Source organism: Arctopsyche grandis, chromosome 12 (assembly GCF_051622035.1).
Source record: "Arctopsyche grandis isolate Sample6627 chromosome 12, ASM5162203v2, whole genome shotgun sequence".
NCBI lineage: Eukaryota > Metazoa > Arthropoda > Insecta > Trichoptera > Hydropsychidae > Arctopsyche > Arctopsyche grandis.
The window spans coordinates 405,549-693,906 of record NC_135366.1 but is presented as its reverse complement, the minus strand read 5'-3'; the positions used below and the strand labels follow the sequence as shown (position 1 = coordinate 693,906).

Below are 288,358 nucleotides of genomic sequence, written 5' to 3'. Positions count from 1 at the left end.
AAATTCATGACTCTAATTAGAATAACCTTCCAAAAAAATAGGTTCCAAGTAAATTTAAGCGATTATCAATGTTTTGGAAGCACCTTTATATAAATTTTATTTTACATATAAAAGCCGATATTCTACGTTGTAATACAATATTTTTATTTTTATAATTTGAATTCAAAAAGATTGTTATATGATAGAAACTGAAATAGAAAGAAAAAGTATAATCGTGTAAAAAATAAAACGCGCTTACTGGTTGTGGATCACTGCTTTGGACGACTACATAAAATATGTATTACATTTCCATATGTATATTGTGTATGTATACAATCTCCATGCTGCGGCTCATGTTTTATTAGTTAAAGTTGCTCCACATTGAAAACACACGAATCTTTTCATAGTACATCATTTCGACAGTCGTAAAATCTTTAACCCATTTTTTTTGTATTGAGTAGATATGTGTCACATCGGGACAGATGTTAAATTTTACAAAAACAAAATACATACATATTTAACACATAAAATCTTATAGGGTGCATTTGTTTCAGAACCACCCCCTGAAGAGATAATATTTTTGTAAAATTAGACGTTAATAATTTAGATAATATCATATTCTATAACTTCTCCAAGTTTCGCGTAGAAATATGCTATAGTTAAAAAGTTATTCCATTTTTTTGGATACAAAGTGTCTTTTGCGAAAAGTCGCGAATTCGTCCCGCTCCACGCGCACATTCATATTGAATACGCCCCGTTGTCAAAGTGTTAACATCCACCCGTAACACCACATTTCAAAGGAATCTATCCTGTTCAGGCTTGCCACTAAAAGCGTCCATGTTTCGCATCCGTACAGCTACACCGACCATACACAGGAGTATAGGATTCTTAAGCGCAATTTCATAGACAAATTTCGACAGCAAAACACTTTTCATGCTGTTGAAGGCATTTCTTGCTATTTCGATCCTTCTACTTATTTGTAAAATTGACCTGTTCAATCATTTGTCCGCGCACACTCAGGTTTAATGGATCTGTCTTTTCTTTGCATATAATCATTGCTTTATTATTTTTAATATTAATGGGTAGACTCCATTTTTGACTTGATTGGTCGATTGCGATCAACAACGATTGCAGGTCTTCGGCACTCCCAGTCAGTATTGCCATATCATCAGCTAAACGGATATTGTTAATTATTTCGCTTCCTATTCGGCTATTGACTGCCTGGTTTAAACACCATTTCCGAATACAGATTGAAAAGCATGGGTGACATGAGATACTACATTTTTAAAATGGCTTTCAAGCAAGAAATAATATATTAATAGTGGATAAAATGTAAATTTTTTGTGTAAAATGCAGATCAAAATGCCTGAAGATTTTGATAAAGTTCTCGAAGGTGGCTGCCAAAATCGGTGCAATGTTCTTTTAAAGTGTGGTCACAATTGTCTACAATTTTGCCACGTTGACTTGGAGAAGCACGAAAAATACGAATGCAATGAAGAATGCCAAAGGTTATTATTAATAAAACGAGCTTTCTAAACTTATTTGATCTGAAAACAATGTCAATTGTTTATTTTTAATTGCAGAGATTGTTCTGTGGGTCATAAATGCAAACTTTTATGCTGTCAACCTTGCAAATGTTCTGAAATAGTTGAGAAGCTTTTTGAATGTGGGCATACGAACAAAATTATGTGTAGTGTCAAACCTGACAATGTTCAATGCCGGATAGAAGTGTTACATACATTCTCCGAGTGCTTACATGAGGTAAATAAAGCGGATAAACCTATTCAAATGTGTAATAATACAACTCATAATAATATAACATGTAAATTGCAGGTTAAATTACTTTGCTACATTGCCCGAGGTAGTCCAAAATGTTCGATTAAATGTATTGATCGATTACCATGTGGACATGCCTGTACTAAACTATGTCATAAGGATGACGATCCCGAGCATTTGGAAGTCAGTGCTATCATTTTCAGTATTCTTAACACAATATCGATGCTTTAAATGACTTTTTATTTTTGTTGATTTTCAGTATGAATGCAAATTTGAATGCGGACGTAATAATAAAGGATGCGTTGGAGAACATCGTTGTAAAAAGCTTTGTCATCAAGAATGCGATCCTTGTACTATTCTGGTATTAATATATGTGGTTCTCATGTTTCAAGATGTTGATTATGTTTGTAATGTGATTGATCTAATGTTTACTTATTGAACAGATGAAAAAGAAGAGAATGAACTGTTCGCATAGTGATAGTGTTCCGTGCCATATGGATGTCAATACAGTATTATGTGATAAAAAGTGTGTCAGGAAGATGTCATGCAAACATTTCTGCAAGAATAAGTGCTTCGAACCCTGTACTAACTGCAGAGTGACGGTAATATTATATGTATTTATATTGCAGATATTTCCTTATTGAAATTTTAATTTTTTCTCTATTCATGTTCAGGTAAAAAAGGAAAGATCTTGCGGTCACATTATTCCAATAGAGTGCAGTGAAGATGTGGAAAAAATAATATGTTCAAAACGTTGCAACTGTATACTAAAATGTGGACATAGATGCCGGGATGAGTGTATGAAACGATGCAGTGTTAAACCGTGTATTGAAAAAATTCCTAATCCTTACAAATCCATATGTGGACACGTTTTCAAAATACCGTGTTGTGATTCTAACTTGGGTGAAGTTTTACATATTTGCTTGTTTTATAACATACGTATCATCATGTTTTTGGTTCGAAGTGTATTTTTTTTCATTCAGGAGCCGTTGGTAACATATTGACAATGGAGTATTGCACAGAGCCATGCCGTACAATTCTGAAAGATTGCGAACATATTTGTCAAGGCACTTGCGGCAAATGCAGGGGCCGTTTGCACCAACCGTGCTCGGAGACTTGTGGAAACCGCCTCATTTGTGGACATATGTATGAAGTGATTTTCTTTATTAGCATTATATTCATTCTGAAGAACGCTTATATGTATATAGAGGATTATATAATGTTTCAGATGTAATGATCCTTGTAGGGAAGATTGCAGCATGTGTCGTAAGCCTTGCAGTGTAAAATGCAGTCATTCAAAGTGTCCGTCGACTTGTGGTGTTCCTTGTAAACCGTGTAAAGTTAGTAATCCAATGTGATTTTTTTTATTATTAAAGCATGGTTTAATACATGTTTTTTTATTATTATATTCTAGCATAAATGCAATCGGCGCTGCGTTCACAGCGAATGCACTAAAGAATGCAGCGAAATATGTGATAGAATACCGTGCTCTGAGCCTTGCCCTCGTAAGCTGAAATGTGGTCATGGATGTCTTGGTTTGTGTGGTGAATTGTGTCCAGATATTTGCAGGGTTTGTAATCCTGAAAACATGCCAGAGATTTTCTTCGGCAATGAAGAAGACGAGGATGCAAGGTTAATTAATATACATACATATTTACATAATTACAATTATGATATTGGCAGTATAATTTTTAAAATGTATCGTTTTAGATTCGTTAAACTGATTGATTGTCCTCATATCATTGAAGTGAATGGTATGGATAATTGGATCAAGTCTCTGGAAACTGGAGAAATTGCTTATCCCCGATGTCCACATTGTAGCGCACATGTGATGAATACTCCAAGATATTACAAAGCTATTAAAACAGCATTCAATGACGTTCAGAATGCCAAGAAAAAGATTTATGGTGATCCAAAAAAAATTAAAAATTTAATTGCGGACCTGAATAAACTAATTGATCAATTGTCCAAGATGCAAGTTAATGAATTATTTGCAAAAGGTTGGTTTTTATTATAGTTCATATGTAAATATGTACATAAGATTATATTTTATTTAATTTATTAATGATATTATTGAGTTTAGTTTCTGAATGGAATACGGTTGTGATGAAAATAAAGAAAGATTCGCATATTGCCAATATCAACGATATACAAGATAAGAAAAAACGACGGAATAAAATTGTGCAACTGAGCAAACCCGATATTGAGAATTTTATCGTACAAGCAACTATATTGAACCGTTTATCTGAAATAATTCTGAAAGAAGAGCAGCAGATTGAATCTAACCTCATAATAAATCAACTTAAATTTATTTTGAGAGTCCTGTGTAATTGCAAAATTAAGGTTACTCAACAACAAATCGAAGATTTCAATACTGAATTAGCCAGAATGGAGAGTATAATCCGATTTGAAGTCGCTCAAAGGCTTTCAAACTCTAATACAGATAAAGACACTTTATCAAATCTGAGCATGATTATATTTTCGACTAAATCTTTTGACAAACATGTTGAAGTAATGGTGAAAGGTTTATTCAAATCGCTTACTTTTAGAGTTGAGGTTTCAGATGCGGAAAGATCTATGATAGTCAAAGCCATGGAATTGAAACAGGGTCATTGGTTCAAATGTCCGAATGGTCATCCGTATTGTATCACCGAGTGTGGTGGAGCAATGCAGAAAAGTTTATGTCCGGAATGCGGCAGTGGAATTGGCGGTACAAACCATGCACTTCTTAGCACCAATAGCTTGGCCGCCGAGATGGACAATGCTACACATGCAGCCTATTCTGATATTGCGAATGAGGGAATGATGATTAATTTAAATTTACATAACTATTTATAAGTCTTTTTTTTTTTTTTTCATATTACATCTTGATTAATGTATTTACAAAGTATAAATCAAAATTCAAGCAAATTTATTTTAATTTTTTTTATCATATTACTACTTAATTAATGTATTTAATAATTATTAAACCTATTAATAAAATTTAGAACTTACAAAATATTACATGGAATAAACGTATGTGCAAACATTATCTGCATGTAATTCTTTTTATTATAATATTTTAATTGTAAATATTAAAAATAATCGACATAAGTATTTGATAATCATACTTAATACATTTTTAATAGCCACAAAACTATACACTGTCTTTTATTTTTTTATAATTATTATCCATTTTTTGGGGGGGGGGAGGTCTGAAACAGGTGTACTCCCCCTAATTGTTTTTTTTTTAAATCATAACTTTTTATAGGCTTTATTCAAATTTGAAAAAAGTTTTGTAGGAATAAATGCACGAAATCCCACGCCCAAACGCCGATTTCATTTCGCAAAGCAACAACGTCCAGACATGAAATACCAAACACCAATTCAAGCAGAACGGCGACACGTTGACGCTGAGAACATTCTGCACCTCTGGAGTTCAGCCAGCTCACTTCTCCAAAGTGAGCAACTATGTACCTACATATACATAACTCCTTCGTACATACAATAACTTAACTCTTCAAAACACAACCGTGTTTTAATAGGCCAGGATACGGTCAACACACCTTACCCGCCCTATAGTTTTTATTTTTAAATGCTTTTTATTATTACGAAATTATGTTCACAATACATCTTATATCTATTTTAATAGTTACTGATCTACTGATCATTTTCTATTTTACAATTTAATTTAATTTGGTTAGCAATCACAGTATTATATTATTCTAATGTTAATCTAAAGCATAATAGGAAAAAGAGCTCAAAGACCTATTTACAATCCTTATAAATGTTCATAATACATCTAATACATAATATTAATTAAAGACTCTCTAAAGTCGATGACCTAAAGCAGATTGTGTTTAGGTAATCTGTGTTTATACCTGAAGGGTATAGACATTTTGTTATAATCACCGAGACTCTTAACAAGTGTGTTAGTATGGTCATTAGTGATTCTGTCATAGAATCTACTGGTTAGTTTGTTAGTAATGTCTGTAACAAACGGAATATTATATATGGCATGCAGTTTTTTCAGGTTAGTATATATGGGTGTATTATAAATTATTTTTAGGGATTTATTTTGTATTACTTGGAGCTTGGAAAGGTTAGTATTTGAGGCGTTATTCCATACAGGTGATGCATAGGTTAATAATGGTAATATGAGCGCGCGATATAATTTTATTTTATTTAGCGCTGATAAAGAACTATGGCGATTCAATATTGGATATATTGAGGATATACCCCGCATCGCCTTGCATTTCGCTGCCTCAATGTGAGGTGCCCATCTCATTCTTTTATCGAACGTTACTCCTAAATATTTTATTACTGACTGCCATTTCAGACTTTCTCCAGAGGGGATTTTCAGATCTGAACTTGGCTTATGCTTTCTAACACTAAAGAATATGGCGTCTGTTTTGATTTGATTAATTTGAATTTTCCACTTAGTGAAGTGTTCAGTCATTGTTTTAATTGCGAATTCAAGATTTTTAAGAATAGTGTCTGGTTTTTTGCTACTTGTGAAGCAAGCGGTATCATCTGCATATAGGGCTATGTGACAGTTTTTTGGAATAGGTATGTCATTTATAGTCACCGGAGCCTGAGGGGGCCGTGTATTGTTCAAAGGTTGTAAATGCATTGTTAAAGGTTTGCCGAACAATTGATAGCACTGTAATTATCCTACCTCTAGACTCATTTATATATATGGAGAACAAGAGTGGGACAAGCAAGCTCCCCTGCGGAACGCCAGCTGTGACTATTTTTGGAGACGATAATTCATTATTTACGCTAACCTCTAGCTTTCTACGAGTTAGGTACGATTTGATGATGAGAATTAGGTAGTTTGGTATTTTGACAAACCGTGTCGAAGGCCTTTTCTATGTCGAGACATACCATTCCGGTACTTCTCTTCATATTAAATTTCTTCGTCACGTGTTCAGTTAGTCTTGTTAGTTGTTGGGACGTGGAATGTCCAGTGCGAAATCCAAATTGTTCATTTATTAATTTCTTATTTACGACTTTAAGTAAACGAGTGTAGATTATTTTTTCCAGAATTTTCGAAAGCGTGCAAGGTAAGCTAATGGGTCGATAATTGGCCGGGTTTTTTGAGCTTTTATCGGGCTTAAGTATGGGAATTACGTTGGCTGTTTTCCAGTATTCTGGGAAATACCCAGTTAGTAAACACGCGTTGAATATTTTAGATAGTGAGACTAAAGCTTTAAACGGAAGTTGTTTGATTATGATGTTATCTATTAAATCTCGCCCAGGTGCCTTTTTATTTTTTAAACTACGTATTATATTTTGGATTTAACACGGATGCACCAATTTTATATTTTTATTACTGTTAGTGGGAGTTTTTGTGATGATTTTAATGGACCGGTTGACTTTATTATGCGTTGGTATGTGATTGTAATGTTGTGTGAGTGTGTGATGTTTTTGGAAAGATTTTGATAATAGTTCTGCTTTGTCGCAATCACGCGTCACTGAGATTCCTGCATCATCTAACGGAGGAATCGAGTTTTTGTCCTGCGAATCGCTTTAGCTAATTTCCATAGAGAGCCATCAACTGAGCTTGATTTTTCTAATTTTTTAGACCAAGCTTCATTTTTGATTTCTTTGATTCTAATTTTAATTTGATATGTGAGCTTATTTATTAATGTTTTCAATGCTGGATTTTTTGATGTTTGCCAAATTTTACGGAGTTTATTTTTACTTTTAATTAGATTTGCAACAAAGTCAGTTATCTCTAGTTTGTGTTCAATGTATTGTGTCTTAGGTATGTGAAGGTGTTTGGATCGAGTTATTGATTCCGTCAGGTGTATTATGGAGCTGTCGATTTCTGTTTTGTTTGTGAGTGTGGTAGAAGTTAGAATAGTTTGGTCATTTATGTACGACTTGAACTCTCGCCAGTTAGCTCTCCCGTAATCCCAACTATGCTTGATGATTTCCTTGGGTTTCCCGTCGATTGAGAAGATTATCGGGAGATGATCAGACGACAGGGTTTGAAGGGCATTTGGTGTCGATATTTTTGGGCAGTTCTTGACAAGGACAAGATCTAGTGTGGATGGTTGTGAGTTATTTGTGGGATAGTGTGTGTATGTATCCGGATGAAGTAAGATTGTATCTGTTAGTTGAATGTATTTAAAAAGAGTTGTGCCTTGTTGGTCAGTGTTTACGCAACTCCATAACGGATGTTTGGCATTAGTCACCAGCTACCACTACCGAACTACCAATGTTAAATATTTTGTAAAGATCGGATGCCAATAATCGTTTTATTGGCATAGTTTGTTTGTTTTTTCTTAATGTTATTCAAAATGTACCTTTTATTGAATTGTTAAATAATCCGGAGCACTGAAAACCAACCTGGCCATATATGTACATACGGGTGCCATATATGTACATACATATGTAGTGGTTCGGTGATTATTTTGTAAAAAGCTATCTCGCGCAAGTCACGATCATGGATCATTTGGCACCCAAAAAACTCCATCAATCGAAAACTACCCACGAGAAATATTGTACTAACGAGAACTCGAGTGTCAGATGTTCCGTTTACCATATGTAGTAGGGAAATGAAAAAAATGCCGACTGGAAAATGTGAAAAAAGACGAAAAAATTATATTTTGAAAATTGCTATTTTTTTTTTCATTAACAATTTTATACGTTTGCAAGTCGTTTCAAGTTAGGGTCGAAGTCGGTAAGTTTTGAGGCGACTACACAGCCATGGTTTTTCCAAACTTTTTTAAGAGTGACAACACTGAAAAAATATGAGCATTGGTATTTTCTCTTCGGGGAGTACCCAACACGATTACTCATCATTGCAAAAATGCTTACAAAATGCATCTCAAACTGTGCAGGCATTAGTAATTTATTTTAAATGATACATTCTCACTAATTTGTAATGTTTTTACTTACATATTACATTATAATTGAAATTCATTAAGACATCAATAATTTACAAAATATTTAACAATTCTGATTGCTTTCATGGTGACAGGTTAAAAGTAATTGTAGTTAACTTATAGCTAATAGATACTAATAATCGAATGAATACAAACAAAACAAGTGTGTTGACGAATCTTCAAAAGCATCACCTCGGGATCTGGTCTAAATTAAATGCAATTTATAGTAATTTTGAATTTATTTTTGCAATAATTAATCATTTAAGACAGCCGTGATATCAATATTGATAGTTAAGACCCAAGTTTAGGCTCAATCTTAAAATCGCGCGTATTTTATATTTAAATAAGTAAAATGGCATATCACAAGTGGGGAAGAAAAATGCGAAAATCAACTTCTGTTTGTGTTTCATTAACAGATTTTGTTTTTGTTCAATGAGTGGGCCAAATAAATTCTCATGTAACCACGATAATTGTGCTTTGATCGAAGAATATATATGATATATTTTCATATGTACATATTAATTATCTACACCATATATTTTTCTGTGTCTCCCCCCATATTTTCTGGAAAAAAGTATATATTTAAAATATTATATATTATGTAAATTTTATAATTATAAATTTGAACATATATAATATATAAACGCAATATTTTTTTTAAACATAATAAATTGAAAGTAATGAATTGAAAGATAATTTTATTTAGTGTGATCCTTGTGCCTGATGTAAACTAGCGAGTTTATTTATATGTACATATCTGGCTCAAATTTGTTAGTGAAATACGGAAATCACCTCTTTTTACTTACCTCTTATACAGTTCACATGGTTTTCGTGTAAGTCGTAATTTTTTATCTCTCTTATCTCTTATCCGATCGTTTTCATACTTTGCCATATTGTACATTTTGGTCATCAATATACGTTAATGTTTCGTCTGCCATTACGTTGGAGATAAAATATCGTATACAATGCGTATCAAATATCCACAATTTTTTAAGAGGAGATTCATAACTCGACTAAATCTAGATTCGACGAGATAAGATGTAAGAAATGCAGTGAAATATAAACTTGCCTTCTCCCAAAACTGTGTAAATATAATATGAAAAATATACTCGCTATTTCAGTGCTAATATATATGTATTATAATAAAAAAATTCGGATGTGACCAACCTACGACTTTATCTATGAATTTGAGGAATATAATAAGGTGACAAAACAATATTCGATATTGAACCGTACAGACACATTCACACATACAGGCAGCATTATGAAATACTAATAGCTATGACAGCATTTTCGATACAAATTGAGCGCAAATGTATTGAGACTTGCACAAGACAAAAGATCTACTTCCGGTTGTTGGATTTTGTTAAATTTTTTTATTACTTAAAATCACTATCAGTATTATACACAATAAATAAATTTATAAATAAATAAATAAAAATCAAGAAGATTAAAATAATTTAAAAGGTCAAAATAAAATAATGTAATATTGTTTAAAAAAAAAATACTACTTCCGGTTTACGAATTCTGACCAAAACATTATCAGCTCTAAGTTAGTACATAAAGAATACAAATATAAAGTTTCAGCTTGATACGTTCAGGGGTGTGGACAGAGTAGTGGCCACAACATTTTTGACCTTTCTAAGAGGAAAAAATCCCACTTTCGGGTTATAAAATTTAATCATTTTTTTTATTTTCATCACATTGATACAATAATTTCACTTGAATTTTTTCGTGAAGAGCACACATGCTTAAGCGGTCGAAAAAAATAGTGGAAGAAAAATCGAACAAGAGTAAACTGTCACTTTCGGTTGACGGATGCTTACCAAATTTTATATACAACTTGATATTAAGCTTAAACTCGTAGATATGAAATTTCAGCTCAATAAATCAAAAGGTTTCTGAGAAAAACATAAAAATCACATCATACATACTATAATTTACGGGTAAACGGATTATTGCGCAAATTGCGATCGCGCGCACGACAATCGTTGCCGCAAAAATCGCGAATACGGAATATCTGTATAGCCAGCAAATAAGCGAAATAGCCAGCAGTTTGGCTTAATGGTACTAAATTTAAATTTCTTTAAATTATTAATTTTAAATATTAACTCTTAAAAAAAATAATTTTTTAAAAATATTTTTTTTTATAAAATTTATATATAAATTTTCTTGTTAAAAATAAAAATTAACTGAAATTAAAAAATAATTTAAAAATAATTTAATCTAAAATTAAAAATAAAAATAAACTGCTGGTTAGATTTGGGGGTTTTGTGACTCCAAATCGATCGTTTCTCTATCAGAGTTTGCCAATTTTATCTGATCATTGTTGAAACGGTTCCTGAAAATTGGTAATAGATCATTTTCTGTTGTCACAAGTCTGTGTGTATAATTTGTAGAAATTATGCACAGTAGTCTGAAATCTATAGACGTCTCTATAATTTCGTGTTTATTGTGTGTATACAAATTGTATTAATAATTGTGCACAAAATCTAAAAATAATCCATTGATGTCTCTATGATTATTATTTCTGTACTTGATTAATTATTATATTCTATGTATTCTGATTGTACTTGATTATTTATTGTACTTGATTCGGTACTTGATTAATTATTATATTCTATGTATTATTGTATTCTGACCTTTATCGTATACTCGTCACATTGGAGCGATCTGTAATGACGAGTGTACATTGATTGTAATAAATAAATCTGGCACTCGAGTTCTTGTTAGTGCAATATTTCGCGTGGGTAGTTTTCGATTGATTGCATTTTTGGGTTTTAATCACCGAACCACATATTTACATAGTCACAAGAAGCATTACTATTCTGAAAAATAATTTGATTTTGTGGAATTCCAAAATATCACCGACTGGAACCCCCCCCTCTTGTCCGGTCTGTTTACGTATGCGTACCACTATTTGAGTAGCACTGTAGTATTGCACCGATTGTTCGGGATTTTAGAAGCCGGTACTGCTATTGAACACCAGAATTTCAACAGCTTTATCCAACCAGTTGGTGCACGTTTCCGACCATGGAGGATGAACCTGGCCCAGGCCGAGAAAATCGTCGTCTCCGAACATTAGGTTTGTTCCATTCAAATTGACTTCCATATATTCAAAATAATTAAATTCATCTAATTTAATATGTGCGTAGTAGCAAACAAATTAATGGATAAAATAAACTACATATACTTTTCAAGTGGATTAGTTCCATCTAAAAAATCTAGGTTCAAATAATATGAAAAGGTCTCCGAGATCTTAAACACTGCTCTTTATATTTTCGTAGATTTGAATGACTCTGGTGGATATCCGAAAGCAAAAAACCTTGATGCCAATGCTGGATCATCACGTGGGAATCAACCAACAACCAACGCTCACCCAGGTCGGTCGTTGTTTTCAATATTTTAAGGATATAATAAGAGATGATCTATGTTTGTAATTCTGTACATTAACAGAGAGGGGACCCATGGAGTCAGAGTCGTTAAAATGTGCGATTCGAACTCCAACTTTGCATTTAAGTCGTATTTATTTATTTTTGCTTATCAATGTATGCGAATATTGAATTACTAATGTACACTTTAGTAATTCGAAACTACAATCATATACCAATACCCGATGTATGGATATTGGAGACCTTGTGTTTCTACATGACTATGTCTGTTTCTAATTACGGACATTAGAGACAATATTAACAAGCGTAAAGATTTCAAATCCCTATAAATTTGATGGAAAATGTCTCAATTATGTATTAAAAAAATTCAACTATTCAGAAATATGAAAGAAAATATTATATTAAATTATACCAAATATTAACAGTTCAAAATACCCCTTTTATAATTTAGATTTAAAAAATTGTTTGGTATTGTTTATTAAATCTCAATAGGATCAAACCAATACAGGGATCTCTCTGTGTCTTTTGTTACTGTATATACTATATAATATTTATATTAATGTATGTATTTGCTAATTTATGATTGTCACCAATCATGGTTATTTGAGTAGACACAGTTAATAAACATGCAAACATATGTAAATATTATAATATATTGTGCAATATGCTTACTCCATCAGTGAATAGCAAATTTGTAAAGAATTAATATAATGATGATTTTTGCTTATTTTTATAAAAAAAAAAACAAGGAATGTATTATTTGAATATATTTTTTTGCTCTCTTTCATGTATAAATATGTTAACGTTAAAATAAAATTTCCTTCTATCCGTGCGATACCTAATGTTTATATATTATCCGTTTGTTACAGACATTATTAACAAACTAACCAGTAGATTCTATGACAGAATCACTAATAACCATACTAACACACTTGTGAAGAGTCTCGGTGATTACAACAAAATGTCTATACCCTTCAGGTATAAACACAGATTACCTAAACACAATCTGCTTTAGGTCATCGACTTTAGAGAGTCTTTAATTAATATTATGTATTAGATGTATTATGAGCATTTATAAGAATTGTAAATAGGTTTTTGAACTCTTTTTCCTATTATGCTGTACATTAACATTAGAATAATATAATACTATGATTACTAACCAAATTAAATTAAATTGTAAAATAGAAAATGATCAGTAGATCAGTAGCTATTAAAATATATATAAGATGTATTGTGAACATAATTTCGTAATAATAAAAAGCATTTAAAAATAAAAAATAAATATATATTTTGCAGGGAAAAGGAGTGACTTTGGATTCTCAAGAGGAAACAGACGTGGTGGCTTATTGCATAGAAACCAACATTCTTCTAATCACTCTCCAAGTTAGCTTAAATTTTATATTTAATTTTATAGAGTGATTGTCTGGATAGCTCGATGATTCGATTTGTTTGGAGTTCAAACTTGAATACCTGTAGTAATTCATATCATGAATTTGATGTTTTAGTAGCTATTCAGGTGGATGAAAGTTATCATGTTATAATATAGAATGTCAATTTTACACATATAATTTGTATGTACATATGTATGTGTGTTTGCTTGAAATTTAATGTACAATTTTTTGCGTAATAGGAATGCCTTTCAACTTAGGAAGACCGAATACAACTTTGGAAAATCAAATACAAAGTGCTAGTTCATCCCATCAGCACAATAATCACCATCAGCATCCACCAGGTGAGATTTTTGTTGCAAATAATATTTAATTTAGTTCGGAAGCTCATTCAATTAAATAATATATGTTTATATATTTTGTAGGGAAAAGGAATGACTCTGATTTTTCAAGAGGAAACAGCCGTGGTGGCTTATTGCATAGAAACCAAAATTCTTCTAATCACTCTCCAAGTTAGATTATATTTAAATTCTTATAATTTTGCTGATATATTTTGCTATGCAATCATATTAATCTTAACAGAGTATGCAGTTGGTCTGTTTTGAATCATAACTAAGTTAGACTTTATGAATGTTATCTCCAAGTGTGACTAACTTATATATTTTATTATTTATTTTAGTTGTCACAAAAGAAAAAGGTCCTATGATCGCTCCAACAAAGCATCGTAAATTTCAGTCCAATCATCAAAATAACAAAGGCGGCTCCAACAATATGGATATGAGTCATGTGGTATTCGGATTCAAGCAGCTCCTTGATATGTCTTCTAAGGATGGATCAGAAATTCTTATGGTGTTCAGCCAACAGAATAGGAAGTTCGACAACACGTTGACGAAGGAGATAAAGCCGGATAATATTGTCCTTTTTATGAAATGCATATCTAAGGTGTGTGGAGTTATGTTTGACGAATCGAAAACGAACATTATGACTAAGTTGTGTGAGTCGAACTTTTTGAATACGTTTGAGAAATATATATTGAACTTACCTTATGCTACGACGGATATGAAGATGCAAAATAAATTGTTTTGGGACGATTGTGATGATTTTTGGAAAAACGTCTTCGCATTTTACGATTGCGTCATCAGTTCGACGCCGGACTTGGCTTTGGGCATATTGTCAAAGTTGATCGACTTCAGTAAAATCACTTTACAAAATTTAAAAGATCGACATAAAGTGAATTATCAAGAAGAACTGCTGCAGACGTTAGCCAACATTCAAATGCGACTGATTCCAATAAAGGAAGAGTTTGCTGAAAAATTGGTGATTTTCTTTTTAATTTATTATTTTTGATTAGTGTTTTTGAAATGCAGGAGAGTCGCCACAGTCTAATTTTGAACTACACAATTGTATAATTGGGACATCTCTATTACATTGTCTATTGATCAGTTTTGTATGTATGATCTGTTTATAATGACAGTGGCCTGTTTCGAGATAATTAGACTTTTGCATCTGTATATTTTAAAATAAATATAGGTAATGATTCAATCAAGTTTTATTTGAAATAAAGTCAAACAAACATTAAATTAGACTGTTATTATAATAAGTAAGTATTCTTCTTCTTCATGTGCCGGCAACTAGATGTCCCATTCTTATTTTGTCCTTTGCTGCTCGGAATAATGCTCGGGTGCTGAGGTCGTTCCACTGCCGAAGATTCTTTAGCCATGATGTTTTTTACCTGCCCCGACTGCGTTGGCCTACGATTTTCCCCTGGATTTTTAGGCGCAGGAGATCGTATTTTTCGTTCCGCATCACATGGCCGAAGTACTCCAATTTACGCCTTTTCACACTTCGACATGTTTTCCCATCAGGGCAAGCACCTCGGCATTGGTACGACGTGCCATCCATGAGATTCTCAGCATCCTTCTGTATGTCCAAATCTCAAATGCCTCTAGTTTCTTGCATGTGGCATCCGTCAGGGTCCATGCTTCTGTCCCATACAGAAAACGTAGCATCGTAGAAGTCTCAGTTGGAGTGCTATACTGAGATCACGTGTGGTTAGGACTTTTTTCATTTTCAAGAATGTATGCAGCTCTTGCTTGTTCCACTCTAACGTGAATTTCCTTTCCACTTTCCACACGTTTCACCCAGATAGCACCCAAGATATTTAAAACCATCCACGCTAACTTTCAAAGCTTCCTAAGGTTAAAATTTCCGACCAATTTCAATTTTAACAAAGTAACATTATCTTACTTTCTCAATTTTAAACCATTGTCATAATATATCTAGCACTTACATATGTATATATGTATGTACATTTAAGGAATTAAATATACATATATTAATATATGGATTATGCAATGTGTTTTAATATATATATTTTTTGTTTAAGCATTCTCGAAAGGGAGCTGATGAAGATTTAGAAGTGCCCAACGATTTTAGAAAAAGCCGAATCTGTCCCGATGTAACTGAAATTAGTACGAAAAACCACGTTTTTCTACGTCCGAATATAATTAATGGGGCATATAACAGTGTCGATCATTACTTAGATGTTCAATTTCGTTTAATGAGGGAGGACTTCATTCGTCCTATGAGGGAAGCCATAATGAGGTTCATATATGAACCTACACAGAGGAAATACAACGGGGGAAGGTTGTTTTTAGTAAATATCTAATTCTTGTGTTATATTTTGAATGGATCTTAAATTTTTCGTTTTTAGATTCTACCGCGAAGCAAAATTCAAGTATTTTGCCATTTCCAATAAGCGTGCCGGTTTATTGGTGGCTTTTGATGAAAATAGTCGTCGCAAGAATCCGAAAGCTTTTTATAAGAGATTTTTGTTCGGATCACTGTTGTGTTTTACGAAAGACAAATTTAAGACGTGCTTCTTCGGCACAATTGTCGAGAGCTCTGAAGTCTTACTGTCTCGAGGCATGGTGAGAATTTATAATTTATTTCATTATTTAATTCATTAAGGCTGTGTTGTTGTTAAAAAAAAACATGATTCCTACATTTTGCCACAATCTGACTTGGACAATTTTAAAAATTTAAACATAAATATTACTATTTTTACTGGATTGGTATTAAATCTAAGTACGTAATCGTGCATTTTTTAAGATAATTGTCGACTTGAAAAATGAAGATATCACCGGCGACCTTTTCACTGGAACATATGTAATGTTTGAAAGTGATGTTTTCTTCTCACAATATGGGCCTGTATTGGAAGCTCTACAACTAATCAACGACAATTTTCCACTGAAAGATTACATCGTATATATGCAGGTTTGTTTTAAAGAACTGAAAGTATATAAATATTTTTATTCATTGTTTGATTTATTGATTTATTAATTAATTAATGTGCAGATGCTGGAAACAGTTCCACGGCACGTTGATGGTGGATACAAAATACATGGTGAATTAATCAAAGATTTAAATGTGGATATAATCAACAACTTAGGCTGGCCATCAGCTGTTCAGCTCGGTTTGGACGATTATCAGTATAATACTTACCGCATGGCTTTATCCAGAGAATTTGTCACGATTCAAGGTCCGCCAGGGACTGGTAAAACATTCATAGGCCTTAAAATAGTCAACACACTATTGGAGAACGTACCATCATCCGAGAAACCGTTGCTAGTGATCTGTTTTACAAATCACGCGCTGGACCAGTTTCTCTGTGGTATATTACCGACCAATAAAAAAGTAGTGAGAATCGGTGGCCAATCTAAAAATGAACAGTTGGCCAAAAACTATAATCTGCATAATCTACGTAGACAGTATGGTCGTGCAAATCCTCACGCTCGCAATCTGTTAGAAGTTATCGACTTGATGAATAAGGTGCAGAATGCAATTTTGCACATTGAAGCCAATGATGGCATAGTCGATTTGAATCTGTTGAATGAATATTTGCCTAATAATAATATAAACGATTATCTACGTTCTTTTGAAAGCAAAGATTTCAAATCGCGTCTTGCAAATTGGCTTTTGATGAGCGATAACCGACTGGAAATATGGAAGTATCTTAACAAAGATGTATTCCAATGTTATCAAGATGTTATTGCAGTCAAACATTCAAAACACAACGATTGTCTAGAATTTGATGGCATGCGAAATATGTTAGCTGAAGATTTTGAAGACAATCAAACTCCTCAAGTGAGAGTGAAGTATGAAAAAATTTCGATGTATTCATTTGCCAAAGAAATTTATAAAATTGATAAAAAAATCGAAAATGACAAATTGAAGAATGATGAAAAACAGAAATTGAATAGTAATCGCAACTACATTTTATGTCAGTTATTTTGCTTGCAGGTGATTTGTACATGATTTAAAAAATTAAAATGTTTACGTTACAGTGTCACTGGGGTTCTCAATTATTCGTAGTTATCGAATATTCGAATACGGAATAAAAATTGATGAAATACTCGAATGTTCGTCATTTTTTTACAGCTCTCAGTATTGATTTATTTAAACAATTAGTGTAAATAAGTTATCAGTAAAATATTATTTAATTAAAATAATTATTAGTTGATTATAATTATAACACCACAGTGTGAAGAGGCGATTAGCACAGATCAGTTTGGGTGCAGACAAGGCTTGGGTACCCGAGAGGCCCTTTTCTGCATGAAAACACTACTCCGAAGATGCAGAGAAGTCCGTAAACCTGTGTACATCTGCTCTATAGACTTTGAAAAGACCTTTGACCGTGTCCAACACGCTTGCCTGATGGAAACTTTAAAAAATATTGGCCTGGATGACAGATGTCAGATTGCTACGAAATATTTATTGGAATCAGACTGCAGTAGTACGTGTCGATGACCAATTCACTGATGAGATTCCTATAGAATGGGGCGTCAGGCAAGGATACATCCTAACACCTACACGGAATCCATCTTCCACGATGCTCTCCAAGAGGCTGAGGGCATCAAGGTGGGTGGCGAGACGATCACCAATATAAGATATGCTGATGACACGGCACTAGTTGCTGAAAATTTAGCAGACCTGCAAAGATCTCTAGACCGTGTACATCTAGAAAGTAATCGAAGAGGTCTGCGCATACATCTAAAGAAGACAAAATTTATGATAGTAGGTAGAATGAAAACAGACACCGGTGATCTAACGTTGGATGGAGAGGTGATAGAAAGAGTAAAAAGATTCAAATACCTGGGTACCTGGCTGAATGATGAGATGGACCCAGATGAAGATCTAAGAATCCGTATCGAGATGGCTAGAACAGCATTTGTAAAAAACTGAAGGCGGCGCTTACAAACAAGCATCTCAATCTTCAAACGCGGTTGAGATTCGCGAAGAGCTTCGTCTGGACAGTATTACTACACGGATGTGATACGTGGACTCTGAAGACCAAGATGATCAGCCGCATCGAAGCTTTTGAGATGTGGGTCTACAGGCGTATGTTGAAGATTTCGTGGACCAAAAAGATATCAAACGAAGCTGTCCTCGGCATGATGGGGAGAGGCAGGGAACTTGTTTCTGTCATCAAGCGGAGAAAGATGGAGTACCTCGGACACATGATACGGGGTCCAAAATATGAATGTCTCCGTTTGATAACCATGGGGGAAAATATAAGGAAAAAAATGGATTGGCAGGAAAAAGTAATCTTAGCTTCGAAACATGCGCATGTGGACCGATATGAGCGCCGAGGAGCTGTTCCGAGCCGCTGAAGACCGATGGGGATATCTTCAAATAATCGACGAGGTGGTCGCCAACGTCCGGATGCGGACAAGGCATTAACAAGAAGAAGAAGATAATTAGTTTAATCAATCATTAATTATTTTTATAATCTTTTAATCTTTTGAATTTTACAAAATATGCATAACATAATTATACTGTGTGAGTTACTGATTAGTGAGGAAGTCAAAGGGATAATGCCAAATTTATTATTATATTTTGCATACTTTTTGATATTAAAAAGCCGTTTTTTTCCAAATTTATGAGAAAATCAAAGCAATTTAAAGCGGATATACAAGTGACTTTCAACAAATATAAAAAAATTCGCTTTCGATACTTTCTAGCTATATTTGCTACTGTTTGTCAGTCAACTATTAGAAAATGGATAATAAATAATGATAAAAAAAAAATCCAAAACAATATAAAGGTGCATGGAAAAGGACCATGGATTATTGGCACGTTCGCTCTAGTATATTAAAAGGAAAAAACGACTTCCTGACTGCAGGATATTTTTCGAATTTCATTCGAAATAATATAAACGAATGTTCGATAGATAATTTGAATATTCGTATAGCTGAAAATCGAGCAGATAATTCGAATATTCGATTGAGAACCCTAATTGAGACACCCTTAACAATACGAGGGTCACTAATAGCATGATTATGAGTATAATGTATTTACAACTAATTGCTATTTGGTTTCAGAACCAGCTTACATATGATAAAGATGAAATGAAAGACTTCTCTCACCTCTCTCCTAAATCTTTAAACTTGAATCAACGTTGGCAATTATATAGATACTGGTGTGCAGAGTTGAAAAATATATTTTTCAATTTGACTTTGAAATTACGGGTATACATTCAACACTATATTTTATTATATATTAAAGTATTATTAAACTTTTGTATTTGGCAATTTCAAAAAGTGTAGTTTATTTTCAAATTATGTGTTTTTATATTAATTTTATTTCTAAATTATTTAGTATTATGTATTATGTATTTAAGCGATTGTTTTCCATATACGTATGTATGTAGATTGTTTATTCTCGACTAATTTATAGTTTGTGACTTACCAGTTCATATTTAATACAAGACCTGATCCTAGCGTACTCTCGAGTATCCGGCCTAATACTGCGGAGTACGAGACTGGATAATTGAAAAACACGTATAATCCGAACTATCAATTTTTTATATGGTTTCTATTGTTTGAGTTGACAATAGAAATGATATCTGCATCACTCTCCACTAAAATTTCGGATCATTTGAATCGCGATCTAACCACTAAATCTATTTCCACATTAAGAAGAGTCTTTCTCCATAATCAAATTAGTGTTATTGGTTTTACTTTCGACCAAGATTTTGCTATTTCGCTTATAGTAGGATATCCATTGAATAAAGATTAGTTGTACATCATTGTCCTCGAGTGATTAGTTTATTACATTGGAAAGAGTCCAGGAGCAGGTCTACCATAGCTATCGATGGTTTCCACATTTTTTCTTATTATAATATACATATATTTGAATTTGTAGGAAAAATACCACACGTTTTACGCATTGTATGATGACTTTAACACAATGAGCGATATTCAGATATTGAAAAAGGCACACGTGATTGGATTGACGACGACTGCGGCCGCTCGTCTGAGACCTTTGCTTTGTTCTTTGTCTCCGTCGATAGGTTGATATAGCGATCTATTCATACTATACAATGCCATTTTTTGTTGCTAAATGGAATAAATTTTATTTTAGTTGTAATTGAGGAAGCAGCCGAAGTTCTTGAGTCACATATTGTAGTAAACTTGAACGAAAATTGCAAACACGTTATTATGATTGGTGAGATGCATCTTTTATAATTCCATATAAGTCTTGCATTAAATGTACACGTCTAATTTTACTAAAATAGTATTTTTTCTCGAAAACAGTCTCTTTCAATTTACTCCAAATAGTAAATAATATAAGTTACATAATTATAAATATATAATTATACTTACAATTTCATATATGTATTATATAAGATATTTACCAATACAATTTTCCTTTCGTGAGGTGGAAACAGTTACATATGTATATTTTGTGATCATTATCAGGTGATCACCAACAGCTGCGACCCACGACCGCTTCTTATCAACTTGGACGTAAATTCAACCTAGAGATATCTCTCTTTGAACGTATGTTCAAAAATGGAAAAAATATCTGCCAGTTGGGAGTGCAACATCGAATGCGACCTGAAATTGCCAGTTTGATTACACCATCAATATATCCTGTTTTGGAAAATCATCCATCCGTTTTGAACTATCCCAATGTTAAGGGGGTCGCAAAGAATCTATTTTTTATTACCCATGAATTTCCAGAAGTTAAGGTATATTATTTTAACATGTGGACATACATATTCATATGTATATAAGTGTTCTTTTATTTCACTGAAATTTGCAGGATGACGACCTTTCAAGTCACAAGAATGCACATGAGGCAGAGTTCATTTTGCGTTTAGCAGTATATTTGATTCAACAAGGATATCATCCTCGTGATATCACTATTTTAAGTGCCTATTCAGGTCAAATGTTTCATCTTCGAGGGGTGAGATAAAAAATCTATACATTTTGGGTTAAAATTGAAACCGACAATATCATTTAATAATCAATTTAAATATACAATATCGATTGCTAAAAGTAGTAAATGCAGATTTTTATGTATGTATCGCCAGATATTCATATGATTTGTTGTGAATTTTTTTAGCTGAAAAAAAAAATTAAATTGATTGAAGATGTTCGTATGTGCATATTGGATAATTATCAAGGAGAAGAATGTAAAATCATACTGCTAACTTTGGTTAGAAGCAATTTAGATAACAATGTTGGCTTTCTTAATATTCCCAATCGTGTTTGTGTAGCTCTGTCTAGGGCAAAAGAAGGTATTCGAAAATTAAAAAACTTGTCTGCATTTGTAAAATGGTATTTTCATATGCTTTTTTTTTTTAGGATTTTTCATCATTGGAAATATGAATAATCTCGTCAATGCAAGTGAATTGTGGAAGAAAATCAACACAACTTTAATAGAGCATGATTCTATAGGGTTGTCAATCCCACTACAGTGTCAAAACCATAACATTATAACAGAGGTATGGCTTTTCCATATTATCAGAATGTGCCATTATTAATAGATCACCATCGTAACGTTAACTGAAACGACTCGACAGTTAGTATCCTGAAGATTTTGATTTAAAATTAATTATTCACAAGCTAAATAAAATCAAATTAAATAAATACATAGTATAGCATTACGCCACTAAGGCAATTTTTGAAGATAATATCACTCAGATGTGCTCAGCGCTAGGGAGTCGTATTACGGCTTACCGATGAACTGGAAAATAGTCCTAAAATGGACAAGTAAATTATCTAATAAATTACTGGTACTGGCACTGACCATGGACAGACATCGTTTATGGCCGGTGTGGATTCCGCCCTATCATGGACAAGCCGATACAATTTTTCGAGTCTCATCCATGACCTGATGTTCCGTAGTCAAGAGAGAGCTTCTTTCCCCCAAGCCACCGATTACCTTCTATTTTCCCCTCTATGATTGTTTGTAGAAGGCAATATTTGAGACCGCAAATAACGTGGCCAAAATATTCCATCTTACGGCACTTTATCGTGTCAAGAAGCTCTCTCTTTTTATGAAGAAGCTGGAGGAGCGTTTTGTTCCTTGCATGGTCCATCCATGAGATCTTAACTCGTTAACGACGGGGAACGCGGAATCCACGTCCTCGGTAAACCTTGCGCTGTGCCGGGGAACGTGGATTCCACGTCGTCGATACTGCGCACTTTGAGATGGGATCCCACACATATACGCGCCATAATATCATAATATCGATGTCTCAATTGGGGTTTATACAATATTATTTCGAAAAAAAATGATCATATTTTTTAAATTTCACCGACATATCGAACAAAAAGAAAACGTTTAATTTTTTAAGAACTTGTGCTATAGATTTTGGTTTATTTTAAATTTTCATTGATTTTTATTGATTTCAATTGATTCTTAGTAATTACATACATGATCTCATACAAAATTCTCATTGTATTTTTATTTAATTAAAATATCACCGCTGTCGGAGTATCATATCACAACCTTGAATATACGCGCAATGCTTAGGCGAATTGCAAGTGATTCGCAACTCGTGGAACGCAAACATATATTTTTCCGTTAATAATTACGCAAAAATAATGTTTTATCAACACACTAACACTCCATTTTGCTTTCCAAACTTCTCTATTACCCCCATAAATTATGGGCCTAAAGAGCGTCACAAGTACAGCGGCGGCTTTTTTTTTATCAAAGGCAAATCGTGACAAATGCATGGGTTCGATACTTTCGGGGAAATTTTACTAAGAAAAAAGGTAAGCATCGACAAAATTGGGTACAAACAAAATCTTCTCGCTTCATTATTTTTATTGGTTTTTGCCAATGACGTTTTATTTTCTGTTTGAGAGCAGTTTCTTCAATAGAAAGTTTTTTTTGTATGCACGCATTTAAGTTGCCGCCATCAGTAAACGACGGAAGATTCAGTTTTATTATTTTATGAACCTTTCGTCACTCAATCTTATTGTGTGAAAGTGTATTTCCCGACATTTATTAAACAAAGAATTTTCAAAAAAAATCAGTTTCTTTTATATTCGGTTGCTTTCATAAACTATTTCATTTTTTCGGTCGTTTATTTATTTCGTCAGTTATCTGCTGAAAGTCGCCGGGAAAGGACAAATTTTATTTTGTTCTCGCGAGTGTCGTGCAATTTTTGTGAAGCTTTTTGCTGTTAAATTTTATTTTATTTCAAACGCCAAAATGGATGATACTTTTATAAATGAAGTATATGAAGACCGTCAATCAGATATTGATGATGACGAGAGTGATGATTCTGATTCTGATTTTATTTCAAATCGAGGTGGCCCACGCATAATGCATATGTCATCAAGTGACTCGGAAGATGAAATTACCGTGGATTGGTCTCAAATGGATCCCGTTCGAGATAATGAGGCATTTGAGGGAAATCCCGGAGTAAAAATTTTCCCCCAAAATCCTGATAACATTGAAGAAGTCACGGCCTTATATATTGGTGATGACTTATTGGAGGATATTGTACGAGAAACAAATAGGTATCATGCAACGAATGGATATAAATATAAAATTCCAGAGCATGGAAAGAAATGGATCGACGTAACAGTAGAAGAAATTAAGAAGATGCTGGCGTTGATTTTAATTATGGGCCTTGTTAGAAAGAACTCTATTTCAAGTTATTGGTCCACCAACCCATACATTGAAACGCCAATATTCAGGAAAACTATGGCAAGAGATAGATTTATGCAAATACTGACCTTTCTGCATTTCTCGGATAACAGTAATATGCCAGACGACGCACCAAAGCTATTTAAAGTCCAAAAAATCATCGACTACTTCCTCGAAAAATTTCGGTCGATCTATGAGCCTTCCAAAAATCTATCACTGGATGAAGGAATGATACCTTGGAGGGGAAGGTTCAAATACCGGGTCTACAATCCAGCGAAGATCATTAAATACGGTATTTTGAATAGAATGGTTTGTGAGGCAAAGACAGGGTACATTTCAAATTTCCAGTTATACTGTGGCAGAGGCAGTGACATACAGACAACGGTAATGAATTTGATGACGCCTTTTGCCAACAAGTGGCACCATTTGTACACCGATAATTTTTATAACAGTGTACAACTCGCTACGAATTTGATAGCAGAAAAAATTAGAATGTGTTCGACTCGAAATAGACCAAGTTGCGTTTCAACGAAAAGGAGAAATTTTACTTGAGAAATGGAAAAATTACAAAAAAAAGGAAATAAAGAGGATTTCCACAATACATAATTCGGCACTGACCGAGACCGGGAAAATCAGTTATAGGACAAATACTCCTATAATAAAACCAAAGAGTATTATAGATTACAACATGTATATGAGTGGAGTAGATTTAGCCGATCAGTACCTTTCGTATTACCCCATTTTCCGTAAAACAATGAAGTGGACAAAAAGAGTGACATTCTATTTATTACACTGTGCTATTTTAAACTCATTTAAGGTTTATCAAAATCTGAACCCAAATAAAAAACTAAAATTCCACGACTATATGGTTGAACTTGCAAAATCGTGGATTGAACCTAAAATAGTAGTATTAAATATAAATGAGCCGTCAACATCAACACATGTTGCTGCTCATTTTGATCCAGCCCATAGACTTTCAAAAACAATCGAACATCAACCTGTTCATATGCGTGAAGGTGGTAAAATTGTGAGAAGAATATAAAATATAAATTACGGAAAGAGACAAGTTATATGTGTGAGACCTGTAAAGTGCCACTCCACATGGAGAAGTGTTTTAAAGATTACCATTTAAAAAATAAATATTAGTTTTCTTCCTTTTTGCCTCGTGTATTGATTTTTTATTGTTTTATGTACCCGTGACATTTTCAATTTTCTTTGTTTTATGTAATATTTTATTTTATTTTTTATTCATGCTTGACTTTTTTATTTGTGTATGATTTTTTTAGTTTTCTTTTATTTTACGTGCTTTTTCTTTGACTCTTTTAACTGTTTTTTTTTTATTTTCTTTGTTTTATGTAATATTTTATTTTTTATTCATATGTTTGGCTTTTTTATTTATTTTTGATTATTCTAATTTTCTTTACTATACGTACTTTTTAAAATATTTTTGTAACTGATTTTTTTAATTTTCTTTGTTTTATGTAATATTTTATTCATATGTTTGACTTTTTTTATTTTTGTGTATGATTATTCTAGTTTTCTTTACTTTATGTACATTTCAAAATAATTTTTCATTCTTGCAACTGACTTTTTTTATTTTCTTTAATTTATGTACTTATTTATTCAAGAATTTGATTTTTTTGTTGAATGTACCTTTTTTTGAGTTTTCTTTATTTTATGACTTTCTATAAATAAAATCTTCAAATAAATTGTCTAAGTACTATACATATTTTAAAAACGTGTTTTTTTTTATTCATTCACCACCCTTGCTTATTAAATTCTGAACAATACTACTGTCGTCGATTACCAGCGGAACTTATTTTTTATCATTTTTTGAATTTTATTCATCACTTATACTTGCAAAATTGGTTTGTTTTATTGGAAATGAAATTTAAAAGGATTGTTTTATCATAATTATCGAAATACTGATATGTGCTAATCGCTGGGACTAATTGTTTTTTTTATATACATATTGAAATTTACACATTTTTGATTTTGACTTTATTTGTCACAACACTGTTTCTCGCCTCTCGGCTGTTCACGACTCCATAAAATTCATGACTCTAATTAGAATAACCTTCCAAAAAAATAGGTTCCAAGTAAATTTAAGCGATTATCAATGTTTTGGAAGCACCTTTATATAAATTTTATTTTACATATAAAAGCCGATATTCTACGTTGTAATACAATATTTTTATTTTTATAATTTGAATTCAAAAAGATTGTTATATGATAGAAACTGAAATAGAAAGAAAAAGTATAATCGTGTAAAAAATAAAACGCGCTTACTGGTTGTGGATCACTGCTTTGGACGACTACATAAAATATGTATTACATTTCCATATGTATATTGTGTATGTATACAATCTCCATGCTGCGGCTCATGTTTTATTAGTTAAAGTTGCTCCACATTGAAAACACACGAATCTTTTCATAGTACATCATTTCGACAGTCGTAAAATCTTTAACCCATTTTTTTTGTATTGAGTAGATATGTGTCACATCGGGACAGATGTTAAATTTTACAAAAACAAAATACATACATATTTAACACATAAAATCTTATAGGGTGCATTTGTTTCAGAACCACCCCCTGAAGAGATAATATTTTTGTAAAATTAGACGTTAATAATTTAGATAATATCATATTCTATAACTTCTCCAAGTTTCGCGTAGAAATATGCTATAGTTAAAAAGTTATTCCATTTTTTTGGATACAAAGTGTCTTTTGCGAAAAGTCGCGAATTCGTCCCGCTCCACGCGCACATTCATATTGAATACGCCCCGTTGTCAAAGTGTTAACATCCACCCGTAACACCACATTTCAAAGGAATCTATCCTGTTCAGGCTTGCCACTAAAAGCGTCCATGTTTCGCATCCGTACAGCTACACCGACCATACACAGGAGTATAGGATTCTTAAGCGCAATTTCATAGACAAATTTCGACAGCAAAACACTTTTCATGCTGTTGAAGGCATTTCTTGCTATTTCGATCCTTCTACTTATTTGTAAAATTGACCTGTTCAATCATTTGTCCGCGCACACTCAGGTTTAATGGATCTGTCTTTTCTTTGCATATAATCATTGCTTTATTATTTTTAATATTAATGGGTAGACTCCATTTTTGACTTGATTGGTCGATTGCGATCAACAACGATTGCAGGTCTTCGGCACTCCCAGTCAGTATTGCCATATCATCAGCTAAACGGATATTGTTAATTATTTCGCTTCCTATTCGGCTATTGACTGCCTGGTTTAAACACCATTTCCGAATACAGATTGAAAAGCATGGGTGACATGAGATACTACATTTTTAAAATGGCTTTCAAGCAAGAAATAATATATTAATAGTGGATAAAATGTAAATTTTTTGTGTAAAATGCAGATCAAAATGCCTGAAGATTTTGATAAAGTTCTCGAAGGTGGCTGCCAAAATCGGTGCAATGTTCTTTTAAAGTGTGGTCACAATTGTCTACAATTTTGCCACGTTGACTTGGAGAAGCACGAAAAATACGAATGCAATGAAGAATGCCAAAGGTTATTATTAATAAAACGAGCTTTCTAAACTTATTTGATCTGAAAACAATGTCAATTGTTTATTTTTAATTGCAGAGATTGTTCTGTGGGTCATAAATGCAAACTTTTATGCTGTCAACCTTGCAAATGTTCTGAAATAGTTGAGAAGCTTTTTGAATGTGGGCATACGAACAAAATTATGTGTAGTGTCAAACCTGACAATGTTCAATGCCGGATAGAAGTGTTACATACATTCTCCGAGTGCTTACATGAGGTAAATAAAGCGGATAAACCTATTCAAATGTGTAATAATACAACTCATAATAATATAACATGTAAATTGCAGGTTAAATTACTTTGCTACATTGCCCGAGGTAGTCCAAAATGTTCGATTAAATGTATTGATCGATTACCATGTGGACATGCCTGTACTAAACTATGTCATAAGGATGACGATCCCGAGCATTTGGAAGTCAGTGCTATCATTTTCAGTATTCTTAACACAATATCGATGCTTTAAATGACTTTTTATTTTTGTTGATTTTCAGTATGAATGCAAATTTGAATGCGGACGTAATAATAAAGGATGCGTTGGAGAACATCGTTGTAAAAAGCTTTGTCATCAAGAATGCGATCCTTGTACTATTCTGGTATTAATATATGTGGTTCTCATGTTTCAAGATGTTGATTATGTTTGTAATGTGATTGATCTAATGTTTACTTATTGAACAGATGAAAAAGAAGAGAATGAACTGTTCGCATAGTGATAGTGTTCCGTGCCATATGGATGTCAATACAGTATTATGTGATAAAAAGTGTGTCAGGAAGATGTCATGCAAACATTTCTGCAAGAATAAGTGCTTCGAACCCTGTACTAACTGCAGAGTGACGGTAATATTATATGTATTTATATTGCAGATATTTCCTTATTGAAATTTTAATTTTTTCTCTATTCATGTTCAGGTAAAAAAGGAAAGATCTTGCGGTCACATTATTCCAATAGAGTGCAGTGAAGATGTGGAAAAAATAATATGTTCAAAACGTTGCAACTGTATACTAAAATGTGGACATAGATGCCGGGATGAGTGTATGAAACGATGCAGTGTTAAACCGTGTATTGAAAAAATTCCTAATCCTTACAAATCCATATGTGGACACGTTTTCAAAATACCGTGTTGTGATTCTAACTTGGGTGAAGTTTTACATATTTGCTTGTTTTATAACATACGTATCATCATGTTTTTGGTTCGAAGTGTATTTTTTTTCATTCAGGAGCCGTTGGTAACATATTGACAATGGAGTATTGCACAGAGCCATGCCGTACAATTCTGAAAGATTGCGAACATATTTGTCAAGGCACTTGCGGCAAATGCAGGGGCCGTTTGCACCAACCGTGCTCGGAGACTTGTGGAAACCGCCTCATTTGTGGACATATGTATGAAGTGATTTTCTTTATTAGCATTATATTCATTCTGAAGAACGCTTATATGTATATAGAGGATTATATAATGTTTCAGATGTAATGATCCTTGTAGGGAAGATTGCAGCATGTGTCGTAAGCCTTGCAGTGTAAAATGCAGTCATTCAAAGTGTCCGTCGACTTGTGGTGTTCCTTGTAAACCGTGTAAAGTTAGTAATCCAATGTGATTTTTTTTATTATTAAAGCATGGTTTAATACATGTTTTTTTATTATTATATTCTAGCATAAATGCAATCGGCGCTGCGTTCACAGCGAATGCACTAAAGAATGCAGCGAAATATGTGATAGAATACCGTGCTCTGAGCCTTGCCCTCGTAAGCTGAAATGTGGTCATGGATGTCTTGGTTTGTGTGGTGAATTGTGTCCAGATATTTGCAGGGTTTGTAATCCTGAAAACATGCCAGAGATTTTCTTCGGCAATGAAGAAGACGAGGATGCAAGGTTAATTAATATACATACATATTTACATAATTACAATTATGATATTGGCAGTATAATTTTTAAAATGTATCGTTTTAGATTCGTTAAACTGATTGATTGTCCTCATATCATTGAAGTGAATGGTATGGATAATTGGATCAAGTCTCTGGAAACTGGAGAAATTGCTTATCCCCGATGTCCACATTGTAGCGCACATGTGATGAATACTCCAAGATATTACAAAGCTATTAAAACAGCATTCAATGACGTTCAGAATGCCAAGAAAAAGATTTATGGTGATCCAAAAAAAATTAAAAATTTAATTGCGGACCTGAATAAACTAATTGATCAATTGTCCAAGATGCAAGTTAATGAATTATTTGCAAAAGGTTGGTTTTTATTATAGTTCATATGTAAATATGTACATAAGATTATATTTTATTTAATTTATTAATGATATTATTGAGTTTAGTTTCTGAATGGAATACGGTTGTGATGAAAATAAAGAAAGATTCGCATATTGCCAATATCAACGATATACAAGATAAGAAAAAACGACGGAATAAAATTGTGCAACTGAGCAAACCCGATATTGAGAATTTTATCGTACAAGCAACTATATTGAACCGTTTATCTGAAATAATTCTGAAAGAAGAGCAGCAGATTGAATCTAACCTCATAATAAATCAACTTAAATTTATTTTGAGAGTCCTGTGTAATTGCAAAATTAAGGTTACTCAACAACAAATCGAAGATTTCAATACTGAATTAGCCAGAATGGAGAGTATAATCCGATTTGAAGTCGCTCAAAGGCTTTCAAACTCTAATACAGATAAAGACACTTTATCAAATCTGAGCATGATTATATTTTCGACTAAATCTTTTGACAAACATGTTGAAGTAATGGTGAAAGGTTTATTCAAATCGCTTACTTTTAGAGTTGAGGTTTCAGATGCGGAAAGATCTATGATAGTCAAAGCCATGGAATTGAAACAGGGTCATTGGTTCAAATGTCCGAATGGTCATCCGTATTGTATCACCGAGTGTGGTGGAGCAATGCAGAAAAGTTTATGTCCGGAATGCGGCAGTGGAATTGGCGGTACAAACCATGCACTTCTTAGCACCAATAGTTTGGCCGCCGAGATGGACAATGCTACACATGCAGCCTATTCTGATATTGCGAATGAGGGAATGATGATTAATTTAAATTTACATAACTATTTATAAGTCATTTTTTTTTTTTCATATTACATCTTGATTAATGTATTTACAAAGTATAAATCACAATTCAGTCAAATTAAGAACTTACAAAATATGACATGGAATAGTTTATTATTATATTTCAATTATAAATAATAAAAATTGTAGACATACATATTTGATAAAATTTTAATACACAAAACTATACATTGTCTTTTATTTATCATAATTCGAATTCATTTTTTTTTGGCTATTGAAATTTTGGAAATGTGGAATGTGAAATCGTAGCATTTTTGTTATTGGTTTTGTTGTCATAAAAGTCAGCGAGTATAGAGGGTGTTTTCAGCCCTTCCTCCGTACATTCCTTATTCTAAATTAAGATTTGTTCACATGAAAATAATAAGGAACGCTTTTAAAGAAATGTCGTTTATGGTTTTAAATATTTTAGTATGCGCTAAATTTGGTACTGCCTTACTTTTATTTTAAAAATAATGCTGAAAATATAAGAACAAAGGTATTTTCAAAGGGGACCATTTTTTTAAATTTAAAACCAGTACATTTTTTCAAAAAAAATTATTAAAAACGAACATTAATAATCATATTGTATGCATAACTATGAAAAATAAATTGAATGTTATACAATTCTACACAAGACTGATTAAATATTCGGCAATATTCGACTATTTTGTAAATATTTTTGTAGGAAACATCATTTTCGGCGAAGGCTTTGTATATTTAAGTCCATTTGCTAGATACTATTGGATAAAAAAAGTATGCTGGTTTTATCTCACATCTTACCAAGCCAGATACCCAAAAAAATCAATACTGTACTGGTAAAGTCAGTACGAATGGTCACCTTAACCTAACACGATTACTCATCATTGCAAAAATGCTTACCAAATGCATCTCAAACTGTGCGGTCATTATTAATTCATTTTCGTTATCGGATGACATGTTGTTTGAAATTGATCTTGGTTTAGCGAATGTCATTAAGACATCACGTTTCCTCACAAACGTTGTAAAATTTTATTAGTCATTTAGGGAAACGCTATATCGTCGGTTTAATGGCAGAAATCTGAAGCTTGAAGCTTGTTTGATGTTATTATCCACAAGAATAGTCGAAATATGATTTTTCTAAGTGGAATTTTATGTAATTCTCATATAAAGACGATTTAATATATTATCCCTATAAATTCAATTCAGTTTCGTGTAAATACGAGTAAATAATAGTACGAGATTTTAGCTCGCAATTTTACCGATTAAAAATTCAGCACACTTCCAATTAACAGTTTTAAACGAAAACAAAAAATAGTGTGGCCAGAACATTAACCACATAAACATGTTTCAATAGAAAATACTCAATATAAAATAGTATTAACAGTGGGAAAAAATCCCAAGTGAAAATACGTACTTTTGACTTTTGATTTGAACTGGGCGACTGCTTAGAGAGATTTGAAAGCTGAAAAGTACGACAAATGAAAGATAAAATACCAGACTATAGATTTCAATATTCATTTTGAACAGAAAATTGACAAATTTTGAGACATCGACAACAAGATATAGAAAAATCGCGCGATTTAAAAAATACACATCTCCGAATCTTGGGCCAATCAACATTTTTTATTACCAGATTCGTGTTTACTAGGCATAGATCTATAAGAGAAGTCATATCTCGTCTCTGAACCATTTTTCGTGTCGAACAGTGTAATTATTCATTAAAATAATCATTATATGAAATGTGTTTTATGTATTGGATTAAAGTATTAACAAGTATTTTTGTAATAAGTGTTTTTCCATTAAAAAGCGAGGATATAACCAATTGAATTCTTATTTAAATTTGAATCAGTATATATTTTTTAAAAGACAGATCGTTGAAATCTACTGGATTGCATTATTAGGTTAGGTAAACGGGTTACATTTTACATCCCAAATTTGAATCGCTACCAGGATAACAGCCACTACGAAAATTGCTTGTGCGGGTCCTGTTACATGAAAATTCGTTACAGGAAAATTGCCGTATAGAAAACTGCCCAAATATTGCCCAGCAAATGCTTTTTTTGTACGATAGTTGGGCAGTTTTGAGTACGGGAATTTGCCTGTACGACGAATTTTCGTGCTACAAGAGATCCCCGCGAGCGATTTTCGGTTATCCTGGTAGCGATTCACATTTGGGATGTAATCACCGAACCATTGTGTTAAAACAGCTCATTTTTGACGTAAAGCTTTCTGCCATTAAACCGACGTTATGGTTATTGGCCACTTAAACTAAAATCATAGATTAAAACGGCAAAATAATACGCTATTGTTAATTAGTAGTGAGCAGTAGCACCATCTAGGGTAGAAAAGGCTCTCAACAATGTCACAGAATTAATTTTAAAATCATAATGGCAAATAAATATACTACAAGCTTTCCATCAAGAGAAACTAATCTATTAAACTGATTATTGTAAGTCTTTCTATTTCATTTACATTTTTTTATATCATACATCATATTAGCCAGCAGTATGGCTCGGTGGTTGTGTTTATGTTTAGCACCGAGAGGTTACCGGGTTCGATCTCGTAGTAATCTTTAATACTTCTGGTCAGCCTTGGATATTTGTGACTCCAAGTCGATCGTTTCTTATCAGAGTTTGCCAATTTATCTGATTTCATTGTTGATACGGTTCCTCCATCAAATTGGCAAAAATCATCCTACCTGCGGTCACAAATAACTGAATTTGATTTATGTACAACATGTAAAAAATTATGCACAATTCTAAATCCACAGATGTCTCTGGCGGCTCGCTATACGACATGGTCGAGTAAACTGCCACTTCCGATTGAGGTATGCTTACCAAATCTTATACATAACTTGGTATTATGCTTAAACTTCTAGATATTTCAGTTCAATAAACCAAAATCTTTTTGAGAAAAACTAAAAAAACCTCGATTCTCTAGAGTAAAAGTACTACTTTCGGTTCAGATAAAAATATATAAAAAATATAAGGTTATAAAGATTATTATTTCTATTACATGAAAAAAAATTTAATCCGATTCAGTTGGCGGTTTGAGAGATAATGGAATTCAAAAACTTAAAAAAAGAGGACACCTATAAGGGGAGGTACCATTTCCAGTCAACTTAAAAATTTAAGTCGTGTCGATAAGAATTTCAGTAACCGATACTCAGTTTCAGTTCGATAGGACTAACGGTGTTCAAAAAATTCCCAAAATACACAGACACACACACACATTTTTTCTAGATCATGAAAACGTGATCAGTAATCGATTCTGAGTTCGAATCAGTCAAAATCTCGAGTTCGAATTTTCGCATGATCACAAAACTTCATCTATTGTTACTACGTACATAGATAGAGTAAAAATAAAATAAAAAATAACGTCATAACAGGTATCCTCAAACAGTCGTTATTTATAAGTTGAAAAGGCTACAGATTGAGTGTCACTGATACGATTCCTTTAGTGTGAAATATAATACATATTACGATAGATAGCGTTGTAATGTTATCAGAGAGAAGGAGTGGCGCAGATTATAACATTTCTCTGGGCGCAGCATCAAAACGACCGTTCCAATGGCGAAAAGTTTCTGATCGTGCATGGTTGTGTGCAATTGTGCAGTCATGGAGCGTCCCTTTAGTTCTGACTCGACTCTTGGAAACCATCTGTCCAGAACACTAGGTTGAGTCAAATTTATGTTTATTTCATTCTTATATGACTGCAAAACATAAAAGCTATAAAATATTATCAGTATTACTGCAGCGGAATTTCTGTAATGTGTATACATACACACATACATATTCGGATGTAATACGAATATCATTGTGATTTTTATGGGTTTATATTGTGGTTTAGTTGCAATATGTATTTATATACCCGCGTTGGTTAAATATATAAATATATATTGTAAGGTAAAAGAATAATACCGGCTAGGCTAATATAGCCATGTTTTCTTTGACATATCAATGACCTTACTGGATCATTGATATGTCATTTTATATTTTACTTCAGTCTAACATATAAACAAATTTTTAATTTTATGTATACAGGTTACCTATCAGTATTGGCTGGCCATACTTCTTTGTGAAAAAACGGGACATTTGGATGTCAAAAATGGCACAGAGGCTAAAAACTGCAATAATGCGTTTTTAGCCTCTGCAATAATTGCAATAATGCAAAAAATTATTGCATTATTGCAATTATTTTCGTTGGATTTAAATTTTAAACTTTCTCAATTTTTTTTTGACATTAGTTAATAAGATTTCACTCTTTCTGGACTCTAAGTTATTTATAAGATTTTCAATGTTTAGGAATACTTCTGTAGCTGAAATATTATCTTATTCAATTTAACTAATAAATGTGTATATTTTTGGAACATTGACTCTAATTCCTTGCAAATTATAGTCATATTTTTAAACAGGAATCTTCAAACAAGTTTTAAAATATAACGAGGCATTTTTCTTGGGAAAGCAAACAAGAACAAAGACCTTAGACATGCATACATACATTGTACTTGAAATTCTGTCAATTGATATACTCAAATATATATTTACATTTCTGTACCGTTCAAAACGGGACGTATGTATGCAAGTTCAATCTAAAATATGTATATACATACATATTTACATGTGCACATACATATGTAACTTGAAAATTCTTGGCTGACTTCGTCAGCCATTAAAATAGAACGATAAAATAATGCAATCAATATTGACTTTTCGTATTCAAAATCTTATCAGTTAAAATATTTCAATAATCAATCCATCATAAATAAACTACCATATGTACATACGTGTCTGCTGATTATCATTAATCAAATAAATATACATATGTATAAGATTTTTCTTGTTTTAGGCATTATAAAAATAACCAACACTGTCAACAATTCCATAACCGATTCTGAAACTGTGAATCAGACTGTAGATGTATCGTTTGGATACAAACAGTTGCTTGATCTGTCTTCAAAAGATGGATCTGAGATACTGTTAGCGTTCAGCCAACAGAAGAAAAGATTCGATGGCACATTGACTACGAGCATAAAGCCCGATAATATTGTTCTTTTCATGAAGTGCATATCTAAAGTATGCAACGTGGCTTTTAATGAATCGAAAACAAGCATACTCGCCAAGGTTTGTCAATCTAATTTAGTGTCGACGTTGGAGCAGTATTTTTTAACATTACCATATGCGAAAGCCAACGATAAACAATATAATAAGCTGTTCTGGAATAACTGCGATGACTTTTGGAAGAATGTCTTTACGTTTTACAATTGTGTACTCGCATTGATGCCTAGTTTGTTTCTGGACACTGTACCGAGGTTGATCGACGTTAATAAAATGACTTTAAACGGTCTGGAAGAGAACCAGAAGGTGTTTTGCTCTAAGGAATTACTCCAAATTTTAGCAGATGTAAAGATGCGACTGAATGTGATCAAAGAAGAGCTCGCTGCCAAATTGGTAAATCTTCAATTTTCAAAAGACACATCTAATATTTCATGAATCATTAATGTATTATATATACATATTAATCCTTTAGTGACAGAATTTTACATCATTATAAGAAAACATTTTCATTGTTTTGAAGTAACACAATGAAAATGTTTAAGCGAATCTGTTTACTTAAATGAAAATGCTTACTCAAATGAAACAATGAAAATGTTTAATAAATAACTACAGAGCTCATATTTAGCTTGTTAAGCAGAATATAAGGATGTATATTGCAAATAATCATAATAATTTCATTTAAAGTTTAAGTGTATGTATTATGACAAGATGATAAAAAAATATCTACTTACATCCATATATTGTTCTATTATTAATCAGTATTTTAACTCTCATACAGTATTACTCTGTATGACATTCATTTTATTATAGTAAATATATGTTTTTTCGCAAATCATAAACCTAGAGATTTTTCAAAATAAAAAAACCGAAATCGTTGGCATTGCAAATGAATAAAAACGAAGAGATTGGTTTTGAAAATGAATTTAAAAAAAATTTCAGATATCTCGTAAAGCGGCTGATGAAAAAGTGGAGGTACCTGATGACTTCAGAACAAAAACTATACTTCCCGATGTAAATGAGTTGATTTCGAGAAAAATGGTATTTTTACGTCCAAACATAATCGACGGGGCTTATAATAGTGTTGATCATTACTTAGACGTTCAATTTCGACTGATGAGGGAAGATTACATCTCACCTATGCGGGATTCAATAATGAGTTTCATTAAGGATCCGACACAGAGGAAGTACAACGGCGGAAGGTATCACAACGAGATAATTTTCAACTCTTATTGAATATACATATAATATTATAGGTACTCTGTCAGATGGTGACACACAAATAAGTTGTAATTGATTTACCTCCATCATTTCACTAGAAATATAAGTTTGTTTGTATTTTTTTTAGATTTTACCGTAGTACCAAATTCAAATATTTCGCCGTCTCCAATGATCGTACTGGAATTTTAGTGAGTTTCAACGAAGACAATCATGTCAGGAATCCGAAATCGTTTAATAAACGGTTCATTTTTGGATCACTTTTGTGTTTTACCAAAGACAAATTCAAAACGTGCTTCTTTGGTACAATCGTTGAAAGATCAGAGAGGTTGCTGTCTCAAGGCATGGTGAGATTTTGTGTTATTTCAACGGTTTTTACAGTGAAATATAAACACGTAGTCATCGTTTTTAATTATTCATATTAATTGTTTATCAAAAACGTATCCGGTATCAAGTGTAACCCAACAATTAAATTTCATTTATTAGTGGATTTACTTCAATAAAATTGGTGACTCTAGTTGGCAGTTTGGCACGTGTCGTAATACTATTAATTAAAGAAAGTAATAAAAACGAGTCGAGTCGGGTGATTTTTTACGACACTGACTCCAAAATGCTCCAACTTAATAGCCCTAGTAATAAAATTTAAAATAACCGTGGTTCTTAAATTACAAGCTTTAAAGTTTAAACTTCAGATACTTACATATGTACATAGGTGAATTATAATATAGATTTTATGATGTTTAAATATTTAATGCTGCTTTTTTACCAACGTAAAATGTGCCGCAACAAATGCTCAGTGTTTTGATCAGACCAAACAAACATTTTACTATTTGTATTAATTTTATTTCTTAAAAAAGCGAATTTAAATGAAATTTAAATATCAATCCGACCACCAATAAAATACAAATTAACAACGTTGACCCAATATTCACTTCTCGGGTTTGTGCATATTGAATGTATTCCTGGAATGCACATGCAAATAAGTAATTTAGCATCAATGGAGGCACACCAATTTGTATTGGCTAAAATCAATTCCCGCTAAATTAAGATTAGGTCCTCTAAGAGAACATATTTATGGCCCTTGAGATTTCCAGGAGTTGTTTAGCGGCCGAGTGATCCTAAAGGCTATACACATATACCTGGTATGAGTGTAAAAATACCATTATACCATTTTTATTTGTAATATTAATAATCTAGTAATTATTCATTTAGTAATTTAGCTTTATAAGTTATCTCGAAATATACTGTTTATAATGTTTGACATATATTTAAGTAGCAAAACAATGAAATTTAAATTAAACTAAGGTGCTATTCAAATTATTAGGAATCAGTAATATATGGGAAGATTTGGTAGGGTAATGAAAAAAAATTTTTTTCGTAAAACTAACTTATTAATTAAAAAACTGAAAATCACATTTTGTTGAGTTTAATAATAGCTACAAATTGCAATTAAATTAATACTTGGTTGGCCATCCCCTATTTTTTAATACTGCCTTAACCCTTCGTGGCATCAATTTTATTAAATTTTGCAATAACGCATCCGTTATTTCATTATCCCAAACATTTTTCAATATATTAACCAATTCTAATTTATTAGAAGGCTTTTAATTTTTGATTTTAGAGCCCATTATAGCCCACAGGTTCTCAATTGGGTTTAAATCTGGGCTGTTACCCAGCCATTCCAAGGGCGTAATGCCACTTTCCGCTATAAAATTCTTCACCTAAAATTTTACAAACAAATATAATGATATATTTTTAATTTAATTTCTAAATTAGGATACTTGGCAATAAAAAAAAATATAATTTTTTTTTACAAAATATTAAAAAGTTTTGGAACGGTGACACGGAGCAGAATCGTCTTGGAAAATGCATTCGGATTCCCATGCGTAGTGCATTTCCATTGATGGAAACAAGTGTTGTTCCAAAATATTTTTATACGTTTCTGCGTTCACTGTTCCATCAATAATGGCTAATGAAACGATCCCATGGAAAGAAAAACACCCCCATACCATTTGGCCTGGAGGATGTTTGACCGTCGACTGAATACAGTCGACATTCAAACGTTCACCTAATCTTCGTCTAACGAAGTGGATGCCATCGGACCCGAACAAATTAAATTTACTTTCATCCGAGAAGATGACACGTCTCCAGTCCGATTCCGTCCAATTGATATACTTTTTGGCCCAATTAAATCGTTGCAGATGTGCTTTTTTCGTCAAAAATGGTTTTTTCGCTGGTATCTTCGAGAATAAACCGAATTATCGAAGCCGACGTCGTACAGTTTCGACGCTGATTTCTGTTCCAGTGGCTTCAATAAACTCCGATCTAATTTTCACAGCACTTTTAAATCGGTCTTGTAGACAAAGTCGTTTTAAAAATCGATCCTCAGACGAGTTGGTCTGTCTGGCCTTTCCTGACCCTTGTTTCCTTTCCAGGGACGCTGAACTTCCAAATTTCTTAATAAAATTGAGTACACAGGTATGACTGCATCATATTTTTCCCGCGATATAACGAGAACTAAACTTTTCTGCTACCAAAGTTAAAATAAGTGATTTTTTAGATTTCGTCAATTGTTTCGCGTTCGGCATGTTGTTTGCGAAATCACTTCAAACGACGCTAAAGCTTCAGAAATCCACGGTCAACTGAGACAAAAATGAAATAAAGGGGTCCCATTTCATCGTAAAAGTTTGTTTGCATAAGTGTTCCAGACGCATAACCGGTTTTATACCTGCTTTTGCACCGTTTCAGTGACTGGAAACCTTTCATTGACCGGTACTGTAATATATTCGATAATTTCTTACATAAAATCCTTTTAATTATATCATTTTTAATATAATGCATAGCAGATTTTTTGAAAATAATACAAACCAAAATCTTAACTTTTTTACTGGTGTGATTTCGGTTTGGTCAAATTATTACTGTTCAGTGAATCATTTGGTTTGGTTCAAAACTGGTTTGTATATCTGCTTTATTTTCCGAGTAAATATGTTTTTCACATAATATAAATGTGGTAGAGATTCCTGACAGATGACGCTGTTCAGAACCACGGTTGGGATGTGGCGGTTGAGGTGAAGATCAAACACGTGCGTTTTCAGTCATGCTATTTATTAAAATGATACGTGCGGTTGTTTAGCGACCAACCGCGCGGAGCACAGGTGCGACTAACCCTTTTCATCCCCTTCTCACAATCAGTCGTAACATACTCAGCCATAGCCCATACATCAACCTTTCGTTCAATTCCAACCCTACATAAATATTGATATTTTATAAAGTTACCCCAATTTAGCTTTTTGAAATGATTACAAAAATTTGGAAAGCAGTCATATTTTTATTTTTAGGTAATTGTAGACTTGGAAAATGTAGAAGTAAATGATGATCTATTCAAAGGAACTTATTTAATGTTTGAAAGCGACGTATTCTTCCTACAATATGGGCCCGTATTGAAAGTTCTCCAAACTATAGGCGATAAATTACCAATGAAGAATTACATTATCGATATGCAGGTAATTTAAAATCCTTGAAATTTTCTTTTAATTTGGACTACATGTATGAACATCTTCACACAATTATTTGCTTTACAGGTATCGGAGACAGTACCGAGTTATGTTGGTCGTGAATATGTTATTTCCGCCAAGGATACGAGATTTACAATTGATATAAAAAATGCAACGGGTTGGCCTTCAGCTGAAGTGCTCGATCTGGATGAATATCAGTACAAGGCATATAAGATGGCTTTGTCTAGAGAGTTTGTCACGATTCAAGGTCCGCCAGGAACTGGAAAAACTTTCATTGGACTCAAAATAGTCAACACCCTTTTGAATAACATATCAAAGCACGACAAACCGTTGTTGGTGCTTTGCTTTACCAATCACGCGCTTGATCAATTTCTCTCTGGCATATTACCGACGACCAACAAAATAGTGAGGATTGGTGGTCAATCTAAAAACGAAGAATTCGCCAAAAAGTATAACTTGCACTCGTTGCGTAAATCACACGCCATTAAAAACCCTTATTCGAGTGATTTGTTTAATATTATCGAAAAGATGAAAATGCTGCAGAGTGCAATCTTGCACATCGAAGCAGAAGACGGCATCATCGACATGGAACTGCTTAGTGAGCATTTGCCACAATACAATATAAACACTTATTTGAGCTCTTTGCAAAACATTTCCTCGAAGTCAGGTCTCGTCAGCTGGCTTTTGATGATGGATAAGCCACAAGAAATATTCAAATATCGTACGGAAAATGTATTCAAGTGCTATCAAGATATTATCTCAGTTCCAAAGAACGCAAAAGAAGATTTAGATTTTGACGACATAAGGTACATGATGGACGAAGATGTCGATGTTGAAATTTCTGAATATCCAATAACATATGAAAAGTTCTCGTTGCATTCGTTGGCTAAGAAAATCGAAAAAATTGATTCAGATTTGAACAAAGGTGATGTGAAGGTTGAAACGGAAGTCAAGAAGCAACTGAAAAGCAAAAGATTGTATTATTTATGTCAACTGTTTCATTTGAAGGTAATTAATTTGTAACTTTGTCTCACACCAATTGGATATGTACACAGAAAAGTTTTAGGTTATGATATTCGAAATGGCTTAACATACACTTGTCCAATTTAACTGCAAACATATCTATTTATCTTGGACAATCTATTAGTTAATAAGTTTTATATTTTATTTATTGGATAGAGTTACGATAGAAAATTACTGAATAGAAGTAGCGAACAAACAGATGAAGTCAAAATAAGGGAAAAGATATTTTAGTACGTGGGACAGATGTGTTGACCGTGTCCCGGTCTAAGAAAACACCGTTTGTGTTTGTAATGGTGCTTACGGACTAAACCAACGACGATTTTGGGCCAACTTTTTAACCAGCAGGATAAAACCAGTAGCGTACAAAATATTGAAATAAAAATTAAATTAAAAAATTGAAATTAAATATCAAAATTAAGCTAAAGAGCGAGATTGAGCTAAAATTAGATCATCGTTGATGTTTTGAATTACGACGATACGCATTTAAAACCAGAGAAATATCATAATTTCATCTTGTTATTATTTCTTAAAAGTCGTCACGATATGTTGTATTTCGACCGTCGATGATCGATAAAAAAAAACAATTCATAAAAAAACGCGGTGTCGGATGTCGGTGATTTGTCAAAGGGGTTTTTTTCTTTCGTCGAAATAAAATTAATAATCACACATTATCCGATAAATTTTACCTCTGAAATGATTTAATTACTTGATTTATTTCGACGAGAGAAACAATTGAAGAATAAAAAAATCCGTTTGATGTGACGGACAACACCCCGGGTTAGCAAAAATCGTTGGATCACCCATACTAATACATGATATATTCTCAGTAACTGTGCTTTACGGGGATGTAAAAATAATAATTCTTTGATTTTTTTTCGATCTTAGTGCGTATCTTCGTAAGTCAAAACAACTTAAGTCGAGGATTCCCTGTATGTGATTGTTGATGATCTAATTTTAGGTCAATCTCGAAAATTTATTTAAATTGTGCATGTTCTGTTTAAACTTTCAATATTTTATTTTAATTTTAATAAAATGATTATAATTTTATTTTGATACTTGAATTTAATTTTAATATATAATTAAATTCAATTTAATTTTAATTGAATTTAATTTTAATATATAATTAAATTCAATTTAATTTTAATTGAATTTAATTTTAATATATAATTTAATATATATAATAGTTTTAATTTTTATATTTAATTTCAATTTTTAAATTTAATTTTTATTTCGATATTTTGTACGCTACTGGTTTTAAAAGTTGGCCTGTGGGCCGTTCGTTGGCTTGGTGCGTACGCACCATAAGAGGATCGTTTATTTTTGTTCAATTGTTACAATGGTTATTGTATGTACGAAGAGGTTGAGCTTCGGACAAGTGATCTGGTTGAACTCCAGAGGTTCACTCTGGCGTCTGGAGCTGCTGCGTCGCTTTATATACGTTCTGGGTTGGAGCGTGCCGCGCGCAAATGCTTTGTCTTCGTTTCCAGGACTCGTGTTGACCTATTTTCGAGGCGCGTGCTCGATACACGTTTGGTTTATAGCTCTGGGGTCAGCGTGCCAGGATATCGTTCGTTTGAGAATGCGGGCGTATGCCACGCGTTAATGAATGCCACGTGTTTACGACTTTTCAGGACATGTGTCGCGGTTGCCTGTTGACATCACTGTTGGGTTTCGTTCGTTTACGATCGAGCGATGAACTCTTTCGTCTGGAATGGTCGAAGGGGTTATGCATGTTTGTACAGGATCGATGGTAGGATCACTAGTTTTGATTCGTAATAGCACAAGTTGTGCTAGATTCCTACAATATCAAAAACTGAATGAAGTTAAGTTGGAGTGCATTTAAGTGATTGAATATTCAATTTATGTAAAAAAATGTCAGTTTGTGTGAAGCAGATTAAATTATTTGAGATTGTGCATTGAATGAAGTTCAGCAAATAAAAAGATTTAATATAAATTTGAATTATCTGATAAATCGCGAGTGATGCATAACAAATCTAATATGATAACTATGTTTTTCTGCTGCATACGAATATTTATTAATATTGATAAGATTGTTTTTAATTTTAGAATCAACTTTCAAATGTCAAAAAAGAAAAGGTCGATTTCTCTCACCAACTCTCAACCAATTTAAATCTAAATCAACGCTGGAAATTGTACAGGTATTGGTGCGCAGAGTTGAAAACCATATTTTTCAACTTAACAACAAAACTTAAGGTATCAACGTTCAATATTGTCTTTAATCTAAAATAATAGTACGTACTTAATATTATTATTTTTTAGGAAAAATATGATACGCTTTATAAACTGTATGAAGATTTCAATATGATGAGCGACATTCAAATACTAAAAACGGCACATGTAGTTGGATTAACGACTACTGCTGCTGCTCGCTTAAGACCTCTACTGTGCTCGCTGTCCCCGTCAATAGGTTATACATTTACCTATATATATTAGAGAATATAGCAACACATTGTTAATTCAAATCGTATACCTAATATATATGTAAGGCAGGGAAGGTATGTTGACCGTATCCCGGCCTAACGAAACACATGTTGTGTAGTTTGGAAGAGGATCGTTTTTGTTCAATTGTTACAATGGTTATTGTATGTACGAAGAGGTTGAGCTCCGGAGAAGTGAGCTGGTTGAACTCCAGAGGTTCACTCTGGTGTTAGGAGCTGGTGTGTCGCTTTATATACGTTCTGGCTTGAAGCGTGCCGTGTGCAGATGCTTTATCTTCGTTTCCAGAACACGTGTTGACCTGTTTTCGAGGCACTTGTCTTCGGTACACGTGTGGTTTATAGCTATGGGGTCAGCGCCAGGACGTCGTTCGTTTGCGAATGGGGTCGTGTGCCACGTGTAAACGACTTTTCAGGACATGTGTCGCGGTTGCCTGATGACATCACTGTTGGGTTTCGTTAGTTTTACGATCAAGCGATGAACTCTTTCTTCTGGAATGGTCGAAGGGGACGTTGCCCTTGAGTCATGCATGTTTGTATAGGATCGATGATGAGATCACTGGTTTTGATTCGTAATAGCACAAGTCGTGCTATATTCCTACATATCTATATACATATAATATTAATATTGATACGATAATAATTATTGAATAATTTAATCTTGGATGACGCTGGGTGTATGTTTAAATTATTCCTGGGATTGGTGAACTTCCCAAATATTGGGCGAATATGCTTGCGAGCGTTGCCAGCACTCATGTTCCACCATGTACCCTTTGCATACATAATATTTCGGACTTGAAATTTAATGTTGAATGTATTTCAGTCGTAGTTGAAGAAGCGGCAGAAGTCCTCGAATCACATATCATAGTCAATTTGAACGAAAACTGCAAACATGTTATCATGCTTGGTGAGATATTTTTATTGATCTTTCATCATATCGAGTTCTTTGCTTATTCAGTACTTGTTTTCAAGGGGATCACCAGCAACTGAGACCCACGACAGCTTCGTATCGACTGGGACGTAAATTCAATCTAGAGATATCTCTCTTCGAACGTACATTCAAAAACGGAAAAAATTTCTGCCAGTTGGGAGTACAACACAGGATGCGGCCTGAAATTGCAAATTTAATAACGCCTTCAATCTATCCTGTTTTGGAGAATCATCCTTCTGTCTTGGACTATCCCAGCGTTAAGGGAGTGGCTAAGAATTTATTCTTCATCAGTCATAATATTCCCGAAGAGAAGGTATGTAACGGCCTAAACTTGCAGCTTTAGTAACTTTCAATGTTAATATATTGATAATAATCTTCAGGATGATGATCTATCAAGTCACTCGAACAAGCACGAGGCACATTTCATTATTAGTTTAGCAAAGTATCTAATTCAGCAAGGATACGAAGCCAGTGACATAACCATTCTAAGCACTTATTCGGGACAGATGTTTTATATTCGAGATGTAATATTGTTTAGCTATGATATCTATAATATATTATCTTTCTAGATAAATACATGTACATATGTATGTAATCTTAAATGGAATATTTTATGTTTTATCTAGCTGAAAAAATCTATAGATTTGTTGAAAGATGTCAGGATATACATATTGGATAATTATCAAGGCGAGGAAAATAAAATAATACTGCTATCTCTAGTAAGAAGCAATTCAGAGAATAATGTTGGTTTTCTTAATATTGCTAATCGAGTATGTGTCGCTTTGTCGAGAGCCAAAGAAGGTTTTAAAATTATTTTTAGCAAGATGTGCTGAAAATTACATATATATTTTCACATTATTATGTTTTATATTCATGTATTTTCAGGATTTTTCTTGATGGGAAATATAAATAATCTCATTAATGCAAGTGGGCTATGGAAGAAAATTTATAACACTTTAATAGAGCAAAGTTCTATAGGGCCATCCATTCCATTACAGTGCCAAAATCATAATGTTATAACAGAGGTAAATTTCTTTAAAATTTTTCTCGACTATTATACTTTGTTGTGTAAAATGTTTTATTTTGTGAAAATTGCAGGTTGCATCACACACGGACTTCTACAAAGTTGTCGAAGGAGGTTGTCAAAATCAATGTAATGTGCTATTAAAATGTGGACACATTTGTCTGAGATTATGTCACATAGATGTGACTAAACATGATGAATATAAATGCAGAGAAAAATGTCAAAGGCAAACATCATTGCTATATATTTAAAAAATCTATCTGTTGGTGTCTATGAATATTGTAATTACATTTTTATATTTGCAGGGAGTGTTTTCTGGGTCATAAATGTAATCTCTTATGCTGTGAACCATGTGAATGTGTGGAGTTGGTTGAGAAGCGTTTCAGATGTGGACACATTAATAAGATAATGTGCTGTGTTGAACCGGACGACATTGAATGTTTTGTAGAAATATTACATACACTCCCGCAGTGTTCTCATCAGGTAAATATTGAAAGAAAATGCTGCTGACTTTTGATTTGAATTATCAGCGAGAGAAATGAGTCTTCTGAAGATGCTTAATTGGAGGACAGTCACGTTGAATATTCCCAAATGTGGTCGGTTTTTGCAGACAGCCAATGATGATGCTAACGCTTGAGAGATTTTGAGTTAGAAACTACTAAACACTAAAATTTATATGCACACCAAAATCTCACTTAAAATCTCACTAAATGGACATGTACTTAAAAATCATATAAGTATTCAAATCTATATCCTATTTAAATAACAATGAGTGATATTTCTATAAATTGTCTTCACTTATTGTTTTCCTCTAAAACATTTCATATTTTATAGTAATTTGGTCTAGTATAAGTTTCTTCTACATTTCTATTGAAAATCTCCTAGAATTAATGATTTTTATCTATGTTTATATATATTTACATATACATAATTCGTTTTTTGCTATCTTTGATAAGTCATATATGTACTACCAAATATACTTTACATCGACTGAATATATATGTACATATTCACACACATAAATAGCTAAAACCAAATCAAAAATTAACAAAGCAAGCAAAAATGCGATCTACATATACTAGATTTCATCTCAGACAAACATTTAAACACACTTAAAACCCTATGTGTATTTATTTGACAAATATTGTAGGTTACAGTGTTTTGCTGTGTTTCTCGTACTTACGTGGAATGTCCAGCTCAGTGCATTGATCGTTTGCCATGTGGACACGCTTGTACCAGACTCTGTCACAAAGATAACGATCCTGAGCATTTGGAAGTGCGTATTTTAAATTTAAATTTGATACACAGCAATTCGATCGTAATTTTAAGTTGGTTTTATCTTTATTTTCTAGTATGAATGCAAGGCCGTGTGTGGTCGAAGAAATAAAGGCTGTACAGAGGATCATCGTTGTCAAAAATTGTGCTTTCAAGAATGCGACTCGTGTACCATTTGGGTGTTTATGCCTTTACATGTTAAAAGTGTTTGTATGCTTTAGTTTTGACGCCTTGCATTGTTTCTGTAAAATGTATATGTTCCAGGTGCACAAAACTAGAAAGGACTGTTCGCACAGTATTAAAATTGCCTGCCATAAGGATCCTAATCTCTTGCCGTGTAATAAAGATTGTACAAGAGAAATGTCGTGTGGTCATATTTGTAAAAGAAAATGTGTTGAACCTTGTACTGGTTGCCAAGTAAAGGTATTTCAATCTTGGTCCTATGTAAGTTAAAAATTGTGTTAAAAACAAATACTGTTTTGGTAATTTTTTTATATCAGGTCAAAAAGGAAAGATCCTGCGGTCATAATCATTTCATAGAATGCGGTAGAGACGTTGAAAATGTTGTGTGTTCCGAACGATGCAACCAGAAACTAAAATGTGGACATCTATGTCGCAATAAGTGCTTTGAGCAGTGTGGTGGCAAACCATGCATTGAAAAAATTCCAAATCCTTATAAATCGTTATGTGGACATGATTTTCAAATACGATGCAAAGATTCTGACTTGGGTTAGTTATTTTTTATTTGCTTCATGTCGATTATTTATTAGATTATTATTTTTAACACGTTTAATCATTTAGGGCCAACCGGCAACATATTGACGATGGAGTATTGTACAGAGCCCTGTGGCATGGTTTTGAAAGATTGTGAACACATCTGTCAAGGCACATGCGGCAAATGTAGAGGGCGTTTGCATCCACCGTGTTCGCAACCTTGTGGAAATCGTCTTATTTGTGGACACATGTATGTGTATCTATCAGCATCATATTCATTCTAAAGAACACTCATATAGGACGGGAGGTTACGTTGTGACCGAAACCCGGCCTATGGAAACTCGTTATAGATAACAAAGGAAATTTATTTTCTTCAGTATACAAGTTTATTGTTAGTACAGAAAATTCACGGGGAAGTGGGCTAGTTGCCTGCTTCAGGGGAAAAGTCTGGACTGGACTGCCGCTGCCTCTGCTGTGCGGGTTTATATAAGGAAGTTCCAGGCGTGCCGTGTGCAGAGATGTGTTTGTTCTCAGGGCACGTGTTCTCGGGACACGTGTCTTATCCGTGTGTTGACCTGTTTTCGTCGTCGACGTCGCCAGGACGTCGTTCGTATGAGAATGGGGTCATGTGCCACACGTAAACACTTGCCTCGTGCTAACGCATGCCTCGTGTTAACGCATGTCTCGTGTTAACACATGCCTCGTGTAAACGACTCTCAAGGCGTGTGTTGCAGTCGGCTGATGACATAACTGTTGGGTTTCGTTCGTTTTACGATCGAGCGATGAACTCTTCCTTCTGGGATAATAAAAGGGGACGTTGCCCTCGAGTTCTGCATGTTTGTACAGGATATATGGGATCACTGTTTTTGATTCGAAATAACACAAGTTGTGTTATATTCCTACACTCACCTATTGTGAAATTTGTAATGTTTCAGATGTGATGACCCATGTAGAGAAGATTGTAGCATGTGCCGTAAGCCTTGCATGGTAAAATGCAGTCATTCAAAGTGTCCGCTGACTTGTGGTGTTCCTTGTAAACCATGCAAAGTTAGTAATCCAATGTAATATATTATTACTAAATCATTCTGGTATTTTATACATGCTGTTTTGATTATATTCTAGCACAAATGCGATCGGCGTTGCATTCACAGCAAATGCACTAAAGAATGCAGTGAAATATGCGATAGAATACCGTGCTCTGAATCTTGCCCTATTGATCTGAAATGTGGTCATGGATGTCTCGGTTTGTGTGGTGAATTGTGTCCAGATATTTGCAAAGTATGTAATCCTGAAAACATGCCAGAGATTTTCTTCGGCAATGAAGAAGACGAAGATGCAAGGTTGATGATTATACAATACTTATATACATATAATACTTGTAAAAATTATATTAGCAGCTTAATATGTTTATCGTTTTAGATTCGTGAAACTGATTGATTGTTTGCACATCGTCGAAGTGAATGGTATGGATTTTTGGATCAAGTCTTTGGAAAATGGAGAAATTGCCTATCCTCGGTGTCCGTATTGTAACACACCCGTGATGAACACTCCCAGATATTACAAAGCTATCAAAACAATATTCAATGACGTTCAGAATGCTAAGAAAAAGATTTATGGTGATCCAAAAGAATTAAAATCATTTATTGCAAAACTGAATTTGGAACTCGATAAATTGTCAAGGAAAGAAGTCAACGAATTGTTTAAAAAAGGTTTAATATTTTAATGCTTATAAGACATTATTTTATTGTTGAATTTGTGCACATTATTTTTATCTATACCACTTGTGGTTTCAGTTCCTGAATGGAAAGCAGTTGTTGTTAAAATAGAGAAAGATCCATTGGTAGTCAACATAAATAAGGATATACGTGACAGTAAAAAATGGAAGAAAAAGACTATACAATTGAGCAAACCGGACATTGAAAATTCAATCTTTCAAACCACCATATTGAATCGCTTAGCCGAAACTTTTTTAAAAGAAAAATATCCGATTGAATCAAATCATATCGTGAATCAAGTCAAATTCATTTTGAGGGTATTATTCGACTGTCAAAGAAAAATAACCCAACAGCAAATTAACGATTTCAATTGCGAATTAACACGGACATGGTACCTGATACGATTTGACATAACAGAGAAACAAATAAACTCGCTGAATTGCATCGATTCTGATAGAAATACATTATCGAATATAGAGACACTATTATTTTCAAACAAATCTTTCAACGCGGCTATCGAAGAGACTGTGAGAGCTTCATTCAGGTTGTTTACATTTAAGGTCAACATTACGGACGCTGAAAGATTTATGATAGTGAAAGCGGTTGGTTTGAAGCAGGGTCATTGGTTCAAGTGCCCAAATGGTCATCCGTACTGTATCGGGGAGTGTGGGGGAGCTATGCAGAAAAGCATATGTCCGGAGTGCGGTTGTGCGATCGGTGGTACAAGTCACACCTTGCTCTCCGATAACATTTTGGCACCCGAGATGGACAACGCTTCACACGCTGCTTATTCCGACTTTGCAAACGAACAGATGTTGCTTAATCGTAGATACAATGTTTAATATTTTTACAAGCTTTTTATAATCTAATTTGTAAGTGAATTTTATTTTGAATATAATCATATGATTATACTTTTTACTGTATATATAACGATATTTCAAAAATTTTCAAACATTCTTCTATACTCCTGTATGCTGATGATACAAAAATTTATAAACCTATATACATACACTATAGATGATTGTCATAAGCTACATACAGGAAGATCTGGATAGATTTTCTATATATTGTTTGAATAATGACCTTTTTCTTAATCTAGATAAATGCTCTATTTTAAATTTCACTAGAAATAATTCTATTATCACTTATAACTACCAATTAAACCATTCAATTCTAAACACATCATCTTCTATTAAGGATCTTGGTGTAATACTTAATAACAAACTCAACTTCTTTGAACATATTTCCTTCATGACCAACAAAGCATTTAAATCTCTTGGATTCCTACTCCGCTCAACAAAACCCTTTAATGATCCTTATGTACATAAATTACTTTATTTTTCGTTTGTAAGGTCTCACCTTGAATTTGCCTCAAATATCTGGTCACCTTTTTATTTATCCCATATTAATTGTATTGAGAAAGTCCAACTTAAATTTATTAAATCCTTACGCTATCTTTTTACTGCATACACACATACTGTTCCCGATATTTTAAAAATCCTAACTTTCGACAATCTTTCTGTCAGGCGACGACTCACTGATGCTACATTCTTTTTTAAGCTCATAAATGGTTTCATTGATTGTTCTAATTTACTGAGTAAGGTTGATTTCAGGATCCCAGTTAGACATTCTAGACACGTTGCACTCTTCTCACTTAATTCCTTCAATACCAATTCCCAAAAATATTCTTATCTGCAGCGTGTATATCGTATGTTTAACGGGGAGCTGAATGAGGTTGGTCTGTTCGGTATTTCCTTACATCAATTCAGAATTACTACTAGGAGAATCTTGACCGACTGATCCATTTACTATATTATTATTTATTAATTCGAACCAAGCTAGAATAATTGCTTCGCATTTGTTTTTTGATGATTAACATTGTTGTAATTGATAACTGCGATTCTATATTTTATTTTTATTTTTTACTACTTTATTATCTTTGTTACATTTTTATTATTTCTTATTATTTTTAATGTATTGTCATTTTTATTTTCTGCTTTTTGTAATTATCTTACTTTATTGTTATTTTTATTTCTTGCTTCTTAATGTTTAAATTTTTCTTTTTTCTTTCACCTATTTGTGAAAATTCTATAATGGTTTTTTTTTTATATTATAATTATTATGTTTTGTTAACAATTTTGTAAATTTGAAAAAAAGAAACTAGATTTTCCTATTAAATATATAAATAAATATGAAATAACAATTGTCTTATTGATTACTTATATGTATATTTATAACAGATTCTAACTTTGATTTAATTAATTATTGTTTATATTTTATTGTAAAATATAGAAATCATTATTATTTTCCAAATTCACTCCCGTAATTGAGATCGACCAAATTTTGCTTCGAAATCACCCGAGTTTATTATCATTTGCCAATAGCCCTTAAATATACTATGTACTTCAACTTTGGCTATTTCACACTATGGTAGTGTGAAAAAGCACATTCATATTTCAATTAAAATAAAGTTTGTGTTTGCATCCTTAAAGATCTGTCTTGAGATAAGCTTTTGCAAACAAAAAAAAATGGGCCGCCGTACGATGAACGATTATCGGTCATAGCAGGTATAAAAAAATGCACCACTGAGAAATCAACAAGAAAAAACAAAAATAATCGAATTCCAATGTAATATATTTTAATCAGTCTGGTTACTTCCAGACACCCCAAATGCCGAGCCACTGGACAGGATACGATGATATTTGGCTGATATTAATTTCACCGCTAATTGTTGTTTAAAATACAAAATTGAAAATCAACTAGAATGTAAAATCGAATAAAAAATATAAAAAAGTAGTAAGTACATATGTTAATATAATAGTATCCTACCATAAAAATACTCGGCTAACTATAAACCACACAAACTAGTGACGAGAAAACAAACAAAAATTCACGCGTTCATATATGTATGCCTTAGGGAAAAATTTCGGCGAGTGTGAAAAGTATTTCAGTTGAACTTTCAATGGTGTGTATATGGCGATAGGTGGGGATGGGCGTTTGGGACAATAGTATTTCAGTCAAATTTTCTACCTGCGCGTACGAGAATTTGTGGGGACGGGCGAGAATTCAAACCGGTTTCTGTGCGGATCGCAGTGGCGAATTGTCCATAGTGGGTTGCGACAATAGCCAAATTTTCCCGTGTGGATACCGCTTTCGAGCAACCTCTTCGGTCACCGAACCAGTCACAGGACAACCGGTCGCTCTAGATGGTTGATCAATTTTAGGGTGTGACCAGTTTTCTCGTGACCAGTTTTAGTGTGACGGGTGATCACGTGTGACCGATCTAGAGCGACCGGTTGTCCTGTGACCGGTTCACATTTGACTAGTAATCACCGAACCAATTGAATTATTACGCACATTCCGATCGCCCAAAAGACAATTTTTGCCACGAAAATCGCGAATACGGAATATTTGGCACTCGACTTCTTATTAGTATGATGGAGTTTTCGGTTCGGTGATTACTGGTCACAAAGTCACTAAAATCTCTATAACGGAACATCTGGCAGCCGAAAAGTCCACCATACTAACGAGAACTTGAGTGCCAAATATTGTATATTCGCGATTTTCATGGCAAAAATTCTCTTTGTGATGAATGTGACGGATAATCCAATTACCGGAGTAGTTTTCGGCTGCCAGCTGGTCTGTTATAGAGATTTTAGTGACTTTTGGGTAAGCGTTTCGTGGGCAATAATCACCGAACCGTATATACATAGATCGAAAGAAAGTTATTTTCGAAAATAAAATAATTTTTATTCATTCGATGTGTAAAATAAAACATAGAATAGCTTTGTAATAAAAATATTCTGGGGGATTTCTCGAATAGCGTCATATGGGTGTATTGAGCTTTGTACACTGTGCAGCGGTCGCGTCGTTATTTCGAAATTGGAATTATCGAGGTCGTATCAATTTCACACTGTGAACTTTGCTGAAAAATCGACAAAAAATTGTGCAAATAATTCGCTAAAATCAGAATTGACGATAAAACATCGTCTAAATTCCATCTTTAGAGAAAGACCAGTTTAGATATACACTTTAGAGATATTGTGTTGCGAAGAGTTGATGCGTGTGCGAATGCATTTGTATGTACTGTGGGTTTGCATGCAGAAACACGTCAGTCGCGAGTAGGCGCTCGGACCGAGAGGGGGTGTCGTGCGCCGTGATGGAACACCGCGGTGGATTTGCTGGTGGCGGAGGGCGCGGGGGGCGCGGAGGGCGCTCCAGGCCGAGGGGCGCCTTCGCGGGGCGCTCCCGCCCCTACCCCTGGCCTCACCACCACCCCCACCACTCTCTCCCCATATGTATGTAACCGGCGGCTGGCGACTGGCGACCGACGACCAGCTAACACTCGATTCTTGCATGCCGCTTTTGCACAGGATATGCTCGGCTCGTTATTATTCGTTACTCGTCGCTATATCGCTCCTCAGGTGCTGCGAAACCACAACTCCTCGCACTTTTCATCTTTCAGGCGGACCGTACAGCACCGCGAACTTCACTTTTTTCTTTGTGACGACATTTTAACGAGCCTTGCTATCGGGTTATCGCCCCGCTGAAAATTTTTATCGATCGATTTTTAATTATTTACTTTGAAAAATAAGTTGTGGTCGTTTAGTCTGCGAGTTGCCATCGATTTGTTTACAGGTGCCCAATTTTGAATTTGCCGCGCGTTCTTGCGAAGCGCGGATTACTAACGGCCAAAAGAAAACTGACGTAAAAAAGCAGCATTTTTTGTCAATGTGTATATTGGAGACGCTAAAGGTCTGTTCATACTTAGTCGGCACGTACCGACTTCAGCAGGTATCCGGCCGTACGAAAAGTATTCTTTGGTACATTTTGTATGGGTATGTTCATATCAACCGTCACGTTTACGCCACGGCAGGCTTACAGCAGTACCCGACATTTCCTGTTCATACCTTACAGCAACCGTCAACGTAACGTATCCGTCTTTTTGGCCATCGTGGAGATATACACACGAATTACGTGCCATGAGTCTGCCGCTTTGCTGTTTTGGACCAATTATCGATAGTGACAGTTGACAGCTGTTCAATCTTTCGACATGGTTTTGGCGCTGACAATGACTTTTTGACAATGCTTCCTTAAATTTTGTAGATTTTTTGGCAATTTGTGTTTTTATTGTATCCAGTATTGTTTCAAATTGGTATCGGTTCACACGGAAATATTAAAAAAAAAATTGTCCATCATCCACAAGCTCCTTGTGTCCAAAACTCTCCTTCGGTTTTTCTATTTTTTAATATGGGATGCACATCAAAACGCCTCCGTGCTTTTTTTATTGCCTTCTTGAGCTTCTCCTTCCAACAACAGCGCGATTATACATAATTTTTCGTTCGATAAACGTCGAAACATTTTTGCTGACTTGTATTCTGACGCGTAGCTACGAATGCACGTGTATGCATTCATCTTGCAAGTACTCGACAATACGACGTAAGCAATATTGCGCCGTATCGTCATGGCCTCTAATGTATAAGTAAGCCGATTTTGTCTTGCACTCGGCCAAATTGCTGTAAACGTGACGTGACCGCGACGTGTAGGTAGATATGAATAGAAATGTAATAAAATGACATATTTGAAACGGAGTCGTGCAGTGCTGAAGCCGTGCATTGCTGTTAAGTATGAACAGACCTTAAAATGTCGTCTCGTTCGAATCGGCATCGAATTGCATCATTCGTCGAATGTCACGAAAAGATCGTTATGTTGACTCGTATTGCCTTTGACGATTTTTAAATTGCCCGTTTCTGATCGCAATACTAAATATTCCGCAGTGCGTTTCTTATTTACGTTTTAAAACCCGCAATGAAAAATCTTTTTATTAAAAGTTATAGACTTTTTATTAAAAGTTATAGACTTTTTATTAAAAGTTATATAGTTATCGAAAATTGATCTGATAGCACTGTTCGACAAATTACGACTTTTTTTTTTGGTTTAGAGAGGAGATATGACCTTTCTTATAGATCTATGCTCAGTGAGCACGAATCTGGTAATAAAAAATGTTGATTGGCTCAAGATTGTTTTTTAAATCGCGCGATTTTTCTGTCAATTTCCTGTTCAAAATGAATGTTGGAATCAATAGTCGGGTGTTGTATCTTTCATTTGTAGTATTTTTCAGCTTTCAAATCTCTCTTAAGTAGTTGTCCAGTTCAAATCAAAAGTGAAAAGTACATATTTTCACTTGCGATTTTTTCTCACTGTTAATACTATTTCATATTGAGTTTTTTCTATTGAAACATGTTTATTAGGATAGAGTTCTGGCCACACTATTTTTTGTTTTCGTTTAAAAGGGTTAATTGAAAGTGCTGAATTTGAAATCGGTAAAATTGTGAGCTAAAAGCTCGTACTAGTATTCGAACTCGACGACTACTTGGAGAGATTTGAAAGCTGAAAAGTACTACAAATGAAAGATGAAATATCCGACTATAGATGCCAATATTCATTTTGAACAGGAAATTGACAGGTTTTGAGACATCGACCGAACAACACCAAAATATAAAAAAAATCGCGCGATTTAAATAACACATGTATATCTCTGAATCTCGAGCCAATCAACATTTTTTATTACCAGATTCGTGTTTACTGGGCATAGATCTATAAGAAAATATCTCGTCTCTGAAGCATTTTTCGTGTCGAACAGTGTAACCAGTCTTCGGTGGTGGAGTTTCCATTTCCTATGAAAAAGGGTTAACTATTGCCAATTACTATTGTAACGTAGAAATTAGGTGAGTTGCGTTCGTGGACCGATGGTTTACTAGTGCTAGTTACCTGATCTCGCGTTCGCGTCAAAATGACGTACAGAGTACTCGTGTATAACGGCCAATAGGATCACACAACTCATCGACCAATAGGATCTCGCGAATGTACGGCGAGCGTCCAGATGAGTATATACATATGTATATGTATATTGGGCGCTTAGGAACTGAAGAGCCGATGAGTGCAGACCAATAAATATCTTCTACCACATTACTGCGTCCTTCTCTCCGATCCTGGAAACCCCTCTCCACGTCCACGCAACACTATTGTCTTACAAAGTTAGAGAGCAAAAAAAAAAAATAGGTTGACAATAGTGTTAATAATTAACATTAATGTTAATAATTAACACATTTTTTTGTGCAAAAGCTCATTGGCGTTTTAGTATAATTGAACGATTTGTATGGGACTATTTTAACAAGTTCACAGATCGTGATGCTAATAATTAGTCGCTTGGACGATCGTATTCTGTGTAGGCAATAGATCGTTTCGACAAGTTGTACAATTTGTAAAAACAAAATTTACTCGGCACAAAAAATAAAGTTAGTTTGTAGTATGTATGTATGTGTATTGGAAACCCATCGGGTTTGGGTCCAAAATCAAATATACATAAATCAAACACATCCAAATTTAAGTTATTTTATTTTTTCTACCTCTAATCTATCTATATATGTATATGTATAATCAATGTTTATCTGTTGTTTGTCTATCTGTCATGTATGCATTCCTATACCATTCAACCGATTACGATGAAACTTATACGAGTTATTGTGTGCATGTCCACGATGGTTTCTGTAAAAAAAAATCGCCCAAAAACGGGAAAAACGGGAATGAGTGGCATTGCAACGCAATAATTTCAAATGTTAAAATAAACAAAAAATTGAATAATTTAAAATGTGTTCGCCCCCCGCGTTTTTCCGACATATTATCATCACTGTAATTTAATTTGATTAATTAATTATTAATTTGAAACTGAAACATTCACTTATCGAAACACATCGAGAAATGGGAACGGGATTGCATGCGTTATTGTGGCATTACAACGTATGCCAGTTTCAGTTAGTATAATAATATTTAAGGAACACTAAAGCATCAAGAGACAGTGCTGATGTAAGTTTGGTGCAAAAAATTGTAGACACCGAGAATGTTCTTTCCTTATCCGTTGAAGTAGGTTTCACTCTGCCATAGCGCCTCATTACGCCTCAAGATGAATTGTTTGATTTTTGGTGTTTTTATAAAGTGAAAAATACTGTTATAAATTTTAAATATTGTGCGTAGGGGTGGATTCAGGGTCCAAATAAAAGGCCAAAGTCGCTTCACAGTATTTATTCAACGATTCTAGAGGTCTGCACGGAACCACCGCTCATTCCAGAATAATATCATCTATTATAAAGAACAAGTTGCGCATCACAGCTTCCCTGATCCATTAATATGTCTATTGTCTGGGCACTTAAAAGTCTACCCTGGCGTGTTTATTGTTTACGCACGCACTTGCCCAGGTCTGTGAGAACTCCAGCCTATCTTTTGTTCGGGCACTTACTGAATCCCGTTAGCCTAATCCGGAGTCTTTATTGTTCACCCACGAATGCACTTAGATAGTGGATACTGTCTCATGTTGCGTAGGGGTGGGTGGAGGATCCAAGTAAAAGGCCAAAGTCGTTTTACAGCATTTATTGGTGATTAAGGAGATACATACACTGGCAGTGCTACGGCCAGAATGTCTTGATATCGCCTAAGTACCACCTTATAACGGACAGGTCGCTCAGGGCATCTTCGACGTCCGGTTACTTCCCTATTGTTTAGGCATGTACCCGGATATGTATTCCCACGACACTCAGTCCCACGCTATTGGTCACTTCTGAGACGCGTACTACGCTCGAGTGCCGCTTACTACGCCAATTCGGTGGCCATTGTTTAGCCTACTTGCACTTATTCTGGAGATAATCCTTGAAACCAATTATAACGGTCACACAGTATCTGGGATGCTACTCGGCCTAATCCGATTGTACTGTTGCGTACGGGTGGGTGGATGGATCCAAGTAAAAGGCCAACAATCGTTTCACAGCATTTATTGATGATTCAGGAGATACACGTATTGTCACCGCTCAGTCCAGAATGAATTATATCGCCTACGTACCGCCTTATAAAGGGTAGATCTCTCAGGACGCATAATCTGTTTACCTGTTGTATAGTCACGTATTCGGATATGTATTTCCAAGAGATTGGGTCTTCCCATACCGATTCTGAGAAATAACTAATAACGGTCATTGTTTAACCTAAATGCACTTAGAGTCCAGATATAATCTTTGGAAGTAAGTGCATGCATTTAGTTATTCCGATAACAGATATCCGTTGGTCTAAGTACAATTCGCTCAATCCACGGCGTACGTAACAGTACTTACTCGGCGGTGTATGTAACAATATCACTAGTTTTTTTTGCAGGTTTTGTAGAATTAAATTTAGCTCTTCCTCCATTGTTATTACTGTTTCATCCTTTTGTTCATGCAAATTGACCATGGAATTGACTTCCAAGAGCGAATTTTAAAAAAGGCTATTAGCTGTGTAGTTAAACTTAAGGCTTGTTTTGAAGGACAAAAGTTTAAATATAATGCATTTTGATTTTTACAAAAATTATTTGGTGGGTTTGGGTCCGGGTCGAGTCGAATCCAGAAACCCTAGTCAAGATTCAATTTTGAAACTTTTTGAACGATTTGAAACCCTAGTCAGAAACTCAAGATTCAATTTTGGGGATAATTATTTAATTTAAGAATAAAATCCTTATTATTACGAGAAAACTTTCCAGTGTATTTGTCTTGGCCCCCTGGCCTGTATTTGTTACTATATTTATAGCTACTTCAACTGAAGAGTGCAAATTTCAAAGAATGGGTTATTTTAGAACTACAGAAATACGTGATTGTTTCATAAACATCTTGCTACAATGCTTACATTGTTTATTTTTTTATCATTGGCTTATGAACTGCATATGTACACCATGCTCTGTAAAATTTCATTTTAAAATCAAGTTTAAATTATTTTTCGAAAAAATATAGAAAATCAAAACTCAAATTAATAGTTACTAGCTGTATTACCCGGCTTCGCTCAGTATTTATAATATAAACCGCTTAAACATGACTAAGCTAATAGTAAACATTTAATTAAAAAATAAAAAAAATTAAAAAAAAATTAAAATTAAAAATCTTTTTTTTTGCCTTCTAGGGCTTCGACCTCGGCGCCCCCCTGAGCCTTTGCCTTCTAGGGCTTCGCCCCTCCACGCCCCCATGAGCAATTGCCGTTAAGGGCTTCGCCCCCCTTAGCTGATGCCTTTTAGGGCTTCGCCCCTCCGCGCCCCCATGATTAATAGCCGTCTAGGGCTACGCCCCCCTTAGTTAATGCCTTTTAGGGCTTTGCCCCTCCGCGCTCCCATGATAAATTGCCGTTTAGGGCTTCGCCCCCCTTAGTTTATGCCTTTTAAGGCTTCGCCCCTCCGCGCCCCCATGATTGAATGCCGTCTAGGGCTTCGCCCCCCTTAGTTTATGCCTTTTAGGGCTTCGCCTCTCCGCGCCCCCATGATTGATTGCCGTCTAGGGCTTCGCCCCCATGATCAGTTGCCTTTTAGGGCTTCGCCCCTCCGCGTCCCCATGATTAATAGCCGTCTAGGGCTACGCCCCCCTTAGTTAATGCCTTTTAGGGCTTCGCCCCTCCGCGCTCCCATGATAAATTGCCGTTTAGGGCTTCGCCCCCCTTAGTTAATGCCTTTTAAGGCTTCGCCCCTCCGCGCCCCCATGATTAAATGCCGTCTAGGGCCTCGCCCCCATGATCAGTTGCCGTTTAGGGCTTCGCCCCATAAAGCTGCGCCCCATGGGGCTTCGCCCCATGAGGCTGCGCCCACCTGCGCCTCCTTCGGGGCCCCATGGGGCTGCGCCTCCTTCGGAGCTCCATGGGGCTGCGCCCCCCTGCGCCCCCTTCGGGGCCCCATAAAGCTGCGGCGCCTTCGGGGCCCCCCCCGGGGTCCTATGAAACTACTCGCCTTGCGCCCCCGCGGGAGTTTATCCATTGAATCGAAAAAAATAAATCGGCGCCTATGGATCGAAAAAAAAAAAAAATCGAATCACGTGTTCGATGACGTCACCGATCTACGGACGACGACGAAGGATACATATTTACATACATACATACAAAGTCTCTTTCCAAATTATATATTAAGAATACGATGCCACGTATGATTATTTATAACTTACAACCAGTAATGGCTTATTCTTTAGTAGTGTTTTTATTTTATTTTTATTTATTGTACATATATTTTTTCGTGCTTGCATTTTCCTGTGTGCCATTTTGCTATGGGTCATAACTAAAAAGACCCGACAAGTTGAATATCACTGATGTTGATACTGCATATTGGTGCATTGAGTCACCACATTGAATTTATTTATAGTTTTGTTTATATATATACAGTATATCTTAATGATAACCGATAACGTACACAAATATGAATGACTTAATTGTTCACAAACATTTTTCTCGCTAATACGAGTCATTTCATAGATCCTGACTATCTATTTTTTTTGTATTTCAGCGGAAAATGTCTCTGGCATGAGCGACGGTGTGATAGGACCTCAATCTTCGTTTCAATTGACGTCCAAATCTTCGCGATCTCGTCCTCGAGGGAGCCATCACGCGACCAGAGGCTCCAGTAGTGCACCTGCAAAGCGTGATTTTAGCGAAGTGACCATTGGATATAGAGAATTGCTGGAGTTGTCTGAGAAAGACGGAACGGAAATCCTGTTGCGGTTCACGCAACAGAATTTAAAGTTCGCCAACACGTTGCGGAAGAGTGCAGAAGCTCTAAAGCCGGATTTGATCGTGCTCTTCATGAAGTGCGTATCGAAAGTTTGCGAGGTGGCCTTTGATGAGTCCAAGTCGAGCATCCTCGGGAAGATATCCCAATCTGAATTCATGGCGACCTTGGAACGGTATTTTTTAGATTTGCCGTACGTGAAAATCAACGACAAACAGTCCAACAGTTTGTTTTGGTACGACTGTGACGATTTTTGGATTAACGTGTTCAAATTTTACAATTGCGTCATCTCCTTAATGCCGAGCATAGCTCTGGACACTTTACCCAGGCTGGTCGATGTTAATAAGCTGACCATACAAGGCTTGAGAGATCATCAGAAGGAACGATTTCAGGATGAGCTGTTGGAAAATTTCGATGACATTCAGATCCGATTGGTGTTGTTGAAAGAGGAAGCTGCTGCTAAATTGGTACTTGCTAGTTTTTTTATTTATTTATTTTATTAACCCTTTGAATGCTGACCAACGCCCATAGGCGTTTTGCCAACAAGTCTATTGGCCTGAAAAACGCCGATAGGCGGTTGTATTTTGAGTATATATAAAGTAAACAAGAAACTAACGGCTAAGCCTTTCCAGGTAGCATTGAAAAAATTGCATTGAACATGGGTCGTGTAATCCGTGTCAATGTTTAAAAAGACTGGTTTACACCGGAATTTTTGAATTTATAACCATAGCAGAATTTCTCGATGGAAATCTCTTACTGTTGAGTATTTTAGATTGTGAGCATTACATTTTAAAAACAATGAAGAAGATGGAACTAGTTTTGGAAAAATTCACTCATTAATAGACTTGTTGCAAGATATATTAGAGAGTCTAAAACACCTTTATAAAACTCGAAATCCTCGGCGGGAGTTATCCAGGGAAGTGATAACTCCCGCTTGCCAGGGTTTTTTTTGGATTAGCTACAATTTTTAGACCTGCTTTCTATTGGATTGCTAAATAATTCTAGTTGGAAATGTTGGCGAGATTTTCAGCATGGCAGGCTTTCAATAGCAATGACGTCAGCACTCAAGGGTTAATCTAAGGTCACTATGCGTTAAAAAGTCCAAGGAAGCCCTGCTCCTAGAGATAAGATTTTATTTTTTGTTTAAAACTGCTAATTTGATAGCAACAGCACCACTTCTGAGCCAGTGAGTCGGTTGTGTTGCTGAACGTTTTCGATATTTCCCAGTTTCATAACTGAAATTTAGCTATTCGTTTAAGCGATTAACCTAATCAAGTCGCACTGACACTCAAATAAAAAAAAATTATATTTCAGGAGACTCGAAAGGCGTCCGAAGAAGATACACCAGTTCCCGACGATTTTAAAAGCAAACCCATCCTGCCAGACATATCCGAACTCAGGTCGAAACACTCTGTGTTTCTCCGTCCGAATATTATCGAAGGTGCGTACAACAGCGTTGAACATTATTTAGATGTGCAGTTCCGGCTGATGCGAGAAGATTACATTTCTCCGATGAGAGATGCCATTATGAGCTACATAAAGGATCCCACACAGAGGAGATACAACGGAGGAAGGTAAAAATCGATCAAGGTGTCTCCAACAGACGGCTTAATTTCGGCATATAAAATATATAATTTTTCAGATTCTATCGCAATACTGTGTTTAAACACTTGGCCATTTCCAAAAAGCGAGTTGGCGTATTGGTAGCCTTCAATCAGGGCCAACGTCGGTGGAATCTAAAAGCTTTCATAAAACGATTCTTATTTGGATCATTGTTGTGCTTCACTAAAGACGATTTCAACACCTGCTTTTTCGGCACTATCGTTGATAGATCTGAAAATCTTTTGTCTCAGGGCACGGTGAGTATTCACGTTATAACGTTATAACATATATAGTTTGGAGTTGACTTACGTTTTGTTTTAATTTTAGGTTATCGTCGACTTGGAGAATGTTGAGCTCAGCGACGAGCTTTTCAGTGAGACTTATATAATGTTTGAAAGCGACGTGTTCTATCTGCAGTATGGACCTGTGCTGAAAGCTCTTCAAAGCATTGGCGAAAATCTGCCGATGAAAAATTGTATCGTCAATATGCAGGTGTGTTAACCCTAATCCAAAAAAGGGCGCCTCTTAAAATTTCAATAATTCAATTATAGAAAAAAAATTGGTTACTATTCTTCTACTACTTCCTTTATTGACTAATTACCTTATTTCTTATAATAAAACATTTTACGACTTAAGATCTATTCATACTGGCACAGCACAGATAGGCAACTGTACGTAAACGGCAGTACGAAAAGTATTCTTTGGTACATTCTTTAGTTAAACAGTTTGTAGAACGCAGTAAGGTGTGTTGATCGTATCCCAGACTATGGAAACACTATTGTGTCTGTAAGAGGATCGTTTATGTTCAGTTAATACAAGAGTAATTGTATGTACGAAGGAGCTAGTTGCTCAGTTTCGGAGAAGTGAGCTGGCTGAACTCCAGAGGTTCACTCTGGCGTCTGGAGCTGGTGCGTCTGTTTATATACATTGTAATTCGATGCGTACCATGTGCAGATGTCTTTGTCTTCAGGTCACGTGTTGTAGTTGTATGATGACATCACGTCTGAATGTCGTTCGTTTAACGATCAAGTTAATAAGAATAGTAGTTTTTTTTAGTATTATTGCTTATTTTATTTTTTTAAGTCACAAATATTATATTAAAGGAACATATCATTTATATGTTCTTTTCTTTTATAATTTTTTTCTATTGCTATTTTTTTAATATCCATATGTAAATACTATTCTTTTAAAATATTATTTAGTACCATTTAAATTCCTTTTCAGGGGAATCATATTAAAAAAAACTTAACACTGATCGTTCCTATATTTTGTGTAATAGCATTAATTTGAGGTGTAATTGATTCGAAAAAATGTACCTAACTAATTAATTATTGTAAAATTAACTAGTTCTCACTGTAAAATTTACTATTTTGAAGATATCACCATTGTGCTTCGAGACCAATATATATGATGTTAGATACATATTTGTATACTATTATAGTATTGAGTCTAATGGCAACCATTATTTAATTTACAGGTATCTGAAAATCTGCCTTCATATATTAAAGAACGATACGTAATAAATGACAATTTCATTGTCGATTTGACAATGGACGAAGCTTGGCCGACAGCAGAAACACTAGGCTTCGACGAATCTCAATACAATGCGTATAAAATGGCGCTTACGAGAGAATTTGTCACCATACAAGGTCCACCCGGCACTGGAAAGACTTACATCGGTCTAAAAATTGTTGAGACTTTATTGAAAAACATATCGGAGGCTGAGAAGCCGATATTGGTTATGTGTTATACGAATCATGCGTTAGATCAGTTCCTCTCGGGAATTTTGCCAACGACCGAAAATTTAGTCCGCATCGGTGGCCAGTCTAAAAACGAGGCTCTAGCTAAGAGGTATAATTTACATTCTTTGCGAGAAAGACATCATAATTCACACAGCAGACAATTGTACGACGTCATCGGTCAGATGGAGGCGGCTCAAAATGTAATCTTCAACATAGATTCAGATTTTTGTGTTGTCAACTGTGATGTAGTTTTACATTATTTAAAAAGCATCATAAAGGAGTTCCATTCAAAAATTTTTAAATCTCATGATCATTTCCGAGAATGGCTTCTAATGACAGATAAACCAAAAGAAGTGTTGATATATCTAAAGGAAAATCTGCAAGAGTGTTATCAAGCAGTCATTAATACCATGACGCAAGATCGTATAGACGATTTAATCAAATTGAAAGATTTTGAAAATCTTTTGGCTGATGAAGATGATGAAGATGGTTGTGGAATAAAAACGGAGCAAGATAATTTCTCATTATTTTATATGGCGAAAGCTATTCAAAAACTTGATCTTCTAATGAGTAAATGTGAAAATGAAAGACGATATTATATGTTGGAAAATAGAAAAAGGCTAATACTATGCCAACTATTTTTCTTAAAGGTAGATATAAAGAATTTCAGCTTCTAGAGCGGTGGTTCTCAATAGAATTTATAGATACATATGTGTGATTACACATTGAAATTTATGTATATAATTTGAGGTAGTCTTTTTTATAAAAAAAATGATTTATTTTAAAATTTTTCGTTATTATAATTTAATTTTTGCGAAATTTAAAAATAAATATAGCTTAGATTTTTTTTTAAATCCATCTATTTATATATCACTAAAAATTCTCATGACAACCACTGCTTTCGAGCTGTCAATTTTGTAAATTGGAATATTAATAGAACAGTACACATTTGGTTTTCAGAAACAACTGACAAATGAGCGAAGAATAGAAGTCGACTTCTCCGATAAAGATCCCTATGAATTGAATGCAAATCAACGTTGGTGGATGTACTGGTTTTGGTGTGGAAAATTGAAACGTTGTATGTTCCAAAAACTGATGGAATTACAAAAAATATATCACGGCGTGTTTAAATTGTTCGAAAGTGACAATATGATGAATGATATTAGTACATTAAAAGATGCCGATGTAATCGGACTGACGACTACGGCGGCTGCCCGTTTGAGACCTTTGCTATGCACCCTATCTCCATCAATAGGTTTTCTTCCGTAACATATTAAGTAAGTATTTTATTGCATTCAGAACCAGTCATATCAACATGGATGCTTAAATTTTAGTTGTTGTCGAGGAAGCAGCCGAAGTCCTGGAATCGCACGTGGTTGTGAATTTGAACGAACACTGCAAGCACGTCATAATGATCGGTAAGATGTGTCCCATGGTTAGAATTATTCTTTGAACACCGGTTGAGTTGATGTTTTTGAAATGCAGGTGATCATCAGCAGCTGCGGCCGATGACGGCGTCCTACAGATTAGGAAAACACTTCAACATGGACATATCTCTATTTGAACGCATGTTTAAGAACGGCAAGAACTTTTGCCAGTTGAGTGTGCAGCATAGGATGCGGCCCGATTTTGCCAGTCTGATCACTCCCTCGATATATTCTACACTGCATAATCACCCGTCAGTTTCGGACTATCCTGACATAAAAGGTGTATCAAAGAACATGTTTTTCGTCTCGCATCAGGTCCCCGAAGAAATGGTAGTTACACATTCCGCATACAAACAGTCATCTGTGAGGCTGTTGATGATTTTGTTTTTGTATTTCTGTATAGGATGAGGAACTGTCGAGTCGTACGAACATTTACGAGGCCAACTTCGTCATTCGGCTGGCCAAATACCTAATTCAACAAGGATATGAAGCTAGTGAAATAACGATGCTTAGTACTTATTCTGGACAAATGTTTTACATGAGACAAGTAATTTCCACTAGTTTATGATTTCTCTTCTTCTTATTTGTATTTCAACCTTTTCATTTTTTTGCTTTCAGTTAAAGCGGAATATGGAAGCATTGAGAGATGTTAAACTGTGTGTATTAGACAATTATCAAGGCGAAGAGAATAAAATAATATTACTAACGCTTGTCAGAAGTAATTTGGATAATTCTATTGGATTCCTAAGTATTGCTAATCGGGTTTGCGTCGCTTTGTCGAGAGCAAAGGAAGGTTATTATCATCGAACATAATCATTTTGCTAAGAAATTAAATTGTTTTCCTCAAATTAACATATACATGACAACAGATTCTAACAGAGAATGCATAATTTTGATTTTAGGTTTTTACATCATAGGCAATATGACGAATCTCACCCATGAGAGTGAATTGTGGAATAAGATTAACACCACGTTGATGAGTCAAAATTCCATCGGTCTGTCAATACCGTTGCAATGTCAAAATCATCACATTATAACTCAGGTTTAAATCCCTTATATGCATAGTAATTATTGGCAACTGCAATAAACTGACCTAAATATTATGTATGCAATTTTTGTTGATGTTCAAAAATGTCATTAATTTGGCAGGTTACGACCCATGACGATTTTGATAAAGTTGCCGAAGGCGGCTGTCTGAATCAGTGCAAGGTGCTTTTGAAATGTGGACACGTTTGTCAGAGATTGTGTCACGTAAACTTGGACGATCACGAGGATTATAAATGCAAAGACAAATGTGATAAGTTAGTATAATTTGAATTCTTCTCATGTGCTGTCAAAGCATTGTCGTAAGTTTTAACCCTTTGCCCGCGGCAATAAATGTAGGGAACAAGCCCTCAATCGAGTTTTCGACCTTAAATACAGATTTTAATATTTACTCAAGTAACCAGATATGTAAATTAACACAAATTATTATTTTAAACAATAAAATACATAATATATCTCGTAGTTTTGGCTTAATTGTCAAATAATCATTCTTCATACAATTGAGACGTATCGTCGCCATTGTTCAACAGACGTGACGTCACATAAACGAGGTTTCAGTATGGTTCCACAAAAAACTAATTTTGACTGGTATATATTCATTTAAAGCAAATTGAATAGATGGCATTCAACTCTCAGTAATATATTCAACCAATTTTGAACCTTAAAACAGTTGAAATAGGCGCATATAAGGCTCAAAATCCCATGCAAAGTTCAGAAATTCTATGGAAGACAGCTGCGCTACAGACTTGTCACCCAACGCTTCCATAGAAGACGACCGCGGGCAAACGGTTAATCATTTTTATTAGAGTTCGTTCAACGAGAGAGCGACCAAAATCAGAGTGTTCATATAATTATAATACACAGAACTTTTGATATAAATATATGGGTCTATTCTATTCGACCAATCCTCGTTTGATCGAAGTGGACTTTTTAAACTTCTCTAATGCTTGAACGGGAGTTTGTGTATATAAATTTTTTTGTATGCATATATAATATCTTTTATATGTGAAATATTGTGATCATTCATAGATTTTTAAATTATTAATACACCTCTGTGTTAAAACTCAATACAAAAAAAGTGGAAAATCAATTTTTACTGTTTTTTGAATGCTAATTTTTACCTCGTAAAATAAGCATTTCACTAAGTAAAACACAAGCGGACGAGGAAGTAATTAATTTCAAGTTTCGTTCAAACAAATTGGTGGAACCGGGCGCATATCTAAACTATTGTATCTATATATATAAAATTTGATGTCTCGTATAGGCTCCTAAACCACTCAACCGATTACGATGGAACTTTCAGGATTTGTTGTATGCATGTCCGGGAAGCTTACTGTGAAAAAAAAACGGGGGAAAACCTCAATAATAATATTCGTAATTACGATTTTACCGTCGCGAAAATGTGAAGCGCCATTGTGTAGTCAAGGAAATATGTTGCTTTTCAACTCGCTTGTTAGAAGTAAGCTAGAGTATAATGCAATTGTGTGGAATCCGCATGAAGCAAACTACTCTCTTATTATAGAAAAAGTGCAAAAAGCATTTCTTCGTTTTCTTTATAAGAAAGAGTATGGGTACTACCCATATCTCTATCCTACTCCTTTCCTTTTGGGCATGCTTGGGTATAATTCCCTTGAACTTCGGAGAAACTTCTCGTTAATTCGTTTCGTTCTCCAGCTATTGCGTGGTAATACGTCATGCCCGTTGTTGCTGGAACAGTTGGGACTTTATGTCCCTAATAATTATGTGCGTGGTAGACATCATCATTTGATGGTTGTACCTGCTGCTCGCACACTTCTTTTTCGAATGGCTCCTATTCCAAGAGCTATTCGACTTCTCAATGAAATCGTTGCTGCTGTCCCTGAATGTGATATTTTCCACCTTGGGGAGCGTAGATTATCGGATATTATCTTAACATATTTATCTGGTAACCTGCGCTCATCATTACTTTCTTAATTTGAATGTGATGAATGAGTGGAATCTTAATCTACTCTCTTCCATTTGGGCCTCGCTGTGATTTTATTTTTTATTCATATTTTGTTTTATTTTATTTTACTTTTTCTTTCTCCTTTGTAAATTTTTAAATACTATTTTAATTTTGTTCAGTGTAAACAAAGAATGGGATTTATGGATTTTATTTTTAATTTTTACACTTGTTATTTTTTTTTTCTCTCTGAATGATGTATTATTTTCCTTTTGTTACTTTTTTTTTTTATTATTTTATTTTACCATGTTTTCTGCTTTTGCTTTTTTCCTTTATTTACAGTTTACTTGTTTTTATATCATGTTTTTATATCTTTTTCAAATGTAGGCCATTGTGGCGCATTAGGTTCTTCCTGTAATGCCACAATGGTCCAAAACTATTAAATAAATAAATAAATAAATGTTCGTTGGTAACCACATTACCAGTTGGTTTATGACGACACGGCTTTGAATAGACGTTATTTGAGCTCCAACCATCATTTGAAACGGGAACGGGAATTGCATGCCTTATTCTGCATTGGGCATTGCAACGTATGCCGGGATCAGCTAGTTTATAATAAACGTTAATTGTGTGGTGTAATACTGCGTCATGCGCTCTCCGGTATTTCCTACTGCTGAAGCCAGTAAAGGATCTAAAAATCATCGGTTTCAAACTTTTGTTTCATTTTAGAGAAAAACTTTGAAAAATTAATGTATATATGCGTAAAGCAAACTTTGCAGTCAGCCTGTAGTAACCAATATTGTTATACTGGTCGCTCTCTCGTTGAACGAACTCTAGGCGACTATAGAGTGGTGAAAGTCAACTATACGTTTCAAGTATTTGTATTTTTGACTATTCGATCGATCGGTATTCTTTATTCATACTATTTTCCACAATGAAGTAAGAAGTAGCTAATAAAAATGACATCCGCTCAATGCGAACTGTTCACGAGAGTCTCTTTAACCGAAATGAAGATATTGAGTTTTGTCTGATGTATCATATTACTTTCAGAGAGTGTGAAATCGGTCACAAGTGTCGCCTTCTATGTTTCCAATCGTGCCTTTGTTCAGAGATGTTACAGAAACTTTTCAAGTGTGGGCATACCAATACTGTGATGTGCAACGTCAATCCTGACACCGCGAGGTGTTTCGTAGAAGTCACAGTCACACTTCCCCTGTGCTCTCACGAGGTGATCATTCATATAATATATAAAGTGCATTGGTATCTATCGGTTTTTGTATGTGTGATGTAAATTGCAGGTTAAAGCCACTTGCTACATGCCAATAGATGAAATAGCATGTTCGATGGAGTGTGTCGACCGGTTGCCGTGTGGCCACGCTTGCACCGAGTTGTGTCACAAGCGTAAGGATCCTGAGCATTTGGAAGTGAGTAGTAGTAGTAGAACGCGTCTAGGAAAATTTTCGTGTCTAGGAACGTTTTGAATTTTAAATGTGATTGTTTTGATTTACAGTACGAGTGTAAAATTATATGCGGACGACCAAACAAGAACTGCATGCAAGATCATCGTTGTCAAAAATTGTGCTATCAAGACTGTGAAAATTGCACTATACAGGTACTTACCTTATTTTTCCATTCTAAGAGTTTTAATGTCTAAGTCAAATATTTGCTATACCATTTATTAAGACATTTAATGTCGGGCTTAATATTAGATGTAGAATTGCTAAAAATATTGAAATTTACGATATCGGTATTATCGAAATGAAAAAATAATGATACCAGTACTTTCGGTATTTTTTTAAATTAAATAATTAACCCTTCGCCCGCGGCAATAAATATAGTGAACAAGCCCTGTACGCAGCACCTTTTTCGCGAATTTGGCAATCGAGTTTTCGACCTTAAATACAGATTTTAATATTTACTCAAGTAACCAGATATGTTAATTAACACAAAGTATTATTTTAAACAATAAAATACATAATTTATCTCGTAGTTTTGGATTAATTGTCAAATAATCATTCTTCATAATTGTATGAAGACGTGACGTCACATAAACGAGGTTTCAGTATGGTTCCACAAAAAACTAATTATTGACTGGTATATATTCATTTTAAGCAAATTGAATAGATGGCATTCAACTCTCAGTAATATATTCAACCAATTTTGAACCATAAAATAGTTGAAATAGGCGCATATAAGGCTCAAAATCCCGTGCAAAGTTCAGAAATTCTATGGAAGACAGCCGCGCTACAGACTTGTCGCCCAAAGCTTCCATAGAATACGGCCGCGGGCAAACGGTTAACAAAAAAAATATTGCTTCCGATATCCCAAGAACCGCTTGCATGTTTCAACATGTATGTATACTGATAAATACGCCAAACATTCAAATACAGGATATTCGGGTAGAAAACTGTGAAGTAGGTGCGTCCCATTTATAAAGATTACAAAGTTTCGTAGTTTTTTTTTTTGCAACTCCGACTTAAGCTTATCAGATACTTAATCATCGTTCACTGGAGATGCAAACAAAGAGTCAACCATCAGCTGGGGAATTATTGTTATTGAAAGACAAATTATATTTTTTTCCATATACTAATTAGAAAAATAGTCCCTGTCGTGTCGTTATTATATATCGTACTGAAAAATGTACCAAATAATATATTTTATCACATTTTCAATGTAAACATGTACGTAATTAAAAAAATGTCCACTGTATAGTAAATATTTCCTTGTTTAAATTAAAATTGAAAAGGTTTGCAAACTCAAGACACATTTTAACATAATGGCGGCCGCTGACTCATATTTGTATCGTACTGGGTGCACAACGCTTAGTCGCCGCTGGTTCATATGTATGTATATGATTTACATTTTCAGTCCGCTGATATATTTTTGTATCACGTTTGCGTCAATTGTTTGTGGCCGATGATACAATTTTGTATCACGTTTTCGTTTTCATAAACGAAAATGTGATACAAATATATATCAGTGGACTGAAAAATATATATTCTGCACGAAAAATATATTCGCGCAGTCGTGAATCATATATGTATCAGCGGCCAGTAAGCGTTGTGCATCCAACATGATACAAATATGAGCGGCCACCATAGTTTTAAGGGGGCCGCGATACAGAAAATGTTGCCGAACATTGTATTTAATGATATGTATCGGAAAAAAGTACAAATTAAAACAATTTTACAGATGTGTGCCATTATAAAATGAAAACAATTTATAAAATAATAACTCGCACAATATCCGTATACAAAATATATACGCATTGGTCGTTTTCGTAGTTTTCAGCCTTGGAGATATCGTTTTCGACAAATAAAACGTACGAATTTGAAAAAAATTGATACTATCGGTATTTCTTTTTTTAATACCGGCATTACCAAAGGCTTATTTTCGATCAAATACCGGTATCAGTACTTTCAGTATTGCAATCCCTCATTAGATGGGAAGCTGCTGATTTATCTGGTTGACGGTTCATGTTTTTCAAACTGACATGTCTTAATCAAATTTATTTTTAGGTGACTAAAACCAGAGAAAATTGCTCGCATTCTCAAAAAGTTGCATGCCATGAAGATATTGACCTAGTACCGTGCAAAAAGCCTTGCAAAAGAGCCATGCTTTGCGGTCACTTTTGCACGAACAAATGCTGTGAACCGTGTACGGGCTGCTTAGTAAAGGTAATTTCAGATTGAACCTTTGTTCAATACGCATGTTCGTCTTTACGGTGCTAACGCATCTTGCTTACGAATTGCAGGTCGCCAAGGAAAGATCGTGCGGCCATTCGATCATGGTTCCGTGTAGTCAAGATCCAGAAACAGTAAAATGCGACAAACAATGCCCGCGCACTTTACAGTGCGGACACAAATGTCGAAACAAGTGCTCGGAGCAGTGTGGCCTGAAAGCGTGCTTTGAACAGGTTTCCAACCCATACGAATCCTTGTGTGGTCACGATTTCAAGATTCTGTGCAAGGATACTAAATTAGGTGTGTGTGTGTTTGTTTGTCTGTCGTATTCTCATTTATGTATTTGAATTTGTAGTGTAAAATTTTGCTTTGCTTTTGCAGATTCTTTCGGCAGTATGTTGGTGATGGAATTTTGCAAAGAGCCGTGCGGGATGATCTTGAAAGACTGTGAACATATCTGTCAGGGTACTTGCGGTAAATGTCGAGGACGTTTGCATCCACCGTGTTCACAAGCATGCGGCAACCGACTCATCTGCGGACATATGTATATAATCTTTCTGTTGTTTTTTCTATTCCTATTTCTAACTTATTCGTAAGTAAAGCTTTCGAAGAGCAAAGGTTTCAATCAAAATTTTAACCTTTTCAAAATTTATTTACATATATAATTTTAGCTATCTAGCTAATTTAACCTTTGAAGGACAGAGCGTCGAGATCGAACGAGTGCCCCGAACAGGGGTCGCGTAAGACCCCAGTATTTTGTAATCAAAATACAGCTTTTCTCAATACAAATGGGTTCAATATCATCATCATCATTTACAGCCATTCACCATCCACTGCTGGATGAAGGCCTCTCCAACACGCTTCCACCCGTCTCTGTTTTGCGCAACTCTCATCCATCTCACCCCGCACATTTTCCTAATTTCGTCCACCCATCTTCCCTGCGGTCTTCCTTTTACCCTTTTGCATTCTCTCGGGTACCATTCAAGCACTTCTTTTGTCTACCTTTCGTCCTTTCGCCCGCCTATTGCCATTTCAATCTCTTTACTCTATCCACTATGTCTACTACCCTTGTCATGCTTCTCACCCACGTGTTCCGCTACCTGTCTTTCCTTGTTATGCCAAATTGATATCTTATTAATCATTTTATACATCAACATAAAAAAGTTTTAGTCGTATAACATGTTTTTGACTATTTTTGTATTAAAAAATAACGACAAGCATCGACATGCAAACGCACATAGGTAAGGCCGACAGGCGACTGGATAACTCAATAGCCACGCGCCCAAAGCGACGAAAACAATAGCTTACGAAAATATAGCTGTCTCTTTCAAGAGACAGCTATATTTTCTGCAAGCGAACAGTCAAAAACAATTCGATTTTTCTAAATAATTTGACGGTATATTGTTTCAGCTGTGATGATCCGTGTAGGGAGTTTTGCAGCATGTGTCGAAAGCCTTGCCGAGTCTTCTGCAAACATTCAAAATGTCCATTTTTCTGCGGCGTCCCTTGCAAACCTTGCAAAGTCGGTATATTACATTTTATTCAATCGTTTCTGATTTTGTTGTGTTTAGAAATGCTTGGTTTTTTTAGCATCCGTGCGACAGGAAATGCGTCCACAGCACCTGCACCAAAGAGTGCGGCGAATTGTGCAATCGGGAACCTTGCTCTGAACCGTGCAAGCTTGTCATGAAGTGCGGCCACAAGTGCCTTGGCCTGTGCGGCGAACAGTGCCTCGATATTTGCAAAATATGCAAACCGGAAGAATTTCCGCAGGTCTTCTTCGGTGATGAAGACGACGAGGACGCCAAGTATATTTGAATCAAATCAGCGTTGTTGTGAATCGACAGCTGATATTGAGTAACGGTTGTCTTTTTTTTTTTAGATTTATCAAGCTGTTGGATTGTCAGCATGTCGTCGAAGTCGGTGGTATGGATCATTGGGTTGATTCGAAGGAGAGTGGCGAGATAGCGTACCCTCGGTGTCCACATTGCAATATGCCCATTATGAACACGCCGAGGTATTACAAAGTGATCAAGACGACTTTTAAAGATATCCAGAACGCCAAGAGGAAGATATACGGCGATCCCAAAGAAATCAAAGCTCTAGTCACAAAGTTGAATACGGAAATGCAGGCATTACAAAAGCCGAATATTGATTTAGTGTTTAAAAACGGTAACAAAACTTTTTCAATAGCATATGTCGTCGGTATAATGGCAGAAAAATTTACGTCAAAAATTCTTGTATTCAAAAAATCAAGAAGTTTGAAGCTATCTATTTTGTAACATTTTTTTTTTTTGACTAAACAAATTGAAAAAAATAATCAAAACATCTTTTTGACTTGACGTTTTCTGTCAGTATAATGATGATAATTATGTATGTAGATTAAATGTGTACCTAACGCAGACCCGTAGACTGTCACTTTTGTGATATAGCCTCATCTGAAGGCTATATCAGATACGTGTGTAACAATCAGACTCAAAATACATAGGCAATTTTTATTTAAATGTATCTGTCTCGCTATTATATTGCTTGGGACATCTCCTTTCGCAATTTCATTCCGTCAATTAATTTGATTTTTACAAGGCTTTTATTTCATTATTATCGCGCGAAGAAGTTCTCAGGTCTTTCTTTCCCTCGAGTTTCTCCAAAACTTATGACATAAGCATACACTGATCATGACTCGGTGTTATATTTGAATATCGTTTCATTGGCAATCAATCAGTTGGAAGTTTAGATCGAAGTTATCATGTTTTCTAATTTGTATTTCACATAAAATTAGTCCAAGTATGATTAAGAAGGATATGAAACAGATATTTACTCACTATGGGCCGTAAACAAGTATGATGTATTTTAATAAAATTTCATTCAAAGGCTGTCAACACGGTGTGTTTTTAAACCCTCTGAACTTCATACAAAAAAATATATATTTTAAAGATTGAGTTTCAAACTTTCATTCATAGTTATCATACTAGAATCTTAATTCAAAACATCGAAAAATAAATTAAAATATATTTATATTTCTATGGTTTAAAGCTTGACGTTTTTTTTCCAAGGAATTTATTTCAAAACAAATACAAAAAAAACCCTAGATATCGACATTGACTGGATTTTTCTCGCGTAGCATAATTCTCAAATCGTATCTTTCATTCAAATGAATAACACAATGATCTATTATGTATGTAGATAGATAACGTTTATTAAATGAAAATATATTGAAATTTTTATAAATTTCATTAATACAAAATTTAATACAGCAAATATAACTATAAAGAAGCTGTATTCCAACTTTCAATTTAATTGATTAAAAGGCTTAGGAGCTATGCTAAATTTACAAAACTCATTATTTTGCGGAAAAATACGCACTCTCATAGACTGGAAAATTTCAGTTAGTCCATATTGAGTTAAGGTATCATATTATATTTACTAGTGCTTTGTCTGTTTGTATTCGACGAGTGGTTTCAGAAAATAATTGAGTTTAAGGTAATTAATTATCTTGGTTAACTGAATTATGCCGTTGTGTAATTTCAGTAAGCGAATGGAAATCAGTTGTTATGAAAATAAAAAATAACCCGACGATAAAGACTTTACTAAAGGACATGCAAGACCCCAAAAAGTGGTTGAAGAAAACGGTGGCGTGGAGCAAAGTCGATGTCGAAAATTACATATTGCAAACTGCAATGTTGAATCGTTTGGCTAACATTTTCCTGAAAATGAATCAAATGGTTGAGTCCAAACACGTTGAGGTTCAGCTGAAGTTCTTATTGCGAGTGTTGTACGAGTGCAATCGTAAGATGACTCAGCAGCAAGTCGACAGTTTTGAATGCGAATTGTCCAGAACAAACAGCATGGTGCGATACCAAGTAGCCGACAATTACATAAACTCGTTGCAAACCGGTACCGCTCTGGACAAAAAAGAGCTGCCCCGTCTGAATAACTTGATATTTTCCAACAAATTGTTTGACGCAACAACTAAGACGGAGGTTGAGCAGCTGTTCAAATCACTGTCTTTCAAAATCGACGATATCAATCTGGAGAGGGCTATGATTGTGAAGGCTGTGGGACTTAAGCAGGGTCACTGGTTCAAGTGTCCGAATGGTCATCCGTATTGTATCGGAGAGTGCGGCGGTGCTATGGAGGAAAGCAAGTGTCCAGAGTGCGGATGTAAGATCGGTGGTACGCATCACAGATTGCTTGATAATAATCAGCTCGCTCCGGAGATGGACAGAGCTAGTCATGCCGCCTATTCCGATTTTGCAAACGAACAAATGATGGTTCATCGAAACTTCAATTAATAATACCAAATTTTTTATCTTATTATTAACGTTAAAATTCCCATATTTTATATGAACCGATCCTATTTTTATTTGTAGAATAAGAGTTATATTTTTGCATTACAAATACAAATATATATAATAATGCACAATGTTAATTATATTATGTTTTATTATAAAATACTATGTATATCTTTATTATACATACATATAATTATTGTACGTACATTTACTATCCAAATTTTTGGAAATTACAAATTTCTATATTTTAATAAACGTATCAAAATTAAATTTGTATTTTTATTTTATTTTATTATTGTTTCGTGTTTGACGTTTTACAACTTATCATCCAATTTTTATTTGAAATTATATTAGCAGTTATGTGTTGTGTTTTATATAAATGAACTGGGAATAAGACATTAAGACGAACATGCTATGTATGCATGTATGTCTTGATTTCTCAATTCTCAAGACTTTTAATAAGTATAACACGAAATCTTTTAAGATTTTTCATTTAAAATCATGTTTTGTATTATCTGAATCATAAAATATTACAAGTGTTGAAATAATAGATCAGTTTGTTTAATAACACAAATATTACTTATATGTACATATATGCAGAGCATGTTGATTGAGTTGCAGAATATATGTACAATAATGAAATGATTAAATAATGAAATACTTAAAACTCAACACGCATCCGTATAAACTAAACATCCTTCAAATATATGCTCCTACTGCAGATGCCGAAGATATTAAAATAAATGCGTTCTATGCTTCACTACTCGATACATTGTCAAATATCTCAAACAAAGAAATGACCATCATTCTTGGTGATTTTAATGCCAAAGTCGGTAATAATAGCAACATTGATAACATAGTAGGTAAATATGGATTGGGTATTCAAAATGAGAGAGGAGAGAAACTTATAAGTTTCTGCATTGAAAATAAAATGTCCATTATGAATACTTGGTTTCAACATCATCCTAGGCGATTGTACACTTGGATATCTCCTGGGGATCGTCACCGCAACCAAATCGATTATGTATTAATAAATTCTAGATGGAAATCATCGATACATAACGTCAAAACATATCCAGGTGCAGATTGCGGATCGGACCATAACTTACTTGTTGCTAAATTTCGACTGAAATTGAAAATGATTAAAAGACATCAAAATAAAGCAATTAAACTCACCAATGATGATGTAATTAATTTTGGCAATGTAATCAGAGAAAAAGATGCAGAATTCCAAATAAATCCTAATGTAGATGTAGAAGAGTCTTGGAAAATTTTTAAAGATCTCATAATTCGGTATGCCAGAAAACATCAAACACCGCAAAATGAACATCGTAAGTCTTTTATCTCTGATTCAACTTGGGTTAAGATAAAAGAACGTAAAAGACTTAAACAAACTGGCATAACATCGACAGAATATCTTGAAAGGTATGCAATATTACATAAAGATATTCAAAGGAGTTGTAGGCGGGATAAAGCTAAATATATAAATGACATATGTGAGGAGATAGAAAAACACGCATTAAAGAATCAGGCAAGGGATATTTTTCACAAAGTAAAAATCGTCACTCAAAAATTTTCACCCAAAACTTGGACAATAGATGATCAATTTGGAAACACGCTTACAGATATTGATGTGATACTCAACCGATGGAAAGAATACTGTTCGGAATTGTACAGTGGTAGTTCGTCGACCTCAATTGTTTCCCTAATTGATGATGTCAGGGAGCCTGACATCTTGACATCTGAAGTTGTAAATGCCATAAAGAAACTGAAATGTAAAAAGTCTCCTGGCAGCGATGGTATACAAGCTGAACTTCTGAAAGAGCTTGGTGAAACTGCGATAAAGGCGCTATGTAATATGTGCAACAAGATCTGGGTAAACGGAGTATGGCCGAAAGATTGGGTCAATTCAATATTCATTCCCTTACACAAGAAAGGATCTACAAAAAAATGCGAGAATTACAGGACCTTAGCCTTAATATCGCACTCTAGTAAAGTATTGCTGTATATAATTAAAGATCGTTTGAGCAGTTACCTTGGATGGCAAATACCGAACGAACAAGCAGGGTTTGTAAAAGGCAAAGGGACGAGGGAACAAATACTGAATATACGTCAACTCATTGAAAAATGTCGGGAGTTTCAAACTCCAGCCGTTCTTTGTTTTATAGACTATAAAAAAGCTTTTGACTTTGTGAACTGGGACTATCTGTGGAAAGTTCTACTGGACATGGGAGTCCCCATGCATCTTGTAAAGATAATACATAACTTGTATAATGATAACAATGCAGTAGTTCGAATCAATTCGCTAAATTCGACAATTTTTCGAGTACAACGTGGAGTAAGGCAAGGGTGTATATTATCTCCAGACCTATTTAATATATATGGAGAGTATATAATGCGTAGAGCACTGGATGGTTGGAAGGGTGGAGTGTCCATTGGTGGAAAAAAACTATCCAATCTTCGGTATGCGGATGACACAACGCTCATAGCTAATAATCATGAAGAAATGGCCGAACTGATCCGTCGTGTTGAGACAGAGAGTAATGTGCTTGGCCTCCAGATAAACCGCCCCAAAACAAAAATTATGATAATTGACCGTCACCAACAGCTGCAAAACAACAACTCAGCTTTAAACGGTATAGATGTGGTTGATAATTTTGTCTATCTGGGGTCACTCATATCTAACAACGGCGGCAGCGAATTGGAAATACGGCGCCGGATTACATTAGCAAAATCGGCAATGTCACAACTAACGAAGATTTGGAAGAATAGAGCCATTACAACTGCTGTCAAAATCCGTCTCGTGAAGAGTCTCGTTTTTTCTGTCTGCCTTTATGGTGTCGAGACGTGGACCATGAAGGCGGCGGATAGACGGAGAATCGATGCCTTCGAGATGTGGTCCTGGAGACGGCTACTGCGCGTGCCTTGGACCGACAAACGCACGAATGTGTCTATTCTTGAAGAATTGAAAATCAAGGATAGATTGTCAACAATATGCCTGAAACGTATATTGCAGTTCTTCGGCCACATTGCACGAAGAGGTGAGGAGAGCCTGGAGCGGTTGGTTGTGGTTGGTAGCGTCGAAGGCAGAAGAGCCAGAGGCAGATCCCCCGCACGCTGGACTGACCAAGTATCTGCAGCGACGGGCGCTTCCACGGTAGCAAGTCTTCGCCTGGCCGAATTTAGAACTGAATGGAGGCAGCTGGTTGACCGCACATCATAGTCACGATCCTCAGTGATGAGGGAACCGACAGCAATATAATGAAATGATGATATGTAATATTAGCTTGCAAAGCTGGGCATTTCTGGGCTTAGCTCGGTTCATAAGGACCTTTCATTTTTATGAAAATTGAGAAAAAACTTTCAAATGGCTCTGATCGCTTCCATAATATGTACATATCTCCGGTACTGAAATTTTAATGTCTTCATCATTTACAGCCATTCACCATCCGCTGCTGGACGAAGGCCTCTCCAATACGCTTCCATTCTCATATCTCACCCGACACATTTTCCTAATTTCGTCTGCCTATCTTCCTCGCTGTCTTTCTTTTACCCTTTTGCATTCTCTCAGGTACCATTCCACTACTTCTTTTGCCCACCTTTCGTCCATTCTTCTAGCCACATGGTCCGCCCATTGCCATTTCAATCTCTACTCTGTAGGAATCCTGATTCACCCCAATCGAAAATCAAACAAATATTAATATATTTAAAAAACTGTGTTTCGTTAGGCCGGGACATGGTCAACATCCAAAACCCCGTCCACATTGGTGACCCCAACTTTAAACATCGCAACCTTCACAGCAGTCAACAGCGCAGCCTTCACAGCATTCAACAGCGCAGGTTTCACAGCATACAACAGCGCAGGTTTCACAGAATTCAACAGCGCGGCCTTCACAACAGTCAACAGCGCAGTCTTCGCAGCAGTCAACAGCGCAGCCTTCACAGCAGTCAACAGCGCAGTCTTCACAGCAGTCAACAGCGCAGCATTCACAGCATTCAACAGCGCGGCCTTCACAGCAGTCAACAGCGCAGTCTTCACAGCAGTGAACAGCGCAGGCTTCACAGCAGTCAACAACGCAGTCTTCACAGCAGTCAACAGCGCAGGTTTCACAGCATTCAACAGCGCGGCCTTCACAGCAGTCAACAGCGCAGTTTTCACAGCAGTGAACAGCGCAGGCTTCACAGCAGTCAACAACGCAGTCTTCACAGCAGTCAACAGCGCAGGTTTCACAGCATTCAACAGCGCGGCCTTCACAGCAGTCAACAGCGCAGTCTTCACAGCAGTGAACAGCGCAGGCTTCACAGCAGTCAACAACGCAGTCTTCACAGCAGTCAACAGCGCAGGTTTTACAGCATTCAACAGCGCGGCCTTCACAGCAGTCAACAGCGCAGTCTTCACAGCAGTCAACAGCGCAGCCTTCACAGCAGTCAGAAGCGCAGTCTTCACAGCAGTCAACAGCGCAGCCTTCACAGCAATCAACAAAGCAGCCTATACAGCAGTCAACAGTGCAGCCTTCAACGTAGACTTCAACGTCCCCATAACTGGTGACCACGTCAAAAAACTCCGCAGCTTTCACCCACATCATGACGTAACCCGGAGACAACAACCAAACGGATCCAATGCTGTTAATCCACTAGCACCGCTCATTACGCCTACGATGAGTCATCATCACGGTGAACCCACGCAGGACTGCACTCAACTGCCACAACCAGCGAAGACCAGCACTCAACGCACTTCGCTAACCAACAGTCTTCATACAAATCCCGCTGTCGAGACAACTAGCTGTAGCACAACCAGCGAAAAACAGCGCTCAACGTATTTTGCTAACCAACGTTCTTTACACAAGACCCGCTGTCGAGACAACTAGCTCCAGCATAACCAACGGAACAACCACCCTGTCGAGACAACTTGCTCCAGCACAACCACGCCATCGAGTCAACCGACTCCGACACAACCAGGCTTCACGCAACACAAAATGCTACCGACTCAACCGCAGCCTGCAGAACTAACACCGTCCAAACCACCACAAACCTTCGCTATCAACGCAGCTACATAAGCAACTTGGTAAAGAAGAACACTTGGACCGACATGAATCAATAGACCCGCTGCCGAGATAACTAGCTCTAGCACAACCGGCGAAAACCAGCACTTCAACACACTTCGCCAACAGCCTTCGCCTTTAACACAACGCAACCACGCTGTCGAAACAACTAGCTCCAGCACAACCGGAGAAACAACCACGCCATCGAGTCAACCGACTCTAACACATCAAGATTCCTACAAAATCACACACAACGTTAACGCTCACAGGAGAGCCATGTAGGAATCCCGATTCACCTCAATCGAAAATCAAACAAATATTAATATATAAAAACAATTGTGTCTCGTTAGGCCGGGATACGGTCAACATTCAAAACTACAACTCTATCCACTATGTCCATTACCCTCGTCAAACTTCTCACCCACGTATTCCGCTTCCTGTCTTTCCTCGTTATACCAAACATACAGGGTTCCATACTCCTTTGAGCGCATTTGTGCATTGATTGATCTTTTCCTTCGTCAATCTTTCTGTCAGGCGACGACTCACTGATGCTACATTTCTTTTAAGAAGCTCCTAAATGGTTTCCTCGATTGTCCCGATTTACTGAGTAAGGTTGGTTTCAGGACCCCAGTTAGGTATTCTAGACACGTTGCACTCTTTTCACTTAATCCTTTCAAAACCAATTCCCTAAAATATTCTTATCTACAGCGTGTTTATCGTTTGTTTAACGGGGAGCTGAATGACGTTGATCTATTCGGTATTTCCTTGCATCAATTCAGGACTGCCATCAGGATAGTCTTGATTGATTGATCCATTTTCTATTTCTATTATATAGTCTTTATCCAATATTACATATATCAATTTATGTTTAGTTATGTACTGTTCTATTTAGTCATGTTTTAGTTTTTATTCTTTTCTTTTTCATTTGTCTTTCTCTATGTACCTTTTTCATTTGTTTGTCTATTGTTTCATTCATTCTTTTATTCTTTTTCGTTTGTTTGTCTTCATGTAATTTGTAAAAATCTATGATTGTACTCGGATGTTATTTTATTTTTACATACCTCTTATACGTTTCACATGGTTTTCGTTTATGTTACATTTCCACATCTGTTGATTTTTCAATAAATAAATCAATACATCGCTAGCCTTAAAACGAAAATGATCTATTGATCATATGAAAATTATATAATGTCCCTTCAGATAATAATCTGAAGGGACAGATAATAATCTGAAATTCAGATAATTATCTTGGTTAACTGAACTATGCTGTTGTGTAATTTCAGTAAGCGAATGGAAATCAGTTGTTATGAAGATTAAAAATGACCCGACGATAAAGACTTTACAAAAGGACATGCAAGACCCCAAAAAGTGGTTGAGGAAAACGGTGGCGTGGAGCAAAGTCGATGTTGAAAATTGTATATTGCAAACTGCAATGTTGAATCGTTTGGCTAACATTTTCCTGAAATTGAATCAAAAGGACCATATACCCTCGGGCCGGGCCTGATCATTACTTAACTAATTTTTTGTTTTAAAATTTAAGGGGGAGGAACACATTAATTTATATTCAACAATGAATTGAAGAATTTTAAGACAGTTCTTTTTTCGAATATGATCAGTTAAGATATTTAATTTCGTGAAGCAAATCCATCCCTGATATATATGAATATTATCCATACATATGTTTTAGCAGTATTTTATATAAAATATAATTCCAAATTACCGACGAAAGTTTGCTCTTTTACAAGTTTTATTTGTGAGTCGTTGATATTAGACGGTCAACTTACTGCGTTCCTCGTAAATTTAATATTTTACAATCAGTATTGTTACTTCGAGTGGAAAAATTAAGTTGAATATAGAATGTTTGTAGGTCCAAAGAAAGTCAAATTATTTTATTTTTTCAATTAAAAAAAGAAAAATGGGGGCACCTCGCAGCGTCCCTTGACTATGCCTGTTGCACTTTTGAGCCGGCCCTGATGATGATCTTGATGATGAATATGCTTGTAAAAAAATTTTACACACGTTTGAAATCAGATAAAGTAAAAATGCATTGTTGATTAAAGTTTTTATAAGCCTCTTATCAGCTTGCTTTCGATTTTTTCGTCTGACGAAATTTGGGTTCTTATCCACACTCTTCCGATTGTTTTAAAACTTTGCCATTTTGCTCGGTTTGGTCATTTCATAAAATGCTTAAAAAAACAAAAATAATTTGAATAATATATGTACATATAATTTTATAAAATTAAAATTTTTAACATGGTTAAGTTGATAATTATTAATTTAAAAATGTGCTGAAGCCGAAATTTTTATAGAATGTGCTACTATTAAATTTATTCGATTATTTTAACCAAAATAGGTGAGCGCTCTTCACCAGAGGTTCTCAAGTGTGATCACTAGACGATTTTATTGTGGCCACCAACCACATACATACTAAATGGCTTTTAAATCGCATTTTTTGAATTTAAATAATATCTATAATTGTACATCCCGTCTGCAACTGCCTTAAAAAATTAACAAAAATGACTAAGTGGAATATTTCTATAAGAACGGTGATGCCACTATGTATGTGATTATATTAACATTTCACGTGAGAACCACTGATCTATACATTCAATTTACCAATAATTTTCATTAATAAAAATATAGATAAATTAAAAAGAGATTCGTAACCACGGTTGATTAATAAATAATTTAATATTCGTATTTAAAACAATCGATAGATGCTTGCACATTGAAAATTAACAATAATCCCAAATGAACATATTCTGCAATATATTGAGACTTTGAGTCTGTTTATCGTTCGATGAGCTCAACTCCGTAGTCACATATTTCGCAGCATTCAACAGCTTTGAGCAAGTCTCGCTCTGCGGCTCCGTCCTCTGAATAACCTCCTGCAGCAACTTGGCGGCAATCTCCCAGTAAAAGCACAGCGGATTCAAGACATCGGCCAGGTCTTCGGAGGTGATCGAGCAAGCTAGATGGGACAGCGTCACACACAACTAAAACACAAACAACATACATACATACAATACATGCCTGTTATAAAATGAATCAAATGTATGCGTAAATATACTTGATCTATTAAATTATTTTTGTGCTTGTATTCGGTGAAATCTTCAGTGTGGTAAACGCTGTTCAGAGCCTTCAGTATCGAAGTCCATACGGCGATATAGCTGTCGCCGTAATATCGTCGGTTCATCGGAGAACATAAAGCTGATGCAGCGTGGATGCACACTTTCAGGTTGCGGCACGTTCCGAGCAGCTCGCACAGGGATTCCAAGACGCTCTCCTGAAAGTATATGATATTACGCATAAGGGTCAAAAACAGGCTGATAATTAAAATACACCTTTGTTAACGTACCTGCCACTTTCCCAAGTTGTTGTAGAGGGTGATGTTTTTGAGGATTTTTCCCAAAGCGTGGCAAGCGTTCCAACGTACTTTCATGTTGTTTCCGCGCACGGCACACTGCTCCAGTCGTTTCACAGCCGAGAGAGCCAAGCTCGGCAGGTTGCGGCTACTCTTCAGATGCGAATCACTTATCAGGACGACCATGTTGCCGATGGCTCGCATCGCATTCATCTTCACCTGTTTCAACAATGTTTGTAAATCTCTAGCGGGGGACAATTAATAATATCAGATGGCCGTAGTACGCGTCGAACATGATACAAAAGAGAGCGTAAGAATATTGAAGGGAGTTTGTCAAGGATGTGTGCTCTCACCGCTACTGTTTAATTTATATTCCGAAAATATTATTGCTGAAGCCTTGGAAGACATGGATTCCGGAATTACAATAAACAGCACAGTCATCAATAACATTCGGTACGCGGATGGTACTGTACTACTGACCACTAACTTCAACGACTTGCAGGCAACACTGGACGCAGTTGTTGTGCATAGCTCTAGAGCCGGGTTGACACTGAATATAAAAAAAACAACCAAATGGATGATATTCAGCAAGTCGACGCATAATTTATTTATTTATTTATTTATTTTAAACAGACCATTGTGGCATAACAGGAATTCCTAAAGCGCCACAATGGTCAAAAAATATAACACAAAAAAGAAAAAAAAACAAAATAACAATTAACATAAACATAAATACATCCATACATACATAAAAAATAGCATTTATAATAACAGATAAAGTAAAAATATCAAATAAAATATAGCATAAGGAATGCCTTGCACCTACAGCCAGTTTCAATAAATATGTAAGAAACAACTACAAATACAAAACATCCCTGTAAGGCCCAAATGGAAGAGAGTTAATCAAAATTTCACTCATAAATCACAATCAATCATGAAAACAATGATGAGCGCAGACTACCAGATAAATGGGTTAGAGTAATTTCCGACAATTTACGCTCACTAAGGTGGAAAATATCACATTCAGTCTCGGCAGCAACGATTTCATTAAGAAGTCGGATAGCTCTTGGAATAGGAGCCATTCGAAAAAGGACTGTGCGGGCAGGAGGTACAGCCAGCAAATGATGATGTTTACCACGCACATAGTGAATAGGGACATAAAGCCCCAACTGCTCCAGCAACAACGGGCATGACGTATTACCACGTAAGAGCAGGAGAACGAAACGAATTAATGATAAGTTTCTCCGAAGTTCAAGGGAATTATACCCAAGCATGCCCAAAAGGAAAGGAGTGGGGTAGAGATATGGGTAATACCCATATTCTTTTCTATATAGGAAACGAAGAAATGCTTTTTGCACTTTCTCAATCATCAGAGAGTAATTTGCTTCATGCGGATTCCACACAATCGCATTATACTCTAGCTTACTTCTCACAAGCGAATTGAAAAGCAAGCGAGAAGACAAAGGATTGGAGAATAATCTTGCATATCTCAAAACAAATCCAAGTCGACGAAAGGAAACGTCAGCGACTTTTTTGATATGGTTGTGAAAGGTGAGCTGAGGATCAAAAGTGATACCCAAATCGACAATAGATTCCACACGCTTCAACAAGACGGATCTAATGGAATATCCGTGACAATAGAGTGAATGTGCACGTCCATAGCTCATAATTGCACATTTGTTTAAATTAAGTTCAAGGCCTAAACTAGAACTGAACTCCAAGACAGCGTTAATATCAGCTTGAAGGAGAGAGGCTTGCCTCTCATCCTTGACAGCAAAAAATAATTTAACGTCGTCAGCAAACAAGAGACATGATGCATTACATAAAACTCTAGGGAGGTTATTAATAAGAATTGTAAATAGTAATGGGCCTAAAGTGGACCCCTGAGTAACACCAGATCGAGTAAAAAATGAAGGAGATTCATAAAGACCATATCTAACAAATTGCTTCCTATCACTAAGATAAGAAGCAAAGAGTTTAAGAAGACGCGTTGAAAAACCCACTTCAGCTAACCTGATCAAAAGAGCGTCATTATTGACTTGATCAAAGGCTTTACGAAAGTCAAAGTAGGCTACATCAACTTGCTGACCAACGTCAACTTTAGACATGATCAAATGTGTGAAGCAGGCGAGATTAGTGGTAGTGGAACGACAGGGTGTAAAACCATGTTGCTCATCACACAATAATCTTTTAAACTGCGCAAGAATCAAACGGTGAAGGATGATGTCAAAAATTTTGGGAAAAATAATACGGTCATCTATCATATACAAAGTGGAAAAAGTAGATAGTTCAAGATATCTTGGGTGCTATCTGGGTGAAACGTCTGAAAGTAAACAGGAAATTCGTCTTAGAGTGGAGCGAGCAAGAGCTGCATTCTTAAAATTGAAAAATGTCCTAACCACACGTGATCTCAGAATAGCACTCAGACTTAGACTTCCACGATGCTACGTTTTCAGCATCCTTCTATATGGGACAGAAGCATGGACCCTGACAGATGCCACGTGCAAAAACCTACAGACCTTTGAGTTGTGGACATACAGAAGGATGCTGAGATACTCATGAATGGCGCGTCGTACCAATGCCGAGATGCTAGCCCTGATGGGAAAGCATGTCTAAAAAATGCTTAAAAGTGTTAAAAGGCGCAAATTGGAGTCGCGGGGAAGTTGGGACCTAAGCTTCTGGCCATGTGCTCCTGATATTGAACGCCAGAGTTGGAACGGGTGGCGTCATATTCACACATTACACACATTCATTCATCATTTTGACTTTTTTACTATTAATACGCGCGCGCGCCTATAAATTACCTTACATTATATTTATATATAACATATAATTTTATTTTAATTCGTGTATCCAATTCCTTTCCGAAGCCACCCGTTGAAATCAAAAACACTAGTTAGTAAATACATACAACCTTCAATGAGTTAATTTTGTAAACCATCACCTTATCATTCTCATTCGAAGCCGTAATGCTCGCTTCCAACAGCTTGCAAAACATATGATCGTCGATCGATTCAATCTCCGGATTATCCCTGAAATTCATAAATGCATCATCATCAATCGTTCATATTTTATATCAAACCATAATGCATTTCAAACTGACATGTTCAACAGAAGAGCATCGGTGATGTTTGCGAGAGCCCACGTCGCTTTGATTCGAACGGCCAACGTAGGTTCTGCTGATATCCTCAAAACAGTCTCAACGCAGTCACTAACAAGCGACGGATCCTCAAAACGCACAATCGATTAGAATATCAGAATCAAATACAAGTAACATGCAAGAAATGATGTATACCTCTCGCCATTGTTGATAAATGATGCAAACGGCTAAGGCTCTCACTGCCGCAGCTCGGATCAGAGCTTCACTGTCTCCGCTGCATCCTAACAGCAGCGTAGTGGTGAGAATCTTCAGCCTGTCTTCCAACTGTACGAACATTTTTTCACCAATTGCTCCCAAAGAGTCACAGGCTGCGGCACGAGCCGGACTATGAAACTCGCTTTGCAACAGTTTAGTAAGTGAGCCGCATAATAAACTATTCCAAAATTTGACGTATGTGTCAAACGTAGACTCAATGCATAAGAATTCTGAAATTTATTTAATGTTATAAAATTAAATTGTATTTTCCCGAAACTCGACAATAGGCTATAAAGTTCAGGGATTCTGGTTTCTGATTTTATATACCGGACTTTTGCATTGCATCTCCGATGGCTCCGACGCATTTAGCTGCATGCAAGCATATCTCCGTGGAGTTGTCTTCGAGGGCTGATGACAGCACTCGTGTTAAGATATGCACAAATGGAACGAGCAGCGTATCGAAATACTGCAAAGCCATCGCTGATAGAACCTGGAGGGACTCCAGACGAGTCGGCACGGTTGCTTTATTGATTTCCTGAAAATAAAACCGTCACAATTTTAGCATCATTGTAATAATAGCTGATTTAATATTAATCTGAAACTTATATGTATGTAGATATAAAATTTCAGTTTTAGAGAAATTCTCAAAAGTCAAGAGTAAAAAAAATGATCTTACTGATGAAAAAAAATATTAAAAAAATAACATTTTCTAAAATCTCTCATTATGACATGTGTGTATAATTTTCAGCTCGATCCATCCAGGGGTTTTGAGATAAAAAAATCCAAAAATATATACAAAAGAGATCTATAAAGTCCACTTCCGATCGATTTAAAAATTTAAAACCGACAGTTACATAGTATTGTAACGTGGGAACATGAGAAAGAGTATCCACTGTCTAAGTACATTTGTGGATGAACAATAGAGACTCCGGATTAGGCTAAAGTGCCCGAACAAAGGATACGCTGGAGTTCACACAGACCTAGGCGAGTGCGTGCGTAAATAATATACAATTACGTGCCTAAATAATAGACATATTAACGGATCGGAGAAGCTGTGCTGGGCAACTTGTCCTTTATAAGGAGGTACACGGTAGATCAGATTATTCTGGGATAAACGGTGGTTTCGTGTAGACCTCCCGAATCGTAGAATAAATGCTGTGAAGCGACTTTGACCTTTCATTTAGATCCTGATCCCGCCCCTCCGCAGCAGTATTTTATTAACCAATATAAAGTTTCAGTATAATAAGATTAATAGTGTTTGAATTGACTCCAAAATACACAGACACAAATTATTTAAAAAACCACGAAACGTGATCGGTGACCGATACCGAGTACAAATCAGTTGAATTTTCACAAAACTTCATCTATTGTTATTAAAAAAACATTTTATTCAAACCTCAATTTTATCAGAGGTCCATCCGAGATTTTTCAAACAAATCTTCAATAACCAATTCATTTTATCAACACCTATGCGACATTTAAAATCATCCCTTGGAACTACACTCGACTCTTCATCATCAGTTGAGTGTGTATCTTCATCAGATACTTCGTCGGATACTTTAAGTTTCGAAACGGAGACTGGAAAATCTTCGACTCCTTCCTTCAGACAGTCAAGTACTGGTTCCAATGGAGGGTTCACGCTTATGATACAACCCATAACGATGAGAGAGGCGACTTGAACAGTCCAATCTATCAACATTCATCCATTATTACAAACTCAAAATGATACCGGTAAGTTTTCTATAGTATATAGTACATATGGATGTTCACCGTTGTGCTCAAGAAGTTGCCGTACGTTTGTGACGATCGGCATCAGAATAGCGCCGCCAAGTTTGTGATACGGAGAAGCTTGGATGCACGCTGCGGTGCATTTTAAAACGGTCACTAGTACGGGAATGCATTTCTCTTTTGCAAGCTGCGTCGATAGGAGTCGGTGTAGGTTTTCCAAGCTGATTCCGAGCGCTACAGAGAACGGTGTGAAGGATAATGTCAAGTGCTTACTGGAAAATCAAATTCAAAACATGGTAGGTAGGCAATTGTACTGCTTATTTCATTTATATCAAAGTGCCATGACATGTTGCAATACAAATTGAAACCATTATCAGACAATGGTGAAAATAATGGGTAGGCGGAGGAACCGTTTCAACAATCAAATCTTTGATTGTTGAATTTGAAGTACATATTTGAGGAATATAAGAAGGTCACAAAACAAAATTCGATAAATAAACATACATACACGTTCACACATACCGGTTATGAGAACATTTTCGCAAATTGAGGGCAAATGTAGAGAAACTTAAACAAGACGAAAGTTCTACTTCCTGTTGTCGGATTTTGTTCAAAAATTTTTTATCACTTAAAATTACTATAAATATTATACGCATTAAATATCAAGAAAATTAAAATAATTTAAAAGGTCAAAATAAAATAATGAAATATTGTTTTAAAAAAAATTACTAATTCCGGTTTATGAATTTTGTGTCCGGTTTATGAACCAAAACCGTATCAGCTCTAAGTGAGTACATAAAGAATACAAATATAAATTTTCAGCTTTATACGCTCAGTGGTGTGGAAAGAATAGTGGCCACAACATTTTTTACCTTTCTAAGAGGAAAAAATCCCACTTCCGGTTTATTAAATTTAGTGAATTTTTTTTTATTTTGATCACATTGATACAATAATTATACTTGAATATTTTCGTGAAGAGCACACATGTTTAAGGGGTCGAAAAAAATAGTGGAAGTAAAATCGAACAAGAATAAACTGCCACTTCCGGTTGACGGATGCTTACTAAATTTTATACATGACTTGGTATTAAGCTTTAACTTGTAGATATGAAATTTCAGTTCAATAAATCAAAAGGTTTCTGAGAAAAACATAAAAAACCTCAATTCTTTAGAGCAAAAGTATTACTTCCGGTTGAGGTAAAAATATTCAAAAAATCTTAGGGTATACTATTTATAATTTCTATTACAAGTAAAAAAAAGTCTGATTCGGTTAGCAGTTTGGGAGATAATTGAATTCAAAAACTTAAAAAAAAGAGGACACCTATGTATAAGGGGAGGTACCATTTCCGGTCAACTTAATTTGAAAAAATTTACGTCATATCGATAAGAATTTCAGTAACCGATACTAAGTTTCAATTTGATAGGACGAACAGTGTTAAAAAAATACACGGACACATTTTTTCTAGACCATGAAAACGTGATCAGTGATCGATTCCGAGTTCGAAACAGTCAAAGTCTCGAGTTCGGATTTTCGCATGATCACAAAACTTCATCTATTGTTACTACGTACATAGATGTGGTAGAGAATCCTGACAGACGTCGCTGTCCAGGACCACGGTTGGGATGTGGCGGTTGAGGTGAAGATCAAACACGTGCGTTTTCAGTCATGTAGGTTTAGGAGGTTTAGCGACCAACCGCGCGGAGCACATGTCCAACTGTGACTAACCGTTATATCTCTGCCGATGCGGTGCAAACGATCGACAAGCGCCAGACAGACTGAACCACAGATTAACGACTCGTGTACCTTATACGTGCGCACTGCTCGCACTTACACTAAGCGAAATATACCCGAAATATACCGAGGTAGGTATGTCCCGACATACCTACCCTGTATACGTTCTGTGCTTCTGATACTTCCGAATTTTGCCTTATTAAACTCGCCAGAAAGATCCAACTCAATTTTAATAATTGTATCTGTGCACATCGAAAGGTTACTCGTCGTCTGATGTGCAATCTATCATTCGTGAAGTCGAGAATTGCGTTTAAAGCAGCCATCCGGTTCAGTCTGTCTGGCGCTTGTCGATCGTTTGCACCAAACCCATCTCTGCCCCTTTCCATCCCCTTCTCACAATCAATCGTAAAATACTCTTCCTCAGCCATAGCCCATACATCAGCCTTTCGTTCAATTCCAACCCTACGTAGATAAAGTAAAAATGGGCACACTCTTGTTAAATTTACCTAGTATCAGCTTGTAGTAAATAAGCCCGCGATGCACTCAGCAAAGACAGAAGAACTGTGAATGCGGCAGACCGTCCAGCAACGGTCGGTTCCCACAACATGGCCAAAGCCAGTCCGCCGATATCGCAAGCGTCGGTCGTCTTACCATCGGGAAGCAAAGCCCACCAATATCCGAATATAACATGCTTTTCCGTAGTCTATACAAAAACGAAATAAATATCAACAACATGTCATTTTCAAAGCATGCTCAAAATCGATACACACTTTTATTATTATCGACAGGAGATTCAACGCGGCCAATCTTATCTTGGCCTGAAGCGAAGCTAGATTTTTCCCTTTAGCGTTGTCCGAATCGGACACATCCGAGTCACTAGTCATCGCAGTGCTATTACCGATGGCTAACTTCGTCGAATCTATACAAATATTCGCGGCAGTATATCCTGCGATACGATCATCGATCGGTGTATTGTCTATAGATTCTTCGCTCCGATTCGAAACTGGTTTAATGTTACGATGCCTTCGTAACTTCATACGCTGATAAATAAATAGAAATTTAGTATTTATATACATATATATATATATATATATATATTCAATTCTTGCATATTTTAAATGAATTAATGGAAACTATATGTATAACCTTCCCACCCTTTTTAGGTAAAGTCGTATTCATTTCGGCAACGGTTTGTTGCGACGGAGTGACTCTTTTTGGAGATTCCAATTTATTATCCTTAAGCGAATACAACATCCAGTATCGGCAAGCGCCGATAGTTTCACCGAGATTCCTATCAACGTCGTTGTTGTTCGAATATATTTGTATCAATATTTTACAAACGCAGATGATAATCTAAAAAAATAATTGAAATTTATCATAACATTAAAAAGAGTTTAGAAAATTGTATTAATACGATGCTACCTCGCAATATGTCGCTTCGTCTTCATGTCCATGCCTCTTTTTATATAAATAACATAAGACAGATTTAGCGGTCTGATTCAAATGATCATCAGATAACGACATGTTTTTTTCCTTAGTTTGAAAGTTTTCATGGCAATATGTTAAATTTTGCAGACACTTTAGTGCGACGAGTTTTATGGCGTCAAAGTTCAATTCACTGTTTATTATATTCAAGAGTAAACCTTGCTTGCCGACGAGCTCGTCGCAGCACTGCAACAATACAACGAATCACTTATCATAGAGCAAATTGTGCAATTTTAAGTATGCTGGAATACTCACTTGCACCTGATCGCATTTGTTCTTTAGTACGTTTTGCAATGCGTGTAATAATTCGAGAGTTCCTATGCCGTTGTTTCGCCGTAAGGCTTGTATGATCCATTGGAGAATTTCTACATTCTCTGTATTTGACGGTTTGTTCGATTTTAAGTAAAGGCATATCTGCTTGCATATTTTTGCTGTTGATGGTAGGTCTAACGGGAATGTTGATTGGAGTAGGTAATTTGAAATGGAAGCATTCTGAAAATAACAAATTAAGCATCGAGGCTTGAGTTACATGTGGGAGTGATCCATGGATGTTTAATTAATTATTGGTATAGAATTTTGAGGTTATGTTAGAAAAATAACAAAAACCATTATTTGCTCAAAATTAAATACGTAGATTTGTCTTTTCAATATTTTATTAATAATAGGTATACAAAATTAAATAAAAATAATGAATAATAACATTATTGAACCTGTAATTGACTGTCAAAGTTTAAGCGATCTGCACACATGACGATGACAGTGACAGTACGCCCATACAAAACTTTTACGAATAAAACAAACCTTTTTTCGAGCATTATTTATTTATTATTTTTATATCGAGACCATTGCGGAATCGACAGATAAAGTAGGCCCGATCGTAGGACTATGAGTTTAGAAAATTAAGTTCCATTTTCCAAATTCAATTTTAATCATATTTTGCTCAATGACGTTTGTTGATCAAAGGTTATTATGTTTGATTGGTTTATATCGTTATTATGTTTATGTATTACCGGACTTTTTCAATTCCCGGGACACGGGACGGAGCCTGGGATCGTTCCCGGGATTCCCAGGATCCCGGGACACATGTAAAAAAACTTTTTTTTTCTATATACATGTAAAAAATATTTATTTATTTACAAAATATAAAAAAAGTAAACAATACATAATATATCTATTAACTGGAAAAAAATGTAATTATAAAACTTATTTAAAGTTGAATCCGAAAGCCTATTTCTAGATTTGGTACAAAAATTTCCAGCAATGGAAAAAACTCTATCAGTTTCGGTCGAAGTTGGTTTTATTGTTAAAAGAGACGAAAACAATTTTTTTAAATTATCGGTTTTTTCTCCTGTCATCATGTATATTTTAATTTATTTTTTAAAGTCAAGGCTATTTTTATTTACGCTATTTTGTTTATTTGTCTTTGATAACTCCTTATTTAATTATTCATTCATCGTCAAACACACAATTGTTTCATCTTCATCCGAGTCTAAAAGAGTTTCTTCCATTTTGGAATTGTGAATACAAGAAGGATATACTCGCTTCATAATAGTTTCACCGTAGGATATACGGTGTTAATAACATTTAAAGAATGTTTTGTTCTTTGAGAATATTTTACTATTGAAAATATTTGGGAATTTTTGAGAATATTTTACGATTCTTTGTGTATTTGATTTATTATTTCCCTTCGTGTAGTCGTGAAAATGATGTATATTTTTTTAAATCCAATTTCCGGGATTGGAGATACGAATTCCCGGGACACGGGACAACAAAAATTCCGTGAATTCCCGGAAATCTCTGTCCCGGGTCGACCCGGGTCAGAAACCCTAGTTTATATATAGTTTTCATTCCAAAATTGACCCTTTTTCATTTCAAATTGAAAAAGGGTCAATTTTAAATGAAAACGGATCGATTTGGAATAAAAAACCTATCTGAACGTTTAGGCAGTTCTCTAAGGAATTTACCGTTACTTATAATTTTATAAATATAAATAAATAAATATATGGCAAATCAAATATCACCACCTAAGGTCAGAATACGGCTTGATATATCTTGTAACAAAGGGGATAGAAAAAGAAAGAGGAAGGAGAGAATAATAGATTTTGTGATGATGGGTTAAAAAATAAAAAAGCTTTGTGACGTCGTTTATGGACGACCTATTATATAAAAGTCAGTAATTTAACTTACGTCAGTAGAATATAAAGGAAAACAGTTATTTTGAATATGGACTAAATCGGGAAAATTTGGCATTCACTCATCTCCACACATTATTTTTAAATAGTTGTATTGTACAATTTAAATTTGTCAACATATTTTCTATTGTGTATTATATACATTTTTTATACATAATTGTGCTATAATTATGTGGTATACATATATTTATTTATTTATTAGAATTTTGCTTTAATGACATTACAGATGTACTCCAGGCCGTCACTATGGCTAAGATACATATACATATACAAACATATATGCAGGGCTTTTTTTCCCATGTAACGCGGTGGAACGGCGTTCCGGCACCTTTTTTCTCGGAAATTTTAATGCTTCAAACGAATATTATATATATAATAAAATTTGAATATAATTCTTTCTAATAAAAACTTGACAAGAAGTGAGTTCCGGCACCTTTTTTTCAGAAAAAAGCCCTGCATATACATATGTATGTACATATGCAAGGAAACAGTGCGCTCTATTCCATTGACTTGAAATTTCTCGATTGTCGAATTTTTCGATGTATCTAGCTGTCAAGTTTTTATATATGTATGTATGTATGTACATATTCAAAAATGTGTAAACGGTAAACGGATTATTCCGCAAAAAGCAATCTCGCGCAAGCCACCAAAATCTCGATCACGAAACATCTGGCACCTCAGTTCTCGTTAGTACAATATTTCGCTTTAGAGCTTTCGATTGATGGAGTTTTTGGGTGCCAGATGTTCCGTGATCGAGATTTTAGTAACTTGCGTGAGATCGCTTTTTGCGGAATAATCACCGAACCGTTAGGTACATAGTGAAATACTCAGTGGTGTCTAACGGTTTCCATGGGTTTCCGGAAACCCGTTGTTAAAAATCAAAAGTTTCCGGAAACCCGTAATTTAATCTAAAAATTCATATAATTTTTGTTAAAAATTATCCAAACTTGATAATTTAATGAACTTTCATGTAATAGTGTCTTGGACAAAAAAAATGTACATACTATTTTCAAATATTTTTTTTGAAAAAAAAATTGAAAACCTTTGTTCCAAAATTGGGGTGACACCACTGGAAATACTTACATATTTTACGAGATAAACATTGATTATTAAAAAAATATATTATAGTAAGAATTGATTTTCAAACGTTTTTTATATTTGTAAAGTGTGCTAATATGTAGCTTAAAAATCTATGAATGAGCACATTATTTCTCGTATATTGACAATATTACATTGTATTTATATGTATTACACAAAAATAGTCGACAAAACGCGTGTAAAAGTTTAGAAAACGAATGTCGAGAGATTTCAAGTAGATGGAACGGAGTTGACCCGCAAGGAATCTGCGATTCTTCTCCCAAATGGAAGATAGAAAAATAGAGAAGATATTTTTACAAAATTCATCGATAACTACATCATAAAAATTTTCAGTATTTTTAAATGTATCAATATTTGTTTCTATTGATATTAAGGCTAGAGCAGACAGTCGTAATATAATATATACGTAAGTACATATTACGATTAACCACTTCGCATGATTTCATGATAAGTATCTTTTCATTTGGATTGAGAAACGTTCGTTTGATATTGAATGTACCATTTGGCAAATGTGCAATTCAACATAAATATTTACAATTTCTTTTTGGACCCTGAACCCAAGCGTCGTTCAGCAAATTCGAGAAGATCTGAATAGGTATTTAGCCGATATGTGAACACTACGCGTGTTTACATTAAAAACGTATGTCTGTCTTCGTTCGATGTATACATACTTATCTAGATACTGCATGTTGATATTATATATACCAACGGTGACTCTCAGTCCAGGTTTAGTTGACGCTTGTCTTCTGAGAGCGTAGGCTGTCTAGCAATTTGCTCCTGGAGTGCTCTGCGTGCATCAAAGCTACATATTTCAAAGTCTCAATCATCTCCAGCTACCCAATTATCTATCTGAGCACATTTTAAGGGTAAGCCAACAACTGCCCATAGATAAACTTTATGATTGAGCACTTTGAAAAGGGGAAAGCAGGAAGGGCTTAAATTCGATTTTGGGTCGCTTGAGTGAGCGTGCATCTGGGCATTGAAGTTTTTTCTAGAACAGTCTACCCTACTTTCCCAATTTTTTTGTGGATACGCTTTTTTTTAAGAAATAGATAGATAGAGGTCTTTCTGATTATTGAGAGTGGGGTGGCTGTTGCATTTTCTCAATAGAAATATTTTAGATGTTTTAATTTAAAGATATTATATAGTTTCCAGTTTTATTATAACGAGAATAATTTAGAACCTTAGAAGTTGGTTATAATGAGGTTTTATTGTGCATGCTAATATTATAATTGCATATTTACACTTATGCATATATTATTCGTGATTATTTTTTGCTTAATTTAAAACTAACATATTAATGTTTGATTAGTTAAAAATTAAAAATAATTAAAATGGTATTGATACATTTTAATTGAATGAATTTGCAAGCCTCAGTGTATCCAAAACCTTTTTGCTTATTGTATATTAATTTTTACTTAGTAAAAAAAATCAAAATTATATTTAAACATTTTAATTTAATGCTTATTATTTAATTTCTTAAAATAACTAATTAATTAATAAAAAAAATCTAATGTAAAATTCGACTTAGGCTTATTTAGGAAATGTTGATTTCGCTAATTTATTATATTTATTTATTAATTTTATTAAAAAAATAATTAATTAAATATGAAATAAAACTTAAGAAATTACAAGAAAATATGAATCATTGAGTATTGAGATAAAATTTTTGATTCCAAGAAAGTTTTTAACTTAATTTTTGTTAATTATGTAATAAAGTTCAAACAAAAAAGTGAGTTCATTTTAATACATCATATCAATAATAAATTAAATAATATATACATACTTATTGAAGCAAATATCAGTATCTCATATCCGCAATAGTAAAGTGCGAATTCGGTGAACCCAAACGATTGTCCAACTTGGAGCAAAAAAATAACCAGATTCAACCAGAAATTTTAACTGGATTTTATCACATTGTCTATTGTTATTTTTGTAGGATTTTTGTACACAAAATGTTGGCAGCTGAATACAACGTGGTCGAGGAGGAGGCTCCAGCGGACCTTCAGAGGATGTGGAACTTGACCAGGGCGAGATCCATTGGCACCGGATGTCATTTATTAGACATCGAAGACACCCTGAAGCCATTCGAATCAGCACAGGTAAAAATCTTGGAAACTACATAATTTACATAGTATAATATTAAACGACCGTGTTGAATCGATTAAGAAAAAAATTGTTCTAGATTCGATCACTAACCCAGATAACTGCAAGGTTATTTCACCTTGAAAATTTTATACTCTTTTATGTATTGCATAAAATTCAATTATGCACAAATGTTTATATGTATATATTATATTTTATAGGAATTGCAAGATGAACCAATCAAGAAAAGCGTCCTGTCTGATGTGGATAGTGACTGTGAGGAGTTGAATACTCACGAACATGATTTAAAAGTGAGTCTTTTCAAAAATTACATTAATTTATCATATTTTGTATATTTAATGCAACTTAATTACTATAAATCAAATTGGAGCAGTCATGTCAACATGTCCCAAGAAAAGATTGATGTGTTTGAACAACTGCAAATATAATGGTTGCTTTTTAATTTGAGTTCTTTTTTAATATTCAGACTGTTGTCATACAAGCGATTCATTGCAATATTTTCATATACATATTATGTATTTGTATATCAAAGGATCGTAATTTTTTTTTATTGTGAACAATACATACAAGTTCGTCTCCAATAAATATACAATAAAAATTTACAATAATTCTAAATCAAATGAATATTACGGTAAACGGATTATTCGACAACTCGAATAGCTTTCAATTGATGGAGTTTTTGGGTGTCAGATGTTCCGTGATCGAGATTTTAGTGACTTGCGCGAGATCGCTTTTTGCGCAATAATCACCGAACCAAATATTATTACTAAACAATCAACTAGAAGGTTGTGTTTTTCAAGAAGATAGAACATAGAGTAGGCATTAATTTAATTTTAGGTTCTTCCTGTAATGCCACAATGGTCCAAGCAGATACAGTATATAAGAAGTTTTTAAACTTTTTCATTGTGAACACAATTCAGCTCAAATACTAAACCGTTTTCTACAAAAATACAGTAACTCAGATTCAAATCACTAGCGGATTGCGATATCAATACATGAGCTTGTCTGATTTGTTATAACTGTAATCATATGAGTTTGGTTTACCATTTGTTTTCTGAGTTGATATATTTATAGTAGGCCCAATTTAGCTGTCAATTTTCCCTTCAAGCCTGCTCCACACACAATAGTAGTAATAAAAATTCAACGGAATTAATTAAAAACACAAAAGACAATGTGTGGATCTGGTATTAGACAAAATAACTTAAATGTCATGAAACGAACTCTCAACTAAAGATTAATTTCTCCCTTTTTGCTTAGTTTTCATTCAGATGTGAAACTGATAATATGTATGTGTATTGTATAACAATCTAAGCCAATTTATTATACTTGTGTATGTATCAATTTATTATAAATATACATATGTATCAATTTATTATATGTATATGCATTTGTGTCATTACATTTTTGCTTTCAACCGAGTCCAAAGGTATCATATAAAGTGCAACGTTTCATCATTTCTATATTTTACAGAAATTTCACTTACTAGCGAAACTTTTACACGTGTATGCACAATTTGCATATAAATTTCTGGACACACTTCACATTTATCTATTCTAATATTAATTTCATTAAAAGTGCAAAAATTTTTGAAGTAGTACGATAATATTACAATGAATACACATTGATCATTTTTCGGCCGGCGATAGACGGGATAAAAACCGATTTAAACCGGTATATCGGCGCTTCGGTTCAAGTATGTTGCCATGAAGATAAACTTTACCGCACAGACAATACAAAAACAAACAAAAAAAAAATCGTTAGCAAACAAAAATTTGTTTAAGAAACCTTTGCGAACTCGCGTATCACATATTATATGATGTTTACACAAATATTCATTATTTTTTTTTTAATTTTATCCATGTTTTATATTACTATCGATCTTGAAAAAATACAAATTCAAATTGTAAAAACTTTGAGTACGTTCAAAACATATTGTTGTGTGTGTCCTTCGCTACAATATTATTTTGATTTGTTATTGACTGAAAGACAAAATGTTTGTTACAACTTTCGTTCGAAAAATAGCCGAGCGGCCGTCATTAGTCGACTGTGTCCATTTGTACGTCATTTGAAATTGGATAACTTGGATATGATCCAATGACCGTTTTGATTTCGAGAATGCACATGCGTTTCTTTAAGCGAGAGCACGTTGTATACTTTGACCTCTTGAACTGTGAGTCAAACGTGTATAAATGGTTTCATATTAATTATTCGATAATATGCTGAACTTGAAATTCAAAATCTATTTATAATCATACACATGGATTAATATTGCTAGGTGTTAAGACCGTCGTGCGACGGTTAGTGTTCCAAAAATTTACCTTTTTTTATTACTAATTACTAGAGACACGTATTTTGGGCATCTATTTTTGCGGTCTCCGTGATTTGACAGAATGTTAAATTACAGAAAACGCAAATATCAGAATGCAAAGATCGAAAATCGAAAGATCTTAAGTCGAAAGATCAAAAAAATGGTGCGTGGTAAACGGTACATACTCACGTACATACTCACTTAATTTGCGCGAGCAGGATACAACAGGAACAAGAGGAACATGCTTTTCCTCCCGTGTTAATGTGCGCGCGCAGAATACGGGAGGAAAAGCATGTTCCTCTTGTTCCTGTTGTATCTTGCTCGCGCAAATTAAGTGAGTATGTACCGTTTACCATGCACCATTTTTTTTTGATCTTTTGACTTAAGATCTTTCGATTTTCGATCTTTGCATTCTGATATTTGCGTTTTCTGTAATTTAACATTCTGTCAAGTCACGTAGACCCCTATTTTTGTCAATTTTAGCATTTTCATTTTGCATTTTAGCGTTTTAGGGCATTAAAAATGTCCAATTTAGCATCTATTTTTATGAAGACATTAAATTTAAATAATAAAAATGATGTAATTTAATAAAATTTATAAATATACATACATACATACATATATACAATTTAAAGACAACACAAAAATTAAAAAATAATAGAAAAATTCAAAAATGTTTTGGACAATGAAAAAAACATTAATATAAAAATACAAAGACAAAAAATATGAATATAAAAATATTAATTATGAATTAAAATTTATTAAAACTCAACATGGAGCATATTTCTACAGATTCTTTTTGAGATTCGTGCGACGATCGGTAACAATTATATTGTATTTACTAAAATACCTTTCAGCATCCACACTTTTTACAGTGGTAGACAAAAGCAGTTGCTTGGTTTCGACAGGAAAAACACCGTCTATGGTAAACTGCAAGCTCTGTTTTATCCCCTCAATTTCTTCACATAATACATGGGCAAAGGGATAGGAAGACCTTTCTAAATTTTATGCAAATTTCACTTTTGTTTTTTATTTTAGCATCTATTCGCATATTTTACGAATTTGGTATCTATTAGCATCTATTCCGAATTTTAGCATTAATAGCAAAATTCCCAAAATACGTGTCTACTAATTACTAACCTCTTCTTACTTTCACTCATGATCACTATTAAGCAAAAATTTTGGCTTTTATCCGATCGTTTTCATACTTTGCCATTTTGATCATCAATATAAGTGGAAGTGTCATCGCCATTACGATGATGAAAAAATATCATATTAGACACGTTTGAAAATACTTCCTCGTATTTCTCCCTGACGTTTATCGAGCGTTTTTTTAGTCTCTTATTACTTTTCACCGTCATTTTCGATTTTAATAGTTTAAATGCCTATAACTTTTTCTTTTTTCACTCTATATTTTATAAAATTTGCTTTATAGTTTCTCATTATCTCCCATATATATATTTTTAGTTCACTCATTACAAGCCTCTTCTTACTTCACTAACGATTTTGTCGTCTCACGAAATTTTTTAAAAATTCCCCTCCACTGATGTAGTATGTGTGTATTTACTTAAATGGGTTTTTACCTGTATAAATAAATAAATAAATAAAATAAAAAGTAGAACGGTTAAGATGCTATCAACTTAATTAATTTTATTTAGCTCTTTTATATGTATATGTAAATCTATTGTACAAGATATACATAAATGCAACTTTTTGTCCCCAAATGTCTCAGAATTGATCAGACATTGTTTCAGTACCGCATCGTCCAGATATTTTTATCTTGGCGACCCAATTAGTACCCGGTTCAATTGTCGATCGTCTGGGGCGGCCCTTAGCTTGATTGTAGTCTGAAAAATAAAATTTCAAAGCGGCCAAAGTCCGAGCAATCCGATGGAAGCGTTATTATTACGATGTATGTATTTTTATCTGCGAGAGTATAAAAAAACGTACCTTGAACATCACGGGACAGAAGAGAACTCAGGAATTTGGCCACCCTTGACTTTTCAGCCATTTCGTAATACCCAGAAGATATTCTGCAACACGCTTATAATACTTCCTCAAATTTAAACGTATTAATGAGACGTTCAACTCATCTAATTCCATACTTTCATCAAGTGTATTTGGTCCCTTGTCTATATATAATTTCATTTTGCAAGGCACTCTCGAGTTTCGCGTCATTGGTCAATTTTTTGAAACGAGTTCTGAATACAAGCTCCAGTGCATTGTCTGTACTTAACAGTTCTTCTGTATTAAAAGAATGGGTGCTATTAAAAAAAATGTTATACAATAAAAAGAAAATGTTACACATTATTATTATGGAAAAATAATTGATTCAATTCATTTAAGCCAGCAGTATGGCTTGGTGGTTGCGTTTGTGTTAAGCACCGAGAGGTTACCGGGTTTGATCCCGTGCTTATGTTTAATGCTGCTGGTCAGACTTGGATTTTTGTGGCTCCAAGTCAATCTTTCCTATCAGAGTTTGCCAATTTTTCTGATTTCATTGTTGAAACGGTTCCTCTATCAAATTGGCAAAAACCATCCTACTCGCTATGTCACAAATATCTCAATTTGATTTGTGTACAATGTAGAAAAAAATTATGCACAAGTCTAATCTAAATAAAGATTAATTAATTAATTGCTGCAATTTTTGTAATTGATTGTCTGGGAAGGCGCATTGGGGTTTACCTGTTAGGCCTTCCTGGTATGTATCTATGTAAAAAATAAAATAAAATAATTTAAACTCATTTCTCCCGAATTCTGAAAATAATGTTTATAGATTTTTTACTACTTTTTTTATTTTCGTTGGATTGAAAGTTACTTTTTCCGCTATATATTTTATGCTTACCCGTGCTTTTTTTCAATATCGTCTTATTTTCTCAAAATGCTTGTTAATTATTGCTTACAGTAATTTTAATAATTTTCATACATAAATTTTGTTATAAGTTGATGTAGACTTACTCTTATTTTTAGAATTCAAATGGGATACCCTCCAGGCCAATTATTGTGATCTCTATTGTACACGTGATCTCAAATTGACAAATAAAAATAAACAATCAATTGATCATCGATTGAAAATGTTGGCAATCGATACAATATTTTTGTTTACTATATAGTAGCAACAATTACGTAGATATTATTGCGTAGCAACTTTACTTCCTTGATTCGTAAATACTTTTGTTATTTAGTTTCATTAATAAAACAACGTGGACCTTGATTGTTTGGGTCATTCTCGTCATATCGAAGACCCTTCTCGATTGAGCAACATTTAGATGAGTTTAGGACGTCAACTCAACTTGGCATAGTAAAAATCTAGAGCGGAGCACAAATTCAACGCACAATTTCAATTCAACATTGATCTCAGATCGATATGTTGAACTTTTGATCTGTGACAAGATGACCTCAGATAAATCTTGGCTGAAAACAGAATTAGGAAATCAACACTTGAGCGAAATTAAATGTCAATTTTCAGGACATTAGATGTATTGACTATGTAACATTTATTCCTATCTTTTTGATGGCCCAATCTACCCTTGTTTGATCTTAAGACGTAGATTGATAGGTTATAGACTGTTTTTTATTCCAATTTTGATTTTTAACACTATAAGATTAGCCAGCAATTTGGCTTAATGGTAGCTTATATATTTGGCACCACTGAGAACGATGGTTCGAGTCGTCAAACTGCTGGTTAGATTTGGGGGTTTTGTGACTCCAAATCGATCGTTTCTCTATCAGAGTTTGCCAATTTTATCTGATCATTGTTGAAACAGTTCCTGAAAATTGATAATAGATCATTTCCTGTTGTCACAAATCTGTGTGTATAATTAGTAGAAATTATGCACAGTAATCTGAAATCTATAATTTCGTGTTTATTATGTGTATAAAAATTCTAATAATAATTGTGCACAAAATCTAAAAATAATTCATAGATGTCTCTATGATTATTATTTCTGTACTTGATTAATTATTATATTCTATGTATTATTGTATTCTGACCGTTATCGTATACTCATCGCATTGGAGCGATCTGTAATGACGAGTGTACATTGATTGTAATAAATAAATAAATAAATAAGATGGGAGAGTTTTGAAAATTATTCCACACTCAAAGTAGTCCGTCATTACTTTGCTGAATATTTTAATTTTTTTGACATTCACATAAAGGTTGATATATTTTTAATTATTTTATGCATAATCTACATCCCTAAAAGTAAAAAAAAAAAATTATGACATTTTAAGCTCGTATTGTACTTAAACTTACTTTCATATTCTAAAACATTAACAAATTTCAGCCAAGTTTTGTCCATTTTATTGTACAAAGAATTGGTTTGGACTATTACACGAATGTTGAGAATATTTTAACGTCTCAAATCGAATTTAAAGTTGAAGCAACAGTTGCCATTAGAAAAATAATGTTCCACGTTGCTTTTTGGCAGCAGTTTTGCCAAGGGCAAGGTCGACAGTCTATAAACGAGATCCCTTTTCGCACAACGTCAGTGTCTTCGGAGACAGTCCGTCGTTTTTTAAGTGAATCGTTACGAAGATGATCGCGAGTGGGTTATATTAAATTTAAATTCGCACAAACAACACCGCGAAAAGTGCTCACATACACACATTGCATACATCAAAAGCTCATAATAAGCTTAGGAAAATGACATGCACGCTGCACATCTCGATAGTCCATGAACTATCTTTAATGTGGAAGTTGTATTTAGGATCGTTAGCCTTCACACGTGTTTTTGTACTTGTGCACCATATTCCAGCTATTGCTAATTCAGTGTTGGAACGGTTTTTCACACAGTTTCCCGCCCCCGGTTTAACGGTTTGTGATCTACTCCTGGACTCTATCATCGATGTTGATCGTCGTTTTAATGGATTTATTGTTTGTGTTGTATCAGGAGAGGACCAGCAACAACGAAAGGTTGAGGAGATGGCGCAAGCGAGAGCCATTGATCTTGGACGCCGGAGCTCTCGGCGATTTGCCGGCAGTATACAAAATCGCTCCGGTTCTCCCTCATCAGTTTCCAGTGATTGGTGTCTATATAGATCCAAGAGTACACACTGGATTTCGATACAAAGTCAAACCATTGAACGTGAGTTCTAAATATTATAAATATAACTTTTTTAGTATTACAGTGTTCCATGTTAGACTATCCTCGTTATTTACCTTGTGTTTTCCTAAATTCTTTTAGTCTAAAAGACTTATTTCTTTTGTCTTATCATCAAATAGGTTCTCCTATATGGGCATATCTTCTACTACTTTTGTAACATGCTTCAATTTGAGTCTCAACCTTTCAGATTGAGCTCATATTATGCATATGTATTTAACCACTTGGGTTGCCTTAAATGGGTTGCCTCCTTTAGCTTTAACATATAATATTTAATATAATTAGTTTCATAAAGTTCTATCTATAATCTATCTAGAATCTAGATTCTACATACATAGATTATAGATTATATGTCAAATAAACAATATTTTATACGTTTTAGGATTTGAATAGTCCAGATGGGTCAAAAAAGTTGAATTATCTTTTTGCCGGAAGAGCATTGACATTGCTCAGCATTGGACGAGGATATGCTAAAAGGCTTACCTTTGAATCAGGCGATTCCAAACTCAACAGCAATGAAAACTACTTCTGGAGTGATTCCAGACCAGAAGGCTTCTCTTTCGAGGTCGAAGTCGTTTCCGTCGGTGACAAATTCACAATCTACGATATAAACCAAGAATCTCAAGGAACATTAGAAGTCGTACAACTTCAGGTAAGCACTGTCAAACTATTGAAGTATCATAATTCAATGATATAACTAATCATACATGCAGCTAACTCTCATAAGTACAAAGTGAAAGATTTAGACGCAGACTTTGGAAAGGGTCCCGTCAAAGTCCACATTCACCGATCGGATAATTTGTATGAAAACTGTTCAATATTTTCACATTTTCATTTCATCGAAAGATCTCTGGTGTATCGTTAAGTAGTTTTACACCAGGTTTCTTCTATATTATGCATATCTTAATCGTTAAATTGTACGCAAAATGTAAAAAGTATGGTTTCTTTGCAGAAAGAACAAACGGAAGAAGAGCAAACTGTATTGAAAGATGGGTCTATTGAGAAAAAAGTAAAGATATACGCTCTATGTAAGATTGAATGGTACGAAAAGTGTGGAGACACGCCTTTGATTCCTGTTACAGGTGTGGCTATTGTTAGGAAAGGTCGACGACAGGCTTCGGCGTCTGTCGTCAAAGTTGTCAACGTATCTCTCGGGGGTGTGAAAACCAACCAGTTGAAGGGATTCGAACTGAAGCCAGGCATACAATCATCATCGAGGAGGACGACCATCATCGGTGAAGAAGTTGGTGACGTACCAACTAAATATACGATAGTTGGTTTGGAACCGTTCGAGCTTCCTATTATCGGTAATTATGATAATCAATCTTAAACTTTAGATCTATCTAAATTAATGGGATTAGCAAATATACAATTAATAGTATTACATTTATTTAAAGTCAATCTTATTGTTATAATATGCATTTACTTTTTTTTCAGGAACATACGTGGACTCTCGAATCATATCTGGTTTCCATTATCGAGTTCGTTTAGTGGGACAAAAGCGAAGACTTTTCCAAGGCCGCTCCTTGCTGCTGACTTCTGTCGGAATGGGTTATGGTAAAAGACTGACATTCGAACCTGACTGCTTAAACTGTCCAGAGAACTACTTCTGGTCAGATTCGCATCCGGATGGCGTCGGTCTTGAACCTCGTGCTATACACACAGGCATGAAATTTGAAGTGATGGCTAATGGCGTAAGTTATTTGACTCTTTTTAGTCTTACATTGAATAGAAAGTGTTTAAAAGTTTACTTATAAATTTATTTATGCACTCTTAGGAACATTTGGGTGAAGCGTCCGTCTTCCGAGCGGACTTACCACAGAGTGAAGAGAGGACCTGCGTGACAAAACTCACCGGCAGATCCAGATTCATCGTTGATAAACACATTCAAGTTGATGTGACGTGTCATATGAAGTTGGCCACGACCGGAGGTGGACTGGTCGACTCAGAAGTGCATTTAATGAGAGTTTCCGGGGTTGCTCTGTTGCGAAAGCGCCCTGAAGATTCCAAAGCTCGCCTTATAAAAGTTTATAACGTCGGTCTCGATTCCCAATTGAACCAACTGTTTGTGCAATCCCAAACAGAGTTGGTGTTTAACCCGTTGCCATGAGTTTGTGAATGCACATTGATTGTTAAGTGTCGTTCCTAAATTATTGTATAGTTTTAAAAAGCAGATCTTTGTAATTTTAACTGAGCGTGAATGTTATTTTTATCTTAAAAATGTATTATATTTGTAATTTATTATTATTTTTTGTAATTAATGCATATAAAATGGAGACCAATAAAATTTTTATATGAATGAGTTTTTTTTTATTTATCACAAAAATTTATCAAAAAAGTTAGTTTGCGTTGAAATTTTTTTCTGATTTCAAATTACATATTAAATTTATTCACAATATATATCACTTAATGAGTTAGTAACAAATGTGGTACATTTTTATGTACATAATTGTATTTCAATCGGAATCGTTACTAAAATTTTTAATTGCAAAGTATGTACGACACATTTTATTCCGATGAGATGAGGGAAAGAACAGTTCTCAATGGAAGGTAGCATATTTGCTTCATTATCTCATAATCTCATAATTCATATTCTAATTTTGCTTCATAATTCATAATTAATATTCTAGTTTTCTTCGTCTATTTCGGTTTCTATAAGTTGACAAATTTGATCATATTAGCTCCATTATCTGTTGTAACAGTAGATTAGTTTGATATTGATATTATATTTTTCTAGAAGTTTCAAAAACATGTTTTTAATATACTTTCCTTTTATGGTTGTTCATTCATTCTATCATTCCCAAAGTATATATATTAAATTTACCGAACCGAAAAAAATATCAGTTTAGTTTAGGTTTTCGTTCCGGCAAAACTAACGGTTATTCCGGTTTGGGTCCCTGTTTTTTAATATGTGAATAAAGTTAATAAATCAATTTGTGAATTAGTAAATTCAGTTTGCAGCATTAAATAGTACACCATCTATTGGAATTTTGATTGAACAAAATAGTTAAAAAAAATTACAATAGATGCCAGTAAATAATAGCAACCAAATATTTTAACCAATTTATAAAATTAATCGTTTATGCTTAAATTTTATATAGTAAAAAAAATTCGGCTTGATTTCTGTTGTATAAATAATACATTTGTTTAGTTTTGGAAAACATTCACGTATCACACAGTATTATCAATATAAACAAATAGAATATATTTATTATATCATGTAAAATATAATTATGTTCAACAGCTATTAATATAATATGTAATAAATAATTTTAAAATAAATTTTCAATGTAATTTAAATGAAGAAGATATTATAACCTGGAAAATGTAACGAAACAAAACAAAACTCTATATTTATTCAAATTTACATATGTAGATGTATGTATAGATTTATATAATTTTCATTATAAAATTGCAATTATTACAATTAGACAATTTTCATGGATGATTACATTTGGAGTTTTAAAATTATTATAGGGAGTGCTTTATTATATAGAATTTAAATTAGACTTTTTGGTTTGTTTGTTTGTTTTTATCTTTTTAAAATATATGCTATGACTTTTGGAAGTATGAGTGGTATAACATTTTCGTGGTATAACATCTGAAAACTTAGTTTTCCTCTCGTTATGTTAGAGACAAGGTTGAGAACCAGGGACTCCCCACTCACAATTTCTGTCTTATTCTGTAACTGGCAATTGGAGGGAGAGGTTGTGCGCGCGGTTAGCCATTCCACTAAATCGTAAATAATGAATCGAAAAACTTATAATATGCGGTGAACTTTAATCGAAAATGGCAAAGGTAAATAGTCGTGGGTTGCGAGCGAGCTTCGGCTCGCAATCTCTATTATTCCTGTTTTTGTTGAGTTGTTATTTGTGTCTTGTGGAAGCCTTCAATCTGGAAGTGAGGGTTCCCATCATAAAGCAGGGACACGAAGAGTCTTACTTTGGATATTCGGTGGCGCAGCATCAGACCCAGAAGGAGAATGAATCCAAGAGCTGGTTAGTAGTTTTGTTGAAACTATTTTTTTATTATGTATGTGAGTTCTGTGACCGTTATTGCGTTGAAGGCTTTCGAGCGAGACGAACAGTCAGGTGTTTTGTTGTTGATTGAATAAAAAAAAAACTCGTCTCGCGAGATGAGTTACGTAGTTTAGTGCGATTTGTGAATTTTGGAAACGTGCGAAAAGTCGGAAAATTCATTCTTATTTTGTATGTATGTATTTATCTAAAATCCATTCAAATGCAATGAAAAAAAAAGTGAACATTTAAATTCTCCTGCAATAAATACATATTGTATTCTTTTTAAAGATGATTTTTATTTTAATACTATTTATTTATTGATTTTTTTGATTTTTAAATGCTTTTTATTATTACGAAATTATGTTCACAATACATCTTATATCTATTTTAATAGCTACTGATCTACTGATCATTTTCTATTTTACAATTTTAATTTAATTTGGTTAGTAATCACAGTATTATATTATTCTAATGTTAATCTAAAGCATAATAGGAAAAAGAGCCCAAAAACCTATTAACAATCCTTATAAATGTTCATAATACATCTAATACATAATATTAATTAAAGACTATCTAAAGTCGATGACCTAAAGCAGATTGTGTTTAGGTAATCTGTGTGTTATACCTGAAGGGTATAGACATTTTGTTGTAATCACCGAGACTCTTCACAAGTGTGTTAGTATGGTTATTAGTGATTCTTTCATAGAATCTATCTATTTATTTATAAAAATGGCATATATAAAAGAAAATAAATTTTTAGTCATTAATTGAGTTGCTTTTAAGTTTCAGGTAAATAATAAAAATACAGATTTATGATAAATCTCATACTCAAAAGTGTATTTGTCTGTAATTGAATATATTACATCTCATTTTAGCCCAGCATTTAATTGGTCAGTTGCTTTTCTTAATTTGGTCAGTAAGTTATTATTATTTTCAATGACAGCTTGTCCATTGACTACATTTCAAAAACAGTTTAATAACTGTTTATTATTATTTAAATAAACGCATAGTATTCTATCGTTTCTTCTAATAGATACTGACTTATTATTATTGACAACACTGATTTAATACATATTGTGTAAGCATTTTATACCTTTTATTGTTTATTATTCAATAGTGTATTTCAGTTCAATTGTGGTACCTTATAACTTGTAAGTACTTGAAATGCCCTCCAGTTTATTTTTGTTTATAATTTTTCGTATTGTATGCAGTGGCGGACTGGCCATACAAGCGAACATGCCCGATGGCATGTGGGCCCCACTATCTGTTAGCAAATATGGGCCCTCAGTAAAATTAAATAACTTTTTAATTATTTCACGTGTGTAAAAATTTATAGGATATTGCACTTTGGGACCTAAAATTTGGGCATTTCAACAAAACAAATTTCTTACGATATACACAAACAACTAATACCTGCTTTAACAGCCTCGAACAGGCTCTAAATGTAAGTTTCAACATTTGCGTGGGCCCTTTTGCCGGGCCTATTTCCAACCTCAAGATTATGCATATACCAATACCTATGTAATAACTAGAGGTAGGATAGTCACAGTGCTATCCATTGTTCGGCAAACCTTTAACAATGCATTTACAACCTTTGAACAATACACGGCCCCCTCAGGCTCCGGTGACTAGTAATAACTACATACTGAAATAAAAATGGGAATAAAAAAATTTCCGTAAAAAATATAAACTGAATTGCTTAAAACAATTTTGATAGGACGATTCATCATCAACCAGCGATTTAAATTTACTTCATACTTTCAAAATAACATTTGATTATGCTTCGACGATATAGTAAGATTTAAATACACAATTTTAAACAGTTTCCGAATTTAAAATCTATTCCTAATCTAGACACATCCATGTATATAGAAATATAGGATAGGGGCCCTCTCCCCAAAATCCCGATTTTCGATTAACATTAATTTTTCAATATTATGCATTTTTTTCAGGGACGTAATTTGGGGGGGGGGCATATGGGGGCACTCGCGCCCCTAAATCAAGGAATAGTGTGAATATTATGAATTCAATTATTAATGAGATACTATGGATCTACGTTCATTTCTTAGAAAATAAAATTCAAAACAAGTATATTTTGGTTTTTAAGTGGTATGCCTTGGGTAAAATTCTTAGAAATTGTTTATCCTATAGAACGAATCGTGAGAAAGGTCCCTTTTACTTTATTTTGTCTCAAAAACAGATGTGTAAAAAACAGATGTGTAACGTTCTGGTTCAAATTTTCGCATGATCACAAAACTTTATCTATTGTTATTACGTACATATATATATATATATATACATAGATTAAGTGAAAAGATATTCGGTAGAAATTAAGATAGTTTTTTAGTGACTCAGTTAGATGGTCGATTTTTGTTGACCATGTGAAGATTTTTGGAAAAAAATTTTCGCCTGCGGCGCTTTTTTCGCTTTCTACATAATATTTTTTTATAATTATTCTATCAAAAATAAGCTTATTTGTTTCATATTTTATAACTCAATAAGGTGTTTATGCAAAGAATATTTTCCATTTTTATTCCGATATAAAAAAGATTTTTTGAAAAAAAATTCAATTTGACCAATCTTTGCCTGCGCCCCCCAAGAAAAAGCTGAAATGACGTACCTGATTGTTTTCTACCGAAAGTAAAAGCCGCTTTTATGCCTCATTCTTTTATGATGCATTCTATTTACGTAGGACAAGGGTTAAAAAGAAATATACAATGTAATTTATGGATCTATTTTGCTTTTGCCATTTTTCTTGTACTTAAATTTGTTTATTCCCATTTTTGAAAATTTTATTTTTTTTTACCCTTGATTTTTAGCGTGATGGAAAGAAGAAAATTTTGTTATATCGGGGGGGGGGACAATTTTTTTTAACCCTGGGTGGGCCCCCTTTGACTCCTGGCATGCACTAATTTCAGTCCCAGTCCGCCACTGATTGTATGTATGTACTTTCAAAGGACAGGAATGTTTATTTAAGGCAAAAGATACCATAACATACATATATGAAGTAGATGGGGGAAGATGTAACGTCGCCTAAAAAGGAGAAAAGCAGGATTATCTTTTGAATATTTTCGGATAATTGGAAGATGCGAACGAACCGTGTCGTCCAATTAGTGTGGAAATGCAAAAGTCCAGTTAAGAGCTGATAAAAGATCTCGCCAGCATGCGAGCGAAGAGTACCTTTTGACAAAACTGACCAAACGAGCGTAAAATACTCGAGAACAGGTCTAACCAACCCATATTTGCATAGGAAACATTCAACATATCTGAATATACATATGTAGATGAAAAAGTATGAAAATCAATTTAACCTCTACAAAAATTGCTTTGAACGCGTGGGATCTTCCTCGACATGACTTTCAGTTACCGTTATATATGGTTCACAATCGACAGCGCTTCTCAAATATCGCACACGTGTGTACCTTTTCTATCTATACTGTCATGGGAAGGTAAATAAATGTCTCGCTAACGAGATAGGGTGTGCGTATGAAAGCACACCTATTCAACGCGTCAAAGTACATATGTACATATTCCAGAAATTTCGAACCGTTCAGTATTCCAGAAGAGTTTTGGGTTTGAGCTCTCAGCTCGTAGTGCCCTGAGCAAAAATGATTCTTCTCTGTTTGAAGGTAGTACATACATAGTTTGGAAGGTTCTTCTTTGAAAGCTGTTATCGTCCCACGTAGGGCAGTCTGAGTACTCATCTGGCGAGTGGTACTTACTACCCACGCTCCCATCCAGCATCTAGTTTTACTAGTCTCCATTGCGAAACTTGAAATCTCTCTCTCTGTCTCTCTCACGTTTCATATTTTCTACGCATTTTGAGTTTATCTTAATTTATCATGTTGGTTTTATGTACAGTGAATCATTGAATATTACCATATACCTATGAATAACAGTTAGGACAAGGCAGAATATTGTACTGTAGATTGTGTCAGATTAAGTCAAATTGAATACAATTTATTTCTTCATCGTCATCATCTACAGTCGCTCACAATCCACTGCTGGGTGAAGTCTCTGTTTTGCGCAACTCTCATCCATATCACCCCAAACATTTTCCTAGTTTCATCTACTCATCTTCCCCGCGGTCTTCCTTTTACCCTTTTGCATTCTCTCGGGTACCATTCTAGTACTTCTTTTGTCCACCTTTCGTCCACGTGGCCCACTCATTGCCATTTCAATCCCTTCACTCTATCCAATATATCCGCTAGTCTTGTCATACTTCTCATCAACGTATTCTGTTTCCTGTCTTTCGTCATTATGCCAAGCATAGAGCGTTCCACACTTATTTAAGTGCATTGGACTTTTTGTAGCATCTTGGAGTTCAATATCCAAGTTTCGCATTCATACGTCATAACGGCAAAACGCATTGATGGAAGATTTATCAAGTAAAAATTGTCATGTGCATAATATTATATATTTTTTTCTAATTTCCATACATTGTTTTTAAAGTAAAATTAAGTAGAAATGAATGTATTTATGAATTCTTAGAACGCTGTGCAAAAAATAAGTAAAAGTTTATATTATTTTGAAATTATTAACAAATAAATGATTTATTGACTATACAATTATATACAATGTGGATATATGTATTGAATTAAAACTAAAACAATGGTACATATATTTAACATATCGCCGATATTACTAGGAAATATTCATATGTACATCCTTCCTAATATCCGAACTCAACTGTATGTATATGTATTCTTTAATTAGAACCTTTCGTATTGTCTTTTAGATTACATCTGTAATGCACTCAAACAAATCAGAAAATTTCAATCCAACTCAATAACAACAATATAGCGATGCATGTGTTTGATTTAAATTGCTAGTTTTCGACCGAGCGTGGGCAAACTGGACTTCCAAGAGTACCACAAGGTCTGACCAGCAATAATGGAGGCTTTCTTGTCCAAACACAAAGAGGCTCCTTTGATTCGAAACCCATAATTATCACGCACAACAGACCTTTGATGATTTCATAGACCTTTGATAGCAAAAATATTCTTAACACTTGAAAATATCGCATTACGAATCGTTCCTTTCATTTTACTGATTTATTCCTTACGCGGATGAGACCTGGTGGGTTTGTAGGGCTTACAAATAGTATTTTTGCGGTTTTGGTAAATTGCGTGAAGGGGCTAGGGGTGTTTATAAGCTTGGGGTGTTTGCTTGAGCAGCCACTCGAGCGGACTATTATCCATTATAAGGCCAATTGTACACGTTGAATGTCCTATGAATTGATTTTTCACGATCTTCTGGGTTGACGTGCTTTATTGTAATGTGGCTGTCCTTTCAAAAAATAATAATAACAAAAATCTATTCATTTTAAGTCCCCCCTTCCTACTTTCTCTGTTCGTTTGGAATATTTTGTTAAATAAAATTCGCTCTAGATTCGTGGCATTTTCAAGGTGATTAACGGGTTAAAAGTTCATATGATGTAATGCGGTTTTAGACAGTGATTTGCCTGATAAAATGCGGTTTTGGTCATATTCATATTATGATATAGATATACTTATAATGTATCATAATAAAGTGGGAATTGTTCCATGAATATTATTTGTATAGAGGACATGTTTTCTGAAAAGTTTTGGCATTTAAGCAAATGCCACATTGGCATTTACTATCAAATTTATGTATATCTACCTATATACAATTATACCAAGTACCAAGTAAATATATAGTTTATTTACATACGTCATGACAGGCAAGAATTTACTTTAAAGTGAGTCAATTTTGAATCATTTTGCGATGACTTTTATTATAATATGACGATATAACGTTATAATATAAATATATATTTAATCTGCACAAAGATTTAAAAAAAATATGGTATGAACTTCCAATATATTTGCCGCACTTTCTATGTGTTTCGAGCGTTTATCCAAACACGCCCTATCTAATATGTATTTTATTATTAAACTGAAATAAATCAATACCTTTTATAGCTTAGTATAATTAAATATTATTATAATATAAATATAAAATCAGCAGTTGAATTAAATTTAGAAAGATAATATTCAAAGTGGAGCGTTTTTAAATTTGACCATTTTTCTGCCGCACTCGGTATATATGTACATAATATGCATATGATAAGCAGTACTTGTATTATAATCGAAATATCCTTGAATTTTTGCATGTTTTTTTAAATTTACATACGTTTTCTATTCTAAATGTTTTATACAATGATACGGAAGGAAGTATTGTGTTGCAATAAGGACTGAATTGAAATTTCGGTGTAAAAAAAATACCGCTTGGCGATATGTACAGATCGACCGAAAGTTGTGCCAAGGCGCGAAGGGCTGACTGTCTGAGCAATTTGAGCAAAACAGGTATTTGTAGACGGTTACCTGAGGGCCATTACCTTTTTTATGACACCTGCGAGTTTCGTGAAGGCGGTTTTTGTCCGGTTTCTTTTATTGCAAAGCTTCGACCGCACCCACAGAAGTAAGTGCATTGCATTCGGGTTCACTGTTCGAGCATGCATGCACCGTTGCAATCAATTTTTTTGATTTTTATACATAAAAAAGTGATCAAAAAGAACTCAATTTAAAATAAAATATTAAAAACCGTCTGATTTATTTGAAAAAAAAAACATTAACATTTTGTTTGTCCTATTTATATTGTTAAATAATAGAAGTCTAAGTCTCTTGTAACGTCTTTCATAGCCAGAAACCTTGCGAAAGACTTGTCTGCCGAAATCTCTTCGCCAGTGCTCAATTTTGCAGAATAAAATATGAGAAGCAAGAAATGTTTAAAAGTTCAAAACAAAGTGGTTATCTGTCTAATTGTAAGCCCCTTAAGGTTTTTAAAATAAATTAATACCACACCTAAGTGCTTTTTATCGCCAGTCCATCTTTTAAGTACTAAAAAGCAAAGTACACCAGAAATAACTCATTTCACGGTATAAATAGATTACTTTAGAAAGCCTATTGAAATTTTAACCTGTTCAATTTCAAGTGCACAGGTATGTGAGCTTTCTTAGTTGTCGCGTGGGCGAAAGGCCTCTGGGTACACAACGATGCGATAAGGATGCTATTTATTCATAATGCGTACCTATAAATATTCTAAAAATCTCAGCGATCCCCTCTAAATATGTATGTAGTAGAGTCAAAGCTCTCATGCAAAGCGCGCCGAACCGTTTTGGTCAAAGCTACCCCACATACGCACGAGGCTATTTTATCGAGCTTTTAACCTGTCTCGTTTGCATGTTGACTCGTGCTTTCGCGGATAATTGCTTCCGTTTAAGGACAAGATTGAATGCAATTATTATTTTTTTCCTTTTTTATCTGGGACAGAATGTCCAGCTTTCATATTTTCCCTTTTTATTAATACGTTGCTGTGTAAGACTTGTAAAGCCATGTTTTACATTTTTTAATTGCGTCGTACGGATACTGTTAAACATATCTACATACGTATAAACGTAAACAATTTTAAGTCCTAAGATATTTGATGAAATAAAATTTGCAGTTTAAAATTAAATACACGACAAAAACTATCAATTTTTTTTTTAATTTTTGAACTTTATTTTTATAATTTTTAAATAAATACCATATTTTAATATATAATACGTGTAAACAAATTTCAAATTAATCAAATACAATTCAAGTTATTAAATAAAAAAAATAATTGAAATTTTGACATGTATCTTGCCTTTTAATGTAAAATTTTCATACATTAAGTCGCAGAAGAATACCAAGTCACGTTAAAAAAATAATTAAACATTAGCTTTTTATTACATTTTAATTAAAAATAGGACCGTAAAACTAGTTCATCTCTAAAGGCGTACTTAAACACCACATCTCACTCATTTAGACAGGTTAGAGCGAGAAACAAATTATATTAGTGAATCAACAGACTTCACGAGTACGGCACGGCACACAGAATGATTTTATTTGTTTATAATGAAATGTTAATTATATTAAAACACATACAAGTGTAGAAAGAAAGGCGACGGGGGAGTGTTATCGTTATCATTGTTCTTTTATTTTAATGCATAATAAAAGCATTACATACATGTACGTACGCCCACCTGCCAACACTGTCTGTACGAGTTCTCGTGTGATGAATTACAGGTTCTCTTTGTGGTGATTTCGTGGAGGTGGGGGACTTTATATTATCCATGTTGAAAGAAGAATTGATCGTGTGGGCGTTCCTTTAGGTATACGGGGAGTGAAAAATCCCTATAACGAGCTTCGCATACTTAAAAATCTTCAATATGTTCAATATTGCATATTTATTATATTTCTGCGTTACGTCAAATGGAGTGGGACGTTCGCTAAGAGCTAAGCTATATTTTTTATTATTATTGAGCTAGTTTGTAATCGTCGTAAACGGTCGGTTTGAACATCTCTTTCAACGTAAATAAACTATACGTTTTGGTAACTGGGGCGAATGCAACGAAAATATACCAGAAAGAAGACCGGGTTCATAAAAAAACTTAATGGGTTTGATGACGAAAACTTTCACACACTTTTCACGTATTTTTAGATAGAAATGAAAATAATATTTGAGAAAGTTTCATATGTTCTTTGAAAATTATAATAAAAAAAAACGAAATGGATCGGAAGAGACGCGCATTATGTGTTTAACAAAATGAAATCACTGTTTAAACTTTAAATAACAGCAATAAAGATAACTTTATCTGTAATACCATTCTGTACTAATTTTCATTTAAACACACATTTGCTTGTGAGATTAGCAAAAATTTGTTCAATTTTTTTTTTATTAACTTAACAACTACTTATAAATGAGTAACCGCTCTAAATATAAATAAAATATTTTGTACGATTTATTTATTTTTAGAATGAAACTATCCAGATCAATAGTGTTGCAATAAACGTGCGTAGTTTTGTCGGTTATTCCCTTTTGAACCTGCCAGCTTTCAGATCTGCTCGAAACGTAAACCGTATACAGATTTCGTAACTTTTCCATTTTTTATTTGTATTTTGATTCGTTTCGCAACAGTAGGAAGTACTAGAATACTAAATAATCGGAAACATCATCGGCCACACAACTCAAACGCTTTAATTTGCAACAATTAACTTTTGTATTATTTTTGTTATTTGCGTTAGTTGTTTATCATAGCATTAAGTTCTTTAGCATAAGTCACTTTCCCGTTGAAATTTTTCGCGATAAAACATTGTATTATATGTACATATGTATGTATATGCAGCGTTAAACTAACATACATAGGTATGCTAATTTAAATCACAATCATCCAATGAGACAAAACATGTCATGAATATTTATCTTTAAATATTCATACAATGTGTCACGAAAGTTTCGTTTACTTGTCAATTCTGAGAAATTTAAATATCTGCATGTATATAATATTACATCCTATACATATCTGTATGTAAATACCTCGAATGCGCGCTCGTATTTAAACAGATAACAATTTTGCTATATTATCATATTGATTTCTTGAATTTTATCACTACTTTCTTGTATGCTTATATGAATTTCGTGTGAAATTTTCCATGATATGTATGTATGACATTGACATGTGTAAGTTTACACAATTCAATTTAGAATTTCAATCTGTGTGATGCAATGTGTTTTGTATCATATTTTTAGGTACGTCATGCGTTTTGTGAAATTTTTAGTTTACGTAAAAACCACATTGCTGACCTAATGAAGAACTTCTTATTCGTGAAGAACTAAGGTTGATTTTTTAAATGAATCGTCTTTGTGTTGATTGACAGTTACGTGACTTAGTAATGGTGAAATAAAGGTGTGCTTTTAGCAAATAGTGACGTTTAGGAAAAATAAAAAGTTTTACAATTTGATTACCAATGTACATAATATAAATTTACATTGCTTTTTTTTATCTTTCGTAAATGCGTGTAATTTTCATATAATTTTTCAAATGATACCATTTATCGGCCCGGCAAAATAGCCCTATTTCCAGACAAATTAGGTATTTATCACGACGTCTCAAATGCGAATGCCCATCTCTAAAATATTTCGCCCTGCAAATAAAAAGAGTGCTCCTCTCTAAAATAGCGCGCACGACAGATTCGGTATTCGCCCGGTAAATCAAACGTCAAATGATTTGCCAGCAAAAAAAATAAAATTTGACAAAAATTAATACCGACCATAACAACCTAATCTTAAATGAATAGGGCCAACCCTAACTTAACCTAACCTAACCTAACCCTTAAATAAATAAGTATTCGCTGCTTACATATATATAACGATGTGTTTGGATGGATATTACGATGTGTGGACCGTGAGGAGAATGGGAATGGACAGGAGCGGGGTGACGCACTATCATCCAACTTATAATTTCATTGTTAGGGGCCAGTGAAAATGTAATTGGATATGATACCCAGTGAAAGTGTAACTAGTTATGATTTCACTGAAATGGAAAATTTTATTTTTGTTACTGTCAACCTGTTTGACGTTTAATTTAACGGGCGAACGCCGATTCTGTCGTGCGAGCTATTTTAGATGTTAATTTGACATTTGTCGTGTAATTTATTTTACAGCCGTGCCAAAAATATTATCTCTTTTTGAAATGGTTAAATAATAATAAGTATATAATATAAATCATTAACGAATAAATATGTTAATAAAATCGATTAAAAAAATTTTTTATAGAAATTTGCGTGCGTCGCATTTTTTCTAGTTCCATATGTATTGATTATTTTACATGATTAGAATGATCCGGGAACGATAGCAAACATATCGTTACCTCAACTTTACCCAACTAACTAACTATAACTATAACTAACTATAACTATAACTAACTATAACTATAACTATAACTAACTATAACTATAAAAAAAATATTTATAAAGATATTTAAAGGTAAACTTCTACTTAAGTAAAATATATATATTTATTTAGGTTTAGATTTATTAGGTGTACAAGTTAGTGCAACGATATACATATGTATTTAGTGCGATGTTGCAGACTTGGGAAGCATACTTTTAAGACATTAGAAATACAAGCAAATTAAATTATATTATAGTCCCTCATAATTAGTTGATAATTAGTCCGCCCCTGCATAACAGGCAGGTAGTAAATAAAAATAATTATATTTCAAATTAATCTTTGATATAAGCTATATACATACATAACTTGGTCCATTATTGGTCGGAGACTTCTTTCATACCTTACTTCCCCCCCTCGCTTCTTTTGTTGACATCCTGTGATCAATTTTCCGAAGAAGACGTTAAAAGCTGAACCTAATGGGATTCTGTCGGTCATGTTAGACAAGTCACGGAATTTATTAGACAAACTATTCATTCAAAGTTTGTTTGTTTGTTACGCCCCAACCACCCCTACATACCAATCCAAGAATATAAAAAAACTTTCAAATGCAAACCGATACGAAAGTTACGAAACATTTGGAAACCCTCCACGGAATAGTCTGGATCAACATGTCTATATTTTTCCAACCAAGTGGTCGGATATTTTCATACAGGCTTCCGGCACTTGAACATTCTGATTTTAAATATATATACATAGATATATATATATATATATATATATATATATATATATATATATATATATATATATATACATTTATAAATCGATGCTTTCTAATTTTACAATTCTGAACGTGTAGCCTGGAACACACACACACACACACTGTCTAATAAAATCAAATTGCTCGTACATTATTTGCATACGAATGTGTTTGTCTAACGAAGCAGGTCTTTGCATACCTATTTAACGTCACATTAACCCCCCCATCCCTTGGCCGTTAAAAATATAATATAACCTACGAGGGTAAGAAACACGTCATCGGTTTTTAAAATTAACGAATCATACTAAAATTGTATCAGCAGACACGCAGTACACGTCAATCTTCATCAGCAGTTATTTTGATTTTTAAATGCTTTTTATTATTATAACTAAATTATGTTCACAATACATATTATATCTATTTTAATAGCCACTGATCTACTGATCATTTTCTATTTTATAATTTTAATTTAATTTTGTTAGTAATCATAGTATTATATTATTATAATGTTAATGTACAGCATAATAGGAAAGAGCTCAAAGACCTATTTACAATCAGCAGTTATTTGATAATTATCAATTCACACAGTGATTGTTGATTTACTTTTTGCAGAGATTTCAATATACTAATGCGTTGACTTTGATGCGTAAATTATTGATTTTAAACTATTTAAATCGAGTATTTATAATAATATTCAGCCACGATTTGCGCAAAGGGACTGAGATACTGCAGCAATAATAATTTTAGGTTCACATTATAATTAGTTTCACTTTAATTCTCTACTATAAACTATTTGAAATCAATTCAAATTTACATCAAAACCCACAGCCACAGCTACATATAATATATAGATTTTATGAGCCGCTATAAAATCTCTTATGGAATTCGATTCGATTATAATGGCGGCGTTGATTCAAAGACTCCCTCGGGGTTCTTTTATTACACTTATACATTGTTTGGATCGTGCAGGAGGGCCATTGTCTAACATCCAGGATATGGAATAATGGCTAAATGGAACTGTATGACAAGTGGAATTGTTGTTGTCACAAACAAACCGAATCAAATGCTTCCTTTGTTGCGTTGAAAACAGACAAATCGGAAGAAAGCAAGAAAATATACGTGTATACGTTTGTATGTATATTATTTTGAATTATATTTATAAGTGTGTTTGTGCATACTTTGACCGGGTAAATGGACTTTACCTGTGATGAAGAAGTGCCTCTTCTTGTGTATTTGAAAAGCATTCTTCGTCAGACAATACCATATACGGACGCTATTATTAGTCAAATTGGCGTTAATTATGCACATGGAAATAAAGACAGATTATATATACTGGCTTTTGTTAACGGATTGTATTGTATTTTGTTAACACTTTCGTGTCGGATCAACGAAAAAAATAAAATCGTAACTGAAAACGTACACTTTCTATACATCAGAGGTACTTAACTGTTGGTTAAAGATTTCAGGAGGCTCGTGATCAGTGATTGCGATAAATCAATTTATTTTATATTAATTTTTAAACGAGATAATCTTGTATATATATGTATTTGTCAATAAAAAAATTGAACTGCCGATTTTAACTAAAGTTTTCAACTAGCTCCCTTAATTTTGGCTCAAAATTCTGATGAAATGGGTCTCGACGTTGGGAAAACTTATGTATGTACTGAAATTACCCAATATATGTATGTATAAATAAATCACCGTAACCTAGGCAACGAACACAATATTAAACTTGAGAATTCTTGTAAAAATTACTGCAAAAGTATTACATACAGTTCTGTCTGCAAATAACATATCTATGCGAAAATGCATATTCAACACTCATAATGACAAAATCGACTTGACATGCTTGTTGCCTTGTCAAATACTTTATCACAACTCAATGTTCTTATTCAAGATAAACAACAGCCTTTATATTGACATGCTTTTGAATAATAAATTACTACATTGCGTCTTTAGATTGCAAAGGCAATAAAATAACACTAATAACTCCATAAGACAACTGTTCGAAGCAGCGTTTTAAAGATTGCAATATGCTAACAGTTTGATTAACTATATAATTGATTTACAATATAATTGATTTACTGTGCAATTTTATTTTCTGCTTTGATTTCATTTATTCTGATTGTGGGATGAGGGTGTTCATGGCTTGCATTTTACAGGCGAAAGGGCTTACGTGGACAAAAAATGTGAGTCCCTGTTCTACATCGTTCGAGGTTTTAACGGTATTATCTTGATACATCTTGATACCTGTGTAGACCGCGTCCTTCCACCTTGTTGAACAATCTCAGGTTGAGTCCAGAGACAGGGAAAAAATAAATAAAAAAGTGTCGGAAACCTGTGGGCAAGGATAAAACAAACGTGGTCGTCCGAACGACCGGTGTTGTTCGTGTCTGACTTTGTACCTGACTTCCCGACATTGTTTGCCGGCAAAGAGTTCTTCAAACTGTCGTGTCACGGGTAAAAATAACTCTACCGTCTAATTTACATCCTCGGTAATGACTAATGACTTGGCAAAGTAAGGACACCTTCCTGTCTCATCTGCGCAAATCCGTTCGCGGACTCCAAAAGCGGGCCAAAATTAATCACCTTAATTCGTGTCCTTGTATATTTTAAACCAACGGATAAAAAGTAGAAATTTGAATTGTAGAAGAACCATTAAATGTTTAAATTTTATAAAATTGGAACATTTCGATGTATTTTTGTAATTTATATGAAGCATTTCAATTTTTTTTAATGAAAAGTAATATTGTTCATATAGTCGACGTCATTACGCCTATCAATTGATTAATTAGTCCTTTCTTTTGAATTAAAAACTGATTATTGAAATTTGAACGCCTTTGGCAGATTGAGAAGCGTTGGTTTTGAGAACGACACGAGATTCGTCGAAGTCTCCATTCAGCATATTATAATATGAAGCATTATATAAAGACGTGCCCAAAATTTAAATAGGAATACATACATATTACAAGCACTGAAATATAACACTCTACATATGTACATATGTCCAGAAAGCAACGGAAAACCGCCAGAGAATATGCATTTCTAAAAATTAAATGAACCGAGTACACTCCACTTTCATTAGAAAAATTCTTTTAGAAGCAAAATCTATAAATGACGGGAGTATGGCCCCTCGAGAGCCGGGGTCGTGGCCACCGCCCAGCTCTCCCCGGGTCAATTAATTAATTGCGATTATGACATTGTGACTCAAAAGGCAAAGAAGAAGCTCCCCGATGATTGATGACGGACGCCTTCTTTTAATGTGATTGCTTCGCTGCGTGCCGATAAAATAATTAAAAAAGTATCATGACGTTAACCGTCCAAGTGCCTACGTATTATGTACATATTATACGTAGTACACATTTTTTTCACTCACATCTGTCGAATTTTGACCCCCTGTATAACACATATTTACATATCTATTTGAGTATCGTAGTAAAATATCGAATTTCTCGCTGGGATAGATCGTTATTATTGTTTATTCTTTCAAACGTCTAGTAAGAAGTGTGTATTAAATTTCATAGTTAAAATTAACCCTCTTCACTCGCAATATATGTACCTTCAATGAATATAATGTTTCCTTTAGGGATTTCTCTTCTTTATACCTTACAAAATTGGCTCTATTGTATGTTATTTCATATATTATATTTCCAACACATTTGAAAAGCACGAACTAAAAATATCCCATAATAATTAAGAAAAATTTCGATTAAAATTTTGATTTTTATTATTAACTACTGAACCCGGCATGCGTTGCAATGCCACAATAACGCATGCAATTCCCGTTCCCGTTCCCATTTGTCGGAAAAACGCAGGCAGCGAACACATTTGAAATTATTGCGTTGCAATGACACTCATTCCCGTTTTTCCCGTTTTTTATTCACAGTAATCGTCCCGGACATGCATAAAACAAATTATGAAAGTTCCATCGTAATCGGTTCAGTGGTTTAGGAGCCTATTCGAGACATACAGATAAACAGACAGACATTCATTTTTATATTGTATGTATACATATATAGACTAAGAAATTTTTTTAAAGTTGGCAAAAATGGAACTTTTTTAGAATATTTTTATAGACGATCCGCTCCCTGAACAGTGGTGGCTCGTGGAAAATGTACCCATCTTTAGTTTGTTCAAGGAAAAGCCGGTTTGTTAGTGGTGCTGCAGTACCGCAGTTCCTACAGATGAACCGCACCCTCCCTTAACTTGAGCTCCAAACCTTCTAAAAACTGTCTATGATTTAAGTTAAAACAAATTCAATAGTTCTAGATTTGTATTTAGCGAATAAAATAAACAAATACAAATTAATAAAAAAAAGAACTCATTTGTACAAATGTATATAGTAGAAGAAGTTGCTGTTTGTCACGTGTTATTTGTTATTTAGGGCAAAATCACACAGCGTGGGATGTGGTGCGTGGTTTTTTTTAGATAGTTTTAAGCTTATAGAAAAAATGTGGCGTACATGGTACTGTCTTTTCAAAACGAAACATTCGAGCTTTTTCGTTAAAATTGTATAGTAGTGTTTATCCTTGCTTGACAGTGATCGATAACGGTGTATCCCATATTTGAAAAAATGTAGGAGAACTTGTCGATACACCGTTATCGATCACTGTCAAGCAAGGATAAAATTTTACCGAAAATGGTCCAAAGGGTCGTTTTGGTATATCGTCGTTGTCAAACCAATATCTGCTATGTGGAAAAAGTAAAACTTTGAGATATTGAAAAAAAACGTTCTCCTGTCCATGCTGATGCATATAGCATATTTTTTTAACGACCACAGTTCACCCGATAATGCTTAGAATCCAGTGGCGTAGCTACCGCGCCCGCAGACCCCGCAATGCGGGGGGGCGCCGAGACCTGGGGGGCGCCACGAAGCGCGCCTTTTTCACTGATTTTTTAATTTGTTCCGTAATTTTTTTGAAATAACTTTTTTAAAAACTTCTCTTATTTTTCAATCTATTTGCACTATATATGTATGTACATACATTATTACACATATTTTGAATTCATCCTCATTGTGTAATTGATCTATGCCAATAGGGCTAGAAATCTGCCGTCTTTTTCCATCTTTTGAACGTCAGTGCCACTTCAACCTATTTGCTGAGAATTCTCTTATTCTTATATACATATTTTCAATGTGTAAACAATAAAAAAAAATTATATGATTAAAACCAATAAAATATATAAATGTTTCGCTGTCACCATTAACAGGCGGGAAGTTTTTAGGGAAAATTCACCATCAGTTACTTTAAACAGATTGTGCACTGCTTGTTGGTCGTCCATATTAAACCAATAATGCACTTCGATATATAGGTACATATACCGATACGTAAAAAAGGTATAAATTATTAATTTGGAAAGCTATTTTTCTGTAAGTAAATAATATAAATATATGGGGGGGGGGGGGGGGGGGGCTTAAAATATTTTGCGGGGGGGGCATCAAGAATTCACGCTACGCCACTGTTAGAATCACATAGACGTATTTTTATATGAAAATTTTATTAGTAAACTAGTTATAATGGTCAAAATGTCCAAAATGTCGTAATATCCAAAAAGTGCACATAGCAGATATTGGTTTGACAACGATGATATATGAGTCATATATCATGACTGATATATGAGTCATATATAATATGACTGTCAAGGATAAACAATACCATACAATTTCAACGAATGTTTCGTTTTCAAAAGACGGTACCATGTAAGGTGCCATGTACGGTACCATGTACGCCACATTTTTTTCTATATGTTTAAAACTATCTAAAAAAACCACGTCCCACATCCCACGCTGTGTGATTTTGCCCTTATCGGTGTTGCGAACAAACGTTCACGGACAAAACGTCAACCGACATAATGTTCCCGATAAAAGGCTCACGCGAAATAACGTTTGTTCGCGAAACCATATTTATCACGTGGCTTAGGTAGATCAAATGAATCCTTAGATCTTTTAACTAACAGTTACAGTAATTTTTTTTTTGTTTTTCTACCAAGTTAACGTTCGTTGATCCGCGTATGCAAAGTAATAAAAATCAATTTACACACACAGCGCGACAAGTCGAAACAGTCTGAGTCACACAATATTTAATTTACTTACATACAGAACGAGTGCAGAAATACAACCCCAGCGATAAAGTGCAACCGAGCCATGCATTCGATGCACGTATGCATTTCTCCAAAACAAAGAGTACAAAAGCGGCGCTGGAGAAAAAAACTCTCGCCGTACAACAGACATTCTCGATCTTTCACGGTTTCTCGAGATATATTTTTAGACGAGCCTAAATTGTTCGCGTGTGTGTGTGTAGTTTACAAAAGCGGGAATTCCGTCTACGGCATTTCAAACTCTTTTGGCAGCAGAACCCCCCCCCCCCCCAACATAAATACCTGATAAACCAAATGAAAAATAACAATGGAAGACTCGACACGAAAGACATCCATCTTTTACTATAAGAATACATACGTAATTAATATTAAAAATGTATTTATTTATTACTTTTATGTAATTTAATAAGCCCCTAAATGACCCCCCCCCTCCATTTACTGCACACGTAGTCCGTACATATGTAAATATTTACTTAAAAAACTAAATAGACAAATTTGCAGTTGATTTTTGTATATTAGCATCGCCATATACATACAGATGGCAATAGTTTTATCAAGATTTTGTTAATTTGCATTGTAAATAATTATTCGGATAATACGGTACTTTATTAATCTATTGTTTTAATCACTTAATCACTATCATATTTTCTTAACTTTTTTCGATATAAACGTATCATATTTATCGAAGCGGAAACTAATCAATCTTTACTAAGTTCGACCCACTGAATTCGAATAAGACAATATTCGAATGAGGCTTATTCTCGTTTAAAAAAATGTGCAATCTTTAATTCAAAAATCTAGTATTTATGTGCCAAAAGTGAGTATTGTAATCAATAGTCACAAGTTTTTGCTATTGGGATTTTTTATTTCTTTAAAATATGTATAATTAATGAATTATCTAGCGAATGTTCGAAGTCAAAAATTTTTTCGTAATAATTTTTTTTGTAATATTATGAGCTAATTTAGCTAATTTTTTACTTTACCATGTTTATAAGAATCCGTAGAAAAAAGATGTGACTATTGATTCCAATACTCATTTTTGGCACAGCGATACCAGGTTTTATAAAGATTGCAAAAGCCAAAAATCTGTAAACATTTTTTTGAACGCTCATATCTCTTAAATGGGATTAAGCCAACACAAATTATTGTCATTTTCGAATTTAGTGGGTCAACCTTAGTAAATATTGATTTGTAATTCTTTTTTTGTTGCTCAGTGTAATCGATGCTCGTGAAGGTTAGAAATGATGATCGCAGTGTTTTTCTGCCATTATTATTCTATGAATCCCTCTCGTATTTCTGTTCTATTACATATTTTGTACTGAAAATGGAGGGCAATTTTAAAAAGTTAAGTTAAGTTTATAAATGGATTTCATGTGGTAAAATACCCACAAGAGCCAAATATATATGTGTATATATATAGGACTAGTAAAATACCATAGCTTGATCTTAATTTCAATACGTTTTCATATATAGAAAAGTGAAAGTCGAGAAGTTTGTTTTGAAGGGTGGCATTTTCGTCGTGATATAATGCGTACGCTTCGACAGAAGCGTAAATAAATCTCCACTTGTCAGATAGAGGCGACGAGAAAAACAACATAAAAGCGGGAAAAACGCAGGATAAAAAGGAGACACGAAAGAAAATCAATATCTGGCGCGCCACTGCGAAAATCTGGACTGAATTTTCCGGAAGTGCATCGACCCTATCGTCCATTATGTAATTCGGTGAAGAGACGTTTCGCATCTATGGATCGTACGAGTGCACTGGGTTAGCTTTTTTGTATCCAGTACAGGTCAGCGGTGAAGACACCATGGTATGTGTGTACCAAACGCGGTATACGCATTGCACAAAAATTGAATTAAAATGTTATTTAATAGGACAAGAAACAAAATGCTTGAATTTAAAACAATTCAAGTAACACATGTGTCAATAACCCATAATTACATTTCATAAATACACTATACGTAGTAGCGTATTTATGATGTAAAGAGAGAGAGAGAGAGTAAGAAGTAGGGATTGCAATTTACCGTCAAATTTCGTAAACCGGTTAACAGTAAATGATTTTTCCCTACTACCGGTATACCGGTATTTACCGGTAAATGAAAAAAAAATTGGTAGACTACATATTTGTATGTGGTAACTTTTCCTAAAAACGTTTAACCTACATTGAATCGTAAATAATTAAAAATGTCATATAAATACATTTAAGTGAATATGTAATAATAAATTAATAATAAATTTAATTTTTAACCAATTATATTTATTTATTTAAAATTTGGACCATTTATCTGGTCTAATCGCATTTATTTTGATTTGGTTGGTCTCTATTGCCAGTGAATTTATCAATTTGAAATTGCCACATTTAATATTGCAAATAAACAAATTCCAGACAACCTATTCCACAATAAGCCATTTTCTTCGATTATCAATGTAATTTTATGACTTTATTTGTATTTATTTCGCGTTAAAATAGTTTCCGGTAATTACAGGTAAATTCTAAAAATTACCGGTATTTACCGATGGCGAAATTTTGTTGATTTACCGGTAAACCGGTGTTGCAATCTCTTGTAGGAAGGTTTTCACTCCACAATTGGCTTTTTGACTGTGGAAGCATTTCAATGTGCGTTTTATTTGAATTTTGCTTTACAATCTCTTTATTTACAGTACAATATAATAATAATCATTTAACCGACAAAAAAAAAATACAATTCAACGGAACAAACAGGGTTTCAATGAAACTCGAGATTTGATATCGCAATGCGGAAATTTTGTCATGAGTCATTATCTATGTATGTACATATACATGAGTCAAACTTTATTTCCACTTCAGCTCGGTATACGGAACGTCAATCTCAAACTTTATAAATTCGGCAAATCTGTATAAAATACCAGCCCTACTTTTACCTTTCTATCGGTTTCTTCCGGTCAGCTGAGTACACATCGCCGTGCAAACAGGGTCAAAACGCACACAGTGAAAATAAACCTAATGGTCAACCATTTAACTGACGGATAAACTTTCGAATTGACAGGTCAACAACACCTTTTGTAAACTTTGCACAAAGTCGGCGATAAACAGAGCGAGATGTTTATTTGCGTCGACGAAAGGTCACGGGTCATCGATTCATCGATGAATAGCACAGAAAACGCGCAATTTTAGAACTGGGAACTCTTGCACTTTGGAGATCAGGTCGACGAACCTTCATACTGTCAGGTCGCGATAATGAAGGTCAATTTGAGTTTGTACCCAAAGGGCAATAAAAAAAACGAGCGATTATTTAAGTACAAGCTTCTTTGATGGCGAAATCGGTATTGAAAAACAGTGCTAAATTTTTATTATGTTTTTCGCAAATTATTAATAAATTTATTTATTTGTTGCAGGTAAGCCGAGAAAATTCTTGATAAAACAGTGTGCTTTGAAATGTGGTAGAAATGATCGAAAAGTTCCATGGTAACCATAATATAATATTTATTTCTGAATATATGTAAGTTGATGTGAATGTATATACTGAATCACGATGTGAACTCTACTATAAATATTTATCCAGAGCGTTCAAGTCGTCGGTTATTTATTTATTCCGTTTGTATTTATTTATTTATTCGGTGCAAATTTAAATTTTAAACATTCCCGCGGTGACTTTTTGATGACAAGCGCATATATAGAATAGAGGCTGATCCATTTAAAGTGTGACTGCATAGTCGAAGTTTATAATCCGCATACAAATCATGTACAGATGTTTCAACACTATGAAGTAAGTAAGTAAGCAATGCATATCTTTGAGCAATACTGTACTTATCGTATACATATAGAAGGAAAACGTGTGTAGTTTTTTTCTAAATATAATGGTATATAGTACATATGTATGTCACAGTGAAATTATATTTCAATTGAAAATATATTTTCACTGACGTTTCAGTGAAGTCATAACCAACATTTTCAGGGTTGGTTGTATTCATTTAATTTTATATTGTTAGGGTTGGTATTATTTCAGGGTTAGGATAGGTTAGGTTAAGTAAGGAGTTAGCCCTATTCATTTACAATTGGGTTGTTAGGGTTAAATTTATAGAATTAAACGTTGTAAATTCATTGTTTGATACATTTTCAGTGCAGTGAAAATATATTTTCACTTCAACATATACACGCGTCGATCAATCAACCTCGAAATGGGACTCGAACCCGTGACCACTATGTTCGAAACCATATGACGGGCTGAAAACCAGACTGGTACAAGTGACATTTTTAAATAAAAGTTGACATAATTGCTTAAATAATAGCATTTCATATATGCTATTATTTTAGCACTTAAACCAGCTTTTTTTTTTTTAAATGTCACTTGTACCAGTCTGGTTTTCAGCCCGTCATATATGCTAACCACTAGTCCACGCTGGCTGGTTATCTTTCTTAAAAAAATATTCTTTATAAAAACTTTATAGTTTTAACACAGACTGTCAAATTCGACGCACGTCCAACGGAAAATCACAGATACACAGTCATCGATTGCAGAATCCAAAGGAATTTTCACGAGAAACGAGCATTCGTCATTGTCGTTTGAACATTGCACAATATCAAAATATGACAGATGCATTTTATTCATCGCTTTGCGCTGCGTTCGTGCAATATTGTTCCGTTAATCTCTAGGAATAGACCGTTTCAGAACGTGATGCTATTGCTAGCTGCCGGTGACCTTTCGTTCACTCTGTGTGCCACATTCTTCTCAACGTGATTATTATTCGTAGATTCTGTAACGGCTACATGCTCGAAATTGCACAATTAAGACGGAAAAAATACACACACAGAGCACTTAAAAATCGAAACCAGATCGAAAATTGACCAGTCACCGCTTCCAACAGAAGAAAACACAGATGTAGCAGCTTGTCTATAGCATAAATGTCGAATATCCTTGGACTACGGAGTCTACGGTGTTTGTCAATGAGCAAACGATCGGAAAGAGAGAGAGAGGGAGACGTTAATTATGCGGTGGCGTAATGCCTCTGCATAATTTGCGGAACAAAGCGATCGAACTGAATAACAATAACTTGTTTACCAGTGTTGCCCTGTGTCTGATCGATTATCGTTTATTGTCTGCCCACCGTATCGGAACCGTGTCCGTGGAAGGGTGTCGAGAATTCATGGTCACCCTACGTTCTGGACGTTCAGGCGTGTTCAAATGCATCAAATGTTTTAATTGAAGTTTCGGTGACTGTGTCTGTTTTAAAAAGTGTCGAGGAATCGGTGGAGTAACTTTAGGTGGAGTGAAGCGAACTTTAAAATTGAGCAGATAAATTTATCTGCGAAATGATTTAAATTTTATTTTTTATTTATTTTGTAACAGACAGACTTGACAGGTAGCCTCTAAGCGTCACTGTGGTTTTTATATAAATATAAGTATACATAAAACAAGAATAGCAATTCCCAACCAGAATTCATACAATAATAATGGCAGAATAAATTATTATTTTGAATAAAAATACCAATAATTTTATTTTACTACCGCCATCTATGTATAAAATTAAAGACTACATTGACGTCACCCAGATTTAAAATTTTCGAACTTCAAACTCGTCTTAAACGATATTTTATCTCTATCGTAATGGCGGAAGATCCATTTACTTATATCGATGACCAAAATGAGCAATATGGCAAAGTATGAAAACGATCCGATAAGAGGTAAATTGTCCTCTGAATTGTAATCGTAAGTGAAACATAAAGGAGGTTTGTAACAAAATGAGCAATTTGGCAAAGTATGAAAACGATCCGATAAGAGGTAAATTGTCCTCTGAATTGTAATCGTAAGTGAAACATAAAGGAGGTTTGTAATAATAGTAAAAACACAGCGATCATCGTTTCTGACGTAATTTTTGTTGGCTTACTGTCATTTAAGAGATATATGAGCGTTTTAAAAAATCTGCAATTTTTATAGATTTTTGGTTTTCGCAATCTTTAATTTAAAATTTAGTATCGCTGTGCCAAAAGTGAGTAACTGTTTTTTCTATTGATTGTATTTTCTTATAAACTGATTGTGTTTATAAGAAATCACATGTTTCACTGATTATGTTCATTATAAACAGATCTTATAAATGTGTTTGTGATTTCTTATAAAAAATTAGCGAAATTAGCTCATTTTATTTCGAAAAAATACATATATATTTTTGAATGAAAATTCGTTAGATAATGAATTAATTATATATATTTCAAAGCAATAAAAAATCACAATCAATAGAAAAAACGTCTGACTATTGATTAAAAATAACAAAGATAGTAAAAAAAAAAAAAAAAAATTTAAAGCAAATAAGAAATATGTATAGTGAAAACAAATAAATAATAAAGATAATTATATCGTGCTATGTAGGATGGCATTGAAGAGATCCAAAGTGAGTAATGTGCCAGTAAGTTGAGTGGTCGAACAGCTCTCGAGAGGGGGGAGTTCATGAGCACTTTTGTTTCAGCCCTAATTGGCAACAAGATATCATGCTTTCGCAAAAACCTACGATTTTCCGTTGCCAAAAATTAAAGCTTTTCCAGGATAGCGGGATTGTGAATCTCATTAATGCAGATACATAGTGTAAAAGTATACTATACTGTATATATGTAAATGGAAATCTGTACTTTATTTGTAATTGTAAAAATATAAAAATACGAACGCAAACATTCATATAGAAAATTTCAAAGCACACACATTTTGTATACCCAAGAAGTATATACGCTGACTATTTACAAAAATGGTCACGCTAATTATGCAAATATTCATATTTATAATTACGTATGCAAAATGAATATATGAACTCGCATTAATTATACATCCATACATATATGTATAATATAACTGCTCAATTCAATTTAGTAAATTAATATTAACACTATAAAGAACATTTTACTTTTAAAAGTACATACATAAAAAGTACGAACGTGTTTTTGAACTATGTATTATCGCGAGTACAGTTCATTCATTCTCACTTATCAAATTTGACCCACATTGTTTATATTCAATATTGTACAATATATAAGCAATATTATGGTACTGTTATTTTTCGTACCTAATACTATTATATACCTATAATATAAACACTGCGGTTTGAAACCTTTCAAGTTCGGTGAATAAACATTATACAGACTTATTATTTTCGGATTTGCGGTTGAAGTTAGCAGTTTTCATGTCTGCTGGTTCACATCAGAAAAATAAAAATTGCATCGTCAAATTCATGGGAAATTCAAGTTTCTCTCCCCATGAGAATGAATGGTATTACACAGATTCGTTGAAACGATCCACTGTTGCGTTAACTGCTAATGGAATTCTATCGTTTGTGATCAATGATCCTGTCGCAGGATCGTTGATTATCTGGTCTAGGAGACCAGAAGAACTTGGACATTAGTTTCCATGATCGATTGGTTGTGCGCGTGCCGAGCCCCGTGCGAATCCGCATTGAAATGGATTGTCGTTTATTTGCTCTGACAGGACAGGAACTAGGGATCCTTTTTGTATGACGGTATTTTATACTAGCTACATCCAGTTCGATGTATTTTTTTAATTTTATAAATGTTACTCATAGGCTCATAGACAGATCGATACATATATAGTTTCTGCGATTTATCTAATGTACCTATAGATAGTGTAGCCAGTTAGATAAGATATATAAACTATGTTTTAGTTGGATAATTTTCTAAACTGATGGATCTAGTCCGTAATATAGTTAAATCATCTGATATTGATGAACTCTTCTAGCACCACTGATGCGTTCGTAAGAGTGGCTACACTGATGCATGCTTAAGAGTGGCAACACAGACCAACCAAGTCGTAATTAATGCGATCAGACGGCTGTTTCAATTATAATTATTAATAATTACGAATAGACTTTATGTATTTATACGACATTATTCACCTATTATTTTTTACTAGTGGTGCTACCCGGTTTTGCTCAGTAAATGGAGACAAAATGAAAACTATGAAAAAATCTTCATTTGATTTTTTATTAAATTTATTATTTGAATCGAAAAAAAGTATATTATTGAACAATCGAATCACAAACGTCTTTGACCAATCCAGCCAATCAGAAACTACTTTGACGACAGCCAATCAGAAACGACATTGACGACATCCATTCAGAAGCGAATTACAGACGCCGTTTCGGTTTTGATTTTAAATGCTTTTTATTATTACTAAATTATGTTCACAATACATCTATTTTAATATCTACTGGTCATTTTCTATTTTACAATTTTAATTAAATTTTTTTAGTAATCATACTATTATATTATTCTAATGTTAATGTACAGCATAATAGGAAAAACAGCTCAAAAACCTATTTACAATTCTTATTTCGGTGTTATAGATAAGATATATAAGATTATTTGCGGTTTAATTTAGGTGAACGTTTTTATAAAAAGTTAGCACATACATTTAGTTAAAATTTACCACAATAGAACCTAGTAATTATTTTTACTTACTATGAAACTTAACAATGTCAAAAAGTAATCACCACATGTTCATGACATTTTATATTAAATTCACATGCAAATGATTAAACATTGATATGGTAATTATATTAATTCAGCAAGTTGTTTTGTTTATAAAATATTATCACACTTTTTTTTCGGAACTGATATAATTCTATAGGTCACTGTCATTCGGTCATCGCAAGCATTTCTCACTTTTATAATACAACACACGTACATAATTGAATCATATTATAAGCAACAAGGAAACGGAACATAATCAAAAACGACGGGAAATCATTATTATGCATTGTGCAACGGGATATGCACATTTCGTTATACGACAATGCGGCGCCGATCCAATTCGAATCGCAAAATGTGCAAAATTCTAAATACATACATGCAGGATGGGATGGTTTCGTAAATACACATTATTTGAACACGTTATATTGACAGGTAGTGAAATTGCAGGTTGTCGACAAATTACCGCAAGTTTTACGTACCGAGAGAGCAGGTATAAAGATCAACTGAGCCAAAAAAAAATAAAGAAATAAAAAAAAATCCGCACCGAAAAGGTTAATCCGGTCTCGTGGGTGGCATTGCCGAAGATGGTGCAATCAGATATGGAATATACACGATTTACCTGACTGTTGTATTATATAATATAATAAATATATATCGTGAGTGGAAACTAGAGGTTAATGGATTTGTGAGTGTGTGTGTGTTTTTTTTATGTATTGACAAATACTGTCTATTTTAGTTTGTCTTTCCAATGGCTTTTAGGGCGTATCGTTTCTGTCCTTTATCTTTTGAGCAATTACTTACGGCAGTTCCGGGAGGGAAGTTGCTCTTGATAAGATATCCCAAAAAAAGTTAGATTAGACTGTGTGCTAATCACACAAAGAAGAGTACCTAGGTGGACCTATTCCAAATTTAACTCACTGTGTTCCAAGTCGTATATTATTATTCTGGTATTTTAAGTGGTTTTCTTTCGACATATTTATTCTTTGAATTCAACATAAGTCAGCGATAATATTTATAAGCACCTAGGAATTCTTTTGAGGATAGATTTGAAATGAATTTATCATCAAATCAGTGTATGCTTATCATAATCGTGATTTGATTGGAAGGATATCGGCTCAATCAGGCTAAACTCAAAATTTACCGTAATATTCCGCTCCAAATGAGCATTAAATTAATTGGAGCTTTTCTTTACATTTGTATGGAGCGTAAATGTCCGACTGTAAAATGACAAGAATAACCGAAAAAGGCTGAGAATCACAGAGTTAAGAAAACGGAATTGTATGTATGTATTCCAGGATTCTAAACTCAGATCTGGACCGGTTTTTTGAAGCAGACGTCTTAAATCAACAGAATGCTCGTTAAATACTAAACCGGACACAATGGAGTCTAACCCGAAGAACACACAGACTCTGCATAAAGATTTATTATATTCATTGTTTAACTCGTATTCTTTATTTATTCATGTATATACTGCTTAACGATTATACGTATGTATAGCATTTAAAAAAAGGTTCAAATTTGTCTTGGGAAGTGTGTTAAAGTCGAATAAGTTGAAAGGGTGAAGATGCTTAGGCTTCCGACCGGTAGCGATTATAGCGGCCGCACGTTGACGAGGGAAAAGTGTTAATAAATTAAATAATATTTACGATGTTCCAATTTTTTTTACCTGACAATTACTCAGCAGGATACTGAATCGTTGATTAAAATGGTCCTTGGTTTTTTAGACACTCCCCTAAACCCATGTGTGACTCTCCGTAATAAAACCCCTCCCTTTCGTTTCCCAAGTATTGTTTTTTTTTTTGTTTTGTTTTAATATATTATTTTACAAGCACGTCTAGCACGCTAAGCTGTGCCCTTTTAAATTCCCCTTTATTGCGGTGGGCGTGTATGTGTTAACTTTGCGGTTTAAAAATAGTCGACTTAATTTTATGACTGGAATCCCTTCTACATTATATCCACATTCACCGTGTCTGTTTATGTAGAAAGTGACGCTTTATTTAATTAGTTCGGCTATAAGATATTAGTGTAATATAGTGTAGATCGTAAAAACGTGAAAGCAAAGATGTGTTTTGTCGTCTTCGCGCTCTGACGTGAAAACGACTGTAATATATTTCGATCTACCTCAAAAATTACTTAAAACTGTTATTTAATGCATACTGTTTTGACAATCAATTATATTAGAAAAAATAAAAGTAACTATCATTCAATGGATGACAGATTTTAGGGAAAATCGGTCAAAAAATATTGACCATTTTTACATAATTTAGTAAGATGGTCAATAATAGTCGATAATCAATAGTCAAATAGTCATTAAGTTTTTAAGCAAAAAGTTGAATTTAATTTTAAAATTAAAAAAAGGGCAGACTTAGCGAGTAGGAAGACTGAACTTTACTAAAGGTATTCATTATCGAAAAGGACAGATAAATTGTGAAAAATATTTTTCATGCTTTGCAAAGACGATCAACCTGGGAATTACCACACCCACATTTGGCCGATATGATGTTATATGTAAAAATAAAAATCACATTAGTACATTATATTTGGTCAATGTGAAAAATAAAATTTATAAAATTGGCTGGTATATATAATACATAAATAATAAATTATTGACCATTAATTTGAATACTGCATAATATTAAACTACTACAAGGTCAGTATTAAACTAATTTTATCATCGTATTCATAATAATTTTTATTTTTCCTTTCAAGTGATTCTCAAACAGTTCAATTTTGAATTATTTTTTGGAATAATATCAATGATAATATTAGTACATATAAGTATGTGCCGGGAAGATTTATTGGGAGACAAGTCTTTCGTCGGTTCTCTGACTACGAAACTTTTCATAGTTAGAGTCGATATAACAATTCTTTCTACAATGTTTCTCAGATCATTTATCAAACATTTGAAATGAAATCGTTAAGTATTGCTACCTGGCTTCGCTCGGTAAATGGAAATTAAATGAAAACCTATATTTTATTTTTATTAAATTTATTTGAATCGAAAAAAAATAATATAACTTAACGACCGACCAATCACGAACGTCTTTGACCAATCTTGCCAATCAGAAACGACTTTAACGACAGCCAATCAGACATGAATTTATTTATTTATTGAAAAATCAACAGGCCTCAAATGTAGACATTCATCAAAATAAAGAATAAATATAACAAAATAACATCTGAGTCCAATTATAGATTTTTACAAAATACATAATATACATATATACATAGTACATATAGACAAACAAATGAAAAAGAAAAGAATAAAAACTAAAATATGACTAAATTGGACAATGCATAATTAAGTGATTAATTACATACGCCGTTTCGGCTTTATTTATAACCACTAGCGTAGGCTAGTGGTTAGCATAGCATTCGATTCCCACACTAGTAGCTGTTGGCCAGACCTTGGTTTATGACTCCAGGTCAATCGTTTCCTCTCAAAGTTTGCTAATTTTTCTGATTTTCATTGAAACGGTTCCTGTAAATTAGCATTACCATTCCAATCTCTTGCAAATCTCAAGTTATTCAGTGCCATGAGGTTCGCCAATTTCTACAATAAAATCCTGCAAAAATGTCTACACAGATGTCACCGTGGATGATGTTGAATTACTTATATTAATTGTATTATTGTATCTGTATTAGTACACTCGTCGCTTTGCAGCGATCGGTAAAGGCGAGTGTACATGTTCTATTGAAATAAAAATAAAATAAAATAATAATATGAGCTATTCACTGAACGGTAACCGCGTTCGAGTTATCAGTAAGAGGATTACGGGTTCGAGACCCACCCAAGGTGAGATTTTTCTGGTTTTTACATCGTATTTCATTGATAGCGTTACCAAAATACAAACAAACCAACAAAAAAATTGATAGAATCGGCTATTACCTGGTATACTATTTTTTAATAATGTTTTTTGTATACTGAATCACTACGACATCAAAAATGTCAATTTCAAAAGTAATCTTAGTCCATAGGACTACTCGACTGACTGTGTTATGTTGCAGAAAAGCCCTTTCTATTAGCATTTAAGCTGCTCGCCGCTGAGAAATAGCTACGACAAGCAAAATGCTACAGACACATCGGCCGATTAGTCTGATGAAAAATCTCAACAGAAGTCAGTGGCCAAATCAACATTGAATAAACCCAATCGTATGGAACTTTCGGAAACAATGCTCCCCCTTTTCCACGGGTGATTTTAATGCAGTCGCATCCGCATCTGAAAGTGCACAAATGCACAAATGCACACCGTGGCAATTCAGCACAACGAACACCGGTCACGTCTGACCTATTTCGCTCGAAAGGTTTTTGTGCTCGTTTCCGTCGCCGTTGAATAGCCATCATCTCTGTTATATGTATATATATATATATATATATATATATATATATATATATATATATATATATATATATACATAGACATACCTATACGTATACATATAATACAATTGTTAATTGTGTGCAACCGCACTGCGCGGAACAAAAGGTCCTAACACACACGTCGCTAATCTCCGTTCACCTGGCGAATTGGCACGCTTCATTTGTTTGTTAGTATTATTATTATTAAGGTACGTGCACACAAACATTACTGTCCAGGTGTACGTGTTGGCTAAATACTGCAATCCCTTCTATATATGTACTTTGAAATCAGTAATAGCACGTATGTATTGTTACAGATGTGACCTATTCATTGGTCAAACGAAAGTCGTTTCAATGTGCCAATGTTTGAAGAAGATAAAATTATTTTTTGACATAAATGGTTTATACATACAGAGCTCTAAAAGTTAACGTCGAATTATTGTTTTTGAAAATTTGGGTGAGGGTATATGAAAAGAGGATGTTGTAGAAAATTTTGCCAAAATATTCACCATTTCCGTTGAATTTTATAAAACAAGCAAGCAAATTTGTAGTTTCCCTTCTAATTGATTTTATCAAAATTGTTCCTTATTCCGGAAAAGACAAATATGTAGGTACATACTGCAGTTCTTGTTTACTAAAAAGTCGTAAAAAAAGTGCGCTGCAGCCAATTTTCTTTCAAGTAAACACGTTTTCCTCAAAAATTATACATATAAGGTCGTACATATATTAAATATTCAGTTTGAACTTTATCAGCGTCTTTTTACCTGGACTGTATTAGAAGTATTAGTAATATTATGTATTAGATGTATTATGAGCATTTATAAGAATTGTAAATAGGTTTTTGAACTATTTTTCCTATCACGCTGTTAACATTATAATAATATAATTATTAACATATTAACATTATAATAATATAATACTATCATTACTAACAAAATTAATTTAAAATTGTATTATAGAAAATGATCAGTAGATCAGTAGCTATTAAAATAGATATTCGATGTATTGTGAACATAATTTAGTAATAATAAAAAGCATTTAAAAATCAAAAACATGGAGTCGGATGAAAATTTACCGACTCTTTAATAGATTTTCAAAATTTAAAAAACTAAAGGTATTACAAAAATAGTAAAAATCACTAAAAATTGACAAGTAACCCAATTTATTAAATCATTGGTAATGAAATATGTATGTATAACTAAAAAGTGACTACATTCATAGTGTATGTGTATGATCATCAATGCGAAAAAAATGAGAATAATGACCAAACCGCGCAAAATGACAAAGTTTCAAAACGACCGCAAGAATGTAGGATATCAAATCCAAATGTTTTCACACGAACGAGCGAAGGAAAACATAGAAGAGGCTTGTAAAAAAGTATGGGACGAAGAAAACAGTCAGTTTTAGCCACAAAACATCAAAATACGTGTAATTCAATGATTTTATATATAATTTAATTTAAAATCATGATTTTATACAGTAAGTATTAAATTTAAATTAAAAAGAGGCGAGCGCAGTGGGCGAACAAAGCCACTGATCATTTTCGGCGATTAACGTCAGGCACTTTTTCGTGGAAGAGTTTTCAAACGCGTCTTACACGATATTTTTGCACCATCGTAATGGCGGAGGATCCATTTACTTATATTGATGACCAAAATGAGCAATATGGCATAGTGTGAAAACGATCGGATAAGAGGTTATTTGTCCTCTGGATTGTAATCGTAAGTGAAACATAAAAGAGGTTTGTAATAATAATAAAAAGGAGTCTGAGTTTGATTGATGCTGACTCCACAATCATATGTAGATGCATGTGAGTCTACGCAAATTACTAATGAATCGCCGATTTAAGAATATTCTGAAGTATTTTCCCATATTATCAAGCTGTTTACGATGTTACCATTTGAGAAGTCCCGCTCGGCTAAAACAAAAATGCACCGATCCATTTCCTACATTGTAATTCCCACCCTCTTCTATTCCGCGGGTTGCTCTTTTATTACTTTGTAGACAAAATCATCACTTCCCCCTTGACTAACGCGTACATACATACATATATTGGAAAAGTCCCATTAGTAGACTGTATATACTATAAATAATAATAGAAGCGTATAATTTAGGCCATGCACCGTTTATAAACCACAATGGGCGTAGTGTGATTTTTATGGTGTTGAAAAATTTGCGCCATTTGGTGCCCCGTAAGCCAAGGGAGGGGAGACGTGGAGTGATTGTTATCGAATTTAAGTGCGTTGATGACAGCCAGGAGATTAGGCCTTGCACACCATAAGGTTCAATCTTCGTAATTAGCTGATGACGTTTTTATCTGCTTTTTTTCGACAGAAAGAAGTGGCTGGGAGACAAAAATAAACGGCAATGTCATGTCATTTCGGTTCGTTGGGTTGTTGCCTTTTGTCTTTCGCCTTTTTGGGTCTAATGCTTAATAATGCGTATGCGACCTTATACGGGCAAGTTCCATCAAAACCAGACTTGGAACCGACGAAATTAATTGGATGTCTTTTTTTTTAGTATTCATAGATATGCGGATACTATTATATTATACGGCTTAGTAAAATGTTGATACTTTTTTTCGATCTAATATGAAATCTACCGGTCTCCGTGACGAGCCGGAATGTTAAATTACCGAAAACGCAAATATCGGAAGGCAAAGATCGAAAATCGAAAGATCTTAAGTCGAAAGATCAAAAAAAAGGGTGCATAGTAAACGGTACATACTCACTTAATTTGCGCGAGCAGGATACAACAGGAACAAGAGGAACAGGCTTTTCCTCCCGTATTCTGCGCGCGCACATTAATACGGGAGGAAAAGCCTGTTCCTCTTGTTCCTGTTGTATCCTGCTCGCGCAAATTAAGTGAGTATGTACCGTTTACTATGCCCCCTTTTTTTTGATCTTTCGACTTAAGATCTTTCGATTTTCGATCTTAGCCTTCCGATATTTGCGTTTTCGGTAATTTAACATTCCGGCTCGTCACGGAGACCGGAAATCTACATATGTATGTACATGCAGGATTTAGTTTTCAAACTCAAAATAGTTCATTTATAAATTATGGTGTCGCGACAAATCGCACACGGACCTAACACTCGAACGATATCACGCGCACGACATATCGCTCACGCGAGAAATCGTTCGCGGACATTACACTCACAGATGAGTCGCTCATGCGATATTACGCTCACAGACGTTATACTCACAGATAAAACGCTCGTTCGCACACGCGACAAAGCGCTCGAGGAAGTATTCGTACGTATAAAAACGTTATTTTTTTACACAAGAATTATTCCAAAATTCAATTCTATTTATATATTTCAAAGTCTGGCGCTAGTCGATCGTTTGCACCATACCCAAAAGAATTTATAATTAACACCAATTAAAGAAATTATTGTCACTGAACGAAAATCTCTATTAATACGGAGAATTGAAAATTTCTTATAATAAACTTTGTACTTTGTGAATAAATTGAGATTAAACTGGTTTGTATATATTTTATTTATTTATCTGTGATAGGATCATAAAAAAAAAACATAGATAAAGTAATAACAATCATTCATATTTATAATATATGTAGTGTTTGCATATAAAATTGGAAATGTGTTCGAATGCTTGTCTGGAGTTTCTATCTATGTAAATATGTACATACATATGTACATATATTGTACATATATGTATTGTATATCAATAGATTTTGAAAGTTGTTAAATATACCTATACCTACAGTATACAAAATTATTAATATATAAAGTGTTTTGATCATTTTGTTACTCGATATTGGGCTATATTATGTAGTTTCTTACTATTTGGGCTTAACAGACAACTTAAAATTATTAGTTTTTGGCCTAATGAAGGTGTTACTATTCAATAGAAGCAGCTGACCATTTAATACTGACCGAATGAAAAATCATCTAGTATGCAATGGTATGCCTTGATATAAAATAAAATAAATCTTATTCTAGTCTGCATTGAAAAGAGATGAACGCGTGACGATTGCAGGTATTCAAAATCAAGATATGATTTGAAATACGATTTTTTTTATCAGTGCTTTATTACATTTGACCACTCACGCTGCCTCGTTTAATCGAGTCACGATCGCGACTTTTTTTTCTTTTCGAATTATGTAGCTTTCATTGTAATGTTATACTAGTTATCAAGTTATATTATGAAAATATCATTTGAATGACCTTCATACCATTTTGGTCATTCAAATGATTTCCAACAGTGAAGGTCATTCATTTGAATGACCTTCACTGTTGGAAAATTTTTATCAATTTGCTTTTCATATATTGATCGAGTTGTACTAGAAACACTTTTAACCGTTGCTATTTATCCGTTTGATAAAAATTCGGCGTATTATTTTAGTAAATATGTACATTTGTACATACACACTATACAAACATTAGTTCTAAGCTTTTGAAAGTCAACAACTTCTACAATTTGATGTATTTTTGAAAAAAAAATTTCATTCCTACTTCTTAGTAGTACCTATCATGAAATCAAAGAGAGATATTCCATAATCGATATGAACACATTTTGTTGTATATTCTGTGTATCTATGTATGTACACCGATGTATGTTCTGTATAGGGTGTTATCTTATCGCCCTTATCTTATACAATAGAATTAAGTACTTTAGGGCAATCCTTAGTTTGATCTGCTGTTATCGCGCTCCCCCTTCGAAATCAATAACTGCTATCTCAGTTTGCGCAATATTTCTAAACATAAATATTGTACATAAAATGTAGTATTAACAATTTTTTGTAAAATAAAATTTTTAAGGATGACTCTCCAAAATACCAATTCCGATTTGAAATTGATCTGAAATTTCGAATACTTCCATATTCCCCTTTGACATTGATATTTTGGACATCATGGTGGAAAAAATCATTGTAATAATTATTAAATCATGTCCTTAACGACCTTACCCCCCCAAGCGTTTTTATTTAAAACATACATATAAATAAATATTAAATTTATAGAAATTCTTTATATTTGGAGGAAATTTGCCAAGGAGAAAGAATTAAATTAAATTACTAAAAATTATTTCAATGTTTGGCGGAAATATGTTAGACGTTATTTTTACCATTTTAGTGCATTATTTGTTTTTTAAATTATTTTTGTTAGAAATTTTTGATCGATTGTAGTCATTGAAAAACTGATTTCTTGTGCGATAAAAAACATTAGGTAATATTTAATCCACATATGTATGTATGTTTCCATTTGGGGCAGTAAAATCAATAGTTACGATATTAATACAATATGTAGCAATCTCTACGATCGATATATCGAGAATATTACCACTACGTCTATGGACATTTTAACACACAAGTTTTTGCAATGGGTTAGATAAAACAAGGTTCACTTTACTTAAACTTCTACAAATTCTGTTTTTTTTTTTCTTTTCCAACAAGACATTATGTACATATGTATTACATACATACATACATTTGTACCGTTTAAACATTGCACAAATACAATAATTATTTGCTATTTTGACGAATCATGCGGTCTTCGTTTCAATTCAAAACATTGCACAAGACAATCCCACTTATAGCGCAATTGAAAAAAATAATTCTGCGCGAATTCACGAGCTCATTCGCAAACTGTCATATTATTGACTATACATATATATGTATGAATATTAAAATATATGTATGTATGTATTATAAAATTGGTTTGGCTGCCTTCCAGCCGGGTCGCGAATCTCGTTTACGCACCCCTGGCTCGCCTACTTGGCCGAAGATACAAGGAAATGCAAATCGTACAGTGTGTTCCAAATAACTACAAAAGTACATATAATACTTCAAACTAATACTACACTATCATTTGATAAAATTTAAACGAAAAAACTAAAAATAAATCGACCAATGAAGACGCGGCTTTATTACTATTGATTTGGCTAGAGATATGAGCTACATACATATGTATACGAGCAATTTTAGCAAAATATATATGTACAACTAGCTGAACCCGGCATACGTTGCAATACCACAATAACGCATGCAATTCCCGTTCCCGTTTCAAGTGACGGTTGGAGATCAAATAACGTCTCTTCAAAGCCGTGTCCTCTTATATAAACCAACTGGTACCAATAAACACATTTACTTGACTACTAAATGGCGCTTCAAACTTTCGCGTCGGTAAAATGGTAATTACGAATGCCATTATTAAGGGGTTTTCCCCCGTTTTTTTTCACAGTAATCTTCCCGGACATGCATACAACAAATCCTGAAAGTTCCATCGTATACGGTTGAGTGGTTTAGGAGCCTATACGAGACAGACAGACAAAAAGACATTCAATTTTATATATTCATATGTATATAGATTTAAAAAAATAAGTATATAGAATTTAAAAAAAAATTCACAGATCACCTTGTTTTTGACATTTATTTATTACCTTAAGAGGGCTGGACAGCAGCGCCTTGTCCATACAAACGTACTATACTTCTCCCTACCTCAATTATGGCACTAGAGAAATTATTTTTTAATATGCTATGGATATCCACCATTGGGGTGCATCTATCGTTTTATTTTTTTTAATTAATTATTTTTTATATGAGCTAGGAGCCGCCAAACATCTATAAAATGGTCTCTTTTTTACACCCACGAAAAGAGTCTAGCGTGGTTATTTAACGGTCGATTTAAAAAAAAAATACGCCAATAGATGCACAGAAAGTATCTTTCTCATACCGATGATGAAATTTTTTTTAAAATTGGTCCAGTTTTGGAGGAGAAAATAGTAGAATACGAAACCTCGATTTTGTCAATTTAAAATACTTTTTATCTGGTCGAAGCGCAACTGTCGCATTCACTCAATATATATATATTGATATATATTGTCGCATTCACTCAACATATACATACACTCAATATATATATCGAAGAAAGGAACGGTAACAAAATTAAGGTTTCAGGTGTACAGCCCTCTTAATGCTGGTACCAATTATACGGTAAAATTTCTACTCTTCTCTACTTACCGGTAAGAACTTCTGTTTCTATGATACATAAAATTTCGTAATCTTATTTATATTATTGATTTGGACCTATAGCTCACAAGTTGCACAACAAAACCCATCGCATTTAATGCGTTATTGATAACATTATTTTCAAGTGATTTGTTACCCATGGTTAGTCGGCGTGAGAGACGAGAGCCGCTAATGAATCGGCCTAACTAGGGCGATACCCCTACAATTTCGGATTAAATTGGCTCAATTGCTCACAAAACTGAAATGAGATCATCTCTCAGCTTTACAAACATACAATGTATAATAGTCATCATTAACGAGGGCCGAATGTGTGCGCATAAACAAAAACAACGACGTTCGTAATGCATCCGTTTGCGCTCGACGGCTTGCCACCAGCTGCAACGCACTATCGATCTAAGAACAATATTTTTCTAGGGGCAGTCAAAGGGTTGACGCGGGTTCACCAAGTCGGCAAATGTGGGCAACTGTGCCAACTCTGACACTACTGTAAGAAATTATAACGTTGTGTGTTGATATTAGAAGAGAGCAACGCACTGTGGGGCAACAATAAAAAAAAAACTGCAGCTTATTTTTATTTAATTATATTGTTGCGTAGGTGCATTTATTGGGTGATTAAGGAGATCCACGCACTGCCAGTGCTCCGTCCAGAATATCTTGATAACTACCTGCTTATAAAGGGCAGATCGCTCACTGCATATTCAACGTCCGTTTACTTCTCCATTGTCCGACGCTTTCGCGCTGTCAGTTCTGAGAACTCTAGTGTGAAGCGACCGAGTGCCGTTACCGACCACTTAGTCAATTCGGGGGTCTCCATTGTTAGCTGACTTGCACTTAAGCCTGGAGTTAATCCTCAAAACCAATTTAATTTAATTTTTAAATTAATTATGACATAAAACACAATAAAATGACCAGTGTGACCTGACAGGGTGCCCCAAAGGGTTGTCCAATTAAAACGACGGCTCCTTTTTCGCATACGTTACAATATAATTATTATTTTACAAAATACAAAACTTTTTTTCGTTGTATAAATAGACATGAAAGATATGTAAATAGCGACCGAAAAATACGAATCCGATTCCAGGTACATATTGTAAATACGGTTCCGCGACAAAACGCGCACGACACAACGCTCACGCGACATATACTCACAGATACAGATACGGACTAATTATTCTCATCATTGATCACCATGTTGATGAGTCGTCAATATGGTATGATTTAAACGGTTCCGCGACAAGACGCTCACAGACCTAACGCTCATGCGATAAAACGCACACGGAATTATTCGTACTTATACAAATGTTATTATTAGAGGTAGGATAGTCACAGTGCTATCCATTGTTCGGCAAACCTTTAACAATGCATTTACAACCTTTGAACAATACACGGCCCCCTCAGGCTCCGGTGACTAGTTATTATTTACAACAAAATTAATCCAAAATTCATTAAATCGTGGCACAGTACGGTACACATAATTCTATCACAGATTAATACATAAAATACATGCTAGATAAACCAGTTTAATTTCAATTTATTCAAAGTATAAACTTTGTTATAACAATTTTTGATTCCTTCGTATTAGTAAAGATTTTTCGACAGTTAAAATTATTACAATTTTACAGTTATTATTACAGTTTTCCCAATATACTTCGAACGTAAAATTTAGAAATAAATAATGTTTGATTAAATATTACGGACTCGAATTCGATATCGAGTTACGTGTTGTCAACTAAAAGTTTAATGAATTCAGCCAAAAGACCTTACCCGATAAAATATAATAAACTTTTATGCAAAAAATTCAGCATCAGCTCATTATTAAGCTCTAATTAGGATTGCAGAGTAGCTCTTGTGAGATTTTTTTAAAGACCAAACTAAAACAAACTTTGCTATTAAATGTTATGTGTACTTTTTAAACAATAATAAATAATTAAATAAATCATATTTTTTTAAGAATCACATTTCGAGTAAATGCAAAAAAAAAACTAATAGCAAATAAATCTTCTAATATATAATTTCAAAAGAGACTTTGTAAGTGTGTATGTAAGTATTGTTGGTTCGTAAATCCGTGACTTCGTTGAACAAATGAATATTAAAATAAATTTAATAAAATGTTGGATTGGCCATGTTTAAGCGGTTTATATTACAAATACCGAGCAAAGCCGGGTAAAAACACTAGTACCATATAAAGACGAAGAAGTGTTAAAATAAAATTCCAGAGTTATAATCAAACAAACAAACTTCGTTTAAAACGTTCTAATTCAATTTCAAGTTGCTTTCAACATCACAATTCGGATGATTTTATGAACGTATCATGAGAACGAGTCAACGTGTGAGTCAACTCATCAAATTACAGGCATCTGGTAACGCGGAAAAAAAATGAGATAATCGCACTGTCAAGCCATGTGTTCGTCACGTAGGTATATTCGAAATATTTTTTCCAGTATTTATTATACGCATACAAAACGGCTTGACTCATAATTTATTATTATGCGAAATATAGTATTAATAACGTGCGTGACGTCACGTCCATTTAATTCGAGTCACGCATTTGATTATTATTAATATTTTTCACTACTAGATATTATACAAAATTTCGGGAGGGGGTGTACTAGGGTTTATTATTAAAACGCGAGCATATCATCACACGAATTTATATTCGGAGAAACGGTTCTAAAACTGGCGTGCGCGTCACTTGGGAAATTCGATAGATTTAATCGGCAATAAATTATTTCATGTTTATTTATATGGATTTTTTTTTCGCTTACTGAATTCAACGAGTTTGAAACATATTTTATTAAAATTGGATATATGTAATATACATATATTTTTTTTTTTGATAAAGAATGTTTTATAACATTGAAAAACATGCATTTTTTGTGAAAATAAATCGTAAATATTCAATATTAATGATGCATATAATATGACGTCAATATTAATGATGCAATAAATGCATACATTTAAAAACAATTTAATTATTGCGTGGAATCCATGAATAATCTAATAACACTGAGCAACAACAAAAAATTACCAGAGCCGAGACTAACCAATCTTTACCAAGTTTTGAGATATTGTCTAGCGAATTTCAAAAGTACGTTTATATATAAAAAAATATATTGATATAGAAAACCAATCCTCATGAATAAAAAACTGGCAAAATACACGCAAAATAGCACGGAGAAAAAATCCGTAAAAAATATATATTTTTGATTTTTAAAATTCGCTAGACAATTAATTATAAGTATTTTAAAACAATAAAAAATCACAATCAATAGAAAAAACATCCGACTATTGATTCCAATACTCGCAGTGAGCACATTAATACTAGATTTTGAGCTAAAGCCTAAAAACTATAAAAATCGCGTGTTTTTTTTAACGCTCACTAACCAACAAAAATCATTATCATATTCGAATTCAGTGGGTCAAACTTAGTAACGATTGGTTAGTCTCCGCTCTGGTAGCTCAAAAACGTGATTTTTTGTTGCTCAGTGTAATTTAGTGCTATTTTTAAGAGGTTAATACAATTTGTTTGATTAATTTGTATACCTCCTAAATCCAGAACTGTTAAAACTATCCCACATCAACGTGTGTGAAACTTTTAAAACAATCACTAAAAATAAGGTAAAAAGTGAAATTACCATAAAATAGTAATCATTCTCCTGTGAAAAAAATAATACAATGTTGGAATTACTAGATTTACTAGAAAATTGTTAATCTTTAGAATGAGACTTTCCCGTATATGTATAAAACTTACATATATTTTATTTCAGTTGATTTGTTAATTGGAAGAAAATACCCGATTTCTATTGGTCAGCTCAGGTCCAATAGAAATCGAGATCTAGTTTTTGACTACTGCCAAGGTGAATGAAATCTAGTTTGTACATATTTATTTATGTATCATATGTATGTAGTACGGATAGTAAATTAAATACATGATAAAAGAAAAAAATAAAATACATAGGATAAATAAAAAAATATCATAATGAGCTATCTCATCATCAAGAAAACTTGTACGTCAGTACGTTCACTGTTTTAAAATCATGCATCCGTAATTAATTTTTTAAACAGATCATTTGTGTCGAACAATTTGTAATTTACATCCTACTGTGCGGTGCGTTTGTCCAAAATTTTCAAAACTTTATTTTAATTAAATCAACTATACATATGCATATCTTTCATATGAATGTGTTCAATATATAATATCGATATCTATCATACATACATTAGAATACCCCTATCGATTAGTCATAAGGGTAGGTTAAAACCGTCAAATCATTTCGAATGAAAGGGGTTCCTCTCGCTATATCTGAACTCGTTAATTGAATTTATTGTTTCAATTGATAACAATACGTACCGCCGAAATTAAATTGATATCGGCGTGTATGCGGGAATGATATACGGCCTATGAAAAAAATCCCTCATAATCCCTAATGTCCCTTAATTGATTCGAAATTACTTATATATGTATATGTATGTATGTAGCTTGTAAGACATGACTGATAAAATCGAGTATATATTGTGGGGGCGTCTCGTAAACTGTATAAAAAATTAAGAAAAATTTTAAATCAACACTTACATGATTATATTTACATATGGATATGTCTACTTTGTGTTGATTCAGAAAACAATTGAAAAATATATTAATGTTTTAGTATTAAGAATTAAATATTTGTTTTGAAATATTTAAATAGTGTTGTCAATATAAGGAAAAAAAATCTAAAGTCTAATCGCGAATTTTGATTTTTAAATGCTTTTTATTATTACTAAATTATGTTCACAATACATCTTATATCTATTTTAATAGCTACTGATCTACTGATCATTTTCTATTTTAAAATTTAAAATTAATTTTGTTAGTGGTCATAGTATTATATTATTATAATGTTAATATGTACAGCGTAATAGGAAAAAGAATTCAAAAACCTATTCTAATCGCGAATATTATATCATAAATGTACTACATAGGTGCTTTAAAAGATAGAAGATATTCAGAAAAAAATACACACTACCATCAAATATCGAATTATTTAAATATAAATTATTATTAAACATATTAATCGAACTGATAACGAAGGAAGCCGGTAATGAATGAAACAAAAAAGTATTCATCAGACATCTTAGATCTTATCACAAATAAGTATATATGTAGATGTGTGCTTAATTTCGGTTAATATATTTTTAATGCCTTAGTTAATGTATAAATAACTTTTGATTGTGTGCAAAAGTGGAGTGCATAATTGATTTGAACGAACGAGTCTTGAAGTACAATGATTTGGTTGTTGGAATTCTTCAGTTGAAACCACATTTCTATACATTTCTATATTTATTTTGGCCATTTGGCTAAGAGAGAGAGAGAGACATCGACCCCTTTAAGCTTCTGCTGTTGTTATACAGAGGGTTTTAAATGATTATTACAAAAATATATATATTATCTTAATCGCTTCATATTTTACTTCATAATTTTAATTGCACAACGTGGATAAAAGTTGATTTAATTCGCCATCTTAATGTATATACCAAATTTGGTGGTTTTATGTTCTTATCTGTAGATTTGTAAAACATGCTAATAATTTATTTTTTTATGTGTTTAAGTATATGTAGAAGAAGATAAACTGCATTGTTACTTTATTTTTGTTGTTTTGAGACAGTCTGTACGTATGTATGCATAAGTGTATAGAGTTTATTTCTGGTTCAACATCTTCAAGTACTTCTATTATTGTGTATACGTACAATAATTTAGGGGTTGCCAAGCTTTTTCAGTTTCGGTATTTTTTTTTTTAATTTACGAAATGAGATCTATATCTTATCTCTAGAATTATATGTACATATATGCTACAGTGAAATTATAATTTCACTGACGTATGCAATTACAATTTCAGTGGGTATATGTAGTTATATTTCCACTACGGAAATTACATATTTACTGGCCCCTATTGGTGAAATTGTAATTTTTGACAGTTGAATGATGGTGACATTCCAACTTAAGCATCCAAGTCAGTAAAATCTGGGAGTTTTCATTTCCACCCAATGCAAATACGTCATAATGCCTTAGGAGCCAACACTTATTTATTAAAGGTTAGGTTAGGGTTAGTTATAGTACGACGTATACTATTGCATGGTAAATTAGCGTTTGAATTACAAATTCACTGACATTGAGAAGTAAATTTTTAATTCTATTGTTACATCCATAATCATCACTTGAGTCAGTGAGTTTAAAATTTCACTAGTAAAAATATGACTTAACTAACAATAACAATTTCATTATAACATATAAATATATGTAGGTACATAGTTCTCAAACATTATTCGTTTAATGGATATTTCTTCAAAATATTGAAAAATCGTCGTTTTTTTGTAATTAAAAACTCAACATTGATTATAAATTTTAAATTTTTGATAACAATTAATAGGATTTGAAAAGTTTATCATTTGAACTACACCATTTATTTCCTAGACTTATAAATTGGGATACTCTTCAAAATCCATTTAGTTGGGCATCACTGGTCTTTGGTTCAGATGCTGGGTCTTATCTTTCCGAAGTCTCGAGTACCGAATTACGCCATTACGACACTTATCTCCGATGTAATTGACTCGTGCCATCCTACTTATTACGATAAGTATATACCTATTGCTGCTCGATCGCTTTCCAAAGCCTAACAATTGTAGTTCAGACCATCTGGAATGGATTCTCGTGTATGTACATACATATTACTATTTTTCGTCGCTCTAGACTTCGATGACGTTAATTATACACGGTTCATTGTTTAGAATGTTTTGAGATTCGATGAAAATTTACAAATAAATTGTTTGTTTATATTACATATACGGTGTCACGACACGCTCACGAAACTTACACTCAACGACACAACGTGCACGACATAACGCTCACGCGACGTGTGAGCGTTATTTTGTGCGCGGTATGTCGTTGAGTGTTTTGTTGCGGAACCATACCATATCATACATACACTTAATGACTGTTGTTTAGATGTGTTTGTTTTGTTACATTTAAAGAACGAAAAATAAATTATTAGTTAAGTCACTCCTATTCGTAGATATTAACGATTTTTTTTTATCTATTTATAATACCTATATGTTAATGTCAAAAGGTGAAATTATACAATATTACATTTTATTCAATAATAAAAAATTTAATTAAATGTAGTTCATTTAATTAAATTTTAAAATATTTAAATGATTGAGAATTTAAATTTAATGTGTTTAAACTTTAAATTGTTGTCGGAAAATACATATTTAAATGGTACATAATTAATACATATGATTAGAATAGTGCTCATATGACTTTTAAAAACCAAAATCCAAATATAAATATAAACATACATATGTATTAAGTAAAAATATTTCAAGGACCTTTTCAGAATATTGATCCAAGTAGTAAATTCAACATACATCATGTCAAATTTACATGGTTTGTTTAAATCGTTTATCACGAGCCTCATTAGAACCAATTTTAATTGTTTCAGGTTGCTCGTTGGAGCTCCTTTGGACCAAAACCTTCAGCCGAATACCAGCAAATCTGGTGCCCTATGGAAGTGCCCTCTGACTTCGAGACTTGATGATTGCGAACAGGTTCCCACGGATGGAAGACGAGGTATGTTACTATTAATAAGAAGTGAACTAAAGAATAGGGGCTAAAGTCACAGTAAAAAAACACCGACAATCCAGAAAGTAATATCACAATATGTCAAAATCTTGATACTTCATAAACTGAAATCCTTAGGCTTTTCATTATTGTGGAATTTTGATATTTTGACTTGTCAATATCGGGATTGTACCGTGTCGGGATTATGATCAGCACATAAGTTTATAAATATCAATTTTGTCCGACTTAAACGATGTTGTGTTAATACAGTAATAAATAATGATTATAGTGATAATGTCTTTAAAAAGTAATACACTACAGATTAATATCGTTGTTTCGGAGCGCACATGTGTACTAAGAATTTCAATGTTTATTAATTCAATGTCAATTAGTATTATAATTAACAAATTGGTGTTCATTTTATCATGCAATAACACTTTTTAATACACATTCTTAGTTTAATAATTTAGTACTATGCGAATATTAATTGATTAATAAAAATAATTATGGCAAAAAATCTAGTAGTTAGTAGAGTATCATTATTTTTAATAATACATATATAATATGTCACCATTTTCATTGATTTTTGTTATAATAATATGGGCGGGAAGTATTTTTAATTATTTTATGTATTTAACCTAATAAATTATTATATTGTAATCAAAATTTCACGTAGTTCAGTATAGTGGGCGTCAATCGTAAAGGTCTCAGCTTGTGAATGAGGATTTTTCGAAAATGATTTATATATAATATTAATTAAATATTTTTAATACGTAACTTATATAGTCAGATTAATTGAAAATTTACGGAAGAAAAATTCTCACCCCCAGCAAGTCTTGGAATTTACAATTGATGTAATTTTAATGTTATATGATTGATTGGCTTTTTAAAATAGTTTAGATATTTGGGTTATTTAAAGATTGTTTTTTAAGGTGTAATTTTTTTATAATATCTATGTTTTGTTTTGACGTATAAATTTTTTGACGTGTTTAATGGAAATGGGAGTTTTTTTAGGAACAAATTTTATTTCTTGATATTTTTGTGTACCAAATTTGTTAATGTGTGTATATAATGTAAGTATGTCTTTATTAAATTCGATATATTTTGACAATTATCGAATGATTTGTTGTATAAAATTTAGAATTATTTATTTAGAAAAGAAAATAGTGAAAATTTTCATACCACATATAAAATGACAATTTATGACATGTCAGTTTATGATATAATATATTTACATACGTACAATGATGAAGATATAAACATAGATTAATTTTTAGTGAAGATTTACTGATTCTTCTAGGTTTGATTGTTATTATACATATATATAGAAATAATAGTTTGCTTGTAGCATATGCTTCGATCTGCACACGGACAAGTTACACCGATTACCCCGAACCATTTGAAGAATGCCGACTAAAATTTCTGAACTTCGACATGATTTATATTTGATTTTAATTATTTTGTTTTTTTTTTCCAATTATTTATGTTTTTGAATGCTGATATTTCAATATGATGTATTTTTATCGGTGGTGCCGCTGCAATGTGCTAGACTCGTACGGGAAATACGACAAGTGTAAGTGGTGGTCTCTCATTCTGTCATTTCTACTGTTTTTATTTTTTTTTACCTATTTTTTACTATCTCTATCGAATTGCCTAACATTTTTAAAAATAACAACAAAAAAAAAATCATACATTTTTCCCCCATATTTCATCACAAATTTTTGCTCATTTTTACTCTTTTTTTCAGCGCTTTTATTTGATTCGAATGACGATCAACGTTCTACTTTTATTTAAACAAATCAAGTGACATCAGTTCTAAATTTGATTTGTATTTAAGTGATACAAAGTTTATGATGTATCTGTCTCCGTCTATTGGTGATCCGTATTCAATAAAAGCTTATCTCATATTTATTTCAATAATTATAATAACAAATTATTATTATAATTAATCTGTCACATTACTATTTGATTTTTGAATATTATATGTATGTACATATATCAAATATGTATATATACATATATGTATTGACTTTTCTTTTATGGTATTAAAAAATCCTATAAATGTCAATTTATGCATATTGTTTGCATAAATTGTATGCATATTGTTTGCATATTATGAAAAATTTAATCCTTTAAAATCAAAATCATCTTATTGTTATAAAAAAATTATTTGAAGGAAGACTTCAATAATTTTCATCCATTACACATACATTAAATGTTAACTAGTGGCAAAAGTTTACTGTTTATTGAATATTGATTGTTATTATTTACATATATACATATACATATATATGATATACTTTTATTTTTAATTCTTATTAAAATAACGATTTTCCTTATATAATATTAAAGTAAATTATTGATTTTGTATAAAAAAAGCTTAAAACTAAAATAAAAGTTGGACATTGTGTCATACATTCGAATCGATATTATTTGCATGAATGCATGGCATGGCATGTCTTAGCATGGGGGCATGTGAAAAAAGCATGTTTGCATGGTATGCTTATTATTAAATATTTATTATATTATACACATTTGCATGCTTTTTGGCTGGATTTTTAACTTGTATATATATACCCTTAAAAAACTCAAATGGAAAAATCTTGATGGTGAAAGATTGATTTTGATTACCAGGTATAGTATCACGAGTTTATCTCATTTCTTTCTTTGTGAGAAATTGCTAGTCTCATTAGTGATTTCGAGAGACGTCAAAAGCACGCCTGTCTATCCATAAAAGGCTCGCAGTTCGAGTCGGTCATAAATTACGGACGACCTCTGCTAAATTATATGCCGTCTGTACATATATCCAAGACCTAGGCCCTAAGGGAACTGGGCGCCCTTTATTAATTTACCGTATTGATAATGTTTTTCCTCGTTCGTTTGATGAATGCGTTCGTTATGCAAGATGACTGTGTAATATTGTCTGGAGCCCGAACAAGGAATGATAGTCGGAGCAGAATGTTCACTTTTAAATACAAGTAACAATTTAAGGAAGTTTTTAATTTGATTTGTTTCATCGTATATATACTGGGTTGCAATATTTGTTGAGAAGTATGAAAATTTAAATTGAAGAATGAATTTGTATGACAAATCTTATTGGATATATATATATATATTATTATATAATAAGTGATAACCTCAATAGTTAAACTATAGGTAAATTAGATTTGTTGTAAGGTAGTGTCGTTTTTTTTAATAAACAATAATATCTTAAGGCTATGAACAGAACAAAAGAATGGTATAGCATAATTATTATTTTCTTTCTACCATATTTTACCTATATATTTGCATAGAATGTTTGTATTTTTATTTGTTTTCTGGTTCATTATAGGACCCAAATTTTGATAGATTGTATACTAAAAATTTTCTGATGAAGAACTTTCACCTGGTCAAGCAATGCCGAGCAATTCGACTAGTAATTTATAAAGTGATAAGTCGATTTGAATTAATAAGGTACAGCCTCTAAATATTTACATAAGTTATATAAAATAATATTTTAAGAATATCATTAAGAAGTTTAGTATTGATATTTGTAAATTCAAATAAATTTCATATGATTTTAAACCATTGTAATAATTGCTTGTTCTATAGTAGTTATCTGATCGAATTTTAAATATAAAAATAATGCATATGTATACTACTTCTGATTAGTAGCGGACAAAATCATCATTATAGAGACAAATCCATATTTTTTAGTTCAAAATTCAGAATGAATTATTATTATATATCAGATCAATTACTAGTCTGTCTGGCTATTACGTAACACCTTCAAAAGCCAGGTATGACTTTCTACACATTATGCATTCTAATTTTCAAAATTAATCATTTAAATTATGCTAAATTACACAAACCAAATTGAGTTTAAATGCAATGCTGCATTAATGTTATTTGTGATATTATATTTGCTGCTAATCAAGTGCCTAGATGTAACTTTCCGTATTTTACTAATCGAAGTCGTTCTAGATGAACTTTACTGACACACTTTATACTGATTGGGTTTTCAATGTGCGGATTATATGGTAAAAATTAATAAATTCTCCAGCTTCTGTCCAGTCGTTACTTGTGTAATACAACGAATGGGTCAAACAATAACCAAATCTAAGTAGGACTGAAAATGCGTAACACAGTAATCTCACAAATTAATATGAGAGTCACCGTTCGAAGCATTGCTTTCCGTAGGTAACCCGTTGATTGATTCACATTTTAATAATATAATAATATATGTATTAATTTGTTGTCCTTTGAGATGAAAACAAGTTAAAACTGAAACTCGCAGCTTCCATAATCAATTATCGGATGGTATATTAATTTAACAGTTAATCTCGCGGTGTAATATTTATTCATTTCATCCTTTATTTTGTAATACTTTTTTTCTCTTCATACCCCCAACCCCCAAACCTTTCATCATAAATAACTTGAGACCACTCGTCGCTTATTCGCAATGGTTTGTTGAATAAAATTAATAATTTGGAATAATCAATTGTGTTTTTTTAGTGCAATGGGCGCCCAACAAAAACATTTTTAACAGCTTTTTTTACACATAGGTACATTTGTTTTTAATCTAATGTGTGATAAAAAATATTAAATAATATTAATCACATATTGGGACCAAGTGATTAAAATTTTAGTTTATACTATAGTACATATTATACATACATATATAAGAAACAATAAAAGACAGTTTTTGAATAAAAATAGGTACATTAAATATTTTTTTGGAAAAGAAAAAGACAGGTAAGGTCAAAAAATTATGTATTTTAAATAAAATTTTGGATTGGATCTAATGAGACAAAGTTTATATATATTTTTTTTGTCTTTATTTTTTACTGTAAACTTATTCTGTAAGAAATTTTTAAAACTATCGGGTGTGCCGTTAAGATTTTTTTAAATGCATGCATGCAATTGGGATTCTCATATAAATATTTTTATTCATAAAAGGGTTATAGTTTTTTTTTGTTAATCATACACATAACTTTACAATTTTAATTGTGAGAATTTATTTAATATCCATTTGTAAAATTATATTTCATTTAATATTTTTTCAATTAATGATCAATAACTTATACAGCAATTGAAAAATAAAATGTTGAGTAAAAATATATTTAGTTAGTATTTTTTGACAAATAGTTTAAGATCAATCAGTCAATATTTGATAATTTAACTTACTGACTAAAATCATACAAAAGTTGTTGATCAATTTTAAATAAATCTCAAAGCAGTTGTAAAGAAATGTGTGTGAAATATGTTTATTCAAACATCATGGGTTTTTATTTCATTTCACATCATTGATGCACATCTTTTTGGTCAAATAAATACAGAATCTCAAAAATTTTAGTAAATTGTTTAATTTTTATAAGATTTTTGAGATATGCTGTATTAGAGTGTGGGGTGAGTGTGTTTTGTGTTTTTTTTTATTGCATTGGTAAGATTGCTATTTTATTTTATTTTTGAGCAGTTTTTAATTTTTTTTTGCATTGTGCATATACATATTTTAGCATTTTTATCATTTGCTTTTATTTTATAAGATTGCTTTGAAAAAAAAAAGGAAATTTGTATACATAAACTATAAATATAAACCAGCTATTTTATGTATATAATTGATTTTTTTTTAAATTATTTTGTTGTCTGTTTAATAATGAGGGTATTTTTCGATATATAGCTATTGATTCAAACGAGCTTCAAGCTCCAAATCCGGATGAGATAAAACACTTGCAATGGCTCGGAGTGTCCGTTAAGAGTCAAGGAATTGGTGGAAAAGTAGTAGTATGCGCTCATAGGTAACATAAATACGGTATCAAATTTTATAGCTTTCAATGAATACGTGTAAAATGTAAACTCGTTATATTATAATTCAGGTACATCATAAAGATACGTGAATCACAATTCGGACAAGGATTGTGTTATACTCTCAATGACGATTTGGAATATAATGACATTTGGGAACCTTGTCGTGGTCGGTCCACGCAAAGGTAAGTTTAAATAAGACTAGGCAGGTTAGATTAAGTTTAGGCTATTGTATAAATACCATTTATCGTTTCTAGAGAGCACGAAGAGTTTGGTTATTGCCAAGTCGGTACAAGCAGTACATTGTTGGAAGACGGGACATTGATTATAGGAAGTCCTGGACCACACACATGGCGAGGAACTGTATTTATAATTGACACGAATGAAAACTTTTTGCAACGAGATCAAAACATCTATATTTCACCGCTCAAGTCCAGCCCCGTTGAAAAGTATAGTTATCTCGGTCAGTATTCATTTTGAACGTTTATTTTACAATCGGATTAGACATGTGGTAAGATTCATATCATCAGTATTGGCATAAGCATTCGCTCACATGTGTTCATAATTTCGCATTCGTAAATTAGATTTGTGCATAATAATACTGTTTTTTGGTTATTGATTATTGATTATTGATTATTAATTTTCATTAGGAATGGCTGTGACCGGAGGGAAATATTTAGGTTCGACGATGTCATATGCTGCTGGAGCACCTCGCTCTAATGGAACAGGACAAGTAGTGATCTTCTCCAAAGACAAAAACACCAAGCAGTCTATACTGAGTGTTAATCGAATCATAGACGGCGAGCAGTTTGCTTCGAATTTTGGCTATGAAATCACCACTGCTGACTTAAATGGAGACGGGTAAGATTTAACAGTTGTCACAATTGCAATGTTTAGTAAGATAATATGACAATTATGTATGTATTCCGGTTTACAGAAAACCGGATTTGATTATCGGAGCGCCGTTTTACTTCACAAGGGATTCAGGAGGTGCTGTATATATTTATATAAACACCAATAACGATTTCAAAGCAGATTATTCTATTAAGCTCACTGGAAAAATTGAATCGCGTTTCGGTTTCGCAATAGCCAACACTGGAGATCTGAACAAAGATGGATGCGACGATTTGGCAGTCGGAAGTCCTTACGAAGATTCTGGCTTTGTTTACATCTATCTCGGAAGTCGAACGGATGGCTTAGACGTGGAGCCGAAACAAGTGATCCGAGGTGATAAATTGCCAGTTCCGTTAAAAACATTCGGATATTCTTTATCCGGTGGAATGGATATGGATAACAACGGTTATCCTGATTTGTTAGTCGGAGCATACGAACAAAACTCTGTAGCCCTGCTTAGAGCGAGACCCATCATCGACATTAAGACGTCTGTGAATCGTCCGGAAACTTTGAAGAACATCGATCCATCCAAACATGGCTGTCCATTGGATCCACAGTCGAACCTCACTTGCTTCACTTTTGAAATATGCTGTGCTGTTGAATCGTTGAAGCAATCCACCCTCGAAACTCTAATTTTGAATTACGTCATTGAAGCAGAGACGTTTTCAGGAACTAGAAAGTTCTCCAGAGTGTTCTTTGGTAACACGAATCCCGAAATAAAAACGAATGTTTTAAAAAGAAACATAGAATTGTCCAAAATAAATTACAAAAGATGTCAAGAACATGTTGTTTACATTAAAGAAAACACAAGGGATATTCAATCACCCATTGGAGTAAGTTAAATTAGTATAAAATTTAATTTTCGAAATTTTTATATAAGTTTTTAACTTAATTGTGTATATTATAGTTTCATGTGAATTATACGATCGTTCAAAAAGAGCCACAGTGGTCTTCCGAAACATCACTTTTACCGCAGATCAACCGTCTGCCGATATTGAATGCTACTCGAGCCATACTAACTTTTGAAGGGTTGCTGCTTAGAGACTGTGGTGATGATGACATATGCGAGAGCGATCTCGTCATCGAAGCTGAATTGAAACTACCGAAAAGTAAGATTTATTTACGTAAAAATATTTTCCTAAAGAATCCTAAATCCGAACATCAAACTTTTTAAACAGTCTTCGAAGAAAATTTTTTGATGTTGATCTCAATACAATTTTGATTGATCAAAATACATTTAGCCATGATAGATATATGAAAAATTTGAAGCTGAATATTTCATTTTTAATTTACATAAATATCTCATGGATAATGCATTCTGTATGATACAATTTGGGATTTATCTATCAGTAGATCATATCGAAGGTCCAAATTAGTATAGATTTTTGAGTGGCTATAGTAGTCCAGTGTGATTATTTAGATAAGAAAATTAATAACCTGTAAATATTACAGGCTCTGAAATACTGCTAATTAAAAATTATCAGTCAATAAATTTTATATTAAAATATATTAATTAATATTTACAAACTGTTATTATCAGTAGTAGTACCTTTTTGACTTTCCCAGTAGTTAAACGACCTATAATATTCAACTCTATATTTCTTTAATGTTGAAATTAAAATGAAAAAAAGTATTATATATTTTTATAATCTTTTACTAATATTTTTTCTTTACATATTAAGTTTATAATTTATATTTGTATTCATACTAATTTGAGAATAGTGTCACATTCGGGTTACTTGTAATGTTACTGTGCCCTGATTTGAATATAAAATAAAATAAAACCTAAAAGTGATTAAATCATTCAAATAACAGATAAATATTTATTTATAAGTATATTTTCTTTGATCTTTACAAATTTTACTTTATTTGAATTTCCACATTTCATCAATAATGCAATAGTTGTAATACTACCATTCCTAGCTCAAATAACGCTGACATGAATCGCATAAAAGATATCTCATATAGAATGTGCAACTCAAATATCGCTGATTCTATTATATTATTACAAATACATTCATATATAAGTAGTCATATTAACACGAAACATTATTCTTTTTCATTCTTTACTGATTTGATTACTCCTTTCAAGTGAAGCGATCTGAGCGGTTATAAAATTGTGTCGTTAATTCATGTACATATCTAGTAGGTGCACATATTTATTAATTTATATCAAATAACACTAATCGTTTTTATTGTAGAACAAGACTCCTACGTGTTGGCTTTGGGTGAAGAAGAAGAATTAAAATTATCAGTCATTGTCGGCAACAACGGAGAGTCTGCTTATCAAACCCAACTCTTCGTCGAGCATCACAAAGGTCTCAACTATATCGCGGCTAATGCCATCGTTAGTATATACAATATTTTATACAACTTTTTTTTCAATTTGAATATGCAAATTGTATGTATATATGAATGATTTTTGTTTTTAGGACAAACATGTTATATGTAAAATGCACAATGAAACTCTAGTCATATGCCCTCTCGGAAATCCCTTCAAAAAGAATATCTCCGAAGCCAACTCTATCATTTTAAGATTCGATCCGAAATCATTGGAAGATCATGAGTCGTCGATTAGTTTCAGAATATGGGCTAACTCAACATCGCAAGAAATTAATCCTAATAAAGCGCCTATACACGTTACTGCAGATGTTGTTAAAAATGCTGAACTCGCAATTAGAGGGTGAGTAATGTCAATGTTATCGCCATTATTAATTGTAAATTTGTATTGGTAATATAATACTGTACAAATAGGTCTGCCCGACCCGAACAAGTGTTCTATGGAGGAGAAGTTAAAGGAGAATCAGCTATGAAATACTTGGACGATATCGGCTCTACAATTGTACACATCTATCAGGTATTTAACGCCTATTAATCTCTACTATAATTGGCTGGATTGTTTTTATGCAAATTTGTTTTTTGTAGGTGTTCAATTTGGGACCGTGGAGAGTGAATTCTGTAGAAGTAGGTATCGATTGGCCACATCAAATCGCTAATAATAAAGACCAAGGAAAATGGCTGTTTTATCTCGATGGCATCCCTATTGTTGAAGGTAGAGAATTGATGATACATATATATGTGTAAAAATTTAGTAAATATATACACTTTCTAGTGAAAATATTTTTTTTTTGGAAATTTTGAACATTGTAGCATTCAGGTCTTCCGTGGTGAGGTTAGGTTACATATGTTTACTTATGTTTATATAATCAGTATATTTATAGTAAAAATATCTATTAAATATAAAAATGCCCGTTCCCTTATTAAATTTCTATTCATTTACATAGTATTCATACGATTACACGACATGTCATTCACGGATATTTCGTTCACCGATAACTCCCTCACAGAACGTCGTTCAATGACACTTCGTTTACCGACATCTTGCTTAATGACGCTTCGTTCACGAACGGTTCCTTCACGACTGTTGGTTCACAGATATGTCGTTTACAGATATTTCGTTCACAGACGTTCGGGAACGAACTGTCGTGAGAGAGATGTCGGAACAACGATACATACATACATACATACATATATCACCTTAGTAAAAACATGACATAAAAATATTTTTTACTTTTAAGGATGCGATGTACATATTTATGATGCTTTTTTTTTATTAATTCAATAGGGGATGGAGTATGTACAACTAAGAACGCCAACCCACTGGGTCTCAATCCGAAGCCCAGTTCCAAAGACGCTCCTCCAGCAAACTTGGTCCAGCCACACTTTGCAACCAAATCTAACAATCGTTACATGGAAACGAGCAACTATACAAGTCGACAGAACGTTCAGAGTGAAGTTCGTCTGAAGAGAGACGTCGAAATGGTTGTGAAGCCCGAAGCTTATGTTGACAAAGACGGAACTCGTCGTCCCATCATCAACATGGTATGTTTTAAACGGTTCCGCGACAAAAGGCTCACGGACCTAACGCTCAATAACACATCACCTACTACATGTTGAGTGTTATGTCCGTGAGCATTTTGTCGTGACACCGTTTTAAACTTATTAATAATATCTATATTATATCTTATTAATAATCTATGGTAAATAAGCTATAGTCAGAGATCGACGGCCAGGCTTTTTTTATGCACAAAATATGGTTCACTATTGCTAACCTTTTTTTTGCTCTCTTGCTTTATAGAAAAATATTGAACCATTTTTTGTGCTGAAAGAATCCTGACTTACTATGCATTTGGATTAAACATATTATGTAATACATGTTGATCTTCTGTTGCAGAATTGCATATCGAAAACAGCCAAGTGCATCAAAATAAGATGCACTCTTTTTAAGTTAGCTCCAAATCAAGAGGCTACGATTCGAATTCAGGGGCGACTTTGGAACAGTTCACTCGTCGAGGACTATCCCAATGTCCAGGAAGTGTCTGTGTCCAGTATGGCTAGGCTTAGCTTCCAAAAATCTCACAACATACACCAGAATAACCTAGACGACGATATAGCGATTGTAAGTATAATAAATACGTGATTGATTTGTACACTTAAATGCATTTCTTAGATTAGTAAATAATAAAAAAAGATGATTTCCAAATTATACAACTCAAAATTTTATATTAGCGAAAAGGTTATTTTATTTACACCAATGCTGATTCTCATTTTTACATACTTCCTTTTTCGAGATATATGTATGTACGTATGTAATTGTAATATATATTTTAAAAATCTAATGAATTTCTATATTTAATTTTAAAAAGCATTGTCTAGCTTATTTTATTATTGCGTTTTGTTTCACTTCATTAAAAATTTCAAACAATCAAAATCCACATTGTTCCAAAAAAAACAAATAATTTGGATTTTAATAATTAAATTGTAAAATTTCTTCTAAAAACAATAAAAATAAAGCAATAATAATCGGCTGTATTAGAAGAATTATAAAACAAATTATATTCAGCTGACACCTTTGAAATTTTCACGAGAACGATTTTCAGAATGTCTATGCAAAAAATGACTATTTTTATTTAAATTTACACTGCATTTTAAAAATATATACAGAAATACATATTTATTGGTTATTGATTTTTATTTAACTTGATTTCAGGTCAGTACCAAAGCCTTACCGGATCTAGTTGTGATCGGTCCGGCCAACTTCATGTGGTGGATGATTTTAGCAATATTATTAGGTTTATTAGTTTTAATCGGTCTAATCTTAGTGCTGTGGAAGCTGGGCTTCTTCAAAAGGAAGAAGTACGACGGCACCATCTCGGGAAACGTCCAGAAGCCAGAAAGCCGTACATTACTTTAAATGCACCGAGACGATAGTGCCTTTCTATGTTAAGTATTATATTATATATATTATATAATATATTCGCAGTTTTAAAAGCAATTCGTGTTAAAAAAATACACTTTAAATCTTTTTGATGCCAATAGTTTTGTAAGTATTTTATTACTGTGTATTTGTTAAATATTAGCGTCACTGATGATTACTGCAAAGCAGTATAGTGGTTTCCTATTATATTTAAATACATATTATAAAAAAAAGTAGGTTAAGAAATTTATTGAAGAATATTAATGTATTACTCGTTATTCAATATTTTAATGTATTTATGTATGTATACATGTATGAGAGTTACCGTATTACATCGATTATAAGATGCACCCTTGTTTTTAAATCCTGGAAATAAAAATAATAAACCCTCCCCGCACCACACAGAGATTTCATTTTGGAAATTAAAGAAATGTACAACACATATAATATAAGCAGTAGCTAGGCATATTATTGTTTATTTACAAGCTTGTATCAGCATCCCAGTTAAATAGAAACTTCATAATAAGTTTTAGATTACCTGAATCGTTGATATTTAGATTTTCCCACAGAGAATCGTGTTGTTCTGTATCATTAAGGGTGTTGATAATGCAGCATTTTTTAAAAAAGAGTACTCTACTATTGATTTCAGCATTTTCAGATACCCATTCTGCAAGTTTCGATTCCAGTGCTTTCCTTTTAGCTTACCAGAAGTTGTCAATGGATGTTCTATCCACAATCAAGCTTCATACTCATTCCTTAAATAATCTGTAAATGGCTTGTTAATTGTAATGTCAAGACGTCAAAAGACGGAAGAGATAAAATGATTATGCGACGAAATCGGTTATAAGACGTACTCCGAATTCAGAGTAATCAGTAATCAATGTAATACGGTATTATTCGTCAGATTTAATAATTGACCATTTTATACCATGTAGAAAATATAGATTTTTAGAATTTTTTTAAGATAATTTAAAGATCAAAGAAAATTGGTTGGCTATACTTAATTTTTAATGTAATTTTTTTAAATTATTATATATATTGTACATACTTATTTCTATATAATTATTCTTTGAAACACCATTACTTGTAAATATGAATTAGATAAGAAAAAAAATCAATGAACTTTTGACTGATCAAGTCCATTATATTTATGGGATGTATTTATACAATTTTTTTAAATAGTTAAATAGTTCAAAAACCCATGACAAAGTGCTGCCTTGTGTAATTTTTAATTAGTAATATTATACTATTAATTTTTTTAATAGTGAATTTAAACATAGATTTTTATTTGTCATTACTATATATTTTAAACTACATATGTATGTACATATGTACATTTAATACCTTGCTACATACGTAGTTTTAGTGAAAAAAATCGAATAGACATAAGATATGTATATCTCATATGACCTGGGAGTTAGTCTATAAAATTACATACAGTACATATGAATTATATGAATAGACGGTGCCTCGATTAATGTTATAGTCATACATGTTATATAAAATAGTTGATGTATTTGTCGTTTTGTGTTATATTATTATTTAAGTATGTCTATTTGGTTGTAACTAACATCATTTTATTTTATAACTGATGCATTTCTATTATGTATATTATATTATAAATTATCTTATTAAGTACTTAAATGTAATGATACTATACGTAATGAATTTTTAATAATGTAATCATTTCATGTGAGCTGAAATAACTTGGATTTCAAAACTTTACTGTTTTGTATGTACTTCAATTGTTATAGTACATCTGCAATTGACCAGGTAACTCTACCTGTGTTTTTTAGATCTACCGGTACTGTATATACACATTCATAGTCTTAATAGACAAATTTTCTTCAAGTATACATTGAGAAGATTTCCATTGCCTAGAGCTTGAGTCGGACAAAATTAATATCCACAGATCAGTACCGGTCTGTAAATAATCATGAATGTGTTCATTTTTGTTCCTCAACTGAGCTGAAGATGGATGCATTGCAGTAGTTGGGTACTATTCGTCTCGATCAAATTTATTGTACCTTTAAATATTCGAATATGTGTATAAGAACCATTTTTTAACTGTAAAGAATTAATGTGAAAATAAAATGAATTGATTCAATAATGTCTTTTAATGTTGTTTATTATATATATATAAATTATATGAAAGGAAATAAAGTATTTTAATGTGTTAGATCAATAGAATACATCGTCAGCTATAAAATTTATCGATTTGCACTGCATCGACGGGGTTCTCTGAAAGTTTCATACAAAAAAATGTAAACTTGTGAAATTTTGGAATAAAATATAGTCATAATGACAGTGAGATCACCTCTTTTTTTATCGAAGACCAACAGAACGTGCACACTTGATTTCTAGTTCCATTATCGGAGTCCGTCGACGATTGTATGCACGGTTGATCGTCATTGCCTTAAATAGATAATATAGCGACTGTATTTTGTCAAAAGCAATATTGTAAGCGAGAATAGTCCAAGTTACCTGTGATCAGTCGGTTGGCCAGATGACTGATGTAACTTCCGGCGAGTCTCAAAATTTCGATTTTGCTCAGTTTACGGTCGTTGGGTTCGGTCGGAATGCGAGAACGGAGTGCGGCAAACGCCGAGTTCACACTGAGACATTAAATTTGTTTTATTTGTATTAAATGGTACTATGTACATGTAATTTTTTCAATTTATAATATATATGTACATATATTATAGGTATAATATGTGTGCAGTTCGGAGGCAAGGAGATTACATATTGAAAGTGATTTTTTATACACGATTAATGTTTATGAATATGAAAATTGAATATATAAACCGATTCGTCATGGGGTATTGTTGGTCAAATACTGGCTTTTCAAATTCTTGTTGTTTTGAAGTCACCACGTTGTCCCTGGTGACAAATAATCATTTTTTAAAAAATACTTTTCGTTTCATCTTGTTTTTCTAATACAGTTTTTCGACATGGTTGGTTTTGATAATCAAAATGACGAATAATTGACACATTTACCGATGAATGTGCGTCAGTTAGGTATTTATATATATATATGTACGTACCCCACTCTCGGAATACAAAGGTGACATATTTAGCAAATATTTATCTCATCTTTCTAACAAAACACAAAATGCTATGTTTCAGTGATTAAAATAAACAAAAAGTAGCCAAAAACATGAACTATGAGAAAGAATTTCAATTTTTGTCCCATTAAAGATTCATTTAGCAAAAAATCCAGTGTCATCAACTCAAAATTTTGAATTCATATTGCAATCTTAGTGTGATTTGATTCAATGAATAATCGAAAATATGAATATATATAATATTATAGTTATGGATAACGTACTATTTTCTTGATTGACTTATTAATAAAAAGTTTTCTTCTTAAAATTTTACAATACAAAATGGTGAAAATTAATTTTAAATTTTATATTCAATAGCATTTTTGTGCAGTACATATCTAATTGTAGTATTGAATTGGTCAGTAAATTTGTTCGATATGATCAGTAATGTTAATGAGTTAAATTATCGGTTATTGACTGCTTCAATGCTATAATTAAGTAACTTTTGAATTCTTGTAAAATTTGACGATCGTTTATTGAATAAAAGTGACTATTTTAGTAGAATTTCCTGGCGTTGTAATAAAATAAAAATATTACAAAAGCCATAAATAGTGTATAATGTTCAAGGAATCATAGATGTAATGAATTAGTGTCTAAAAATGAAGCTAATAACTTGAGTACTAGTTTTTTTTATAAATTTTGATTCATGACGATGATTTCAATCATCAAAAATTTGCTATTACAGTGTCACCTTTATGTTCTGAAGACGGTAAATAAAGACAATCTGTACAAACTTTTGTGTCCTGTCTCGCTCTCTGGCGTTGGCTTGATTTCTCTGCTTTCCAGGAGCTTCCTGCTGAAGTTGTCCACTTTCGAAGTACTCCATCGTCATTTCGGAAGATATGCTATTGAAGTCGTTGATGTCGTCGTGTCTCTTCTCAGCACCGTAATAGCTATTTTCAGCCGCCTCTTGAACCATATAAGTTTGATAGTAATCCATCGTATGCGCATGCATATTATTCGATAACTGTGAGACGATGACTCATTTCGACTTTTGGTCACTTAGGTCAATTTTATCATTATGATTTAAATTTGTCGATGAGCTCTCCCGATCTGGACGACTTTTGTGATGAAATGTTCGTAAGTGACTAATAAAGTTCTCGATGCGTTCAGAGTAAAACGTCAATCTTTATCAGGGACGAAACAGGAATACATGGATTTCATTAAAATATTTGAGAAAAAGTTTTAAATAATTTGTCACTATTGAACATAGTATTATAATGTATTCTAAGAATTGTAAATAGGTTTTTGAGCTCTTTTTCCTATTATTCTGTACATTAATTAACATTAGAATAATATAATACTATGATTACTAACAAAATTAAATTAAAATTGTAAAATAAAAAATGATCAGTAGATATCAGTAGCTATTAAAATAGATATAAGATGTATTGTGAACATAATTTAGTAATAATAAAAAGCATTTAAAAATCAAAAAAATAATGTATTCACATGCAAAGCTACCTATGCGTAATATTGAATGGGGATATAAATCCAAACACATTTATTTAGATACGTTGACTATTGATGTTGCATTTTGTTGGAATTATTATTTTTTTATTTTTAAGTGTTGAGTGATCACTAATTGAAAATTTCCCAATCTTACTACCATAAAAAGATAAGATATTACATATAATATATTCTTGTTGTGAATTTTCACATACATATGTCCTTGAAAATTCGTCCAAATCAGCAAAACGTTGATTTGAGTCGTCTAGTTCCAAAACCCGGTATCTGCATATTTGGTCAAAACTGAGATAAAAATGTATTCCGATTCTAGGAATATTTTCACACAATACTGTATACTTGAATTCTTTCTAAAACCAAGTTAAATGACTAAAAAAAAATATTTAAAATCTTGTTTTGCTCCAAAGAACGGCAAAAATTCTCTCTGTTTATTCGAATTAACGGCAAAACTGCCGACAGTCAATCAGAACACTGCATATGGCAAGATGGCGGCCATTTCGACCGGTTACCTGGGTGCAACTGTCATTCCGCATTTCCTTCGTAATTGCTGTTATCATGGACGATTTGTCTCGAAGTATTGAAAAAACCAAAGATGGAGATACAAAAAAGAAAACAATCCGAAAGAAATCGTGAGCAAAGGAACGGAATCGCCGTGAAAGGACAACTCGGGAACAAACACCGGCAAAATCGTTTTCAAGTCTTAATATTTCATTTAATCTCAAAAATTTTCCAAAAAACTGAATTGCAAAATAACTTTAAATCGTATATCTTCCATTAAAATAAAACCTTGTAAACGATATCCACTAAATAAAGTTGTGGCAGAAAAACTGCGTTTACCAACAAATGAGTAAAATGCTTTTACCATGTTTTGGAACTAGACGACTCATTTGGACTTTTATTTTATACTAGTCTTGTGCCTGATGAAATATCATCTAATGGATTGTAGCATATTAAGAGGGCTGGACACCAGCGCCTTGTCCATACAAACGTATTAGACTTCTCCCTTCCTCAATTATGGCACTAGATAAATCATTTTTTAATATGCTATGGATATCCACCATTTGCATGCATCTGTGCTTTTATTTTTTTGATAAGTTATTGTTTATAGGAGCTAGGAGCCGCCAAACATCTATAAAATCGCCTCTTTTTTACACCCACGAAAAGAGTCCAGCGTGCTTATTTAACGGTCGATTCATAATGAATATAGATATTTTAAATGCAAGTATAGTATACAATCAAAAAAAGTGTTAAGAATTAAATCATTTTATGTAACTCCGCAATAAATATAGATATTTTAAATGCAATAGTTTTATACATATAATTAAATAAAAATGTAAGTGATATTTCTGAGCTCGTAAGTTTCAACCTAGTAATTCTCATGCGAAACTTCAAATTTTGGACAATTCCATCAAATAGGTCTCACCCTGCGATTCGGCTCTGCCGTTTTATAATTCATTTGTCATCAAATAACTCGATGTACAAAACGCACAGTGTTGTCGGATATAAAAACAACGGCGCCCGTTATTAACGAGCAGACCAGAATGCCGCGGTTCGTTAATACCTACGAGTACCATACAACACTGGCGGTCATCGGGTGCCACAAATAACCTCATTATTTCTAACCCATCTCAATTGCCTCAATTACTATTGCCAAACCGTTGTTACCCTCCCTTCCTGCCTTCCCCCTTTGATTTTAACCGGGATGACTGCGCAAACGATCAGCAGATGAATTGAAACTTCGAGTTTCACTTCAGAATTTAATCGTGTCAATACTTTCATGACTAAAAAATAATTATTTTATTTAATAAAGATCTCCAGTCGACGTCAAAGTCAAAGGGCAACAACCCGTGTTAAATATCGAAGGGGGTGTTTCTGATACGAATATAAAACGTGATCTGAAACACGTGTGTCTCGCCATCATGAATGTGTGAAGGGATGGTGATTGCGTTTTAATTTCATCCATATGCAATGCATTTAGTTTATACAAAGCATCTATAAATTCTAACTAATCTAATATATAATTTCAAAGGAGACTTTGTATGTACATATGTATGTAAGGTTTGTTGGTAGAAGATTCGATATGTATGAATATTTTTTTTTTTAGATTCAAATATAATTCCTTTTAAATATATTTAATTTAATGTTTATATTTAATTGTTTAATATGTTTGAAAAAAAAATGGTAAAAACCACCTACCTACCTACATACATATCTATGATATATAGGTATATGCGATTTTATAATTTACGATTTTACGTAATTACGAATTTTCACCGCAGCTTCAAGAGTTGAAAAATTTCTTTAGATTTTAGACACATCATTGAAATCATCATATCATACAATGTGCTATGTGTACTCTCAACATAGGAAATATTCATGTTTTCTATAACCGCATACATATGTACATATATATATGATTCATTGTAAATGAATATAAATATAAAATGTTATGTAAATAAAAATAAATTAATAAATTTGATAAACCGGAAATGGGATTTTATCCTCTTAGAAAATTCAAAAATGTTGTTTATATTTGTATTCTTTGTGTACTAGCTTAAAGTTGATAATGTTTTGGTTAGAATTGGTAAGCCGACAATATTAATTCCTTTTAAAACAATATTTAATTATTTTATTTTGATTTTTTTAATTATTTCTAATTTTTAATCTTCTTGATATTATAAATGTTTATGATATTTATAGCGATTTTATCGAATTTTGTTTTTTATTCTTCATATAATATATATTCATAAAATATATATACATATATACAGTGATGCTATTTTTTTTATCGAAAACCACAACCGAATTATTTTTAATCGAAAGCAAGTTTTTAAGATAAGATATAATTAAATTATATATACGGGCGTCGAATGATTTACCAATCATTGATACCAGTGTTAAATTCGCAGGAGCTGTTGAACTTTCTTCTTTTTCTGTGTTAAATTCAGTGGGATGCAGGAAACACGATCTACATATAATAATATTGAACCAAATCATCACACTGATGATGAATCGAATGCATTGACTCGCATCAGGTGTGTTTAATCGTATTTCATACTATTTTTATCTACTAGCCTCTTTTTACTTCGCTTTCGATTTTTTCGTCTGATTTTTATCAAACTAAAATTTAGCACAGATAGTATTATGAAACCGATAAGATAATGTATTATCTTTTTCAATAACTGAATTTGAACCACTCCCAGTGACTAGATTAAGAGTTTTAAGCAGAAATTATATTTTTTTTTTACTTTGGGGGGGGGGGGGGGGGGATTTATTTTAGAAAGTCTAAATATGTCTTTTATTCGACATTATGATTTAAGATATTATTTAAATTTGAAAAAACAATACGGTCTAAATACTATTTTTTATTTTACATACATATATTAACCAGGAAGGCCTAACAGGTAAACTCCAATGCGCCTTCCTGGCCAATTACAAACATCGATATACAATTTTTGGAATATTTTTTTAACAAAGCATCATAGAGATACATCTATGGATAAATTTTCGATACACTTACATTTTCGGAGCATTTTTTTAAATATAAATCGTCAAATTTCGAGATGCTGAAAAGCTCCAAGTTTTCCGAGAGATTTATTGACAATTTTGCAGCATTTTCATATGAATCAGCTAAATTCAAGATGACGAAAACTCGAAAATTACGAGAAATCGGTAAGATTGCCAATTTGTTGGAACCGTTCAAATGAAAATCAGATAAATTGGCAAACTCTGATAGAAAACAATCGATCTGGAGTCACAAATCAAGGTCTGGCCAGTAACAACTAGTTTGTATCGTAGCAACGACCTGTTTATTATAATTTTTGTATTTTCCTGCCACCCCATAATGTTGTCGAAGCATTTCTATCAAAATATCGTCAGAAGCGAAGAAAATACCGACCCTAACAACCTAATATTAAATGAATAGTGCCACCCTAACTTAACCTAACCTAACCTGACCATTAAATAAATTGATGTTGGCTGCTAAGATATCTTTTTTTTTAAGTTTTATTTCATCAATATTTTCACAAAACAAAAACATATCTTAGCAGCACCTATTTATTTAAGGGTCAAGTTAGGTTAGGTTAAGTTAGGGTTGACTTTATTCATTTAATATTGTGTTGTTAGGGTCTGTATTATTCAGTCTCACTGACACACGCGAGAGCTGAGACAGTATTAAAGTAAAAACGCAAAGGTAGATCGCATACTAAAGTAGATATTTGAAGGTAGACCGCATACTTAAGTGGCACCTTCCACTCTTATACATTTCATGGATTGTCAAAGAGCTGAAAATAGTCAAAGAGCCACTGATCTAGACATTATAATATATATATATATATATATATATATATATATATATATATATATATATATATATATATATATATATATATATATATATATATATATATATATTGTTTAATTGTAATTTTCATTCAGAAAACAATAGAATTCTTATAATTTATTTTTATTTGTTTATTATTGTAGAGCTGAACCAGTTTCATCAACCCCATCGACAAATAAAAGTTAGTATTATAAGAGTATTATGTTTATTGTAAATATGAATGAATTTTCACGCCTTTACTGTAATTTTCAGAATCACCAAATAAGCAATGTCAACTAGGGCGCGATTACGAGGGCTACATAGCGATGTTGTTCATTTTGAGGGTCGTTTTAAAAAAATTCAGATTCAAAATCGGCGTCGAGATAGAAGAAGCCAGAAAATTTGACGACTTGGTCTATTTGCGAGAAGTGGGAGAAAAACAAATCAGTCGCTGTTTGCAGGCTAAGCATACTTCTTCTGGGAAGAAGAAGATCAACTCAATGAGTTTGCTGACGGGTGAAGATAGCGATTTCAGTGTTGTGAAGTATTTTTTCTCTTACAAAGATATAGTAGGGGATGACTACTTTAAGGGAATAACTCAGGAAGATCTAATTGTGTACACAAATTGTCCGTTAGATATCGATAGTAATGTAGGCCCCAAAATGATTATGTCCGACGCATTGATGGTGTTGGATCCAATTGACATTAATACTAAACCCAAAACACTCATTTGAACGCATGAACGATCTCGATAGTATTCTCGACGCAAGAAAGGAGGGATCGTGTCGGTATAAATTCAATAGAAAATTAACACAAATCTTGAAATCTAAAGCCAACGAATATAATTTAACTAGACTTGCTCAAGCACTGAAGGATTGGATTACGGGAAATAAGAGTTTACAACAGGTGGAAAATGTCATAAGACCTTATTGGAAGTTTTTGATACAAGAAATTATTGACGTTGATCAAAGAAAATTCCACGACAGTTTTTTAATATTGAATAAGAAGGTCGCGTCGAAGGAAGCTCAGTTGTTTCACAAGAAAATGACGGAAGAAATTGATCGTAAAAATAAAAATAACGGAAGGAAAGATGACAAATTCAAAACTGATGATATTAGTGTAGAATATCTCAATCAAAAATTGGGGGAAAAAGAGGAGTATCCCACGTGGGGTGTAACATCAGAGGACTTCAAGATGAATGACGTAATCAAAGTGGAAGAGATAGAAGCATTTTTGGGATTGTTTGTTTTCGCCGTAAATCAGCCGGATCAATCTGAATTAAAGGAAATCATTAAACAAGAAATATTAGAGGAACAAAAAAGAAAGTATGGCGATGACGACTTCCACAAAGAAGACATTGACCGGTACGCCGAAGAAATATTGGAATATTTTCACTTCGAAGTGTTCAATTGGACGGGAGAGGAAGTTGATAGGAAAAAGAAAAAAGGAAAAGAAGTAAAATACAAGACATACGAAAATAGTCATCAACTATTAGAATGGAAGGTGGTGAAATTTAACGTCCAAAATCCTGTGGATTCATTCATAGGCAGAGACAAAGAAATTGAAAGGTTATACGATAGAATTCGCATGGGAGAAACAACGAACGTGATTTGTGGACTTCCAGGAATGGGAAAGTCCGAACTGGTCCGTGGATATATTCAAAAATATGACAGCCAGCATGAAAAAAAAATTCTTTGGATCGACGCAAGTTCCCATGAATCCATGGAGAACTCCTTTCGCAGATTGGCTGAGATGATGAAGATATCAATAGAGAAATCGGACGGGACATTGAAAGACATCGAGAACGTCGTTATGGAAGTCTATAGAGAATTGTATCCAAAGAAGTGTCTTTTCGTATTCGATAGCGCTTTGAACCAAAACATGATCAATCCATTCATGCCCAAGGAAAGTGACTTGGCAAAACATTTGCCTTTTATTATTATTACATCTTCAAGCTCCAAATGGAATACAGATTTAAGAACAGACCTGAAGGTATTGACTCCAGAAAACGCAGTGATATTGATCGAAAATCAAATCAGTATTAAAGAGATACTGGAGAAAAATCATGTAAAACGACTAGTTAAACTATTAGAATTTTTCCCGTTAGCGATTCAACAAGTAGCCGTGTATATTAAAAAAATATACCAAGAAAATACTCAGTTCACGATTGCCCAGTGTATTGATGGATTTAATAAACGTGCCGAGGATATATTAGAAATGAAATTACCAAAAGATGTAAGTCCTTATGAGAAAACTACATTTAAAAATTTCAGAAATATACTCAATGAGATTTCTAAATGTGAAAATATTGGTGAAATGGCCATAGAGATTATTAACGTGATTTCTTTTATGAATACGAAAGACATTGAAGCGTGTTGGCTGCAAAACTTTTTTGGAAAAGATGCGGAAGAAGTGTTTGAAATCTTCAAAGAGTATTCCATAATTAAAATTGACTCTGGAATTATAAGCATTCATAGTTTAGTGCAGTTAGTGACGAGACTGACGATGAAGGAGCAAAATTTAGAAGAAATCTTCATTGAAAAAACGTTAAAATTTTTCAAACACGTTGATCCAGTAGGAAATTCTATGACTGACTTTTATACGAAACGCAAATTAACTTTTCATCTAGAGGCTTTCATATCGTGTGTCGACGAAATTGATGCATCTGGGTCTAGTGTTAAGCACACTTTTTATATTGAACAATTATTGAGGATTTTGGGCGGTTACTATTTCAAAATACAAGAAAATAAAAAAGCAAAGAATGTTTGTGAGCGATTGCAATTAATAATGACGGCTAAATATGGTGAAAATCACGAAGAAACGGTCGCAATTCGGATGAATTTAGCTTGTGTAGAGCAAACTTTAGGCAACTACGCTATCGCGAAATCTTATTTTGAAGAAGTTTTTGCGGCAAGAAAGAAAATTTACGGAGAAGATTACTTGGAAACGGACACAGCTCGGATGAATTTTGCTGCAGCCGAAAGTAGTTTAGGGAACTGCGCTATCGCAAAATCAAATTTTGAAGAAGTTTTTGCAGCGAGAAAGAAAATTTACGGAGAAGATCACTTGGAAACGGTCAGAGCTCGGATGAATTTGGCTAGCGCAGAGCTATATTTAGGGAACTTCAATGTCGCGAAAACTCATTTCAAAAAAGTCTTTGTGGTGACAAAGAAAATTCTCGGCAACGATCACGTGGAAACACTCACAGCTCAGATGAATTTGGCAACCGCAGAGCAAAATTTAGGGAACTATGCTATCGCAAAATATCTTTACAAAGAAGTTTTTGCGTTGAGAAAGAAAATTTACGGAGAAGATCACGAGGAAACGGTCACAGCTCGGATGAATTTGGCTATAGCCGAAGGTGATTTGGGGAACTACGATATCGCAAAATATCACAGTAAAGATGTCTTTGCGGTGCTAGAGAAAATTTACGGCAAAGATCACGTGACAACGGCCACAGCTCGGATGAATTTGGCTAAAGCCGAACATGATTTAGGGAACTACGCTATGGCAAAATCTCACTGCGAAATAGTTTTTGCGGTAAGAATGAATGTTTACGGCGAAGATCACCTGGAAACGGTCGCAGCTCGGATGCAATTGGCCATAGCAGAGCGAGATTTAGGGAATTATGCTATCGCAAAATCTCTTTTCGAAGAACTTACGAAGATGCTAGAGAAATTTTACGGCAAAGATCACATGCAAACGACCACAGCTCGAATGAGTTGGGCTATTGTAGAGCAAAATTTAGGGAACTACGCTGTCGCGAAATTTCATCATGAAGAAGTTTTAGCGGTGCTAGAAAAAAATTACGGCAAAAATCACGCGACAACGATCAGAGCACGGATGAATTTGGCTGTCACCGAAAATGAGTTAGGCAACTATGATATCGCAAAATCTCATCTCAAAGTAGTTTTTGAGGTGAGAAAGAACATTTACGGCGAAGATCATGTGCAAACAGTCACAGCTCGGATGAATTTGGCTAACACAGAGGTATATTTAGGGAACTACGCTATCGCGAAATCTCACTACGTGGAAATTTTTCCGGTGGTAGAGAAATTTTACGGCAACAGTCATGCGGTAACGGTCATAGCTCGAATGAATTTGGCTAGCGCAGAGGTATATTTAGGGAACTACGCTATAGCGAAATCTCTTTTCGAAGAAGTTTTTACGGCGAGAAAGAACATTTACGCCGAAGATCACGTGGAAACAGTTACAGCTCGAATGAAGTTGGCTAGCGCAGAGGAAAAATTAGGGAACTACGCTATCGCGAAATCTCACTACGTGGAACTTTTTCCGGTGGTAGAGAAATTTTACGGCAACAATCACGCGGTAACGGTCATAGCTCGAATGAATTTGGCTACCGCAGAGCTAAATTTAGGGAACTACGCTATCGCGAAATCTCACTACGTGGAAATTCTTCCGGTAGTAGAGAAATTTTACGGCAACAATCACGCGGTAACGGTCATAGCTCGAATGAATTTGGCTACCGCAGAGCTAAATTTAGGGAACTACGCTATCGCGAAATCTCACTACGTGGAAATTCTTCCGGTAGTAGAGAAATTTTACGGCAACAATCACGCGGTAACGGTCATAGCTCGAATGAATTTGGCTACCGCAGAGCTAAATTTAGGGAACTACGCTATCGCGAAATCTCACTACGTGGAAATTCTTCCGGTAGTAGAGAAATTTTACGGCAACAATCACGCGGTAACGGTCATAGCTCGAATGAATTTGGCTACCGCAGAGGCAAAATTAGGGAACCACGCTATTGCGAAATCTCTTTTTGAAGAAGTTTTTACGGCGAGAAAGAACATTTACGGCGAAGATCACGTGGAAACAGTCACAGCTCGAATGAATTTGGCTACCGCAGAGCTAAATTTAGGGAACTACGCTATCGCGAAATCTCACTACGTGGAAATTCTTCCGGTGGTAGAGAAATTTTACGGCAACAATCACGCGGTAACGGTCATAGCTCGAATGAATTTGGCTACCGCAGAGCTAAATTTAGGTAACTACGCTATCGCAAAATCTCACTACGTGGAAATTCTTCCGGTGGTAGAGAAATTTTACGGCAACAATAACGCGGAAACGGTCATAGCTCGAATGAATTTGGCTACCGCAGAGCTAAATTTAGGGAACTACGCTATCGCGAAATCTCACTACGTGGAAATTCTTCCGGTGGTAGAGAAATTTTACGGCAACAATCACGCGGTAACGGTCATAGCTCGAATGAATTTGGCTACCGCAGAGCTAAATTTAGGTAACTACGCTATCGCAAAATCTCACTACGTGGAAATTCTTCCGGTGGTAGAGAAATTTTACGGCAACAATAACGCGGAAACGGTCATAGCTCGAATGAATTTGGCTGGCGCAGAGGCAAATTTAGGGAACTACGCTATCGCGAAATCTCTTTTAGAAGAAGTTTTTACGGCAAGAAAGAACATTTACGGCGAAGATCACATAGAGACGACAAAGGTTATTTTTAATTTGGGAGTTTTGGAACATTGTCTAAGAAACTACTCAGCTGCCAAAGCGCATTTCGAAGAGGCTTTAAAAGTTTTTGTGTCATTTTATGGTTTAGAACATTATTGGACAGTGGTTGCATATCACAAATTAAAAATTTCAAGCGATGCCCTAAATAAAGACCATGTAGCCAGCAGCGTGGCTCGGTCGTTAAGCTTCTGCTTAACACTGAGAGGCGCCGAGTTCGATCCCTTGAGCTGACCTCGATTGAAAAGAATTTTTCTGAGTATATCTGTAATGCTGCTGGTCAGACCAGGATTTGTGACTCCTGGTTGATCGTTTCCTATCAGAGTTTGCCAATTTTCTCTGATTTCATTGTTGAAACGATTCCCGATTAAAAATTGGCTAAAAAAAAAATCTTTCCTACCCACTATGTCACCACTATTTGAGTATGATTAATGTAAATATTACAATAAAAATGTATGTACAATTCATAGATGTCTCGTTAATTGTCGAGTTTAAGTCAGTGTCTCGTAATTTAGCGACTTATATAATAAAAAATGCTGTATTGTTTGTAATTTGGCCAGGAAGGCGCATTGGGGCTTACCTGTAATGCCTTCCTGGTATGAAAAAAAATAATAAAAAAAAAAATAATAAAAGAAAAAAAAAGTTGCTCATGTAATCTAATATATAATTTCGAAAGAGACTTTGTATGTACATATGTATGTATGTTTTGGTTCGTAGAATCCGTGACGTTAAATTTAATAAAAAACTAATGGATATTCAAATAAATTTAAATAAAATAAATTTAATAAAATGTTTACTGTTAGATTAGCCGTGTTTAAGCGGTTTATATTCCAAATACCGAGCGAAGTCGTGTAAAACCACTAGTGTATAATAACAGGTACATATATATATATGCATAATATATTCATTAACCATATTATTATTTCTACATAACAATATCCTCAAACACTGTTTAATATAAAATAAATAATAATATACACCATTCTGTTAAATTATGTTTTCACAAGCTTTTTTTGGTCTCTTGCTTTGAATTGATACAAGGATTATATGTATTCTATATATTCTATTTTTTAAGAATTTTTATGTCATGTTTATTTATTTTTCTCTATTTCTTTTCTTCTATTTACATATGTATTTTTACTTGTATTTTCATGTACTTTTTTCACACTCGTCGCTTTGGACCATTCTGTTAGACAGTGTGCTCGATTAATTGATGTTTTTATAATTAAAAAATAAATAAGAAACTAATAGAAGTAATAATAAAAAGAATATGTAGTTCATATAATAAGAATATAATTCTATCATGTACATAGGTGTAATACAATATCGATATTATGAGAATGTTTGTGATAAGAATTATTTAAATTTGACAATTCAAAAAAACAAAATGATTTGGTTGAATAGTAAAAATGTATTTAATGATGTTAGGATTGATGATACTGTAACGTTACATAGAGAGACGCCCCGTAGACCGGTGACGTCATGGTCACGCCGACCAATGGTGGAGTCGGGCGTTGCGGCCAATGGCTGCACCAGACTCCTTGACCAATGATAATACGTGTATGCGCTGAGCGCTCTATTTTATTTTATTTATTTATTTTATTAATTGAAAAATCAACAGACAGGATGTACAGAGATAGGTATAAAAAAAACAAAAAGTAAATAAATAATATATGTAACATCCGAGTCCAATAATAGATTTTTACAAAAATGAAAAAGATAAATATAAGGAAAACAAATTAAAAAGTAAAGAATAAAGGCATGACAAAATATGTAGTACATTGCATAATTAAACTATAGTATTAAAATATTTGGAAAAGGTTATAAGATAGGATATAAGAAGAAATTGAAATTTACAAATATAAAAAACAAATGAAAAAGGTAAATACAAAATAAACAAATGAAAAGGAAAATAATGAAAGCTATAATATGATTAAATAGCACATTACATAACTAAACTAAAGTATAAAAATAGTGGAAATATTGGAAAAATAGAATAGAAGAAAAAATGAATCAATCGGTCAAGATTCTCTTGATGTTAGACCTGAATTGATGTAGGGAAATACCAAACAGATCAACCTCATTCAGCTCTCCGTTAAACATACGATAAACGCGCTGCAGATAAAAATATTTTTGGGAATTAGTATTGAAAGGATCAAGTGAAAAGAGTGCAACGCGTCTAGAGTATCGAACTGGGATTCTGAAATTAACCTTATTCAGTAAATCAGAACAATCAAGGAAACCATTTATGAGCTTAAAGAAGAATATAGCATCAGAATGTCGTCGCCTGACAGAAAGATTGTTAAAAGAAAGGATTTTTAAAATGTCGGAAACAGTAGATTGGGTATAGGTAGGAAAAAGGTAGCGTAAGGATTTAATAAATTTAAGTTGAACTTTCTCAATACAATTAATATGGGATAAATAAAAAGGTGACCAGATAATTGAGGCAAATTCAAGGTGAGACCTTACAAAGGAAAAATAAAGTAATTTTAGTACATAAGGATCATTAAAGGGTTTTGTTGAGCGGAGTAGGAATCCAAGAGATTTAAATGCTTTGTTGGTAATAAAAGAAATATGTTCAGAGAAATCTAGTTTATTATTGAGTATTACACCAAGATCCTTAATAGAAGATGACGTGTTAAGGATTGAATGATTTAATTGATATTGATTAGTAATAATGGTCTTATTTCTAGTGAAATTTAAAATAGAGCATTTTTCTAGATTAATAAAAAGATCATTATTTAAACAATATATAGAGAATCTATCTAGATCTTCTTGTATCTTATGACAATCGTCTATGGTGTATATAGGTTTGTAAATTTTTAAATCATCAGCGTAAAGAAGTATAAAGGAATGTTTGAAGATGTATGAGATATCATTAATATAGAGTAAAAAGAATAAGGGACCTAAATGCGACCCTTGTGGGACACCGGAAGTAATATGTCTAAGTGATGATCTAAAACCATTGAGAATTATGATTTGGTGACGATTTAGTATATACGAAGAGATCCAACGAAATAAATTTCCTCGGATTCCGAGGGACCAAAGTTTATTGAGTAAAAGGTTGTGATTGATTTTATCAAAAGCTTTAGAGAAATCCGTATAAACGACGTCTATTTGGATTCGTTTGTCCATATAAGATGTGAGAGTACTAGTGAAATTAAGCAGGTTAGTCTCTACCGATCTCCCCTTAAAAAAACCATGTTGTTCAGGTATAATGTAGTTTTTGAAATTGGAGAAAAGGAAATTATAGATAATTTTTTCAAAGATTTTACTAATGACAGATAGTTTAGATATAGGACGGTAATTCTCAATAAGATTCTTATCACCTTTTTTAAAAATAGGGGTGATGTAAGATAATTTCCAATAGTCAGGAAATTTACCGTTCGACATAGAAAGATTGAAAAGGATTGTTATGGGAAGAGATAATGGGACAGCACATTTAACAAGGAAAAAAGAAGGCAAACCATCACAACCCGCACCAAGATTAACATTGAGAGAGTTGATGTGACTGAGTACAGTAGATAAGTCAAAATGAAAAGTAGATAAGTTACAAGAAGAAGTATCTGTATTAGAGATAGAAAGGTTAATGGTAGAATCACTATTGAAAGTGGAGTCAAAATAGTCAGCAAAAATGGTACAGATTTCAGAACCATGTGAAGCCGACTTATTTCCATAATACATTACGGAAGGATATGAAGAGGAGGTATTTTTTTTTGAATTTATATATGACCAAAATGATTTGGGATTAGTTTTAATATTATTTTGAATAAGAGAAATATAATTTCTAAAGCAGATTAAAGAAAATTTTTTAATTCGAGCTCTTAATAGTGAAAAACTTTGATAATCTAAGGGATTTGAATAAATTTTAAATTTTTTTTGGAATTTGTTTTTTTCTTTTATTATTTTAATAAGAGACGATGTAAACCAAGGGGGACATTTGGTACGTTTAGATTTAAGAGTAAAAGGGACGTGGCATTCAATAATATTTTGTAAGGTATCGTAAAATTTTTTACAAGCTAAATCAATATTTAAATTGGACAAAAGTGAATTCCAATTGATATCGCTTAAAATTGGAATAATTGTAGCATAGTCAGCTTTTCTAAAGAGGAAAGTTTTATTATAATTATAATTCAAGGGTGAAGATTTGTTGTAAATTATTGAGATGCAAAAGGATAAATGATGAGAATCTTCATGGATTAGCGTAGAGTCAGCACGAGAAATATATAAGGGGAAACTACTAATAGCTAGGTCAAGAATACGATTATTAGTATTTGATAAATAATTGTATTGATAAAGTTTATTATAAGATAAGAATTGAGTAAAGGAAAGGGAATAATATAAGTATGATATAAGTATGGTACGCTCTTGATCGGTGGCATTCGGATCCTGACCTCCACCGGACGAGCAGCAATAAAGACTTGGAACCTGCCTGCGTGTTTTCTTGTACCTCGACCTGACTCCACTTACCTCTGAATACTCTTCAATACAACAATTGAAATAGTTGATAATATAAATATTTGGGAATTAACATAGACTCGAGACTGAATTTTAAGGTACATGCTGAATATCGGTATCCGTGACGAGACAGAATGATAAATTACAGAAAACGCAAATATCGGAAGGCAAAGATCGAAAATCGAAAGATCTTAAGTCGAAAGATCAAAAAAAAATGGTGCATGGTAAACGGTACATACTCACGTACATACTCACTTAATTTGCGCGAGCAGGATACAACAAGAACAAGAGGAACAGGCTTTTCCTCCCGTATTAATGTGCGCGCGCAGAATACGGGAGGAAAAGCATGTTCCTCTTGTTCCTGTTGTATCCTGCTCGCGCAAATTAAGTGAGTATGTACGTGAGTATGTACCGTTTACCATGCACCATTTTTTTTATCTTTCGACTTAAGATCTTTCGATTTTCGATATTTGCCTTCCGATATTTGTGTTTTCTGTAATTTAATATTGGTATATTGTTGTACATTAATATATTAAGGTTTCCAACAGGTCTCTTTTCAATAGAATTTGTTCTTTCTATTTTGTCAAATATGCTCAAAATGTTATCTTTATTGATTTGATTAAATATTTTGTAATGTTTGAATAAGCTAAAAATTAAAATTTGATCGAACGAATATTTATTTTTATTGGTTATTTTTAAATTATGAGTGTAAACTATATAATTTACTGCATACTATTTTGTAAAACAAAACAGTTCTCAGTTAATTAGATTTTTGTAATGGTAAAGTGAAAGCGAACCATTCAAGTCAACAAGTTTTTTGGAAAATATCCTCTTTTTTAAATTCTCATTTGGCAACCATACTATATGTTTTTCTATTTTAAATATAGCCCTCCCCCTTGAAAAACTCCTGGATCCATCGCTGCATACACAAGATATGCACCACAGAACTCTTAATCTTAATTCTTCATATGCTTTGCATACAAGTTATGAATTTTTATAAACAATTTTATTTATTTTTATATTGGTAAATATTGTGGGGGATTTACTACACTCCCGGAGAAATAACACTCAAGACTTCAGCCCGGATACGATTAGCTAAAGCTAGGAGACTCCGGTTCACAACCATAGTTTAACACTACTCATCATATACTGTGTAAATAATTTACATGTGTACATATTCAGTAGCATTTGAAAATCATTGATTTACAGTTGATTTATAAAACAGATGCCACTTGTTAAATGCTCGATGAAACATTAATTACATATGAATATACATACATACAGAATACGGTATGATGAGCAGCTAGTTTTTATATATCGCATCATTAAAACAGAAGAGGAATATTTAATAATTGTAATTGAATTATGTATGGTGTGAAAAAAGCATAATGTTTAATTTATATTTCGCTTTGTTACCATCATATTTAACGTTACTTCAAGTATTCAGTATTCATTTTTTTTATATTGATATTTGTGGTAAAAATATTGTTATAAGATATATTTAAATAATGAGAAAAAAAAATAACAAAAAATCCTCCCCGGCGGGGAATCGAACCCCGGTCTCCCGCGTGACAGGCGGGGATACTGACCACTATACTACCGAGGACTTGTAGATTCGTATTCAAATATATGAATATACGCATCAAATAAAGATTGAGTAATCATTGTAATATAATAAATTATTATTATCCAAAAAAAAATTAAATAAATAAGTTTTTACTTGAATAAAAATACCAAATAATATTTCAAACGATAAATAGGAAAATAAAATATTAAATTATTGTACTAACGACACCTATTGAAATATTGCAAAATTGCGACACCAATTAAAATATTGCATATAAATGCCTATAGATGTCGCTATAACATTATACATATGTATTATTAATATATTATATTTAATGGATAGAAATACTATCTACATAAAACACGGATAAAAAGATTCTTAAGGTGAAGATACTGAGAATTTGAATGAAGTTATTATAATTGGGCACTTTGAATTCTTTGAAAACAAATTTCAACAGCTTACAGAAGAAGAATAAGAAGTTCATTGGTAAAAAATTTAGTTCATGAATTCATCAGGTAAAATTGGGCTAAATTTTTGATACTGGAAAAACTTTTATTATTAAAATTCATAGATGTCTCAATATGAACTATGTTTAATAAACGTAAAATGTAATTTATCATGTACTTAAGTGTTAAATTTATTAAAAACTTACAGAATGCCTGAAAGATATTCCATGACATTGGAAAAATATATATAGGTATAGAATATTTCAATTAATTATTTTATAGAAATATAACATATTGACGGAAAACAAATAACTTTACTTCAGTAAATAAAAATTTCTGTAAACGATGACAAAATAATTGTGCACATGATTGATGCTCGTTCTATCCAATAAGCAGATTTCAAGGTTTCACAAAACGTGAAAATGATAAAGAAATCATGAAAAAATAAAAAAAAGGAAAAAAACACTACCGACCTTGTATTCTTACGTCACGAGCTTAAATGCATCAAATCTGTACCAAAAGTCTTTCCGCACATGCAAATACAATACTGATTTGACAGAATATACCAGTTTTGGGTAATTGTATTTCCTTTTCCGGTGTCGATCGATCGGATCCGGCTCGGCAGGATGATGGATCGATGACTCCATCTCTTCGGCATGCGATCGATCAGGTTTGTCGATCCACTTTTACTGATCCATCCAAGGTTGTAAATGGTACTTCCATCGGAATTGGAACATCTTCGGCTCATCATTGACGATTTTACTGGCGTGAAAACGGATCTATCGAGTTGGCTCGACGTTTTGTGCTGCCGACTTGAGCTTTTTTATTTGTTTATATTAATTTATGTATCATTTATACGATAAAAACAAGGCGAAATGGTAGCAAAGCGTTTTACGAGTGGGTCGTTTTATGAATTATTTAAATGTTGACTTTTTTTAATGCTATAATAAATATAGTCTTGTTTTTAAACGGAGTCGTTTCACGATTGATGTACATATATGTTTGTTACGAGAATCGACTGCAAGTTTCGATTTATTTACTATTTATATAAATAATTATATTGCATTTTAAAAATAATACACATAGTACATATGTAGATATATAAAAAATATAAATGACCAAATCAGAAAAAAATGATTGCATTAAATGTTAACATAATTTATGAAAGTATTAAAAATCATTATACAGTATTAAAACTGCTTATAGAATTATCTACAGTATAAATTTAAATCTTAATTTCTTTCATAAATATTCGTTCATAAATGTGATGTGAAAAACCTGTTAAAGGTCATATTATTTGACTCCAAAAAGAGCTTATAATTTTAAAAGAGCTTAAAATTAAGAATTTAATTTTTAATTTTATCTATTTAACCAAATACTGAATTCTAAGAATATAAAATTTTCAAAAAACAAACTTGATTTAAACCCTTTAAATACTATAATATCTGTACCACCTGATTTTTGTTTCTAAAACCACTTTTTCAAAACATTTATATACTACAAAAATAAAAATCAAAAAATATTTTAATATCAAAATAAATGTTTTCCAAACCTTCAGGCTACTCTATAAAAAATTTCACGACCATATACCCGTCCAATATTTAAGAACCACCGATCGAACGCAAGCATACATATTATATAGGTACATTCCAAGTACATACACGCTTTCGTTATTTTATAAAAATTGTATTAAAAAAGTCGCGTGTTGGCCACCGCTAAATTTTTTTCCAGCTCACAAAGACTACCGGATGGTATACGGCCTCTAAGATCCCCCTACACGTTTCGACTGACCTTCAATAAATTATACAAAAAAAAAAATTACACACGCTCTCATATATGGAGCACTTGACCGAGCGATAATAATAATAATGATTGCGGAATTTGAGCGTGGTCAGTTTAATATAATTCATTGTATCCTAGAGCGGGTATTTAAATTTAAAAAAGACACGTCCACAAGGAGTCATCAACCTGAAAAGCCAGCGCTTAAGATTTGAAAAGCTTTGGAATTATGTATGCTCAAGGATATCCGGCTGCTCGAGATTGATCTATAGTACATAGATCCTCGTCACGCCGAGCACACACTATTATGCATGTGTTTTATAAATTAAACCGACCCTTACGAGTCTCGAGTCGACTTAGAACCCATTAAACGAATCGTTAAATGGATTTGAAGCTCGTGACATCAGTTCGAAGATCAACGAACCAGATATTCGCGAAGATCCGCACACAACCAGACCATCCTGTTATGACCGGTCGAAAAAATGGCCTAATAACAGATTACCCGTTTTTTCTCACTAGAGATAAATGTCCGATCTAATCTGGCCTAATTGGGGTGATGTAATGGCTATTTTTGCAGTTGTGGAATTTTCCTAGCAAGCTGGGGTGATCATCTTCATCTCAATTGCATGGATTTTATGCGAGTTCAAATTTGTAGCTTATTTTTTGACTAATTACACTGTTCGACAGATGACGACTTTTTTTTTTGGTTCTTTTGACTTTTGATTTGAACTGGACGACTACTTAGAGAGATTTGAAAGCTGAAAAGTACTACAAATGAAAGATAAAATACCCAACTACAGATTCCAATATTCATTTTGAACAGAAAATTGACAGATTTTGAGACATCGACCGAACAAAACCAACATAAAGAAAAATCACGCGATTTAAAAAACACATATCTACGAATCTCGAGCCAATCAACATTTTTTATTACCAGATTCGTGTTTACTGGGCATAGATCTATAAGAAAAGTTATGTCTCGTCTCTGAACCATTTTTCGTATCAAACAGTGTTATTGACAATATGATAATATTTTACAATTTATTTCATTGCCTTGTTACTAAGATTATTTAACCCGAAATGAAAGCCCGCCATGCTGAAAATTTCACCAACATTATTTAGAAATCCAATAGAAAGCAGGTATAAAAGTTGTAGTTAATCCAAACAAACCCTAGATAACAACCGACGAGGATTTCGTGTTTTGTAAAGGTGTGTTTAGACTCTCTAATATATCTTACAACTACATATATAAAATAAACAAAAGAAGTCTATTATTATAACCTTGACCCCGTAGGAATCTCACCAGCCAAGCTAGGCGTTGCACAATCAATTACATACTATATAAACCAGCGCATCATCCCCAGATGCCAGTGGGCTCCAGGAGCTCAACCTGTTCACTCCTCCGAAGCAACCATCTCATTCACCGTACATACAATTACACTCGTATCAACTGAGCAATAAAGATCCTCTTCAAAACACAAATGAGTTTTCATAGGTCGGGAAATGGTCGAAACCTATCGCCCGCCCTATAGGTTAGGTTAGGTTAACCCTGTGAGCGCTGACATCTTTTCTGTTGAAAGCCCGCCACGCTGAAAATTTCCAACTATAATTATTTAGAAATCCAAATAGACAGCAGGTATAAAAATTGTAGCTAATCCAAACAAACCCTAGATGACTACCACCGAGGATTTCAAGTTTTGTAAAGGTGTGTTTAAAGACTAAACTTTAGACTCTCTGATATATCTTCCAACAATATAAAATAAACAAAAGAAGTCTATTAATGAATGTATTTTTCCAAAACTAGTTCATTGTTGTTGAAATGCTCATAATAATGCTCACAATCTAAATACCAAGCCACAATCTAAAATATTCAGCAGTTAGGGATTTCCATCGAGAAATTCTGCTATGGTTATAAATTCAGAAATTCCGGTGCAAACCGGTCTTTTTAAACATTTATTACACGACCCATGTTCAATGCATTTTTTACAATGCTACCTGAAAAGGCTTAGCGGGTAGTATTCTTGTTTATTTTTTACATACTCAAAATACAACGCCTATCGGCGTATTTCAGCATTCAAAGGGTTAAAAAGTTTATTCAAACAATATGTTATAACAAAAAAAGGAAAAAAAATAATAGATACCTACTACATACACGAGGAATGTAAATAATGAATAAAATTTTGACCGATTGAAGTTTGCAGCTTTTTTCCCGGAAACTTTTTTATATAAACAAACCGTTGAATTTGCAGAAAAATTAACTACATATTGAAACAATTAACCAGCCTCAACTTCATAGGATTTCAATAGTCGTAGTTACATACATACATATATTACTATTCAATTAACTAACACTATTCAGACAATCCTCTCAGTAAGCGGATCTTCTCATATATAGATCGCACGATTACAGTCGTATTTTTCATTTTCAAGTCGTTTTTTGCACTACAATATTGTGATCTATGCATTATGTTATCGATTTACCCGGGAGGCTTTACTGATCTAATACTTGGCATACCTATTGATAGATATTTCACGAACGTCATCGTCGCTAACGAACTATGCATTGTACTTGAATACCATTTGAAATGCACATATGTAGCTACATATGTACTTCCAACGCAAGTTCAATACACTCGTAGATAGAAAATTGGACTTTAGGATGTAGATGAAAACATGTAATAAAAAAATAATAATAATGACCGGTTGCGTTTAAAATTGCGGCCATACATTCGGTCGATGTTCTACGCGAAATTTTGCACGATTATTTATTTAGAGCTAGAATAAAAAGGTCAAATGCCAATGAACAAAGGTAAAATCGTGACTTTTACGAAATGGCGGAAAATTGAATGCTCATTCTGTGCACATAAAAGGTTACGATACAATTTGGAATCAATTGAAACTTTCCTTTTCAGATGATTTACGACGAACGTGGCGAAAAAACGGACGATTATTAAAATCAACTTTTTCTTCAAACTATTCTTCAAATCGGTTCGGTGATTATTGGTCAGTAAGCGCTCGCCCAAAAGTCACTATATGTAAAATATCTATAACGGAACATCTGGCAGCACAATTCAAATTCAGCACACTTCCAATTAACACTTTTAAACGAAAACAAAATATAGTGTGGCCAGAACACTATCCCAATAAACATGTTTCAATAGAAAATACTCAATATAAAATAGTATTAACAGTGGGAAAAAATTCCAAGTGAATATACGTACTTTTGACTTTTGATTTGAACTGGACGACTACTTAGAGAGATTTGAAAGTTGAAAAGTACTGCAAATGAAAGATAAAATACCCGACTATAGATTCCAATATTCATTTTGAACAGAAAATTGACAGATTTTGATTCGTGTTCACTGGGCATAGATATATAAGAAAAGTCATATCTCGTCTCTGAACCAAAAAAAAAAATCGTCATTTGTCGAACAGTGTAATCTAAATACAAATAACTGCAAAAATCACGTTAACGGTAATATACAATTTGATAATAGAGCAATGTTGAATGAAAATATGTAAAATAGTTGAACAATATATCAAAGAAAATAAAGTAGGTACGTTCGACATTACAGGGGGGCGACTTATACGTGCAGTATTGCACGTAACCGCATGCTCGATTTGCAATGATTATTTGCACTAGATTCAAGGTGGTATTCAAATTAAATTGTTAAAAAGTTAAAGTTATATCGTATGTACATTCAATTTCATCGATTATAATATTCTAAATATTGTACAGGAATATTTTATGAAACTTTTGAAAGCGCCCGTATCTCCGCCGCACTTGTTGCGAAATCAATAGGTCACTTTTGTACTAATTTTGCACTTGTGCGTCACGATTGCCAATGGGTGGGTTGTCAAGTTTAAACGGTCGAAGCGATGTGACGTGTCCGTTTCGACATGTAAGAATTGTAAGTTGTAAAAATGGGTGCATTAGTTGTTTGTTGCAGACGTGAGTAACGGGCGAATGTTCGCGAGAGAGTCTTTTGTTTGATTCGATTCAAGATAGCGCTTTTCGATCTAAAGTAGAGGGCAGGCCAATAGCGTTGGCCAATGTTTGAACGTTTGAAAAAAAGCAGAAAATTGATCAAGAGCGTGAAAGGAACGATAGACGCCCGTATGGCTACTTGGTACGTGTGAAACAATTCAAATTCATATCGAAGTAGATATGTATTTGTAAATCGTTTTATTCCACTCATACAGAGTGATCCCACATTCGTATTAAATTCAGCGATAGTTTATAAGGAAAGAGTCGATACCTAAATTGATTTGTATACCAATCGTTATCAAGTTATAAGTACATATTATTAGGCGTCATACTGTATATTGCGCTACAGTGCTCAATCTATTTAGTGGATTGTGTATTGATGAAACTGCAGAAAGTGCAGAATAGATAGGGTTGTCAGATTTCATGCAAGTCAAACCGGGACACCCCCTCAAAAAAATAAAACCAGATCAAATAATTTTTAATTTACATTAAATAATTTAATTATATTAATTACTTAAATAGGAACAAAAGCAGTCATAAAAAAATAAATTAAAAAACACTAAAGTTTGTTCGTATGTTCGTATGTATGTATGTATGTTTTCCGATTCAAAGGATTCGAAGTTCCCGGGGGCATAGGCGCCGAGGGCGAAACCCTAGGGGGCGACGAGAGAGAAGCCATAGGGCTTTGCCCCCTAGGGGGCGCAGACCCTGGGGGTGTACATATATTTTTTTATAAGAGACTTACTATATATGTTAGTTTGTTCGTGACAAATGAGTATTCAAATAAATTTATATAAAATAAAACTATTCAAATAAATTTAATAAAATGTTTACTATTAGATTAGTCATGTTTAAGCGGTTTATATTACAAATACCGAGCGAAGCCGGGTAATAAAGCTAGTATAATATAAATCAACGAATACGAACAAAAGCAACCATAAACATCTAAATTAAAAAAAATATATAAACAAAAAAAAATACAATTTTTTTAATAAGTAGGTTTTTAAAATCTATATTTTTCATTAGATTTGGCCTTTTGCAAGATTATTTTGTTTGTGATTAGATAAGCATACATTTGGCAACAATTTAAATCATAGTTTTCAATGCATTTTAGAATACTTTCAACTTTATCCTCAGAAAGTCTATTTCTTTCATCTGTCATCGACTTTTTGTTCATAGTTTGTTACATATATTTTAATTCCGAAAAGTAGTAAACCGGGAAATTTGGGCGTCCCGAGAGGTTTGTTCAGGACACTGGGACACGAGACTTAAAACTGGTGACAATCCCGATTAATCGGGACGCCTGACAACCCTAAGAATAGAGCAATGTGTGCAATTTTGAATGTGAGTAAACGTTAGAATGTTAGAAGTGTGTCAGATTAATTGAAATGGTTGGATATTAGAAATAGTCTTAAATTCAAAGGATTCGAAGTTCTCGGGGGCGTAGACGCCGAGGGCGAAGCCCTAGGGAGGGGGGCAGACGCCGAGGGCGTACATATAATTATTTATAAGAGACTTACTATATATGTTTCTATGTTCGTGACAGTCAATTTAATAAAAAAAAAAACAAATAAGTATTCAAATAAATTTATATAAAATAAAACTATTCAAATAAATTTATTAAAATGTTAACTATTACATTAGTCATGTTTAAGCGGTTTATATTACAAATACCGAGTGAAGCCGGGTAATACAGCTAGTTTATTATAATAATCCTTATATTTAATTATTATTATTTATATGTTGTGTGAATTATATTCTGTACATATAGTTAATTATTTTGTTTCTTTTCTGTTATATTTTTGACTATTGTGGCGCATTAAGAATTCCTGTAATGCCACAATGGTTCAAACTCTAAATGAATAACTATGTAAGTAAATAAATACTAACCGTTTTTTTACAGATTTGAATATATGTTCTTACCGTTTATTTTTACGTCATTACATAATTATTATAAGGCCTAACAGGTAACCCCAATGCGCCTTCCTGGCCAGAAGCATTGTGCATAATTAACATCCACAAAGACATCTATGGTCAAAATTTTGTAAATTTGCAGTATTTTTAAACAATTCAACGAAATCCAGTAAATAAATACATATCAAAAAAAAACATTTTATGGTCAAATTTGTAAATTTCCAACATTTTATACAATTCAGTGAAATTTGATATTGCTGAAAACTTGAGATTTGCGAGGAAATCGGCAATCTGTTGGAACCGTTTTAATGAAAACCTGATAAATTGGCAAAATCTGATAGGACACGATTGACCTGGAGTCACGAATCCAAGGTCTGGCTAGCAGGAACCAGTGGGATTCAAACCCATGACCACTTTCTTCAAAGCATTATGTACTAACTACCAGTCTATTCTTCTGGTTATATATTATTTATTTATTTTTAAAGTTTGGACCATTGTAGCATTACGGGAATTCCTAATGCACCACAATGGTCAAAAACATAATTATATATCAAAATAACTGACCAAATAATTATGTATATATCACAATAACTGACCAAAAGTTACTGAATAATTAAACACAGGTCATTCAAGTACATAACATATGTATGTAGGTATTATATGTATGGAAAACACGTGTACCGCTTATATTTACTGAAAATTTTCAAGTCAAATAGCAAATGTTATGATAATAAATTAAAATAAATACGAGCGAATAAATAATTTTGTATATTCTTAAATTTAATTAGCGGAATATTTAAAAATCGAAGAGGTAAAACAAAAATGTTTGCTTTTGAAAGAATCTGGCCACCATTTACATATGAATACTTTGAACGGTTTGTGTGTGCAATTTTTCGAGATTTACGAGTGTAAAGTGTCAAAAAATATATATCTCGCAATGCGAGAACATTATTCATGTTGTGAAATTGTGCAAACAATAGCGGAAAATTTTACAATTTAATTTGTAAAAACGTACGATTCACAAAGTTTCGTCAAAAACGGCAGATGAGTTTCGCACAAAACGGTCATTTTATAAACCCATCATTATCATTACAATTTCGTTCACGAACTCTACCTATACAATCAATGACGCGAGGCGGGCAATCATCTATCGAAACTTTACTACAACTATGTAATATAAACATGCATATTATTACTAACCGAGTGTGTTTTGTATTCGATTAGTTCGTTAAAGTCAATGCGAAACGCAAGTGGGTATAAATATTATAGGTATTTATTTTTTTAACGTACTCGGTTTATTCTCGGTATTTGGATTTGTTGTTTATTTTTGTCCAAGTCCAAGACAAAATGGTAGACAGCATATTGAAATGATTCGCTTTGGATTTAAATCACGATTTTCCAGCAAATGATGTAATGCAAGTAATCGCTTCAACATGATCGTGTTCCATGTACATATGCTGAACGCTTTTGTCTATAAAAGCAATGACAATCGTTATCGAATTCTATTCGAAATGTATAAATCTAACATCTTCATAGAATACAGACTCCTAAACTGTGGGTCGTGACCCTTAGAAGGTCATTAAAGTTTTTCTAGGCGGTTGCAAAATATGGGTACTATTTCAAACGATATGTTTATCAAAACAAATCATTTGTTCCTTCAAACAAATTTAGCCTAATTAAGGATTGTTTTTTTTTCAATAAACGCAAGTTAAGAAACGTATATAAAAAACAAATCTCTACATAAAGGTTTTATTTTATATAAAACTTGCCTGCTATCACACTTTGAACAATGTTGAGAATCCGTGCCGTAGAAATACAATCAATCAAAGGATAAATCATAAAGTTTTGCCTGTTGTTGTTGTTTATTAAAAATACGAGTATAAGTTGTATTTTGAAACAACAATTATTAGCAGACTTTTCCTTTGTTATTATTTTTATAAAGCCTAAACACAAAACAAAAAACGAAAATATTTCAAATTACATTCCTTACCAATCATGTTTTGTTATATTTTTTCAAGAATGATTCTTCATTGTTGAAAGTTTTCCTTGTAGAGTTCACGCTCCCGTCGAGTGTTTGAAAAAATCTGAAATTGTAATCCAATATGTCGGTCAATATTGATCGAGAAAACATGTCGACATTGACCATTCGACCATTGTAATAATAGGTGTATAATAACAAACATTTGTTTTCGGACATTGCTCTTTTTAAATATGAAAGTACGCACTCTATCATTGTTGATATGTATATTTATCGATAAATCTTTAGAGTAAGTAATGTGTTTATTGATTTACAGCATTCGTGCACTAAAATTTCAAACTTCCGTTTCCGGACACGACTGCAAAAACGTCCTTGGCGACAAAAGGAAACCAAACGGCATTGCCCAATTCGACTACAAAGCGGATCCGTAAGTATGCAAACGTCTATTTTAAATACTTTGATAAAAACAATTTGAAAATGACGTACAATTTTTGAGAAGCTTAGAATACATTCTTGAACGAATTCATTCCGGTTTTTTCCAGTCCTTTAATTAGTTCAATGCTTCTCAATCTACATACATACATATATGTATCTATCCATAGGTATTCTATAACATTATATTATTTGGATTCGACTTTTGTATTATTTATGTGGGTATTTTTTCACTTTGAGCTATACGCTGACACTATATCTAGGTACATATGTATATCAATTAATAGATTTTCGTTGTATGTCAGCGTACAGCTCAAAGTGAAAAAATACCTACATAAATAATACAAAAGTTGAATCCTAATAATATAATGTTACTACATACATACATAGTGTTATACTCAGTGGTGTAGTGCTAAATAAAAAAGAACCAGGGCGGTGTTTAATTTTTATTCACTTAAAAAATATATATCCCCTCTTTTTTCATCACTTAAATATATATCCTAATATTGGTAGTTAAAATATTTATAAAAAAAATCAAATGCTAATTAACAAATATTTATATTTCCTAAAAACTTCATAATAATAAGTAACATAATAATAACTATATAAAAGAAAACAAAAATATAAAAAAGTTATTGAAAAAGAAGAATTACAAAAATCTTCAAGTTTAAAAAAGACTTCCCGCTTGTTTTCAGAATTTACTACATTGTTGGGAAGATTATTTTAAACTTTAACCACTCTGTTTGAAAAGAAGGAATCTCTGATCAATTTATTCGATTTTACTTTTTGGAGTCTGATAGTGTGACCTCTAAGATGAGTGTTTTCATTGAACGTGATGGGTTTGGACATAGCACAATTATGATGATTGTTTATTATTTTAAAGACTTAAATTAAGTCACCTCTTAGTCTTCTTATCTTAGGTGATTAATATGAACCAAAATATTTTTAATATTATATGATCATTGTATAAGAATACAATCGGGTCAATTCACTTATAAAAATGTATCCCAAGTTGTTTATTGTGTGTTTTTGAATGCATTGTGCAATTTTTAACGATGCCCTTGCCCATCTTGCGAGTAATATAAACAAACAGAGAAGTTTTTATCGGACATACATCAAGCATCAAATACGACTGAGGCTAACATTATTTAGGATTGTCTGTGGACAATCGTCACTTGACAACAATATGACGCCTAAAGCCAACTATTATTATAAATTGTCTTGAGATATACTCGGTTATTTTCCAACCCGTTGTCTTCTCGCTTGCTGTTCAACTCTCTTGTTAGAAGTAAACTTGAATATAATGCGATTGTGTGGAATCCGCATGAAGCAAATTGCTCTCTTATAATTGAAAAAGTGCAAAAAGCATTTCTTCGTTTTCTCTATAAGAAAGAGTATGGGTACTACCCATATCTCTACCCCACTCCTTTCCTTTTGGGCATGCTTGGGTATAATTCCCTTGAACTTTGGAGGAACTTCTCATTAATTCGTTTCGTTCTCCAGCTACTGCGTGGTAATACGTCATGACCGTTGTTGTTGCAGCAGTTGGGACTTTGTGTCCCTAATAAGTATGTACGTGGTAGACATCATCATTTGATGGTTGTACCTCCTGTTCGCACAGTTCTTTTTCGAATGGCTCCAATTCCAAGAGCTATTCGACTTCTCAGTGAAATCGTTGCTGCCGTGCTTGAATGCGATATTTTCCACCTAAGTGAGCGTAGATTATCGGATATTATTTTAACATATTTATCTGGTAACATATGTATGTATGCTCATCATTATTCTCTTAATTTGAATGTGATGTATGTATGTGTGGAATTTTAATCTACTCTCTTCCATTTGGGCCTCGCAGGTATGTTTTGTATTTGTAGCTTGTTTTTATTTATCGGAACAGGCTGCAGGTGCAAGACATTCCCTTCTTTGGATTTTTATTTTAATTATTATTGTTGCGTAGGGGTGGGTGGAGGATCCAAGTAAAAGGCCAAAGTCGTTTCACAGCATTTATTGATGATTAAGGAGATACACGCACTGGCAGTGCTCAGACCAGAATGCCCTGATATCGCCTTAAAAGGGATAGATCTCTCAGGACATCTTCGACGTCTAATTTGTTTACCTATTGTTATGGTCACGTACGCATATATCTTCCCACGACGTTCTGTCCCACGATACAGGTCAATTCTGAGAAAGGATTAATAGCGGTCATTGTTTAGCCTATATGCACTTAGAGTCTAGATATAATCCTGGAAGTAAGTGCAAGCACTTAGTTAACCCGTTAACAGATATCCGTTGATCCTAAGTGCAAGCACTTAGTTAATCCGTTAACAGATAATCCTTGAACGGTCACACGGTCTCTGGGATTCTATTCGCTTAATCCGCGGCGTACGTAACATTATTATTAAGTTTTTTATGATTGTGTTTAATGCTGTATTATTTTTTACTATTCTTTTTTTTGTATCTTAATTTTTTGCTTTTATTTTTTGTTCTATATATTAATTATTACATACCTCCTTTAGGTTTCACATGGCTTTCGTGTCATTTTTATCTCTTAGCCGATCGTTTTCATACTTTGCCATATTGCTCATTTTGGTCATCAATACACGTTAATGTATCGTCTGCCATTACGTTGGAGATAAAATGTCGTATACAACGCGTTTTAAACACGCGGAAAGTAAATCTCCCTGACGTTTAATAAGCGTTCGTCCCGTATCTTCCAACCTGTTCGCCTTGATATGGCGATATAAGATTTTAATTGTTTAAACGACTATAATTCACTCTAATAATATATTAATTAATATATTTTATGAAATTTGCTCTATTGGTTCTCGTTATCTCGAATATATAAATATTTATAGTTTTAACTCTCATAAATTTCAAATTTGGCGTGTAGCTTCTTGTAGGGTAATACACGATATATATTGATTTATGGCCAAAGATGTCAAATCTGACATTTCACGGCTAAAAGTATATCTCTTCACGGAGTTTTATCTGCGAGATAAGTATTCAATAAGAAGTTATGTTGTATCTAATTGTTAATATGATTTACAATAAGATTACATACATTTAGTTTTTTACAATAAGCTCACATACATACAATTATTTTTTTATTTTTTGTTTTCTCCCTCTATTATTTTATTATGTAGGCCATTGTGGCGCATTAGGTTCTTCCTGTAATTTATTTATTTAATAGTTTTGGACCATTGTAGCATTACAGGAAGAACCTAATGCGCCACAATGGCCTACATTTGAAAAATATATAAAAACAAGTAAACTGTAAATAAAGGAAAAAAGCAAAAGCAGAAAACATGGTAAAATAAAATAATAAAAAAAAGTAACAAAAGGAAAATAATACATCATTCAGAGAGAAAAAAAAATAACAAAAGTGTAAAAATTAAAAATAAAATCCATAAATCCCATTCTTTGTTTACACTGAACAAAATTAAAATAGTATATAAAAATGTACAAAGGAGAAAGAAAAAGTAAAATAAAATAAAACAAAATATGAATAAAAAATAAAATCACAGCGAGGCCCAAATGGAAGAGAGTAGATTAAGATTCCACTCATTCATCACATTCAAATTAAGAAAGTAATGATGAGCGCAGGTTACCAGATAAATAAATATGTAATGCCACAATGGTCCAAAACGTTAAATAAATAAATGTATAACATTTCTCTGGTCAGGACCTGGCCCGACTACACCACTGGTTAATTCTAAATATTTTATTTCTGATTGCCATTACAGTCTTTGGTTTATGTTTCCTAATGCTATAGAAGATTTAGATTAATTTCAATTTTCCGCTGTGAAGTGTTCCGTCAATGTTTTTACAGCAAGTTTGAGATTTCGTTTGTAAGAATTGAATGAGAACATGCCAAGAAACTTAGAGCCACTTACGGCCCATCCTATACATCGGACCGAAGTGCACCCATCCACAGTTCTAGACCTACCCACACCTCCAGCAAACGGGCGATTGATTCTAAACGCGAGAGTGGACTTTTGAGATGACGTCACGACCGGCACACTCCCCTCCACGTCGACCAGCGACTGACAAACACACACTTAAGTCTCCTAGGAGTGTGTGTGTGTTTGTGTGGCCAACGAGAGCCAGCCGAAGACTTTCTCTTGGCGTGTTGCGGTGTCGATGTCCCGCAATCGACGGTTTCTCCAGTGCGCGCCGGACGCCCGCGGAGACATCGACGCGCGGGTAGACGCCAAACCAACGCGACACAAATGTGATTATTTTTTCACCGACCGACACAAACCACCCCTACCGAAACGACTCAAAAAATTCACACACGACCCCACCCACCGATCGTGTGCATTTTTAAACATTTTAATTTCACCACCGCTACGTGCGCTTCCGTACATGCCGAATCGTAGATACGTACGCACGCGAGTGATTTCTATCGCGTTATATTATTATACAACCGTGTGACAAAAGTGTGTATTTTTTATTATTATTGTTGTGTGTGTGTGTGTTTTATTGAAGCATATTATGTTAATGTTTGAAAAGAAGCACACTCTGTTGTTGATAAGGTCATTCTAACTTGTTTATATATCTATGTATATATTTTCGGCAGAAACTGGTAGTCGAAGATGGCTGTGATAAATTTTTCGTCAATTTTTCCATTTCAATTGAACATTTCCTATGCATATATGTATAATAGTGTAGATTCAACGAACGTAGAATTGCGGAATTCAATTAAATTTTAGTTTTAGTAGAACAAAAATTCAACATCTAAATTTTATTGATAAAATTTTTAATTTTAATTTTAATAAACCCCAATATGACACTGAGGCCAGATAATACATAAATAACACACCTTTTATATAAACATACATACCTACATATAGTAAAATATATAAAAACACATTAATTTTCATTTAAAAAACATTCACGTGCTAGCCAAATTATACTTCAATTGAATTCATTTTTATACTAAAGTAAATTTAACGAATGTATTTGTCATTGGTTAAAAATGTAAAAAAAAACACATTTGAATTACAATATAATTAAATTGTTTTAGTATCATGATGTTAAAGTGTTTAAGAATACAAAAAATTGACGGATAATATTTTTTACATTTCAATTTAATGTTTCAATGCGTTATATACCAAGTGAAGATTGTACTGCCGAAGTAAAATATAAAATCGTGCGATTGAATTACTGTATCTGATTAAAACAAACAAAATCTGTTCAGTAAGTGAATATATTTTTAAAAATTTGTTCGAAAAAGATCGATTCTACTGCTCGAATGTGTCGTATATAAAATAATAATGGCTAATTTACGCAATTAGGTTAATGCAACGTGAGCATATTATAAAATTGACAAGCGACTCGTTGAGTAATCCGAATTTGTCAGTCAGTCTACCTACATACACTTAGACGTGCACTTGTTATTCAAATCTATATTTAATATTAGCAAAAAAGGCTAAATTATTAACAACCAAACATTGCCGTTGGTAAAATTTTACAATTATTATTTTTGCACAGTGAATAGAAAGAGTGAGTGTCCATGTTTGTTATGACGATAATTTTCGCTGGGAAAATTCTTCGCTCTTCTTCACTTTTACTTTAATTACAAAATACACCCACGCACACACAGACAGACAAACATACGGACAGACGGATGGACAAACGTTGTATAATTGTATAATGGAGACGAGCGAGTGCGAAATTCATCGAGTTGCGCAGCTTCAAACGGTCCGTACCGTAAGCAATCTAATTGCGATTTTTATAAACACATTTTAAATGTTGCGAAATGCACTTCTTAAACTGCAATTTTATGCAATCGGATTACACTCGGTAGTGTATTCTTCACTATTAAGACACATTTGAATGATTCGCAACGGTGTAAATGCAATTTTGATAGCGTTAAATGTGTACTTTATGTTGTACAACTTTTTACATTTAAGTACGATAAAAATTGGTCAATATTTCAAAAAAATTCATTAAATAATAAATTCGAATGTTTTTGTAATAATTTTGCATTTTTATCATATTAAAAATCGTTATAATTTGAAACAAAATATTTCATTGAATAAATATAATACTTTATATATGCATTCACTTGCATGTTTAAATTTTATATTAAAATATAATACAAAAAATGTAGGTATGTTTTAAGTTATATAAGCGATCGGTAACCTTTATTATGAAAAAAAAATACAAACCAAGTTAATAGATAATTTTAGCGACTCATCAAAAAGCTTTGAATTTTATTTGTACTTCCTATGTTTTGATGCATAAATAAGCTCCGCTGTTCAATATTTTTAGATACATTAAATTACTTTTACGTTTATTAAATTTCAATGTTAGTTTGTATAAATATATTCCTTTCGTTATAACATTAAGTGTGTAAAATTAAATTAAAACCATTATAATATGATAGATATGTAAGGAAACAATCATCCAAAAATGCTACTGGTTAAAAGCTTCCTGAATCGCTTCGTGATATTTAAACGATTATTGCATGCGAAAATTGCGCAAGGTCAACACACACAAATCTTTGTATCAATGGAAGTGTAACAGAATTCAACATTGGAACATTGATACATATGTACATATGTACCTGTACCTATAGATGTTATAAATTGTACGTAAAATATTCGACGTTTGGCAATCGATCTAATGTTTAATTAACGGCGTTTCGACAGTGAAAGTTTCAACGACCGACCGCCCGTCGGTTCATAATTAAATTCATAACATTGTCGGTGGATAACGATTGAAATCAAATCTGTGTATACGATGATTAAAACGTGTAGACGATTAATTGGGAATGTTCGCTTATGTGCATTTTGGCGCGTGTTGTACTGTAACTTATGTACATATGTGTAATGTCGTACGAAAGTCCGTGTAATGTTGTCCGATTGCGATCGTTTAAAAGTGAAATCAAGGTTGTTTTCATGTAAACTGGCGTAATTAGCGCCCCCATGGCGGGTCATAGACGTGCCAAGGAAAGCCTTGAAATTTACTCAATTTTTACAGGCTATTTGACCTATCATATCATACAGTATCTATATATTTTTGATTTTTTAAATATGAAACTGACTAGTAATACGCACGATTTAAATAGTAATTGTATGTAGATAGACTTTTATGAATAGAATTAATATTTGACAAGTCTAAGTTCAATAAACTTTTAAACAGTACCTAAATTAGTCCAAAATAACTTAATAGTATTTTTTATGAAAATGTTTTTTATATGAAATCAACTATTATATAAATTATGATACGTGCGATTTGAAAAGTAATGGAAAGAAAACACGCAAGATTATTAGCAAGTTCTGTTTTTACCTTTTCAAGTTTTTGTTTTTGATATGAAAGCGTCGTTAATTTATAATATAAATATCTATAGAAAATTATTATAATATACTGCTTAGTACGTGACCTTATTATATGTAAAATGTTTTGAAATCCAAATTCATACCACGTTTATTCAAATTTTGTTATTTTTCCGTGAATTTCAACAGTGCCTATTTGGAATCGTTAAATTTATTTAATCGAAATGTTCAATGTGGTGCATCCATTTAGGAATATATCGGAAACGTTTATTTAACATTAATTTATTTCTTGCTTTGCGTAGAGTTTCATATTTTTGTGTAAAATCTTTATATTTAGATTACACTCAGCAACAAAAAAAAAATAACCGGAGCGGAAACTTATCAATGTTTAATAAATTTGACCCGTTGAATTCGAATATGACAATAATGTTAGCTTGCTCTAGTTTAAGAGATATGAGTGTTTAAAAATATGTGCAATTTTTTACAGATTTTTGACGTTTGCAGTCTAAATTTAGTTCAAAATCTAGTATCGCTGTGCCAAAAGTAAGCATTGTAATCAATAATCAGATGTTTTTTCTATTGATTGTGAATTTATATTGCTTGGAAATACTTATAATTAAGTATTTCCAAGCAATATATATTAACTTTTGGCACAGCAATATTAGATTTTGAAAAGACTACAATAGCCAAAAATCTGTAAAAATTGCACATATTTTTAAACACCCATATCAGCAAGCCTTTTTGTCATATTCAAATTCAACGAGTCAAACTTAGTAAAGATTGATTAGTTTCCACTCCGGTAAGTAAAAAAAAATGGGATTTTTTGTTGCTGAGTATTATTTTTATGACTGTTATATGCACATACGAGAAAACAAGGAAAAGATTTTATTATAATTTTTTGTTGTATATATGTTTATATTTCATTTCAGCAGCTACATATTACAGTAGGTGAAGTCTAAATCTCGATTCTAGATAAAAGATGATTTGAAATTTTAGTTGGCCAAATACATAAGTCTTTCAAACACATATTGAGAGCATATGGAGTGTATTAGCCACGGTTTAAAAACTTATCGTTATAATATTCGCATAAACGACCGCATACACACGAATGTAAAACTTGAATAGTTTAATTTCGCCAACGAAAAGTGCAAATTGTACCGTGTCAATCCGCAAATTCGAAATGTCAATCAAGTGACACCGTACAAAACGCTCCTTTTCAATCACCAAACGAGCTGTGATCGAAATATTGGGTGAAAGTCGCTCGCAAATTAGCCGATCGACATTTCGCATTCGACAGATCGATCGACGGATAAGAGGCCCCATTATGGGATGTGTGGCTTTTTCAGAATAAAATAAATGGCGGGAAAAATCGGGTTGATGTCCTCGCACTTTTTACCGCTAAGAGTCATCGTCCTGGCGTCATGTCAGTGGCGTGAGGAGCGTCTCTTTAGAGGCGTATGTTACGCCGTGACGGATCGCCACTGACGGTGAAAGCGTTCTGAAACGACACGTGACGCCTCCATTCAATTCGTGCTCATCTCAAACGCAATTTTTGCCAGGATTTATATTAAAAAGTGTCACGCACGATCGAAATGAAACTTCCTAGCTGTTCGTACAAACCCTAAAAACGCGAGGGGGTAGCGATGCAGGGCGTGCATTCGAAATTTTAATCTTAAATCTTGCGGCGAATCACATCTAAGAAAGTTTATATGGCTAAATGACCCTTGCTTTTTTTTAATCCACTGTAAACTTATAATAATATAGTCACTAATTCATATAAGACATTGGGATTTATTTGCCGAGTTGCAAAGCCCTTTAATACGAACCAAACTGTTATAGAGCAATATCAGAGTATGCGGATTCTTAATATGGAGTATGCTTCAGTCATATGGTCTCCTTATTACTTAACCCATATAGATCATTTAGAGACAATTCAGAAGCGTTTTCTGCCCATAAGATTGCTGCCAACTTATAGTGACACTCTCTTTTTTCATGATCGCTACTTTGTTTCATCGCAGAAGGGTTTCTGATTTGTTACTTTTATACAAGATTGATCCTTGACACATCTTTTTTGAATGAAATTAATTTTAACGTTAATGCCCGATTCACCAGATGTAGAAATCTGTTCTATACACCAATTTTTCATAACAACACTTCATTTAATATTACGCCGTCTTTACGATAGTATTGAAGATCGTCCCGACATTTTTGCTGACTCATTCAGTACTTTTAGGAAATAAAAATTGGTTGAATTTTGCTCATTATATGTATATGGGGAAAATTTTGGTTAAAATTGATTTTTTTTATTTTCTATAAGCCAGTGCTGTGTCATCCTGCGGGTTTCTGACGGTTTCCAGAAACCCATTGTTAAATATTCGAAGTTTCCGGAAACCCGTTGTTTCAATTATAAATTTTTCGTAATTTTTGTTAAACATGCTTCCATTTAGAAATAATTAATTAATGAATTTATAACTTAAATACAGTTTGCGTATTAATTATTTAGGAAAGACTTAAATAAAGATGTCCAATGCATTATTCAATAAAATTTAAGTGAACATTAAGATTATTCAAGCATTCAAATTTCACTTGTGCCGGAAAATTCGTATAATAGAGCGAAGCACAATTTTATTTTAGAAGTAAGTTCCCAAAAAAACAATTAATATTTAAATATTTTTACGTATTTATATAAGATTTCATTTATTGAATTTACTTAAAGTTATGTGCATTTTAAATATTGAACATATGATATAAAGGTATTAACATAAACTCGATGAAATACTCGAGGTCTGAATTTAGTATACATATACATAATTCGAACAAAATTATTCGAATTTTCTCGTCTTCGTACTTTAGAAAAGACAGAAAAACGGCACATGGACAGAAAATCCGATTAATTTATCCCATTCCAGGGTCACTGACAATTTATAGCCTCATCATATCGCTTTCTGTTTAGTCTTAATTTTCAAAGTCCCAGATTTGTCATTAAGCTAAAATATCCATTATTTACGCAATTCAATTCTAGCAGCGCTTTTTATTCAATAAATAATAGTTATCCAATAAACAATAAGTATATAATTCGGGGAAAAAATTCCCCTACGGCGCTTATAATCATATTCCATAAGAAATATACTGTCTAATTGTTCTATTTTGAATAGGACATCCATATTTTTGGTATATCTTATTGATTTCGTATAAATTCTATTAGCATTGGCATGTCTCGATGGAAAAATTCTCCAATGGTATTTTTAAAATTTTATTATAATATATGTACATATATTTTTATAATATATGTACATATATACATTATATTTTGGTCCTCCACAAATATATTTATTATATATTTGCACAAAAATAATATTATATTTGGAAACCTTTTGTTTGACACCACTGTATATAACTAAGCAAGTTCCACTATACATACATATGTATATCATTCAAATATTACACACACGCACACATTATTCAATTGTATAAATAAAAAATGTAAAATTTTTATTTAAGCTCCTAGTGAAAAATATGTGATCGATCGAAGTGTTAAAAGTGTTCCAAAAAAATATTCAGCCAAACATAACAAAGTGAGTGTGGAATTTTTACAAAAAAAAAACAAGCACAAATAGAATTTAAATAAAAATGGCGATCAGATCATTCCATCGTCCGCCATGTCTGTCGATTGCTGAAAGCTTCCTGAAAATGAACAGTTTAGTGTTGATCGTGTCTTTGCTGTTCCTGACGACTATCGAAGGTAAGTCCAAATTTAATTTCTCATACAATATAAGCCATAACCTAGATTTACAAGATTTGGTTAGTCGCAATGCGTCCTACATGCATTGCAGATCTACACACATATAGTGAAAGTTATATTTAGTGGCAAGTTGCGGTAAAACGACGTTAACCGAAAGTGAAACGAGAATTGTAACGGGGCCTTTGGACGTGTCGCCGTAATAGACGTTCAATTTCACCGCGACACACATTTTGATGACATCCGCATGTTGAGAAGCGCTGTTTTTAAAATCGAATTCAACATTTTGTTGGCAGTGGACGGCTAAACTTGAATTTACTTTTCTCAATACAAATGGATTCAATATACATACATATATCTTATTAATCATTTTATACATCAACTTAAAAAAGTCTTAGTCCTATAGCATGTTTTTGACTATTTTTGTATTAAAAAATAACGACAAGCATCAACATGCAAATGCACATAGGTAAGGCCGACAGGCAACTGCATGACTCAATAGCCACGCGCCAAAAGCGACGAAAACAACAATTCACGAAAATATAGCTGTCTCTTTCTCTCGCATTGATTCATCAATCAACAATAATATGCAAGCGAACAGTCTTTTAAACATGACTTATCGTTACCGCCTTTAAATCATACTTTGGAACGTAGAAATGTATAAATGTATTTTTTTTTACGATGTACCCCTTTTCTAAATCGTACAAAATCTATAAAAATAAATTTCTTGTAGTTCATTCTAGGAATACAAAAAATATAGAGTGTATAGCTTTGAAAACCACATAGTTATTGGGAAAAATGTAAAAATTGGGGCACTTGCATACCCCACTTCGGTAAGGGAGGGTTAACGTGGAATAGAGCTCAGTGTTATTTATTTTACTTAAATATACTTAAAATCATTAAAAATCTAATATTATTCTTTAACGAACGGAATGCAGATTTTTACAGCAATGTTACTAATTTAAAGTACGTTCACTTAAAACGTTTTAATATCCTGAGAAATTTCAACACAAAGAACTTTTTGCGAATTCAATACATTTTTTAACGACGTTAAACTTTGAATCGATCCATTTTTTGTTTGAGTTTTTTTTCAAACACGCACCTAATTATTATTTTTACATAAATATATGCGGTTAATTAGTGAGAAGCTCAAGGAAAGAAACCACTTCCTAGTTTGACAAGCTATGACTTTGTATTTTACTTAGTTTGTATACATACATATTATGACTTATATTAGTGAAAATAAAATGTAAACGTTTGACTTGAAGACCCGAAAGCGATAAATGCACTTTTTTATGAGGGTGTTTTATCGGAAAATACGAGAACGATTTCGTACGAAAATTTAACGACCCGCCCACCAAAGTCGTATGGCCTGCTTTATATTTTTAATATCGATCGTTTTATCGCATATGCGTCTTTTATATTCGGACAAAATGTCAAGAGCATCTCAAAGGTTCTTTTTTTTCCTTATTTTTATTTTCTTCGACAAACTGTTAAAATGTAGGAATTTGGTCACGGTTTCAAGGTGACAAAATTGAATTTGGTCAATGGCGTGTAATTTTTGTATATTACATATACTTATGTATACACCTATGATATGTATGTACATATATAGACTATGAGTCTGCTTTTTTTCTCCCCATATATCGTTCTGAATGGAATCGTGCAAAAAAAATCTTATTATACGAGTTTTCCGGGTTGGTTGTTTGCTATGCTGTGTATAATGGAATCATCACACATGTGACTTTATTAAGCATACAAAATTGCATTTGATTTTAATCAAACTACAATATTTTATAAAATAAGATCACATGTAAAAATTCCAATACAAAAAAAAATCAAGTATAAAAATGTGAACGCAAAAGAAGTGCATACAGAAAATCGCAAATACGAAAAAACAATGATTTTTTCATGTACAATATTCAGTTTTTGTTCAATCTTTAATCTAATAACAAAAAAAAAAAAAAAAAATTATTAAGGTTTGTCAATTTTGGTCAATTATAAAAGTATTTAGTCGAATATTGATTTGAATAAATGCATATGTTCATTGTTGCAATTTCGAACGACACGCTCAATGAAAATTTTGTTCGCCAACTATTTGATCAAATCAAATTTATTTAGCGTGCATGTTCATGTATATCTACATGCAATATGTATGTATGTATATCTACAGATCTTCCGGTTGTTTGCTTTAAACATCTGGCCAAAAAGACCAGTTCTTCTCCTGCTGTGGTGGTTGACAAATCGTCTGACCGTTTCCTCGATACACATATACGATAATAATCAAAGCCAATGACTCGTTTCGAGTGCTATTTATTTTTATTTTTATTATATTCGCACGAAAAAAATGTGTAATGCAAATTATCCTCTCGTATTAAAAATATAAGCATCGTTCATAATGATTAGCTAAGCTCGAAGTTTTTTTTTTATTTACGCATATATATATTTTTTTAAATTTCGGCACGTTTGAAACAATTAAATAAATTAATACATTGTATAGGTAATAAATAATGATTTTTTTTTCGTTGTTGTTTTAAAAACATATTATAATACGAACATCAGTGGAGGCATTCCGTTATTTGAAACGTTGCAATATTTCATCTCGATTATGTACATTTTTTCAAGATGAATATTAAGGATAATCTTTGAAATTATGTTTATTTTTGGATTCAAAAGCTTTGAATGTGCATATATTATAAAAATTGTAAAAAAAATAATTCAATTTAAAATCTCGTAGTTTTTATATGCACGTCAGATTCGACTATAATTTTTTTTCACACTCAAGAAAAACTTTGTTAAATTTAACGTACCTAAAAAGATTTATCTATCACCGTCTCTAAAATGTAATTAAAACTAGAGTTTTGATCAATTTATTGCGTATTTATACGTCCATAAAATTGATAACAAAAACATGCAAAATTCAGACATTGCCAAAAATAAGCAACGATTTTTTATACTATACATATTTATGTATAATACAGGTTATATATTTTTTTAATGAAATATTCCAAGCCATTCGAATTGTAAAAATTATATATATATAATTGTAATATTTTATATATACCTATACTTTCTTTTGTACGTATGTAAGTTGAGACGGTTTCGCTATTAATCGAAAACCGGTACCCTTAGTATACATATATTGAACCTGAATGTTAAGCATTCTTCACCTGCCAGGGTCACCAGGATTCTTAAGATGCACTGGGATCCCTAAGAAGAGGTGCACGACTTAATGATTAATACCTTATATAGAAATATTCACGCTTTCGAATCGAGATAGCAATTTTTTATCGAATGGAGATAAGGCAACGGCCCCAGTTAGCGTCAGCTAAAGGCAAATTTCACCGAATAATATCAACTGAATTCGGAAAAATTTCAAGAAATCTGCCTGTGGAAACATTTGGCTATTATATTATATGATTTATGTTTTTGTAACTTAATATGAAATATTTTATTTTGATTTTTTATCAAGAAGCGTAGGAATGTCTGTATCTCCGCCACTTTTGGCCAAAGTGGTGCCGCAATATGCGTATTGAAATTAAATGTTTATATATGTACATATGTACATAAAGTGTGTAGTTTTAAATAAAAGTTTTAATGTATATTTTATTCATTGAAATGAATATTGACGAGTATATATATGTACATATGTAGTAAGCAGTGTATTGTTCCAGAAATTGATATGGTTCCATAAAATATATTACGATAAATTTGGTTAAGATTTATATTAAGTGACCTGATATAAAGATCAAAGTTTTGAATATATGTATGTACATATGTCGTGTAGGATGTGTATTATACACGTAACAAATTCGTTGAATTCTAGGAATATTTGAGAAAATTTCAAAAATTTTCATATGTATGTAGAATATTCTTAAAAAAATGTAAATATATTTAACTTTGGTTTATACAGGTTTTTCATTCCAAATTGGCCCTTTTTATTTTCAAATTAAACCTTAAAATTTTTAAATTTAGAGTAAAATATGATTATATTTTGTTAATATTACGAAACATAAGACATTATCTATATGTATATCATCGGTTTATCTGATATTTCTATACATATTTATATAATTGATCCAGTTGAGCTGCACAATATGTCTCGCACGGTACAAAGGAATAATATCGGTCGAAAAAATTGATGGATGAAGTTGCTCAAGATCGCTATCTAATTGTGAAGCAAAATATAGATCCATTGTTGATTTTTATATGCAGTTTTTTTTTTGCATAATCTGTCAAATTCGCAATTGCAAAACCGTTGAAATCCATTGTACCGGTGTTTCGCCTTGAACTGGGACTCGCGTTTTAATTGTATCGCAAAAGTTTCAACCGTCAAAATAGAGACTGAAAACAATCGTAGTTTTTTTTGTTTTTAACTTGGCAAGATTAATGAACGATATTTAATTCGCCGTTCGTAGACAAATCGCGAAATTTCTCAACGCAACGAACAATGAATGCATTTTGTAAGAAAATTATTGTGTTGTTCGGAGAACGCACGTATGAAATTAATATTCACGTATGATTTTTTTTTCATATTAAAAAAAAAACATCCAGTACAATGAACGTATATAATTTTGTAAAAAAAGATACACTCGATTGTATCTTAATTTATGCAATTAATTCATGCATTCAATCCTGACGAATTCATTGTGAGATTTAGCCGAGATTATCAACAAATTCTTACTACGTTTTCAGCTCACCAAAGCAAATATCATTGACTTCATTTTATATATATGTATGTACATACATATGTATAGTTTTCGTGTTCTAATAATTGCCTACTAACGAATTGACCTTACTCTGATCGATCGATTATGAACGGTAAACGGAAGCGGATACGTATATTTTATAACTAAAAAAAATAGACAGTTATAGAGTATTGTTATACAAAAAAAAACTCAAGTATAGAGCAGACTGTGAAATATAATAAAAATAGAAAGTAAGCTAACAAAATCAATTTTTATGCGAAAAAGGATCAATTTTAATTGCACACAAGCACGTGACGATTTTATAAACAGAATTTTCCAAGTTCAAAGTTCAAGATAAACTGTACCGATAATCGAATCAAGCTACATATAATCGAATAGAAATTTTACTCATTGCGTATAGATATAATATTATCCAATTTGATTTAATCGTGTCACAATTCATTAATTGTAGACTTTTTTTTGGTCTAGTTTAGAAAGTTATTGTTTAGAAAGTAGCTTGCAACCTTATCGGCGCAATAATGTCATAGATGCAATAATTGAAATCGGTAGCAGTAACTTTTGCAGGGATCAGAATTAAAAATATACCTACTATGAACACATATATAGGTAAATAACCTGACAAATTACCCGGGTATGCTCAGGTGAGACATAATGTGATAGTTCTAAATTGAAAAAAATTGTAGATTTGCATAGGAGATAAACAAAAAATCATCTTTATATTAATATAGTAGGCCAATGGTAAGCCAAAAATAAAAAAAAAAAAATATATATAGAAAGTATATTGAAAATTGTAGATGCACACAGAGAACAAAGAGACATACGCATATAGATATTCATGAATTATAGGTGACATTTCTTTCTTTCAACCGAAGTCATACAATAATTTAAAGATCAAAAAACCCAACCGAAATAATTCGAAAATGTCATTGATTATTTCTTAATTTGTATAATATTTTCGAGCGGCAAAGTGGCAATTTGGAAAGGAAATTTTTCACGATTACCCCTCATTAAATTTTCTCGCATTTCTTTCATCTTTTTTCCGACCGAGTCTTGCCGCAATTATTCCGATTACAGTAATTGTGTTCGAAAACCGACGGTTCACGACACAAGGGAATAAATACATTTTCAAAAATTCGTGTATATTCTCTTACTTTCACCGTATGTATGTATGTATTTAAGACGCGTCGTTGTTTCTCGTGATTTAACCAATTGACCTCAAACCTGAGCTATTCAAATATTGACTCTAAATACCCCCCCATATTCACTCCGAATAATAGAATAGAATAGAAAATATTTCACGGATTATTAGTCGAGTATTGACAAATTTTTCAAGTGTATAGTTTCGGCCGAGGTCGTTGCACAATTCCATTTGATTACACAAAAGATTCAATTCTGAGAAGTACATATAATATCTGAAATGCATATCTTGATTGCACAATCGACTTTGATTCATAATAATCGTAAAAACGACTTCCGTATAATATTCATAATACTATGCAAAACTAACGATTATTACTAGTATTATTATGGTACATAATTATATGGATATTGTTGTCGTAATCTAATATATTTCTGAAATTATTGCATTTGTGTTAGAAAGGTAAATTGATTGTTTTAAGTTCCAAAGCAGGTATAATAAAAAATAATGTAAAATATTGTATAATAAGCGTACGACAAAACGAGCTGTAATATTAAATAGTACTGTATATTGAATGGCATGAATTGGTCGGTAAACAAAATAAACGGCTAATAAATTCTCTTCAGTAGACTAACGGTCAGTAAATATGTAATTATAAACGATAAATCAAGTTGTGTATTTCGATTTGGTCAGTATCTTCGACGATCGGTATTTTAACTCAATGGTCCGTTTATTTTTGGTTGTTCGTAATGACATATGAAGTTCATTGAATTATTACGAATAATTTATTTATTTATTATTTATTTAAAGTTTGGAGCATTACATGAATTCCCAATGCACCACAATGGTCAAAAATATAACAGAAAAGAAACAAAATAATAACTAAAGAAATTAGATATGACAAAAATAAAACATATATACATATAAAAAACAACGCATTTAACACAATCATAAAAATAATAAGCTATAATAATCAGAGGTATTTTGAAATCATAAATACGAAAAAACAACGGTCATTTTGTTGAATCAACTAAAAGTATTTACTGACCATTTAAATGTAAAAGTTACTTACGAATTGAAATAATTAATAACTGAACAAACATTTAGTTGTCAAATAACATCGCATATAGAATCGTATGATACAAAAATTTTACAATATTGAATTCATAAATTCTTGCTTAAATTTTATTGTAAATGCCTAATTAAAAAAAGTAAAATCAAACATTTTCGAAAAAAAATTTTTAACCACAAACATTTTTTACCAGATTTTTTTACATTATTTTCAGTATAAATTGAAATGCACTTCACAGTGCACTTCATTTGCATAATAAGTATGGCGTAAATTTAAATAAACTGCACTTTTCACGCCCTCAATTGACTCTTTCGATTTTAATTCGCGCACATAATTTTTAACCCAATTCTTTTACATCGAAATGTACTATAATATGCATATACATTAAATTGGATTCGGCACTCATTTAATTATAAAAAATATAATATTTGCACACATCTTGATCTTTAAGAGACGAAATCCTTTTGAACTGCACCGAATCAACCTTGGCCATTTAAAGTCAAAGACTTGGCAAATTTTACGACACTTCATGTGCGATAAATGCAATTTGATGATGAAAAATATTGAAAGCTTGCATCGCATATTGTTTTAATATATAATAATTTTCGAAAATTATCGATTAATCTATTATCTTGCGGATATGTCGAAAACAATTGCAAAATTACCCATCAATACGATGTAATGCGTGGTACAAACAATTAGTCAAATGTTAACATTGTTACGACAACTTTTATAATAGACGGATCATTATTAATAATAGTGGCCAAGTCACGTTAATTATTTGCTAAATGTTTAAAGTACATAGATATGTGCAAAAAACTTCAATGTGTGTTCGTGATCGAACATCATCGACAATATTGACAGTTAAAGGATATTTTAATTAAAATTGTACTTCCCTGTTTGGACGTACAATATATCTATCATACGTATGCAAATTTACCTTTTTGAGTTATAATATATCACTTTTCGCACGATGAATTGAAATATTTTATTGTGTATTCATTTTTTTATTAATTTTAAATAATGGTCCAATTGAGAAAGATTTATATGGACAAATTTGAAAGTAATAAAAATGATTTATACGAATATGCACTTGGCGTGAGATTTATTATGTGAGTGATAAAGTGAAATATTTCATTTTACTCACCGAAGTCTACGGTTTCATTAAAAAACTTCGTGGTTCTAAAATTGAAAACTGTAGAATTGCGTAGTGAATAAACAGATAAAAATTCTTCTTAATGTATACTATGGTAAAAAAAGATATTTCCACTAAAATTTCATATTTTATTTACATGTGTTACAGTAAGAGCGTCAAATCTCGAATCAGTATACACCGACCAGTAAGTGTATACACAAGCTTTTGTTTCTAGTTAAAACATTCGACGTTAGATACCGCAGATAGTCTTACTAGACACAATATACACTGATGCGCAAATTCATGCACTTGCTGCTGTGCACTAGTTAATCTGCTAACGAATGAAATTTGAATGGTTTGACAGCTGACTAAACTTTGACGTTGCTCTTCCAATGAATTTTATGCTCAATAATATAACTGTTTGTGTTCAAATAACTAATTTATTGTTGAATTGATACTAAATAGACAATAATTAACAAGGTTAAATCCACTGTAGAAGTTTTACAATTACGTACATCTGTCTTACCTACGATTTTAGGTTAGGTTAGATTACATTTTATTTTTTTCATTAATAATTAATCCGTCATAGGCCGACTATATATAATACATGTTAAGACTGTCAACTTTCGTAAGCATTAACTGCGTACTTATAGCTAGTGTATGAATTCACTAGTAAATATGTTTATCCATTCTCCCGTGTATCCTGTTACTGGGTGATTTTGATGATGTATATGTTACAGTGAAAAAATATATATATACACTATTTCAAGCAGTGAAAATGTATCAAACAATGAATTTACAATGTTTAAAGCTCTATAAATTTAACCCTAACAACCCAATCTTAAATGAATAAGGCCAACCCTTACTTAACCTAACCTATCCTAACCCTTACATAATACCAACTCTAACAGTCTAATCTTAAATGAATAAAACCAACCCTCAAAATGTAAATGGTTATAATTTCACTGAAAATATATTTTTACTTGTGTATATTTATTTATATTTATTTATACTATTACTGTAATATTATACATAAATATTATACAATGCATTTTTGTCTGTTTCTTCGTTGTTTTATCCCCAATTTTAAACACTGGTTTTGAAAGGACTTAAAACTCAACATTGAAAGGCTCATACAAATAAGCTTGAGCAACGCCGGGCAAGTGCGTTTCTCCGACACACATATGTATGTTCATACAAACTAAAGTAAAATTAGTCTAATCTTGAGCCTATGAAGCCGCAAGTTAGTTACTTTATAATAATTACTTGATCAGTGACATTTTGAACTGTTAAACATTAAAAATTTTAAGACACAGTGAGGAAATCCAATTAGAGTCATCTTGGCTTGGATTTATAAACGCATGAAATCGATACGTGCATTCGAAATGGCATTGACCCTATGCGGGTCGTCCGATTTGTTGTCGACATATTATTATATTATTGTCGTAATTCGAAATATTCCAAGGCAGCTTCCGATACATGAGCGTTTTGCAATTCAAAATAAATAAATACTCGAATGTATGTACGAGAGATATTTAACGAGTTAGTCATTTTGTGCGACCAAAGTGTGCGTCAATGCTAATTATGCGCCCGTCGGACATGGACCTTGAAGAAATTTATACAAAAACATTAAAAATATAAGAAAACAGTCATATATCCATATATCCAAATGTTTTAAACTTTATATTAAAAAAACAGAATCATTCATTGATTCAAATTCCAAATATTTTTGGTCATTTACTAAAGAATTAAACAACAATAAAACATATATACCAGAAAACATTCAACTTAACGGTAAATTTGTTGACAATACTAATGATTCAGTCAATCTTTTTGCTGATTTTTTCAAATCGATCTATGTCAAAAACAACAACAATAATTCTAATTATAGCATTGTAAATAATAATGTCCTGATTTCACCTTTACATTCTATAAATATATCTATTCAAAAATTAATTAACAAAATAAATGCCTTAGATATATCTAAATCTGCGGGTCCTGACAACATACCCCCAATTTTTATCAAGAATTGTGCCAATGTATTAACTTATCCTCTTTTTAATCTCTTTAATCAATCTATTTCCACTGGTATATTTCCCAATTCTTGGAAGTCTGGCTATTTAATGCCTCTCCATAAAAATGGGGATAAACATAATGTAATGAACTATAGAGCCATCTGTCAACTATCAACTATTCCAAAACTTTTTGAAAGTTTAGTATTAGACGAATTTATTCCTTTCATTAATAACATTATTATTCCACAACAACATGGTTTTACTTCTGGTAGATCTACCTTATCCAATTTATTATTATATGAAAATTTTATTTCTAGTGCCTTATCTGTTAAATTGCAAGTTGACTCAATTTACACTGATTTCAGTAAAGCATTTGACAAAGTTGATATTGAGATTTTATTATATAAACTAAACAGTATCGGAATCAGCGGTGTATTACTAAACTGGTTTCGGAGCTATTTGTCCAATAGATCATTATTAGTTAAAATCGGCCATTCTAAATCTTACTCCTTTAATCCAACTAGTGGCGTTCCCCAAGGATCTCACATGGGACCAGTCCTATTCAATATTTTTATAAATGATATTATAAATATATTTAATGATGTTAAAGTGCTCTTATTTGCAGACGATTTAAAAATATTTAAATGTATAAAAGACACTAACGATTGTGCTACTTTACAAACTAATTTAAACTCATTAAACGATTGGTGTTCTTTTAATAAATTATATTTAAACATTAAGAAGTGTTCTGCTGTCAGGTTCAGTAGGTCAAATAACAAAATTATTTATAATTATCATATAAATAATGAATCATTACCATCATCATCGCTAATTAAAGATCTAGGAGTTATTTTTGACGACAAATTAACTTTTAATTCTCATATAAATTTTATCACAAAAAATGCCATCAAAACACTTGGTTTCTTAATAAGAAATAGTACTCACTTCAAAAATGTAAATACGATTAAAATTTTATACACCACTCTGGTTAGAAACCAATTAGAGTACAATTCTACCATTTGGTCTCCTTATTTAATGAAACAAATTAACATAATAGAGTCAGTGCAAATAAAGTTCACTAGATTCATCAAATTTAAATTTTTTAAAAGTCATAATCACTATGTCAGTAACGTTATTATTTATAGGAAACTTAATTTGCTAAAATTATATGACAGAAGGAAAATTAACGATATTTCAGTTCTGTGTGGTCTTCTTAATGGCACTATTAAATGCTCTGACTTGGTGAGTTTAGTGTGCTTCCATGTGCCGGGTAGATCAATTAGATGTAACCATCTTTTTGATATGCCCAGGTTTACCACTAATTACTCATTGAACTCAGCTATGTTGAGACTGCACAGAGTTGGAAACGAATTATCCATGGTCGATTTATTCATTGTTAGTAAATATAACATGAAATCTATTTTATTTAAATATTTTTTTAATATAATGTAATTTATTTTGTAGTATATGAATGTATGTGTATTTTTCTTTTATATTTCATTTTAATTTTTTTTCTTTTTCTTTCTCTATTTCCAACATGTAAAATGGTCAATTTTTTCTTGACCGTAAAATAAAATAAAATAAAATAAAATAAAAATAAAATAAAATATGAGTATTCAAATGCGAATTCGAAGAAACGGATGCTTTACTTATCGTGCAGTTTGGAATTTACCGCTCGACTGTGACAAAAAACCAAAATACCGGATTACAATCTCAAATACATGTGTATTCAGATTCGTCACAGCGCATTCATTGTAACCTTTGAACTTGAATTCGAAATAAACATATACATACAATATATGTACATATGTATATAACAAGTTTTGAATCATAACTGTGATATTATTTATTTATTTTATTAATTGAAAAATCAACAGACAGGATGTACATAGATATGTATAAAAAAACAAATAGTAAATAAATAATATATGTAACATCCGAGTCCAATAATAGATTTTTACAAAAATGAAAAAGATAAATATAAAGAAAACAAATTAAAAAGTAAAGAATAAAGGCATGACAAAATATGTAGAACATTGCATAATTAAACTTTAGTATTAAAATATTTGGAAAAGGTTATAAAATAGAATATAAGAAGAAATTGAAATTTACAAATATAAAACAAATTATGACACATTGTTATATTATGACACATTGTTTTTATTTTCGGTAGTATCACAAATTCAAAATGTAATCGGTAAATTACATATAGGTATATAGCCAAATTTCGACCATAAACTATTACTTTTTTATGTATTATTTAAATTTATATTACTTATTAGCCCCCCTCACCGAAGTGAGGTAAGCAATTGCCCCAATTTTTACGTTTTTCGTAATAACTATATGGTTTTCAAACCTATATTTTTTGTATTCTTAGAACGAACTACAATACATTTATTTTAATAGATTTTAATAGAAAAGGGGTACATCGTAAAAAAATAAATTTCTACGTTTCAAATTATGAATTAAATGCGGTAGCGATAAGTCATATTTTTGACTGTTCGCTTGCATATTCGTGTTGATCGATGAATCAATGCGAGAGAAAAAGACAGCTATATTGAAAGTAAGCTATTGTTTTCGTCGCTTTTGGTGCGTGGCTATTGAGTTATGCAGTCGCCTATTGGCCTTACCTATGTACGTTCGCATGTCGATGTTTGTCGATATTTTTTAATACAAAAATAGTCAAAAACATGCTATAGGACTAAAACTTTTTTTATGTTGATGTATAAAATGATTAATACGATATATATTAAACCAATTTGTATTGAGAAAAGCTGTATTTTGATTAAAAAAATACTGGGGTGTTACTCGACCCCGGTTCGGGACACTCGTTCGATACTTCAAAGGCTAATTTGTTACATATATTTGTAGACGAAGAACCTCCGGTTATTTGTTTATTTTAGTTTAAGTTCGGACCGTTGTGGCATTACAGGAGTCCCTAATGCGCCACAATGGTCAAAAAAAAAAACATAGTTACATACATTATATACATAGTTACATGTAAGTAAAAAAAAAAATTATACATAATCATAAAAAAAAATAATAGCATCATAATAATAGCAGATATAGTAAAAATATCAAATAATAAAATACAAAGTAGGGAATGTCTTTCACCTATAGCCAGCACCAATATCTATTTACAGCTGTAAATACCAAACATCCCTGTGAGATCCAAATACATAGAAGAGAGAATATCAAAATTCTATTCATACATCACATACAATTATAAAAATAATGATGACAGCAGACTACCAGACAAATAAAGTAATCCCCGATAAGGTGGAAAATATCACATTCAGGCTTAGCAGCAACGATTTCATTGAGAAGTCAAGCTCCAAATAATACAAAATAGCTCTAAAAATATTTTATAATACACCCATATATACTAACCTGAAAAAACTGCATGCCTTAAATAATATTCCGTTTGTTACAGACATTACTAACAAACTAACCAGTAGATTCTATGACAGAATATAACCATACTAACACAATTGTGAAGAGTCTCGATGATTACAACAAAAATCAAAATTGGGAAGTCAGATAGCTCTTGGAATACATATAAGTCATTCGAGAACTGTAAGAGCAGAAAATGCTGTCGCACATAATTATTAGGGTTGTTCCAGTAACGACGAGTATGACTTACTACAACGTATAAGTTGGAGAACAAAACGAATTAATGAGAAGTTTCTCCGAAGTTCAAGGAAATTATACCCAAGCATGCCCAAAAGGAAAGCAATATGGTAGAGATATGTATAATACCCATACTTTTTCCTACATATATGTATAAGAAACAAAGAAATGCTTTTTGCACCTTCTCAATATTGATTTTAAATGAAAACATACGGCAAATCGGCCTCAAACTGACAAGCTGATTGTGACTGACATATTCTCATAATTCATTTTCAACTAAATTTTAATTTATACAGATATAAATATAATAATACAAGAACGTGACATGATGGGGCTGGAATTTTAATAAGCCGATATTTTACATCATTTAGTACAAATATCACGAATCAATAACGAGCGGAAAGAAAGTTTCGATTGTGCTATTCGAAATATAATTGGCTCATGTATGTTCATATGTAAAAGGGCAACTTTTCGGCGAAAGTACACATGTATGTATGTATGTATCTTTAATAATATATTATAAGTACTCACTCCACTTTTTTATTGCTCTGCGGTTCATTTGCGATCCAATTTGCGCAACTCGAACTAAAAGGTCGAAATTGATTAAAAATGAACGAGATCATATATTAAAAAAATATAATACTGATATAAAGCCGTTAAAAGTTTAACGAGTCTCTTATCGTTTTCATTTCACGCATTGTTTCATAATACCGTTTACGATCCAATTTAAACTTAATTAATTCATTACTTTCGAGAACGAAAAATACAACCCGATCGCATACGACGCTCTCACATGAGGCCGGCAACCCGTCGATATGAACTTGTGGATAAATTTAAAATATAATTATTGGTAATTTTTAAATGCATTCTTTAATCGTGCCGCGTCCTCACATGAGGCCGACAATTTAATGTACATTTGTGCACATGTGTACGTATAAAAGTGCATATTAAGCCTCATTATATGTATCCTGTCGCGAATGAGTTCTCACATTCCCCAATCCACTTCCTCCATTAATTCTGGTGTGAGAAAACCGGGACAATCGACGGGTGTGGTCTTCGTCTTCCGCAAAACGACAAAAAAACCGGATTTTCGCCATAAAAAACGTGCGAAATCGCTCCGATTTTAAGACGGACGGATTGATTTATAACCGACCTGTCAAACCCATAACTAACTATAGTTTCATTAATTTTGAGTAAATATAATTTTTTGTTCATTAATTATTAATATGCTTTTTTTTCATTAATTATTAATAAGTTTATATGTATATTTTTGAAGATAAAGAATGTTTTGTGACAACCAGACCAAATCCACCCCCTATATTATACATATGTTTATTTTAAATTTTTGCTAAATTTAGTTGTGAATACTCTCAATTTATCAATATTTATTTATCAGTTAATGTTTAAGAATAAGTGATACAAAACTTGATTTTATGGAACGGCTTTATCTAATATATAATTTCAAAGAGACTTTGCATATATGCAACCTTGGTTGATTGGTTCGTAGACAACACATTAGTTTTTTTTTTTCGATTCATAGGCGCCAATTCGATTTTTTTCGATTCGAATGGTTTGAAGTCCCCGGGGGTGAAGGCACTGGGGGGCGCAGGCGTCGGATTCTGGTATACATATAATTTTGAAAGAGACTTAGTATAAATGTTTGATTATTCGTGACAGTCAATTTAATAAAAAAAACAAATGAGTATTCAAATAAATTTATATAAAATAAAACTATTCAAATAAATTTAATAAAATGTTTACTATTAGATTAGTCATGTTTAAGCGGTTTATATTACAAACACCGAGCGAAGCCGGGTAAAACCACTAGTCTTATATATATGTACATACATAATTTCGAAAGAGACTTTGTGTGTATGTTTGTTTATTTGTTTGGTTCGTAAAATCCGTGACGTTCAATTTAATAAATATACAAACGATAATACAAATAAATTTAATAAAATGTTTACTATTAGATTGGCCATGTTTAAGCGGTTTATATTACAAATACCGAGCGAAGCCGGGTAAAAACACTAGTATATAAATAAAACTGTTAAAAATCACTGCTATGCTAAAAAAAATGAAATACTTATATTTATCACATATTAAAAATGAAATCAAAGTTTGGGTCGAAAATGGTTAATTACATCAAAATCCAACTGTACCAGAGTTTGTCAAACTGAAACAAATTAGCTTCAAATATTATAATTTATATTGAAGTATCTCTAATTAAAAGCACGATATATATTTGTCAGTACATTGTTTTGAATCCTTGTATGTACATATATAGCATATACATATGTAGCTCCATAATCCATGAATCGAATGTAATACATTTTTCATGAGGTGCTAATTGTTTATACATACAAATGTATTACAAATTTATTAGGTATATATTCAGCCGCATTATTTGCAATTAAAATTCGCACAAACGAGAATCAATTGCGTTTTTATTACACATTGTGCGAATTCTGTCATCGATCAGTGTCATTTTATGGCACGCGACTTTCTGCATATATTTATGTCACTCGAAGGCGCACAAACCGATAAACACGACGTAATGTCATAATCATATAATATATAAATAAATAAATAACATTAAATCTCACATACATAACATATTTATATCATAATCGAGTTGCACGAATACAACTCGACACAAAAATTTGAAACGACTAGTCACGTGTTGTTTTTTCCAAGAATATGTATATAGTATTAATGCAATTATTTTATCAAATATTTTTGTATTCAATTCTAGCATTTCCCTTGTTAGAGAGCGTGTGCGATTCGATTTATGTCGGTTTCAAATTCAATTCACAGATTTAACAATAAATTTAAGTAATATAGCCATTTAGTATATGTTTAGCATCAAGTTGAACGTTCTCGATGTGAGATTTTTGAATTTTTTTATTTATTATTGCAATGAAATTCGGATTTGGATCTACATGCATTCCATTGCCACTGTGACGAATTCTTTTTATTTTTGATAGAATTTTAAATTGATTCAAACAAAGCTACAATTAAATATAATTATACTTTAAGCTAAATATGGCGTTTACGAATAATATCGAAATAATCATAAAATTTTACTATATCATAAACATGTTTATTATAAATACATATAATGTGTATATTTAAGTATTAAAAAGTTTTGCTCATACTTACAATATGGAGTTTTTGAGCCATTATTTATATCTAATAATATATTATTTTGAAACGGAACAAATTTTAGATTAATCCTAAATGATACTCATAAAAATTTGCCTGAAACTTTAAGAACGCCTACTTCCATTTACCGATTATATACATACATATATACACGTGCTTTATTTATGATACGAATATACATGCATATGTATAAGTGGATGCATATAAATATAGTAATAAAACATTTTAATATTAATTCAAATTTTAATATTAAACTTCCTATTAAACAAAATCAAAGAAATTCGAATAAAATTTTTACAAAGATGAAGTTAAAAGTTATGTTATGGATGTTTTAATGACAGTTTGAAAATCATAAATCAATATACAGCAGATACATATTTACATATGTATTTGTTTAAAAAATTACAGTTTTCAATTCAGAACTTCCAGATTTTGAATACTATTTCACGATACTCTTAATTACGCTTTTTTCCGACTTTTATTCGCCCGAGCAACGCCAGACAGAAATAAAGAGCATGTTTTACGTATTTTACGAGCAGATTTCCAGCTTTGATTACGCAAGTTTCCTTTTGAAGACACAACGAATAGTTAACCGATCCGTTTTCAAATTGACATTAAACAGATACCTATGTATACCTTACTATTGTTTGCAACTTTTTCACGAATAAAAGTTCAACAACGTAACATTTTACATCCACACTAAGATAAGTATATAACTGACATTTCATTGTTTTAAATGCCATTCGGACAATGCTCGATTGATATGTCAGAAACTTTAACTAACAATATATTACACAAAAAAAGCACACTGCATACTGCATACATATGTATGTATATTTATGTACATACAATGTACATACCTTGTTGCAGTAATGTTTATGCAGTAAGCCAATTTCCATAACAACGAGTTTAAATCTTCCACGAAAATCTTCCAACACATTTAACCAGCAGTGTGGACTAGTGGTTAGCACATAGATCGATCGTTTTCTAACAGAGTTTGCCAATTTATCTGATTTTCATTGAAACGGTACCAATAAATTGGCAACCTTTGCCCATTTATCGCAATTTTCGAGTTTTCAACACCTTGAATTTCACCGATTCATATATAAATGCTGCAAATTTTCAATAAATCTCTCTAAAAAACTTTGAGTTTTTCAGCATCTCTAAATTTGACGATTCATATAAAAAAAATGCTCCGAAAATGTAAAATTATCTATAAATGTCTCTATGATGCTTCGTTAAAAAATTATTCTAAAAATTGTATATTGATGTTTGGAATTGGCAAGGGAGGCGCATTGGGGTTTACTTGTTACGCCTTCCTGGTATAATATAGTATATGTAAAAGTAAATAAATAATTAAATTTCTACTATAATTATATTTTTTTCCAACCATGCAGTTTATATCTAATATATGTAACATTAAAATTGAATTACGAGAAAATTATACAGTTATCGCAGACAAAAATAAAAAACCACAACAGGTGAACATTTTTTTAAAAATATACTTACAAATGTATAATTTGAGATTTTATTCTATACTATTGCACAATTCTAGCGAAACTTTTTATTCATCCTTTTCTGGCATTAAATTTCTGATGAAATGGGTTGATCAACCTCAATTGAAACTTAATTTTTTTTTAATTCATCCCAGGAAGGCCTAACAGGTAACATTGTACATTTGATACAAGTATTATTATACAAAGTAAATACATATCAATTAACATCCACAGAGAAATTTATGGTGAAATTTGTGAATTTGCAGCATTTTATACAATTCAGCAAAATCTGAGATTTTCGAGAAAATGGGTAAGGTTGCCAATTTGTTGGAACCGTTTCAATGAAAATCAGATAAATTGGCATACTCTGATAGGAAACTATCGACCTGGAGTTACAAATTCAAGGTCTAGCCAGCAGAATTGAAATATTGAATTAGAGAAAATTATAAACATACAGACTTAAATAAAAAAAACAGGTGAAAATTTTTTTAAAAATATAGTGAAAAATGTATGTATGTATGTATAATTTTGAGATTTTATTCTATACTATTACACGATTCATTTCCCCTTTTCTGGAATTAAATTTATGATGAACTGGCTATCAACCTTAATTGAAACTTAAATTACATCTATAACTGATGATTTTTCTTATTCGGCCATTAGACTTTACGTCAGGTCTTTACTGTAGGGTCTTTATGTTGGATCTTTACTGTAGGGCCACTCAACTGAAAAAAGCTCGGTCGTTTTACAACAGGCTTTGGAAATAAAACAATTTCGAACAAAGGGAGCAATGCATACTTAAATACATGCACTCTCAAAGAGAAAAATCGACTACTTGCATACATACATACATACATACCGTAATAATTACATACAAAATCCAGTTTCAATTTATTTCAGATTGCTCTCAAGTATATATCTTTCGGACGACTTGATAAGACATTGTGGGCCACCCAATACAGCCGTTGAAATCACGACGCGCAATCATCTCGAATGACCGCAATAAATCAGCGACATAATAATAATCTCATCGAGTACCGACATGCATACATACAGGATACTCCCAGTCATAAACGAGATTCTATTTTATCGATTACGGAAACGTCTTTTGTGCAAAGATCCTGTTCAAAGCACTAGTAACGTCACCCGGGAAAAACCTCGATAAAAATGTACAACACTCCACCTCCACGAGGGGTAATCTTCGCGTGCCGTGATTAAAATCATTCAGTCGTTACTTATTTTATGTACATATGTAAACGCACATATGTACGTATATGCTTACGTGGAAAGGTCGGGGTTTGCCCATCGGTGAGGTGCATTGCCAAGGTTGAGGTTTAACATCTCGGGTTCGTTACCCGAACCGCCCTAGGGAAGGCCATCATCGACGAACACTCGTCGTCATCGCCTCTAAAATGTTTATGGCAGACCGCAAAATTTAATGATTTGCTGACGAATATACATACTACAGAGTAAAAGCGCTAATTGAGCATACTTATGTACAAGTACGCCAATAAAATTATCAATTATATTACATACAAAATTATTGTCGCATATTTTGCGCTCACGTGCTGGGTACGAGTAAAAATATTTAAATATCATATGTTTTTATGCGGTGTGAATTTTTAACATTATCGATTTTATATCATACATTGTGATTTATTTAAATTGGCACACATACAGAATGAAATATAAATAAAAAAGAAGCAGTACAGTGAGACAAAAAATATACAAATATAAATGAAAATATAATATTCCATGTACAGTGAGCACCACATGGTAATATAAAGCAAACAAAAAAGAAAAATTACAAAAACATATTAAAATTAATAAACAATGAATGACAATAAAGGTGGAGAGGTGCAAATCAACCACAGATTTCCTTCTTCACCTTAGCCCTAAAAATACTGAAAGAGTCAGCAAAAAGGTCGGGACAATCATCCACACTATCTTAAAGACGGCATATACGAGCGATTGTACTATTATTTAATTTTTTTTTTAACTATGGAGATATATTTTAAATGCTAAATTAATTATAAAACCAGTGGCGTGGACAAGTTGTTAGCATATTATGCTTTAGAGCAGAGTGGTTACAGGTTCGAGTTCAACTAGATCGATCGTTTCTTATCAGTTTGCCAATTTTTCTGATTTTTATTGAAAAATTGGCATCTCCTTTCCTATATCTCTTGCTAATCTCAAATTATTCAGCGTTTTGAGGTTCGCTCATTTGATTTATAAAATGCTGCAAAAATTTCTCCATATACATACGTATGTCACTGTGGATGCTTGTATGAATTCGCATTGTTTAAAATGCTTATATTGATTTAAAATGCTTATATTGTTTAAAATGTCTTTTGATTGTATTGTATCTGTAAGGCAAGTGTTCATGTTCTATGAAATAGAATATAATTTACCTTTTTTGAATATTATTTTTTTTGTCTTAAAGCCTAAACACCTTTTACTTTAAAAATATGTATTATAATTATTAACAATTTGTAGGACTTTTAAGAAGAGATTAAAAATAATCACACCTTAAAACGATCGTTTCATCAATTTCACGCAGTATTCCTTCAACTGTGCATAATATTGCAAGAAATATATATATTTTCAAACAAATTAATATACTTCTTAATCATGCAATTTCTTTAACTATTTTACAAACACGTTTCAAAATAACTTCTTACAAAACGATTTCACACTTTAAAACAATCGTCCAACAAATTTTTGCATTCCATCCACTGTGCATATTTTGCAAAAAAGTATAAAAAAACTACTGTAATTAATAAAAAAAAAGATTTCCTTATCTGTGAAGTTTAAATAACAATTATAAATTAAAAACACATGTAACAACAGTAGATATTATCAAAAATATTTCACACTTCAAAACAATTGTGTTAAAAATTTCAACCAAATTCCATCCACAGTGCGTTTTTTGCAACAAATACTTTTTGATTTTTATTATTACTAAATTATGTTCACAATACATCTTATATCTATTTTAATAGCTACTGATCTACTGATCATTTTCTATTTTACAATTTTAAATTAATTTTGTTAATAATCATAGTATTATATTATTACATATAATGTTAATATGTACATAGCGTAATAGGAAAATAGCTGAAAAACCTATTTACAATTCTTATACATAAATGCTCATAATACATCTAATACATAATATTAATAAAAGACTCTAAAGTCGATGCCCTAAAGCAGATTGTGTTTAGGTAATCTGTGTTTATACCTAAAGGGTATAGACATTTTGTTGTAATCACTAATCACCGAGACTCTTCACAAATGTTTTAGTAAGGTTATTAGTGATTCTGCAATATAATCTACTGATTAGTTTGTTAGTAATGTCTGTAACAAACGGAATATTATATATGGCATGCAGTTTTTTCAAATTAGTATATATGGGTGTATTATAAATTTATTTTTAGGGATTTATTTTGTATTACTTAGAGCTTGGAAAGGTTAGTATTCGAGGCGTTATGCAACAAATAAAAAATACAAGTACTACATTAAAATTATTACACACATACAGACGCACTTGAAAATATCCTCGATAAAACGCTCAAAGCACGCATTTTACTAAAAAGATACAGCAAACGAGTTTTTCCCGTTCCTTAACGCGTCTTTGTACACTGAATCGTCTAATAAATTTGCGACAAGTGTTTTATGCGAAAATATTATTTTCTCTTTTGATACAAGCACCTAAGCCCGATAAACATAACAATTAATTTCAATTTAAATCGCATTCAAAAGCCTACGGAAAGTTGAATGCGAATTTAAACATAATATGTGTCTTAATATTTTTTTTTAAGTATATTATTAATGCAAATCAAAGACCAGTCGGACGCAAATCGTACGTCGTAAATCTGAAACGTCTAATAAAATCGGCGAAAATTATTTCAGTTATAATTTCTACACTCTCGATTAATATTACATATGTATATATATATTAGACGAGTGTTGCGAAACTTCATCAGTCAACAGCGTAATAAAACACGTTTTCGGCGTGGGCTTTTCTTCGAAATTAATGGCTCAAATATGTATTGAATATTCACTTTGTAATAAATTAGTATATCGTCCACGTGAAAGTTTTTCTCATCTGGGTGTATAAATCTGTCCATATGATATGAATGTACTATGTATGTAGTATGCAGTCTACGACAACCTCGTGTGAGGTGCGTGTTTTTTTGCTTTATTTTTTTTTTTCAAATCAAGATTGATAATGGTCGGTCGCGATAAGAATTTTCGACTAGATATATTTAATTCGAAATTGATGAATTTTCTTGTTGATCTAGTTTTCGGACACATGTGTTGCTGATGGATATAAATTCAATAAGCTACGGTAAATTTCATCAGTTCTGCAATGAAACGATTTATTACCGATACATACGCATTGATTTCAATTTACATTAAAAATAGTAAATAGTTTCAATTCTCGAATGGACCTGTAGAATTTTACACTTCAACGTTATAAATTAATTAATAAAATATCTCATATTAGAGTCAATCATTTTTCTCGTTATTTACAATATATTTTGTCACTTGCCGAATTCTATTTAAATATTTTTTTCACATACAAATGTTACATAACATGGTTTAAATATGTAGATTGCCCGTAGCCACAATATTTAATTTATTTGAACGCATTGATTTGAATTTTTTATTAAATAATGAGATCATTATGCACATATTTGTGTTGATTATTTCAATAGATTTTTACATAAATACCTTTGAAAATTCAATTTAACACAAGTTCATACAACATTCGGTAATAATTACGATTTAAAAATATCTGAATATGTACATAGGATTAATGATTTTTCTCACTAATTACCATAATAAATACTTTAAGCATTTGAACATATCAAATACAAATTGCTCTTATTTTTTTATTTAAAAAATGAGTTCAATGTATAATGAAGAAAATTAGATTTGTTTTTTTTTTTAAATATATTTATAGTATTTTTGTACCTTAAAGAAAAATAAAACGTCGTTTATAGTACATAGATTTAATAATATCTGATTAGAATCAATCATTTCTCCAACTATGTACGTATTCGCAAATACACACTTTGTCACTAACCAAATTCTATTTATAATTATAATATATTACATAATATACAGGCTAAATATATTGATCGCCCGTAGCTACAATATATACATGTCTAATTGGACAAATCAATAAATCGACCCGTACAAAAATACAACTACGTACATACAAAATAATTAATATCGTACGAATTTAAACGGACCGTTGAATTGTTACCACGCGCATATTAAATCGAAAAAAAAATCATTATAAATAATAATATAAATTATATTTTATCGATTATAATTCAAGTAAAACGTATCATATATTTGTATCGTAATAAAAATATTCACCGGGAGTCGATCAATCATTGAACGGGTGACCCGAAAAAGAATATCGTGTGAACAAAAATGTTTCTATTATACGAAAATATTTAATCACTTAATTAAATCGATTTAAATAGATTTTTTTTCGAAAAATAAATCACTCGGGCGAATTTGTGTCACATCATTACGCTGTCGTTAAATAAATAAAATGCAATTGGGACACTAAAACAATTAATTGAAAATTCAAGAAAATTTGTCGACGTTCGTTGAATATATTACTATTTTTTTTCTGAATACTTAAATATAACATTTTATTTAAGTGTGTAGTATTTTTTTTGTGTGTGTTCCAGTACGTTCAGTTCGAGTTTTGACAATTTCGAAAGTGACTTATTCAAATGTCTGAAATGAAAGAACTCGTTTTTTTTTTTGGAGTTGAAAGAGAACATGTAATGCATATAACGTTACGGTTAAATGGATTTAATTTATTTCGCTATCATAAAAGAAAATTCAAAATGTATTTAAATACAAATAATATATGCAGATTGCTTTAGCAAGTGATCGCATACGATTTAATTAAACAATTAGTGTACTTAATTAAATTTAATTGAGGACTCGTGTTTGACGCGCATGTAAATTAAATAAATTATTGCGCTTACGAAGTGTCAAAATTTACGAATAATTACAGTCACATGTGAGTAAAAGGTCAATATCTATATTTTATACGTATTAAACAATGCTCAAAAATATACTTTATATTGTACATATTATGTGCATATTTCTGAAATTTTATTACAACGATTTATTAAGCAATAATCTTCGTATCAAGATTTCGAAGAACGAATCGAATTTTTTTATTATTATTTTATTAATTTGGATTGAAAAAGGACACGTTCGATTTATTTTACATAAAATGAATAAATACACAATTATTTAACTTTTAAATCGAGTGTTAAAATTGAATGTATTACTAAACTGATATTTTGATCTTATTTCCCATTGAAAAGATTTAATCGAGTTCATTAAAATTTTATTTTTATATAAAATTGAAACTTCTCACTAAGTTGCGAAACTGTTTAGTCTACTTTTCCATTGAAAAGATTGAATCAAATCCACAATTATTGAATTTTTGAATTAAAATGAAATTTCTCAATAAATTACAAAATCTAATTTTATATACAATCAACTATTTTTTATCACTTTTATATAAAAATTAAATTTTAATGGACTAGATTAAATCTTTTCAATGGAAGATGAGATCAAAATATCAGTTTAGTAATACATTAAATTTTAACACTCGATATAAAAGTTAAATAATTGTATATTTTTTCTATGTAAAATAAATCGAACTTGGTCTTTTTCAATCCAAATTAATAAAAAATTAGTAAAAAATTCACGATTCGTTCTTCCAAATCTTGATACGAAGATTATTGCTTAATAAATCATTGTAATACAATTTCAGAAATATGTACATATGTACAATATAAAGTATATTTTTGAGCATTGTTTAATACGTATAAAATATATGTAGATCCTGACCTTTTACTCATATGTGACTGTAATTATTCGTAAATTTTTACACTTCATAAGCGCAATAATTTATTTAATTTTGCAAAAATATCATATTTACATAATATGTACTTTACTTGAGAAGTGTGATATGAATCAATAAATATTGATTTTTTTCCTATTATAAAATAAATGCAATTCCTTGTCAAATAACGAACCCATTGTATTTGAATAATAACTTTCTAGATTCTTTATTTTTTTTTAAATCATCATAATATTAAAAAACAATATAAAACCCAAATTAGTGGTGGATAAAAGCAAGTCTCATTCAATATTGAAAATTCTATTAATAATCGACATTTGTCCTTTTAGAACCAAACTAAAAACTCTAAAAACATAAATATAAATGCACAATTCAGTATTTCCAAAAACACACATGACACGCGTACCGAATCATCCATTACACACGCACATGCAGTCATATTAATTTACATACGTTGCAAAAAATACAAAAAAAAAAAATAGCGAACTTGAAAGTTGCGAAACGAGGTTGAAAAATAACGACAAGCAAAGCTATGTACATATGTACATATAGTAAGTAAGCGAAGCAAATTAATAACACACGTATAACCACCTAATCGAATCATATTTGTGTCACAATCGAGACACATCGACAATTTATTTCTTTACGGCCGACCGGCGTTGCCCAACCGAAATTTAATTACACGTTGAACTTTCGCACTCACACACATCTCTATATTTTGGCAGACGATCATAATTATGTACTTGCGCTAGGTCACGATGTAACCTACTAATATTTACGGTTAGAGATTGACTCGTAATGTTCTCATGCTTGTATGCTTAATCCATAAGTAACTACTGTAAACACGTCGTGTAATTTTATTTATTTTATATTATATAATTAAAGATATCTGTATTATTTTTTTTACTTTATGGATGAAGAGCAAAATCTTCTAGTATCGGCACAATAGAATACATGCATATAATACTGGCCAATCCGGATCAAATTATGAATGATTTTGAGAAGACTTGTGTATGTAAGTTTCCCACAGACAGATATTTGTCAAACAGGTCTCTAGCGATTTGTCTATTGTAGCTGTTTCTCGACGACAGATAAGATTAAGTTCATAACAAAATACAGTCAATCCAGTCAATTCAATTGAATTATTCAAAATAATATTAAATCATGGACCAAATATTAAGAACCCTTTAACTTTTGAAGGGCGGAGCGTCGAGATCGAACGAGTGTCTTTATACAGTGTCAAAATACAGCTTTTCTCAATACAAATGGGTTCAATATATATCTTATTAATCATTTTATACATCAACATAAAAAAGGTTTAGTCCTATAGCATGTTTTTGTATTAAAAAATAACGAAAAGCATCAACATGCAAACGCACAGGCCAACAGGCCAACTCAATAGCCACGCACCAAAAGCGACGAAAACAATAGCTTACGAAAATATAGCTGTCTCTTTCTATCGCATTGATTCATCGATCAACAAGAATATGCAAGCGAACAGTCTTTTAAACATAACTTATCGCTACCGCCTTTAAATCATACTTTGGAACGTATAAATGTATAAATGTATTTTTTTACGATGTACCACTTTTCTAAATCATACAAAATCTATTAAAACAAATTTCTTGTAGTTCATTCTAGGAGTACAATAAATATAGGGTGTATAGCTTTGAAAACCATATACTTATTACAAAACACGTAAAAATTGGGGCACTTGCATACCCCACTTCGGTGAGGAAGGGTTAAAGATTGAAATATTTGTCTCTCGTAGGATTTATCATAGGGTTTCTATCTATGACAAATATATGTATTATAACCGTTTTAATAGCTGATAAATTTGCCCTTTATAGCGCACAACATGAGGGCACCATCCCTTTTAAAAACCAATTTGACAGAAGACTCGATGAAAGTTCGACAGACAGTAAAAAAATGTATAATTCGATCTGAAAAAGGCAGCAGTGGTCAAGTTGGAGAATAGCTTAAAGAATTCAACCCGGGTAGAGCCGGGCATGCCGGCTAGTAGGTATTTTACGACTCGAATCAATTATATATAAATCTCGAAATTCAATATAAATTTAAAATAGATCGCGAACGTCAAGAAGATTAAATCCACACTCAATGTATTGCATTGGGCAATTGATCGAAATCGCTTTTCAATTATATAATTAAGCGTGTCGAGATTAGGTTTTATATATTATATATGTATGTACGTACATATATACTACCTATACATTTTGCGTAATATTAATTCTAATCGAAACGATTTCAAATTAGATACAATCAGCTATTTTTCGGTTTCGATGTCGAAATGATATTTATTACGTATCTGAAATACAATACAAAACTTCACGAGTGAAATGTATAATCGGAATATTTTTCCTTGAAAATTGAGTTATAAAATAATAACTATAAATACCGACATATGATATAGGTACATATGTACATATGTATTATGTGTATATTAAATCGAATTTGGACACAACATGTGCGAAATTTTACTATCGGCAAATTTTACGACTGCTGGTATAATAAAAATTCTTCATTGACCCATTTAACTTTCACACAAGTAATAAATACCTAATAATGTTTTTTTTTATTATTATTTTCAGGGTCTTTACACAGCAGAACTGAAAAGCAAAGGTACGATGGCTGGTTCAACAACAGGGCTCATCCAGATTGGGGATCCGTCGGTGAGTTTTTTCCACATTTTATATTTATTTATATGAAATGAATACTTTATTCATTTCGTTTTACTCCTGTTATTTACTCCTGACTCTGACAATGTTTGTTTTTTTTTTCAATTTCGCGCATATTATTTATTAAACATTATTTACACTAATTAGACACGAAAAAGTGTATTTGTACAATACAAACTGTATGCAAACGAAATTTACAATTTATAAATACTGTACTAATGTACTAATATGGCAATTCAATATTTTAGGTGTTTCATAATGAATTTTGAAATTTTGGAGCGAAAATAATGCTTAGTATATACATACATATAATCAAACATAATTTTCAAAATAAAGATGCATTTCAATACTTTGTAACACAATTTATACAAACAATTTGAACATAACACAATAAATAATTAATATCAAAAATCGAGAATCGGCTTCAAAAAATCATTTCATTATGAATAATCTCTATTACCATTTATCTCATTCATAGTTTCAACAATTGTACTCACATAACTTTATGTATCCACTTACAAAATGACCATTTAATTAAAATATTGATCAAATGCAATTGAATATGTGTCGTATAAATAGCCATTTATGTACATAGACATACATACGTCATTTTAATAAAATGGTCAGTTTATTTTGACAGATGGTTCGTAATTTGACAAGTTCTATTGATATTATGCAATCTACCTTACACGATAGTCAGTAATCAATAAGTTGTGTTAAAGTATTCAATACTTTAACACAATTTATGATATACAAACAATTTGAAAGCTAACAAAATAAATAGACAATATCAAAAATCGCGATTCGGCTTCAAAAAATCATTTCATTATGAATAATTTCTATTACTATTTGGTTAATTCCAACAATTGTTCTCACATACATATGTAACTTTGTGGCAAATTACGAACTGACCATTTAATTAAAAGACTGATCAAATGCAATTAAAGTTGAATATGGGTCGTATAAATACGTCATTTTAATAAAATTGTTAGTTTATTTTGACAGATGGTTCGTAATTTGACAAGTTCTATTGATATTATGCAATCTACCTTACACGATAGTCAGTAATCAATAGACAATTAGTCATCAGAACCACGTCCTTATATTTACATTGCAATAAATATCCAGTTTACGAATCATATGTACATTTTACGAAATACAAAAAGTATGACAATCCACATTAGTCATAGTAATTTCATCGAAATCGAAATCGTAAAGGTCGCACCACACCGTTCGCATCGCAATCGGATTTATTATATGTTATAATACTATCGAATCAAGGTCGATTGTTAAACACACTATCGTCCCCACTTATACATAATAGGTAGTGTATGATTCATTGATTTTTTCCCCGATGAATTGTGCAACGGAAAAATTTCATCTTGAGTAGTTCCATGTAGTGCGAAGCGAGCAACCTTGATTCGTTTCCCGATTTTTAAATACGAAATCGAATTTCACATGCGTATGCGTACACATGTATTATGTATTAAATTAATACATACGTAATTGCCAGTTAGGTATTCCGTTTTGTAATATTACACAGTATGATGCAATAACGATCGGTATTTAGATTAAGGCCAATGTCCAATCGCACCCATTTGTTTTTTCTGTAAATTTTGATTCACGTGACGCGTTTCGATTCGTTGGAAAATTCTTCAGTTTCTGTTCGAGATTAGTGAGAGATTTTCCCGTTTGGCTTTTGCGGCGAAATTCAAGGTGTTTCCTGCGCGCTCGGTTTACGAGCTCGCTCTAAATGCATTATTGCCTATTATTTGACATTGTTTTCGTCCGCGTATATTTCCTGCTCTAGAAATATTTCGAAGGTGACGTAAATTACTCGATTTTTCGATTGGTATTTAAATTGAACAAGTTAGCCGGATGTACGTATGTATGTATAATATTATTGTAGAAAATATACCTAAGTCCAAAACGGTGGTTCTCAAATGTGGCTAATGTACGATTTCACTGCGGTCACCAAACCATTATAATCTATTAATGAAGTAAAAATATATATGAGAGATAATGAAAGCCTATAATGCAATGCACATTTTTGCCTGCAGTGCAATTTGAATTTATTTGAATGGTGCTGTTTTTGACGTTTAAATAATTTTTCTTTCATAATGATAAAAAGGGTACCATTTATCGGCCCGGCAAATAAAAAGAATGCCCCTCTCTAAAATAGCTCGCATGACAGATTCGGTTTTCGCCCAGCAAATCAAACGTCAAGTGGGTTACCATCAACAAAAATAAATACCAACCCTAATAACCTAATCTTAAATGAAAAGGGCCAACCCTAACTTAACCCAACCTAACCTAACCCTTAAATAAATAAGTGTTGGCTGCTAAGATATAACGATTACCCAGTGAAAATGTAACTGGTTATGATTTCACTGAAACGTCAAATTTCATTTTTGTTACTGGCAACCCTGGTTTGACGTTTGATTTGCTGGACGAACGCCGATTCTGTCAATTGTTAATTAATGGTGCTTTTCGAAACAAAAAAAAATGATACGAACTATGTAAAATTAAACCAAACACATCAAAAATAAAACCAAACATAAACTAAGTACCTACTCGAATTAATTGCATCAGATAATGCTCTTCGAACAATGAAGTATAAATTTCACATACTAATTGAAAAATCATACCTACCATTTTCCAATTAACTATAATAATAGGTACATTTTGTCCATTTTAACACGCTATTAATTGCTTTATATACATATGTATGTATATATATATATATATATATATATATATATATATATATATATATATATATATATATATATATATATATATATATATATATATATATATACCTACTATCTAAGAGTGCACTGTAATATAACCTTCATTGAATTGATACGATTCGTTACGACTAATTAATTACACACATATTGCGATTTGCACCAAATACTTCAGACCGACGATTTAACACAAAAGTTTTCCATCGAGCGATCTTATGTAAAACAAAACAGAAAATTCTCACAAAAATACGCAATTTTCGCAACAGATGATTCGAATTCGCAGCACGTACATTTGCGGAGATATTTTTAACGCGAATTTTAGCGGTCTATGTATAATATGTATGTATGTAAGTGAGGTAGCGGATTTTACCGTTACGAGCATGAATGATGATGTCGATGATATCTTCGCGAAATTCGTTCGGAATATCAAAAAGCCTCCGCGTTTGATGAATGGATCCTTTCATATTAAACGGTCCCGTTTTACATACGAGGTACGATCAAAAATACCGTATCATCAATAATACACAATGCTATATTGATTTATTGTAAATTAATATTTATTACGTAAAATACATATGTCATAACCAATCAGTAAAAAATTCACATTTTGATCAGTAAAAAAAAAACATTTGGGAGGTAAAAAGAATGGATTAATCAGTGAATATAATAAATGATCAGTTATTAAATAGAATGATAAGTATTTAAATAATACGAGCAATAATTAAACCAAAATGATCAGTACATATGTACATAAACGAAATGATAAGATTTTAAAACAAATGATCAATTATTAAATGAAACGATCAGTTTTACGCATTCTGACAGATGAAGTAGACTAGCCAATGTTGCCATATCGAATCGTTTTCGGTAGTGTAAAGAAATATTTTCACTAGCAACACATCCTCTCTAGCCGCGTGCGTTACTTTGTTTTCGCCGGACCACGCGTTGATAAAATCTGACATTCATTGGTGTTTTGATTTCTTGCTTTTCTCCTGGACTTCGAATTCATTTTTAGACTGACTTTCTTTCACTTGCTGACACTACTGGCTTCCTGGTTTTTGTTTTTTTCCCATGGACTGAATTTTTCTCGGATATGCGTACCCTTGAATAAATAAGTGTTGGCTGCTAAGATTTGTTTTTTTTTTTAATAAATACCGACCCTAACAACCTAATCTTAAATTAATAGGGCCAACCCCAACTTAACCTAACCTAACCTGACCCTTAAATAAATAAATTAGTGTTGGCTGCTAAGATCTAAGATGGGCTATCATCCAACTGTCAAAAATTATAATTTATTTGGTTTTACTTATCATTTATATTATTTATCTGATCACTTATTTAATTAATTACTGATCGAAAAATTGCTATTTACTGATCATTTATATTATTTAACGATCACTTATTTAATAAATTACTGATCATTATATATGTAGTTATTTTTAACCCACCAAATAATTAGTTCCCTATGTGACGTATGTACATACATATTGGGTACTCTCAAGAAAACCGGGAGATTTGTCTGTGGATAATTCTCTCGTATGGTTTCTGGCAACGAATCGGTCAACTCAAACAATCCAGTAATTGCACTCACCATGCTTTATAACAACAAGTAGATACCCACATGCAAATTGCATAACAAATTAGATTAACTTTCCATCGAAAGATAACGTATGAGGAAACGTTTCCGATAGTTGATTACCCGCCATTAATATTTCATTCACACCGAGACAAAAGGCCAAATATTAATAGCATCGAACATAATAAAAGGCTCACGTGCGTTTTCAATGACAGACAGGTGAGAGCCATTAATTATGACACCATACTCTGCACATGGTGGTTTGTTCTACTCTTGTCATACCAAAATCTGCATAAACGACATGTTGCACAATGCTAAAAACACAACAGCAAAAAAATCTAATTTGCACACGAAAACTTAACCCTTTAATTTCCGCGGCATTTTGGTCCTTGATCAAAATTGTCGATATGTAAAATAACATTATATTGAGAAGATTAATGGCACTACATATGTACTCAAATAAAACTTAATGATAAATAAAAAGTTATACTTCTGAATATATGTTTTCGACACCTGAGAAGATGACTCCTACCTAGTGCTTATAAAAGTTACTTAGAAAAGATCTTCAGTCTTCGGCTAAACTATGTATAATACAGCCAGCAATATACCGCCGTTTGGCAGGCAAAGGGTTAAATAATAAATGATAAAAATAATAAAAAACCAACCACACTTATTCGAGAATTTTACAACGGAAATCATTCACGCGCAATAAATTCGTTGTGTCATAAATCTCTAATCGATCGATTGATTCGGTTCGTGGGCACTTATATGATAATGAATAATAAATAAACTTCAACTGACACGATAATGACCACATATTTTCATTGAACGCTCTCATTTAAAGAGTTCGATTTTATTAATGATTTTGATCGAACAGGTATCTCTACATATGTATCTCTGGTACCTCTACGTTTCTGTAATATGGCAAATCATATATTTCATGAATTATGTACATATGTAAGTGGATAAAGTCATCACTCATCATATCGAATTGCAATGATGCAATTGCGACATAAATACGATGTTGCAATCGACTACATCCTGAAATTTTGCAATGCGATGTGCTCAGGTCAGTTGTGTCCAATCTGAGAGGCAGCGACTCACACCCACAAACCTTTCCATTTGATGAGAAATAAATGATATATTCAATAGCATTTTTGAGTAACTTTTATCAATCACGTCGATTTTATATAGAACAAAATATTACACATATATTACTCGGCACATCTTGGCCAAACGCACCCCCTTTCGCCTCCCCTTTCACCTAGACCTCAAAACACTGTATTTATAGTTAAACATACATAAGCCTAAATAAAAAAAAAAAATAATGCGCTAGAATGGGAAAAATAATGTAACGTGGGAACATAAGAGAGAGTATCCACTGTCGGAATGCATTAGTGAGTGAACAATAGAGACCCCGGATTAGGCTAATGGAACTCAGTAAGAGCCCGAACAAAGGATACGCTGGCGTTCTCACTGACCTTTAAGTGCCTAGACATGACACATTAATGGATCGGGGAAGGTGTGATAGGCAACTCGTTCTTACATATTAAAATATTTTTAGTAATTCAATTTAAACGGGTTTCTCAAACTGTATTCATTGGGGGGAGGGGGTGGAATCATGTCGAAGGCTTTAAGGTTCGAATTCTTTGAAATTTGATTTTTTTTTATTTTTAAATGCTTTTTATTATTACTAAATATGTTCACAATAGATACATCTTATATCTATTTTAATAGCTACTGATCATTTTCTATTTTACAATTTTAATTTGATTTTGTTAGTAATCATAGTATTATATTATTCTAATGTTAATATACAGCACATAATAGGAAAAAGAGCTCACAAACCTATTTACAATTCTTATAAATGCTCATAATACATCTAATACATAACATCAATTAAAGACTCTCCAAAGTCGACGATCTAAAGCAGATTGTTTTTAGGTAATGTAATGTGTTTATACCTGAAGGGTATAGACATTATTCTTTGACATTTAAAGCGGACATTAAATACGTTATTTAATTTAATTTAAACTTTTCTAATTCCTAGTAATTTAACATTTCTTTATATGGCCAAAATATTATAGAAAAGCTTGGGGAGCGAGGACATGATTTAGTGGTAATACCGCTCCAAGATTTTATTTTTGTTATTATTATAAAAAAAAACTGTAGTAAAAAAAAAGTTTTTTAAAAACCAGCCTCTTCTATATTTTGAATATGTATAATATTAAGATGTATATAAAAAAAAATATTATAAATAAAAGTATATATAAAAAATGTATTTAAAAAAACCTAATTTAGTACTAAAATATAAAAAATAATTATAAAATAAAAAAAAACTGTAGTGAAAACTGCCTTTTTATTTTATTTGATAATTATTTTTTTATATTTTAGTACATTAGGTTTTTTTATATACATTTATTTATATACATATACATACTTCTTTTATAAATATTTTTTTTTATATATCTTATTTCCAATTTAGTATACTATATATGTACATATTCGTGTTTAAAGAAGCCTCTGATCATCAGATATCAAACTCAACACAGCCGAAACGCATTCACAAAGTAGGTAAACACAAAATTTGAGAGTCATTAGGCCGGTTTTGCGAAACCCATTGCGTGGCCATCCATCGTATTATTGCGTACCAAATTGTATGTGCATAGTTTTCGTTTTTGTTTTCGAAAAATATATATACATATATAATATGACGAACAACCTTAATGGCCGTCCTGTAGCCGCTCGGAATTCACGACATCGCCAAAGATGGTTAACGATCTAACGAAAAATGATGCAACCGACTTACCTACAAACTACTTCGACCGATAATAACGAACCTGTTGTACACCTGCATCATGGTTTTGTCTAACCATCTACATACATACATATATATGGTGTCTACATACCCGCCGACAGTAGTATCGAATAATAAATGCGACCGTATCAATCACACGTTCTCATTTTATTTTTTTGTTTTTTTGTTTTTAATTTTGTGTGTTGTCTCTCACGACCGGTACGAGAAAGTATGCACATGTATGTATGTATGTAGTATGTAGTACTTGGGTATCCGAATACCCACTTCGAATTCGAGGATTAAGGACACGTCGATATATAAAGTTATCGCTCTTTAATGTGTTCACAAAATAGGCTCAACGTATAAATACTTCGGCGAGATAAATCCGACCGAAGCTTTTAGCGATTACACGTGTAATACGGAACAATTTCATTTCATCTTTGGCGTTTAAAATTGGCTTTGAATTACTTCGTCACGTAATATCTAGTGTGACTATACTACAACTCGATTAATTTATAAATTAAAAAATACATCACACACTTACATATCAGCTCAATCAAGCTTCGTTAAAGAATTTTTCAAATTGGAACATATTCAAAAAATTGTGTAGCGGAATTTGAATTTTTCATGTGAATTACTTGTATTGAAAAATTTATTACATTAATGATCTAAATATCTAATTAACACAAAAATGTTACCATAACGCCTTTCAAAACATATAAACGACAGCTTAAGTGTTTTTATTATATACTAGCTGAATCCGGCATGCGTTTCAATGTCATAATAACACATGCAATTCCCGTTCCCGTTCCCGTGAAATAATTCAATTGTTTGTTTATTTTACCCTAACAACGCAGGTGGCGACGCGAAAACATTTGAAATTATTGCGTTGGAATGCCACTCATTCCCGTTTTTCCCGTTTCCGTTCCCGTTTTTGGGCGATTTTTTTTCACAGTAAGCTTCCCGGACATGCATACAACAAATCCTTAAAGTTCTATCGTAATCGGTTGAATGGCTTAGGAGCCTATACGAGACAGACAGACAAATAGACATACCTATAAATACATATATACATATGTATATAGATTAAAGTACTTTATAAGAAAAAAACGTTCTATATTTATCAACCGTTTTTATTTTTATTCAACGATCAGGTTAAAAGTCAACACGATAGCATGTTATACGTTAAAAATTCGACAACTTCGAAGGTTCTATATATAATACACTACAGTGTTGCAATCGAGATTAAATCAATTCGACCGTAAATTTAGGTTAATTCGTGATCTCGCGAAGAATCGTACCAACTACATACATACATACATATGTATTATATAATAAATATCAATTTGATATGGTATTTTAATAAAAGGGCAATATAATTCTATTTGGATAATCTTTCAACGCGTCCGATTTTCCACTCACTTAATTAGATTTTAATTTTATACCACGCGTAAACATTTTTACATTTTTTTTTCATTTTCGTACACATACGTATATACTACACACATTGATAATAATATATCCGAGTGTGGTACTTAAGTTGATATATCGTATGTGTACAAAGAAGTCGAGATAAAAATACGTCGGTTTAAAGTGCTTTACGATGATCGTTTTAAAAAATAAATGAGACTGGTCGCCAACGACAAGAAGAAAGTTGACTGGAACCGTTTCGCGACTGAAAATCAATTACTTTTTACATATGTATGTATGCATGTACCTAACTACATACATGTATATACATAAATGTCATAATTGAAACATTTGTAGGGACGTGATGACCCTGAAAAGTCATCACGTTGCTTCTATAATAGTGCAAAAGACATTCTCCTATGCACAATATATAATATACATATATTAGATGACAATTGTGCAATTTGAATCAAAGTAAATGCATTATTTATATGGAGATGTACCTGCTCAGATGAGTTTTTGTTTAGATGTTTATTGCAAAATATTTCGTTCTTCAAAGCCGTTGGCGATCATGAGAAGCACGATATTCTTAGATTTATTGTGTGTGAGTGAATTTTTTGATACATTTCGTTTAATTTTTTTTTTCACGCTATCATTAACATTTCCATCGTACGTTTATTATACAAAGTTCAACGATCTTTAAACTAAGTTTTGTTTTTATATCTGTTATTTATAGCCGTTTATCAAAATACTAGTTATGGATACAAAATTCAGTCCTGCAAACTATGCATATAATAATTACACTGAGCAACAAAAAATCACGTTTTTGAGTCACCAGAGCGGAGACTAACCAATCTTTACTAATTTTGAACCACTGAATTCGAATATGATATTGATTTTTGTTGGTGGGTGATCGTTTACGAGGTATGAGCGTTTAAAAAAATGCGCGATTTTTACAGTTATTTGGCTTTTGCGGTCTTTAACTCAAAATTTAGGGTTGTTACGCTGAATGTGAGTATTGGAATCAATAGTCAGATATTTTTCCTATGAATTGTTATATTATATTGCTTTAAAATACTTATAATTAATTGTCTAGCAAATTTTAAAAGTCAAAAAAATATTTTTTTTACGGAAAAGTAGCGCAGTTTCAAGAAGTTCTTAAGCATCTTTTAATCTTAAGATTTTAAGCGCCTTTAATTAAAATTAATGCGGCTTTGATCGAAATCTTAAGCCCAAGTCCTTAAGAGGGCTGTACACCAGCGCCTTGTCCATACAAACGTATTACACAGAACCCTTCCTCAATTATGGCACTAGAGAAATTATTTTTTAATATGCTATCCACCATAAGGATGTTTCTGTGGTTTTATTTTTTTGATTAGTTATTTTTTATAGGAGCTAGGAGCCGCCAAACAGCTATAAAATCGCCTCTTTTTTACACCCACGAAAAGAGTCCAGCGTGCTTATTTAACGGTTGATTAAAAAAAAAATACGAGCACACAAACATAGAAAATATCTTTCTCATACTGATGATGAATTTTTTTTTTTAAATTGGTCCAGTTCCGGAAGAGAAAACTGGAGAATACGAAACCTCGATTTTGTCGATTTAAAATACGTATTATCTGGTCGAAGCGCAACTGTCACATTAACTCAATATATATCAAAGAAAGGAATGGCAACAAAATTAAGGTTTCGGGTATACAGCCCACTTAAGTATCTTTGAAAGTTTGGATGTCTCGAGAGTGCAACTATCTCGAGTGCATTTTTCCGGTCACCGTATATTATAATAAAATATTCATACGAAACGAAACATGATACATGGCGAATGCGCTACTGCCAAATTCAACGAACATTTTATTCAAAACTATCATAATTTAAATGCCAAATCATCAATAAAATGTTCAAATCCAACTAGCATAAATATCGCAGAAAAATATTTAAAAAAATAACGCATTTTTTGTATACAGTATCAATTTCACACGCTACCGGTAGACTTTCAACACCGGAAACGAGCACTCACAACCGACTTGAAAATAAAATTGAAACCGCAAACGCATCTTTAAATCCCCATGTGCAATAATATATTCACATAGTTATTTAATTTTCGGAAAATGCAACTCGTTGCGAAACTTTCACTCCGGAAAGTGCACGCGTGATTTACAATCGCACAAAGGGCGGTCGGCGGACGCCATCGATCAAGATGCGAGTCTCGTCAACCTGGACGGCTCTGATTTATCCGATGTAAATTACAGCGCTACGTATTACACGGGGGAAAAGATCTCGCCGGGGGCGGCACGAAATCGCCTCGTCTTATCCTCGAATCTCGGCGACGATGACAGACGCCCACCTACAGTACACACTTTCGTACCTTCAAAAGTACACAGCTGCCGGTTTCGAGATTATAATGACCAGTCAGTGGATAGGGACTCTCAACCTCTTTCGTTCTATGGACCCAGATAAATTATATAATAATAGAAGCGGCTTTGCGAATAAATAGATTGTTTCAATATTACGCGGCACGTCTCCATTACTACGCTAAAACGCACAGAATACAATCACTTAATATATTATCCGCCATATATGTAATACATATGTTTTTACTTTCTCGTATAACACGTGTTGATAAATTGTAGGCATTCTTGTCATTGTTTGTTGACATAATATTCTGATATAAAAAGCGACGCTGCACTTGTCACAGACACGCTTATTTGAATACGTACTATTTTTGATAAAATGACTTCATAAATTATACCTACATACATTTTATTTTTACATAGATACATATATACAGAGAAATATTATAATTAGAGGTAGGATAGTCACAGTGATATTCATTGTTCGGCAAACCTTTAACAATGCATTTACAACCTTTGAACAATACACGGCCCCCTCAGGCTCCGGTGACTAGTTATAATAATATAAGAGCCTTTACCAATGCCTTGGTTGTCTCAATACTATGTGGTACGTTTCTACAACTACGCTACAACGCACGAAATATAATCAGGGTCATCACATATTATCACTACAGAAATTAAAGTTTTATTTTGATATAGATTTATTTACAATTTGAGCATATGGTGGTGTTAGTCGTTGGTGGCCAATCCGTTTCTTTTCTCAGTTGGTGGATTAGATAGGACAAGATTCTCTTCAAGATTTATCCCCAGATAACCAATTTTCCTTCAAAAACATAAGCAATTTGAATTCGAAATTAGTACAAGAAAATGTAATTAGTTAATTTTGTCCAATCACTTATCGCTGAAATTTTTTTAAGTGATTTATAAACCATCGATTAAGAACTTCTGAGTTACTCGGTTAACTCCATATACATATATATACCCCATATACATGTACATATATGTATATTTATATAAAAAAAATAACGTTGGCGGGCTCATGTATATTTAACTTGAATTTAATGGGTAGCCATTTTGCAATTAAGGTGAACCGATTTTTTTTCGCTTCACATAAAAATCTACAAATTACCTTTTGATTCGACAAAAACTAAATAAATAAAAATTTACATTTAGGGTCACAGTGACCCATTGTGACCTGTCCCGGATTAATATGACAATAATAAAATGCATTATTAGAGGCACAATTATGAGTCAATCGCCTTGCAAAAAATGCTTTGTTTAATTCATCACTTGTGGACATGACTCTTTTGAATTCGCAGATCATAGTGTTTGTACCTTGTATAAGAAAAACTAATTTTGGTTTAAAAATAATATCAGACCGTATAGAAGAAAAAACATCATCACGATCATTTATATTGGATGTCCCCAACTTTTTTTAATGCAACTTCATATCAGTAAACGGTTGCTATTGTTGCCTACTAAATCTTCTACATTCGTTTTTATTATATACAAAAAAGATTCATGGACTTAAAAAATATAATTTAAATGAACGTCATCCTTAATTAACGCCCGTGGTAAAATAAAATCCGGTTAAAATTCAGTGCATATAGTAATGAAATCAAATTATTATTATTTAAAAATAAGCACTATTAATATTCATTATACGTATGTGCATATGTACATCAATTGGGCAAAATTATAATTTTAATGGAAGCTAGTTATGGTATAGATCAGAGATATATATTTATATTACTTTACAATTATTCGTTGAAACATTCTAACCAAAATAAAAGTGCACTTAAATTTGTTACGTATTTCTTGATTCTTGCAAACTTACATAACTGGCCACTCAAAAAAAACTGACTATTTAATTACTTGTGAATTTTCAGTAAAATTTCATAATTTTAACAAATTGTTAAGAAGGAAACTGCAATCCTTTTATGAAAAAAAGTATGTATCAAATTTCCATTGTGAAAAAGACAATAAAAGTAAAGCAACAATTTACCGATCGTTTATTGCAAACACTAACCGTTCAATAATGTTACCTCTCTAATAATCACTCGAAGCTGGCCCTTTGATAAATAAATTTAAAAAAAATCAAGCATATACCTATGTATGTGTTTAATTGCAACAGTTTAGTAACAATAGATCAAATCGGCCATATACGGAGCCGTTAATATTACATTTAATCGATCAATTATACAATAATATGCACTTAGTTGCACAGGAATGGCATGGCATGGCTTTGTTCTGAACCAATTTTCTCGCTGATCAAAGCAAACCGACTTCGACAAGTGGAAAGAGATATTCAGAAGCTGACCTCAAGCGCATTTGAGTGACACAAAAAAAAGTGACCAACAAACATCACGGCCGCTATTAATTAATAAGCGTACCTATCAATTTTCGAAAATCGTTTCGTGCTCGAAATTAGCAGAAAAAAAAAGAAATAATACATTCACACAAAACAAACAGCGATTAATGTGTGTTTTAGAACGTTAGAATAATTAATTTTAAATTTAATTTTTTATCAAAGTTTTGAAACTGATTGATCGTCGTCGGTCGAAGAGTGACTGCGATGATGGAAATCGGGTAAATTAAATTTTTCAATCAATTCAAAAAAAAACGCTAGTCAGTTTTGAATTAGAAATCGACGTAGAGCACGATCGTCTTATCGTCCAGTTTGATCTCTGTATACATACGTATGTATGTATAGTGAATTTGACTATCGCACAGTGGGCCGATGATACGATCTAACCGGCCAAAAATATACATACATATCATCCGACTAAATAAGATATAACAATTAAAATATTCGTTATTTCTTATTTATGTTTCTTACCAAGGGATATGGAACCGTTTCAATATACAAATAAATTATTTAGTTTTTACAGTAATTCTTGTACTTGTACCAAATGAAAGACTAAAGCCGCTCACCACATTTATTTAACGATTCCAGAGGTTCACACGAAACCACAACTCACTCTAGAATAATCTGATCTACAGTGTGTACCAACTAATAAAGTACAGGGTGCTCACCACAGCTCCCCCGATCCATTTATGTATCTATTGTTTAGGCATTTAAAGGTCTACCGTGCTGAGTCTATTGTTCTGTGAGAATTCCAGCGTATCCTTTGTTCGGGCTCTTACCGAGTCCCGTTAGCCTAATCCGCAGTCTCTATTATTCACTCACGAAGGCACTTATACAGTGGATACTCTCTCTCTCTTACGTTCCCACTAGAGTTTCCAATCCGAGTATTCGAATATATTCGGCCTATTTTAAACTATTCTTTATTCGAATATTTGAGCAATTATTTGAATAATATTCTTGAAATTTTTTAATGAAATTTTAATAAAATATTTTACAAACTTAGAATTTTAACATAATACGATTTTGTTTTTGACTCGAAATGTGTAACGCAACAGTCTAATGTGTGAAAGACGTATTAGTCGTCGACTCGGAGTCATTTTATCGCCTCATTGCAATGGATTCGTGGAACTTGGCATTGAAATTCCTCGCTTTACAAATTGAACTTATGTATTTTACGAAAGAGAACTTATTTGAAACGGAAATACAGTCCGAAGCGGGAACGCAATTTTTATGGATAAGCAGAAATATTTTGTTTAATTTATGTTGTTTTGAACTTCAGTTGTGTTTCGTTATCGATCCGGGTATTTTTTCTCAAATTAAACAAATTGATTGAACCCACGAGCGTGTTATTAAAGTACGTTTTTCAAATTCCAAGATTATTCCAAAAGGTTAAAAAAAGATTTCAAGTACTTGGATAACTTTAAAAAACGAACCGAAGCTTTAGATATCCTTCTAAAAACTTTATTAACAATTAAGCCTACGTCAACTACTACTGAAAGAGTGTTCTGCACAACAGGAATAATAAAAACAAAATTAAGGGCGAGATTAAATTTTGAAATATTTAACGCATTACTATTTTTAAAATTAAAATAAAGTTTAATTTTAAAAATATTTTGTATGACGATAAATTTACTTTTTCTTTTTAATGTATATACATACATATGTATGTATGTGGACCCCACTCATTTTAATTTATTTTGAATTAATATTTCACAATGTTTTCAATTTTTTAAAACCATTCGAATATTTCGAATTTTACTATTCAATATTCGAATAGTTGATATCTTTTAATAATAATTAAATTAATCAAAAATTATTATTTTATTAATAATTATCTACTATAAATCTAAATTTAATTTATTTCTTAAATAACTAGATATAAATAAAACAAATAACTTTTCATTTCCAATTAATTATTTTTAATAATTTTAAAAAGAAAAAATATAATAATTTAATAGAAAAATAGAAAGTAAAATGAAAATTAATAAAAAATAATTATTGAAATTTAATTATTGAAAAAAAAATTTAATTTTCTTGAAAAATAAAGATTTAATTAATTAAGAAGTCGAATAATTGTGCAATTCTAGTTCCCACGTTATAGTATTGAAAACTTAAAAGTTGAACAATGCTTGTTGATTAAAAGTTCAAAATTTAATATTGAAAGTTTATCTCGGAAGCTTTAAAGTTGAAAATCGAAGCTTAAAAGTTAACAGTCGAATATTGGATGCATAAAATTTAAATATGAAGCTTAAAAGATCAATACTTGATTTTGAACATAAAAACCACAATAGATTGCAAAAACTTGCTTTGAATATTTTCGCATTGTAAATAAATATCTGCTATGTAACCCAATATACCTACACACGTATGTATAAAGAAAAAATAAAACTTTTTTTGCATCTTACACTCGTTATATTACATAAGATAATTCCAATATTAGATAATAGGTATGTACCTAACTGTAAGATGGCATTGAGCGAAATTATTCGAGAGGTCGTTGTTTGCACTGTATGGGGTCTTTGGCTACTGCCGAGAGAACAATATGTCCTAAGAAAAAAAAACCGACCTAATACCGAAATTAAATACAAATGACTTGCAATCAAAATCACGCACTAATAATAAATCAAACATTTTAATTCGAGAATTCAAACACAAGTGCACGAAAATTTTATAGCACCATAAAGTGTCACTGTCAAATCGATAAATCATTAATACACATATACTCCCATATAAACGGCACGATTAATATCAATTTGTAATATATAAATCACAGGCGATCGATATTTTGGAAGCTTTGTTGTCGTTCGAATTGAACCGCGGTTATTCTTTGACCGAAATAAACCAAAAAAAAAAAATTAACAAACCCGTTGTGAGAAAACGCGGGCGTACAAATCGACATCGATTGTGCAACTTTTGAGAATTGCTATTATTGACTCGAATCAAAAAAAAAATAGTAAACATATGCATACAATAAAAAAATAAATAAACAAAATGGCGAACGCACTTGTCAATTCGTCGAAGACATGTTTATTCATCAATGCCGGCCTACTTCACAATTGCACAAATACAATTTGTTTAAATTTCGCACTCGAACACACATTAATAATAAAATAGCAGACATTAATATTATTTTTTTGTGATATATTTTAGACCATTGTGGGGGCATTAGGAATTCCTGTAATGCCGCAATGCTTTAAACTTTAAAATATAAAATAAATAAAAATAAAATTATTATATAATGCTGCTGAACGCTTATAATTGAATAATTTCAAATGTGTTCGCAGCCTGCGTTTTTCCGACAAACTATCATTACTGTAATAACGGGAACGGGAACAGGAACGGAACGGGAATTGCATGCGTTATTGTGGCATTGCTACGCATGCCGGGTTCAGCTAGTATTTTAATAAATAAATGAAATACTTGTGAAGGTGTCAATGAAATAATAAACTTAGTAAAAATACATAACAGATAAAATTTCACACAAGTGAATCAACGTTTTATTTCCAGTGAATGCCGCATTTCAATACCTACATACATATATATTTAATAATACTTGGTAAAAAAATGTCAAAAATATTCAACAATACATCTTTGATCAATTAGTTTTGCCAGTGATGACGTTTGGATGTGAAACTTGGACACCGAACGCCAAAAGATGCTACACAAAGTCCAATGCACTCAAAGAAGTATGGAACGCTGTATGCTTGGCATAACGAGGAAAGACAGGAAGCGGAACACGTGGGTGAGAAGTATGACAAGGGTAGTGGACATAGTGGATAGAGTGAAGACATTGAATGAAGAATGGATCAAAGGTGGACAAAAGAAGTGCTTGAATGGTACCCGAGAGAATGCAAAAGGGTAAAAAGAATACCGCAGGGAAGATGGGTGGACGAAATTAGGAAAATGTGTGGCTTGAGATGGATGAGTGTGGCGCAAAACAGAGACGAGTGGAAGCGTGTTGGAGAGGCCTTCGTCCAGCAGTGGATGATGAATGGCTGTAAATGATGACATAAATAGTAAAAAAAAAAACACAAAAAAATAGATTTAACTAAGGCTCAAAATACATCTGATGAAATGTAATGGAACCGAATCAAAATTTTAGTTTTTATAAGTACACAGATGCAGAATTTTAAAGATTTAACACCGTTTAGAAATATATGTAAGCATGGTGCTTACTTAAATCATGTATATCACGTTCAAATTGAATTTATTTGAAACAATATGAACCGAATCATTGTATCAAACTAAATCTTCTCATTATGTATTTTGTAATATACTGATTGGTCCAACGAGAAAACTCCAACGTATGTACAAACAAAAGATTGAAACGGTACAGTGGAAGCATTTGGGTCAGTCATTCGCGAGTAGGTATGCTAATATTTAAATATATGTATATACATATTATATATGTACATATTATACATACACACAACAGTCGAGTACTCGAATCTAGATCCTAGAGACAACATCTGAATTGTTGACTGGATAGTGATCGATTAATTGCAGTCGCCCCGAGTGACTCCATTCTAGACCGCTTTCTAATGCGATTACAGTTTTTTTTTTTATTTTTCATTCTCAAACCGGTGTGATTTATTCGATTCGATTATAATCTGAAGTAATTTTTGACACATGTATAGCTCTTTAACGCCTAATAAAAAACGACAGTGGAAAAAAATCGACGATCGTCCGGTCACGAATAGGTTATATTATATATGTATGTATGTATATACATATGTGTACGTACATACATATATATGTATGCATTGTGTAGTATTTTTTCACTTCGATAGATAAAATATGTGTGAAAAGTTTTAGACCACCCGCGATTTTATTACAAGATGTAACTTTATATCGAAGACGATTCACATTTATTATATATGTCACAGTGAAATCATAACCAGTTACATTTTCAGGGTTGGTTTTATTCATTTAAGATTAGATTGTCAGAGTTGGTATTATTTAAGGGCTAGGATAGGTTAGGTTAAGTAAGGGCTGGCCCTATTCATTATTAAATTTATAGAGTTTTAAACGGTTGTAAATTCATTGTTTGATGCATTTTCACTGCTTGAAATGGTGTATATATATTTTCACTTGAAACATATGCTTTCACTATAATATATACAAATAAAATCTGACAAAAAGTATTTGAAATATACGATTTATTTTTTGATAATTAAATAAATTAACGTAAATCTTTGAGTATGTAGGTGGTTAGTTAATATTTGGTCAGATAATCAGTAATCACATTTATCGGTAATAACCAGAATTTATACATTAACATTAATACTAACATGTATAATAAGAGAATTAGATCAATTCAGTCTAAACACGATTAAAGTTATTCAATTCAACTAAATACACGATGTATGATAATATTGAATACGAAACGGACACATCCTTTGCATTTTAATGACTTACCAAAGCAAATTGATCTAATAAAAATCAAAAACATAATAAGTAGGACACGCATTTTGGGCATTTTGCTATTAATGCTTAAATGATGCTAAAATTCGGAATAAATGCTAATATATGCTAAATTCGTAAAATACGCGAATAGATGATAAAATAACAAACAAAAGTGAAATTTGCATAAAATTTATAAAATTAATAGACAATTTAGAAGGGTCTTCCTATCCCTTTGCCCATTTATTATGTTTAGAAATTGAGGGGATAAAACAGAGCTTGCAGTTTACCATAGACGGTGTTTTTCTACTAAATATTAAATAAATACGAAACGAACACATCCTTTGCATTTTAATGACTAATCAAAGAAAATTGATCTAATAAAAATCAAAAACATAATAAGTGTAACAACTGAATCAGAAAAAAATAAAAAAATGTGTATACATGTACTTGATTGAAAAAAAAAACATGAATCATCCATGTATAATATGTATGATAAATACATATATAAAATACCATTAGCTCGTACGCGTACCAATTATAATCCAAAAAACCATTAATTTTTGTATTGTAAGGTTTTTTTACCACATTTATGTGTATAAAAAAGCCAAGAATCGAATAGTCGATTATGTACGCGATTTTTTTGCACCGGTGCTTCAGTTTGCGTAATATTACGAAATCGTTCTGGTAGTCTTGGCCCCATTGTTCTTCTCGGAGAATTGAGTGCGGTCAAGAAACGGCGTGATTTATATCGTCTAATTTAATTATTTATGGCCAACTTTTGAATATATGTATGTAATATAATAATAATAACAATAGGCGGTCGAGATCTTTGGCTCGTCCCGTCCTTGAATGAGATCACGTACGTTAACAAATTACCGTCAGGTACGATCGGAAAATATAAATGCTTTCATTTTTTGTGCTAATATTTATATTAGCAATTTTATGCACCGTGATTTTTAATTTTTTCCCATCGTTCAGGTACGTACGTACGACCGTTCTCAAACTGTCGAGGAAGCAATATTAAAATTTAAATATGTGTAGACTATTCTCAACCTTAATTGAACGAGTGTTCCGAACCGGGCTCGAGTAAGACCCCAGTATTTTTTAATCAAAATACAGCTTTTCTCAATACAAATGGGTTCAATATATATATTTTATTAATCATTTTATACATCAACATAAAAAGTTTTAGTTTGTTTTTGACTATTTTTGTATTAAAAAATAACGACAAGCATCAACACGCAAACGCACATAGGTAAGGCCAACAGGCGACTGCATGAATCAATAGCCACGCGCCAAAAGCGACGAAAACAATAGCTTACGATAATATAGCTGTCTCTTTCTCTCGCATTGATTCATCGATCAACAAGAATATGCAAGCGAACAGTCAAAAACTTGACTTATCGCTACCGCCTTTAAATCATACTTTGGAACGTAGAAATATATTTTCTTAGGATATAACCCTTTTCTAAATCACACAAGATTTATTAAAATTAATTTCTTGTAGTTCATTCTAGGAATACAAAAAATATAGGGTGTATAGCTTTGAAAACCACATAGTTATTACGAAAAACGTAAAAATTGGGGCACTTGCATACCCCACTTCGGTGAGGGAGGGTTAAGAGAGTTGCAAGATTTCTTTAGGTTTCAGTCAAAAATCAATTCACATACACCATTTCAGCTATCGTAGACATTGTTTTTAGGATAAATATAGATTAATTTCAATACTTTATAACACAATTTATGAAATACAAACATTTTAAAGCTAGCATAACAAATAAAAAAAAATAATATCAAATGACAATAATTAAGAAATAATAATGTGAGAAAATATATAATTGAATGTGAAAAAAATATCTATTGTGAATTGTAAAACATCTGTCGCAAATACGAGTCTCATAATTTGTAGATATCACTTTTGAATCCGACGAAAATTTTTATTTCAATTTAGATGCCACATTTGCGAAATACATAAATCGATTGCACAATATTTATACTAAACGCGCAATTTCCGTCATTAAAATTATGTACACAATGGTCTACTTATCAAATATGATATTTTGAAAGGGTTAATATTACACATACCAATTTATAATAAATTTATATATTCCGAAGAAAGCCAATTTACGTGCAAAACGTTTTACATTGATATTTCCGACAGTCGAGTAGATTTATATTGATAAACCATTTGATTCGACTAATTATTTTTGCTATATATATTTAGTCGAATCAAATGGTTTATCTATATATATTGTAAAGGAATCTGAAAACAACAACCAGCTTGATCCTTTCAACTTTAATTATTCAGAGTGTAATTTATTTATTTTTAAAAAAAAATAATAATAAAAAGAGCAAGATACAGAATCAATGCTGAGATTGATTTGAGATTTGTTTTTAAATAAACACACAATCTATTTTTAAAGTGCTCCCATCATCTAAAAAAAAAGCCTTTTTATATCTATGTAAATGTACTCGGTAATAATATACATAAATATGCATACGTAATGTAAATATGTCTCACTCGTATATGCGATAAATAATAATAACTCAAATTAATTCAAAAACATATATCGACACCGTGTTATTTATATGCCGTTTAGTTATTGCTAATTTTATAAATTGCATTCGAGTAAAAAAAATGGGTCCAATTAGCGTGCCAGAAACGCCATAAAAGACGTATAGGAAAAAATTGGAACGACCGCATGAAAACAAATTTAATTGAAAAAGCAGTAACGAGCAGAAGTCAACGTGTTAATGAGGAATGCACACTCACACACACACACACACGTACAATATAATTGAGTCGTTATATATTAAATTATTACCGCATTGGAAAAAGGTGATTTCCATTACATAACATTAGTGCACATATATCTATAATTATGATTTTAATCTCGTCCCGGACACAATGATTTTATAAATCACACTCACATGTTGATATGTATGATGATTCAATTGAATGGGTAAAATCCTACCTTGCTGTAAGTTAAAAAAATAAATTAGTAATCAGTAATATGGATGATGAATATACATATTAATATTAAGAAGAAAAAATACTGACTGATGATATGCTGTCTCCATAGCAGCAATTTTAGCAGCACTGCCATAATCATCTTCTTGAAAAGTATCACCAAATGGCACTGTAGTTATAAAATGTATGGATTATGATTATTGGAAACGGAAAATAAATCGATTGCACAATATTAAATAATAATGCGTAATTTTAATTAAAAACTGCTAAAAAATTTCGGTGCTACTTTAGTATGCAATCTATCTTTGAATCGTAGTCGACTATAAAAATATCGTCAGCAGACACATATCTCTTAACCAAATCTTAAATTAATAGGGCCAACCTTAACTTAACCTAACCTATCCTGGCCCTTAAATAAATAGGTGTTGCCGCCAGCTAAGATATGTTTTTTTTTTGTGAAAATATTGATGAAATAAAACTACGTTAAGGTTGGCCCTATTCATTTAAGATTGGATGTGGCTATTTGTACATACAGTACATAGTACATAATAAGATTTTAAGAATTAGGATTTAAGATTAATAAATTATAAGATTAGAAATTTATAGTCGATTAAGAAACTTTTCCTTCGGCAGTTGCACATAACCTAAAAGCGCAAGATTTGACAGCGAAAGTGACGTTTGGTATAAACTTTTTAAAAGTCAACAAAACTGTACAAATAGCCAATAATTCGTCGATACTGTATGTACAAATAGCCAATAATTCGTCGATACTGTATGTAAAAATAGCCACATCCTTTAAGATTAGGTTGTTGGGGTCGGTATTATTCAGTCTCAGTGTCACACGCGAGAACTGAGACAGTGACACCGCATATTAAAGTAAAAACGTGAAGGTAGATCGCATACTAAAGTAGATATGTGAAGGTAGACCGCATACTAAAGTAGCATAAAAAATTCGGTATATTATTATTATATGAATTGATATAAAATTGTCATTATTAATGATGATTTCATTTATCTAATATATATATAATTTCGAAAGAGACTTTGTATGTGTGTATTAATGTAAGTTTTCGTTCGTAGTTTGTTGACGTTAAATTTAATAAGAAAAAAACGAATGAATATTCAGATAAATTTAATAAAATGTTTACTTTTAGATTAGCCATGTTTAAGCGGGTTATATAAGTGCCGAGCGAAGCCGGGTAAAACTACTAGTATTTAAATAAGATACATATGTATTTAGATTTTCAAACAAAACTTTTTCTATTCAAAAGTTTTTCTTTGTAAACAATTGAATATCATTTTTTAGTGTATTGAAAATTTTCAATGTAATTTTACTAATATAATATAATAATCAATTTATTATATAATTTTCAAGCTGAATTCCGCACTGTTGAAAATCGCTGATTGCACAATATTTAATATAAATGCGTAATAAAAATCCACAGTTAAAAATGCGTAAAAAATTGATGTAGGAATTACACAAAAATCGAACAGTATTATTAAAAAAAATGATATAATATGAAAACTTTACAGATTAATTATCGCTACATTTCTCTACAGCTTTACATAAAAATCAAAATTATTTTTGATAAACATTTCGATTTCAACTTACGATTTAAATGTCGCACTATAATATTTATTGCGATTTTGAAGCAGGGCGTTTTTCACTTCGAATCGAACCGAAAACAATCGAACCTCACTGTAAATTTTCATTTGAATTCAAATCGATACTTCGAATACATTAAATTTTCACTTCCCATAAAAATGCAAATTTTAATTATCGATTTGGAAGCCATAATATAATATGAGTTTATACAACCTACCTGAATTAAGTGCGTTATCCAATTCTGCAAATATTCAACCCTGAGGAGCCTTAACAGGTCCACCACTATCTCAGATCCCTGTTATAAACATCTAATAGTGGATAGGTACAGTGTTCCTAATAGTGGGGGTAGCTACTAGGAGGGGTAAGTACTCGTGGGGTGAATATTTATAGACCTTTCTATTAAAACCGTGCTGTTTTGTGTCATATACTTGTGGAAGTGACACACATTCTGCATCCACTTATGTAGTATACACCCAATTTGACTACACTAATGGCAATCATATGAATTGAAACTCTGAAAGTTTCAAAGGCAATATAACCCTTTAAATAAGTTTCCCAAGGTGGTGATTTTTATGCCAGGGCTAGCAGAACAGAGTTAGTTTTGACATGTAGTAACTAAATATTACACTGTTCGACAAATGACAACTTTTTTTTGGTTCAGTCAACATAAATCTGGTAGTAAAAAATGTTGATTGGCTTGAGATTTGGAGATATATGTGTTTTTTAAATTGCGCGATTTTTCTATATCTTGGATTTGTTCGGTCGACGTCTCAAAATCTGTCAATTTTCTGTTCAAAATGAATATTAAATCTATAGTGGGGTACTTTATCTTTCTTTTGTAGAACTTTTCAGCTTTTAAATCTCTCTAAGTAGTCGTCCAGTTCAAATCAAATGTCAAAAGTACGTATTTTCACTTGGGATTTTTTCCCACTGTTAATACTATTTTATATTAAGTATTTTCTATTGAAACATATTTATTGGGATAGTGTTCTGGCCACACCATATTTTGTTTTCGTTTAAAAGGGTTAATTGGAAGTGTGCTGATTTTAAAAGTCGGTAAAATTGCGAGCTAAAAGCTCGTACTAGCATTTACTTGTATTTACACGAATTTTAATTCAATTAATAGGGATAATTTATTTATTTATTTAATAGTTTTGGACCATTGTGGCATTACAGGAAGAACCTAATGCGCCACAATGGCCTACATTTGAAAAAGATATAAAAACATGATATAAAAACAAGTAAACTGTAAATAAAGGAAAAAAGCAAAAGCAGAAAACATGGTAAAATAAGATAATAAAAAAGTAACAAAAGGAAAATAATACATCATTCAGAGAGAAAAAAAAAAAATAACAGAAGTGTAAAAATTAAAAATAAAATCCATAAATCCCATTCTTTGTTTACACTGAGCAAAATTAAAATAGTATATAAAAATGTACAAAAGAGAAAGAAAAAATAAAATAAAATAAAACAAAATATGAATAAAAAATAAAATCACAGCGAGGCCCAAATGGAAGAGAGTAGATTAAGATTCCACTCATTCATCACATTCAAATTAAGAAAGTAACGATGAGCGCAGGTTACCAGATAAATATGTTAAGATAATATCTGACAATCTACGCTCCCCAAGGTGGAAAATATCACATTCAGGGACAGCAGCAACGATTTCATTGAGAAGTCGAATAGCTCTTGGAATAGGAGCCATTCGAAAAAGAACTGTGCGAGCAGCAGGTACAACCATTAAATGATGATGTCTACCACGCACATAATTATTAGGGACATAAAGTCCCAACTGTTCCAGCAACAACGGGCATGACGTATTACCACGCAATAGCTGGAGAACGAAACGAATTAACGAGAAGTTTCTCCGAAGTTCAAGGGAATTATACCCAAGCATGCCCAAAAGGAAAGGAGTAGGATAGAGATATGGGTAGTACCCATACTCTTTCTTATAAAGAAAACGAAGAAATGCTTTTTGCACTTTTTCTATAATAAGAGAGTAGTTTGCTTCATGCGGGTTCCACACAATTGCATTATACTCTAGCTTACTTCTAACAAGCGAGTTGAAAAGCAAGCGAGAAGACAAGGGGTTGGAGAATAATCTAGCATATCTCAAGACAAATCCAAGTCGACGAAAGGAAACGTCAGCGATTGTCTTGATGTGGTTGTGAAAGGTGAATTGAGGATCAAAAGTGATACCCAAGTCGACCATTGATTCCACGCGCTTCAACAATACGGATCCAATGGAATATCCGTGACAATAGAGCGAATTCGCACGTCCATAACTCATAATAGCACATTTACTAGTATTCAGTTCAAGCCCTAAACTGGAACTGAACTCTAAAACAGCGTTAATATCAGCTTGAAGGAGAGAGGCTTGCCTCTCATCCTTAACAGCAAAGAATAGTTTAACGTCGTCAGCAAACAAGAGACATGAAGCATTGCGTAGTACTTTTGGGAGGTTATTAATGACTATTGTAAATAGTAAAGGGCCTAAGGTGGACCCCTGAGTTACACCAGATCGCGTAAAAAATGAAGGAGATTCATAAATACCATATCTAACAAATTGCTTCCTATCACTAAGATAAGAAGCAAAGAGTTTAAGAAGACGTGGAGAAAAGCCCACTTCAGCTAATCTGATCATAAGAGCGTCATTGTTGACAAGATCAAATGCTTTTCGAAAGTCAAAGTAGGCTACATCAACTTGTTGTCCACGGTCAACTTTAGACATGGTATAATATGAAAAGCAGGCAAGATTAGTGGTAGTGGAACGACATGGTGAAAAACCATGCTGCTCATCACACAACAATCTTTTGAACTGCAAAAGAATCAAACGGTGAAGGATATTATCGAAAATTTTGGGAATAGCCGAGATGATAGCAATAGGTCTGTAATTTTCAACCTCATTTTTAGAGCCACTTTTATGAATGGGAATGACTCTAGATAATTTCCATTTTTCAGGATAATTACCAGAATCCAGAATAAGGTTAAAAATAAACTGAAGAGGCTCTAAGAGCGAATTACAGCATGCCTTTAATACGTCAGGGGGCACACCGTCAGGCCCAACAGACCCTTTCAGCTTCAAAATTGCTATCCTAACATCTCCAAGCGAGACCCGCGGAATGTCTATAACAACACCTTCAGTACCAATTTGGGAAGCCAAATTAGCATCAAGGGATGGTGATCTCTGATCAAATACAGAGCTAAAAAAACTAGCAAAAGCTTTAGCGATCTCAGGACCGACACAACTTTTATTATTAAATGAGAACGAATGCTCAAGGCCATGTGAAATATGCTTACTCTTAATAAATCTGAAAAAGTGGTGAGGATTACTTGCGATAGCACTCTCCATCTCTTTGAGATAGAGGGTATAACGCTCACTCACACCACGTTTCACGATCTTCCTAAGAATCCGAAATTTCTCATAGTCACGAAATGATTGGCTACGTTTCCATCTTCTATGAGACAACCATTTTGCACGAACATCAGTTATAAGTTTGGACCCAAACCACGGTGGAAAAACCCGACGATGTAGTTCTAAATTAGGATAACTGATGAACCGAGGAACATAACTGTCAAAAATATTATATAGTGTGTTATACAAAAATTCAACAGCATCACCAGTATTCATGAGGTACATTTGGCGCCAGTCCATAGAACGAACCTCATTATAAACCAATTCAGAATCAACGCGAGCAAAATTCCATCGTGATGAAGGAACCCCAACAGATGAACAAGCTGAAACAGGTCTCACAGAAGACAAAAACAGAAGCTCAATTTGTAATGCATCATGATATAGGTCCTCAGGGATGATCGCAGTTCCTTTTGGGCATAGGATCATCGTTGCTGACACATTGGATTCATTCACCAACATAATATCAAGCTTACTTGGACTAATGGGTGAACCAACCTGTACTAGGTCGCAATAGGAAATTACAAAATTAAATTTATTGCGGACATGAATATTGGCACTAGGCATATTAAAATCACCCATTATTAATAATATGTCACGTTCATTTATGAAATCACGTACATTCATCATATTTGCAAACAATAACTCATATACATCGTCTTTCGCAGCGGGCGGAATGTAAACAACACAAATAAAAACTCTCGCAAATACAAAATCAACTCTCACCCATAAGTCCTCGCCAGAAGGAGTTTCAAAGTTCTTCAACCTGACAGACCGCAACCAGACACGAGAAGCAAATAAAACACCCCCACCACGTCGTTGCTCTCTGTCCCGACGATGCACTGTCCACGAAGAATCAAAGAACTCCGAATTAAAAAATGATGGCGTTAACCATGTTTCAGTTAACGCCACCATATCATCGACAATAGAATAAATCGCCGTATTAAACGCGGCCACCTTGGTCCTGAGACCGCGTACGTTTTGGTAGTAGATTGTTATTTTTCGATCTCTCAGTCTGGCGCGTGAGTCTTTTTGGAACAAGATAAATTAAATTGTCGTATTGATATATTGATAATTGATATATTAAATTGTCTTTATATGAGAATTAAATAAAATTCCACTTGAAAAATCATATTCCGACTAGTTTATTGTATCGAGGTAAGCCAGTTATCAATAGAATTTTTGTTATTAATCCACAAGAATAGTCGAAATTTCATATCTCGTCTCTGAACCATTATTCGTGTCAAATAAATTCGATAGTTCTTTTTCGAAATTTCAAAATATAATTATTACTATGTATAAAATTAATTGACTTTATTTTTTTGCGCTGAATTCAACGACTGTTTATTTTGTTTCAGGAAATCACTTGACGAGAAAGACTCCTACAGCGTATGCAGATGGTGTTTACATGATGGCTGGACAGAATCGTCCCAGTCCCAGAAAGTTGTCCCAGTTGTTCATGAGAGGTCAAGATGGAATGGGATCTGTCGAGAATAGAACAGCTTTACTGGCATTTTTCGGTAAGTTATTCATTCAACTAATAAAATCTTCAAAAATTTATGACATCCGTTTTTATTTAAAACAATTTACATTAATTGGTGGTTTTTTTTATCGCATTTAATGATTAAAATGTGTATTGAGCGTGTGCGAGATGCATTACGATCCCACGCACGACTTTTGTATGCAAAAAAGTGTGCTTTTAAAAATTGTGTGCAAAATAATTACTTAAAAGGAGATTTTTAATGCTTTTTTTCATTGTAGATATCCTTGATGGGATTTTTAATTGCTCGATTTGAATAAATTAAATTTTTATAATTGCAAACATAGCAGTGTATTGTTTGAGAAAAATCGATTTAAAAATTGAATTTTTCAAGACACACATATATTATTCTATAACGCAGTGTAAATCTTGCTTATCTCTCACTTAATGACTTAATTATCATGTAATCGTGGAACTTAATTCTCATGATTTTGATATTTGATATTGTGAATACGATTTTTAAAGGTTATAGATAATTTTTTGTAATATTTGCATTATTATTGAGGAAGCTCTTAATACATACATACATATAATAGATTATATCGGTCTTAATTTTGCTGTAAATTTTTTTCTATTTTTTCAATAAATATATACACTTCTTGATAAAAGTCACACACTCCAATCTGGTTCCTAGTATTATAATTTGCCCGAAAATATATATATGTAGTTATCAAATTCAATCCCGTCTTCAATTTTCCAACAAACCATCTCATCTCATCGAGCAAAAAGAGCTCTAATGCGAAAATGCCATCAGATAAGCAATAGATATACGTATATGTACATAATATGTATTAGAGTTATAAGATCGTGACCTGTACTGATCGATACGTATTGTAATTAAACAGAGTTGAATGCAAATAAATATTGGTTTAAGCATCTTCTTTTGGCCAAGGCTGTTCCCACAATGTGTAACATATAATACGTTCACTTCACTTGGCAACAAGTAGCCGATTTCACGTGCAACTGTTCCATAGACACCATTGTTGCACAACGAAGGTCGATTCGAGTGAAATGTGCCATTTTATAACACTCGGCCAGTCGAGATGATTCGTCAATCGAACTGCAATAAGTGTGCACATATGCATAATAGAACAAAACCTTTGTACATGTGTGCATTTTTCATTTCTGAGTTTCTGAGCTTTTGACTGATTGGTATTCAGTATCATGGTTTTTTAGTGTTAGTGTTATGTTACAATCCAAAACATAATAACAATCAATTAAATTTGCAATAATACTAAATTATGCAAACTTCTGCGAAAAATTCAAACCAGGAAGCAATCGACGTGTTATTTTTTTCGATCGACTTAAGGTCTTCTGAGAATTTGAAAGGTTTTTGTTCCTTTTTCAGGTCAACTTGTTACTGGCGAGATAGTGATGGCTTCGGAGTCCGGTTGCCCCATCGAAATGCACAAAATCGAAGTGGAAAAGTGTGACGAAATGTACGATAGAGATTGTGCAGGAGACAAACACATACCGTTCCATAGAGCAGCCTACGACAGAAACACTGGACAAAGTCCCAACACTCCCAGAGAACAGGTATTTATCCATTTTTTCATTCGACGAGAGTAAAGGCGAGCATTCACCCACAGATTGCTCCGTTCTGTCGTAGAGTCTCTAGATCACTAGTTCATATGTGATATTTTACTGCAGTTGCCAAAAATACAATCTATCAAAAAAATCAGCAAAATTGAGTACCACAATTAGCGTTGTAAAATGCTCGGTAATAATCTTTTGGAGAATATTCTCCAAACCGAGAATTTTCGAGAATATCGAGGGCTTTTATACTATTCCGTTGTAATTTCAAAAAATGGATAAATTCATGTGAACGGTAAGATGAAGGAAGACATGAATAAAGTTAATAAACTAATGCAAAAACCTAATTAATAATAATTTTTAACATTTTGCAAACACAACAGAAATGTTACGCCTATTATGTAGTTTGTGTTAAAAGATTTAACGATTTCGGAGAAAAACTCAAAGCTTTATTTATAGATCTGGAAGCAAAAAAAAGCAACTGACATTTTATTGTTAATTGTAGCTTGCATTGTTTATTTACAAATTTTTATCGTTTCTAAATTTAATAAATTTACGATTTCATATTATGTAATGACTTTTAAAAGTACGCACTGGTGTGAAATAACAATAAAAATACTCAAACTCATACAAAATATGTATAATTTATTGCTTCCAAAGTTAATAAGCATTGCATTCCTGTGAGAATTTCACGAAAAACGTTCATGGTGGTAGTGCGCGTATGCTAAAATGACGAAATGACACATTCAGTGTCGTCAGAATGAAAAAAATGTCATTCAAAATTTTCTCAGACATTCTAGAAAGTCCTATTACTCCTATTAGTTCCTGAAAATATCCTAGAATCATCAAAAAATCTAATAAACTATCTAGAGATGTTTTATAACCGAGAAAAAAGAAAATTCTCGGCGAATAATCTTTTGGAGAATATTTTCGGAATATTCTCGTTCTCCGAGAATATCCTTAATTGTAAAACTTCTACAGTGGCTTTAACCTTGTTAATTATTGTCTATTTAGTATCAATTCAACAATAAATTAGTTATTTGAACACAACCAGTTATATTATTGAGCATACAATTCATTGAAAGAGCAACGTCAATCTTTATTCAGCCGTCAAACCATTCAAATTTCATTCATTAGCAGATTTACTAGTGCACAGCAGAAGTGCATGAATTGGTGCATCAGTGTATATTTTGTCTAGTAAGAATATCTGCGGAATCTAACGTCGAAAGCTTTAGCTAGAAATCAAAGCTTATGTACACACTTACTAGTCGGTGTACTTAAGTGCTCTCAGTGATTCTAGAAAGTCCTATTACTCTTATTAGGTGCTAAAAATATCCTAGAATAATCTAAAAATCCAATAAACTATCTAGAGATGTTTTATAACCACGCAAAAATAAAATTCTCGGCGAATAATCTTTTGGAGAATATTATCGGATTATTCTCCGAGAATATTCTCGACTTACAACATTGACCACAATACGATGAATATCGATCCTACGTGTGTATGGTGCGAGAGTCTTATCTGTCGGCAAATCTCTCCGTGAATGCCTACCTTAATTCGTTACACGTTGGAAATATTCTGTACATATAAGGTTCAAGTGGGTATTCCAATTTACCTTTTAGAGTCCGCGAGTCGTTTAACGTTCGATGCAAGTTCGAAAATACAATATATTATTATCTTAAAATAGCGTCCGTCTCGTTAATAAATCTTCGATTGTGTCGTTAATAATAAGAGCGATCGTCGTAAATAATTGGCAAAATTAATCTTCTTTAGTAATAATAATTTTCCGTAATATTATAATAACCGGTTTGGTGTTCGTTCTTACCCTCTGCTGAGTGAGCTTTCGCATCTCGGCCAGCTTTTGTAGTGACTTAATTGTGTGAACTTTTTAATCTCGGTTGTCTGTAATAAATCGATAAACGTTTTAATCATTTAATTGTGAGCATCGCACCTTTGGTTCAATGTGTGGCACAACTGATTTATTTATTTATTCGACGGTATGATTTTCTTCGATCAAAATCAATTCAATCCTATCGCATTTTTTTTTTGCGGACGTCCAATCTCTCACAAAACAACGAATGAGATGGATTTAATCTTCATGTGTGACAAGTTCGGTCCAAAAATAGATTTAGCTATTAGATAAAATTGCGTTCTGACCAAAACCTTATCAACTCTAAGTACATAAAGAATACAAATATAAATTTTCAACTTGATACGTAAAGGGGTGTGGAAAAAACCGTGTGATCTGAACATTTTTGATTTTTGAAAGATTTTAATGATACAGTTTAATTGACGATTTTTGTTGACGATTTGAATATTTTGGTAAAAAATTTTCGCCTGTAACGCCTTTATGACTTTTTGCATAATACAAAGTATGAATTTGAATGATACAACTTGAAATTTTTTTACAAACGAAAAAAACACATTTTGTATATGAAAATAATAGAAAAATTAAATATTTTAAAAATACCCTTATTTTGTCTAATGTCTAAAATAATTATTTTAATTTTTTCAATTTCTCTCTTTAATATTTTTTTTATCAAAAATAAGCTTATTTATTTTTCATATTCCATAACTTAATAAAGTGTATGCAACGTATATTTTCCATTTTTATTTTGATACAAAAAAAATTGTTTTTGAAAAAAATTCTATTTCAGCAATTTTTGCTTGCCCCTCCCAAGAAAAAGCTGAAATGACGTCCCTGGTTAATGTACAGCATAATAGGAAAAAGAGCTCAAAAACCTATTTACAATTCTTATAAATGCTCATAATACATCTAATACATAATAATCATAAATGAATCAGCGCGCACTGAAAGGATAAAGTAAAATGAAATTAACAATATGGGTAATGAATGTATGTTAATATTTAATCTAAAGTCGAAGTTAATTAAGGAGACAAGGTTCATAATTTCGTGTATGTATAATTTAAATGATTCCATCATCAAAGAGAAAACGTCTTAAAAATATACGCGAAATCCTTGTAATAATTTTCGAAATACAGAAATAATTGTTTATATTAGCAATCAAGTCCGAAAAACACTTCCTAAACGTGTTCCATTCCATCTTGATTATATTTGTGATATAAAAATGATGCTTTTTGTGTCAAGTGCGAAGGCATATGTTTTTTTTCGAGTTGCAAATATGTTCAATCTCAAACAAAGAGCAGAGATGGATGTGTGCGAATAAATCAGAAGAAGGATGTGTCAGAAATAATTTGTCAAGTGGTGAAACGATCTGCCCTCACGACTTGCGCGGATTATATCCGGCCATTCAAGACGCTTTAGAACAGCCTTCGCCTCATTATCATCACGAATTAAGATCACCACCTGTATGTGTCAGTGAACAACTGATGATCCAGGCCAGATCCAGGCTCTCTGAAGCGGACAGAAGCGTGAAAAATTGTCGAATTAACTCTTTTGTCAATTGCCAAACACGTCGCGTTTTACTTTTTCGCGTTTTACATCACAAGTACATACATATTAGCTAGCAGTGTAACACCCTTACAAAAAACTTTCGCTATTGTCGCTCTAATCTAAAATTTTGAATGGCTTTTTGTGCTCTAATTTTAAATTTTAAAGCGCCTTTGGCGTATCGTGTGGCGCCCTAACTTATATGGCGCTGCCCGACCCCCCCCCCCCCCTAAAACCGGCATTGCCTGGTTTGGTCCGGTGCTAATCTTTAATTCTGCTGGTCAAACTTGGGTATATGTGACTCAAAGTAGATCGTTTCCTATCAGAGTTTGCCAATTTATCTGATTTCATTAATGAAACGGTTCCTCTATCAAATTGGCAAACACCATTCTACCCACCATGTCACCAATATCTAAATTTGATTTATGTACAATTGACTGAACTCAGCATGCGTTGCAATCAGATAAATGTTATTATAATAGAAGTGGCTTTAGGTGTTATATTGTGACGTATCTAGAATTCAGGGGGATTGAATATAAAAATGACTAGCAAAGTGGTCCATGCAGAGAAAAGTTATAATAATAAAAGTGGCTTTAGGCGTTATATTGTTGTCAAGTGACGATTGTCCACAGACATTCCTAAATAATGTTAGCCTCAGTCGTATTTGATGCTTGGTGCTCGACGTACATATGTCCGATAAAAACTTCTCTGTTTGTTTATATTACTCGCAAGATGGGCAAGTGCATCGTTAAGAATAGCACAATGCATTCAAAAACAGACAATAAACAACATGGGATACATTTTTATAAGTAAATTGATCATTTGAGTAACATATTATGCAATTAAAATCGTAGTTCGACAGTTTTTAAAAGTGTCATGGCGATCGCCCGCATTCTACATAAAATTTCAGGGGTGGCACCAGAGAAATGTAAAAATTATTTTTAAATAAATGTAAAAACATTTCTCTTGGTGGCGCCGAATACTCAATTATATTAATAACCAATTATTTAAGTTTAATTAATATAAACATTGTTCATTTTATATTATACATATTTTTGTTGAAACTATACACTACACGTTATTTTAAGAGTTCCCAAGGACAGGCAAATACAAAAAAGTGGATAAAAATAATCCACCAACTGAGAAAAGAAACGGATTGGCCACCAACGCCCAATACCACCATTTACTCAAATTGTAAATAAATCTATATCAAAATAAAACTTTAATTTCTGCAGTGAATATGTGATTACCCTGATTGTATTCCGTGCGTTTTAGCATAGTTATGGAGATGTACCGCGTAATATTGACACAATTTATTTATTCGTAAAGGCACTTCTATTATTATATCATTTCTCTGGTTGCAATTCCACAATAACAAATGCAATTCCCGTTCCCGTTCCCGTTTCAACCGTGTCGTTCAAAAGTCTCTTCAACCGTGTCATCATAAACCAACTGGTAACGTGGTTACCAACGAACACATTTCCTTGGCTACACAATGGCTCTTCAAACTTTCGCGTCGATAAAATCGTAATTACCAATATTATTATTAAGAGGTTTTTTCCCGTTTGTTTTTCACAGTAAGCTTTCCGGACATGCATACAATAAACCCTGAAAGTTCCATCGTAATCGGTTGAGTAGTTTAGGATCCTATACGAGACAGACAGACAAACAAGACAAACAGACATTCAATTGTATATATTTAGATATGTAAAAATGTATATACAAATCTAAATCCATAGATGTCTCTATGGATTAATTAATTAATTATTAATTTGTGTTCTTCAGCCTCTTGAAATACAGCGATTTATGTAATAAATATGCTGCAATGCCGCCCCCCCTAGATTTGAACCAGACTATCTACATACGTTGTTTAATGTATTATTATGAATTTTAATCGAAATACTAAACCAACGAATATTGAAATTCTTTAGAACACTTTTTGAACGATTTTTGCCAGAAAAAAAATGTTAACTCCCAAATATATTTTGTTTTATTGTTTGTCTTGCTTTGAATTGAAAGATATTTTTAAAACTCGTCTATCCTACGAAACAAATTTTTGAATAGGATAGGATATTACTGAAAAAATGATTAATCGAAATAATACGCCCCCCCCCTTGAAAATCATTTCTTACTGTACATAGATCAAATATTTTGCCCCCACCACCCTTGGGAAAAGCTGAAATGACGTCCCTGCAGAATATGCTTTTGTTAAAATGTGCTTTTTTGTGCGTTGATTTCATCCATCCGATCTTCAAAAGAAAAGTCGGTGAAAACAGAAGCGTGAAAAATTGTCGAATTATCATTGGTTAAGTGGCTTAACGGGCCGGGCCGTTCGAACCTTGACAATGGCAGTCGTTGTAAACATTCGGCACATTTTGTATGCAAATATCGACGCTTAATTGGGTACGAAGGCTTTTCACAACAGTGTGCTGCATTTAAAGTGCACTGTCGTAAATAACACGGCGGAGACAACTGTTGCCGGTGAACCGGTTCGACGAATAACGAGAGTGAATTGGCGTTTGTTTGAACACGAGCTGTTTTATATGGGCAATACGTTTAAAGGTTTACTGCCTGAAACATACTGCTTTGTACTCTATAAATTATTATATACATATGTATGTATATGTATGTGTGATGTTCAAAAAGTTCCAGGTCAATTTGAAATTGAAACTCTTTCCAGTATTTTTATTCGGTCTGATTTAAAATTAAAATTAAAATAAATTTGGTTGAACTTCATTTGGAATTTGAAAAACAAAATATTCACCTTATTCAATATCATCTATATTTTTATTTTTATTTTTACATAGATATATAACAGGGAGGCTTGACAGGAAGACCCCAATGCGCCTTCCTGGACAATTAATTACAAACAATGCAGCATTTTATTATTGCATAAATCACTGTATTTCCAGAAGTTGAAGAACACGAAATAACAATGAATTAATATAATTAGTTACAGAATTAATGAATTATTATATCGCTTTCCTGTGTGTCGTGTACTATAATAATCGTTTCGATTCGACATATGTACGTCACAGTTAAAACACTGCCAACAAAACGTATGAATATAATACGAACATCATAACAGATCAACAAAAAACTTCTATATATACTGTTTGCTACCAATGTTTTCTACAGGAAAATTAGTCTCTAAGCATTTAGCGCCATTTATTGAAAATTTATTTATTTAATTGTTTAATTAATTTTTCTATTGGTGTTTTATATTAGTTTTTACCATTTTTTTTTTTAATATTTTTCATAAATATTAAATTAAATATATTTAAGAGGTATTGGACAAAATCCGAAAAGATCGAACACATGACCGATGACACATTTCTTTTTATTTAATAACTTAATATGCCAACACCCAGGTGATGATATTTCATCGGGCACAACACTAGTGTTTAATAATTTTGAAAGAAAAAGCACACGCTACAGATCAATCTCATTTTTTTTATAATATAGATAGGTACATTACATTTAATTGTAGCTATATAATATACATATGTTCATGAAGATAAAATTTGCTTGAAAACTTATTACATTGCATGTCAAGGGTTAAAAGTGCATGCACGGTTGTGTACATATTAGTGAGCGATTGAGTGCACGCGACGGAATGCAGTTCGGCAACCTTTTGCCTGCCAGAATGCACTTTTATCTGAAGCACAGCCGAGCAATTTGCATGTTATTGTGGGTACGCTTATAGGTGTTCTGAAACACGCGAAATTGTTCGAATTCTTTAAAATCACTTCAACAACACAACAATGCAATCAGTCGATTATGATTTCGGTGCTTAAACAGTACAAGGTGTGGCCGGGATCATTTTCAATCTTGAACAGTCTATTTTTACTCGTCAAAGTGTTTTAGTTGTACTAAACACTTTAGTTGTACTAAAAACACTCTGTTTTACTTGTGTATTTGTGAAACTTGCTGTGAATTAAATTAATATGGTAAAGTAATACAAGAAAAAGCTTTTTGGATTGAGATAGCAGTGCAAATGCCGGAGAGTGTTCATAATGTCAAGATATAATTCATTAAGTTGATGCATATATCATGTTTTTTTATTTATTAATCAATATATTAAATGATTTTTTTTATTAAGAGCGATCAAAGTTTATTTAATGGCATATGAAGAGGAATCAAATATGTCAAATTACTTTACTTACATAAATATATTCGAGTATGTCTAAAAGAATTTTTATATCCTGTACATATTATGATCTTAAAAATCAATTGTGTGTTTATACATACACATAAGTATACTTACTAATTTTATATTGAAAAGAAACAGAAACAGAAAAACGCTCAAGTAATGTTTCAGCATTGAAAAAATCATTGAGGGGGCTAAGAGGGCTGTACACCCGAAACCTTAATTTTGCTACCGTTCCTTTCTTCGATATATATATTGAGTGAATGCAACAATATATATCAATATATATATATATATATATATATATATATATATATATATATATATATATATATATATATATATATATTAAGTGAATGCGACAGTTGCGCCTCGACCAGATAAAACGTATTTTAAATTGACAAAATCGAGGTTTCGTATTCTCCTATTTTCTCCTCCAAAACTGGACCAATTTTAAAAAAATTTCATCATCGGTATGAGAAAGATACTTTCTGTGCATCTATCGGCGTATTTTTTTTTAAATCGACCGTTAAATAAGCACGCTGGACTCGTTTCGTGGGCTTAAAAAAGAGGCGATTTTATAGATGTTTGGCGGCTCCTAGCTCCTATAAAAAATAATTAATCAAAAAAATAAAACAATAGATGCACCCCAATGGTGGATATCCATAGCATATTAAAAAATAATTTCTCTGGTGCCATAATTGAGGAAGGGAGAAGTATAGTACGTTTGTATGGACAAGGCGCTGCTGTCCAGCCCTCTTAAATACTAGTTGATTTGTAAGAACAAATAATAAAATAAACCAAGTTTAATAAGTAAAGATTCAGAGTTTTATGTATTAAAAATTATTTATGTACTTAAACACCTCTTTACCTACTGAGCAATGTTCAGTCTTCCAAGTAATTATGTTTATATTGTCACATGGTAATGTTCAAAGATTATATCATTATATAAAATTAAATCTGACTCGTTTTTTATGAGTTAGGTTGGAGTAATCAATAAAAAATATAGAATATAGAATATAAATAGATTGAAATCATAATAGATTGAATAATCTAAGAAAACCATTATAAATATGCATATGATTAAATATTATATAATAACCAAAAAAATCAGAAGGTAAATACACAATATGAGAATAGAAAAAGTGGGTCAATTGTAAGAAGACCCTGAACAGAGTGGCGTTTGATGTTTAGGTTCCGTTTTACTGTAGCCGGAGACTGGTTAGTACCGAGTTGTCATTGCATCATTAGAATGTACGCACACATCTAATGTGACCACTTGAATTTGTGCAATTTGTACGACACAATATGCACCTATATAACGCGGTATTTGGATATGAGAGAACGTCGCATATTGTATGTGCAGATCGGTGGTTAAAATTAATGGTGGTACAACAATGTGTTTAACATGTTTCCGTTGCATATAATGGAATTAGTAGATGTTGGGTCCTTGTTCACACCGCGATAACCCACTTTCTAACTCTGTCTGTGCTTCTGCATCTACATAAATCTCTTTCGTAAATGGAATTAATCAAATACGACCAAACATCCTTTCTTATGCAGGTAAATATATCTCCGCTGAATAGATTTACACACGTATATTGTTCGATATGTCTTATGTTTTCATTCTTATCTATTGTAGCGCTGTCAGTTAAATAGTTGTGTATATAAATTGATGTCAAGTTATTAATATGTCTGGAAGTAAGAAAGAATAAATCAAGAGATGAATGAAGAGATCAAGAGGGCCACTCTGCTCAATCTGCAAAGATGAGGAAAGTTTTTGATCAATGAGTTTACAGATATGAAGCTTGGATATTGAGTGTTAAAATATTGCATAAAATCCAATGCACCTACAGAAGTGTGGAACATTATATAAGTATTTCTTATAACGAGTAGATAGAAAAGTGAAATACATGTATAGTTAAAGTGTGCTAAAATGGTACCCAAAAGTAAAATAGTATGTATGATATGCATACGTATAATAGGATGTTAATTAAAAAATATATGGGATATATTAAATAGTAAATAGAAATATGGTGGTACATATGTAGATTTAGAAGGATGTATGAATATGTAACTAAGTAAGATGAGTAGACGAAATAAGGAAAATATTTTGGGCTAGAAGGATGAATGCTCAGAATAGGAAAGAATGAATGTTGTTTAATATTTGCAATACAGTTCATTGTTTATCAATTTTGTAATGATTTTATGGCGATTTTTCCTCTTATAAAATACATTCAAATATTAAGGAAATAGAATTTCAAATGTTGTTATTCGTAGAAAAATTTGGGAAATTTATATGTTTGCATAGTTATTTTCATCTGTATAATTATAATATTTATAAGATTTTGCATTAGAAGTATATTTCAATAAACTCTTGCATTCGTTTAAAATATCTGCAACATTTGAACACGATGATATTACGATGCGAAATTTCGAAATCATCGTTTATAACACAATAATTTGCCAGAAGGCTCTCTTATATACATACCTATGTACATATAGGTACATATTATACAAAAATTTTATTGAAAATCTACTATGGACAAATGAACGCTTTATTATTATATCTCTTATGCAACGATTTAATCCCCGTGTCTCACTCTATCTATTGTTAAGAAACAGTAATAAAATCCTCGCCCAGAGGGATTGAACGATACAATACCTCGATATCTCGCACAAAATATCGTACTTACATAAAACACTATCGCAATTTCGACGTATCGTTTAATTTAAAACCGATTAAACCGCTAAAAGGTTTATTCGATACGAGAGCGGGTCATTATTATATGTACCTACATAATTGCCATGCTTTTCATGTTGGAAAAAACGTGTAATAATCTCATTTCAACGTCAATTTATGACATGGACAAGCTGTAGACACAGATTGAGTGTTTTTGGTTTGTGTTTTAATTAAAATAACACATGTCGACGGTTTAATTGTAACTTCCACATTTGTGCATCAATCGATTTATTATGTATTTATTTTTTTAGATCAACTCTATGACGTCTTGGATTGATGGCAGTTTCATCTACAGCACTAGTGAAGCGTGGGTTAATGCCATGAGGACTTTTCAGGTGATTCTGTTGTAATAAATTATGTATAATATGACAAAAGCGAACGTTTTACGGCTTCCATTTTGGGCAGGATGTTCATGGTGTTTTTTGCTTTGTAAAAATGGTCAAATTTTATCCATTTTCGTTCTTTATCATCAATCATTATAAATTGATTATACTTTTTATGACTGAGATATTTTATATGCCATTTTTTTTTAAATGAAAAATAATATTAATGTAAAAATTATTATAGATGATCTCATCTTTAGCATTATGAGCCCTTTTATTTTTATAAATTTTAACTATTTAAATTACCTTTATAATAATAATAATTTGTTTTAATTACAGAATGGTTCTTTTTTGAGTGATCCTTCGGGAAAATTGCCCGTCAGGAATACTATGAGAGTGCCGTTATTCAACAATCCTGTGCCTCAATATACAAGAATGCTTAGTCCTGAAAGATTGTTTTGTAAGTTTTATAACCATTTTATATGTAAAAACCTATACATTTGAATAGCAAACAAACAACACTAGTTTACAATGATAATAGTGTAATAACAGATCGTGCTTCACGCTCTGTAATTAGTATAACCGACAGAATTATTATAAATTCTTAATTTGGTTTTAAATATGTGGTGACACTTTTGAAATAAGGTCAGTCGTGATAAAAATTGATGTCAAAAAAAAAACTTGAATGCTTAAATTATGTGTAAATAAATGCAAATTCGTTTTCAGTATTGGGAGATCCAAGAACAAATCAAAATCCTGCAATTTTATCATTTGGAATATTATTCTTCCGATGGCATAATGTTGTAGCGTCCAGAATTGCTGAAGAAAATCCAGATTGGAGTGATGAGGATATATTTCAAAGGACCAGAAGGATTGTCATTGCATCTTTACAAGTGAGAATCAATTCAAAATTATTTCAAAACTATATATATACATATTTTATAATAAATTTGAATATTTTCATTTCAGAATATAGTAATGTACGAGTACCTTCCTGCATTCTTGGGAATTGAAGTTCCAGAATACGACGGCTATGCAAGTGACGTGCATCCTGGAGTGTCCCATATCTTTGCTGCAGCTGCTTTCAGATTCGGACATACTTTGATTCCGCCCGGTATTTATAGAAGAGATGGTAAATGTCATTTTAGGGAAACTCCAATGGGACACAAGGCAATTAGACTTTGTTCTACTTGGTGGGATAGTAATGTTAGTACAGTTATTTTTATAGTACAAACATATACGTGAAACAAATATTGGTTTTTTTTGATGATTTTATGTTGTTTTATTTTGTAGGATATCATAACGGAGACGTCTATTGAAGAATTTTTGCTGGGAATGTCTTCTCAGATTTCTGAAAAGGAAGATACTGTTTTGTGTTCTGATGTAAGAGATAAGCTATTTGGTCCTATGGAATTCACTAGGAGAGATTTAGGAGCGTTGAATATCATGAGAGGAAGAGATAATGGTTTACCTGATTATAACACCGCAAGGTATTTTTTAAAACTTTATTTTTAATAAGTATAAAATAAGATTAGATTCAATAGTAATCAATTTTTTTTTTATTAAAGAACATATTTTAAACTACCAAAGAGAAAAACTTGGGAAGAAATCAATCCGAAACTATTTGAAAGCAATCCAGATCTTTTGAAAATGATCACGACTGCATACAATGACAATATTGATGATATTGACGTCTATATTGGTGTGTATTTTGTTTTTATTTTAATAACAAATAAAATGAAATTTGTTTAAATATAAGCCTATACAATTTGTTTAGGAGGAATGTTGGAATCTTACGGAAGTCCCGGAGAACTCTTCACAGCTGTTATTCTAGAACAATTTAAAAGGATCAGAGATGCTGATAGGTTCTGGTTTGAGAATGCAGATAATGGGTATGTTTAAATGAAACAAATTTCAATTGAGTTTCATGCTATGCATTTCTAATTGTCTCCAATATTTGAACTTAATAGAATCTTCACATTGGAAGAAATAGACGAAATACGTAAAATCACTCTATGGGACGTAATTGTTAATTCGACTGGAATAAACCCTAACGAGATACAGAATGACGTATTCTTTTGGAAAAATGGTGATCCTTGTCCTCAACCATTTCAATTGAACGTGTCACTCTTACCTCCGTGCAAGTATTTGAAAGGATACGATTATTTCGAGGTAACTTCAAACATTTACTATTTGTATATTCTAATTTATATTGTAAACTAATGGTTTATCATATTTAGGGCAGTGAATTGGCTTATATTTACGTATGTGTATTCTTGGGATTCATTCCTATAATGTGTGCCGGAGCTGGATATGGCGTAGTCAAGTTACAAAACTCTCGCAGGAGAAAATTGAAAATTAAACAGGAAGAACTGAAAAACACTCAGTATTGTAAAGGTTAGTTCGTTGCCATAATCCTAAGAGGACTTTTTAGTACATTTTTATAACATAGTGTTCATAGATGTATATTGATTTTAGCTTCCGTTGATAAGATGGTGGTTCGCGAATGGCTTCATGCTCATCACAAACGTTTAGTAAAAGTTAGATTTGGACCTGAGCAAGCACTTCATATGGTTGATCGTAAGGGAGATAAGCTCAGAACAATATCTTTCAATAATATCGATTGTATAAATGTTGAAGAGAGTGTTGTAAGTATTAGAAATTTGGTTGTTACATAATTAAATAATTTATCTAGTAGTTATCTATACAATTTGTGTATATTTTAGGAGAGTAATAATAAGCGCAGACCACTTGCTTTGTTGAGAGTAGCTCGTGAACATGATTTATTATTGGAATTGGATTCTCTAGCATCCAGAAGAAAGTTTTTGAACAAGTTGGAATCGTTCCTTACAGCTCAAAAGAAAAATTTGAATTGCATACAGGTGATTATTGAAAGTGTTGTTTGTTTTTTTTAGTATCATTGTATGCAAATTGTGATTAATTTATTCAATTCTAACAGACTAATCGTGATCATATTCTTGCCAAAGCAGAAACAAGGGAAAGAAGACAAAAGAGATTGGAGCACTTTTTCAGAGAAGCTTACGCTATCACGTTTGGAATTACTCCTGGTGAAAGGAGGAAACGATCTGAACCAACTGACGGAGAGGTAATTTATAAAATTGATATTGGATGAAAAAATGAATGCTTAATTTATCATAATTAATATTATTATTTTCGTATAATAACTTCAGGTGTCTATTGTGATGCGTACGTCATTATCAAAAGGTGAATTTGCAAGTGCTCTCGGTATGAAATCTGATGCAGTATTCGTCAAGAAGATGTTCAATATAGTCGACAAGGATCAGGATGGTCGCATATCTTTCCAGGTTTGATGATTGTATAAATATTTAATTCAATAGGGTGTGCTGAATTGTTAAATAATATTGTATGAATATTTCAGGAGTTCCTCGATACTGTTGTTCTATTTTCACGTGGAAAAACTGAAGATAAATTGAGAATTATCTTTGATATGTGTGATAACGATCGAAATGGTGTTATTGACAAAGGAGAATTGAGTGAAATGTTGAGGTCTCTGGTTGAAATTGCAAGGACTACTAGTTTGAGCGATGATCATGTTACGGAATTGATCGACGGAATGTTTCAGGTTTGGTTTCATTGTATTCCACTTTTTAAATGTATAATTTTGTACACGTTTATTAATTCTTTAACCTTTGCAGGATGCCGGTCTTCAACACAAAGATCATCTCACTTATTCAGATTTCAAATTAATGATGAAGGAATACAAAGGAGAATTTGTTGCCATAGGTTTAGATTGTAAAGGAGCTAAACAAAACTTCTTAGATACCTCAACTAATGTCGCCAGAATGACTAGTTTCCATATTGAACCTGCTTCTGATGGTTCAAGGTATTTAAATTGATATTTACATGATTCATTTTACATTAAATTCTTGTAATTAACTACAATTAAATTTCAGGAATAGTATTATGAACAAATGGGACAGCCTTACAACATTCCTCGAGGAGAATAGACAAAATATATTCTATCTATTCGTTTTTTATGTGATAACAATAGGATTATTCGTTGAAAGATTCATCCATTATTCATTTATGACTGAGCATTTAGATTTGAGGCATATAATGGGTGTCGGAATAGCTATAACTAGAGGAGCTGCAGCATCATTATCATTCTGTTACAGTCTACTACTACTCACCATGTCTAGAAATCTCATCACTAAACTGAAGGTAATTTAAAAAATATACATACATACATGTGTATAATAAAATAAACTGAGATGTAATAAAAATCACCTAATTTCTGTTTATTTTATAGGAATTTTCTATACAACAATACATTCCATTAGATTCTCATATACAATTCCACAAAATAGCAGCTTGCACTGCTTTGTTTTTCTCATTACTTCATACGATTGGACATCTTGTTAATTTCTACCACATATCAACACAACCGATAGAGCATTTGAGATGTTTAACAAGAGAAGTTCATTTTACATCTGATTATAAACCCGGAATTACATACTGGTTGTTCCAAACGATCACCGGTAAATATACAGTGTATATGCACGTATTTCATCTACAAATCATTGTTCTAATTAAATATTTTTCAACTATAGGTTTGACTGGAGTATTACTATTCATAATTATGGTTATAATTTTCGTATTTGCACATCCTACCATTCGTAAAAGAGCCTACAACTATTTCTGGAGGGCTCATAGTCTATACGTGTTCTTATATGCTTTGAGTCTCATCCACGGCTTGGCCAGATTAACCGGAGCTCCGAGATTTTACATATTCTTCACTGGACCTGCTATCATTTACGTTTTAGACAAAGTTGTGTCTTTGCGTACTAAATATATGGCTTTGGACGTTATGGAGACGGAACTGCTACCTTCTGATGTGATTAAAATCAAGTTCTATAGGCCTCCAAATCTAAAGTATCTATCCGGTGAGTACAAATATTTTATTTATAATTGCACATATATTGAGACTATATATTTTTTTATCAATAAAATAATTGATTTAAATTTTACCAAAAGGTCAATGGGTACGTTTAGCATGTACTGCTTTCAATTCTGAAGAGTTCCACTCGTTCACATTGACGTCAGCTCCTCATGAAAACTTTTTAAGCTGTCATATCAAAGCTCAAGGGCCATGGACTTGGAAGTTGAGAAATTACTTTGATCCGTGTAATTTCAATACTGAAGATCAGCCCAGAATAAGGTAATTACTAATGTTTTACATTACAAAGTATAATTTTCAGAACTTGGGCTTAAATTTGAATTATACAATTGCAGAATACAAGGACCGTTTGGTGGAGGAAATCAGGACTGGTATAAGTTCGAAGTTGCGGTGATGGTCGGCGGAGGAATAGGCGTGACTCCATATGCTTCAATTTTGAACGATCTTGTATTTGGAACCAGTACGAATAGATATTCTGGCGTAGCTTGTAAAAAGGTAATATATTTTATAATATTTTATTTTTAATACAAAATATTCCCTTATTACAAATCACACCTTAAATACTATGCTTTCAGGTGTACTTTTTATGGATATGTCCGTCTCATAAACACTTCGAATGGTTCATAGACGTGTTGAGGGACGTCGAACGCAAAGATGTTACGAATGTTTTAGAAATACATATATTTATAACTCAATTTTTCCATAAGTTTGATCTCAGAACTACTATGCTGGTGTGTATTTATCCATACAGTTTAAATTCACTTTGTATTATATAAATTATTACAATAAAGATTCAAATTTCAGTACATTTGTGAGAATCACTTCCAGAGGCTATCAAAAATGTCCATGTTCACTGGACTGAAGGCTGTTAATCATTTTGGAAGACCCGATATGTCTTCCTTCCTTAAGTTTGTACAGAAGAAACATAGTTATGTGAGTGTTCAAATGATATTGATTACAAGTGTTCAAATGTCATGGTTATATGTACATAATTTCATTGAACTGTAAATTTATAGGTGTCTAAAATTGGAGTGTTTTCGTGCGGACCCAGACCGCTCACGAAGAGTGTAATGTCGGCATGTGAAGAAGTCAACAAAGGAAGAAAGTGGCCTTATTTCATTCACCACTTTGAAAACTTTGGATGATCTTAGATGAATATAAAATACTGATGAAAATAAAATAGAGTCTGATAGACTGTTATATAGTGTATTATTTATAGGTAGATGAAAAATGTGTTCTGTGTGAAAGTTGTGTGTTGTTTTTCTTATTTTTATTTTATATATATGGGTATGTAATTTGTCAGTGAATAATATTTATATTTATTAATTTTCATTCTTATTTAATTTAATCAAATAATACTATTCCGCCGAGTGTTCTTCAATGGCTGTAAAATCAATATTTAGGATGAACTTCAGAATCCGACATAGGGAATGAAAATTTTTGTCATTGTATGTGATATGTTTATGTATATCTTTTAATAAAAAAAATGATAGAAATAAGTATTTAAATTCTCAATACTGTATAAAAATGGAATTGAAATTAATTTGTAGTCGGTATTACGAAATTGTGTATATATTATTTTATTATAATGAATTATATTATTTTTATAAATTAACAAGAAGTCATTGTTGAATAAAAAATTATAAAGTATTGTTTTATATTTTTTTTACTATTAAATAAATATAAAATTGAAAATGTGTACATTTTAGAAATGCTAAATTAAATCAATTAATATAAAGTAAGGTGACCAGTTTACATGTTTTTGGATTATATATATGACAAAAACAGGACATATATTTCAAAATAATGTTTCTAAATATTTGTTATTAAAAACGTTAATTGATGTTAGAAAATCATGGATGAACATTTATGAAAAAAAAAAAAAAAACGATTTCAATATTTATAAACAGACCCATCCCAAGGATTCTGCCAGGACAGATACCCAATATATCATTACTGTAGTGGTAAAATCAGTAAGAATGGCCATCTTAATATAAAGTAATGATTTCAACACTTAATCTCCTTCAAATATATCGGTAGACTTTGGTGAGAGTGCGTAGTATAATTTCGTAATCTTTTGTCATTTGGCGCCGGCCGCACTGTATCCCTTCAACAATTTATATTGTTCAAATAAAGTTCAAACCGAACTGTCACGACTTAGCAGCTTAGAGGTTAAACGAGCAGAGTTTGGTTTAAACTGGTCATTTTCGGTATTCTGTCCAGCCATTAATCAAAACAAACACGACAAATATAAAATAAGACCAATGACGACACAATAGCACCAAAATTGAAATGTGATTGTTTGATTTTATTTAACATTTACGTCGTGATAGATTATTCTATTCAGAATTGCAACTGGATTAAGATCGGGGCCGATAGATAATCCCATGACCGAAAATGATAAAATTCAATTTTACAAGTGTCAATCTCTTCTATTCCATTTTGCAATTCTTTCCAGTATTCATATTTCAATTCATAAAGCAAAAATGTTTAACTAGAAAACTTAGCATCTATTCAATCCTTCGTTGAATGCATCTGTTTTATTCCTATTCTGGACCCCTGTGTCTTTCAACTCATTTTCATTTTCCTTCCCAAGATCTCTGGCTTAATAGAATATTGCTTCAGCTGCCCAATATTAATTTATAAACCAGCTGTATCATTTTTCTTACCCAGTTAATATTCACTGACTTTAAAGTTTAATCATCATCCGCTTTAATTTAACAAAGTAGGATAAACTTTGTTTTGGAGTCACAATAATATTGTATTGTACATTGAAATATGAGAACATTGTAACTTTAAGCTTGCTCTGCCTTATTAGAGCTTCTGAAAACGTATTTTCCAAGTTTTTAAATGTTTTTTTTCCCAAGTTTCATTCCTATCCCGGTGCTACATTTGGTTCTTCTTAACATCGTTAGGAGGACAAAGTTAGTGATAGCGGCGCACATTATTAAAATTATGCACTTTCAATTCCATTTCATTTTTATATCATTAATAAACATTGATTTTTTTAAACATTGAAACAAAAGAAAATGAATTTTCAAGCAATTTTTTTGACAGTAATAATACATATGTATATAAATTCAAATTATATACTTATATGCAATCAAATATATTATATTATATTTACTTCATTTAGAACGCAATATACCAACGATCGCAATTTGTATTCTGTACATATCGTTTATTTATAAACATAATCGTTTATTCTCACTAATATTACTTTTATACATCTGGGCAAAGCTGGGTACACCTGCTAGTAATAATAAAGCTTTCCTCCAATAGATGGCAGTAATAAATAAATCACTATTTGTTCAGAAAGTTTAGAAATTTATTATATGTGTAGATAAATATTTGTACTACATATACATATATTTATAAAAATCAAATACCTTATTACATATGCAAATGTATATATAATATATATTTGGTCCAAAATGAATAATTACATACATATATAAATGATCATAAATACACATTCCAAAAGAAAGGTTCATTATATGAAATGACTAGAAACTACAAAAATTGTACGGTCAATTGAAATGATTGGCCTCATTCATAACAGCATGGTTTTCTAGCCATATAAAGGTCTATTTATACATTGCTTGGAGCGAGTCCTACATTAGTTTATAAACTATACACATACAATGTGCATATAGAATGTAGTCAAAATCTAAAGTTTAAACAGATTGAAAAGCGATTTGGATGTGTGGGAGATCTGCATCAGTGATTATGAAATGGCCGGCATGTCTGTTGGTTGAATTTCATGTCGCCGGTTTCTTCATTGGCTTTATAACGAACTGATTTCACACGACATTGCCGTCGACAATGGCTGCTGCTGCTGCTGCTACTGCTGCTGCAGATCGTGCTACTGAAACCCTATGTTGTGCTCTGTAATTGGCCCACTTATTCGATACACACACCTACGACATTTCACGTTCACCTCACCTTGCTGTAATCTGCTGAAGAAACTGAAGAAAACTTCAACTGAAACATATATTCAATATACATAGATAATTGCATTTGAGACGTCTTCTATGTTCTATCAATAGCTTTATTTTATTTCAAAAGCTTTATAATTAAATATTTTATCATGTTCTAGTAATTATGACAATCATATAATCATACACATGTGTGTATATTTCGTTTAAACATAATTAGACTTTTGCATTTTTTTTATCTTAAACTATGGGCAATGTTTTAAACATACTCTTTTCTACATACATATATGTATATATGGACTTTAATCTTTAATTTCATGTAAAATTTTTATTCGTATCTTAAAAATATCATGAAAACTTGACGGAATGTATGTTTATATTTTTCTACATATATAATCACAGATGTGATTTAATGTTATTGTACGTACAGGTATAATAAAAAGGAGCACTTGATTTATAGTACTGTCTGGAATATACACACGAATGACTTGTCTTTTTTATTATCATCTCATTTATTATGTCATAAAAAATGACTGTATATAATGTATGTATGTACTGTATACTTTACATAGTAAGATGATTTTGAAATCAATTTCTTTGTATGCATTCTATGAAAGGATATAAAATTCAATAATTCTCAATAAAATTTATAGTAATCGTGGTACGTTTAGAGCGAGCCGTAGTATAAAATTGAATTTATAGGTCAATTATGATGGATATATAGACAGAGTGTAAAATATGTTTTCAAGCAAATTAGTTAGGTAAATCAAAAAGTGTGTCGATTAGGCTCGGCTTGGCATTAAAAGGGCCATGGCCCAAAAGAGAAGTGCACAGGTCATACTCTGTCTCGAATCCTTATCTAGAAACTCCAAATTGAGTCACTTGAACACTTTTCAAATGTATACATACATACATACATACATACAATTACCTGGGCATTACGCTGTGTGCGAAAAATGGTACAAATGTTGCATCATTGTATTGAAATTTACCCGAGCGTGTCTTTATCATAATAGCGATGCGAAAGATTATCGCCCATTTTCTTCCGAGAGTGAAAACGAGACGATTGTCGCAATGCTGCGGTAATTTTCGGCTTAATTTTATTTGACCAAATTGGGTAAGTGGACCATTTCATTGCGTGCGATTTCCACGCGCATATGGGAAATTCGAACGGTGCACGTGTAACTCCATGGGAAAATGGGCTTCGACTGTTAAATTAGATGGAAAATGTGTTGCGTTGAGAACAAACAACTTTCTATACATCACCATGTACATACCTTCTTGGCATATTCGATTTTATAATAAACATAATATATAAATATTTCATTTTCATGAAAAATTCCATTACTGAAATAACCCTATTTCAATAATTGTTCACTTTTGTTTTAATACATTGAATGCTGAAACTTTGCTGAATAAATAATAAAACATCATGTTTGTACATTACTGTTTCTTAACCATTTGAATGCTGACCAACGCCGATCGGCGTTTTGTCAACAAGTTCATGGGCCTGAAAAACGCCGATAGGCGTTGTATTTTGAGCATGTACAAAGTAAACAAGAATACTACCCGCCAAGCCTTTCCAGGTAG

General features: G+C 32.6%; 11 protein-coding genes and 1 non-coding gene across 15 annotated transcripts in view; 9 read left to right on the top strand and 3 right to left on the bottom strand.

The window, feature by feature from the left end:
* LOC143920148 (NFX1-type zinc finger-containing protein 1-like) overlaps positions 1 to 4,655 on the top strand; it is a 19,632-nt gene extending 14,977 nt beyond the window's left edge. Inside the window, exons 18-28 of the mRNA XM_077442865.1 lie at positions 1,336 to 1,487; positions 1,563 to 1,740; positions 1,813 to 1,938; positions 2,015 to 2,116; positions 2,199 to 2,357; positions 2,430 to 2,658; positions 2,739 to 2,901; positions 2,984 to 3,095; positions 3,170 to 3,387; positions 3,466 to 3,755; positions 3,839 to 4,655. Of these exons, the coding sequence (XP_077298991.1) occupies positions 1,336 to 1,487; positions 1,563 to 1,740; positions 1,813 to 1,938; positions 2,015 to 2,116; positions 2,199 to 2,357; positions 2,430 to 2,658; positions 2,739 to 2,901; positions 2,984 to 3,095; positions 3,170 to 3,387; positions 3,466 to 3,755; positions 3,839 to 4,593 (2,484 nt within the window). The 3' untranslated portion in view covers positions 4,594 to 4,655. The remainder of the gene's footprint in view (positions 1 to 1,335; positions 1,488 to 1,562; positions 1,741 to 1,812; positions 1,939 to 2,014; positions 2,117 to 2,198; positions 2,358 to 2,429; positions 2,659 to 2,738; positions 2,902 to 2,983; positions 3,096 to 3,169; positions 3,388 to 3,465; positions 3,756 to 3,838) is intronic.
* A 6,785-nt stretch (positions 4,656 to 11,440) lies between these two features.
* LOC143920147 (NFX1-type zinc finger-containing protein 1-like) lies at positions 11,441 to 31,068 on the top strand. Its single transcript, XM_077442864.1, has 28 exons — positions 11,441 to 11,715; positions 11,918 to 12,013; positions 13,319 to 13,405; positions 13,653 to 13,754; positions 13,836 to 13,922; positions 14,090 to 14,727; positions 15,797 to 16,056; positions 16,124 to 16,340; positions 16,522 to 16,686; positions 16,768 to 17,712; positions 19,794 to 19,940; positions 20,617 to 20,764; positions 20,836 to 20,919; positions 21,174 to 21,445; positions 21,520 to 21,663; positions 21,823 to 21,997; positions 22,065 to 22,204; positions 27,753 to 27,904; positions 27,980 to 28,157; positions 28,230 to 28,355; positions 28,432 to 28,533; positions 28,616 to 28,774; positions 28,847 to 29,075; positions 29,156 to 29,318; positions 29,401 to 29,512; positions 29,587 to 29,804; positions 29,883 to 30,172; positions 30,256 to 31,068. The coding sequence occupies exons 1-28, from the start codon at positions 11,664 to 11,666 to the stop codon at positions 31,008 to 31,010; spliced, it is 6,243 nt and encodes a 2,080-aa protein (XP_077298990.1). The 5' UTR covers positions 11,441 to 11,663; the 3' UTR covers positions 31,011 to 31,068.
* Positions 31,069 to 34,443: 3,375 nt separating this feature from the next.
* On the top strand, positions 34,444 to 51,525 carry LOC143919828 (NFX1-type zinc finger-containing protein 1-like). Its single transcript, XM_077442371.1, has 24 exons — positions 34,444 to 34,655; positions 35,829 to 36,430; positions 36,977 to 37,236; positions 37,383 to 37,599; positions 40,591 to 40,755; positions 40,834 to 41,775; positions 43,858 to 44,004; positions 44,071 to 44,218; positions 45,070 to 45,153; positions 45,219 to 45,490; positions 45,558 to 45,701; positions 45,804 to 45,978; positions 46,063 to 46,202; positions 46,276 to 46,427; positions 46,507 to 46,684; positions 47,352 to 47,477; positions 47,554 to 47,655; positions 47,741 to 47,899; positions 47,977 to 48,205; positions 48,278 to 48,440; positions 49,126 to 49,237; positions 49,313 to 49,530; positions 49,610 to 49,899; positions 49,984 to 51,525. The coding sequence occupies exons 1-24, from the start codon at positions 34,574 to 34,576 to the stop codon at positions 50,745 to 50,747; spliced, it is 5,871 nt and encodes a 1,956-aa protein (XP_077298497.1). The 5' UTR covers positions 34,444 to 34,573; the 3' UTR covers positions 50,748 to 51,525.
* A 2,490-nt stretch (positions 51,526 to 54,015) lies between these two features.
* LOC143919827 (NFX1-type zinc finger-containing protein 1-like) lies at positions 54,016 to 77,428 on the top strand. The gene is made up of 23 exons (XM_077442368.1): positions 54,016 to 54,203; positions 61,235 to 61,923; positions 62,771 to 63,030; positions 63,099 to 63,315; positions 63,386 to 63,550; positions 64,536 to 65,450; positions 65,761 to 66,055; positions 66,135 to 66,218; positions 66,286 to 66,557; positions 66,631 to 66,774; positions 66,846 to 67,020; positions 67,130 to 67,269; positions 67,377 to 67,528; positions 70,243 to 70,420; positions 70,491 to 70,616; positions 70,703 to 70,804; positions 72,711 to 72,869; positions 72,947 to 73,175; positions 73,257 to 73,419; positions 74,286 to 74,397; positions 74,466 to 74,683; positions 74,758 to 75,047; positions 76,404 to 77,428. Exons 1-23 carry the CDS (start codon positions 54,065 to 54,067, stop codon positions 77,165 to 77,167), a joined length of 5,988 nt encoding a protein of 1,995 aa, XP_077298494.1. The 5' UTR covers positions 54,016 to 54,064; the 3' UTR covers positions 77,168 to 77,428.
* Positions 77,429 to 80,896: 3,468 nt separating this feature from the next.
* LOC143919835 (uncharacterized) lies at positions 80,897 to 83,242 on the top strand. 2 transcript variants are annotated; one of them, XM_077442381.1, is made up of 2 exons: positions 80,897 to 81,391; positions 81,512 to 83,236. In XM_077442381.1, exons 1-2 carry the CDS (start codon positions 80,904 to 80,906, stop codon positions 81,714 to 81,716), a joined length of 693 nt encoding a protein of 230 aa, XP_077298507.1. In that variant the 5' UTR covers positions 80,897 to 80,903; the 3' UTR covers positions 81,717 to 83,236. The 2 variants fall into 2 exon arrangements, with proteins under 2 accessions (XP_077298507.1, XP_077298506.1); XM_077442380.1 differs by having other exon boundaries at positions 80,902 to 81,330; positions 81,572 to 83,242.
* Positions 83,243 to 83,812: 570 nt separating this feature from the next.
* Positions 83,813 to 94,658, bottom strand: LOC143919830 (HEAT repeat-containing protein 6). Its single transcript, XM_077442373.1, has 15 exons — positions 94,583 to 94,658; positions 94,128 to 94,364; positions 93,810 to 94,058; positions 93,534 to 93,740; positions 93,158 to 93,427; positions 92,894 to 93,090; positions 90,699 to 90,928; positions 90,325 to 90,617; positions 89,256 to 89,463; positions 88,869 to 89,158; positions 88,677 to 88,801; positions 88,518 to 88,605; positions 85,568 to 85,792; positions 85,280 to 85,495; positions 83,813 to 85,205 (listed from the first exon to the last, which is right to left on the bottom strand). The coding sequence occupies exons 1-15, from the start codon at positions 94,619 to 94,621 to the stop codon at positions 84,945 to 84,947; spliced, it is 3,135 nt and encodes a 1,044-aa protein (XP_077298499.1). The 5' UTR covers positions 94,622 to 94,658; the 3' UTR covers positions 83,813 to 84,944.
* Positions 94,659 to 97,881: 3,223 nt separating this feature from the next.
* Positions 97,882 to 108,980, top strand: LOC143919727 (uncharacterized). 2 transcript variants are annotated; one of them, XM_077442200.1, is made up of 8 exons: positions 97,882 to 98,028; positions 99,102 to 99,264; positions 99,469 to 99,558; positions 106,472 to 106,666; positions 107,064 to 107,333; positions 107,634 to 107,988; positions 108,119 to 108,375; positions 108,459 to 108,980. In XM_077442200.1, the coding sequence occupies exons 2-8, from the start codon at positions 99,118 to 99,120 to the stop codon at positions 108,789 to 108,791; spliced, it is 1,647 nt and encodes a 548-aa protein (XP_077298326.1). In that variant the 5' UTR covers positions 97,882 to 98,028; positions 99,102 to 99,117; the 3' UTR covers positions 108,792 to 108,980. The 2 variants fall into 2 exon arrangements, with proteins under 2 accessions (XP_077298326.1, XP_077298327.1); XM_077442201.1 differs by lacking the exons at positions 97,882 to 98,028; positions 99,102 to 99,264; positions 99,469 to 99,558 and adding an exon at positions 106,080 to 106,395.
* A 1,312-nt stretch (positions 108,981 to 110,292) lies between these two features.
* mew (multiple edematous wings) lies at positions 110,293 to 167,640 on the top strand. 2 transcript variants are annotated; one of them, XM_077443496.1, is made up of 16 exons: positions 110,360 to 110,679; positions 155,557 to 155,684; positions 157,225 to 157,248; positions 161,335 to 161,452; positions 161,531 to 161,644; positions 161,717 to 161,922; positions 162,110 to 162,320; positions 162,397 to 163,186; positions 163,261 to 163,462; positions 164,555 to 164,700; positions 164,786 to 165,036; positions 165,108 to 165,210; positions 165,279 to 165,405; positions 165,979 to 166,235; positions 166,588 to 166,812; positions 167,404 to 167,607. In XM_077443496.1, the coding sequence occupies exons 1-16, from the start codon at positions 110,471 to 110,473 to the stop codon at positions 167,605 to 167,607; spliced, it is 3,315 nt and encodes a 1,104-aa protein (XP_077299622.1). In that variant the 5' UTR covers positions 110,360 to 110,470. The 2 variants fall into 2 exon arrangements, with proteins under 2 accessions (XP_077299623.1, XP_077299622.1); XM_077443497.1 differs by lacking the exon at positions 157,225 to 157,248 and having other exon boundaries at positions 110,293 to 110,679; positions 167,404 to 167,640.
* A 2,151-nt stretch (positions 167,641 to 169,791) lies between these two features.
* LOC143920146 (basic helix-loop-helix transcription factor scleraxis-like) lies at positions 169,792 to 202,526 on the bottom strand. Its single transcript, XM_077442863.1, has 6 exons — positions 202,498 to 202,526; positions 171,449 to 171,623; positions 170,416 to 170,490; positions 170,095 to 170,225; positions 169,928 to 170,025; positions 169,792 to 169,851 (listed from the first exon to the last, which is right to left on the bottom strand). The coding sequence occupies exons 2-6, from the start codon at positions 171,544 to 171,546 to the stop codon at positions 169,792 to 169,794; spliced, it is 462 nt and encodes a 153-aa protein (XP_077298989.1). The 5' UTR covers positions 171,547 to 171,623; positions 202,498 to 202,526.
* Positions 174,996 to 182,587, top strand: LOC143919677 (uncharacterized). The gene is made up of 3 exons (XM_077442109.1): positions 174,996 to 175,216; positions 176,667 to 176,704; positions 176,776 to 182,587. The coding sequence occupies exon 3, from the start codon at positions 177,241 to 177,243 to the stop codon at positions 182,224 to 182,226; it is 4,986 nt and encodes a 1,661-aa protein (XP_077298235.1). The 5' UTR covers positions 174,996 to 175,216; positions 176,667 to 176,704; positions 176,776 to 177,240; the 3' UTR covers positions 182,227 to 182,587.
* TRNAD-GUC (transfer RNA aspartic acid (anticodon GUC)) lies at positions 187,985 to 188,056 on the bottom strand. Its single transcript has one exon. It is a non-coding gene; the product is annotated as a tRNA-Asp (tRNA).
* A 190-nt stretch (positions 202,527 to 202,716) lies between the features above and the next one.
* Duox (dual oxidase) lies at positions 202,717 to 284,461 on the top strand. The gene is made up of 28 exons (XM_077441994.1): positions 202,717 to 202,782; positions 209,336 to 209,576; positions 237,456 to 237,536; positions 265,548 to 265,709; positions 267,078 to 267,265; positions 277,820 to 277,903; positions 278,231 to 278,351; positions 278,618 to 278,784; positions 278,861 to 279,097; positions 279,185 to 279,381; positions 279,460 to 279,593; positions 279,669 to 279,783; positions 279,862 to 280,063; positions 280,132 to 280,288; positions 280,370 to 280,539; positions 280,618 to 280,773; positions 280,851 to 280,997; positions 281,083 to 281,217; positions 281,292 to 281,495; positions 281,569 to 281,756; positions 281,827 to 282,094; positions 282,183 to 282,411; positions 282,484 to 282,816; positions 282,908 to 283,091; positions 283,166 to 283,325; positions 283,406 to 283,561; positions 283,635 to 283,763; positions 283,847 to 284,461. Exons 2-28 carry the CDS (start codon positions 209,465 to 209,467, stop codon positions 283,973 to 283,975), a joined length of 4,545 nt encoding a protein of 1,514 aa, XP_077298120.1. The 5' UTR covers positions 202,717 to 202,782; positions 209,336 to 209,464; the 3' UTR covers positions 283,976 to 284,461.
* Positions 284,462 to 288,358: the final 3,897 nt, after the last annotated feature.

Coding starts and splice junctions, on each gene's coding strand:
- LOC143919727 (XM_077442200.1), top strand. CDS start 99,118: ATGTTGGCAGCTGAATACAACGTGGTCGAGGAGGAGGCTCCAGCGGAC. Junction 99,559..106,471: donor CTCACGAACATGATTTAAAA/GTGAGTCTTTTC, acceptor GTGTTGTATCAG/GAGAGGACCAGCAACAACGA. Junction 108,376..108,458: donor TTGAAGTGATGGCTAATGGC/GTAAGTTATTTG, acceptor ATGCACTCTTAG/GAACATTTGGGTGAAGCGTC.
- LOC143919677 (XM_077442109.1), top strand. CDS start 177,241: ATGAACGATCTCGATAGTATTCTCGACGCAAGAAAGGAGGGATCGTGT.
- LOC143920147 (XM_077442864.1), top strand. CDS start 11,664: ATGGAGGATGAACCTGGCCCAGGCCGAGAAAATCGTCGTCTCCGAACA. Junction 17,713..19,793: donor GTCAGTTATTTTGCTTGCAG/GTGATTTGTACA, acceptor ATTTGGTTTCAG/AACCAGCTTACATATGATAA. Junction 28,356..28,431: donor ACGATCCCGAGCATTTGGAA/GTCAGTGCTATC, acceptor GTTGATTTTCAG/TATGAATGCAAATTTGAATG.
- LOC143920146 (XM_077442863.1), bottom strand. CDS start 171,546: ATGACGATGGAGTACTTCGAAAGTGGACAACTTCAGCAGGAAGCTCCT. Junction 170,491..171,448: donor GAGCGAGACAGGACACAAAA/GTTTGTACAGAT, acceptor ATTTGTCACCAG/GGACAACGTGGTGACTTCAA. Junction 170,026..170,094: donor GGCCAACCGACTGATCACAG/GTAACTTGGACT, acceptor TATCTATTTAAG/GCAATGACGATCAACCGTGC.
- LOC143919835 (XM_077442380.1), top strand. CDS start 80,904: ATGGTCAACATCCAAAACCCCGTCCACATTGGTGACCCCAACTTTAAA. Junction 81,331..81,571: donor ACAGCGCAGTTTTCACAGCA/GTGAACAGCGCA, acceptor TCTTCACAGCAG/TCAACAGCGCAGCCTTCACA.
- mew (XM_077443496.1), top strand. CDS start 110,471: ATGGCAAAGGTAAATAGTCGTGGGTTGCGAGCGAGCTTCGGCTCGCAA. Junction 155,685..157,224: donor TCCCACGGATGGAAGACGAG/GTATGTTACTAT, acceptor GCAATGTGCTAG/ACTCGTACGGGAAATACGAC. Junction 166,236..166,587: donor GTCGTCCCATCATCAACATG/GTATGTTTTAAA, acceptor CTTCTGTTGCAG/AATTGCATATCGAAAACAGC.
- LOC143919828 (XM_077442371.1), top strand. CDS start 34,574: ATGGTTGTGTGCAATTGTGCAGTCATGGAGCGTCCCTTTAGTTCTGAC. Junction 45,154..45,218: donor CAAACATGTTATCATGCTTG/GTGAGATATTTT, acceptor CTTGTTTTCAAG/GGGATCACCAGCAACTGAGA. Junction 46,428..46,506: donor TGCAGAGAAAAATGTCAAAG/GCAAACATCATT, acceptor TTATATTTGCAG/GGAGTGTTTTCTGGGTCATA.
- Duox (XM_077441994.1), top strand. CDS start 209,465: ATGGCGATCAGATCATTCCATCGTCCGCCATGTCTGTCGATTGCTGAA. Junction 265,710..267,077: donor AGCTTTACTGGCATTTTTCG/GTAAGTTATTCA, acceptor TTCCTTTTTCAG/GTCAACTTGTTACTGGCGAG. Junction 281,218..281,291: donor ATGGTCGCATATCTTTCCAG/GTTTGATGATTG, acceptor TGAATATTTCAG/GAGTTCCTCGATACTGTTGT.
- LOC143919830 (XM_077442373.1), bottom strand. CDS start 94,621: ATGTGTGCAGATCGCTTAAACTTTGACAGTCAATTACAG. Junction 93,091..93,157: donor TCCTGTCGATAATAATAAAA/GTGTGTATCGAT, acceptor GTTTTTGTATAG/ACTACGGAAAAGCATGTTAT. Junction 88,802..88,868: donor TTTATCAACAATGGCGAGAG/GTATACATCATT, acceptor GTGCGTTTTGAG/GATCCGTCGCTTGTTAGTGA.
- LOC143919827 (XM_077442368.1), top strand. CDS start 54,065: ATGGAACACCGCGGTGGATTTGCTGGTGGCGGAGGGCGCGGGGGGCGC. Junction 54,204..61,234: donor CCACCACTCTCTCCCCATAT/GTATGTAACCGG, acceptor TTTGTATTTCAG/CGGAAAATGTCTCTGGCATG. Junction 66,056..66,134: donor CACCCTATCTCCATCAATAG/GTTTTCTTCCGT, acceptor CTTAAATTTTAG/TTGTTGTCGAGGAAGCAGCC.